Source organism: Scyliorhinus canicula, chromosome 11 (genome assembly GCF_902713615.1).
Source record: "Scyliorhinus canicula chromosome 11, sScyCan1.1, whole genome shotgun sequence".
NCBI classification, from domain to species: Eukaryota; Metazoa; Chordata; class Chondrichthyes; order Carcharhiniformes; family Scyliorhinidae; genus Scyliorhinus; species Scyliorhinus canicula.
In genome coordinates this window covers 101473736-101686589 of record NC_052156.1, presented here as the reverse complement: position 1 = coordinate 101686589, position 212854 = coordinate 101473736, and the positions used below count along the sequence as shown (strand labels likewise).

General features: G+C 49.1%; 1 protein-coding gene across 2 annotated transcripts; it reads left to right on the top strand.

Annotated features, from left to right (window-relative positions):
* Positions 1 to 83263: 83263 nt before the first annotated feature.
* elk3 (ETS transcription factor ELK3) lies at positions 83264 to 205038 on the top strand. Of its 2 annotated transcripts, XM_038810901.1 has the most exons (5): positions 83267 to 83566; positions 149768 to 149976; positions 179199 to 179999; positions 186088 to 186210; positions 204364 to 205038. In XM_038810901.1, exons 2-5 carry the CDS (start codon positions 149770 to 149772, stop codon positions 204457 to 204459), a joined length of 1227 nt encoding a protein of 408 aa, XP_038666829.1. In that variant the 5' UTR covers positions 83267 to 83566; positions 149768 to 149769; the 3' UTR covers positions 204460 to 205038. The 2 variants fall into 2 exon arrangements, with proteins under 2 accessions (XP_038666830.1, XP_038666829.1); XM_038810902.1 differs by lacking the exon at positions 186088 to 186210 and having other exon boundaries at positions 83264 to 83566.
* Positions 205039 to 212854: the final 7816 nt, after the last annotated feature.

The following is a 212854-nucleotide window of genomic DNA, read 5'->3' as shown; positions in this document are numbered from 1 at the left end:
GGAGAGTGCGATCCTCCACCGAAGGATTTTATCGTTTTTTATTTTGCCCCTTTGCATGTTGTCAAACATAAAGGCAACCGATCGTTTGGTCGGTGATGAGGGTGAACCTCCTACCTGCGAGGTAGTGCCTCAGTGACGAACAGCCTCCACGATGGCTTGTGCTCCTTCTCGACTGAGGAGTGTCGGAGTCTGAAGCGGATAGGGTACGGAGAAAAATGCAACGGGCCTCCCTGCCTGATTTAAAGTGGCTGCTAGAGCTCCTATGAGGCGCGTCTGAAAGGGAGTGGATTAATCCACCCGCATGGCTGCTTTGGCAATGTCGTCCCTGATGCAGCTGAAGGCCTGGTGCGCCTCAGCAGACAGGGGAAATAGTGTGGCCTTAAAGAGTGGGCGGGCTTTGTCTGCATATTGAGGGACCCACTGGGCGTAGTATGAAAAGAACCCCAAGCACTGTTTGAGTGCCTTGTGGCAATGAGGAGGGGGAGTTCTAAGAGGGGGCGCATACGGTCCGGGTCTGCGCCCAGGACTCCGTTCTCCACGACGTAGCCGAGGATGGCCGGTCTGTTTGTGCGGAAAACGCATTTCTCCTTGTTATAAGTGAGGTTTAATTCGTGCCGTTTGGAGAAAACGGTGGAGGTTGGCGTCGTGGTCCTGCTGGTTATAGCCGCAGATGGTAACATGTCCAGATACGGAAACGTGACCCCCCAGCCCATACTGGTCTACCATTCGGTCCATTGCTCGTTGGAATACTGAAACCCCCGTTAGTGACGCCGAAGGGAAACTGGAGGAAATGAAAAGAGGCGGCCATGGGCCTCGAACCGCCGTGTGTGGCGGTCCCTCGGGCGCGATTGGGAGCTGGTGGTAGGCAGACTTCAGATCCACCGTGGAAAATAGCCGACATTGGGCGATCTGGTTAACCAGTATGCCATTCTGGGGATGGGAAAACGCGTTCTAGGAGCGTAAGCGATTTATGGTCTGACTATAGTCGCACGACCATGCCAAAATTTTTCCACGGTCTTGACGACCAACCACCTGAGCTCTCCAGGGACTATTACTGGCCTCTATGATCCCCTCACTGAGCAGCCGTCGGACTACCGATCGGATAAAGACCCTGTCCTGTAGGCTGTATCGCCCTGCTGCGAAGTTAGCTACTGGTTTGCAATCTGGGAGTGAGATTGGCGAAGAGAGGGAGGGGGGGGGGGGGGGGGGGGGGGGGGGGGGGGTGGGGGGGGGGGGGGGGGGGGGGGGGGGGGGCGATGCGCAGCGTGGGCTAGGCTGCAGATAGTGAGTGGGGGCAGGGGCCCGCCGAAGCTGAGGGTGAGGCTCTTGAGGTTGCACTGGAAATCCAGGCCTAATAAGAGTGGCGCGCAGAGGTCGGGCGGGACATAAAGTTTAAATTTTGAATAACTGGCGCCTCGAATTGTGAGCGTAGCAACGGTGCGTCCTTGGACTTGGACTGGGTGGGAGCCCGAAGCGAGGGCGATAGTTTGGCTCACAGAAAAAATAGGAAGTGAACAGCGTCTTACCAGCTCTGGGTGTATGAAGCTCTCGTGCTCCCGGAGTCAAAGAGGCATGGCGTGCTGTACCCGTTGATCTGGACCTCCGCCATCGAACTTCGTAGGTGCTTGGGGCGGGATTGATCCAGGGTGACCGCGTTGAGTTGCACACCGCGTGGTGGGTGCCCGGGGAAGTCGTAGTCTTCCGAGTGGGCGTCCAGTTAGTAGATGCCGGTACGTTCTGGCGAGCTTGATGCAGGATTGCTGCGCTGAGTTGTGGGCCGTGTGATGAGTGCCCAGGGAAGTCGTAGTCTTCTGATGAGCTATCTGAGCATGGAGATGCAGATGGGGCCCGTGGATCGCACGTGGTGAGCGGCGAGGAAGATGGCGTCCAAGATGGCGGCCCCCATGAGTCGCACGTGGCCGGCCGCATGGTGGGGGTTTGCCAAGATGGCGCCCCCCATGGATTGCACGTGGCGGGAGGGGGCAGAGTCGGGCGTAGGCCGCAGCGTTTCGGGCCCCGCGGGCCCGCTGGTGTGGGGAGCGATTTGTTCTCTCTACTGGGGAGTTAGAAACTGGGGCCCTTTTCGCGAGGCACATTCTGACATAGTGGCCTTTCTTCCCGCAGCTGCTGCAGGTCGCGGATCGGGCTGGGCAGTGCTGCCGCGGGTGCTGGTTTTGGCCACAGAAATGGCAGGCTGGGGCAGCTGAGTAGCTGGCTGGAGCAGCAGAGTAACTGGCTTTGGTAGCGCGGTAGCAGGGGGGCCGTGTGGCACAGGCCTGGGGTTGTTGGTCGGGGGCCCACGATGAGGTCGCGGGGTCCGTGGGAAATGTGGTGAGGCTGCGGACGGAGACTTCCATAGTGGTAGCAGCCTCCACAGTAGTATCTAGGTCCTGGGCCGCCTTTTCTAGCAGTCTTTGGCGCATATAGTTCGATCTAAGGCCCGCTACGAAAACATCCCGCACAGCAAGCTCCCTATGTTCAGCCGCGGTAATGGCTTGATAATTACAGTCATTAGAGAGATTGTTCAGTTCACGTACAAATTCGGCTAGCGTTTCTGTAGGCCGCTGACGGCGAGTCGTAAACACGTGGCATGCATAAACCTCGTTAATGGGCCTAACGTACATTTTTTCCAATATCGCCAGGTGTAAGAACCGGCCGGATTTAGCTGTGGTGGAGATTCTGTGGCTTACCCTCGCGTGCAGTAGGCTGAGTTTTTGTTCCTCCGTTGTTCCAGCGGTGCTGGCTTCTGCCAGGTAGGCCTTAAAACATCTCAGCCAGTGGGAAAAAATTTCTTTAGCCTCTGCATCCTGTGGGTCGAGTTCTAGGCGTCCTTGCTTGAGGGCTGCTTCCATGATTTACTTCGACTGTTTCGTAAGTATATTAAATTGATGGAACCATCAATTCTACGGACACGTGCTTGTAGGATTAGAATAGCGGTTTTAATATACTGACAACAGAGCCAGCCTGTTAGCCGTTGAACTTTCGATGAACTGGCTGGCTGGCCCTGTGGCACGGATCTTTATACAGCAGCTCCAGGGGAGGAGTTCTGGGCAGAGCCAAGGGGGAGCCCAGCACAAACTCTCGAGTACTCCCAGAGCTACCCCCCTGGTGGTCAGGTAGTGCAACTGCACTTACAATATCGGTACATATATATAATGGGAACAGAGTGACATTGGTAACTTATAACACCGTGTGAATCTCATTCACCACAGACACTCTGCCTCATTATCGGAGAATCGTGCCCACTGGCTCAACGTGAAGCTCCTGTGGAGGTACTTTTACCCCTGGGGCCCCGATGCAGAGATGTGGGAAGTCGAGGACTCGGGCTCTGTTGTGGACACCCAGACATTGGAAGTTTCTGATAGTGAACCAGCCAAACAGCAACCACCAGTGGCACCCCCCCCCCCCCACCCACCCCCCCCCCCCCCCCCTCCGCTCTGCAGCAATCAGCAAGGAAACAATGTTCGCCATCCAGATATACACTTCCTGATCCAGCCCCCATGTACAACAGGCACAACCACGGGCAAAAAAGAGCAGGCGTCCACCTGCTCCACCTTCTTCAGACGGGTCTTCGGACTTTGGGTGGGGGGAGGAATCTTATAACCAGCGCAAGACCTATGGGGACAGACCAATGAGCCTGCCCGTGGGCCTGGTAGAATAAGAGCTTCCCGTCTGAGGAACGGGGGGCCATCAGCGGAGTAAATGGACTCTAGCATAAAAGCCGGCCCAGATGAGGGCTGAGCATGTGCAGTCCCGGCTGGGACCTGGAGTGTATCGTGTAAATTGTTCACTTGCAATATGACAACTTTCTTTACGCCTCTCGCTTGGACTCCTCTCTGGCCATTAAAAGATCAGACAGATGCAGCAACTCTCAGCTCTCACTGTGTCTGAATTTACTGCGAGAAATGAAGCAGGTCGAGCGTGAATTCAGACGGAGGCAGTCAGAGCAGAAGTTAAACCTGAGCTCAGACAGTAGTGGACGGCTCCCCCCCTCCCCCCAACCCAAAAAAGTGGTCCATCCTCATGTGCCTTTTAAACCAATAAGCATCAATCTTCTTTTCTCCTCTAGTTGTATGAGCCACACTCAGGACAGAACCATGTTATGAGGAGAGAAGCGAGCTATATTCCCTGCCATGTTTTCAAGTGGGTGAAAAAGAAGCAAGAGTCAAGTTGTAAGAAAACTGGCCGACTCTCATGGCGTGTGATCCAAACACCATCTCCAATCAATAACAGGAAGTTAGCATTCCTGCAATTCAGACTTCAAGATCAGCAAAGGTTAATGAACAGCAGATGCCTGCTGCTTGCTGCATTGATGCCTGAGATATGACTTAACATTCAGCATTGACTTCTCAATTCCCTGCTCCTTTTGAATAAACAGGGTTAGCATCGTACACGAGACGCAAAACATCGCAAACACCGAGGCAACATTTGGACATAATATTCCCAGGGAAAATTGGAAAAATGCTAATTTGCAGCTGCGTAAGAGAATGATGATGAAGGCTTATTAACCTGATAAAATCTAGCCCAAGTACTTTGAGGAACTGCAAAGCACCACAGGAGAGGTATCAAAACTGGAACTAGTCAATATTTGCTTGTGGAAACAGTTAACGCAAAGTTGGAAAGTTAAAGAAGTTTGCCCAGTTTTCATATGTTGGTGATGTGAAATACAATTGAATCAAGTCATGCTCATTCTGATTTGACGTGAATTTCTGTCTCAGTTTCAAATTTCGAACAAAGGGACCGTGCGTGTTTTGAGAATGCTCAAATCCCCTGGATGACAGTCTTGCTGGGGCTGTCCACACAACCCCATCTGGAGAGTCAGTGTGCAGTGGACTGGCAGAGTTTGTGCAGTCTGGACCTGGAGTCAGGATCTGAGCCTTTTGATACTGGAGTGAGGCAGAGTGAGTCTCACTCCACTCCAGAGTCACTTTGGGCCTTGATGCCTGATTTATACTAGGTTTAACTTCACACCCTTGCTGATCTTATACAAGCCAGTATTCCATTGGAACCCCATTGGTGCTCCGAGGAGGGGAGAGCACGGAATGTTCAGGAGGCTGTTGGAGGGCGACATTCCAACCATTTGTCCAGGGATTCTGCAAGTGGCCTCCTGCAGTACCTCAGGAGACCAGCGATGGTGCCACAAACACCGATACGCGCACAGCGTTAATGCAACCAAACAGTACCCATACCATTTTCAATAATATTACACACACACACATTACGGGCAGCACGGTAGCACAAGTGGCTAGCACTGTAGCTTCACAGCTCCAGGGTCCCAGGTTCGATTTCCTGCTGGGTCACTGTCTGTGTGGAGTCTGCACGTTCTCCCTGTGTCTGCGTGGGTTTCCTCCGGGTGCTTCGGTTTCCTCCTACAGCCCAAAGACATGCAGGTTAGGTGGATTGGCCATGATAAATTGCCCTGAGTGTCCAGAAATGTTAGATGGGGTTATTGGGTTACGGGGATAGGGTGGGAGTGAGGGCTTAAGTGGGTCGGTGCAGACTCGATGGGCTGAATGGCCTCCTTCTGCACAAGCCTATCCATCCATGCACAATCATCTGATCTGTTGGGACGATAAACACCAGTTAAAAACCCAGGCCAATTTCGAACAAAATCTGAGAAATCCATCTCCAAACCTTTTTCCCCATTGACTGAAACGAGTGCAGGGGTTCACTTTGGCCCCAGTTGCAATGAGCTTTACATGTAGAAGCACTGGTACTTTGTTTCAAATTCGGTATTTGCTTGAGTTATTAGATTGTACTAAACGTAGTTAAGGAGTCAGGTCCAGCAGAGCTTTGGAATAGTTGCTGGCACATCTCATTCTGAGGATGGACTTGAAGCCTGTATCTAATCTCTGTCATAGCTCAGGATTATCTTTACATCAAGGTTTATATGGAACTCAGGCCATAAAACAATGGCTCAGATATTCCTGCCAGTGTCGGGGCTGCTGTGTAAAATGCTAAGAAGGACAGAAACTGCACATTTAGAATTCCTACCATGCAGAATGAGGCCATTCGGCCCAATGTATCTGCACCGATCCTCTGAAAGAGCAATCTACCTCGGCCTAATCTCTTGCTCTATCCTCATAACCCCAGCTAACCTGTACATCTCTGGACACTAAGGGGCAATTTATCATGGCTAATCCACCTAACCTGCACATATTTGGACTGGGGGAGGAAACCGGAGTACCCGGAGGAAACCCACGCACATACCGGGAGAACGTGCAGACTCCACACAGACAGTCACTTCAGGCTGTAATTGAACCCAGGTCCCTGGCGCTGGGAGGCAGCAGTGATAACCGCTGTGCCACCGTGCCGCCCACTTACCTGCACACATTTCTCAAAATCAAATTTATAATCCTGGATCCTGCAGAAATCCCTCAGAACAGGAATCCAGTGAGAGACCAGCAAAGAAGATCAGCACAGATGGAAAACCTTTCCACAACATCAGCTCCGTATTCATAAGAACATAAGAACTAGGAGCAGGAGTAGGCCATCTGGCCCCTCGAGCCTGCTCCACCATTCAATGAGATCATGGCTGATCTTTTGTGGACTCAGCTCCACTTTCCGGCCCGAACACCATAACCCTTAATCCCTTAATTCTTCAAAAAACTATCTATCTTTACCTTAAAAACATTTAATGAAGGAGCCTCAACTGCTTCACTGGGCAAGGAATTCAATAGATTCACAACCCTTTGGGTGAAGAAGTTCCTCCTAAACTCAGTCATAAATCTACTTCCCCGTATTTTGAGGCTATGCCCCCTAGTTCTGCTTTCACCTGCCAGTGGAAACAACCTGCCCGCATCTATCCTATCTATTCCCTTCATAATTTTATATGTTTCTATAAGATCACCCCTCATCCTTCTAAATTCCAACGAGTACAGTCCCAGTCTACTCAACCTCTCCTCATAATCCAACCCCTTCAGCTCTGGGATTAACCTAGTGAATCTCCTCTGCACACCCTCCAGCGCCAGTACGTCCTTTCTCAAGTAAGGAGACCAAAACTGAACACAATACTCGAGGTGTGGCCTCACTAACACCTTATACAATTGCAGCATAACCCCCCTAGTCTTAAACTCCATCCCTCTAGCAATGAAGGACAAAATTCCATTTGCCTTCTTAATCACCTGTTGCACCTGTAAACCAACTTTTTGCGACTCATGCACTAGCACACCCAGGTCTCTCTGAACTGCAGCATGCTTTAATAATTTATCATTTAAATAATAATCCCGTTTGCTGTTATTCCTACCAAAATGGATAACCTCACATTTGTCAACATTGTATTCCATCTGCCAGACCCGAGCCCATTCACTTACCTATCCAAATCCCTCTGCAGACTTCTAGTATCCTCTGCACTTTTCGCTTTAACACTCATCTTAGAGTCATCTGCAAACTTGGACACATTGCCCTTGGTCCCTAACTCCAAATCATCTATGTAAATTGTGAACAATTGTGGGCCCAACACTGATTCCTGAGGGACACCACTAGCTACTGATTGCCAACCAGAGAAACACCCATTAATCCCCACTCTTTGCTTTCTATTAATTAACCAATCCTCTACCCATGCTACTACTTTACCCTTAATGCCATGCATCTTTATCTTATGCAGCAACCTTTTGTGTGGCACCTTGCCAAATGCTTTCTGGAAATCCAGATATACCACATCCATTGGCTCCCCGTTATACACTGCACTGGTAATGTCCTCAAAAAATTCCACTAAATTAGTTAAGAACGACCTGCCCTTTACGAACCCATGCTGCGTCTGCCCAATGGGATCATTTCTATCCAGATGTCTCGCTATTTCTTCCTTTTTTTTTTTTTTTTTTTTTTTTTTTTTTTAAATTTAGATTACCCAATTATTTTTTCCAATTAAGGGGCAATTTAGCGTGGCCAATCCACCTACTCTGCACATTTTTGGGTTGTGGGGGCGAAACCCACGCAGACACGGGGAGAATGTGCAAACTCCACACAGACAGTGACCCAGGGCCGGGATTCGAACCTGGGACCTCAGCGCCGTGAGGCGGTTGTGCTAACCACTAGGCCACCGTCGCTATTTCTTCCTTGATCATAGATTCCAGCATCTTCTCTACTACCAAAGTTTAGCTCACTGGCCTACAATTACCCGCTCTCTGCCTGCCTCCTTTTTTAAACAGTGGTTTCACGTTTGCTAATTTCCAATCCACCGGGACCACCTCAGAGTCTAGTGAATTTTGGTAAATTATCACTAGTGCATTTGCAATTTCCCTAGCCATCTCTTTTAGCACTCTGGGATGCATTCCATCAGGGCCGGGAGACTTGTCTACCTTTAGCCCTATTAGCTTGACCATAGCTATCTCCTTAGTGATAACAATCCTCTCAAGGTCCTCACCTGTCATAGCCACATTTCTATCAGTCACTGGCATGTTATTTGTGTCTTCCACTGTGAAGACCGACCCAAAAAACCCGTTCTGTTCCTCAGCCATTTCCTCATCTCCCATTATTAAAACATCCTTCTCATCCTCTAAAGGACCAATATTTACCTTATGCCACTCTTTTTTGTTTTATATATTTGTAGAAACTTTTACTATCTGTTTTTATATTCTGAGCAAGTTTACTCTCATAATCTATTTTACTCTTCTTTATAACTTTTTTAGTAGCTTTCTGTTGCCCCCTAAAGATTTCCCAGTCCTCCAGTCTCCCACGAGTCTTTGCAAGTTTGCATGCTTTTTCCTTCAATTTGATACTCTCCTTTATTTCCTTAGATATCCACGGTCGATTTTCCCTCTTTCTACCGTCCTTCCTTTTTGTTGGTATAAACCTTTGCTGAGCACTGTGAAAAATCGCTTGGAAAGTTCTCCACTGTTCCTCAACTGTTCCACCATAAAGTCTTTGCTCCCAGTCTACCTTAGCTAGTTCTTCTCTCACCCATTGTAATCTCCTTTGTTTAAGCACAAAACACTAGTATTTGATTTTACCTTCTAACCCTCCATCTGTATTTTAAATTCCACGATATTGTGATCGCTCCTTCCGAGAGGATCCCTAACTATGAGATCATGAATCAATCCTGTCTCATTACACAGCACAAGATCTAGGACCGCTTGTTCCCTCGTAGGTTCAATTACATACTGTTCTACGAAACTATCACGGATACATTCTATAAACTCCTCCTCAAGGCTGCCTTGACCGACCTCGTTAAACCAATCGACATGTAGATTAAAATCCCCCATGATAACTGCTGTACCATTTTATCATAGAATTTACAGTGCAGAGTTTTTTTTTCCATGTCGGTGCAACATCGAGGGCCGAAGGGCCTGTACTGCGCTGTATCGTTCTATGTTCTATGTAGAAGAAGGCCATTCAGCCCATCGAGTCTGCACCGGCTCTTGGAAAGAGCACACTACCCAAGGTCAACGCCTCCCCCTATCCCAATACCCCAGCAACCCCACCCAACACTAAGGGCAATTTTGGACACTAAGGGCAATTTATCATGGCCAATCCACCTAACCTACACATCTTTGGACTGTGGGAGGAAACCGGAGCACCCGGAGGAAACCCATGCACACACGGGAAGGATGTGCAGACTCCGCACAGACAGTGACCCAAGCCGGAATCGAACCTGGGACCCTGGAGCTGTGAAGCCATTGTGCTATCCACAATGCTACCGTGCTGCCCTTACATGCATCCGTTATTTCTTTGTTTATTGCCTGCCCCACCATAATGTTACTATTTGGTGGCCTATAGACTACTCCTGTCAGTGACTTTTTCACCTTACTATTCCTTATTTCCACCCAAATGGATTCAACCTTATCCTCCATAGCACCAATGTCATCCCTTACTATTGCCCGGATGTCATCTTTAAATAACAGAGCAACACCACCTCCCTTACCATCCACTCTGTCCTTCCGAATAGTTTGATACCCTCGGATATTAAACTCCCAGTCGTGACCCTCCTTTAACCATGTTTCAGTAATGGGCACTAAATCATTGTCATTCATGATGATTTGCACCATCAACTCATTTACCTTATTCCGAATACTACGAGCATTCAGGTAAAGTACACTTATGTTGGCTTTTTTACCTCTGTTTTGAATCTTAACACCTCGATCAGTAACTTGTCCTAAGTTATATTTCCTCTTAACTTTTCTCCTAATTTTCCTTGTCGTTGAAACCATATCTTCATGTAACAACCTGCCGCGCCGCTTACCATTAATGTTTTTACTGGCAGAGATAGTGGTGGCACTGGATGCGGAGAAGGCCTTTGATAGAGTGGAGTGGGGGTACCTATGGGAGGTGTTGGGGAGGTTTGGATTTGGTGAAGGGTTCATTAGATGGGTAAGGCTGCTATATGAGGCCCCGATGGCGTGCGTGGCTACGAATAGGAGGAGGTGGGAGTACTTCCGGCTTTACCGAGGGACCAGGCAGGGTTGCCCCTTGTCCCCCTTGTTGTTTGCACTGGCAATCGAGCCGCTGGCGATGGCATTGAGAGATTCAGAGAGGTGGAGAGGTTTGGTGCGAGGTAGGGAGGAACATAGGGTGTCGTTGTATGCCGACGACCTGTTACTGTATGTGGCGGACCCGGTGGGAGGGATGCCGGGAGTGATGGAGTTACTAGCCGAGTTTGGGACCTACTCAGGTTATAAATTAAACTTAGGCAAGAGCGAGGTGTTTGTGGTGCACCCTGGAGACCAGGAGGAAGGAATTGGTAGGCTCCCGCTTAGGCGGGCAGGGGAGAGCTTTAGGTACCTGGGGGTGCAAGTGGCCAGGGACTGGGGGACTCTCCACAAGCATAACTTTACCAGGCTGGTAAATCAGATGGAGGAGGAGTTCAGGAGGTGGGACATGCTGCCATTGTCGTTGGCGGGGAGGGTGCAGTCCGTCAAAATGACAGTGCTTCCGAGGTTCTTGTTCCTTTTTCAGTGCCTGCCCATATTTATCCCCAGGGCCTTCTTTAGGAGAGTGACTAGCAGTATTCTGAGTTTTGTGTGGGCACATGGGACTCCGAGAGTGAGGAGGGTGTTCCTGGAGCGAGGAAGGGATGGAGGTGGGCTGGCACTGCCCAACCTTCTGGGGTACTATTGGGCAGCCAATGTGTCAATGGTGCGTAAATGGGTGATGGAGGGGGGAGAGGCGGCGTGGAAAAGAATGGAGATGGCGTCATGTAGAGGTACGAGCCTGGGTGCCATGGTAACGGCACCGTTGCCGCTCTCCCCTAAGAGGTTTACCACGAGCCCGGTGGTGGCGGCGACCCTAAGAATCTGGGAACAATGGAGACGGCATCGGGGGGAAACAGTGGGCTCGATGGAGGCTCCACTGGGTGGCAACCATCGGTTCATCCCGGGGAACACGGATGGGGGATTCAGGGGGTGGCAAAGGGCGGGCATCAGCAAATTGAGGGACCTGTTTATTGGCGGGAGGTTTGCGGGCCTGGGGGAACTGGAAGATAAATTTGGCCTTCCCCAAGGGAACATGTTCAGATACCTGCAGGTAAAGGCGTTTGCTAGGCGACAGGTAGAGGGATTCCCTTTGCTGCCCTCGCAGGGGGCGATGGACAGAGTGCTTTCGGGGGTGTGGGTAGGAGAGGGGAAGGTGTCTGACATCTATAAGGTAATGCAGGAGGTGGAGGAGTCGTCAGTGGAGGAGCTGAAGGCTAAATGGGAGGAGGAACTCGGGGAGCAGATAGAGGACGGGACTTGGGCGGATGCCTTGGAGAGAGTCAACTCTTCCTCCTCATGTGCGAGGCTTAGTCTCATCCAATTTAAGGTGCTGCACCGGGCCCACATGTCCGGGACTAGGATGAGTAGGTTCTTCGGGGTGAGGACAGGTGCACCAGATGTTCGGGGAGTCCTGCGAACCACGCCCATATGTTCTGGGCATGCCCAGCACTGGAAGAATTCTGGAAGGGGGTGGCGGGGACGGTGTCGAGGGTGGTTGGATCCAGGGTCAAACCAGGGTGGGGACTCGCGATTTTTGGAGTTGCGGTAGAGCCGGGAGTGCAGGAGGCGAAAGAGGCCGGTGTCCTGGCCTTTGCGTCCCTAGTAGCCCGTCGAAGGATTCTGTTACAATGGAAGGATGCAAGGCCCCCAAGTGTGGAGACCTGGATCAGTGACATGGCGGGATTTATAAAATTGGAAAAGGTCAAATTTGCCCTGAGAGGATCAATACAAGGGTTCTATAAACGATGGCAGCCTTTTTTGGACTTCCTGGCTCAGAGATAGGTAACTGGGTCAATAGCAGCAGCAACCCGGGGGGGGGGGGGGGGGGGGGGTGCATTATTGTAGTGTTCATTCTGTAACTTTATAGTGTGTTAATATGCGTTGTTGTTAAAATGCTGGGTTGTTCATGGGGATGGGGCGAATGTATATGATTGTTAATATTATTGTTATTTTCGGTATTTTACTAAGGTGCGTCAATGTTGTATAAAATCAAAATTTCTCAATAAAAATGATTTAAAAAAAAAAAATTAATGTTTTTACTTCCAGTTTTATTCCCTTTAGTATGACTGGGCCTATTAACCGAGCTCCCCTCAATCACTGTACCTTGTACTGTCGCCCTTTTTGATTTTTGACTATGGCTTCTCTGCCTTACACTTTCCCCCTTACTTCATTTTGCTTCTGTCCCTGTTTTACTACCTTCCGACTTCCTGCATCGGGTTCCATCCTCCTGCCACATTAGTTTAAACCCTCCCCAACAGCTATAGCAAACATCCCCCCTAGGACATCGGTTCCAGTTCTACCCAGGTGCAGACCGTCCGGTTTGTACTGGCCCCACTTCCCCCAGAACCGATTCCAATGCCCCAGGAATTTGAATCTCTCAAAGGAGGGGGGCAGGGGGGGTCGGAGGGGGAGGGAAGGGGGAGGGGAGGGGGGAGGGGAGGGGGAGGGGAGGGAGGAGAGGGGGGGGGAGTGGGAGTGGAGGGGAGGGGAGGGGCAGGGGGTGGGGCAGTGGGGGGGAAATGGGGTGTGGGGAAGGGCAATGAGGGGTGGGGAGGGGAAAGTCGGGGAAAGTGGGGGGGAGAAAGTGGGGGGGAAGTGGGGGGGGAGTGGGGGGAGTGGGGGAGAATTATAATCCCAGATCAGACCCCATCTGTTGCTAGGATACTGGACAGAAACTCCAATATTTTATTTTAATTTTGTAAGACTGTGAGGAACGGAAACAACGCTTCAAGAGTGATTGCACAAAGAAATAGAGATATGGTGGGCTGGATGCTCCTTCCCGCCAGATTTCTGGATCAGCACGCCGGCAGGTTGCTCCGTTTCACTGGCTGGTCAATGGGGATTCCCATTGTGGAGCAGCCCGTGCCGTCGGGAAAACTCCGGGTTCTGGCAAAATGGAGCATTCCAACAGTGGAGAATCTAGCCCAGTATATTTTTTTAAAACTTTTTTTATATATAAATTTAGAGTCTCCAATTCTTTTGTTCCAATTTAAGGGGCAATTTATCATGGCCAATTCACCTACCCTGCACATCTATTTGGGTTCTGGAGGTGAGACCCACGAAGACACAGGGAGAATGTGCAAACTCCATATGGACATTGACCTGGGCCGGGATCAAATCCGAGTCCTCAGCACCGTGAGGCAGCATTGCTAACCTCTGCACCACCATACCGCTCGATATTCAAACAAACTTTATTACAAAGAACAAAACAAAGAACAAAGAAAAGTACAGCACAGGAACAGGCCCTTCGACCCTCCAAGACTGTGCTGACCATGCTGTCCGTCTAAACTAAAATCTTCTACACTTCCTGGGTCTATATCCCACTATTCCCATCCTATTCATGTATTTGTCAAGATGCCCCTTAAATGTCAATATCGTCCCTGCTTCCACCACCTCCTCCGGCAGCGAGTTCCAAGCACCCACTACCCTCTGTGTAGAAAACTTGCCTCATACATCTCCTCTAAACTTTGCCCCTCACACCTTAAACCTATGCCCCTTGTAATTGACCCCTCTACCCTGGGAAAAAGCCTCTGACTATCCACTCTATCTATGCCCCTCATAATTTTGTAGACCTCTATCAGGTCGCCCCTCAACCTCCGTCGTTCCAGTGAGAACAAAACAGGTTTATTCAACAGCTCCTCATAGCTAATGCCCTCCATACCAGGCAACATCCTGGTAAATCTCTTCTGCACCCTCTCTAAAGCCTCCACATCCTTCTGGTAGTGTGGCGACCAGAATTCAACACTATACTCCAGTGTGGCCGAACTAAGATTCTACACAGCTGCAGCATGACTTGCAAATTCTTATACTCAATGCCCCGGCCAATGAAGGTAAGCAATCCGTATGCCTTCTTGACTACCTTCTCCACCTGTGTTGCCTCTCTCAGAGACCTGTGGACCTGTACACCTAGATCTCTCTGACTGTCAATACTATTGAGGGTTCTGCCATTCACTGTACATTCCCTAATGTACATTCCAAAATACATTACCTCACATTTGTCCAGCTTAAACTTCATCTGCCATCTCTCCGCCCAAGTCTCCAAACAATCTAAATCCTGCTGTATCCTCTGATAGTCCTCATCGCTATCCGCAATTCCACCAACCTTTGTGCCGTCTGCAAACTTACTAATCAGACCAGTTATTTTTCCTCCAAATCATATACTACAAACAGCAAAGGTCCCAGCACTGATCCCTGCGAAACACCACTAGTCACAGCCCTCCAATCAGAAAAGCACCCTTCCATTGCTAATCTCTGCCTCCTGTGACCTAGCCAGTTCTGTATCCATCTTGTCAGCTCACCCCTGATCCCGTGTGACTTCACCTTTTGTACCAGTCTGCCATGAGGGACCTTGTCAAGGGCCTTACTGAAGTCCATATAGGCAACATCCACCTCCCTACCTGCATCAATCACCTTTGTGACCTCTTTGAAAAACTCTATCAAGTTAGTGAGACACGACCTCCCCTTCACAAAACCGTGCTGCCTCTTGCTAATACGTCCATCTGCTTCCAAATGGGAGTAGATCCTGTCTCGAAGAATTCTCTCCAATAATTTCCCTACCACTGACGTAAGGCTCACCGGCCTGTCATTCCCTGGATTATCCTTGTTACCCTTCTTAAACAGAGGAACAACATTGGCTACTCTCCAGTCCTCCGGGACATTACCTGAAGACAGTGAGGATGCAAAGATTTCTGTCAAGGCCTCGGCAATTTCCTCTCTAGCCTCGTTCAATATTCTGAGGTAGATCCCATCAGGCCTTGGGGACTTATCTACCTTAATATTTTTCAAGACACCCAGCACCTCGTCTTTGTGGATCTCAATGTGACCCAGGCTATCTACACACCCTTCTTCAGACTCAACATCCACCAATTCCTTCTCTTTGGTGAATACTGATGCAAAGTATTCATTTAGTACTTGCCCATTTCATCTGGCTCCACGCATAGATTCCCTTGCCTATCCTTCAGTGGGCCAATCCTTACCCTGGCTACCCCCTTGCTTTTCATGTACATACAAAAAGCCTTGGGATTTTCCTTAACCCTATTTGCCAATGACTTTTCGTGACCCCTTTTAGCCCTCCTGACTCCTTGCTTAAGTTCCTTCCTACTTTCCTTATATTCCACACAGGCTTTGTCTGTTCCCAGCCTTCTAGCCCTGACAAATGCCTCCTTTTTCTTTTTGACGAGGCCTACAATGTCTCTCGTTATCCAAATATCATAATCGAAATTTAACGTATTTATCCTTCTTCCTCACAGGAACATACCGGTCCTGAATTCTTTTCAACTGACATTTGAAAGCTTCCCACATGTCAAATGTTGATTTACCCTCAAACATCTGCCCCCAATCTAGGTTCTTCAGTTCCCGCCTAATATTGTTATAATTAGCCTTCCCCCAATTTAGCACATTCACCCTAGGACATCTCTTATCCTTGTCCACCAGCACTTTAAAACTTACTGAATTGTGGTCACTGTTCCCGAAATGCTCCCCCACTGAAACTTCTACCACCTGGCCGGGCTCATTCCCCAATACCAGGTCCAGTACAGCCCCTTCCCTAGTTGGACTGTCTACATATTGTTTTAAGAAGCCCTCCTGGATGCCCCTTACAAACTCTGCCCCATCCATGCCTCTAGCATTAAGTGAGTCCCAGTCAATATTTGGGAAGTTGAAGTCTCCCATCACAACAACCCTGTTGCTTTTACTCCTTTCCAAAATCTGTCTACCGATCTGCTCCTCTATCTCCCGCTGGCCATTGGGAGGCCTACAGTAAACCCCCAACATTGTGACTGCACCCTTCTTATTTCTGATCTCTACCCATATAGCCTCGCTGCCCTCTGAGGTGTCCTCCCGTAGTAGAGCTGTGATATTCTCCCTAACCAGTAGCGCAACTCCGCCACCCCTTTTACATCCCCCTCTATCCCGCCTGAAACATCTAAATCCTGGAACGTTTAGCTGCCAATCCTATCCTTCCCTCAACCAGATCTCTGTAATTGCAACAACATCATGGTTCCAAGTACTAATCCAAGCTCTAAGTTCATCTGCATTACCCGTTATACATATGCAAACGTATGTACTACAGGCCACCAGACCCGCTGTTTTCAGCAACATCTCCCTGTCTGCTCTTCCTCAGAGCCATACTGGCCCTATTCCCTAGTTCTCCCTCAATGTTTTCACCTTCTGACCTATTGCTCCGGTACCCACCTCCCTGCCATTACCAACACAGTATTAAAATATTTAAGATTACACCAGAAAATAGCTTAGAATTATCCCTTAAACAATGCTAATCAATACAGCAGCACCATAACCCTTAACTTCTATCTTTATTCCCACTCAAAAAAAGCACCCCTGTTCTCAATCCACCCCACGATGCTCCATTGCCAACCGGACTCAGTCCGGGCCCGCCACAGTTGGGGGAGGGCCAATCGGAGGGCAGGGGAGGGCCAATCGGAGGGCAGGGGGAAATAAGACCATAAGACATAGGAGCAGAATTAGGCCACTCCGCCCATCGAGTCTTCTCCGCCATTCAATCATGGCTGATTTTTCTAATCCCCAGTCTCCTGCCTTCCCCCGATAACCCCTGATCCCCTTATTAATCAAGAACCTATCTATCTCTGTCTTGAAGACACTCATTGATTTGGCCACCACAGCCTTCTGCGGCAAAGGGTTCCACAGATTCACCACCCTCTGGCTGAAGAAATTCCTCCTCATCTCTGTTTTAAAGGAGTCCCTTTAGTCTGAGATGGTGTCCTCTGGTGCTAGTTTCTCCTACAAGTGGAAACATCCTCTCCACATCCACTCTATCCAGGCCTCGCAGTATCCTGCAAGTTTAAATAAGGTCCACCTCATCTTTCTAAACTCCAACGAGTACAGACCCAGAGCCCTCAACCGCTCCTCATACGACAAGTTCTTAATTCCAGGGATCATTCTTGTGAACCTTCTCTGGACCCTTTCCAAGGCCAGCACATCCTTCCTTAGATACGGGGCCCAAAATTGCTGACAATTGTGGGCTGGTAGTCCGGAGCGTGTGAGCGGCCGATGAGAGGCACTGTTTTGCCCGTCCAGGTCCGCGGGCCGAGTCCACCATGGAGCACAGCGCGGCCACTGCCGTGCGCATGCTTGGCCTCTGACCCGGAAGTGCTGGGGGCCGTATCAGCAGGTAGAGCAGCGAGCTCCTGCGAGCCCCCAGCAAAACGGGGAATTTGTGGCCTTTTGACGCCAGTCCTAAAAACATCAAGGTTTCAGCCTCGTCAGAGACTTAGTTTACAACTGCCCTTTGTTTTTTTAAACAACAAAGGTGGGGCGGGGGAGGAGATATGATGGGCTGTGCACCAGCTGTAGCAGCCTAATTCATGTTACAAACTGTAATGAACTCCAATTGGCTTTATTGGTTGGCCAATTGGAGTATGAGCTCCCTCAATGATAGCTCATTGAGGGGGCCCATATAATCACCTGTGTAGGCTTTGTGAGCCAGTCTTTAGTTGACTGGACTGCCAGCAGCACTGTTTGTAGCTGCTCCTGTAATATCGTTATTGTAAATAAATATTGGTGTGGTGACGGAACTCCTGCCTCCCGTGGATTACTACAGTGGCGACGAGGTAAACTACGAATTTTGCGGAGACCAGCTGCCGCACTCGGAGGGTAAACCTTGCCATTTTAAAAAATGTTGTTTTTTGGGAGGTTAGAGACATTCGACCCGACTATTGAGGACTGGTTCTAGTATGCGGAGAGAATGTTGTACTTCTTCCGGGCAAATGATATACTGACGGACGAAAGGAGACGGCTTATCCTGCTGTCGACGTGCGAACCCTCTGCTTTTGCCATTATACGTAGTCTGACTTATCCCGATGCGCCGGACACAAAAACTTTCCAAGAAGTAACGGAATTGGTGAAAGAGCACTACGACCCAAAACCACGCCTTATTTTGCGTAGGTACAGATTCTACACAGCGAAGCGGGAAGACAGGGAGTCAGTCACGAATTTCTTGACCCGCCTGAGAAGGCTGGCGGAAAAATGTGAGTTCGGCCCGGCGCTAAATGAAATGCTTCGGGACCGGTTAGTGTGTGGTATAAACGACCTCACAGTACAGAAACGCCTGTGGGCGGAAACGGAGCTAGACTGCAGGTAGGCGTTACAGCTCGCACTGTCCCTAGAAAAGGCAGCAAGTGGGCCGCAGGAACTACAGGGCACGCCAATGGAGGTAGATACCTGTGAGAGGGACTACCACAACGGGTCCTGCTACCAGATAGCCACTCTCAGGAAAAACCTGAGGAATAGAGGGAAAAAGGAAAACCCCAAAACTACCCCCAAGTCTGCCAGGACTAACTGGAGACAGAGGGAAGTACCGGCTGAGGCTCCCCCAACAGAGAAGGACCGTTTCTGGCACCAGACAGAGTGGGGTAACAACGACAGAAACCCTAGAAGGAGGTGGCAAAAGAGGAATAGCAGGTGGGGACGCAGGGAAGTACACAACCTAGACGCCCCATCCTCCTCCGAAGGGGAACAATTATATAATATTACAACGAAGAAAGCAGAACCCATTAGGATTACCCCACGGGTGAACAGGCGGCCGACAATAATGGAAATAGACACGGGTGCGACCGTATCAGTACTGGGAGTGGCAGCATTTAGAAAAATCAAAGATAGACTCCAGCCACTAACCCTAACAAAAACATTGACGAAACTTAAAACCTACATGGGGGAACCCCGGGAAGTTCTAGGCACAACTCATGTACCTGTGGAATATGAGAAACAATTGCTCAGATTACCGTTGACGATAGTAGAGGGTTCCGGACCGAGCTTAATTGGACGGAACTGGCTGAAAGACCTAAAATTAGATTGGATGAAAATTTTCCAGAGTGGAAGCGGGCAGTTGAGTGGAGTACTCCAAAAATACCCGGAGGTCTTCCAGGAAGGTTTGGGGGAAATCATAGGCGCCAAAGCAACTTTGCACGTGGACCCAGAAGCCCTTCCGAAATTTTGCATTAAGGAAGAAAGTAGATGACGAAATAGAAAGGTTACGGCGCGACGGCATTATCAGACCAGTACAGTTCTCGGAATGGGCAGCGCTGGTGGTACCAATTTTGAAGCCAGACGGCTCGATATGTCTCTGTGGAGATTTCAAACAGACAGTAAACAAATACGCACTGCTGGACAAATACCCAATCCCGAAAATAGACGACCTATATGCCAAATTGGCAGGTGGGCTTTTGTTCACGAAACTAGACATGAGCCACGCCTACCTGCAGTTAAAACTGGACAAGGGCTCCCAAAAGTTCACTACGGTCAACACCCTGAAGGGCCTTTTTCGTTATACTAGGCTACCTTTTGGAGTGTCATCAGCCTGCGCTATATTCCAGCGTACGATGGAAAATATTCTGCAGGGACTACCGCAGGTGGCGATTTATTTGGACGATGTCTTAATCACGGGTAGGACAAACAGGGAACACTTAAGGAACCTGGAGGAAGTGCTCAGGCGTTTCGCAAAGGCAGGCGTACAGCTAAAAAGGGGAAAATGTGTTTTTCTGGCCCCACAAGTGACGTACCTGGGATATAAAGTAGACGAGTCAGGCTTACATCCATTAGAAGACCGAGTAAGGGCAATAAAAGAAGCCCCAGCTCCCACCGCGGTCCAGGAGTTACGATCATTTCTAGGGTTGGTAACCTATTATGGAAAATTTATTGAAAATAGGGCGTCCATCCTAGAACCCCTCCACCAGCTACTAAAAAAGGGGCAAGAATGGAAATGGTCCACCCGCCAAAACCGAGCATTTAGGGACATTAAGGAACAGCTGTCATCCAAAAATGTCCTAGAGCATTATGACCCAAGGACCAAAGTTGGTGGTCACTTGTGATGCATCCCCCTATGGGGTAGGAGCCGTCTTAGCCCATAGAGGAAGGAATGGGGAAGAACGGCCAATAGCCTATGCTTCGAGGACTTTGGCGATGGCTGAGAGGAAGTACGCCCAAATCGAGAAGGAAGGACTGGCGGTGATATTAGCAGTAAAAAAATTTCACCAGTATCTGTACGGGTGGAAATTCACCATAGTGACAGACCATAAGCCGTTATTAGGGTTATTAAAAGAAGACAAGTCAATACCCCCGATTGCATCAGCTAGAATCCAACGCTGGGCGTTGCTACTGGCGGCGTTTAGATACGTTCTGGAGCACAGACCGGGAACGCGAGTAGCACATGCAGATGCTTTGAGCAGACTTCCCCTCCCGGACACTCCACCGCAAATACTAAAAGTAGAGGAGACAGTAATGACTCTAAATTTTTTGGACACCCTACCAGTAGACGCACAACATATTCTGTTGTGGACGCAAAAAGACCCAGTTTTAGCCAAGATGAAGCATTTACTGCTAACAGGGGAACTGGAAAGACCAGTGGAGCCCCAGATGCACCCATACTGGAGCAGAAGGGACCAAATAACCGTAGAAGACGGTATCCTATTATGGGGAGCCCGGGTAAGCGTCCCAGCTCAGGGCCGTCAGGCAATCTTAACTGAGTTACATCACGGACACCCAGGGGTGTCTAAAATGAAGATGCTAGCTCGAAGCTACGTTTGGTGGCCAGGTTTGGACACAGACATAGCAGCCTTGGTACGTCGGTGCCAGGAGTGCCAACAGGGGCAAAGAGTGCCACCAGCGGCGCCATTGCACCCGTGGGAATGGCCAGGCAGACCGTGGACCCGCCTGCATATTGACCACACCGGCCCTTTCATGGGCTCAATGTTTTTGGTGATAGTGGACGCCCACTCCAAATGGTTGGACGTCCACCGGGTAAACACGGCAAGCACAGCATCGACAATTGAAAAGCTCAGGGCCTCGTTTGCAACACATGGACTTCCGGAGGTATTGGTGTCGGACAACGGAACAGCATTCACAAGTGGGGAATTTGGAAAATTCCTGAAGGAAAACGGAGTCCGTCACTTCAAAACGGCCCCTTACCACCCAGCGACCAACGGCCTGGCAGAGAGAGCGGTCCAGACACTTAAAGCGGGACTCAAGAAGCAGCCGGCAGCGTCAATCGATACAAAGCTCTCCCGCTGGCTGTTTGATTACAGGACCACACCGCATTCCACAACGGGCATACCGCCAGCTGAACTCTTAATGGGAAGGCGGCTGCGAACGAGGCTGAGTCTCCTTTTCCCAAATTTAACGGGGAAAGTGGAGAAACAACAGGAGGCCCAACGCAGGGGGCATGATAATAGTCGGCAGCAGAGATATTTCCAGGTGGGGGCACCGGTTTGGGTCAAGAATTATGGGAATGGACCAACGTGGGTCAAAGGCACGGTAGAGTCCCAAACAGGGCCCATATCCTATGAGGTTTCAATAGGTAAGGTGCTGAAGAAATACCTAGACCAAATAAGGGCAGCGGAACCACACCTGGAGGCAGGTGAAGCAGGACCGCCTCAAGCTGGGATAGCCCAGACGGAAAGGATACCCACGCCCCAAGCAATTTCTCCAGACCCAGTCATCAGAGTCGGAGATGGACACACTTGACGAGGCCACCGCGACACCTCTCCCCGAGGAGGAGGAAGAACAACTTCCAAGGAGGTCGTCAAGGAAAAGATAGGCACCTATAAGGTACACCCCGCCCACTTCGGAGAACGACCCGGCGGACGACACAGAGGTGACAGACCCAGACATGAGGAGCAGGAAGAATCTCAGAGGAATGCCAGCTGGCAGGAATTCCTCGGACCTTGGGGGGGGAGGGGTGTAATGACCTCCAATTGGCTTTATTGGTTGGCCAATTGGAGTATGAGCTCCCTCAATGATAGCTCATTGAGGGGGCCCATATAATCACCTGTGTAGGCTTTGTGAGCCAGCCTTAAGTTGACTGGACTGCTGGCAGCACTGTTTGTTGCTGCTCCTGTAATATCGTTATTGTAAATAAATATTGGTGTGGTGACGGAACTCCTGCCTCCCGTGGATTACTACACAAACAATATAAATAGTTTTATGTTGTGAGCCTGTTCAATTTGCATGTTGTAAATAACTTGCATTCAGTGACTGTTCGTGCACACTATTCTATCTCAGTATCATTGGTTGTCCTAACTTCAAAGGAGAAGATGTAGACCGAGTGGTCACAGGGATACCGTGATGGCGTGGCTACTTCAGGGGTCTTGTGCCAGAAGTGTGGTAGTTGGCCCAGAGATTGGGCAGAGTTACAGCAGGTAAGAGCTGCTCAAGGTATTTAATAAATTCTTGTTGTTAAAAGTCCTTGGCTGCCAGTCATTAGAACCCAGCACGTCTAGCACGGGCCAGCACGGGGCAGCACGGTAGCATGGTGGTTAGCATAAATGCTTCACAGCTCCAGGGTCCCTGTTCGATTCCCGGCTGGGTCACTGTCTGTGCGGAGTCTGCACGTCCTCCCCGTGTGTGCGTGGGTTTCCTCCGGGTGCTCCGGTTTCCTCCCACAGTCCAAAGACGTGCAGGTTAGGTGGGTTGGCCATGCTAAATTGCCCGTAGTGTCCTAATAAAAGTAAGGTTAAGGGGGGGGTTGTTGGGTTACGGGTATAGGGTGGATACGTGGGTTTGAGTAGGGTGATCATGGCTCGGCACAACATCGAGGGCCGAAGGGCCTGTTCTGTGCTGTACTGTTCTATGTCTATGTCTATGTCTCCAAGAATAATGAATAAAAATCTAATTGAAAAAGAAGTTCCAGGCACAGTGACCCTCCTCAATTTTTAAATGCAATTTCAGAATATGTGTTTTGTTGACAAGGTCAATCTTTGATTTTATTGATTAGATGCTATTTTACAGTTTGCTACAACCGCCCGTCTCAGTCGGTCACGACAGAACGCAACTGAGAATCAACGACATTGCTGTTGGTCTGGAGTCACATCCCAGAAGGAAACGACAGACCAGATCTGGTAAGGACGGCAAATTTCCTTCCCTCAAGGACATTTGTGAAGCAGATGGATTTTTACAACAATTAAAGACAGTTCCATGATAACCATTACTGAGACGAACTTTATATTCCAGATTTATTAATTGAATTAAAATTACACCATCTGCCTGGGTGGGATTTGAACCTGTGTCTCACAGCTTTAACCTGGGCCTCTGGATTAGTAACATTACCACAATGCCCCCGAATCAGAGTCGACGTGGCCAGCAGATTTGCTTCTCTAGGACATTTGGGTTTTTATAATAATCTGGCGGGTCCTGTTGTCACATTTTACCGTGAACAATTTTTTTTTATTTTCAGGTTTGTGAAACATTTCAATCTCTTAAACTTCACCAGTAGAATTTGAACTCGACTCCAATAGCATGACCAGTGTGGCATCAAGGAGCCCTAGCAAAACTGGGGTTATGGGAATCAGGGGAAAATTCTCTGCTGCTTGGAGTCGTACCTGGCACAAAGGAAGATGGTTGTGGTGGTTGGAGGTCAATCATTTCAGCTCCAGGACATCACTGCAGGAGTTCTTCAGGGTAGTGTCCTAGGCCCAACCATCTTCAGTTGCTTCATCAATGACCTTCCTTCCATCATAAGGTCAGAAGTGAGGATATTCGCAGATGACTGCATAATGTTCAGCACCATACACAACTCCTCAGATAATGAAGCAGACCATGCCCAAATATCCAGGCTTGTGCTGACAAGTGGCAAGTAACGCTTGCACCACACAAGTGCAAGTCAATGACCATCTCCTACAAGAGACGATCTAACCATCGGCCCTTGACATTCAATGGCATTACCTCACTGAATTCCCCACAATCAACATCCTGGGGGTTACCATTGATTAGAAACCGAACTGGACTAGCCACATTAATACTGTGGTTACCAGAGCAGATCAAAGGCTAGGAATCCTATGGCAAGTAATTCATCTCTTGACCCCCAAAGCCTGTCCACCATCTAGAAGGCACAAGTCAGGAGTGTAATGGAATATCATCCACTTGCCTGGATGAGTGCAGCTCCAACAACACTCAAGAAGCTCAACGCCATCTAGGACAAAGCAGCCCGCTTGATTGCTCCCCCTTCCACAAACATTCAAACCATCCAACACCAATGAACAGTAGCAGCCGTGTGTACCATCTATAAGATGCACTGCAATAACACATCAAGGTTCCTTGGAGAGCACCTTCCAAACTCACAACCACTACATCCCAAAAGACAAGAGCAGCAGATACCTGGGAACCCCACCACCTGGAGGTTCCCTTCCAAGTCACTCACCATCCCGACTTGGAAATATATCGCAGTTCCTTCACTGTTACTGGGCTAAAACCCAGGAACTCCCTCCCTTACAGCACTTTGGATGTACCTACATCTCAGGAACTGCAACGGCTCAAGAAGACAGCTCACCACCACCTTCTGAAGGGTAATTAGGGATGGACAATAAACGCTGGCTGAGCCAGCAACGGCCACATCCTGTAAATTAATTTTAAAATATCTTGGAGAGTAGGAAATTCTTATCAGCGCCCACTTTCAAAACATTCCAAATAAATAAATAGAATGAATCAGGAAGATGTTGAGAGTTTTACTATCTGATTGTTTTATTTCCTGCCTTGGCAATAAGATTCATTTCAAACAGCTTCTGGATTTACATCAGCAAGTTGGCTCCAAGTGTCATAGTTGGCTTCGTTGTTTACAAAAGGCTGCAATTTCTTCTTGTTAAGTAACACTTTGCAATAAAAACATTTTTGGGTGTAGTTACGATACCTCAGTCTGTTGAAAAATAATGAATCTGAGGTCCAAAACATCAAAGTTTTACTGCTCAGAGGTTGGGAAGAATGAATGGATATAGCAGCAAGTTACCCTTGCCAATTTCACTTACACCCAAGGATATCCAAAGGAAGAGGATGGCTGATTGAATCCCCAGCATTGTTCCTTTGTTATTGCTGCTTTGTCCCATTCTTTTGTGGCAATATAGAAAAGGATGAGGAAGTTCAGAGTTAATCTGGAAATCAAGGGAGGATCTTGTTGACATATGCGACAAGGGAATAGAAAGAAGGAAATAAATCATCACTGCAAATTATATTGGCAGGCAACTAATACACAACAATCCAATTTTCTTTAGGTCAGGGGTGATTAAAAAAAAGTCCTAAATGTGCAAAATACTTTGCATGATAATAGTAAGAAAAGAAAATATAATTGTTCCTAACCACGGCTGACATTTAATCTTTGTGTACACGTGGATGGCAGGGTGGCACAGTGGTTAGCACTGTTGCCTCATATCTCCAGGGACCCGGGTTTGATTCCAACCTCAGGTGATTGTACGTTTTGTGCTAGGGAGATGGTGGTGCAGAGTGGTAATATCGCCAGCCTAGTGCCATGGGTTCGATTCCCACCATGGTGAAATTAAATTCAATTGATAAAATCTGGAAGGTAAAGGCAATCTCAGTATTAATGACATTGAAATGATCATCGTTTGTTGTAAAAACCCATCTGGTTCATGAGTGTCTTTATGAAAGGAAATCTGCTGTCCTTAGCCTGTCTTGCTGACATGTGACTCCAGATCCACAGTGATGTGGTTGACTCTGAAATGGCCAAATAAGCCATTCAGTTCAAGGGCAATTAAGGATGTGCAACAAATGCTGGCCCAGCCAGTGACTCCCACAACCCACAAAGAAAAGGAAATTATTTTTTCCAAGTATCAAAATTAAATTGTTAAACCTGCACTAAATATTTTCAACATTTGTACTTTATCACTTCAGTGGTTAAAACAACAAATTTGCTGTTTCAAGCTGTGCAGAGCAATATCCAGAATTAAATCTATATTTTTTTGTACTTTAGTGAGATGTGAGCATTGTTAAGGCCAACATTTACTCCCATCCATAATTAGCCTTGAGAAAGTGATGCTAAACCACCTTCTTATTGAGTGGATTGGTAGGTCATTAAGAATTGACTCCATTGCTGTTGTGCTCTGCTACGTGAGTTAAAAATATTGCTCAAGGACACAGTACGAATGAGAAACAAACTTTGCAGCCCACCCAAATCACTCGAACTGAAATGCTTGTCGTGGAGCTAAGTTTCAGATTCTGCTCCCCACCCTATTTCCAATGCTGTATCCTTCCTCTCCTTCCTTAATCAGGATCACATCCGTTTCCTTCTCAGCTCGTTCAAATGCCTTTGTCCCCATATTGTGTAAAAGCTGTGACAAAGCTACACCTCAAATCACACACAGCTCACGACACACCAAATCAAATCGATTCTGTTTCTCCACAAAACTCTCTCCATATTTCTGTGCAGTGTTTGTGATTATTTTTTGATAGTTGTTAATCTATCAAGAATAAATTAAGCTGTTATTCTCTTTCCCAAAATCAGAGAGTAGCTGGGGAGGGTTTTGATTCCCTCCCTTCCTCCCTCCCTCCCAAGAATGGATGGGTTGGAGACGAGCAGTTGGTTAAAATAAGTAATTTTTAGATTGCGACTACTGTTCTCCCCCCCAGCCTGCTTACTTCCGGTTTCACATCGCATTGGGTACCTGCTGAATTTGGGGTTTTAATTCATGCAAGTGGGCAACAACTGAATGATCCTCCTCCAGCAGGACTGCAATGCTGTGACAGTCTGCCTGTGAGAGCATATCACATTAACCACATCTAGTCTTACTGGCGATACACAGTACACATCTGCCCAGTGGCCCCATCCAAAGACCGTGGCTCCCCTTCCCTCTTTTCCAGTTTTGCCATTAAGCAATGGAAGCTCACACACCTGGAATCATAGTTCCACATCTCCAATGTAATAACCTAGCTAGGCCTCCACAGCACAGGGCAGAAAAATGGTGTTGATGGGCAGCCATGATCGTACTGAATGGGAGCGCTAACTGGCCGACTGCTGATCCTATTTCCCCCATGTTCTTGTGACAGACACCACTGGAAAAAATCTGCATGGGATGAACACAATGGCGCCGCATGCTGCAGCTGAGGGTTTGCGGATGATTCTGTAAGGCTGGTGTTTGAGCTATGACCGTATGAGCTGCATTCAAAGGATGACAGGTTATAGCAGTGCCTCAGTCTGCAACACTCTGAGCTGGAAGATAGTGGATTCAAAGTTAAAGGCAGGAACAGAGTAATGAGTTGGATGATCAGCCATGACCATAATGAATGGTGGAACAGGCTGGAAGGGCTAAATGGCCTCCTCCTCCTCCTCCTATATTTCCACTCCAGAGACTTAAAACAAAATCCAGACTCACTCTCCAATGCAGTGCAGAAAGAGTATTGCACTGTCAAATGTGCCACCAATCAGATGAGACATTAAACTGCTTTTTCCTTAACTAGTATCATTGAAATTAATAACTGATCATTATTATACTGTGGAATCTTGCTCTGTACACGTTGGTTGCTAAATTTGCTGCATTAAAACAGTGACTGCGCTTGAAGAGTTTTGGGACATGCTCATTCTCTTTTTGATACACAACCCAGATTCAGGAAGAAATCAGGGAGACATTTTTTTATTTATAGAATCATCATGATACTGCCTCAGGAAAGGATGTGGAGGAAGCTCCAAAACCTGAATGGATGACTCAGTCACAATGATCGACAGCTGCCTGTCAATCACAGCCTGCACGCCACGCAGAGAAATCTCGGGATTCAGATATGGTTTGCGTGTTCTAGAACATAGAACATACAGTGCAGAAGGAAGCCATTCAGCCCATCAAGTCTGCACTAACTCACTTAAGCCCTCGCTTCAACTCCATCCCCTTACCCCAATAACCCCTCCTCACCTTTTTTTTGGACACTAAGGGCAATTTAGCATGGCCAATCCACCTAACCCGCACGTCTTTGTGGGAGGAAACCTGAGCACCCGGAGGAAACCCACGCACACAGGGGGAGAACGTGCAGACTCTGCACAGACAGTGACCCAGCGGGGAATCGAACCTGGGACCCTGGCGCTGTGAAGCCACAGTGCTAGTCACTTGAGCTACCGTGCTGCCCTGTATATACCTGCATACCTGTATATAACTGTATATAATTGTGCAAATGTATAAAGCTGATCATTAGTACATGTATTGACAATTATGACCTCCAGCCAGTAGGTGTAGCCAGATACACATGGAGCCAGATGTACATCAGGCAACTGATGAGACGCAGCAATTGATAGCAGGACGGTGTCATTTTACAGTGGCTCTCAAGTAACTTAGATATCATTGTCTGTACATAGGTTTGTTGGTTACCTGCCCACGTGATTAATTATGAATACCTGTTATAGCCAAACACACATGTTCTATGCCTGTCTTCATGATCAGGGGAACCATAGAACACAAGTCCCACTCCCCCGTCTTTCCCTGTAGCCCTGGAAACCTTTATTCTTCAGATAATTATGCAATTTCCTTTTAAAAGCCTGGATTAAATCTGCCCACACCACCCTCTCAGGCAGTGTATTCACGATCCAACCACTGGCTGCACTCAAAACGTTATCGTCACGTCACCCTTGTTTCTTTGGCCTTAAATCTGCATCCACTGCTTCATGATTGTTGCACCTTGCACAGTTTTGAAGGCTTCTATCAAATCTCTTCTTGATCTTTCCTTCGCCAAAGGGACATCCACAACTTTTCAACATCTATCTGTGCAACTGAAGCTCCTCACCTTTGGAACACCCATCAAGAGGATGCAACAAAGATGTTTCCATGGAGGAGGTTACATCACATGAATAGACTGATGAAACTGGGCCATTTCTTTCTGAGGACTGGAAATCATGAAGGATCTGGACAGAATAGATCAAAATAAGCTGTTCCCATTGGTGAAAAGGTCAGGAACCAGAGGGCACAGAATTGAGGTGATTGGCAAAAGAATTCAAGGCAACATGAGGTAAAAAAAATTTACGCTGTGAATAGTTAGGATCTGCATTGCCCGAGTGTGGTGGAGGTAGATTGGTCATGACTTTCTAAAGGGAATCGGATAATTATCTAAAGACAAAGATTTGCAGAGCTACAGGGAAAAGGTAGGGCAGTGGGACCAGCAAAGGTGCTCTCACAGAGAACCAGCATGGACATGACAGTTTGAATGGTCTCCTTCTGTGTTATTACCATTCTATATTTCTATAGAATCCCGACAGTGCAAGTCAAGTTTGCATTGATCCTCCGAAAGAGCACCCTACCTAGGACCACTCCCCCCGCACTATCGCCGTAACCCACTTAACCTGCACATCTTTGGGCACTAAGGGGCAATCCTCCCTACCTAAGCGTCCCTTTGTGCACTGCATCAATTATGGAGGCTTTGGAATTTGGCTGGGCCTTTCAGGGTCCAATATTCCATTGGATGAGCAACTCCAAGATGCCACAATAAGACACAAATGTTCAACACGCTCATTTCACTGCTGGTGTCTGGCTGAGCTTCGAGCGCCTGCAGGGTCTTCATAATCTGTGGATTGTTCTTGATAAAAACATCAGGAACAATTGAATATTTGCAACAAGAATAATTTCGTTTCAGTTGCTCTCTTTCTGGGGCTCCAAGGTTTACTGGCATTGCTGGAACATATATTATCCCATTAACAAGGTGCTTAGAACATTAGAAACATGGGGACAGGAGTAGACATTTAGCCCAATTAACCTGTTTCATCACTCAATGCCTGATAGGGGAGATGGTGGCATAGTGGTATTGTTACTAAACCAGAGACCCAGAGTAATGCTCTGGGGACCCAGGTTCAAAGCCTGCGATTGCAGATGATGAAATTTGAATTCAATAAAAATCTGGAATTAAAAGTCTAATAATGACCATTAAACCATTGTCAATTGTTGGGAAGGAAATCTGTCATCCTTACCTGGTCTGGCCTACATGTGACTCCAGACCCACAGCAATGTGGTTGACTCTTAACTGCCTCCTCAAGGGTAATTAGGGATGGGCAATAAATGCCGGCACAGCCTGCGAAGCCCAACTCCCAGGAACAAATTTGAAAAAAGGATCTGTTCCATAATCCTATCTTTGTTCCATATGTCCTGGGTACCTTAGGTAACAATAATCTATCAATCTCAATTGACAATTGATCTAACAAACTTCTCCCACAGTTTGTGGACAGACATTTTTCCGAATTTCATTCCTGAAGATTCTGGCTCTAATTTATACGCAATTCCCCCTAGTCCTGGAATCTACAACCAGTGAAAATAGTTTTTCTCTCTCTACCCTGTCTGTTCCTCTTCATATCTTCGATCAATTCACTCACTAGCCTTCCATATCCATAGCTTGTGTAATTTCTCTTCATACGTTAACCCAGGGATCATTCTAGTAAATTTACGCTGGACTCCCTCCACGGTCAATATATCCTTCCGAAGGTCAGACCCAGAACTGCTCACAGGTATAACTTACCCAGGGCTTTGTTTGGCTGAAGTATGACTCCTACATCCTTGTACTCTAGTCCTCTAGATATAAAGGGCAGAATTCTATTAACCTTTTTGATGATTTGAAGTATCTATCTGTTCCATTTTAATGATTGAAATATCTGCATGTCCAAGTTTTCGAATCTCCAATAGCATTTCTCCATTTGGAAAATACCCTGTTCTCTCCATTTTAGGCCCAAAGTGGATGGCCACATATTTCCATACGTGCAAATCCATTTGCCACAATTTTGCTTATTCATTTAATCTATAAACTTCTCTTTGCAATCTTACTCTTCATCTATACTTCCCACATAATTTTAAACATGTGGCTTTCTATCACATGATCTAAGTTATTTATAAATATGGTGAATAATTGAGGCCTCAACACAGATCCTTGCAAGACACCACTAATAATAATAATAATCTTTATTAGTGTCACAAGTAAGCTTACATTAACTGTGCAGTTAAGTTACTGTGAAAATCCCCTAGTCGCCACACTACGACGCCTGTTCGGGTACACAGAGGGAGAATTCAGAATGTCCAATTCACCGAGCAAGCATATCTTTCAGAATTTTGTGCGAGGAAACGGGAGCACCCGGAGGAAACCCACGCAGACACAGGGAAAACATGCAGACTCCGCATAGTGACCCAAGCCGGGAATTGAACCTAGGTCCCTGGTGCTGTGAAGCAACTGTGCTAACCACTGTGCTACCGTGCGCATGATTCAGTGACCTTGTTGTGCCCAACGCGGAACCGGGTGTAGCAGGTGACTAGCGGGAGAGCCCAAAAATGGCGAGATATCATTGATGCACGATCAATAACTCTCGAAGCCAGATTGGAGTACAATTGAAGGCTTTATTGGACTAGATGTTTCCCCCAGCAGCGCAGGTACAGAATGCAGCAGCTGGAGAGACACAGACTCTAATACTCCGCCTTACTGGGCGGAACCAGCAGGCAGGCTTCACCAATGATCTTGCTTTCTCAGGTACCTCCCACACCAATGGTCTTACAGCCTCAACCTGGGTACCGTAATACCCCTAATACCGACTGCCACATTCAACCCCTGTTTAAAAAAGAGTCCGGCGGGGTGGTGGTCTTTCGTTATACAGTGGTAGAGGTTGAGGTTACGGAGGTACCCGTCAGTGGTATAGTGTTCTGCCTTGTTACATGTCACAACTATTTACAGTATTTATTTAAATGTACATATCAAAATGAAACAATTAGTCGATCGGGGGCCCTGGTCGTCCTCTGTGAACATCGCAGTTTCGGCGGTGATGCCGGCTCCGGCTCGGGCACCCGTGACTCTGGGAGCGTGACTTTGGTTTCTTCGGTAGCTTCATCACCACTGGATGGGACCAGTGGGAGAACTGATCCACCTGGGAAGGGGGCGGCCATGGGGTGTGCCGGTGGTAGAGAGGGTGGGGTAAGTGAGGGGGGGGGGTGGGGATCCAGCCGTCGCCAGGTCCCGTAGGGAGACTGTATTCTGTCGGCCGTCAGGGTGGCGTACTGAGGTTTAGCATGAAGGAGGTGGACCCTCTCGACCAATGGGTCCGACTTGTGCGCCCGTACGTGTTTGCGGAGCAGGATGGGTCCGGGAGCTGCCTGCCAGGTTGGGACCGAGGTCCCGGAGGAGGACTTCCTAGGGAAGACAAGGAGACGTTCATGAGGTGTTTCGTTTGTCGTGGTACACAGCAGTGATCGGATGGAGTGGAGTGCATCGGGGAGGACCTCCTGCCAGCGGGAGACTGGGAGATTTCTGGACCACAGGGCCAGTAAAACGGTCTTCCAGACCGTTCCGTTCTCCCTCTCTAACTGCCCGTTACCCCGGGGGTTGTAACTGGTCGTCCTGCTTGAGGCAATGCCCTTGCTGAGCAGGAATTGACGCAGTTCGTCGCTCATGAAGGAGGACCCCCTATCGCTGTGTATGTAGGCGGGGAAACCGGACAGTGTAAAGAAACTGTGGAGGGTGTTTATGACGGTGGCTGCGGTCTTATCGGGGCTGGGGATGGCGAATGGGAACCGGGAGTACTCGTCAATCAATTTCAGGAAGTACGTGTTGCGGTTGGTGGATGGGAGGGGCCCTTTGAAGTCCATACTGAGACGTTCAAAGGGAACGGAAGCCTTTACAAGGTGCGCTTTCTCTGGCCTGTAGAAGTGCGGCTTGCACTCCGCGTAGATTTGGCAGTTCCTGGTGGCGGTCCTGACCTCCTCGATGGAGTAGGGCAGGCTGCGGGTCTTGATAAAATGGAAGGATCGAGTGACCCCCGGGTGGCAGAGGTCCTCATGGAGGGCCCGGAGTCGGTCCACTTGTGCGTTGGCACATGTGCCGCGGGATATGGCATCAGGAGGCTCGTTTAGCTTCCCGGAACGATACAAGATCTCATAGTTGTAGGTGGAGAGCTCGATCCTCCACCGTAAGATCTTATCGTTCTTTATCTTGCCCCGCAGTGCATTATCGAACATGAAAGCAACCGACCGTTGGTCAGTGAGGAGAGTGAATCTCCTGCCGGCCAGGTAATGCCTCCACTGTTGCACAGCTTCTACTATGGCCTGGGCCTCCTTTTCAACGGAGGAATTACGGATTTCTGAAGCATGGAGGGTGTGTGAAAAGAAGGCCACGGGCCTGCCCGCTTGGTTGAGGGTGGCCGCCAGAGCTACATCAGATGTATCGCTCTAGGAATGGAAGGGATTCGTCGATTGCGTGCATCGTGGCCTTTGCGATGTCCGCTTTGATGTGGCTGAAGGCCTGGCGGGCCTCCGTCAACAGGGGAAAAACTGTGGATTGGATTAGTGGGCGGGCCTTGTCCACATAATTGGGGACCCACTGGGCGTAATATGAAAAAAAACCCAGGCAGAGTTTCAGGGCCTTGGAGCAGTGGAGGGGGGGGGGGGGGGGGGGGGGGGGGGGGGGGGGGGGGGGGGGGGGGGGGGGGGGGGGGGGGGGGGGGTGGGGGGGGGGGGGGGGGGGGGGGGGGGGGGGTGGGGGGGGGGGGGGGGGGGGGGTTGGGGGGGGGGGGGGGGGGGGGGGGGGGGGGGGGGGGTGGGGGGGGGACCTCCATGAGGGGGCGCATGCGTTCTGGATCTGGGCCTATAACTCCATCATGCACTACGTAGCTGAGGATGGCCGGACGGTCGGTGCTGAACACACATTTGTCCTTCTTGCAGGTGAGATTAAGGATTTTTGCGGTATGGAGGAATTTTCGGAGGTTGGTGTCGTGGTCCTGCTGATCGTGGCTGCAGATGGTGACATTGTCGAGGTATGGAAACGTGGCCCTCAAACCGTACCAGTCAACCATTTGGTCCATCTCCTGTTGGAAGACTGAGACTCCATTTGTGACACCGAAGGGAACCGTCAGGAAGTGGTAGAGCCGCCCATCTGCTTCGAAAGCAGTGTATTTGCGGTCATTCGGGAGGATGGGGAGCTGGTGGGAGGCGGATTTGAGGTCCACCGTGGAAAAGACCTTGTATCGTGCAATCTGATTGACCAAATCAGATATGCGGGGGAGAGGGTACGCGTCGAGCTGCATATACCTGTTGATGGTCTGACTATAATCGATGACTATCCTGTGCTTCTCCCCGGTCTTTACAACAACTACTTGAGCTCTCCAGGGGCTGTTGCTAGCCTCGATAATACCTTCTTTCAGTAGCCGCTGGACTTCCGACCTAATGAAGGTCCGGTCCTGGGCACTGTACCGTCTGCTCCTGGTGGCGACGGGTTTGCAATCCGGGGTGAGGTTTGCAAAAAGGGAAGGCGGGTCGACCTTGAGGGTCGCGAGGCTGCAGACAGTGAGGGGGGCTATAGGGTCGCCAAATTTAAAGGTTAAGCTCTGGAGGTTGCATTGGAAGTCTTGCCCTAGGAGCGTGGCAGCGCAGAGGTGAGGAAGGACACAGAGTCGGAAATGTTTTAATTCCCTTCCCTGGACCGTGAGGTTAGCTACGCAGAACCACTTGATCTCTGCAGAGTGAGACCCGGAGGCCAGGGAGATTCCCCCGGGATGGGAAGAGAACAGCGCCTTACCGTGTGGGGTGTATGAAGCTCTCTGTGCTCCCGGAAGTCGATCAGGCAGGATGTTTTGTGTCCGTTGATGAGCACGGTTGTCATCGCGATCGAGAGCGTTCGGGGCCGAGACTGGTCCAGGGTCACCGAGGTGAGTCGTGGTAAAAGTGTGGAAGTGTGGCCATCTGAATCGGGGTCCTGAGACTCCAGCCAAGATGGCGGTGCCCACGGGTCGCACATGGCTGGGGTGTGCAAGATGGCGGCACCCACGCGTCGCACGTGGTCCCTGGGGAACAAGGTGGCGGCGCCCGGGGCCTGCATGTGGCTCAGGAAAACGAAGATGGCGGCGCCTGCTGTCCGCACGTGGCCTGTGGAGAGAGTTGTGGTGGTTGCCCCGGTTCGCTCCCGGGGATGGCAGTGACCGCCCGGGCCTGGCATACCGCCAAGAAATGGCCCTTTTTGCCGCACCCTTTGCAGGTGGAGGAGTGGGCCGGACAGCGCTGCCTTGGCCTTCCTGCAAAAGTAACAGCGGGGACCCCCGGGGTTGCCTGGCAGCCGCGTGGCACAAGCTTGTGGAGGGATGGGGGATGCATCGGGGTCGGCCGCGGGCGGGTTCCACGCTGCCCAAGGGGCTGCCGCGTGGTCGGGGTCGTATGCGCGGGCGTTTCAGGGGGCTACATCCAGGGAGCTAGCAAGGGCCCGAGCCTCTTTGAGGCCAAGTGTCTCTTTCTCTAGCAGCCGCTGACGGATTTGGGAGGATAGCGTACCTGCAACGAATGCATCCCGGATTAAAAGTTCTGTGTGGTCGCTGGCTGAAACTTGTGGGCAGTCACAGTTCCTACCTAATACCAGGAGCGCACGGTAGAATTCGTCCAGCGATTCCCCCGGGATTTGTCGCCTTGTTGCTAGCAGACGTCGGGCGTAAACCTGATTTACTGGACGAACGTAGTGTCCTTTCAACAGGGCCATCGCGGCCTCAAAATCGTCCGCATCCTCGATGAGCGTGTAGATCTCTGGGCTCACCCTCAAGTGGAGAATTTGCAGTTTTTGATCCTCCGTGGGTGTAGTCGTGGCCATCCTGAGGTACCCGTTGAAGCACGCCAGCCAGTGTTTGAAGGTTGCCGCTGAGTTTGCCGCATGGGGGCTAAGTTGCAGACACTCTGGCTTGATGCGGAGCTCCATTCTTCAAAATCTAGTCCAATAAATTGATGCTCGATCAATAACTCTCGAAGCGAGATTGGAGAAGGCTTTATTGGACTAGATGTTTCCCCCAGCAGCGCAGGTACAGAATGCAGCTGCTAGGGAGACACAGACTGTTATACTCCGCCTTACTGGGCGGAACCAGCAGGCAGGCTTCACCAATGATATTGCTGTCTCAGGTACCTCCCACACCAATGGTCTTACAGCCTCAACCTGGATACAGTAATACCCCTGATACCGACTACCAAAATCATAAACCCTAATTTGTATTCATTTCAATCTCAAAAACGAGATTGAAATTAAATGCAGCGGCCTCCCGGGAATTACCCAACTCCCGAGGGGGAAGTCACGCGGGCATCGTTTAGTACCCCTTTTCATCAACGGGAACCTGCCACAATGGCGACTGAGGGGAAGTGAGGAGTTGGGGGGAGGGGGGGAGGGTAAGTGGGCCCTTTGGAGGGTGTTGGGCTTGGTCGGGGGGCTGGAGAGTTCCAGGTCGGGAGTTGTCCCTCGGTCGCAGGGTGAGGAGCTTTGAGCCTGTGAGGCCTTCAAGCTATTTTTATATACAGTGGAGACCCAGAACAGAGACAGCCTTAGCTGCAGAATGTCTGTCCTTCCAAACACTTCCAGAACTGAGCCCTGCTGCGGCTTCTATCCTGAAATTCAATTTCACCCCCTTTGACTGTGAGCAGCCTGAGACTTCACTGTTGAAGGCTATTTCAGAAGAGAAATTGGCCTTGTTAGTCATGTTAGCACTTCACATTCCTGAACTCTCAAGTGCCTCCTCGAAGGCATTTGTGCCACGACTGAGAGGTTGATTAGTGGACTGGATCTCCTTCAACCTTTGGTGCCTGAATAATGTGCCTGACTCTAGGAGCATCAGCACCATAGAGGCAGCTGCCAACAATCAAACACTAAAAAGCAGGACTTCACCTCTCGCGGCCAAAGGGTAAGTGTCTGGGTGGGTAGAGAGCAGCTCAGCATGACCTCCCTAATGTTCCTGGCAGGGGTTTGGGGTCTTGACGTGGCCGAGGATGAGGCAGAGCAAGGTTTGCCAACACAACTAGCTAGCTGGATGGCAGTCTGAGAGAAGGTGGGACAGTCATGGTAAGGGATGGGGAGGCTTGGGGGATTTGAGGGTCGTGGAATGGAATCCCTAATTTCAATTCCTTCCAGATAAAACAATGTTTGCTGGTGTGGATCCTGCGGAAGCGGCCCTCACTGTGCTTGTGCCAAGGCGGGCAGCAATGCCAACAGAGGCTGGAGGCTCCACCCCATGTGCAGGGGGCCGCCGCACACCCTAAATACCCAACTCGAGGAGGGAACCAGAAGGGGAGGCCCACGACGGTCTAAGGTGTACAGGATTCGTTGTTCATTCCATGAGCCGACAGACAGCATATGCTGCAGAGGACTCTGTCTCAACAGAGAGACAGTGCAGCACCTGTGCCACGTCCTCACAGACTTGACACCCCGCCCATGGTGGCCATAAAGATCATTACAGCCGTAAACATTATGCCACCAGGCCATTCCAGGGCTCGGGCATAGACCTGTGCAGTATATCCCAATCTTCCGTCCACAGGTGCATCTGGGAGGTGACAGATGCTCTGTATGCTCAGGCTTCAGACTGGACCAAACCCACCAAGATGCCTGGCTGCAGGGTATGCTGCGATCACCGGGATGACCCAAGTCCAGGGGGAGATCGATGACATAGATGTCGCCTGTGACCACCGGTGCATCAGGGATTGCCCTATATTAACAGGAAGGGGTTCCACCTACTGAATGTTCAGATCATGTGTGACCATTACTTGAGGATCATGCATATGTGTGCCTGCTCCCCAGAGACCATGCATGGCAGCTCCATCCTGGACACTGGCAGATCCCGGTGTCTTCGAGGACCACTCCGGGATGATAGTTTGGCTCGTGGGAGATAAGGAATACCCGCTGGGGACATGGCTGATGATGTTGGTGCGGAGGCCTGAGACCGAGGCTGAGACCCACATTGCCACCCGTGCTGACATGGAGTGGTGCATTGGGCTGCTCAAGATGCAGTTCCGATGCCTTGACCACTCTGGCAGTGCTCTGCAGTACACCCCCCAGAGGATCTCCTACTTTGTGGCGATCTGCTGTGCCTTCCACAACCTGGCATAGCAGCAGGGCAACATGCTAGAGAAGGAGGAGGCAGTGGGACATGCAGCCTTTCTGAGGAGGGGGTGAGCGACGGGGGGGCTGAAGGATGACCCTGAGGAGGGCTGTAGGATGGACGGCAGGCTTTGGCAAGGGTCTGACATGCCAAAAGGACCAGGGAGGCCCTCATCGTCTCCAGATTCTCCTTAGGACAAGGCTGTGTCCATTAGCTCAACACCCCACACCCCCATTCCTCCCCCTATTTCCCCCAATTTCCTACACCCCATTTACACTCGTAAATCCCTTCTTTCCCCCCATTCACCCCCCCCCCATTTCTCTCCATCTTCTCCCCCAACCCCTCCCCCATCACACCGCTGCCTCCCCAACCACCCTGATCCCCCCCCCCCCCTCCAAGGGTCTGTGTAGTATCACTCCAGGGTGATGGGCCTGCGGGTCAGGGCAGTAGAGTGATGATAACTCACTGTGTGGTAAGCTCTGGTGCTCCTCAGTTTAAGCCAAAGACAGAATCCTGTCTTTCTGCTGACAGCGCGCCCACACCCATCCTCTGCACCCCAGCCCAGCTCAGTCATCCCTCACACCCTTCAGACAGAGCACTGAGGCAGATCGGAATGTTGGTCAACAGGTATTTATTGCACAAGTATTGTGCCCTAGCTTCTATTACTAATCTATGTGCTTCACCCGTGCCAACTTAACTAGAGTCCACCTTCCTAGCCTTACGTGTTCTGACGCTCCTTCTAGGTGGGTCCCCGGCCCCATTATCCCCTCCTCCCTTCGGGGGTCCGATGAGCCCGGCCTACTCCTTGGGACGGGGGTGCTGCTGGAGTAAACGTTGGAGGCTTCCCCACCACCTGGCGCTATCAGTTCTGGAGGCCCACTCTCATCCCGACCATGCTCACGGCCATGGGGCACAGGGACTGTAACACATCTCTAAGGGACTGGTCCACGTCAGTCAATGACCGTGTAGGTCCATCTGTGACTGGCTCAGGTCAGCCAGTGCCAGGCTAATGCTCTCTATGCCCGTAGCCATGGCCCGTTGTGACTGGACCAAGCTTTGGAGCACTGCAGCAATGTCCATCTGGCTCTGGTACATGGCTGCCTGTGACATGGCCGCCCTGTCCTGTGCTGCGGCCACCGGCTGCACAGAGCGTCCCAGGACGTCCTGACCCATGGCTGATACCATCATATCCAAGACCACCTGATGAGACCATCAATTCATGCGACACGTGGTTAGAAGTGAACAGTGGTTTTAATCGTCTAGGAGCTGCGCTCCGAAAGCTCGTGTTTGAATCAAACCTGTTGGACTTTAACCTGGTGTTGTAAGACTTCTTACTGTGCTCACCCCAGTCCAATGACCACATCTCCACATCATTAATCGTCTTACAACAGAGCCTGCCTGTGACAAGATGAACTCCAGATGAACTGGCAGGCAGGCTCTCAGCATCAACCTTTATACTTCCAGTTAGGGGGAGGAGCCGTGGGTGGAGCCCAGTACAAACTCCCGTACACTCCCAATGCATCTCCCCCTAGTGGCAGAGCAGCGCAACTGCTCGTGTGCCGAGCTTACAGATACACAGTACAACATGTGTAATACAGTGTGAATTACACTACTGTGATTCACCATATTCACCCCTTGTAAAAAAATCAAGTCCGGCGGGGGTGGTGGCTTACAGATTGAGTCTGTCCGGTGGCCGAGTTGTCCGCTGTGATCGGCGGGGCACCGGGGTTGCAGCCCCTTCTGGTGGCTGGATGAGCACCGTCGGTTGGGGTACGATGGCGGACTCCGGGGGCGATACCGCCCGAGCTTCGTACCCGTCTGGTTCGACTGGAGACTGGGGGCGCTGGGAGCTAGCTGGTGCGGGCGCGCAAAAAAAATGTAGCGAACTGGTAGGTGCGGGGGCGTGGGGGGCGAGTTGGGTGGGATGTAGTGTGAGGGGTACCTCGGTGGTGGTAGTGGGGGTGCTGGATCCTGTGGGTGGTAGGTCCCGGAGGGATACAGTGTCCTGACGGCCGTCAGGGAACTCTATGAAGGCGTACTGGGGGTTTGAATGCAGTGGAAGCACTTTCTCTACGAGTGGGTCAGTTTTGTGTGCCCAGACGTGCTTCCGGAGGAGTACTGGGCCCGGTGTCTTCAACCACGCTGGGAGTGAAACCCCCGTGGTAGCGCCCCTGGAAAAAATAAAGAGCCGCTCGTGAGGGGTCTGGTTGGTAGCGGTACATAAGAGGGACCTAATAGCGTGGAGCGCGTCGGGGAGGACTTCTTGCCAATGGGAGATCGGGAGATTCCTGGACCGGAGGGTCAGTAGGACGGTCTTCCAGACCGTCGCATTCTCCCTCTCCACCTGCCCGTTCCCCCTGGGGTTATAGCTGGTAGTCCTGCTCGAGGCGATGCCCTTGTCGAGCAGGTACTGACGCAGCTCGTCGCTCATGAAGGACGAACCCAGGTCGCTGTGTACATAGCTGGGGAAACCAAACAGGGTGAAGATACTATGCAGGGCCCTAAAGACTGTGTGGGAGGTCATATCGGGGCACGGGATAGCAAAGGGAAAACGGGAGAACTCGTCTATGACGTTCAGGAAGTACATATTCCTGTTAGTCGAGGGGAGTGGCCCTTTGAAATCGATAGCGAGGCGTTCAAAGGGCCTAGAAGCCTTGACCAGGTGGGCCCTGTCTGGTCTGTAGAAGTGCGGTTTGCACTCCGCACAGATGGGGCAGTCCCTGGTGATGGCTTTTACCTCCTTGGTGGAGAAAGGCAGATTTCGGGCTTTAATGTAGTGGGCGAGCCGGGTGACCCCCGGGTGGCAGAGGTCATTGTGGATGGCTTTTAAGCGGTCGCTCTGTGCGCTGGCACACGTCCCACGGGACAGGGCATCTGGGGGCTTGTTGAGCTTCCCCGGTCGATACATAATATCGTATTTGTAGGTGGAGAGTTCGAACCTCCACCTCAGAATTTTGTCATTTTAAATTTTGCCCCTTTGCGAGTTGTCAAACATGAAGGCAACCGATCTTTGGTCGGTGATGAGGGTGAACCTTCTACCTGTGAGGTAGTGCCTCCAGTGACGCATAGCCTCCACAATGGCTTATGCTTCCTTTTCGACCGAGGAGTGTCGAAGGTCCGAAGCGGAGACGGTTCGGGAGAAAAATGCAACGGGTCTCCCTGCCTGATTTAATGTGGCTGCAAGAGCTACCTCTGAGGCATCGCTCTCTACCTGGAAAGGGACGGATTCATCCACCGCCCGCATGGCCGCTTTGGCGATGTCCTCCTTGATGCAGTTGAAGGCCTGACGGGCCTCATCTGACAGGGGAATAAGTGTGGCCTTAAATAGTGGGCGGGCTTTGTCCGCATATTGAGGGACCCACTGGGCATAATATGAAAAGAACCCCAGGCACCGTTTGAGGGCCCTGGGACAATGAGGGAGAGGGAGTTCTAAGAGTTCTAAGAGCATACGGTCCGGATCGGGGCCCAGGAGTCCGTTTTCCACGACATAGCCGAGGATGGCTAGTCTAGTTGTGCGGAAAACGCATTTCTCCTTGTTGTACGTGAGATTAAGCTTCTGGCCGTCTGGAGAAATCGATTGAGGTTGGCATCGTGGTCCTGCTGGTCATAGCCGCAGATGGTGACGTTATCCAAGTACGGAAACGTGGCCCGCAGCCCGTACTGGTCCACCATTCGGTCCATTGCTCGTTGGAACACCGAGACCCCATTTGTGACGCCAAAGGGGACCCGGAGGAAATGGAAGAAACGGCCGTCGGCCTCGAACGCCATGAAGTGGCGGTCCTCCGGGCAGATTGGGAGTTGGTGGTATGCAGACTTCAGATCCACCGTGGAAAAAATCCAATACTGGACAATCTGATTCACCATGTCTGCAATCCTGGGGAGGGGGTATGCATCGAGGAGCGTAAACCGATTAATAGTCTGACTATAATCTATGACCATGTGGAATTTTTCCCCGGTCTTGACGACCACCTGAGCTCTCCAGGGACTGTTACTGGCCTCTATGATCCCCTCACGTAAAAGCCTCCGGACCTCGGATCGAATGAACACCCTGTCCTGTAGGCTGTACCGCCTGCTGCGAGGGGCTATGGGTTTACAGTGAGGTTGGCAAAGAGAGGAGGGGGGGAGATTCGCAGCGTGGCGAGGCTGCAGATAGTGAGTGGTGGTAGGGGTCCGCCGAAGCTCAGGGTGAGACTCTTGAGATTGCATTGAAAGTTGAGTCCCAATAAGAGTGGGGCGCAGAGTTCGGGCAGGACGTATAGTTGGAAATTAGAGTAACTAGCTCCTTGGATTGTTGCGACGGTGCGCCCTTGGATATGGACAGAGTGGGAACCCGAAGCGAGGGAGATAGTTTGCCGTGCAGGGAAAACGGGAGCGAACAGCGTCTTACCAGATCTGGGTGTACGAAGCTCTCAGTGCTCCCGGAGTCGAAAAGGGATGGTGCACTGTACCCGTTGATTTGGACCATCATCATAGAGTTGTGGAGATGCTTTGGGCGTGATTGGTCCAGTGTGACTGCGTTGAGTTGCGGGTTGTCAGCGGCTCAGTCGGCTGCGCTGGGATGGCCCCGCGATGAGTGCCCGCTGAGGTCGCAGCCTTCAATCGAGTTTTCTGAGTGTGGAGAGGATGGGGCCCAAGATGGCCACCCCCGTGATGGGCGGCGAGGAAGATGGCGTCTAAGATGGCGGCCCCCATGGATAGCACGTGGCGGATGGGGGTGGAGTCAGGGCAGAGGCCGCTGCGTTCTGGGGCCTGCGGGCCTGCGAGTGCGGAGGGCGATTACTTTGTGCCGCTGGAGGTTTAGGGGCTGGGGCCTTCCTACCAGGCACTCTCTGGCGTAGTGGCCTTTTCGCCCGCAGCTTCTGCAGGTCGCGTTGCGGGCCGGGCAGTGCTGCCGCGGCTGCTGGGGCTGGCCACAAAAGTGGAAGGTTGGGGCAGCATTGTGACTGGGTGGCCGCGTGGCGCAGGCCTGGGGGAGTCGCTGGTCGGGGGCCCATGACGGGGTTGCGGAGTCCGCAGGAAACGAGGTGAGGCTACGAAATGAGACCTCCATAGTTGTAGCGAGTTCAACAGAATCTTCTAAATTTAGGGCCCCCTTCTCCAGCAGTCGCTGGCGCACGTAATTCGATCTAAGGCCTGCAACAAAGACATCGCGGACAGCAAGTTCTCTATGTTCTGCAGCAGTTACAGCCTGATAATTACAGTCCCGGGATAAGGCTTTTAATTCGCTGAGGAATTCTTCTCGCGATTCTGTGGGGCGCTGGCGGGGAGTAGTAAAAACGTGGTGCGCGTAGACCTCATTGACGGGCCTCACGTACATTTTGTCGAGTAGGGCCAGGGCCTCTGTATATGACCTGGTACAGTTTAGCTAAGTAGACATACGATGGCTCACTGTTGTGTGCAGTAGGCTGAGTTTCTGCTCCTCTGTCGTTTCTGTGGTGCTTGCGTCAGCCAGGTAGGCCTTAAAACATCGGAGCCAATGCGAAAATATTTATTTTGCCTCTGCATCCTGTGGGTCGAGTTCCAGTCGATTTGGCTTGAGGGCTGATTCCATAGTCATTCCTTACTGTTTCTTAAGACGATTCACTTGATGAGACCATCAATTCACGCGACTCGTGGTTTGAAGTGAACAGTGGTTTTAATCGTCTTACAACAGAGCCTGCCTGTGACGAGATGAACTCCAGATGAACTGGCAGGCAGGCTCTCAGCATCAACCTTTATACTTCCGGTTAGGGGGAGGAGCCGTGGGTGGAGCCAAGGGGGAGGAGCCGTGGGTGGAGCTCAGTACAAACTCCCGTACACTCCCAGTGCATCTCCCCCTAGTGGCAGAGCAGCGCAACTGCTAGTGTGCCGAGCTTACAGAGACATAGTACAACATGTGTAATACAGTGTGAATTACGCTACTGTGATTCACCACACCACCATCGCAGACGCCACCCTTGCGGTGTTGGCCTGGGTGGCACGCATGGTCAGCACCGCCTCTTGCCCCTGCAGGTGGTTGGACTCTTCCAACTGCACTTGCAGGTGCTGGATGGCTGCTGACAACCCCTCATGTAGTCCCCGGCATTGGATCTGCATCTACAGCATCGATGGGACCGCCGTTTCCAGAAGCCCAAGACCCATCGATGGGACGACAGCTAACCCCTGGGTCAGGCTGCCCTCCGACCAAACGCCCTCCAGCGGTTCCTACAGTTCCGGTACCGCTGCATGTGTGTGGTGCAGATCAGTGCCCCAGGAGCCTCTTCATAACATGTCCAACCAAGGGGAGGAATTGTGGAGGGTGCCGTTGACAGCAGGGCCGAAAAGTCGGTGTCATCCCTGAATGAGTGTTCCAGGGTGTCGCGGGGTTGCGGTTGGGGGCACAGGTCACCAGCATGTCTGGCTTTGTCACTGGATGGGTTGCAGGATTGTAGCCGGGAACGGAGGACCCCAGATCGACCCGCATCGCTGCCAGGTGAGCCTGAAAGACTTAACGCAAAACACATGGTTAGACCATGGGTGGGGTGGGATGGGAGGGCTGGGGGGTGGGGATGCCACATATGCCATAGGGACATCGCTATTCACTGTGGGCTTGATGCCGAACTTCGCCTTGGTAACTGCCAGCTCTCTGACCTCACCGACCAATACCCTCTGCTCTGTGATGGTGAGGGGCCGCAGGTCCGGCAGGCACCCTCCGGTCTATTCTCTCTCCCGGTGGCTGTGGGCCATCTTCTCCAGGGGGGACAGATAATGCACAGTGTGAGACACCTGGATGCAGGCAGCACACCTGCGGCACGGGAGCGACCCACGGCGCTCCAGCTGCTGATCTCGGCGTCAACTGTGCGCCGCGGGGTCGACGCTGGCGCAGTGGCTCCCTTTTCCGTACCGGCCTCGACGCAACATGGCGTAGGGGTACAGGGGCCGGCGCGGAAGAAAGGAGGCCCCCAGCCCGAGAGCCCGGCCCGTCAATCTGTGGACCCCGATCGCGGGCCAGGCCATAGGGCACCCCCCCCCCCCCCCCGGGGCCGGATCCCCCTCCCCCCCACACAGGCCGCCCCCAGACCCTTCCACACCGAGGTCCCACCGGGTAAGATCACAGATGGGCGGCGCCGGTGGGACCCGGATTTTTTGTGACGGCCGCTCGGCCCATCCTGGCCTGAGAATCGGCGGGGGGGGGGGGGGAACGACGCTCGCGGCCCCCGACCGGCGCCACGCTGACCACGCCCGCGCCAATGCCGCTGATTCTCCGCCAGTACCGCCGATTCTCCGGCCCTGCCCCGGGCTGAGAGTCTCCCGCCCAGGGTTCCCACTCCCACTTCCTGGCATCAGTGTCTCCAGCTCAGCATCAGTGAGCCTCAGTGTCGCTCTTCGTGGTGGCATCTTCCTGGCTGGAATGAGAGTGTGTGGAGGGCTTAGATGTGGCTGCAGCTTGTCAGGTTCTCGAGTGCCAGTCCCAACCCCGACTCCAGCCCTGAGTGAATACCAGCCTGGGTCTCACCAGCATGCCAAACCTGCCCAAAATAACACAAGGGTGTATTGGGCTCATTACACCCTATATCTCTTTGCAGCCTCTCTATATCCTCCTCATAAGTACCATTTCTGCCCAACTTTGTATCATCAGTAAACTTAGATACATTACTCTCTGTCCCTTCATCGAAGCCAGTAATGTAGATTGTAAATAGCTGAGGTTCCAGCACTGTTTCCACTAACCGCTGGCTGCCAACTTGAAATTGCTCTATTTATCCTGCCTCCTGCCTGTTAACCAATCCTCTATCCATATTACACCCAATTCCATGGGCCATGAACTAATTTGTTGTGTGGAACCTTACTGAATGTCTTTTGGAAAACTAAGTATACTGCAGGTATGATTCAGCGACCCCGGCGCAGACCCGGGCACGGCGGGTGAATTCGGCAAGAGCCCCAAATCGGGCTCCGCACTGGGCGCTGAGCCAATTGCAAGTCACCTGACCTACTTAACCTGACACAATCTGGATCATACCCTCGCTGGCCGTCATCCAGATCAGCATATTCAAATGAGCCATTAGACTCATTTAAATACCTGGACTCCCGTTTCACCCAGCACCCGGGTCTCAATGGCCACGCCTGCGAGGCCTTGACTGGCCGCCATTTAGCACTAGTTTCCACAAATATGGATCAGATGTGACCTCGAGGGTCCCACAGGCCATTAGAGACCCCCGGGTAATCGGGGACAAGGAAGGGTGGTACACTGGGGCTCCCCCTGGCACCTGGTCACCTTGGAATTTAGCACTGGCAACCTAGCATCCCGGCAGTGCCTCCCGGGCAAGGAGCCTGGGTGGCACTGCCTGGGTGCCGGGTTGGCACTGCCTGGGGTCAGGCCCAGGGTACCTTGCACATCAGAGTAGGGGTTAGGGGGATTCGATGGGGCACATAAAGGTGGGGGGGGGGGGGTGAATGGGGGAGTCCAGAAAGCAGGGGGCCTTAAAGAGAGGGGTGTGGACATTGGGGCTGCCAGTCACAATGGCACCCCAATCTGCGAGGAGCCGGTCCTAAAGAGTGGCCTTGCAGGGAGAAACTCACTGGGGCCCAAAAAACCATCAAAGTGCCGGTGAATAGTGGGGTGAATCCCGGCACTTCAGCCATCCAGAAACATCCTGCCAAACGCACCCAAAAGTGGACTCTGTTTCATGTCCACTGAATTGTATCCCTACATCTACTGGTTCCCTTTATCTACCCTATTACTTACACCCTCAAAATACTCCAATAAACTTTTCAAACACAATTGCCCTATTATAAAACCATGTTGAATTGTGGCTGATCACACCATGATTTTCTGTGTATTTGAAGATTGCTTAAAAATAGATTATATGCTCGGGGGGTTTTTTGGTTATATTTTTAAAAATTTTCTTAATGAATTTAGTGTACCCAATTCATTTATTCCAATTAAGGGACAATTTAGTGTGGCCAATCCACCAACCCAGCACATCTTATGGGTTGTGGGGGCGAACCCACTCAAACACTGGGAGAATGTGAACAGTGAATCCACATGGTCGGTGACCCAGAGCCGGGATTGAACCTGGGACCTTGGTGCCATGAGGCAGCAGTGCTAACCACTGCGCCATCGTGTTGCTCTTGTTTGTTGGTTATATTGTTGTGTTTTTGTTTTTGTTGAAATTTGATGTTGAAAATTGTTACAATTATAAATGCATCTATAAAATATTTTCTAAAAGAAAATAGATGATATCTGAGCGGCACGGTGGCACACTGGTTAGCACTGCTGCCTCATGGCACTGAGGACCGTGGATCTCATCCCTAAAAAACCCAAAAAGATGTGCAGGGTAGGTGAATTGGCCACGCTAAATTGCCCCTTAATTGGAAACAAATTGGATACTCTAAATATATATTTTTAAATAGATTATATCTCCTTCCCAATGACTGGAATCAGACTAACTAGCCCTTTTCTCTCATCACCTTTCTTAAATGGTGGTGTCACATTCATTAATTTTCAATCTGCAGGCACTGTCCCGGAAGCTGGGAATGTTGGGAAATTGTAGCCAGTTAATCCACTACCTCTGCAGCCATCTCTTTCAGAACTCGAGGATGTTTTTTTTAATTATTCGTTCATGGGATGTGGGTGTCGCTGGCTGGACCAGCATTTATTGCCCATCCCTGAGGGCATTTAGGAGTCAACCACATTGATGTGGGTCTGGAGTCATTTGTAGGTCAGACCAGGCAATGATGACATTAGGACATTAGTGAACCAGATGGGGTTTCCCCACAATTGACAATGGTTTCATGGTCGTCGTTAGACTTTCAATTCCAGATTTTTATTGAATTCCAGGATTCGAACCCATGTTCCCAGAGTATTATCCTGGGTCTCTGGATTACTAGCCCAGTGACAATACCACTATGCCATTGCCGCCCCATGTAGGCCATCAGGTCCCTGGGATTTTACGGTTTTTAGTCCTTAAGTTTCTCCAGTACTTTTACTGATAAATAATTACCTTATTTTTGTCATTCGTGTTAACCTCTAGACTACCTTCTATTTCAGACTTGTAACTTGTGTCTTCTACTATGAATACATGTGCAAAATATTTGTTCAAAGCCTTTGCCATTTCCTTATTCTCCATGGCCATTTCTCCCATCTTGACCTCTATGGAACTGATCCGTACTTTAGCTACTCTTTTCCTTTTTCTATACTTGTAAAAGCTCTTAAAATCTGTTTTTATATTCTTGGCTAATTTACTCCCATATTCTATTTTTCCCTTATCATCAACTTTTTGATGGCCACTTTCTGGTTTCTAAAACATTCCCATTCCTGAGACTTACTATTGTTCTTTGCAACATTATCAGCCCATTTTTAAAGATTTACAAAGCCAAGAATGGATCGTTCTTGCTGAATTTTTGTTTTTTCTATGTAATGTATTTTTATTGAACACTTCAAATTGTGTTTTTACACGTTTCCCACTATTTATTTACCACCTACCTTTTATTCTATTTATTCAACCAACCATAGCCAGCTTTCCCCTCATACCTATGTAATAGGTTTTGGTTGAGTCTAAGATTTTCATTTGTGATTGGAGCATGTTTCAAACTGAATGTGGAATTCAAATGCGTTAAGATCACTGTTTCCCAGTGGATCTTTTGCCCATGATAATATTGATTAACCCTGCCACATTTCACAGTACTAGTTCTAAAATGGCATTATTTCTAATTGGTTTACAACATATTGCTCCAGGAAACAGTCATGAAAGCATTGTACAAACAGATCTTCTAGATTACTTTTGCCAATTGTATTGATCTGGTCCATAACACAATTATTCTCATTGCCTTGTCACAAGTGCTCTATCCAGTGCTATAACTGCGGTAAGCTTACGGTAAACTATTCCCATCAACCTGATCACCAACTAATCAAGATCCCTTTTAAAAATATGTTCTTTGATGAGGGCATCACTGGCAAGGCCAGCATTTGTTGCATGTCCCTAATTGCCCTTGAACTGAGTGGCTTACTAGGCCATTTCAGTGGGCCTGGAGTCACATGTAGACCAGACCATATAAGGATGGCAGATTTCCTTCCCTAAAGAACATCAGTGAACCAGATGAGTTTTTTCAATAAACGACGATAGTTTCACGGTCACCATTATTGACACTTACTTTTAATTCTGGATTTATTAGTTGAATTTAAATTCCACCAGTTGCCGTGGTGGGAGTTGGACACATGTCCCCAGAGCATTAGCCTGGGCCCCTGGACTACATTACCACTACACCACCATATCCCCATTCCCAATCTCCACTGTACTGATTCTACTTCCTGACCATTTGAGCCAACGTCCTTTCTCCCGAATGTCCTTAAAGTAGTCAAAGTTTGAGATTCAAGACACTTACTAAGGGAATAAAACCATGAGCTTTCTTAGGTTTTGTATAAATAAAAGCAAATTTTACATTACAAGTTCATAAAGATAAACCAGTTTACAAGAGCTATGTTAAGCTCTAACATTCAAAGTAAGTATGAGGTAAAAGTGAATTAACTGACAAACTGTGGTTAGATGCACCACATTACAGTGTAAATGACAGATGCAACTAAAACAGATTCCATTGATTTCTCAATGACGTCCCACTGTGAGTCTACCAATCTCACTGAAACTTTATCTTTCTCATGAGGGTTTCCAATTTCCACCTTTGAAGATCTCTCCTTGGAATTCTCACTCACACTTGGACTACTTCAATGACTGCTAACTCCCAGGGTTTCAGTCTTATCTTCTCTCGATTCCAGAGTCTGCACTTTAGCCTCTACTTACTCAGGTAATTTCAGGACTGAGCTAGACAGCTAGCTTCACTGAGCTGGCAATGCCCCAGAGTTTTCCCCCATACTTCTGTCTCCATGTTGTACCCAGTTATAAATGTCTCCCAGAGCTTCTTCTGAGCCCTAACCCTTTTCAGCACAAGGCCACTGACCTTCTGCCACTAGAATTTTAGAACTTATAGTACAGGTGGAGACCATTTGGCCCATTGCGTCTGCACTGGCTCTTGGAAAGGGCACCCCACTTAAGCCCAACCTCCAGCCCACTCTCTCAGCTTCCCTGGATTTCTCTGAGCCCTAACAGCCTGAAGTCTGCTAACATCAGCCTTTCTCTTGCCTGGAATCTTTTCTTCTGCTGCCACACACTCTGTCCTGTGGGCCTTCTTGAGCCCCAAGACTCAGCTGCACTAAGCTATCAATAGCTCCCAAGGCTTCTCCTAAGCCTGAAGTCTCTCTCAGTAGCATTGGACTAGCAAATATGCCCAGGTGCTTCTTCTTAGCCCTAACTGCACGGGTTACCAAATGGTTCCTAGGCCTTCACTGAGTCCCCAACTCAGCTCCTCAAAGCTCAAAGCAGCACTTTGGCTGAATGGAGCTTCTGGACTTCTCTTAAACCCATTTTACTTACAATCTGCTAACTACAGCCCTTTTCATGGGTTTTAATGACTGGGATCTGTTCCTGTCCCCTATCTCTGTGATGCATGCAGGTTGACTCCCCAAAACTGACTGACTCTGAACTGTTGAATTGATCTGCTGTCCTATCACAGCACTCCCAGACTGCCCCACCCTTGTTACTCAGCGGGAACCAATGTAACAAGCTTTCAAAGATTCTACATCCTAAATGTTAGGTTGTTCATTTTGGAAGGGAGAACCAAAGAACAGTACTATTTAAATGGAGTAAAACTGCAGAAAGCTGTAACACAAAGGTTACACAGAAAGCTAGCACGCAGGTGCAGCAGGTAATCAGGAAGGCTAATGGAATGTTGACCCTGATTCCAGGGGGGTTGGAGTATAAGAGTCGGGAAGTCTTGCTGCAGCTGTACAGGGTACTGGTGAGACCACATCTGGAGAACTGTGAGCAGTTTTGGCCCCTTATTTAAGGAAAGAAATGATTTCATTGGTGGCGGTTCAGAGAAGATTCACGAGGATGGTCCCCGGTATGGAGGGATTGTCTTGTGAGCAAAGGTTGCGATTCTACGCATTCCTCGAGCAGCTACAGCCCGTATAGCCTCAGGGCATTCCCCAGGGCTGCGGCGACTAGGAGGAAGGCCACCATTGCTGGTTGTATGCCAGTATCCATTGTCTGCAGGGGGTGAAAGGCCGACATGGTAGAATGGTTTGTGTCCTTGTGCCAAACAGGTCCACCGGGCTACACAGTGGCCCCGGCTGACACTGCAGACCCTGCCCCCTCATGTGTCCCCCCCCCCCCCCCCCCCCCCCCCCCCCCCCCCCCCCCCCCCCAACACTCCGCATCCCTGGCCCCATCAGTGCCTGGCACCGTGGCCTCTGGCCCTTGTCCCTGTTACCAAGGATACCGTTGGCTACTGTGGCCGTTGCCCTTTGGTGGTCTGCGTGCTGCCCTGCTGGCAGGTGGCAGTCAGTAGGAAAGTGGACACGAGGAATGTCGAATCAGCCATGATCCTATTGAATGATGAAGCAGGCTCAAGGGGCCAAATGGTTCACGCCTGTTCCTATTTCCTATGATCTGATGGTCCACAACTGACAATGTAGCGCACAGGGACACAGAATTAATTGATTTTGTGACACTAGGACATTCATTCCTACATGGACCGTGACAACTGGATCTCTCCCCTCCCACGCTGGGTTCATCTCCAGCCAGGAGGAAATGTCCTTAACCCTGGCCAGGGCAGGCAATCCAACTTTAGTGCTGCAGGGTACATTATCTATCCTGCTGACTATACTGTCCCCGAATGCTATCGCATTCCTTTTTGCTCCCCCACTTGGTTGGCATCCAGCACATGGTGCCCTGGCCAAATTGTTTATCCAACCCACACTCCTTTAGAGTACCAATTCATTTTTTCCAATTAAGGGGCAATTTAGCGTGGCCAATCCACCTAACCTGCACATCTTTGGGTTGTGGGGCTGAAACCCACGCAAACACGGGGAGAATGTGCAAACTCCACACGGACAGTGACCTAGGGCCGTGATTGAACCTGGGACCTCGGCGCCATGACGTAGCAATGCTAGCCACTAAAATATTCATGAGTTAACCTCCCAGCTCGCAGATAACGGTAGAGCACTCACCAGTTATTGGAGGTTGAAAAAAGGCATAAAAAAACAGCATCCGAAATTCTCTGGCCATTGGGATTCACTTTTCCTGCCAGCAGCACACACTCTCCCATAGGTTTCCCAGTGGCATGGCGTGACTACAATGGGAAATCCCATTGATAAGCAACGGAAAGGGATAATCCCACTACCAGCGAATGGCGCATGGCCAAGAGACACACAGCTGCGGAACCGGAGAATCCAGCGCAGCATCTCTTTCCCCCCTCTACACCTGAATTTGCACGCATTTGATAACGCATTCTGTCCTCACTCCTTGCAACAATTTATGTTTCCTCACTCTGATACTGAATGGTGCTGAACATGGTGCGATCATTTGAAAATATCCCCATTTCTGACCCCATGCTAGAAGGAAGGTCACTGATGAAGCAGCCAAGGATGGTTGGGCCTTGGACACTACCCTGAGGAACTCCTCCAGCGATGTCCTGAGACTGAGGTGATTGGCCTCCAACAACCATCACCATCTTCCTTTTGGCCAGGTATGACTGCAACCAGCGGATAGTTTTCCCCCTGATTCCCAATGACTTTGGTTTTATTGCCATTCCTCTATGTCAAAACGTGGTCAAATACTATCAAGGCCATTCACTTTCGCTACACCTTTGGAATTCAGCTCTTTAATCAGTGTATGGACCGAGACTGCAATGGGGTCAGGAGCTGAGTGGTACTGGGGTTGCCCAGATTGAGCATTGATGAGCCAGTTATTGGACAGTAAGAGTTGTTTGATAGCATTGTCAAAAACACCTTCCATCACTTTGCTGATGATTCAGAGTAGACGAGTGGGGTGATATTGGTCAGGTTGTACTTGCCTTGCTTTTTGGGAATAGGATGATTTTCTGCCACTGGAAACGTTTGTGAATACAAATGGGAGAAATTGAATATCCTACTGTGTTAGATGTATGTAGCTGGGGTTGTTCCAGTCCATAACAGGGCATTTCCCATTTTGAGTTGTTATATAGGTGTTACATACAACAATGGGGAGATGGTTGTGTAGTGTTAATGTCAACTAGCTATGATTGACAGTTCATGATCACATCAAAAAATTAAGTGTTTTCCACTGAGAAAAAGAGGACGTGTGAGCACTTAATTCCTAGATGTTTATAATAATTGTGGTTAGCTTCACATCAGAGTACTTGAATCCATTCAAGCATGAAGGGAAATGAAAATAATCTATCCAGACATCAGGCTGTCTGGAAGCTGTCAATTACAGGCTACTAAAAGCTGTTTCTGAAGGTTTTTACAGCCCTAATCCAAATGTTCCTTTTCAGAACTGCTCCTGGGACTGGCCAAGGTGACCGTCCATGGGTCCAGGCAGAAGGTGGTCAAGAGGGTCTGTTCTGCGGTTATATTCAGACCAGGTGTTCCTGGACACGGAGCTCACAGTGTTCACAGGTGCAATTGAGGCCTTGTGTGAGCTGTGGAAACCAGGGAACTGCTTCATTCCCATCCAGAATCGAACTTCAATTTAAATTTCCGTTTTTTTTTCTTTTGAACAATTTATTAGTGGTGCTCCTTAAAGCAGGGAGCAGCCATCACTACTTAATTAGTATTTAGATAACAGCGGTGGCAAAGAGATGCCTAGAAAGCAGTTTAAGACTGAACCAAACTGTTTGCAAACTTGGTGTCATTTTTGAACAGTGGTAAACTCCCGGCATCTTTAAGATCAGCTACTTCCACCTCTATTTCCAACTCCATCACAATCACCTTGACTATTCCCATATTCCATTCTCTAGAAACTTGAGGTCATCCAACATTCTGCTGCCAACATTCTTTATACACTATGTGTGGCACGGTGGCACTGCTGCCTCACAGCACCAGGGACCCGGGTTTAATTCCGGCCTTGGGTGACTGTTTAGGGTTTGCACATTCTCCCCGTGTCTGCATGGGTTTCCTCCGGATACTCCGGTTTCCTCCCTCAGTCCAAAGATGTGTAGGTTATGTGGAATGGCCATGATAAATTGCCCCTCAGTGTCCGAAGATGTGTAGGTTGAGTGGGGTTACAGGGATAGGGTAGGGGAGTGGGTGCTCTTTCAGAGGGTCGGTGCAGACTCGATGGGCTGAATGGTCTCCTATAGGGATTCAATGTCCTGTTCATCCATAACCCTGGCATTCACTCAGCGACGTTACTTAACCAGGAGACAATGCCCTCATTTTCTTCCATCTTCACAACACTCTGAGATTTCTGCACTGGTCTAATGCTGGCCTCTTGAGCACCCCTGGTTTTAATCACATCTACCAAACCTGCAACCTCTACTGCCTAGATGGGCCAGGGTACCAGGCAGATGGAAAGACGACCATCTGCACGTTCCCCTCCAAAGCACACAATCCTGACTAGGAAATATATTGTTGTTCCTTCACTGTCGCTGGGTCAAAATCCTGGAATTCCCTCCGTAACAGAATTATGGGTGGACCCACATCACAGGGACTGCAGCGGTTCAAGAAGGTAGCTCACCACCACTACCTTCTCCGGAGTAATTAGGGATGGACAATAAATGCAGGACTAGCCAGAGACGTACACATCATGTGAATACATTTTTTAAAAGCACATGCATGAGTTGTTGAATGGCCTACTGCTCTTCCTATACAAATAGAGTTTTTCACTCACAGACTGTGACTTACTCTGGACTATATTAGGAAGTTTATTCAGCTTCTTCCTGCAGTGTCAGTTCCTTGATTGGTAGGGAACTGGTCTCAGTGCCTCAGCAAGTTAACACTATCATTTTTGTAATCCCCAGGGCTCTGGCCCTCAGTCTCATTGATAAGATACTGAGGCCATGCAGCCCTTCCTGAGACTATCCCCACCCCATGCAATCCAGCCCTCAGTCATTTTCAGCTGTTCCTTTTAATAAAGGAGCCCTATCTCTTAAGTCCTCAAAGTAGATAGTATTCATAGCGCTGATGGGCCATTCAGCCTAACCAGTTGGTGCTGGTATTTATTCTTCACACCAGCATCTTCCCTCCTCTCTTGATTAACAGCATTAACAGCATTGACATCATCTCCTACATTATTCCTTTCTCTTTTCTGCACTTGTACTCATCCTGTTCCACTGAAATATATCCATTTGTGTCATTCACTCCCTGCGGTAACAAGTTCCACATTGTCACCATTCTCCTGGCTAATATGTTTCTCCTGAATTCCCTACTAGATTTGGGAATGACTGTCTTATATTTGTGACCCCCAGTTTTGAATTTCCTCATGAGTGGAAACATCTTCTCAACATCTTCCCTATCGAATTGTTTTATAATTTTAGCAAACTCTTTCAGGTCACCCTTCAGCTGGTTCCAGCTTTCCTGAGAGTTAGGCCCTCTTAGTTCTTGTATTATCCCCGTAAATCCTTTCTGCAAATCCTCCAGTGCCTCGGTACCATTTTATAATGTGAAGATCAAAACAAACCGTATTAACTGGAGCATTTTAAAGACGGCAGCCAATTCAACATCCCAGTAATCAGCATTTTTACCAATGCCATCATCCCCCATGTAAGTAATTAGCCCCATCTATATGTTATATGTTATGGACAGGAAGGGGGTTTACCATTTGTAAACAGAAAGGTGTCTTGATTTGTTTCCCGCTTTCTAAGCAGTGGCATGTTTTCCAATTCTTTAGATTTGATGTGATCCAAATTCTATTAATAACCCCACAGTAAACCCGGGACAGGTGAACTCAGAGGGTTAGTTTATTCACAAACACTCAAAATATGGGAGGGGGTGTCCGTAGCACCCTGTGCACCCATACAATAAATGAGGTATAGAGAAAGATAAATTTACAGAGCAAAGACAACAGACCAAAGAATTATTGCTTCATGTGAGTTCAGTGAAGTCCTTCACAGAGGTCAGCAGGCTAAAATATGATGCTGGATAATTCACTTTTCTAGCGGAGACAACTTCCATAATGAAATAGGTACATAGGAATTCATTAGTTTTGTTGGCAATGGTATAGAAGTTCAGAAGTTCCAGAAGAAACAGGATAGATGGGGACCAGGCATTCAAACCTGGACAGAGCCCCTTTTCTGTGCTGATATCTGGTAGATGTAAGATGGCAGCCTGATTTGCAATACAGCAAGACAGAAGAACTGGTTTTCCCAGTTAGGGGGATTAATGTCACATGACCTGTCCCTCTCCAATATTGCTTTGGCAAAGAGTGTACAAAGAGTGTATAAACCCTCCCTCCCAGAACCAGGATAGGGTTCCCCTTGTCCTGACTTTTCACCTCACCAGCATCCACATTCAAGGAATCATCCTCCACCAGTTCTGCCAACTCCGGCATGATGCCACCAGCAAACACATCTTCCCCTCACTCCCCTGTCAGCATTTCACAGGGACCATTCCCTGTGGGATACCCTTGTCCATCCCTCTATCGCCCCCAACACCTCACCCTCTTCCCACGGCACCTTCCCATGCAATCTCAGAAGGTGTAAAACCTGCCCCTTTACCTCCTCCCAGCTCACCATCCAATGGCCTAAACACTCTTTTCAAGTGAGGCAGTACTTCACGTGCACCTCCTTCAATCTGGTCTATTGCATTTGCTGCTTCCAATGTGGCCTACTCTACAAGAGAGAGACCAAACGCAGACTGGATGATCACTTTGTAGAACACTTTTTGTCCATCCACAAGCAGGCCCAGACCTTCTGGTTGTTTGTCATTTTAACTCACCATCCTGCTCTCAAAAGTCCGTCCTTGGCCTGCGGCAATGTTCCAGTGAAGTCCAGCGCAAACTGGAGGAACAGCACCTCATCTTCCGATTTGGCACGTTACAGCCTTCCAGACTTAACAGTCAGTACAACAACTTCAGACTGTGAACTCTCTTCTCCACCTTCACCCCATTTTAATTTCTATCAATTTATTTTAATTTCTTCTGTCAAAGACATCTGGTGTTTTTCCCTCACCATTGTCTCGCCGGGGGCAGCACGGTAGCATGGTGGTTAGCATAAATGCTTCACAGCTCCAGGGTCCCAGGTTCGATTCCAGGCTGGGTCACTGTCTGTGCAGAGTCTGCACGTCCTCCCCGTGTGTGCGTGGGTTTCCTCCGGGTGCTCCGGTTTCCTCCCACAGTCCAAAGATGTGCGGGTTAGGTGGATTGGCCATGATAAATTGCCCGTAGTGTCCTAATAGTAAGGTTAAGAGGGGGAGTTGTTGGGTTACGGGTATAGGGTGGATACGTGGGTTTGAGTAGGGTGATCATTGCTCGGCACAACATCAAGGGCCGAAGGGCCTGTTCTGTGCTGTACTGTTCTATGTTCTATGTTCTATGTTCCCTGTTCCTAGTTGTCCTTTGACACAACACTCACCTTTGTACTGCCATTCACACATTCTAATCTCTTTATGCGCCACTATCAGCACCCTTCTTAGCCTTAATCATCTCCTTTTACGCTCCCTTTGTCTTTCTGTCCATGATATCTTTGTCAATCTCCATCTATTGTTGGCCCTCTATCCAGCCCTCCTGCTCCAAGCTCCGCCACTGCAGTATAAATCTGACCCTATTTCCAGTTCTCTCCACCTTTGACAAAGAGTCATCCAGACTCGAAACGTTAGCTCCCTTCTCTCTCCACAGATGCTGTCAGAGATTGTCCAGTATCTTCTGTTTTTGTTATATAATCCTTTGTCTGGGTTGCTGAGATTGTTAATGTTTCAACCATTAAGAATTTGAAAGGAAGGTTACAGTGCCCTTTTTCCGAGCAGATGACTTGATTCTGGTTGGCCAGGCTTGGCTTATGAAATGGAGATGGCCTTTGTATAATTCCCTTTGAATGCCGTCTCTGCAGTCCACAGAGGCCATTAGTGTTTCTTCAGCAATAATGAAGCATGGGTCTCTGCAATATTGCCCTGTTGGCTCTTTTGTTCAGGCCACAGTCAACCATAGCTTCAGACATTTAAAAAAATCAGTTGTAAAGTTTTAGAAATTAGCCATATATATTTCAGAATGAGGTGTTAGCCCCATTACATAAACAAACTTACGTGTTGGTGATGGAGTCACATGTATGAATGCAAGTCCAGCCCCTAACTAATCCACCAATACTTTGCCTGTGCTTTTGCTGCAGCAATGTTTTCTGGAAAGTGTTTTACTTCCTTTTCCTTTATTGAAGACAGTACCAAGATGGGGCCGGAGTGAGGCGCCTCTCTGCGAGCTCTCCCCAACAGATCCACTTTTTACTTAACTTAGAACCGTTCTAATCTTTTCAAATTTAATTCTAAGACTAACATTATTACTAACTTCTCTCTTTCATCTTTCCTTGCATGCTTGAACATCCTCCGAGGTCCGTGGAGACCTTTTGACCTGACACGACCTGACCTCCACGACCTGGAAGTGGATCGGGTCCAAACCGGAAGTGAAGCCCCGACCTCGATTTGGAGCCGACCCGGACCTCAGAGCTCCCAACCCGGCCTAACAACCAATGCCAGCCCCTGGATCACCCAGCCCAATCCCCGGAGCTCCCGATCCGACCCCCGACAACGAGACCCAGCCCAACCCGACCCCAAGAGACCCGCCCAGCAACCTGACCTCCTGGAGATGGAAGAAAGAAAAATCCACGTGGAGGCCCGACTGGACCAACTTCAAGACTCGACCCCTAGATCGTCTAGGGAGGGAACTCAGCCCAAATTGCCTCAGGAAGCCCCTGCCCACTACCCAGGACCCTCAAAATGGTGGAGACCCCGCGCGAGGTTCCGAATGCGCTGCGAGGTATTCCCATGCCCGCAGAACGCCGGGACCCATCCGGGTCACAAACATGCCCCCCTAGCAACCCCTCTACGTCAACCAGCATCCGGTACCCTGCCAGACACGACCCCAGAAACATATCCAGCGCCCTGGACCCCGCCAGATGCAACCACCTACCTTCCACAAGGGCTGACATCTCCCATCGGGTCCCGGCACAATCCAGCCGCCGCCGCCGTCCGAGGAAGCGAGGGAAACGCGGCGGTCTGCAGGTTAGAATGAAGCAACGCGGGTTCAAGACCCCTCTCCCCAGCATACTCCTGGCAAACGTCCAAGCGATCGAAAACAAGCTGGATGAACTGAACTAGACTTCCTCTCAGAGGTAAGTAAGAGACTGCTGTGTGCTCTGTTTCACAGAGACATGGCTCACTCCCGCCTCATCGGACTGTGCCATACAACCTGAAGGCTTCTGAATTCACCGGGCGGACCGCACGGCATCATCAGGCAAAGCAAAGGGTGGAGGGGTTTGCCTCCTCATCAACTCTCCTGGTGCTTGGATGTGGTGACCCTGGCAACCTACTGCTGCCCATACTATCTTCCACGTGAGTTCACTTCAGCCATTATCACAGTGGCCACCCCAGGCAGAAGTGAGGAAGGCGCTGGACGAACTGTCCGCAGTTATCATAGATTTCATAGAATTTACAGTGCAGAAGGAGGCCATTCGGCCCATCAAGTCTACACTGGCTCTTGGAAACAGCACCCTACCCAAGCCCACGTCTCCACCCTATCCCCATAATCCAGTAACCCCACCCAACAATAAGGGCAATTTTGGACACTAAGGGCAATTTATCATGGCCAATCCACCTACCTGCACATCTTTGGACTGTGGGAGGAAACCGGAGCACCCGGAGGAAATCCACGCACACACGGGGAGAACGTGCAGACTCCGCACAGACAGTGACCCAAGCCAGGAATTGAACCTGGTACCCTGATACTGTGAAGCAATTGTGCTAACCACTATGCTATCGTGCTGCCCAAGTTATAAACAACTATGAAACAGAACACCCAGAGGCCTTGTTTTCGTGGCCAGAGACTTCAACAAGGCCAACCTCAAGAGTGTACTGCCAAAATTCCACCAGCACATCTCCTGTCCCACCAGGGGCGACAACACTCTTGACCACTGCCACTCAAAAATCAAGGGCGCCTACTGTTCCATCCCCTGACCGCACTTTGGGAAATCAGACCATAAGACGGTGCTCCTTCTCCCAGCATACAAGCAGAAACTCAAGCGGGAGAATCCAGCTAAGAAGGTTGTGCAGTGCTGGTCCGAGAAAACAGAAGAGCTCTTACGTGACTGCTTAGAGACAGTGGACTGGTCCATATTTAAGAACTCAGCGACCAACTTAAATGAGTATGCCATCACCGTCACAGACTTCAACAGCAAATGTGTGGACGACTGCGTGCCAAAGAAAGCAGTACATACGTTCCCCAACCGGAAACCATGGCTCAATCGCGAGATTGACTCCCTACTGAAGGACAGATCTGAGGTGTTCAAGTCAGACGACCCTGACCTACACAAGAAATCCAGGTACGACCTCCGCAAAGCCATCCGAGATGCCTAGAGAGAATATCAGACCAAACTAGAGTCACAGAGAGACTCTCGACAGTTGTGGCAAGGGCTAAACAACATAACGGACTATACAGCGAAGCCGAGCAGTATCTCCGGCAGCAGCGCACTCCTCCCCGATGAACTCAATGCATTCTGTGCTCGGTTCGAGCAGGTAACCAACAATCTGCTTTCGAGTGCCCCAGCAGCCCATAACTCACCCATACCCACCATCACAGTTTCCGAAGTCAGATCGGCCTTCCTGAAAGTGAACCCTCAGAAAGCGACGGGTCCAGACAGGATCCCTGGTCGTGCACTCAGAGCCTGCACGGATCACCTGGCAGAGGTGTTCGCGGACAACTTTAACCTCTCCCTACTCCACAGCGAGGTCCCCACCTGCTTCAAGAAGACCACCATCATACCGGTGCCAAAGAAGAACCAGGCAACGTGCCTCAATGGCTACTGTCCGGTGGCCCTGACTTCAGTCGTAATGAAGTGCTTCGAGAGGTTGATCATGAAGCGCATCACCTCCATACTCCCAGAATGCCTTGATCCACTGCAATTCGCATACTGTCGCAACCGGTCCACAGCAGACGCCATTTCCCTGGCCCGACACTCATCCCTGGAGCATCTCGACAACAAGGACTCCTACATCAGACAACTATTTATTGACTACAGCTCCGCCTTCAACACCATAATCCCAGCAAAGCACATATCAAAGCTCCAAAACCTAGGACTTGGCTCCCCACTCTGCAACTAGATCCTCGATTTTCTGATCAACAGACCACAATCAGTAAGAATGAACAACACCACCTCCTCCGCAATAGTCCTCAATACCGGGGCCCCGCCCGGCTGCGTACTTAGCCCCCTACTCTATTGCCTGTACACAAACGTGTGTTGCAAAATCTGGTTCCAACTCCAACTACAGGTTTGCTGACGTTACAAACATAGTGGGCCGGATCTCAAATGACGACTGTCATGATATGCAAACATGCAGCTAATGATCACATAGAATAGGACATGGCCAATGAGCAGTCAGGACACTAATGGGTGGTATCTCACTGTAAAAGGGATGAGGCACTCACACCCCGCCTCTTTCCACAGGAACGATGATGACCAACATCAACAGAGTGAGACAGGGTGTATCCTCAGCATCACACCCCAGCACGTGGCTTAGAGCAAGGCTGGTTCAGTTAGACTGAGTTACTACATTTAAATTAGCAGAGAGTCAAACTCATTGAGAACTGTGCTAATAGTTCAATAAAACACATTGAACTCACTTCAAAGTCTGGAGCATCTTTTACTCAAAACTGCATCAAGTGGCAGCTTGTGTTATTCCAAATTACATAACACAACAACGACGAGTCAGAATACAGGAGGGAGATAGAGAACCTAGTAGAGTGGTGTAGCGACAACAATCTCTCCCTCAATGCCAGCAAAACTAAAGAGCTGGTCATTGACTTCAGGAAGCAAAGTACTGTACACACCCCTGTCAGCATCAACGGGGCCGAGGTGGAGATGATTAGCAGTTTCAAAAATCTGTCCTGGTCCACCCACATCGACGCTACCACCAAGAAAGCACAACAGTGCCTATACTTCCTCAGGAAGCTAAGGAAATTCGACATGTCCACATTAACTCTTACCAACTTTTACAGATGCACCATAGAAAGCATCCTATCGGGCTGCATCACAGCCTGGTATGGCAACTGCTCGGCCCAGGACCGCAAGAAACTTTAGAGAGTTGTGAACATGGCCCAGTCCATCACACGAACCTGCCTCCCATCCATTAACTCCATCTACACCTCCCGCTGCCTGGGGAAAACAGGCAGCATAATCAAAGACCCCTCCCACTGGTTACTCACTCTTCCAACTTCTTCCATCAGGCAGGAGATACAGAAGTTTGAGAACACGCACAAACAGACTCAAAAACAGCTTCTTCCCTGCTGTCACCAGACTCCTAAATCATCCTCTTATGGACTGACCTCATTAACACAACACCCCTGTATGCTTCATCCGATGCCGGTGCTTATGTAGTTATATTGCATACCTTGTGTTGCCCTATTATGTATTTTCTTTTCTTCCCTTTTCTTCCCATGTGCTTAATTTAAAAAAAATTAAAAAATTTAGAGTACCCAATTAATTTTTTCCAATTAAGGGGCAATTTAGCGTGGCCAATCCACCTACTCTGCACATCTTTTGGGTTGTGGGGGCGAAACCCACGCAGACACGGGAAGAATGTACAAACTCCACATGGACAGTGACCCAGAGCCGGGATCGAACCTGGGACCTCGGCGCCGTGAGGCTGCAGGGCTAACCACTGCGCCACCGTGCTGCCCTTCCCATGTGCTTAATGATCTGTTGAGCTGCTCGCAGTAAAATACTTTTCACTGTACCTCGGTACACGTGACAATGAAGAAATCCAATCCAATCCAATTACTCAGGAGCTGCGACAGGCTCAGTGAGCTGCTGAATATGTTCCCCCTGAGCTTTCATTCAAATGGCAGGAGGTTTGCATGGATAGCACAGCCACAGAAATACCTAATGAGACCAGCAGGATGGATCTTAATTGAGCGTGACATTCCAATCAACCCTGTTAGTATTCAAATTCATTCACTCACACTTCCATTCACACTTAACAACTGCATTTATGTAACGCCTTTAACGTAATAAAAAAGTCACAAGGTGCTTCACATAAGCGTCATGAGATAATATACAGCACAATCCCTAAGAAGGAGATTCTCAGATAGGTTTCCAGGAGCTTCTTAAAGAAGTAGAGAGGGTGGAAAGGTTGAACAGTTTAGGGGGGGAATTCCAGAACTGAGGATCTTAATGGAGGAAGACACGGCCACGGATGGTGCAGTGAAATGAGTGAGGGCGGGTGATTGGGTGAGAGAAAAGATCTCAAGCATTGTCAGTTCTGTCATTGTTAGTAACCCTCCGACACAGGCCATGATGATAATCAGCACACAGATTGTGCACAGAGAAGTCCCCAAATATTTTTTTAATGTACTTTTTATTCATTTACAGAATGTGGGCATTGCTGGCTAGGTTAACATGTATTACTCACCCCTCGTTGCCCTTGAGAAGGTGCTGGTGAGCTGGCTTCTTCAACCGCTACAGTCTGTGTGGTGTAGGTACACCCACTGTGCTGTTAGGGAGGAAGTTCCAGGATGTTGACCCAGCGACAGTGAAGGAAATGCAATATATTTCCAAGTCAGGGTGGTGAGTGACTTGGAGGGGACCCTCCAGATGGTGGGGTTCTCAGGTGCCCTTGTCTTTTTAGACAGTAGTGGTCACTTGGTTTTCAAAGTGTGGCCAAAAGAGCCTGCATGATAGAGCTGTTGATGACCTCTTCCATCACTTTACTGATGATTGAAAATAGACTGATGAGGAGGTAATTGGCCAGGTTTGATTTGTCCTCTTTCTTATGTATAGGACATACCTGGGCAATTTTCCACATTGCTGGGTAGATGCCAGTGTTATAGATGTCCTGGAACAGCTTGGTTATGGGCTCAGCAAGGTCGGGAGCACATTCATAGAATTTTTTTTCTTGAATTTACAGTGTAGAAGGAGGCCATTCGGCCCATCAAGTTTGCACCGGCCCCAGGAAAGAGCACCCAATTTAAGTCCACATTTCTAACCCAATAACCCAACTAACCTTTTTGGACTCAAAGGGCAATTTATCATGGCCAATCCACCAACCTGTAAATCTTTGGACTGTGGGAGAAAACCGGAACACCCGGAGGAAACCCATGCAGACACGGGGAGAACATGCAGACTCCGCTCAAGCCAGGAATCGTACCTGAGACTCATGGAGTTGTGAAGCAACCGTGCTAGCCACTGTGCTACTATGCTGCCATGTCTTCAATATTGTTGCCAGCATTGTTGCCCATGGCCTTTGCAGTATCCAGTGCCTTCAGGTGTTTCTTGATATCATGTGGAGTGAATCAAATTGACTGAAGATTGACATCTGTGAAGCTGGGGTCTTCTGGAGGAAGCCGAGGTGGTTAATCCACTTGATACTTCTGACTGAAGATTGTTGCAAGTACTTCGGGCCCGATTCTCCGACCCCCCACGCTGGGTGGGAGAATAGCGGGAGGGCCTCCCGACATTTTTCATGCCCTCCCGTTATTCTCCACCCCCCCCCCCCAACGCCCGACCCACGCCACGAAACGCCGCTCGCCGTTTTTTACGGCGAGCGGCGATTCTCCGAGGCCGATGGGCCGAGCGGCCGGGCCTTCACGCCCGTTTCAACACGGCAGCAAATGCATCTGCTTGCTGCCGTCGTGAAACGGGCGCCAGATGCCCGTTTGGGGGCATAGGCCCGCGATCAGTGGGCACCGATTGCGGCCCGTGCGTCCGTAATGGACGCATTCTTTTCCCTCCGCCGCCCCGCAAGATCAAGCCGTCACGTCTTGCGAGGCGGCTGAGGGAAAATATGGCAACTGCGCATGCGCGGGTTGGCGTTGTCCAACCTGCGCATGCGCGGCTGACGTCATCGGCCGCGTCAGCCGGCGTGACGCTTGTTGTGCGGCCTTGATGACCGTCGTCAATGCCGCGCCACCATGACGCATGGGGCCGCGCTCCTAGCCCCGCCCGGGGGGGAGAATCGGCCCCGGAAGTGGGCGTGAAGGCTGCCGTGGGTCACAGCCTGTCCCACGGCAGCCTTTACGATTCTCCGCATTTGCGGAGAATCTCGCCCTTCAGCTTTGTCTTTTGCACTGATGTGCTGGACTCCTCCATTATTGAGAATGGGGATATTTGTGGAGCCTCCTCCTCCAGTGAGTTGTTTAATTGTCGCCACCATATCATGTACTGCTAAGTCATTGGCCCCAGATTTGTTCCCTTCTTAGGTTTTGAACCTCCGATGTGCTTTCATAATAAGGTATTCTTCCTTATTTGCTGATGTACAAATGGTTGATGCAGTCGAAGGTGATCGGGTTGGGTAAGTGTCAACTGACCAAACTCACAAAGAGAGCTTAGCTGTGAGTGCACCGACCACCTCCAATATCTAGTCCCAACAGTACTTTTCCCAAACTCAGGAAAAACAACACGTGAAAACCATTTGCCCTGTTTATAATCAAACCACAAACCCTTTCTCCCACAAATAGCCTAATTCAGTAACAGAATTGATAAGTAATGCTTGTGGTTTAATTCTGGAATGCATAATGAAGCTTCAGTCTAACAAGCTAAACTTCCATTCTGTGAAATATTACAGACCTGACTGATTATTCTATTTTTCAAAATTCAAGATATCAGCTTTATCCAGTAATATAGCTGTCAGGAAAATTCCTACAGATGGATATTGGTAACAAAGCCCACAAGGGTTAAAATGTAAATGTTGTAACCATTTGTGAATTTTTAAAATGTAATTCTTAGAATCTATGGAGAGGAGAAAGACCAGAGAAAATCCGAATGAACAGCTAAGGGATCAGAGAAGAGAAAAGTGGGCGGCACGGTGGCACAGTGGTTAGCACTACTGCCTCACAGCACCAGGGACCCGAGTTCGACTCCGGCCTTGGATGACTTTCTGTGTGAAGTTTGCATATTCTCTCTATGCCGCGTGGGTTTCCTCCGGGTGCTCCGGTTTCCTCCCACAGTGCGACCTATAGCGTTTGCTTCCAGGACACTGGCAGCAGCAGAACGAAAGTACATCCAAATTGAAAAGGAAGGACTGGCTGTGATCTTCGCAGTGAAGAAATTTCACCAGCACTTGTACGGGTGGAAATTCACTATAATTATGGACCACAAGCCATTGCTGGGTTTGCTGAAAGAAGACAAAGCGATGCCACCAATAGCTTCGGCCCAAATCCAACACTGGGCCCTACTACTGGCGGCGTACTAGTATCAACTGGAGCATCGGCCAGGAACCCGGGTGGGAAATGCCGATGCACTAAGCAGGCTGACATTACCGGACGCCCCGCCATTAGTATCCAAAATAGAGGAAATGGTCATGATGTTACATTTCCTGGACACCCTTCCAGTGGCCGCACAAAACACTCGTTTATGGAGCCAAAGGGTTTTATCAAAAATAAAACACATGGTACTAACTGGGGAGATGGAAAGACCGGTCCAGGCGGAATTCCACCCTTATTGGAGCAGAAGAGAGCAGATCACCGTGGAAGATGGGATCCTGCTATGGGGGAGGCGCGACTAATAGTCCCAAGTCAAGGCCGCCGAGCCATACTGGCTGAACTACATCATGGGCACCCTGGAGTCTCAGAAATGAAGATGCTGGCCAGATGCTATGTCTGGCGGCCGGGCCTGGATATAGATATAGTGGCTTTGGTAGGTCGGTGCCAAGAATGCCAACAAGGGCAGAAGGTGCCACCAGCAGCCCTGTTGCACCCATGGGAATGGCCAGGTAGACCATGGTCGCGACTTCATGTCAATTTTGCAGGCTCGTTTATGGGTTCAATGTTTTTTATAATAGTAGACGCCCATTCCAAACGGCTGGATGTCTACAAAATGAACTCTGCAAATTCAACAACTACCATTGGGAAAACTCCGCACCTCATTTGCAACTCAAAGTATCCCAGAGGTGTTAGTTTCGGAGAATGGATCGGTTTTCACCGGCCAGGACTTCACAAAATGTATGAAGTCAAACGGCATTCGGCACAGAAGGACGGCACCATACCATCCGGCATCGAATGGGTTGGTGGAGAGAGCCGTCCAGACCTTAAAAGTCGGGTTGAAGAAACAGTCAGCAGCATCATTGGACACCAAACTGTCGCGCCGGCTATTTGGCTACAGAACTACCTCACAGGCCGCAATGGGAATAGCACCGGCAGAGCTACTCATGGGCAGATGACCCCGAACCCGGCTGAGTCTACTATTCCCGAATTTAGGTGGCAGAATAGAGCGACACCAAGAGGCCCAACGCAGGGGCCAAGACAACACTTGCCGAGAAAGGCTGTTCAGCACGGGAGAAAATGTATGGGTCAGAAATTATGCGAATGGCCCCACATGGGAGCAGGAACAGTCAAGGCCAGGACAGGACCTGTGTTGTATGAGATACGAATGGGAAAACATGTAATAAAGAAACACCTGGACCAGGCGCGGACCTCAGATTCATTTCCTGCTCTGGAGCTGACTCAGACCAGCATACGAAGGACCATTGAGAGTCCTCCCCGACAAACTATTCAACGCCCTCCGGCATCACTGGTGAGGACATTGAACTTGGATATGGACACCGTGGATGATGCCGCAGCTGTACCACTGCCGCCGGAGGAAATGGGCGAACCGCCCATCAGGCGCTCACATCGGAAAAGACGGGCACCTAGCCGTTATAACGCCCTACGTCGGAGGCCGAAGTGGAGGAGCCAGACCCAGCGCAAAAACGAGGCAGGAGACCTGTGAGTCACGAGGACCATGGGGGCTCCTCGGACTTTGGGGGGGGGTGTAATGACTTAGGCCAGGCCTTTGACATTGGCCAATTAGAATACGAGTTCCCTAATTAGTGGCCCAATCAGGGAACCCCTTTCTGTGTATATAACAGGGAGTGTCAGATCCTCTGCACTCCCAGCGTAGACAGCAGACTGAATCGTCATGGTCGTTCGGCTGTTGGGTTTGTAAATAAAAGGAATTCTGGTGGCGGGACTTCTGCCTCCGTGGACTTATGACAGTAATGAACTAGAAGCTGAACTCATGATTGGAATCAGACCAGAGAGCTCTGAGGGTAGCCATGATGTGGAGATGCCGGCGTTGGACTGGAGTGAGCATAGCAAGAAGTCTTACAATACCAGGTTAAAGTCCAACAGGTTTGTTTCGAATGACTAGCTTTTGGAGCACTGTTCCTTCCTCAGGTCACCTAGGAATAGGTTAGTGAGACACTGAACTCTATATGTGATCATCCCTTTCAGCCAAAAACCAGGACGACCTGGGAATCTCCAAGATACAAACATAACAAATCACAGCTGGGGGAGCAAAACTCAATAAGTGGGAAGCCCAGCTGAGGTAGCCCAAGATAGCGCCCAGCTTTCTTTCGCTTTGTTTCAACAGCATCTGAATGAAACAAATGATGAAAATACCTCTAATTGAAGCCTTCCGGTGGTGGCCATGGAGTGAGTGGTCGCACATCAGGTGGCTCTCCCTCGAGGTGGAATTGCTTGGTCCTGTTTCACCCTATTTAAGGGGTGTTTGCTGGTGTGAGGCGAATGAGCACCTGAGAAGTAGTTGTGCTCCATCAGCAGGGCCGGTTTATGGCTTACCAGACAAGGAGTGTAAAAAGTGTGAGACTGCAGCCTGGCCGAGAAGTTATTCGAGGCGCAAAAAGAAAAATATGGAGGAGAGTTCTGGGGTGGTGTTGCCCGCCCAATGGTCTACCGAGCAACTGGTAGACTTTCTGAATGCTAAATTCCAGCGGCAGAGGCTTCAGAGGACCTGGTGAAGGTGGTGGAGCCGCTTAGAGCGGCTATCAAGAGAGAGGAATAGCAGCTGGAGGTACATGGTCTCGCACTCCAGAAGGTGGAGGAATCGGTGGGTGAGCCATGAGGACCGGCTGGCCTTGTTGGAGGCAGAGATAGTGCTTCTGACAGAGAGCCAGAAGAAGTGGATGGAGAAGGTGGAGGACCTGGAGAATCGTTCCTGGAGGCATAATCTTTTGGATCGTGGGGTTGCTTGAAGGGATTGAGGGAACACATGGCGAATATGTTCGAGAGCTTAAACCAAAAGAGATAATGCTGGAAAATCTCAGCAGGTCTGGCAGCATCTGTAGGGAGAGAAAAGTGCTAACGTTTCGAGCCCAGATGACCCTTTGTTGGACGGACCTGTGGCGGTTTGAGAGGCCGAGGGTGAAGGAGTTTTTGTATTTCTCACATGTGCACTGGGTGTACTCCCAGATTGATTTCTTTGTCTTAGATAAGACCCTATTGGCAGGGTGATTGGATCAGAGTGTTCCGCGATTGTGGTCTATGGCCAAGCGCCGCTTTGGGTGGACCTGCAGGTGGCAATGGGTGAAGCTTAGTGGCAGCAGTGGTGATTGGATGTGGGATTGATGGTGGATAAGGGGGTTTGAGAAAGGGTGAAGGTGGCCATCTGGAACTATATGGAGCAGAATAAGACGGGGGAGGTTTCTGCCTCCAGGTTGTGGGAGGCGCTGAAGGCGGAAATTCATATCGATTTGGGAGAGAGTGGATCGAATTATATCACACAGGGTGAGAGTGGAGCAGGCTGAGAGGTTGAGGTTGGTGGAGGACATTCTGAGGATGGATCAGAGATATTCGGTGGTGCCTGAAGAGGCATTGCTAAAGGACCGGCAGAGGCTCCAGATGGAGTTTGGGCTGCTGTACACGGGGAAGGTGGTGGGACCATTATGTACAGCCGGAGGGGCAGTGTATGAGTACAGGACGAAAAGCAGCAGGTGTTGGCGCCCCAGCTGAGGAAGCACGCAGTGGCGAGGGAGACTGGGAGGATGAGAGATGGCAGGTGCACGGCAGTATTGAAGCCGAAGTGGGTGAACAGAGTTTTTGAGGCTTTTTATCGGAGATTGTGTAATTCAGAGCCTCCAGTGGGGGATGAAGTGATGAGGCGGTTTTTGGACAGATTGTATTTTCGAGGGTTGGCCCCAGCTCCAGATGGGTTCCCAGTCAGGTTCTATAAGAAGTTTGCGTTGGAGCTGGGGCCTCTGCTAGTGGAGGTGTATAATGAGTCAATGAGTATAATGAGGAGAGGATAGTTTCCCCTCACACTGCCTCAGGCTTTGATATTGCTTGGTTGAGGGATGGGCAAGACTGGCAACTAAATATCCCAGGGGTATTTTCAGAAATGCTTCAGGAGGGATAGAGAGGGAGCTAAAAGGGGTGGAGGAGTTGCATTACTGGTCAGAGATGATATCACAGCTGTGATTAAGGAGGGCACGATGGAGGATTCGAGCACTGAGGCAATATGGATAGAGCTAAGAAATAGGAAGGGTGCAGTAACATTGTTGGGACTTTACTACAGGCCTCCCAAAAGCGAGCGTGAAGTAGAGGTACAAATATGCAGACAGATTATAGAACAATGTAGGAGCAATAGGGTGGTTGTGATGGGAGATTTTAACTTCCCCAACGTTGAATGGGACTCATGTAGTGTTGGAGGCGTAGATGGAGCAGAATTTGTAAGGAGCATCCAGTCGAGTTTTTTAGAGCAGTATGTAAATAATCCAACTCAGGAAGGTGCCATACTGGACCTGGTATTGGGGAATGATCCCGGCCAATTCCTTTGATTTTGGAACATAAGAACATAAGAACTAGGAGCAGGAGTAGGCCATCTTGCCCCTTGAGCCTGCTCCGCCATTCAATTAGATAATGGCTGATCTTTTATGGACTCAGCTCCACTTTCTGGCCTGAACACCATTACCCTTAATACCTTTATTCTTCAAAAAAACTATATTTATCTTAAAAACATTTCATGAAGGAGCCTCAACTGCTTCACTGGGCAAGGAATTCCATAGATTCACAACCCTTTGGCTGAAGATGTTCCTCCCCTAAACTCAGTCCTAAATCAAGGATATCTTTGCAGCATCCTTGAACACAGGTGAGGTCCTGGAGGACTGGAGAATTGCTAATGTTGTCCCTTTGTTTAAGAAGGGTAGCAGGGATAATCCAGGGAATTATAGACCTGTGAGCTTGACGTCAGTGGTAGGCAAACTGTTGGAGAAGATACTGAGGGATAGGATCTATTCACATTTGGAAGAAAATAGACTTATCAGTGAATGGCAGCATGGTTTTGTGCAGGGAAGGTCATGTCTTACAAACTCAATAGAATTCTTTGAGGAAGTGACAAAGTTAATTGATGAGGGATGGGCTGTAGATGTCATATACATGGACTTCAGTAAAGCATATGATAAAGTTTCCCATGGCAGGTTGATGGAAAAAGTGAAGTTGTATGGGGTTCAGGGTGTACTAGCTAGATGGATAAAGAACTGGCTGGGCAACAGGAGACAGAGAGTAGTGGTGGAAGGGAGTGTCTCAATATGGAGAAAGGTGACTCGTGGTGTTCCATAGGGATCCGTGCTCGGACCACTGTTGTTTGTGATATACATAAATGATCTGGACGAAGGTATAAGTGGTCTGATGAGCAAGTTTGCAGATGATACTAAGATTGGTGGAGTTGCAGATAGCGAGGCGGACTGTCAGAGAATACAGCAAAACATAGATAGATTGGAGAGTTGGGCAGAGAAATGGCAGATGGAGTTCAATCCAGGCAAATGCGAGGTGATGCATTTTGGAAGATCTAACTCAAGAGCAGACTATATGGTCAATGGAAGGGTCCTGGGGAAAATTGATGTACAGAGAGATCTGGAAGTTCAGGTCCATTGTACCCTAAAGGTGATAACGCAGGACTTCCGGTGGCGGTAATGCGGAGCTAAGCCGCACGTTCGGCAGCTCCCGCTATCGTAGGACTTTTGGGCTCTTTTAAGGGCCCCAAACGGCGCTGGTTCAACGATTCCCGGTGTGTGAAGGTGTCTGGAGTAATATCCCCCGGGATGTATGGCGCGGACCCGGAGTGGGGCGAGGAAAAAAACAGCAGCAGCTCCCCTGGAAAAGCGGGGGAAGGTGGACAAAATGGCGGCCGGTGGAGCCCCCGAGGAGTGGAGGCAGTGGGCGCAGGAGCGGCAGGCGGCCCTTCTGCGCTACTTTACGGAGCTGAAAGGGGAGTTGCTGGAATCTTTGAAAGAGTCCTTGAAAAGGAACAAATAAGCTGCTGGAGACCCAGACAACCCAGGGTGCAGAGATCCGTGAGTTGCAGCAGCAGGCCTCTGAGCGTGAGGATGAGGTCTCGGCCCTCGTGGGGAAGATGAAGATGCACGAGGCGCTCCACAAAAAGTGGCAAGATCGTTTTGAGGAGATGGAGCTTCGGTCGAGGAGGAAGAACTTGCGGATCCTGGGCCTAGCGGAGGGGCTGGAGGGGTCGGACCTGCTGGCCTATGTGGCCGTGATGCTGAACTCGCTGGTGGGGGCAGGATCCTTCCATCTGCCCCTGGAGCTGGAGTGGGCCCACAGAGTACTGGCCAGGAGGCCTAAGGCGAATGAACCCCCGCGGGCGGTTCTGGTGCGGTTCCATCGGTTCAGTGACCGGGAGTGTGTGCTGCGATGGGCCAAGAAGGTGAGGAGCAGCAAGTGGGAGAATTCGGTAGTGCGAATCTACCAGGACTGGAGTGCGGAGGTGGCTAAGCGGAGGGCCGGGTTCAACCGGACGAAGGCGGTGCTCCACAGTAGGCAGGTGAAAATTCGGCATGCTGCCGCCTGCGCGCTTGTGGGTCACCTACAAGGACCGGCATCACTATTTTGAGTCCCCGGAGGAGGCGTGGGCCTTTGTGAAGGCTGAAAAGTTGGACTTGAACTAGGGATTGGGGACTATGGGGGTTTTTTGTATCACTGTTTATGCTGTTGCTGGCTATTCATGTTTTTTTTTCTGCTTTCGGATGGTGTTGGTTATGGTTTTGTGATTTAAGGGGGGTGTTGGGGGTCTGTTTTTTTGTACGGGGTTGATGGATGGGTTGGGACTGCTATTTGGGAGCTGCGTTGGGGGGGGGGCAGTGTGAAAGCGCGGGCTTTCCTCTGGTTTCCCACGCCGCGGGACGAGGGGGGTGGAGCTGGAGGCAAGGGGAGTAGATATCAGTTCCGTTTTCCCGCGCTGGAGCGGTGCCAAGGAGCTGCTGCAGGGTGGGGGTGACCCCATATCGGGAGGGGTCGGAGTTAGGGCGGGAGCTGCCGGGGTCAGCAGAAGTCAGCTGGCTCACGGGAGTACTATGGAGGGAGTGTCGCGGCTAGGAGGGGTGGGGGGAGGGGGGGGGGTACTGGGTTGCTGCTGGAATGGCCAGGGAGGAGCTGGTGAGGGTCTGGGGGGGTCGGGGTGAGGTTCTATCGCCATGGGAAACAGGCCGAGTGGGGGGTGCTGGCCAGGGGCAAGCAGTCGATGGGCTATGGCTCGTCGGCAGTGGAGGGGGGTGGGGTGGCCCCTGATCCGGCTGATCACGTGGAACGTGAGAGGGTTGAATGGACCATTAAGCGGGCCCGGGTGTTTTCGCATCTGAAGGGGCTGAAGGCGGACGTGGCCATGCTTCAGGAGACTCACCTGAAGGTGGCGGACCAGGTTCGTCTGAGGAAAGGTTGGGTGGGGCAAGTTTTCCATTCAGGGCTCGGTGGGGAAGAGGGTGGCGTTTGAGGCGTCTGAGGTGGTGGCTGATAGTGGCGGCAGATATGTGATGGTGAGCGGTAAGCTGCAGGGGGAGAGGGTGGTGTTGGTAAATGTATATGCCCCAAATTGGGATGATGCTGGTTTCATGAGGCGTATGTTGGGCCGCATTCCTGACTTGGAGGCGGGGGGACTGATCATTGGGGGGGGGACTTCAATACGGTGCTGGATCCCCCACTGGATCGTTCTAGTTCTAGGACAGGCAGGAGGCCGGTGGCGGCCAAGGTGTTGAGGGGGTTTATGGACCAGATGGGAGGGGTGGATCCCTGGAGGTTTGGGAGGCCGAGGGCTCGAGAGTACTCTTTTTTCTCCCACATGCACAGGGTTTATTCCCGCATTGATTTCTTTGTTCTGAGTAGGGGACTGGTCCCGAGGGTGGAGGAGGCCGAGTATTCAGCTATCGCGATTTTGGACCATGCTCCGCATTGGGTGGATCTGGAGATGGGGGAGGTGTGGGACCAGCGCCCGCTTTGGCGTTTGGACGTGGGGTTGTTGGCTGATGAGGAGGTGTGTAGGAGGGTCCGGGGATGTATTGAGAGGTACCTCGAGGCCAAGTGATACTGGGGAGGTCCGGGTGGTGATGGTGTGGGAGGCTCTGAAGGCAGTGATTAGGGGGGAGCTGATTTCCATCCGAGCCCATAGGGAGAGGGGGGAGAGGAGGGAGAGGGAGAGACTGGTGGGGGAGCTGCTGAGTGTAGATAGGAGGTATGCGGAGGCCCCGGAGGAGGGATTGTTAGGGGAGCGGCGTAGCCTGCAGGGTAAGTTTGATTTACTGACCACCAGAAAGGCGGAGACACAGTGGAGGAAGGTGCAGGGAGCGGTCTACGATTATGGAGAGAAGGCGGACAGGATGCTGGCGCATCAGCTCTGCAAGCGGGACGCGGCTAGGGAGATTGGTGGAGTGAAGGATAGGGGTGGGAATGTGGTGCGGAAGGGGGTAGAGGTTAATGGGGTCTTCAGGGACTTCTACAGGGAACTGTACCGGTCGGAGCCGCCGGTGGTGGTGGTGGTGGGGGGGGATGGAGAGCTTTTTGAACAGGCTGCGATTTCCAAGGGTGCAGGAGGAGCAGGTGGAGGGACTGGGGGCGCTGATCGAGTTGGAGGAGCTGGTTAGAGGGATTGGCCACATGCAGTCGGGGAAGGCGCCGGGACCGGATGGGTTCCCGGCTGAATTTTATAAAAAAATATGCGGACCTGTTGGGCCCCCTGTCGGTTCGGACCTTTAACGAGGCATGGGAGGGGAGAGTTTTGCCCCCGACGATGTCACGGGCGCTGATTTCCCTGATCCTGAAGCGAGATAAGGACCCCCTGCAGTGTGGATCATACAGGCCAATTTCACTGCTGAATGTAGACGCCAAGTTGCTGGCAAAGATCTTGGCCACTAGAGTAGAGGACTATGTGCCGGGGGTGATACATGAAGATCAGACGGGATTTGTGAAGGGGAGGCAGCTGAACACTAACGTATGTGATAATGATGCCGGCGGCAGAAGGAGAGGCGGAGATTGTGGTGGCATTAGATGCGGAGAAGGCCTTTGATAGGGTTGAGTGGGGGTACTTGTGGGAGGTGTTAGAGAGGTTCGGGTTTGGGGAGGGGTTTATTAAATGGGTGAGGTTGCTGTACGAGGCCCCGATGGCGAGTGTAGCGACAAATGGGAGGAGGTCCGAGTACTTCAGGCTCCACCGTGGGACGAGGCAGGGGTGCCCCCTGCCCCCCTTGCTTTTTGCGTTGGCAATTGAGCCTCTGGCCATGGCGCTAAGGGAGTCGGGGAGGTGGAGGGGTCTTGTGCAGGGTGGGGAGGAGCACCGAGTGTCACTTTATGCAGATGACTTGTTGCTGTATGTAGCAGACCCGGTGGGGGGAATGCCGGAGGTGATGGAGATTCTTGCTGAGTTTGGGAGTTTCTCGGGCTACAAGTTGAACCTGGGCAAGAGTGAGCTGTTTGTTGTACATCCGGGTGATCAGGAGGAGGGGATTGGTAGGCTCCCGCTAAAAAGGGCAGGGAGCAGTTTTAGGTACCTGGGGGGTCAGGTGGCTAGGAGTTGGGGGACTTTGCATAAGCTTAATTTTACTAGGTTGGTGGAGCAGATGTAGGAGGAGTTCAAAAGGTGGGACATGCTGCCGCTGTCATTGGCGGGTAGAGTACAGTCCGTTAAAATGACGGTGCTCCCGAGGTTTTTGTTTTTGTTCCAGTGCCTCCTCATCCTTATTCCGAGGGCCTTTTTTAGGAGGGTGAACAGCAGCATCACGGGATTTGTTTGGGCGCATGGGACTCCGAGGGTGAGGAGGGTCTTTTTGGAGCGGGGCAGGGATGGAGGGGGGCTGGCGCTGCCCAACCTCTCTGGGTACTATTGGGCGGCTAACGTCTCGATAGTACGCAAGTGGGTAATGGATGGGGAGGGGGCAGCATGGAAACGGATGGAGATGGCGTCCTGCGGAGGCACGAGCCTGAAGGCACTGGTAACGGCGCCGTTGCTGCTCCCTCCAACGAGGTACACTACGAGCCTGGTGGTGGCAGGTACCCTCAAGATTTGGGGGCAGTGGAGGCGACACAGAGGAGAAATGGGGGGCTCGGTGGAGGCCCCGCTGCGGGGGAACCACCGGTTTGTCCCAGGGAACATTGATGGCGGGTTCCTGGGGTAGCACAGGGCGGGCATAAGGAAGTTGGGAGACCTGTTCATTGACGGGAGGTTTGCGAGCCTGGGTGAGCTGGAGGAGAAGTTTGAGCTCCCCCCGGGGAATATGTTCAGGTACCTTCAGGTCAAGGCGCTTGCTAGGCGGCAGGTGGAGGGGTTCCCTTCGCTGCCCCCGCAGGGGGTAAGGGATAGGGTGCTTTCGGGGGTGTGGGTCAGGGATGGGAAGGTGTCTGACATCTACCAGGTGATGCAGGAGGTGGAGGAGGCGTCGGTAGAGGAGCTGAAGGCTAAGTTGGAAGTGGAGATGGGGGAGCGAACGCCCTGGAGAGGGTGAACTCCTCCTCTTCATGTGCGAGGCTTAGCCTCATCCAGTTTAAGGTACTGCACAGGGCTCATATGTCCGGGACGAGGATGAGCAGGTTTTTTGGGGGTGAGGACAGGTGCGTTAGGTGTTCGGGGAGCCCGGCGAACCATGCCCATATGTTTTGGGCATGCCCGGCACTGGGGGAATTCTGGCAGGGGGTGGCGAGGACGGTGTTGAGGGTGGTAGGGTCCAGGGTCAAGCCAGGCTGGGGACTCACGATATTTGAGGTTGGGGTGGAGCCGGGAGTGCAGGAGGCGAAAGAGGCCGGTGTTTTGGCCTTTGCGTCCGGCGGAGGATCTTGTTGCAATGGAAAGATGCGAGACCCCCAAGCGTGGAGACCTGGATCAATGACATGGCGGGATTCATTAAGCTGGCGCATGAGGGAGGAACTGACGAAAATCGACTGGAAGCAGAGCCTAGTGGGAAAGACAGTAGAACAGTAATGGCAGGAGTTTCTGGGAGTAATTGAGGACACAGTGCAGAGGTTCATCCCAAAGAAAAGAAAGGTTATCAGAGGGAGGATTAGGCAGCCATGGCTGACAAAGGAAGTCAGGGAATGCATCAAGGCAAAAGAGAGAGCCTATAATGTGGCAAAGAGTAGTGGGAAGTCAGAAGATTGGGAAGGCTACAAAAACAAACAGAGGATAACAAAGAGAGAAATAAGGAAGGAGAGGATCAAATATGAAGGTAGGCTAGCCAGTAACATTAGGAATGATAGTAAAAGTTTCTTTAAATACATTAAAAACAAACGAGAGGCAAAAGTAGACATTGGGCCGCTCCAAAATGACGCTGGTAATCTAGTGATGGGAGACAAGGAAATAGCTGAGGAACTTAATAAGTACTTTGCGTCAGTCTTCACAGTAGAAGACATGAGTAATATCCCAACAATTCAGGAAAGTCAGGGGGCAGAGTTGAATATGGTTGCCATCACAAAGGAGAAGGTGCTAGAGAAACTAAAAGGTCTGAAAATTGATAAATCTCCGGGCCCAGATGGGCTACATCCTAGAGTTCTAAAGGAGATAGCTGAAGAAATAGTGGAGGCGTTAGTTATGATCTTTCAAAAGTCACTGGAATCAGGGAAAGTCCCAGAGGATTGGAAAATCGCTGTTGTAACCCCCCTGTTCAAGAAGGGAACAAGAAAAAAGATGGAAAATTATAGGCCAATTAGCCTAACCTCAGTTGTTGGCAAAATTCTAGAATCCATCGTTAAGGATGAGATTTCTAAATTCTTGGAAGTGCAGGGTCGAATTAGGACAAGTCAGCATGGATTTAGTAAGGGGAGGTCGTGCCTGACAAACCTGTTAGAGTTCTTTGAAGAGATAACAAATAGGTTAGACCAAGGAGAGCCAATGGATGTTATCTATCTTGATTTCCAAAAGGCCTTTGACAAGGTGCCTCACGGGAGACTACTGAGTAAAATAAGGGCCCATGGTATTCGAGGCAAGGTACTAACATGGATTGACGATTGGCTGTCAGACAGAAGGCAGAGAGTTGGGATAAAAGGTTCTTTTTCGGAATGGCAACCGGTGACAAGTGGTGTCCCGCAGGGTTCAGTGTTGGGGCCACAGCTGTTCTCTTTATATATTAACGATCTAGATGACGGGACTGGGGGCATTCTGGCCAAGTTTGCCGATGATACAAAGATAGGTGGAGGGGCAGGTAGTATTGAGGAGGTGGGGAGGCTGCAGAAAGATTTAGACAGTTTAGGAGAATGGTCCAAGAAGTGGCTGATGAAATTCAACGTGGGCAAGTGCGAGGTCTTGCACTTTGGAAAAAAGAATAGAGGCATGGACTATTTTCTAAACGGTGACAAAATTCATAATGCTAAAGTGCAAAGGGACTTGGGAGTCCTAGTCCAGGATTCTCTAAAGGTAAACTTGCAGGTTGAGTCCGTAATTAAGAAAGCAAATGTAATGTTGTCATTTATCTCAAGAGGCTTGGAATATAAAAGCAGGGATGTACTTCTGAGGCTTTATAAAGCACTAGTTAGGCCCCATTTAGAATACTGTGAGCAATTTTGGGCCCCATACCTCAGGAAGGACATACTGGCACTGGAGCGGGTCCAGTGGAGATTCACACGGATGATCCCAGGAATGGTAGGCCTAACATACGATGAACGTCTGAGGATCGTGGGATTATATTCATTGGAGTTTAGGAGGTTGAGGGGAGATCTAATAGAAACGTACAAGATAATGAATGGCTTGGATAGGATGGACGTAGGGAAGTTGTTTCCATTAGCAGGGGAGACTAGGACGCGGGGGCACAGCCTTAGAATAAAAGGGAGTCACTTTAGAACAGAGATGAGGAGAAATTTCTTCAGCCAGAGAGTGGTAGGTCTGTGGAATTCATTGCCACAGAGGGCGGTGGAGGCCGGGACATTGAGTGTCTTTAAGACAGAAATTGATAAATTCTTGATTTCTCGAGGAATTAAGGGCTATGGGGAGAGAGCGGGTAAATGGAGTTGAAATCAACCATGATTGAATGGTGGAGTGGACTCGATGGGCCGAATGGCCTTACTTCCACTCCTATGTCTTATGGTCTTATGGTCTTATGGAGAAGGTCAAATTCGCCCTGAGGGGGTCGGTACAAAGGTTCTTGAGGCGGTGGCAGCCTTTCCTCGACTTTCTGGCTCAACGATAGGAAACTAGGTCAGCAGCAGCGGCAACCCGGGGGGGGGGGGGCTCGTTATATGCGTTGTTACGGGTCTGGGGGTGTTTATTATTGTTATTATTATTGTTTTGTCGTTATACATTTTTCAAAAATTTTAATAAAAATTTTTTTTTTAAAAAAAGGTGGCAACGCAGGTTGATAGAGTGGTCAAGAAGGCATACAGCATTCTTGCCTTCATCGGACGGGGTATTGAGTACAAGAGTCGGCAGGTCATGTTACAGTTGTATAGGACTTTGGTTAGGCCACATTTGGAATACTGCGTGCAGTTCTGGTCGCCACATTACCATAAGGATGTGGATGCTTTGGAGAGGGTACAGAGGAGGTTCACCAGGATGTTGCCTGGTATGGAGGGTGCTAGCTATGAAGAAAGGTTGAGTAGATTAGGATTGTTTTCATTGGAAAGACGGAGGTTGAGGGGAGACCTGATTGAGGTCTACAAAATTATGAGAGGTATGGACAGGGTGGATAACAACAAGCTTTTTCCAAGAGTGGGGGTGTCAATTACAAGGGGGGTCACGATTTCAAGGTGAGAGGGGAAACGTTTATGGGAGATGTGAGTGGAAAGCTTTTTACGCAGAGGGTGGTGGGTGCCTGGAATGCTTTGCCAGCAGAGGTGGTAGAGGCGGGTACGATAGCATCATTTAAGATGCATCTAGACAGATATATGAACAGGTGGGGAACAGAGAGAAGTAGACCTTGGAAAATAGGCAACCGGTTTAGTTAAAGGATCTGGATCGGCCAGGCTGGGAGGGCTGGGAGGGCTGAAGGGCCTGTTCCTGTGCTGTGAGTTTCTTTGTTCTTTGACAAGGACCAGGATCAGTGCGCATCGTACCACCCAATCTCGCTGTTGAATGTAGATGCAAAATTGGTGGCGAAGGTGCTGATGATGCGGGTAGATTGTGTGCAAGGGGTAATTGGTGAGGACCAGATGAGGTTTGAGAAGGGGCGGCCGCAGTTGTCAGCGAACTTACGGAGGTTGCTTCATGATACAATGATGCCCTCAGAGAGCTTAGAAGTGGAAGTGGTTGTGGCAATAGATGCAGTGAAGGCGTTCGACCGGGATGAATGGCTGTATTTGTTCCAGGTGCTGGGGCAGTTCGGGTTTGGGCAGGGTTTGTGGATTGGGTTCGGTTGCTGTATAAGGCACCTAGGAAAAGTGTTCGGATGAATAAGGTCTGTTCAGATTATTTTGAGTTGCACAGGGGCACAAGGCAGAGGTATCCACTCTCTGCGCTCTCTTTGTCCTGGCGCTTGAGCTTCTGGCAATGGCGCTTAGGGTTTCGAGGGAGTGGAGGGGTATTGAGCTGGGGGAGGCAGTCAAGCACCGAGTTTCTTTGTATGTGGATGAAATCCTGCTGTATATTTCAAACTCGGTCGAGAGCTTTGAAAGGATCATGAGATTTTGGGAGAGTTTGGCCGCTTTTTGAGGTATCAGGTTAATATGGGGAAAAGCGAAGTATTCCCAATTAATGCATGGGAACAGGAGAGGAGGTTGGGGGAACTGCCACTCTGGTGGTGGGAGCGTGTTCTCACTACCTTGGGACATAGGTGGCGCGGACAGTAAAGATGATGGTGTTGCCAAAGTTTTTGTTTGTGTTCCAAAAACTCCCGATTTTGGTGCCCAAGTCCTTCTTTAGGAAGGTTAATGGGATGATCTTGAGGTTTGTGAGAGCGGAAAAGGCTTCAAGGGTTAGGAAGGCGAGGGTCGGGGGAAGGGGTGGCTAGCATTGCCAAGCTTATCAAACTACTACTGGGACAGATAATATTACAATGGTTAGGAAATGGGCGGTGGAGGGACGTCGGTTTGGGGGCGGATGGAGGCGGCCTCGGGAAAGGTGACCAGCCTGAGGGCACTGCTGATATCAGCACTGAGGATTTTGAACCAGTGTCGGCAGCACTTTGGATTGGAAGGCATGCCTTTGTGGGCACTGATTTGTGATAATCGCAGGTTGTTCTGGGGGTTGGATGCGAGGTTCCGGGGGTGGCGGCAGGTGGGCATAGAATATTTTAGGGGTTTGTTTGTGGGAGTGAAATTTGCAGGCCTGGAGGAGTTGGAGGGGACAAATCAGTTGCCGAAGGGGAATGGGTTCAGGTATATGCAGGTTAGGGACTGAGAAAGGAGGCGCTGTTGTTTCCGATGTTGCTGCCCCCGGGGCTGCAGGATAAGCTTCTGTTGAAGGATGAAATGGGGAGGGAAGGGTATGGACATGTATGGGGAGATGTTGAAGAGGGAGTGTACCCCGTAGAGGAGGTTAGCACACTGGGCTAAATTGCTGGCTTTTAAAGCCGACCAAGGCAGGCCAGCAGCGCGGGTTCAATTCCCGTACCAGCCTCCCCGAACAGGCGCCGGAATGTGGCGACTAGGGGCTTTTCACAGTAACTTCATTGAAGCCTACTCGTGACAATAAGCGATTTTCATTCCATTTTCATAAGTGGGAGGAGGAGTTGGGTGGGTGTTAGGGGCTGGAGCATGGAGTGAAGCTCTGCCCGAGGGTGAAGGCATCCCAGTTGTGTGCAAGACTAGGCTGTATCCAATTTAAGGTGGTGCACCGGATGAGTAGGTTCTTTACAGGGATGGAGGATAGGTGTGGGTGGTGTGCAGGGAGGCTGGTGAATCATATGTATATGCTTTGGACGTTGAGGGGATTTTGGTAGGGATTTTCGAACATAATGCCATAAATATTGGGGGTAGAGATAGCTCCGAGTCCAGGGGTGGCGATATTTGGAGTGTCGTAGGAACTGGGAGTACAGGTGGGGAGAGAGGCCGACGTGTTGGCCTTTGCCTCCCTGATAGTCCAGAGATGGATTTTGCTGTGCTAGCAGGCCACGGAGCCGCTGAGTGCAAGGATATGGGGAAGTGATTTGGCAGAGTTCCTGCGTTTGGAAAAGATAAAGTGTGCCATTTGAGGTTCGGAGGAGGGGTTCACGTCGAGGTGGAAGCCATACATTGATTTCTTCCGGGACTATCGAGTCATCAGCGGGGGGGGGGGGGGGGGGGGGGGGGGTTGTTTTATTTTTTGCCTGGGTGGGGTGAAAAATTGGAAAAGGTGGCGGGTGCCATGGTGTCAGCGGGGTGAGTGGGGGGTGTATGTTGGGGGGGGGGGGGCTGCAGGGAGGGAGGGGTTTGTTTCCTGTCAGCTTTTGTACTGTTTGGTTATGCCTTCAATAAAATGATTTTCAAAAAAGAAGATACCATTACACAGCAAATAAATGATTGACCAGCCGAGGTAATGGACAATCGACTGGGACCCGCAGAATAGGCCCAAAGCCATAAAGGGACACCTGTGTCAGGCAGTGCTGGTGACAATGAGGTGAGGCTGGGGTGGGCAGGGGGGGGGGGGGGGGGCACAGCAGCCTCAATCTGCTCAAGATTGGAGGGTGGGGGGAGAATTCCAGAGCTTAGGGCTGAGGTGGCTGAAGGTATAACCACTGGTGGCGGGTCAATGGAAGCGGGGGGCACTCAATAAGCCAGAATTGGAGGAACATAGAGATTTCAGGAAGTTATTGGGTTGAGGGAGGTTACAGAGGATGGAAGTCACAGACGATGGAGGTCACGGAAGGGTTTTAAATGTGAGAAATTACAGTTGTAACGTTGAGGCACTGCCAGATTGGCAGCTGCGATGGGTGAATGGGACTCACACAGCAGCAGATGGGTTTCACTCGCACTTCTTTAATCAGAGTGAAAGTTTCTCACAGTTTGTGTGTGATTTACCAGGGTTGCTGGGGGTTGATTTATAATGGGTTGGTGTTTGATTCAGTTTTTATGACATCTGCTGTCTGAGGCTGGGATTTCTTCAGCTGCACTCAGGCAGTGGATGCAGACCATGGGGCACCTGAAGAGTTTGTGTTCCCACCCTGACTTTGTCTTCCCTCAGGATGTCAAAAGGATGAACACATACCTTGCAACTCAGTGAGGTCTGCCACTGAGAGGCAGCCCAAAGTGTTTGAGGTGAATGGAGATTCTCTCCACACTCTGTGTGTGTGTGTGTGTTACTAACACAAGGGTGTCAGTGCAGACAGGGAACATGTTGCACTGTCTGGCGCTTGTTTAAAGTCTTTGGTGACTGGGAGGACCTTCTGAGGTGGCATTAAACTCCTCCCTTGTGATGTTGAGGCTGAGTGCCGAGGTCCTGACGTCGAGTAGAGGTGGGAGCGTTGAGTGTGGACACTGGGCAGAGAGGAGGGGGGAGAGACTTGTTTACACAGACTGCAGAGAGCCTGGGGAATAATGCGGAAAGGAAGTAATCCGGACCTCTTGTCTGCCTGATCCAGCTTCCTGCTCAGGAGGATCCAGTTACAGCAGCAGAAACATTTCAGACGTGTGTCAGCATGGAAAAAAGAAGCAGTTTGCATCGCTGAGCGGATCGGAGGGGGCAACTCGGCCGCCACACACAATAACAAAAAGGCTGCGACTCTCGGGTATGTGATCAGCACAACCTCAACCCCAAACCCTGTCACTGAACTTGTCTCGGCAGCTGCAAGAGAGAGAGAGAGGCCGGATGTCCGAGACAAAGTTAGAGCGGGGGAGAAGTGTTAGTGTCTGGCTGAATGTCTCAGTCTGTCTCTCTCTCTCTGAAAGTTTGTTTGCTGCAAGTGAGGGTGGGATCTGGGCCTGGAGAGAAATGTCCAGATAGGAATTTGGACCGTGGGGGGGACGGCGGCGGTGGTGAGATTTAGTCAAAGTTTCACTTTGCATGTTTGTCTATAATCATCATAGGGGGAGGGGGAACCCCTCAGAGAATCCCAGTTAGATGTGAGGGATGTTTGGCGCTGAGGGAGCCAGCTATGTGAAGCTGGGAAATGGAGTCCCAATATGAGGGGAGGTGCCTTATCTTTGGGGCTGTGTTTTTGTGGTTGTGGAGCTTGTGTGTGTGGGGGTTAAAGGAGGGGTTTGGGTTTGGGGTATGTATGTTTGGTGTGTGTCTTGGGGGCTGTGGAACTAGGCCGCTGTGGGATTGCTGTACGTTGGATCCTATGTACTTGAGGTGTGTGTACTTTTGAAGTGTGTGTACTTTGGGATGTGGGGTTGGGGCATTTAGGTCTGGGGGTCTGGAGCTTGAGGGGTATATCAGGTTTGAGGAAGGTGTGTGGGATTGAAGTGTGGGGTTGGGGAAGCTGCTTTCTGAATGTTCTTCGCCTGTCTAGAAACAGCAAAGACTTAATTGCTTTGAGCTTCCGGTTTAAAACTGGCAGCAACATACTGGGAGTGAGTCACTGGTGGAAACAAAGAGTCTCTTGGTCTCCAAGAGCAAGGGGCAGTGAGGTTAACTCTTTGCTCACCAGCTCCTGTCTGCTGCCCAGGGGCTGTGGTTGGGGGGAGGTTGACTAACATTTGTAGTCTGTATGTAATGCGATGCTCCACGCAGGATGTGAGTGGCGTTCCCTGAATTTTCCATTTACAGCAGAGAGACGAGATTTAGACACGATTTAGCAATGTCTGCACATACAGCATCTAAATCTCATTAAACTCTTTCCACTCTGCAAGACTGTACTGTGTTGTACGGTTGGCAGAGAATATGTATGTAAGAAAATAAATGATGTTGGGCTTCCCCCCAGGTCTCTGTTTGTTATTTGTGAAAGGTTGATGGCTACCAGACCCAGACTGACCTGAACAACCGGAAACAGTGAGGAGGCCATTCAGCCCCTCTGGCCTGTTCTACCATTTAACCATGACTGATAAGTTGTTACCTTTCCCAATATTTCAGCAGAATATTGTTGCTGACCGATACTGCCACTCACAGGGTCGCTTTCTGTTCCATCTTGATCTTTACCTAGCCTTGCGGCCAATCGGACTCCTAGAGGTGCCAGCCTCCCAAATATTAACAGCTTCCTGCTGTGTGATGGGAAAGTGGGAGCTCAGGGTTTATATTTTCACAGCTAGCAACAAGTGTTGATGATGCAACAAGTGTTGATGATACATCAAGATATACTGAGCAGTATTCTCTGGAATATTTAAATTGGTACGTAACAGAGAATGTGCATTTATATACCACCTTGCACATCCTTCGGCCATTCCAAAGAACTTCATAGCCAATGAAATACTTACAAAGTGTGCTGTAATGTGGAAAATGTAGATTTACATATCGCCAGGAAGGGTTATTGGACCACGGAGGGGCACTGAGTGAATTTATTTCCTCTCATCAACCTCCCCTCTGGGCAGGCTCAGCTCCCGATCTCTGGCACAGTGTTACTGCACGGCCGGTCGGTCTGAATCTTTCCTGGTGCGAGGGGCCACGTAGACTCTCCAGTTACGCAGTCAAGAACCTGTACGTGGAACCCCTGCAAGGCAAAACTCTGCCCTCTGCCCAGCAAGATCCCACAATCATGACTGTTTGGGTGATAGATGTTGGCCAGGACACCAGTAAAAGTGTACTTGCAACAAATTCGAATCAGTGTTCGCTCAGACTCAGGATTGCCTGAATTGAACATTGGAAAGTGATCAGGTTGAGCCGTTCCTTGGCAGGCTTCAGCTGGTGCTGTTTTGGTTAACTCTGTGTTAAGCATCACCTGGTGTGTCTCAGGAAGCCTGCTCTGATCTAGCAAGTGCTGCTGCATTTGCTGCACAGGAAGACAGTGGGCTGAGAAGGTGCACGGTTCAGGTTCACGTCAAAGGGTTTAAAATATGACATCTTTGCTCTAATCCAAATCTTATATAAACACCCACTGAGACGCAGCTCTAAGTTTCTAACGGACTCGGACCCGAAATAGCCCAAAGACCACTGAGTGAGTTGATGAAAAAGTGTGAGCAACATGAACCTTTTGAAATTTAGTTTGCACAAAATGATTTCTCCTATTTTCTGTAACTTTCCTGTGCAGGGCTGTGAAGTATAATGAAAGGAAGTCCACAGTTAGGCAGTTTCACAGCTTATTAAGCTACTGAACAGGCTGCAATCTGCAGGAAGTGCTTTCAGGAAACTACTACCTAAATCCTGTTAATGACAAAACATGCAAAGAAATCAAAAAATCATAAACAATTTTTTCTAACAGAACATGTAGTTCTCTAATTATTTTATTAATCTTGCACATAAAAAATTAAAAAATCAAATGACTGGGTAATTATACTAATATATGTGAATAATTCAGTATTGGACATGTTTTGCAAATTTACAAGTGTTGATGGCTTATATTCATATCTGTCTGGCATATATTGTAAGTCTGTACACATTCCTGTCAACTTTTTCCATTATGAAATCCAGTATCACCTTTATAACAGACAATACGGTCTACGTATGGGCGTCACAGTAGCACAGTGGTTACCACTATTGCTTCACAGGGACCTGGGTTCAATTCCCGGCATCGGTCACTGTCTGTGTGGAGTCTGCACGTTCTCCCTGTGTCTGCATGGATTTCCTCCAGGCGCTCCAGTTTCCTCCTGAAAGACGTGAATTGGGCATTCTGAATTCTCCATCAATGTACCCGAACAGGCACTGGAGTGTGGCGACTTGGGGGATTTTCACAATAACTTAATTGCAGTATTAATGTAAACCTATTTGTGATAACAATAAAAATTATTATTATGTAAACATGTCACACTGTCATTACATCTTCCTGCCAGTGGTGGCATTGTAGTCCCACTGAGCACTGAAATTGGGCTAACCTTTCTGCATGTGACACAAATGTTTGGGGGGGGGGGGGGGGGGTGAGTAATATTAACAATATTGAATGAGGCACAAACATTGAACCTTATTACTTTTTATGATGATTTTTGATCATTTATTTTCATCAACATTTTCCACTTATTCCTGTTGTCAAATGTCATAACCTGATGCAGGTTCCACCCATCAGGTGGCTCCATGGAGCTGTGCCAATTTTGCACTTTACAGAAAAAAGTTGGATTCATAACTGACCTGTCAATGCCAGAGGTTGTACTAATAATACAAACTGGAAATGTTTGAAGTACAGACTGGAGGGACCTTTAAATGAGACTGAAAAAACACACAGGGAGGCCTCCTGCTGGTTTAGTGTCCATGAGAAGCGAGATACTGATCTGCTTTTCCTTACCTGCTATCTTTTTCTCTGGAGCTATTTTCTGTTTCATCCTCCTCCACCCTGTCTCTCCCTAGCTTGGAGGAGTTACTAAACCCAGGTTTATTCGGCGTTCGAGGTTTGTGGGTGAATTCAGAGTTATCCGCTCTGATAGCTGCATACCTGGCTTTGGGCACTCCATATGGAGGTTGTACAGGAGGTTGGTTTTGAACTTCCAAATAGGATTATTTCCCTTAACCCCTTGTATGTATCGTCAACTTTCAGTGCACCAACCCACCAGTCAAATGCAAGCTGTTTAATTCTTTCAAATTCAAGGAAGATCTTTTTGTTTTATTCATTCAAGGTATAGGCAGTATGGTAGCACAGTGGTTAGCTACCAGGGTCACCACCAGGGTCCCAGGTTCGATTCCCTGCTGGGTCACTGTCTGTGCGGAGTCTGCACGGTCTCCCTGTGTCTGCGTAGGTTTCCTCCCACAGTCCAAAGACATGCATATTAGGTGGATTGGTCATGCTAAATTGCCCTTAGTGTCTGAAATGGTTCGGAGGGGTTATTGGGTTAGGGGGATAGGGTGGAAGTGAGGGCTTAAGTGGGTTGGTGCAGACTCGATGGGCCGAATGGCCTCCTTCTGCACTGTATGTTCTATGTTAAGGTAGACCAGCATTTATAGCCCATCCCTAATTGCCCTGGAGAAGATGGTGGTGTGGTGCCTTCTTGAACCACTGCAGTCCATGTGGTGTAGGTTATACACTGTGCAGTGAGGCAGGGAGTTCCAACATTTTGACCCAGCAACAGTGAAGTAACGATGATATATTTCCAAGTCAGGATGGTGAGTGACTTGAAGGGGAACTTCTAGGTGGTGGGATTCCCAGGTATCTGCTGCCTTTGTTCTTCTTCTAGATGGTAGTGGTTGTGTGTTTGGAAGATGCTGCCTAAGGAGCCTTGATGGGTTCCTGAGTGGGCTTTTTGCGAGAATTCCTAGATTTCTGGCACGGAATTGTTAGCACTCAACATAGCACTTTTCACCTCTTCATAGCTTATAGATTGAAAGCCATATACCTGTGGATTTCCCCTATGTAATAACATTAGGAGAGTGCAAGACTCTGCTGGCCACTTTAACTGATTTGCCAGTTTCTCAAAGACTGTGATGAAGGTTTCCACATCATCTTCAAATTTGGGGATTAATTGGGAACACATTAAGAAATGAAAGCTTGTTTCTGATCTGGGGAAAGTTGAATTATCAGTGACATCTCCATTAGGTAAAGATACGTTCTTCCTCACTGCTTCAATCTGCCTTACTTCCCTACCTTTCTGTGCTTTTAATTCATTCTCAAATCCTCCAGTTGGAAGGCTCACTCCTCCTCCTGATTGTGGAATACTTTCTTCTTCCTTTGCTTATAGGTCTTATAGAATCATAGAATCCCTCCAGTGTCGAAGGAGGCCATTCGGCCCATTGACTCTGCACCGAAAAGAGCACCTTACCCAGGCCACTCCCTTGCCCCATACCTGCATTGATCATGACCAACCCACCCAACCTACATATCTTTGGACACGTAAGGGACAATTTAGCATAGCCAATCCACCTAACTTGCACAACATCTTTTTTCTCCTGAAACTCTAACTATAGCCCATGCTGGCCTGGGAGAAGTTTGTAAAAGGTAACCAAAGGCTGGATTCTCCGCTGGTGGGATTCTCTGTTTTGCCGGCAGCCCGGAGGTTTCCCGACTGCGTGGGGCTGCCCCACAATGGGAAACCCCATTGACCAGCCGGCATAACGGAGCATCCCGCCGGGGGGGGGTGAAACAGAAATGTGGCGTGGCGGGGCGGAGAATCCAGCCCCAGGTCTATTTCAGGTTCTATAACTTCTGCCCATTCTAAGTCTGGGGTGAGGCCCAAGATGTCAGACAGCATCGTTAGTACCTCAGGGCTTCTGTGCTTTATGACATTATATTAAGTTATACCTTCTTAGCTTTGGCTTTTAGCAGGTCTGTGATTAGGGATGCTAATTTAGCCATGTTAAGCCCTGTTGCTTGAATGGTTTTACATTGAAATCAGATATCTTACTTTATATTGTTAGTATTCACAAAGCTGGACTCCGGTGGCGGCTATGAGGGAGTAAGCCGCGCATTTGGTGGTTCTCGCTCCGGTCAGACTTTAAGACCTATTCCCCCGACTTTTTTGAACTTTTGAGCACTGGAGTGAAAAACAATAGCACTCTAGATCTGAATCCATACAGAGTTGTATGGACTTAAGGAGCAGAAGGGAGCAAAAGCAGGCGAAGAAGGGGCTGAACAAAGGTGGTGTGGAAGCTCAAGTGGGAGGAAAGATGGCCGATGAACGGACCACGGAAAGGACGGTCCAGGCAGCACTGGACAACATGCTGCAGGTCATGAAAGAGAGCTTCGCAGCACTGAAGCGGGATAATTTGGAACCGCTCCAGAAAGCGGTGGAGCGACTTGACCAGAGGCTGGACGCTCAGGATAAGAAGGTCCAGGCACTGGAGAAGACAGTGCAAGAGGAGGCGGATTTCCAAACTGTAGCGAAATTAGTAAGTTGAAGGAGCAGCAAGCAAGGCTGATGGACAAGCTGGAGGACCTGGAAAACAGGTCCCGCCGGCAGAATCTGAGAATCATTGGGCTCCCGGAGGGGGCCGAGGGAGTGGATGCCACGGCATATGTGGCAGACATTCTGCAGAAGCTGGTGGGGGATGATTTCTTCCCGTATCCGTTGGAGCTGGACAGGGCACACAGAGTGCAGGCGAGGCAGCCGCCGGGGGGGGGGGCCTGGCGATGGTGGTCAGGTTCCATAGGTTCGTGGACAAGGAGCGGGTTCTGCAGTGGGCCAAGAGCACGAAGAGCTGCTCATGGAACAACAGTGTCCTCCGCATCTACCAGGATCTGAGCCAGGAGGTGGCCAGAAGGAGGGCCAAATTAAAGAGATTCTGTTTAAAAAGAAGGTTAAGTTCGGGCTACTTTTCCCGGCGCGGCTTTGGGCCACATACCGGGAACAGCAACATTATTTTGACGACCCAGAGGAAGCGATGGACTTCGCTAAGGGGCATGGACTGGTGCCGAACTGAGGACCCATGGGCTCAAGTTAGAGTGTGTTAAGGGATGTTTGCATTTGATCGCAGATTGCCCTTCGTGTTAGCGATGTCATTCGGCATGCTCTTTTACTTAAAATTGGGGGTGTTCTTGTGTTTGTGTTTGCCTGTTTGAAAGTTTTAAAGGTAAAGCCAAAGTTATAGTTAAAGTTTAAGTAATTGGGTGCTGGGGGGCTGTTCGGGTTCTTTTTGCTATTTTTCTGGGAATGGTGGGAGGGGGGTGGGTGGTAGCTCCCACCTCATTACACAGTTTGAATTGCACTATTGCGGGGGCGAGCTTTGTTCTTTGTTTTCTTTCTGTTTCGGTCCCAGAGCGATTGCTCAAACAGGGCTGTTCCAGGGAGGTGGTGTTGATGGGCGGGTGGGGGGAAGTGGGGGGACAATACGTGAGAGCCACCAGGCTAGCTGCTTTGAGCTAGTCAACGGGAGCGAGGTGGGGGGTGTGTATACAGCCAGTATATGGCAGGGGTTAGGTTACAAGGGGTTGTTGCTGAGGGGGGGAGAGATGATCTGCTGACGAGGGCGGGAACTGAACCAGGTTACAGAGAAGGGGTCGGGGGTGTGAGCTGCCAAGAGGTGGACCAGCGGAGGCGCGGCACATGGGCAGGGGGTGGATCCAAGAAGGGGGATGGCTGATCGGCGTAGGGGGGGGGGGGGGGCAGGGTGCCCTCCAATCAGGCTGATCACCTGGAATGTTAGAGGATTAAATGGGCCGGTCAAGAGGGCACGTGTGTTCACGCACTTACTGGCTCTGAAGGTGGATGTAATGTTGCTGCAGGAGACGCATTTGAAAGTGGTGGACCAGATTAGATTACGGAAGGGCTGGGTTAGTCAGGTCTTTCACTCGGGGCATGACGCGAAGACCAGAGGGGTCGCGATCATGATTAACAACCGGGTTAAATTTGAGGCGGACAGCACAGTTGCGGATGGGGGTGGTAGATTTCTCATGGTCCAGGGCAAGCTTGAGGGGGTGAAGGTGGTCATAGTGAATGTTTACGCTCCAAACTGGGATGATGAAGATTTTATCAAAAGGCTGTTGGGGAAAATCCCCGACTTGGATTCGCACAAGTTGATTATGGGTGGGGACTTTAATACAGTCCTCGATCCTGGCCTGGACCTGTCGTGCTCCAGAACGAGCAGGGTCCCGGCAATGGCAAGAGAACTGAGAGGGTTCATGGAACAAATAGACTCACACCCCTGACCCCTTCCCTGTAACCTGGTTCAGTTCCCTCCCTCGTCAGCAGATCATTCCCCCCCCCCCCCCCCCCCCCCCCTCCCCCCCAGTAACAACCCTTTGTAACCTAACCCCTGCCATATACTGACTGTATACACAAGTAGACTCCTGGAGAATCAACCGGCCGACGGGGAAGGAGTTCTCGTTCTATTCACATGTTCACAAGGTTTATTCTTGTATTGACTTCTTTATTATGAGTAGGGACTTTTTGGAGTGGGTGAGGGATACCGAATTCTCGGCGATCACTATTTCGGACCATGTTCCACATTGGGTCGACCTGCAGGTCTGCAAAGAAAGTTACCAGCGCCCACAATGGAGGTTAGAGGTGGGATTGTTGGCAGATGAGAGGGTGTGTGAGAGAGTGGGGAAATGCATGCAGAACTACCTGCAGGTCAACGATACAGGGGAAGTCTCAGCAGCGCTGCTCTGGGAAGCGCTGAAGGCTGTGGTGAGAGGGGAACTGATCTCAATCTGAGCCCATGGGGACAGAACGGACAGGGCGGAGATGGACAGACTGGTGCAGGAGATGATACGGACGGATAGGGAAAATGCGGAGTCCCCGAGGGCAGAGCAACTTAGGGAACGACGGAGACTGCAGGCGGAGCTGGGGGCGCTATCCACTGGGAAGGCCGTAAAGCAGCTCAGAAAGGCCAGGGGCGCAGTGTATGAGTATGGGGAGAAAGCCAGCAGAATGCTTGCGCAGCAACTTGGGAAGAGGGAGGCGGCCAAGGAGATAGGGACGGTAGTGGACGGGGCAGGGAACCGGGTGGGAGACCCGGCAGGACTGAACAGGGTATTCAGGGACTTTTACAGTAAGCTGTATACCTCGGAACCCCCCACGGGGCAAGAGGGGATGAGGCGCTTCTTAGATGGCCTGACCTTCCCAAAGGTGGGCAGGGGGATGGTAGAGGGGCTGGGGGCCCCGATTAGAGCTGAAGAAGTAATGGGGGGGCCTGAAGGCCATGCAGTCGGGTAAAACCCCGGGGCCGGACGGGTATCCAGTGGAGTTCTACAAAAAGTTTGCGGGTATACTGGGGCCGGTGCTGGTTAGGGTGTTTAACGAGGCGAAGGACAATGGGGTGTTACCCCCGACGATGTCGCAAGCCACCATCTCGCTGATATTAAAATGGGATAAAAATCCAGAAACTTGTGGGTCCTTTAGGCCAATCTCCCTGATTAATGTAGACGCTAAACTGCTGGCCAAGATCCTGGCGTCCAGAATCGAAGACTGCGTACCAGACGTGATTGTGGAGGACCAAACGGGGTTTGTTAAGGGCAGGCAGCTGGTAGCCAATCTAAGAAGGCTACTCAATGTGATTATGATTCCCCCAGAAGGCAGAGAGGTGGAGGTAGTGGTGGCAATGGATGCCGAAAAGGCTTTTGACCAGGTGGAGTGGGACTATTTATGGGAGGTGCAGGGACGGTTTGGGTTTGGAGAGGGCTTTGTGGACTGGGTTAGACTGCTATATCAGGCCCCGGAGGCTAGTGTAAGGACGAACAGGACGACATCTGAGTATTTTAGACTATACCGCGGGACAAGACAGGGATGTCCCCTCTCTCCACTGCTGTTTGCGTTGGCCATAGAGCAGCTGGCAATTGCTCTGAGATCGGCAAGGGGATGGAAGGGAATGGTCAGGGGGGGGGGGGGGGGGGGGGGGGGATAGAACACAAGGTCTCGCTCTACGCTGATGACCTGCTTTTGTACGTATCGGATCCAGCGGCAGGGATGGACGGGATTATGGAAATCCCATGGGAATTTGGTCGGTTTTCGGGCTACAAGTTGAACATGGCAAAAAGCGAGATGTTTGTGGTGCAGGCGAGGGGTCAGGAGAATAGGCTGAGGGAGCTACCGTTTATCTGGTTGGGAAAGGTTTTAGGTATTTAGGGATACAAGTGGCGCGTGACTGGGGCAAAATGCATAAGTTGAACTTGTCTAGGCTGGTGGAGCAAATGAGGAATGAGTTTCGGAGGTGGGATGCGCCCCCGCTGTCGCTAGCAGGGAGAGTACAGACGATGAAGATGACAATCCTCCCGAGACTCCCTATGTGTCTCCCTATTTTCATTCCACGGTCCTTTAAAAGAATCAATAAAATCATCCTGGGATTTGTTTGGGAGGGCAAGTCCCCGCGGGTAAAGAGGGGTATGCTGGAACGGAACCGTAGTGAGGGGGGACTGGTGTTGCCGAATCTCAGCAACTACTACTAGAAGGAAATAGATGGTGGGTACGGGCTCGGTTTGGGAGCGGGTGGAGGCTGCTTCGTGCAGGGGAACCAGCTTGGCAGCCCTGGTCACGGCTCCCCTGCCGCTCCCACCGGCCAGGTACTCCAGCCCTATAGTGGTGGCGGCTCTGCGGATTTGGGGCCAATGGAGGAAGCACGCGGGGGAAGTGGGAGCGTCGGTCTGGTCCCCAATATGTGACAACCACCGCTTTGTCCTGTGGAAGATGGATGGCGGGTTTCGAGCGTGGCGGAGGGCGGGGGTGGGAAGGATGGGCAACCTGTTCCTGGAAGGGAGCTTTGCGAACATGAGGGCGCTGGAGGAGATGTTCGGGCTGGCGAGGGGGAATGACTTTCGGTACTTGCAGGTGCGGGATTTCATACGTAGACAGGTCCCGTCCTTTCCACACCTTCCACCAAGGGGGATCCAGGACAGGGTAATTTCCAGGGGTGAGGTAGGAGAGGGGAGAGTCCCGGATATTTATGAGGAGCTTATGGGAGCGGAGGACACAGGGACCAAGGAACTGAAAGTGGGAAGAGGAGCTTGGTGGGGAGTTGGAGGGAGGTGTATGGGCAGACGCTCTGAGGACGGTAAATGCAACCGCAACATGTGCCAGGCTCGGCCTGATTCAGTTCAAGGTAGTTCACCGGGCCCACATGACTGGTGGCCCGGATGAACAAATTCTTTGGGCTGGAGGACAAGTGTGCTAGATGTGGGGGAGGACCAGCGAACCATGTCCACATGTTCTGGGCGTGTCCAAAACTCAGGGGATACTGGCAGGGATTTGCTGATGTCATATCCCGGGTACTGAAAACAAGGGTGGTGATGAGTCCAGAGGTGGCGATTTTTGGGGTGTCGAAAGACCCGGGAGTACAGGAAGGGATAGAGGCTGACGTTGTGGCCTTTGCTTCCCTGATCGCCCGGCGACGAATACTGTTGGCCTGGAGGGACTCAAAGCCCCCAAGGACCGAAGTATGACGGTCGGACATGGCAAGCTTTCTCGGCTTGGAAAAAAAAAATCAAGTTCGCCTTACGCGGATCACTATCGCGGTTCACCCGGAGGTGGCAACCATTCATCGACTTCTTTGTGGGGAACTAATCGTCAGCGGGGGGGGGTATAAATAGTGCAGAGTAGGGGGAAGAATAGGCAGGTATATTTGCGAGAGAGGAACTGTTATTTGCACTATGTTTTTTGTAATAGGCATCTGCACATTAATGTTTATTGTTACTGTTTACAATGCCAAAAAATACCTCAATAAAATTGTCGGTTCAAAAAAAAGTATTTACAAAGCTTGCTGCTATAATTTGTTTGTGTTTATTTCAACAATTGTGGTTAGGTCCTGTTCTAACTTCAAATTATCCTTTAAAGTCGGATTTTGCTTATTTGCTGCAACGGATTTACATGCCGCTTGCAGCCAATTTAGTCTTTTCTTACCCTTTCAGTGAGTAGTCTAATTCATTTTTTCAGCAGCAAGCTTTCATGAGTTTAAAAATATAGAAGGTTACTTATTCTCACACACTTTTCCAGAATAATGCAGTATCACACGCTCAGTCTCACATGCACGCACATACACATGTATGCATCTCACACACACACACACACACAAAGATTGAATTCATGTAAAGGCAGTGCACTTTTGCAGATTGTAGTTACTTCAGTACTTGATTTCTGGTGTCCCAGGCGGCAGGCCTATGGTTTTGTGAATTAATTTGATGATTTAAAGTAAGAGTCTTGTACAGGTTTGCAGAAGATTGCAAGGTTTCTTGTTGTTGAATATTCATGAGGTTAGTTCTCAGGTGAACTTTTAAACTGGAACACGTTAAGTGCTTTGGCTGTTTGTTGATTTGCAGCTAGTTTTAGAATAGGTTCTGAGGCTGACTGAAAATTTATGGTTCTGATCGATCTGCTGGGTACTGGGGTAGTAAAGCTGCAGACCGCTGGGTTAACACTTCTGAAGTCCACCCAGTATAGATTGAATGGGGGGAGAGCATTGTGATAAAATGGGAAGTTGATAGTGGTCATCTTCAGTTTCATCTGGGGATAAACATGGAGACAGGCATTCTGGAGTCGAGAATTTCAAAGATTCAGAACTTTTCAAATAAAACGTTTTCTCCTCGTTTCTGTTCTAAATGATTGATTTCTTATCCTGAAGCTGTGCCCTTGTGTTCTAAATTCCCAATCAGGAAGAAAGAATGTCTTCACGTCAGCCAATCCCCTACAGAACCCGGTGTGTTTCTGTGATGTCACTTTTCCTTCTAAACTTCTGAGAATATAGAACTTATTTACTCAGCCTCTCATCATAGGGACCAATCGAGTGAACCTTTGCTGTTCTGCCTCCAATGCAAGTATATCCAAAACTGGAGACCAAAACTGCACATAGTACTCCGAATGTAGTCTCACCAAATCCCTGCAACATGTTAGCTAGACTCTTGTACTCCCCTTACAATAAAGGCCAACACTTTCCTAATTGCGTTTTGTCCCTACGTGCTAACGTTGGCTGGAATTCTCTGGTTGTTGCGATTCACTTTTCCTGCTGGCAGTGCACTCCTGCCCACGGGTTTCCTGGCAGCGTGGGGAAGCTTCAATGGGAAATCCCATTGACAAGCCGGGGGAAGACAGAATCCCGTCGCCAGCGATCAGCACTGCTGAGAAAAAGGCGGCTGGGGAATTGCAGAATTCTTCCCATTGTGTTCCTTATACCAATAAGTACTAAGTCTCTCTGAACATCAACACTCATAGGTTTAATGCCCTTTAAGAAATATTCTAATTTTTCATACTTGACAACCAAAGTAAACAACCTCGTATGTCCCTTCGTTATACTCCATTTGCCATATTGTTGCCTGTTCACTTAATCTGTCTCTATGTCTTTGCAGCCTCTCAGTGCTCTCCTCACAGCTTACATTCACACATTGCTTTCTATTATCAGAAAACTTGGATAGGTGACTGGCTTCTAAGCTAGAGGACAGTTAAAAATCAACCACATCACTGTGGGTCTGCAGCCACATTTAGGCCAGACCAGGAAATTATGACATATTTTCTTTGCAAAAGAATATTAGTGAACAGATGGGTTTTTACAACATTTGATGGGAGTTGTCATAGTGTAGTTTTATATTACAGATTTTATTAATTGAATTTAAATTTCACCAGCTGCCAAGCTGGGATTTGAACCCACATCCCCAGAACATTAGCCTGGGTGACTGGATTACTAGCCCAATGTCTATCGTGCCCATACTCATTTCCTAGATCACCTTTATCGATCTGATTGCCCCAGTCTATTGAAGTTAAAAGACCCCACAGTTATACATTCGGGAGGGTCTTGTGGTGCAGTGGTAGGGTTCCAGACCCACTCCAGGACTTGATGGCCAAGGAAGGTCATTCATAATGCGGTCAAATGGGTTGATTATCAACCTATAAATCCTTCCAACACACACCAATTGCAGGTGGAAAAAGTTGGTTACATAGATACATAGAAGATAGGAGCAGGAGGAGGCTTTTTGCCCTTCGAGCCTGCTCCGCCATTCATCACGATCATGGCTGATCATCCAACTCAATAGCCTAATCCTGCTTTCTCCCCATAGCCTTTGATCCCATTCTCCCCAAGTGCTATATCCAGCCGCCTCTTGAATATATCCAAAGTTTTAGCATCAACTACTTCCTGTGGTAATGAATTTTACAAGCTCACCACTTGTTGTGTGAAGAAATGTCTCCTCATCTCTGTCCGAAATGGTTTACCCTGAATCCTCAGAATGTGACCCCTGGTTCTGGACACACCCATGATTGGTAACATCTTCCCTGCATCTACCCTGTCTAGTCCTATTAGAATTTTATAAGTCTCTATGAGATCCCCCTCATTCTTCTGAACTCTAGCAAGAACAATCCCAACCTCATCTCTCTTCATATGACAGTCCTGCCATCCCTGGAATCAGTTTGGTAAACTTTTGCTGCACTCCTTCGAGTGCAAGAACATCTTTCCTCAGAGAAGGAGACCAAAACTGCGCACAATACTCCCAAGTGTGGCCTCACCAAGGTCCTGTACAATTACAGCAACCACCCCTGCTTCTATACTCAAAACCTATCGCAATGAAGGCCAACATGCCATTAGCCTTCTTTACTGCCTGCTGCACTGCATGCTTACCTGCAGAGAATGGTGCACTAGGACACCCAGGTCCTGCTGCACACTCCCCTCTCCTAATTTAAAACCGTTCAGGTAGTAATCTGCCTCCCTGTTTTTGCTTCCAAAGTGAATAACCTCACACTTATCCAAATTATACTGTTGGATTGGTGTTGTGGATCACATTGGTGCGAGCTCCATTCCAGCTGGGGTGGACTTAGGGGACCCGCCTCCTTGCCCTACAGCTGGTGGAGATGACAGGGCTGTGGGTCAGACCTGCTTTCAGGCAGAGAACTGAAGAATTATTATTATCTTACCTTTGTTACAAGCTCCAATAATGTTTTGTTGAATGCTCTGTCCAATAGTATAACAACTGTTAGGGGGGCTGTAAACTACTACCACCAAAGTTTTCTGACTCTTGCTATTCCTAACCTCTACCCATTCTGAATCTACTTCCTGATTTTCTGAGCTATGGTACTTCTTCACTTCATTTTTCATTTCATTTCATGTCCTGAGGTTATCCCGTATTATCAGGGCTACCACCCTTCCCTCTCTCCCTCTTCCTTCCCCCCCTCTTTCCCTTCTTTCCCTACCCACCTCTTCAATTCTGCCTGTCTTTTTGAAATGTTGAGCTGTCAGGAATATTTATTTCCCAACCTGGTAAACGTGAGGTAGGACTTGCTCGCCATCCCGAGATTCAGCACGTAATGTGCTTGCTCTCGAACTCCCACTGCCATTAATGCTCACTTGTCTTCAACCTGGCCAGACACAGTTCAGCAGTGAACAGAGGAGATACTGCCCGGGCATGAACCCCCCCCCCCCCCCCCCCCCCCCCCCCCCCCCCCCCCCCCCCCCCGCCGGCGGGGCTGTACTCATCGTAAAGGCCTGATAATTATATTTAACTTGATGAAAATTTGGATCCTGACTTATTCGCATTACTTTATTGGTGGGCTGTGGGAACAATCGATTGGGAAATACCACTGGGTCACTAGCCATTTTGGGACTCCTGCGCTATTCTCTGACATTCCCAGCCCCCAATAGCAGGAGGGGAAAATTCCGCCCCTAGCTGTGGACTTGCTCTGAAAAAACGTTTGGGTTCTCCCCATGAAGGAAGAAGGAGAGTGATTAAACTGCATTCTGGAGACAATCACAGGGCTCCCCCAGTGTTCTATACGGTCAGTCTGACCTGCTTAAAACCCAAGCCAGCCAGGAAGGTTTGTGTTGACTGGTCTCATCAAGGCTGTAGTTTGTGTTAATCCTGAATGAGAATTCCCAGATCTGTTAGTATCACAAAATGATCACTATGAGAATTGGAATTTTCTCTGGGGCCACCAGGATCACAAATGCTTCCACCTGGGCAGTGACAGAGGCAAAAGTTCAGATACCCTGTTATAGAAAGAAAAGACACCTTCAAGTCTTGCACGTAATCATTTGTAAATATAAAATTGAAATTAAATGAAAATCACCAAGGTCCATTGGGGAAGAGCTGACTGGTGGTGATTGAGAAGTCGGAGCTTTCATGAATAACCTCAGCTGGTACGGGAATTGAACCCATGCTGTTGGCATTGCTCTGCATCACAAAAATATCCATCTAGCCAACTGAGCTAAACCAGCCATCACATATATAGCAATGTATTGGTGGGTATATATATAGCAATGTATAGGAGGGTATATATATAGCAATGTATAGGTGGGTATATATATATAGCAATGTATAGGAGGGTATATATATAGCAATGTATAGGAGGGTATATATATAGCAATGTATAGGTGGGTATATATATATAGCAATGTATAGGTGGGTATATATATAGCAATGTATAACCCTCCAGAAATCTCTCCTGTTTGTTCCAGAGTGAAAACCTCACCTCTCCCACTGGAGGTGATAAACACATGACTGAGAAACTCCTTCTGTTTAATCAAACACTAGAGCGAAAACTATGCTACGGAAGCTCACATCATCATGAAACACTACCTGGAGAGCAAATTCTCTTGCTTAATGTCAGGGGCTGGCCTTTAGAATGTTTTGTCAAAATTTGCCATTGGTGAATCATAGCCTGCGTACACTTTTCAACAGCTTATCAAAGTACATATGTGTACAGCTTCCTCCTCACAGCCTGAACACATCATCACCCGAGAGTTGCCATGGTGACTCACTGCCCCCTCACACAGTGTCACACTCACCACTCTGGACTTTTCAGTTTGCTGAAAACAATTTTCCCAACCAATGTCCCATCCATGCTATGTTAGAACAATCTATGTTCTATTAGGCACATGGAGCACACCAGAATGACAGGGAGTGGGATAGCTTGATCTTGGTTTCGGACAAAGCTCGGCACAACATTCTGTGTTTGCTGTTCTATGTTCTATGCTGGATATCGATTAAAGGGAGAGTTAGGCAGTGTCATAACCCCCACGGGGATGAAGGGGAAACTATTATTGACCTCCTCGTGGGATTATTGGAGTACGAGCTTCCCAGAAAGGGTACGGAGGCCACCCAGCAGGGGCTCGTTATGATCGAAGATCAAAGCAGGCCCGAAGCAGGGCCTGGTGTGGTTAGTTCTCCCAGCAAGGACTGCACTGAGAGCGATATGCTGCCTTGAGCAGAACTTTGCAAATAGTTAAATAAAACTATTCTCATTTACTGTCAGCTGCCTCTGAGTTGCTGAACTGTCGACAGGGATTAACGGAAACTTCGGACTCATTAGTAAATCTGCCTAGTTGTTGGACGTTCACTGTGCGGGATGTAATGTAGCAATTTAAGGTGCCATTATTTGGAACGTTGGAAGCCTTTGACGCAAGCCTGGAAGACTGGAACCAGTATGCAGAGCAGATGAGTCACTTTTTCTCGTGTTATAGGAATGTCACATTAAGAAATGTTTGTCTGCTCAAGTGGCTGCAGTGATGTCAGAGTGTGGGTGGAGCTGAGCTCTGGCTCTGCTTTTTAGTTTCGCTTTGAGGAAAAGCTTGGGTGTGGCTGTGTTCTTTTTGGTTTAGTTTTAGTATTGGAGCTGAAGCCAGCCAAAGAAGGTGGAATTTCGATCTCTGCAATCTAAAGACTATCTCTAGATCATTCGGTGAATGCAGAGTGATAACTGCTCTCAGTAGAGAATTTAAACCTGATGTGCTTCTGTAAAAAGGATTTTTGTCTTATGGATGTTTAAAGGAAAGGATGTTTAGGAGTACTTGGAGTGTTGTATTCTTTGGGGGGGTGTATTTGAATTAATGGTTGCTAAGATGTTCACTGTATGTTTTTAAAAGGTTAACTCAGTACATAGAATAAACATTGTTTTGCTTTAAAATTACTTTTAAATTTCTGCTGGATCACACCTGTAGAGTGGGCCGTGTGCTCCCCATGCCACAATCTAGTAAAAGTTGTGAGTCAGGTGAACTCAATTATACACTTTGGGGTTCTCTAAACCCTGGCCCATAACAAATTGGAGGCTCAAGGGGGATAAAAGTCTATCTATTGGATTGGCTTAGTGAACTTAAAGACAGTGAGGGGTGAGCATATTGTGGTTGGTTTTCGGGTGTGGTATTCTAGTTTAAGTAGGGAGTGTGTTGTGGACAATGGCTCTTTCAGAGGCTCAGAGGTTTTTGGGGGTGTAGCTGGTCACACGCAGTACCTTACGGACAGAGACTAAAAGCAGACTGTTAGATTTGGCAAAAACATTGCAATTAACATTACCTGAAAAAATGTGAAAAGGTGAGGTAATTATGGCGGTGGCTAATCATTGAAGTTGCCTGAGATACAGTTTGACTCAGTGGAAATGGCAAAAATTCAGTTACAAAATAAACAAATGGAACATGAGAAAGAATTAAAGCAGCTTGAATACGATAGAGAGAGAGCGGAAAAAGAAAAAGAGAGAGAAGAAAGGAAAACAGAAATAATAGCCCTAGCATAACAACAAAAAAGAGAAAGGGAGATACAGATCAGGGAAAAAGATAAAGATAGAGTTTGAACTTCAGAAAATGGTCATGAAACATGACAGTCAGTTAAAATTGGCAGGTGTAAAGGGAAATGTACAGTTGGATGATAGTGATGAGGATAGTGAGAAAGAGCGTCATAGTCAAAGGCTTGGTGGGGATCTATTTAAATATAGAATATAGAACATAGAACGATACAGCACAGTACAGGCCCTTCGGCCCTCGATGTTGCACCGACATGGGAAGTCCAAAAACTAAAGGCCATCTAACCTACACTATCCCATTATCATCCATATGCTTATCCAATAAACTTTTAAATGCCCTCAATGTTGGCGAGTTCACTACTGTTGCAGGTAGGGCATTCCACGGCCTCACCACTCTTTGCGTAAAAAACCCACCTCTGACCTCTGTCCTATATCTATTACCCCTCAATTTAAGGCTATGTCCCCTCGTGCTAGCCACCTCCATCCGCGGGAGAAGGTTCTCACTGTCCACCCTATCTAACCCTCTGATCATTTTGTATGCCTCTATTAAGTCACCTCTTAACCTTCTTCTCTCTAACGAAAACAACCTCACGTCCATCAGCCTTTCCTCATAAGATTTTCCCTCCATACCAGGCAGCATCCTGGTAAATCTCCTCTGCACCCGCTCCAAAGCTTCCACGTCCTTCCTATAATGAGGCGACCAGAACTGTACGCAATACTCCAAATGCGGCCATACAAGAGTTTTGTACAACTGCAACATGACCTCATGGCTCCGGAACTCAATCCCTCTACCAATAAAGGCCAACACACCATAGGCCTTCTTCACAACCCTTTCAACCTGGGTGGCAACTTTCAGGGATCTATGTACTGGACACCGAGATCCCTCTGCTCATCCACACTACCAAGAATTTTGCCATTAGCCAAATATTCCGCATTCCTGTTATTCTTTCCAAAGTGAATCACCTCACACTTCTCCACATTAAACTCCATTTTCCACCTCTCAGCCCAGCTCTGCAGCTTATCTATGTCCCTCTGTAACCTGCAACATCCTTCCGCACTGTCTACAACTCCACCGACTTTAGTGTCGTCTGCAAATTTACTCACCCATACTTCTGTGCCCTCCTCTAGGTCATTTATAAAAATGGCAAACAGCAACGGCCCCAGAACAGATCCTTGTGGTACGCCACTCGTAACTGAACTCCATTCTGAACATTTCCCATCAACCACCACTCTCTGTCTTCTTTCAACTAGCCAATTTCTGATCCACATCTCTAAATCACCCTCAATCCCCAGCCTCCGTATTTTCTGCAATAGCCGACCGTGGGGAACCTTATCAAACGCTTTACTGAAATCCATATACACCACATCAACTGCTCTACCCTCGTCTACCTGTTCAGTCACCTTCTCAAAGAACTCGATAAGGTTTGTGAGGCATGACCTACCCTTCACAAAACCATGCTGACTATCCCTAATCATATTATTCCTATCTAGATGATTATAAATCGTATCTTTTATAATCCTCTCCAAGACTTTACCCACAACAGACGTTAGGCTCACCGGCCTATAGTTACCGGGGTTATCTCTACTCCCCTTCTTGAACAAAGGGACCACATTTGCTATCCTCCAGTCCTCTGGCACTAATCCTGTAGCCAATGATGACATAAAAATCAAAGCCAAAGGCTCTGCAATCTCTTCCCTGGCTTCCCAGAGAATCCTAGGATAAATCCCATCAGGCCCCGGGGACTTATCTATTTTCACCTTGTCCAGAATTGCCAACACGTCTTCCCTACGCACCTCAATGCCATCTATTCTAATAGCCTGGGTCTCAGCATTCTCCTCCACAACATTATCTTTTTCCTGAGTGAATACTGACGAAAAGTATTCATTTAGTATCTCGCTCATCTCCTCCGCCTCCGCACACAACTTCCCACCACTGTCCTTGACTGGCCCTACTCTTACCCTAGTCATTCTTTTATTCCTGACATACCTATAGAAAGCTTTTGGGTTTTCCTTGATCCTACCTGCCAAAGACATCTCATGTCCCCTCCTTGCTCGTCTTAGCTCTCTCTTTAGATCCTTCCTCGCTTCCCTGTAACTATCAAGCGTCCCAACTGAAACTTCACGCTTCATCGTCACATAGGCCTCCTTTTTCCTCTTAACAAGAGATTCCACTTCTTTGGTAAACCACGGTTCCCTCGCTCGACCCCTTCCTCCCTGCCTGACTGGTACGTACTGATCAAGAACACACAATATCTGTTCCTTGAACAAGCTCCACATATCCAGTGTGCCCAACCCTTGCAGCCTACTTCTCCAACCTACACATCCTAAGTCATGTCTAATGGCATCATAATTGCCCTTCCCCCAGCTATAACTCTTGCCCTGCGGGGTATACTTATCCTTTTCCATCACTAATGTAAAGGTCACCGAATTGTGGTCACTGTCTCCAAAGTGTTCACCTACCTCCAGATCTAACACCTGGCCTGGTTCATTACCCAAAACCAAATCCAATGTGGCCTCACCTCTTGTTGGCCTGTCAACATATTGTGTCAGGAAACCCTCCTGCACACATTGTACAAAGAACGACCCATCTAATGTACTCGAACTATATCTTTTCCAGTCAATATTTGGAAAGTTAAAGTCTCCCATAACAACTACCCTGTTACTTTCGCTCTTTTCCAGAATCATCTTCGCCATCCTTTCCTCTACATCTCTAGAACTATTAGGTGGCCTATAGAAAACTCCCAGCAGGGTGACCTCTCCTTTCCTGTTTCTAACCTCAGCCCATACTACCTCGGAAGAAGAGTCCCCATCTTGCATCCTTTCTGCCACCGTAATACTGTCCTTGACTAGCAGCGCCACACCTCCCCCACTTTTGCCCCCTTCTCTGATCTTACTAAAACACCTAAACCCCGGAACCTGCAACAACCATTCCTGTCCCTGCTCTATCCATGTCTCTGAAGTGGCCACAACATCGAAGTCCCAGGTACCAACCCATGTTGCCAGTTCCCCTACCTTATTTCGTATATAGAACATAGAACAGTACAGCACAGAACAGGCCCTTCGGCCCTCGATGTTGTGCCGAGCCATGATCCCTGCTGAATTAGTTTAAAACCCCCCCAAAGAGCACTAACAAATCTCCCCCCCAGGATATTGGTGCCCCTCAGGTTCAGATGTAGACCATCCTGTCTATAGAGGTCCCACCTTCCCCAGAAAGAGCCCCAGTTATCCAGAAATCTGAATCCCTCCCGCCTGCACCATCCCTGTAGCCACGTGTTTAATTGCTCTCTCTCCCTATTCCTCATCTCACTATCACGTGGCATGGGCAACAATCCAGAGATAACAACTCTGTTTGTTCTCACTCTGACCTTCCATCCTAGCTCCCTAAAGGCCTGCCTGACATCCTTGTCCCCTTTCCTACCTATGGCGTTAGTGCCAATGTGTACTACGACTTGGGGCTGCTCCCCTTCCCCCTTAAGGACCCGAAAAACACGATCCGAGACATCACGTACCCTTGCACCTGGGAGGCAACATACCAAACGTGAGTTTCTCTCGCTCCCACAAAATCTCCTATCTGTGCCCCTGACTATTGAGTCCCCAATTACTAATGCTCTGCTCCTCTCCCCCCTTCCCTTCTGAGTAACAGGGACAGACTCCGTGCCAGAGGCCCGTACCCCATGGCTTTCCCCTGGTAAGTCGTCCCCCCCACAAGTATCCAAAACGGTATACTTGTTACTCAGGGGAACGACCGAGGGGGTCCCTGCACTGACTGCTTCTTCCCAGTCCCTCTTACAGTTACCCATCTATCTCCAGTCTTTGGTGTAACTACTTCCCTGAAGCTCCTATCTATGACCCCCTCTGCCTCCCGAATGATCCGAAGTTCATCCAACTCCAGCTCTAGTACCATAACTCGGTCTTGTAGGAGCTGGAGATGGCTGCACTTCCTGCAGGTAAAATCAGCAGGGACACTAACGGCATCCCTCACCTCAAACATCCTGCAGGAGGAACATTGCACTGCCTTACCTGCCATCCCTCTTAGTTCCAATCAAGTTCTGGTAAACAAATATAAAATAAATAAAAAATAATATAATATAGCACTTACCTGCTCACACCAATGGGTCTTATTATTAGGTTAGAGGAAGAGGGCGGGTGGGAGACACTATACGTGTAGTGTCTCGGGTTTCCTCTACCCCAGAATTTATTGGCTAGGGAAAAATCCTTCCCAGAAGTCCGCGGGTCGTACTTCCGGTTCCCGCCTTATATTATCTTTGCTCCCACCGGCACCCCGCCGCTCTCCGGCTCTCAATGTGTCCCCTCGTGCTCTCCTCGCGCTCTTTTATCCTGTGTCCCCGCCGCACTCCTCGCTCTCACTGTGTCCCGCTGCTTTCCTTGCGCTCTTTCACTGACTCACCGCCGCTCTCCTCGCGCTCTTTTATCCTGTGTCCCCGCCACACTCCTCGCTCTCACTGTGTCCCGTCGCTTTCCTCGCGCTCCTTCACTGACTTTTATATGTTATACTTTTGGAGGAGTTTAAAAATTCAATTCCTGATGTAGTGAGAACTCATGTGAAAGAGCAGAGGGTTAAAACTGCGAGGTTAGCAGCAGAAATGGCAGATGATTATGAATTAGTTCACAAATCAAAGCTTGGTTTCTGACATCAGTTTCAGCCTGTGAGGGATAGAAACTGGGGACATGAGAAATACTCAAGTGGTAAAGGCAAAGGTGATCTGATGGGAGATAATAAGGAGAGTGTACCTCAGATTAAAAAAGGAATCCAGGAGGGTGGAGGAGAAATGAAAAGTTTAAAATGTTTTCACTGTAATAAACTAGGCCATGTATAATTAGAGTGTTGATGGTGGAAGAAAAGCACTGGGAAGGCTGATATGGGAAAACAGGATAAGTCAGTGGGGTTTGTTAAAGTGGTAAAGGAAAGCCCAAGTGAAGCGAAGGAAGTACAAAAGATTGTATAGCCTGATCAAGAGGTGATTGATAAGAAAGTGCCAGATCTCTTTTAAGAATTTACTTGTGTGTGTAAAGTTTACATAGAAAATATAGCACAGAACAGGCCCTTCGGCCCACGATGTTGTGCCGAACGTTTGTCCTAGATTAAGAACAAATTAGTCTACACCCATCATTCTACCGTAACCCATGTACCTATCCAATAGCCGTTTGAAAGTCCCTAATGTTTCTGACTCAACTACTACCACAGGCAGTGCATTCCATGCCCCCACTACTCTCTGGGTAAAGAACCTACCTCTGACATCCCCCCTATATCTTCCACCATTCACCTTAAATTTATGTCCCTTTGTAATGGTTTGTTCTACCTGGGGAAAAAGTCTCTGACTGTCTACTCTATCTATTCCCTTAATCATCGTATAAACCTCTATCAAATCTCCCCATATCCTTCTCCCTTCTAATGAGAAAAGGCCTAGCACCCTCAACCTTTCCTCGTAAGACCTACTCTCCATTCCAGGCAACATCGTGGTAAATCTCCTTTGCACCTTTTCCAAAGCTTCCACATCCTTCCTAAACTGAGGCGATCAGAACTGCACACAGTACTCCAAATGTGGCCGTATCAAGGTTTTGTACAGCTGCATCATCACCTCACGGCTCTTAAATTCAATCCCTCTGCTAATGAATGCTAGCACACCACAGGCCTTCTTCACAGCTCTATCCACTTGAGTGGCAACTTTCAAAGATCTATGAACATAGACCCCAAGATCTCTCTGCTCCTCCACATTGCCAAGAACCCTACCGTTAACCCTGTATTCCGCATTCATATTTGTCCTTCCAAAATGGACAACTTCACACTTTTCAGGGTTAACCTCCGTCTGGCATTTCTCAGCCCAGCTCTGCATTCTATCTATGTCTCTTTGCAGCCGACAACAGCCCTCCTCACTATCCACAACTCCTCCAATCTTCGTATCATCTGCAGATTTACGACCCACCCTTCAACTCCCTCATCCAAGTCATTAATGAAAATCACAAACAGCAGAGGACCCAGAACTGATTCCTCCGGTACGCCACTGGTAGCTGGGCTCCAGGCTGAATATTTGCCATCCACCACCACTCTCTGTCTTCTATCGGTTAGTCAGTTCGTTATCCAACTGGCCAAATTTCCCACCATCCCATGCCTCCTTACTTTCTGCATAAGCCTACCATGGGGAACCTTATCAAATGCCTTACTAAAATCCATGTACACCACATCCACTGCTTTACCTTCATCCATGTGCTTGGTCACCTCCTCAAAGAATTCAATAAGATTTGTGAGAATTCAATAAGGCCTACCCCTCACAAATCCGTGCTGACGATCCTAAACTAGGCAGTGTCTTTCCAGGTGGTCAGATATCCTGGCTGCGATTCTCTGGTCCGGCACCTGAGTGACAACGCCGGCGCCAAAACGGGAGTACTTTACTCCGGCGCCGGATCTGAGATCTGATTCTCGGGTCCTGGGGGGGGGGCCAGCACGGCGCTGGTGCGGTCCACACCGCTCCAGCTGCCGGTTCCGGCGAAGACCCGGCGCTGCGGTGTCTGCGCATGCGCACTGGCCGTCATCCCTGTGCCTGCACCGACGCCAAATGGCGCAGGGATGCAGGAACCCGCGCAGAAGAAAAGAGGTCCGTAACCAGAGAGGCCAGCTCGCCGATGTTAGAGCATGTTAGAATGGAGCCAGCGACTCGGATTTTTTCGGACGGCCGCTTGGCCCATTCGGGCCGGAGAATCGCGGCGCCGCTGGAGAATCGCCGCTACAGCCATTTACGGCGATTCTCCGTTCGGCCCGGCGCCATTCGCACACGGCCGTTTTCACAGGGGTGGGAGAATCGCGTTCTGGCGTCGGGGTTGGCGTGGCATGATTCGCATGGTGCCGCGGCGATTCTCCCACCTGGCGTGGGGTCGGAGAATCCCGCCCCCTATCCCTCAGTACCCTTTCCATTACTTTGCCTACCACCAAAATAAGACTAAATGGCCTGTAATTCCCCGGGTTATCCCTATTCCCTTTTTTGAACAGGGGCACGACATTCACCACTCTCCAATCCCCTGGTACCACCCCTGTTGACAGGGAGGACGAAAAGATCATTGCCAACAGCTCTGCAATTTCATCTCTTGCTTCCCATAGAATCCTTGGATATATCCCATCAGGCCTGGGGGACTTGTCTATCCTCAAGTTTTTCAAAATGCCCAACACATCTTCCTTCTTAACAAGTATCTCCTCGAGCTTACCAGTCTGTTTCACAGTGTCCTCTCCAACAATATGGCCCCTCTCATTCGTAAATATTGAAGAAAAGTACTAGTTCAAGATCTCCTATCTCGTCAGACTCAATACACAATCCCCCGCTACTGTCGTTGATCGGACCTACCCTCACTCTAGTCATTCTCATATTTCTTACATATGTGTAAAAGGCCTTGGGGTTTTCCTTGTTCCTACCCGCCAAAGATTTTTCATGCCCTCTCTTAGCTCACCTAATCCTTTCTTCAATTCCCTCCTGGCTATCTTGTATCCCTCTTGCAATCTAAAGACTATCTCTAGAGCATTTGGTGAATGCAGAGTGATAACTGCTCTCAGTTGAGAATTTAAACCTGATGTGCTTCTGTAAAAAGGATTTTAGTCTGATGGATGTTAAAAGGAAAGGGTGTTAAGGAGTACTTGGAGTGTTATATTCTTTGGGGGGGTGTATTTGAATTGATGGTTGCGAACATGTTCACTGCATGTTTTTAAAAGGTGAACTGAGTTCATAGAATAAACATTGTTTTGCTTTAAAAATTACTTTAAAATTTCTGCTGGATCACACCTGTAGAGTGGGTCGTATGCTCCCCATACCACAATCTTGTAAAAGTCGTGGGTCAGGTGACCTCTATGATACACATTGGGGTTCTCTAAACCCTGGCCCATAACACTAGGCAAACGGGATTTTGGGAAAAGACCGGCAGACGGTCCACCTCCCGACTGCCTGCGGGGCCCAGGGGCGCGATTCTCCGCAAATGCGGAGAGTCGTAAAGGCTGCCGTGAAACTGGCCGTGTTTCACGGCAGCCTCCGCACTCCCTCCCGGGACCCGATTCTCCCCCCTGGTCGGGGCTAGCAGTGCAGCCCCATGAAGAACGGCATCGTGGGCTTAGCGACCGTCGCTAAGCCCGCGCGCCAAGCGTCACGGCGGCTGACGCGCACGATGACGTCAGCCGCGCATGTGCGGATGACGTCATCACGCATATGTGTCAAACCCGCGAATGCGCGGGCCGTCATGCCCCTCAGCCGCCCCGCGGACTGATCCTGTGGGGCGGCGGAGGAACAAAGAGTGCGCGGGTATCGGACCGTGGTGCGGCCGTGCCAATCGGTGCCATGGTTGTCCGGGACAGCACTTTGCGGCCGTTTTCACGAACGGTGAGAGCAGGTGTGTTTGCGTTCGTGAAAACGGCCGTAAAGGCCTGGGAACTCGGCCCATCGGCTCATGGCGAGCACCCCATTCCCATTGGCGGAGAGGTAGGGACACTCCGAATAGGAAATCCCGTTACAGTAAGAGCCGTTTGGGGTCTCCCATTGGATTCTCTGACTCCACCTACTGGGGGGGGGGGGGGGGGGGGGTATCCTGGCCCAAGGAGTGTGCTTACTCAACTATCCTCTACTGTGCAATTCCCTGATTTTTAGATGCGTACTCTATTTTTTCCAGTATTTTCCATTACTTTCCTCACTCTCAACAGTTTTTGCAGGAATTGTCGCAGTTATTCTCTTGAGCTGCCTGGACCTGAGGCGTGTAAATGTTTGTTTTATGGGAGTGTCTGTAGGGAAAGGGTGGGAGTTGGGCAATAGGCTGCAGGGCCACTGAGTGCCTCTCTTTTCACTCCCTTTCTGTGGGCAGCACGGTATCATTGTGGATAGCACAATTGCTTCACAGCTCCAAGGTCCCATGTTCGATTCCCGGCTTGGGTCACTGTCTGTGCGGAGTCTGCACATCCTCCCCGTGTCTGCGTGGGTTTCCTCCGGGTGCTCTGGTTTCCTCCCACGGTCCAAAGATGTGCAGGTTAGGTGGATTGGCCATGATAAATTGCCCTTAGTGTTCAAAATTGCCCTTCGTGTTGGGTGGGGTCGTGAGGATAGGGTGGAGATATGGGCTTGGGTAGGGTGCTCTTTCAAAAGAGCCGGTACAGACTTGATGGGCCGAATGGCCTCCTTCTGCACTATAAACTCTATGATCTTATATAGGTGTTAGAAATTGGTTAGTTTGGGCAGCACGGTGGCACAGTGGTTAGCATTGCTGCCTACGGCGCTGAGGACCCGGATTCGAATCCCGACCCTGGATCACTGTCCGTGTGGAGTTTGCACATTGTCCCCGTGTCTGCGTGGGTTTCACCCCCACAACCCAAAGATGTGCGGGGTAGGTGGATTGGCAAGGCTAAATTGCCCCTTAATTGGAAAAAATAATTGGGTACTCTAAATTTATCAAAAAAGAAATTGGTTAGTTTCAGGATTCCATTTTACATGTGCCATAAAATTTATTAAGAATAAATACTCTAAAATCTTCAGGAGTCCCGAGACGGTTACACAAACAAAGGTTTATTTGGTAAACAAAAGTAAAGTCCGCAATGCGGTATACAACACACAAGTCCCACCCCTCATGCTGGTCCCAATCCAGATCGGCCTTTAAGCACTAGATTCACGAGCCCCAGCTGCTAGGCCTCTGCCCCTCAGCAGGGAGCTCGCATTCCACGAACCTCCACGCGGAGGTCAATTGGGTAATTCCTGTGGTTCTCATGAGGGTTATTAGAAATACATTCAGGACTTCCGGTTGCGGCTATGACCAGCTAAGTCGCACATTTGGCAGCTCCTGCGACAAAGGTGTTTAAGGGCCGATTGGAGGGCCCCGACGGTACTGTAAAGACGAATCCCGGTGGGGGAAGGCTCCCTGAGGAGAGTGAGACCAACTTTATGGTCGGTACTCGGAGTGGGGCGACAAAAAAAGCAGCAGCAGCTCCCCGAAAAAAGCGGGGGAAGAGGACCAAAATGGCGGCCGGTGGCGCGCTAGAAGATTGGAGAAAATGGGCGGAGGAGCAGCAGGCCGCTCTCCTCCAGTGTTTTACGGAGCTGAAAGTGGAACTCTTAGAGTCCATGAACGCGACGACCACAAGGCTGATGGGGGCCCAGGCGACCCAAGAGGCGTCGATAAGAGAGCTGCAGCAGGAGATGGCGGTGAGGGAGGAGGAAGCCACGGTCCTCGTGGGAAAGGTGGAGGTGCACGAGGCACTCCACCTGAAATGGCAGAGCCGCTTTGAGGAGCTGGACACTCGAATGAGGCGGAAGAACTTGAGGATCCTGGGCCTAGCAGAAGGCCTGGAGGGGCCTGATCTCCCGAAATATGTAGCAGAGATGCTGAGCTCCCTGATGGGAGAGGGGGCCGGTCCATCGCCCCTGGAGCTGGAAGAAGCATATCGGGTCATGGCTAGGCGGCCTAGGGCGAACGAGCCCCCGAGGGCGGTGCTGGTGCGATTCCAGCGTTTCTGTGATCGGGAGAAAGTGCTGAGGTGGGCCAAGAGGGAGAAAAGCAGCAAATGGGAGAATTCGACGGTGCGGATATATCAGGACTGGAGTGCGGAGGTGGCAAAGCGGCGGGCCCGGTTTAACCGGACGAAGGCGGTGCTGCACGCAAAGAGGATCAAGTTCGGAATGCTGCAGCCAGCGCGTTTGTGGGTCACCTACAAGGACCAGCACCATTACTTTGAGACCCCAGAGGAGGCATGGACTTTTGTTCGGGAGGAAAAGCTGGACCTGAACTAGAACTTGGGAACGCCGGCGGTCGAGGCCGCCCGAGTACCCTTGACTGATCAAGTGGCCCATGTGTTTCTTAGGCCAGGTCGGAACTTGGTTAAAGTTGATGGATCGTTTGGTTTCTTTGAAACTTGTGTTATGGGGGGTTTCTTTGTTCCTTTTTGTGTGTCTCTTCCCGTTGCCAACTTCCCTTAATTATTGTTGTTGTAGGGGGGGCTTTTTTTTACTGCTTTTTGATCTGTTCTTTAAGGGTTATGGTTACTGTTCTGTTCGATGGAGGGTGATGGTTAAATACGTTATTATTGGGTAGTTATTTAGTTATGCAGGCATAGTTATGTATTTATGTATTTATTTTAGATTTGTTATTTATATTGTTATATTGTTAAGTTGGGGAGGCGGGACGGGGGGGGTGCAAGTTGGTTATGCGTGTTTTCTTTTTCTCTTTTTTCTTCCTCTCGTTTTAAGGGGGCTTTTTTATGGGCTTGGATGGGGACGGGGGTGGAATTGAAGATGGCGGGGTAGGGTGTGGCCGGGCGAAAGCGCGGGCTTTCCCCTGTTTCCCGCGCGCGGGACGGAGGAAGGGGGAGGAGAGAAGAGTGGGGTGTGGCCAGCAATGGCGGCTTTTCCTGCGCTGAAGCGGGGTCAGAGAGGGATGGCAAGGGGGGGGGGGGAGGCCCCTCCCCCCCACATCGGGAGGAGTCGGAGTGTGGCAGGGGCAGCCGGGTCAGCGAAACCAGCTGACTCTCGGGAGTACGATGGTGGATACACCGCGGCTAGGAGGGGTCCTAGCCAGGGGGGGGGGGGGGGGGGGGGGGGGGGGAAGGGGGGTTAGGGGGGGATACCGGGTTGCTGCTGGAAAGGCCGAGGACGGGAAGGGAAGAACGGGAGGAGAGAGGGGGAGGGGCCATCGCCATGGGGAACGGGTCAGAAGGGGAGGGTCGACCCGGGGCGAACAGGGGACAGGACATGGCTAACAGACAGGGGAAAGGGACGGGTCGCTCCGCGACCCGGTTGATTACTTGGAACGTGAGGGGGCTGAATGGGCCGGTCAAGAGATCAAGGGTTTTTTCACACCTAAAGGGACTGCAGGCGGATGTGGCAATGTTGCAGGAGACTCACTTGAGAGTAGTAGACCAGGTACGCCTGAGAAGGGGGTGGGTGGGACAGGTGTTCCACTCAGGCTTGGACGCAAAGAACCGGGGGGTGGCGATTTTGGTGGGAAAGAGGGTGTCGTTCGTGGCGGCGCAGGTGGTAGCAGATAAGGAGGGTAGGTACGTGATGGTGAAGGGTAGGCTGCAGGGAGAGAATGTGGTGCTGGTGAATGTGTATGCCCCGAATTGGGATGACGCGGGTTTTATGAGGTGCCTGTTGGGCCTCATTCCGGGTCTGGAGGCAGGGGGCCTGATCATGGGGGGGGACTTCAATACAGTGCTCGACCCTGGGCTGGACAGATCGAGTTCCAGGACGAATAGGAGGCCGGCAGCGGCAGAGGTGCTAAGGGGGTTCATGGAGCAGATGGGGGGGGGTAGACCCTTGGAGATTTGGCAGGCCAAGGGCGAGGGAGTATTCTTTTTTCTCCCACGTCCACAGGGTGTACTCCAGAATAGACTTTTTTGTACTGAGCAGGGGGCTGATTTCGAGAGTGCAGGACACGGAGTACTCGGCCATTGCGATTTCGGACCATGCACCACACTGGGTAGAGGTAGAACTGGGGGAAGCATGGGACCAGCGCCCGTTGTGGTGCCTGGATGTGGGGCTGCTGGCGGACGATGAGGTGTGCGGAAGGGTCCGGAAGGGCATTGAGAGATATCTGGGCACGAACGACACGGGCGAGGTGAAGGTGGGGTAGTCTGGGAGGCCCTGAAAGCAGTGATCAGAGGAGAGCTGATCTCCATAAGGGCACACAGAGAAAGGAAGGAGAGGCAGGAGAGGGAGAGACTGGTGGGGGAACTTATAGAAGTGGACAGGAGATATGCGGAGACACCAGAGGAGGGGCTGTTGAGGGAGCGGCGCAGTTTACAGGCCCAGTTTGACCTACTGACCACTAGGAAGGCGGAGACGCAATGGAGAAGGGCACAGGGCGCGGTCTATGAGTACGGGGAAAAGGCGAGCAGGATGCTGGCACACCAGCTGCGCAAGCGAGATGCAGCCAGAGAGATTGGGGGAGTGAGAGAGAAGGGAGGGAACGTAGTGCAGAAGGGGCAAGAGGTGAACGGGGTCTTCAGGGATTTCTACAGGGAATTGTACCGGTCTGAACCGCCCAGGAGGAGGGGGGGAATGAAGAACTTCCTCGATAGATTGAGGTTCCCAAAGGTCCAGGAGGAACGGGTGGAGGGGCTGGGGGCGCCGATAGAGCTGCAGGAGCTAGTTAAAGGGATAGGCCAGATGCAGGCGGGGAAGGCGCCGGGGCCGGATGGGTTCCCGGTGGAATTTTATAAGAAGTATGTGGACTTGGTGGGTCCAGTGCTGGTGCGAGCCTTCAATGAGGCGCGAGAGGGGGGGGTTCTGCCCCGACAATGTCACAGGCCCTGATCTCCTTGATCCTGAAGCGGGACAAAGACCCTGTACAGTGCAGGTCCTACAGGCCTATCTCCCTCTTGAATGTAGATGCCAAACTGTTGGCAAAGGTCCTGGCAACCAGAATAGAGGATTGTGTGCCAGGGGTAATCCATGAGGACCAGACGGGGTTCGTAAAGGGACGACAACTTAACACAAATGTCCGGAGACTGTTGAATGTGATTATGATGCCAGCAGTGGAGGGGGAGGCTGAGATAGTGGTAGCACTGGATGCGGAGAAGGCATTCGATAGGGTGGAGTGGGAATACCTGTGGGAGACGCTGGAACGGTTTGGGTTTGGGGAGGGATTTATCAAGTGGGTGAAGCTGCTGTATTCGGCCCCGATGGCGAGTGTGGTTACAAACAGGAGGAGGTCAGAGTATTTTGGGCTCCATCGAGGTACCAGGCAGGGATGCCCCCTATCCCCCTTACTATTTGCATTAGCGATCGAACCGTTGGCGATGGCACTGAGGGGTTCAGGGGGGGTGGAGAGGACTGACAAGGGGAGGGGAGGAACATCGGGTATCACTCTATGCGGATGATTTGTTGTTGTATGTGGCAGACCCGGAAGGGGGAATGCCGGAGGTAATGGAAATACTAGCGGAGTTTGGGGACTTTTCGGGATATAAATTAAATGTGGGTAAAAGTGAGGTCTTTGTGATACACCCGGGAGATCAGGGGGAGGGAATTGGGCGGCTCCCCTTTAAGAGAGCAGTAAAGAGCTTCAGGTACTTGGGGGTGCAGGTGGCAAGGAACTGGGGGACCCTCCACAAGCTGAACTTTTCAAGGCTGGTGGAGCAGATGGAGGAGGAGTTCAAGAGGTGGGACATGGTACCGCTGTCGCTAGCAGGGAGGGTGCAGTCAGTCAAAATGACGGTCCTCCCGAGGTTCTTGTTTCTGTTCCAGTGCTTGCCCATCTTTCTCCCCAGGGCCTTCTTCAAGAAGGTAACTAGCAGCATTATGGGCTATGTGTGGGCACATGGCACCCCTAGAGTGAGAAGGATTTTCTTGGAACGGAGTAGGGACAGTGGAGGATTAGCGCTACCCAATCTTTCCGGATACTACTGGGCGGCGAACGCATCGATGGTGCGCAAGTGGGTGATGGAGGGGGAGGGGGCAGCTTGGAAACGTATGGAAAGGGCGTCCTGCGGCAATACAAGCCTGGGGGCGCTAGTAACGGCACCATGGCCGCTCCCCCCCACAAGGTATACCACGAGTCCGGTAGTGGCGGCCACCCTTAAAATCTGGGGGCAGTGGAGGCGACACAGGGGGGAAGTGGGGGGTCTGATGGCGGCGCCACTGAGAGGGAACCACAGATTTGTCCCGGGGAACACTGGCGGGGGATTCCAGAGCTGGCACAGGGCGGGCATCAGGCAACTGAGGGACATGTTCATAGAGGGGAGGTTTGCGAGCCTGGGAGAGCTGGAGGAGAAATTTGAGCTCCCCCCGGGGAACACGTTTAGATACCTGCAGGTGAAGGCATTTGCCAGACGACAGGTGGAAGGATTTCCCTTGCTTCCCGATAGAGGGGTGAGTGATAGGGTGCTGTCAGGGGTCTGGGTCGGAGAAGGGAAGGTCTCGGACATCTACAAAATAATGCAGGAGGTGGAGGAGGTATCGATAGAGGAGCTGAAAGACAAGTGGGAAGCGGAGCTGGGAGAGCAGATAGAAGATGGGACATGGGCGGATGCCTTAGAGAGGGTCAATTCGTCGTCGTCGTGCGCAAGGTTGGGCCTCATCCAATTTAAGGTGCTGCACAGAGCCCATATGACGGGGACTAGGATGAGTCGGTTCTTCGGGGGTGAGGACAGGTGTGTTAGGTGTTCGGGAAGCCCTGCGAACCATGTACATATGTTCTGGATGTGCCCAGCACTGGAAGAGTTCTGGGAGGGGGGTGGCGGGGACGGTATCGAGAGTGGTGGGAACCAGGGTCAAACCAGGGTGGGGGCTAGCGATTTTTGGGGTTGGAGTGGAGCCAGGAGTACAGGAGGCAGGGGAGGCCGGAATATTGGCCTTTGCGTCCTTGGTAGCTCGGAGAAGGATCTTGATTCAGTGGAGGGACACAAGGCCACCAAGTGTTAACACCTGGTTAAACGACATGGCAAGCTTCATCCAATTGGAAAGAATCAAATTCGCCCTGAGAGGGTTGGTACAGGGGTTCTTCCGGCGGTGGCAGCCCTTCCTTGACTTTCTGGATCAGAGATAGGAACTGGAGGCCGAAACAGCAGCAACCCGGGGAGAAAGGGGGGGGGGGGAAGGGAGGGGGGGGGGGGATAGCAACGAAGGGAGCACGTCAGCGGGGGGTCGCGGGCAATGACTGCCCGAGGCCATCAGTAGAAAGGGAAAAACGGTTGGTTGCTAGACTGGTAGCGCGGGGGGGGGGGGGTGGGGGGGGGAGGGTGGGGGGGTGCGCGCGGGGGAGGGCGTGGGGAGGATTTTCCAGGGGGGATTTGTTGTGTTATAATTTAAAATGTAGTAGGGGTAAATGTTTGTATCGAAAAATTTCAATAAAAATTATTTAAAAAAAAAAGAAATACATTCAGATTGCAGTTACACCGTCATATTTGTCTTGATATCAAATAGTGTTTTTGAGCATCATCACATGACTGACCGCATGACCCAGAAAATGGCGTAATTCTCTGAAAGCTGACCGTATTCACCTGCCACTGGTCTAATGTACAACAATTTGCATTTATACAATGCCTTTAACATACTAAAACATCCCAAGATGCTTCACCGGAGGGTTATCAGACACAATTTAACACTGAGTCACATAAGGAGATATCAGAACAGGCAGCTGAAAATTTGGTCAGAGGTAGGTTTTAAGGGGCGGCACAGTGGCAGAGTTGGTTAGCACTGCTGCCTCACGGCACTGAGGACCCGGGTTTGATCCTGGCCCTGGATCACTGTCCGTGTGGAATTTGCACATTCTCCCTGTGTCTGTGTAGGTCTCACCCCCACAACCCAAAAATGTGAAGGATAGGTGGATTGGCCACGCTAAATTGCCCCTTAATTAGAAAAAAAGAATTGGGTACTCTAAATTAATTTTTTTAAAAGAGGTAGGTTTGGCAAGCATGTTAAAGAAGGAGAGAGAAAGAGAGGCAGAGAGGTATAGGGAGATAATACTTTCACTCCCTTTTCTCACCATTGACAGCAGGGCCTTCACCTCCATGATCTGGAATTTCCTCCATAAACCCCTCTCCCCCTCCAGTTCTCTCTCTCCTCAGTTCGGATCCTCCTTTGCCCATCCCCTTAATATTCTCCTTCCTGGGTTCGGCATCTATTTGTTTCCTGATATTCCTGTAAAGGACTTGGTTTTGTTTTATATGTTCAGGGCTCTTTATAAATGCAAGGTTTTATTGGAAGTCAAGCTTTGAGATCCCCTGTAAGAGGCGACTTCATACAACTTGAACTTGGCATTAGGGCCCCGTATAACTCAAGTCTACCATGAAACCAAGTTTTAGTGTTCAAGTGATGCTACGCACTTTCTAAACTTAGTACGGAGTCTTTCTCATGATAAGAGAAAGCAGATGCTGCTATCTGATCTTTCCTAACATTAAAACCAGCTGCTGGTGGAGATAGGGAGTAACAGGCGTAAACTGAGGCCTCTTGTGGACAAGCAGAGCGGGTGGTGAAGTCCACAATGCAGGCTTTAGATTCTTGCTGACTCTGCTCTGCAGTCTCAAATTACCACTGTTAGATGAGTGGTGTAGTATAACTCTCATCCCAGCTAATGAGGCCGCGTCTCTGTCCATACTAATCTCCCTCACTCTCACCAATCCTGCAATGAAGTATACATCTTGTGGTTACTCTGTGCTTTATTAGGAGGTGAAATTTGGTAAAAATATTTAAAAAATAATATTTGCATCCATATAGATCCTTAGGAACATAGGAAAGCCATTCAGCCTCTTGAGCCTGTTTTGCCATTCAGTTAGATATTAGCTGACCCTAATCGAGCTACCGTAATTCCAGAACATTTACCATATTTATCAATCCTATTTCCAGATTTTTTGCTGACCCCCCCTTCCCCTCCGGCTGGGGTGAGAGTCTTCCAGATTTCTCTTGCACAGTGGTTGGCATTGTTTGTTCACAGCGCCAGGTCCCTTGTTCAATTCCGGCTTGGGTCACTGTCTGTGTGGAGTCTGTACGTTCTCCCTGTGTCTGTGTGGGTTTCCTCCGAATGCACCGGTTTCCTCCCACAAGTCCCGAAAGATGTGGGGGGGGGGATTCTCTGCAGGCGGGATTCTCCGTTTTGCTGGCGCCCGGGGGTTTCCCGATGGAATGGGGCTGCACCACAATGGGAAACCGCATTGACCGGCCGGCATAACAGAGAATCCCGCTGGCGGGTCGAGGCGGAAATGTGGCGCAGCGGGGTGGAGAATCCGGCCTGTGCTGTTCGGTAATTTGGACATTCTGAATTCGAATGAACCCGAACAGGCGCCAGAATGTGGCGACTAGGAGATTTTCACAGTAACTTCATTGCATTGTTAATGTAAGCCTACTTGTGACACTAACAAAGATCATTATTATTGTGTGAAGAAGTTTTTAATGACATCATCCTGAATGGCCTGGCTGTCATTTGAAGGTAATGCCCACTTTCTCCCAGACTCCCAAACACCAGTGAAAATGGTTTCTCTTTATCTACCCGATCAAAGCCTTTAATCATCTGAAACACCACAATTAGATCACCCCTTAATCTTCTACATGCAAGGAAATGCAAACCTACTCTGTGCAACCTGTCTTCATAAGTCAACCCTTTATAGCCCTGATAATGTGTTACGTCCCATCCAAGGCTAGTATTATTTTTCCTGAGATGCCATGACCAGAACTGAATGCAGTTACACAGATGGGGTCTAATCGGAGATCTGTACAACTATAACGTAACTTTGACTCCTTTGTATCGATCTGCGTTGCGATGAAGGCCAACAATCCTTTAGTCTTTTAAGCTATTTTTGTAACTGTCTACCAGCTTTCATGATGTTCTACCTGGATCTCAATCTCTCTGCACTTCCACTAGTTTCTCGCTATTTAGAAATGTTCTGATTTACCTGTCTTAGGACCAAAGTGGGTGACCTCATGGTTCTCCACATTTAATTCCAACTGGTACACTTTTCCCCATTCACATAATCAGTCAATGTCCCTTTGAAACTTACTGCTCCCAACTTACCCTGCCACACGGTAGCACAATGGTTAGCACTGTTCCTTCACAATGCCAGGGTCCCAGGTTTGATTCCCGGCTTGGGTCACTGTCTGTGCGGAGTCTGCACGCTCTCCCCGTGTCTGCGTGGGTTTCCTCCGGGTGCTCCGGTTTCCTCCCACAGGTCTCGAAAGACGTGCTGTTAGGTAATTTGGACATTCTGAATTCTCCCTCTGTGTGTCCGAACAGATGCCGGAATGTGGCGACTAGGGGATTTTCACAGTAACTTCATTGCAGCGTTAAATCAATATCGTCAGGAAGCTTGGAGACACATTCTATTCCTTCATCCAAGTCATTGATTTATTTTAAAAAATAAATTTAAAGGACCCAATTTTTTCTTTCTAATTAAGGGGCAAGTTAGAGTGGCCAATCCACCTACCCTGCACATCTTTGGGTTGTGGGGATGAGACTTATGCAAACACTCGGAGAATGTGCAAACTCCACACAGACAGTGACTCGGGACTGGGATCGAACCCAATCACTACTAACCACTGCGCCACCATGCTGCCTCTATCCAAGTCATTTATAAATTATAACGAAGGGCTGGTATAGATGCCGAGCAGACACATTTGTCAGTTTGAGCACATCCCTTTATCCCTACTTTTTCCGAACCAGTTCTCCATCCCAGCCAATTGGTCACCTCCAATTCTCCGTTCCAGCCAATTGGTTACCTCCAATTCTCCATTCCAGCCAATTGGTCACCCCAGTTCCACGCACTCTCATGTTTAATTGATGTGGAGATTAATTGACCTGGTGTTGTAAGACTTCTTACTATGTTTGAAAGTCTCTTATGTAGAATCTTGTGAAATACCTTCAGGAGGTTAAGTTACCTCCCCAAAAAAATCAACTAATGTAATTGACCCTCGCTTACTCCTTTACAAATCCATGTTTCATCTCTGATCTGTTCAGAGTTGTTCAAATGCTCAATTACTCAGTCCCTAATAACAGCTTCTCGTAACTTCCCTGACCTAATCAACTTATAATTTCCTTATCTGTTCCGCATACCCTTCGTAAACGATGGAGTGATATTGGCATGTTTACAATCCATGGAGATAATTCCTGAATTGAGAGAGTTTTGAAAGATCATGACTAAGACATCAATAATGTGTACCAGGGCAGCACGGTAGCACAGTGGTTCACAGCTCCAGGGTCCCAGGTTCCATTCCCGGTTGGGTCACTGTCTGTGTGGAGTCTACATGTTCTCCCTTAAATTGCCCTGAGTGTCCAAAAAGGTTAGGTGTGGTTAATGGGATGGGGGTGGAGGCGTGGGCTTAGGTGGGGTGCTCTTTCCTGGTGCCGGTTCAGACTCGATGGGCCAAAAGGCCTCCTTCTGCACTGTAAATTCTATGAATTTCCCCACCTTTTAATACTCTGGAGTGAGAACCATGGGCGAGATTCTCCGCAAATGCGGAGAATCGTAAAGGCTGCCGTGGGACAGGCCGTGACCCACAGCAGCCTTCACGCCTACTTCCGGGGCCGATTCTCCCCCCCGGGGCGGGGCTAGGAGTGCAGCCCCGTGCGTCACGGCGGCGCGGCCTTGACGACAGTCGTCAAGGCCGCACGTCAAGCGTCACGGCGGCTGGCGCGGACGATGACGTCAGCTGCGCATGCGCAGGTTGGACAACGCCAACCCGCGCATGCGCAGTTGGCGTCTTTCTCCTCAGCCGCCCGGCAAGACGTGGCGGCTTGATCTTGCCGGGTGGTGGAGGGGAAAGAGTGCGTCTGTTTTGGACGCTGGCCCGACGATCGGTGGGCACCGATCGCGGGCCTGTCCCCTCCCGAGCACAGTCGTGGTGCTCCCGTGCCAATCGGGCCTCTAGATGCCCCAAATGGGCATCTAGCACCCGTGCAGGTGTGTTTGCTGCCGTGTTGAAACGGGTGTGAAGGCCCGGCCGCTCAGCCCATCGGCCTTGGAGAATCGCCGCTCGCCGTAAAAAAACGGCGAGCGGCGATTCGTGGCGTGGGTCGGGCGTGGGGGGGGGGGGGGGGGGGAGAATAGCGGGAGGGTGTGAAAAATGTCGGGAGGCCCTTCCGCTATTCTCCCACACAGCGTGGGGGGTGACGAATCGCACCCCATAGGTCCTGGAGATTTGTCTTTCTTTAACCTCATCAGTTTACCATTATTTAAGTTACATTAAATCTAGTTAAATCCTCCCAGATTTGTTTTAGTTTGCCTTGTATTCCTATTATTTTACCCTGCTCCTCTCCTGCATGTGAAGATTGATATGGAATTAGTATTAAGTCTGCTATTTCCTGATTTTCATTCACAATATCATCAAAGGTCAGAACTGGTCAGTTTGTCTTTATTCATTTACGGGATGTGGGATGTCCCTAGTTGTCCTTCAGAAGGTGGTGGTGAATTGCCTTCTTGAACTGCTGCAGTCCCTGAGGTGTAGGTATATCCACTGTGCTGTTAGGGAGAGAGTTCCAGGATTTTGGGGGAATAATGAATTGTGAGGAAGATGCTGAGCGACTTCAGAGGGACATTGACAAGTTGGCCAAATCGGCAGACACCTGACAGATGAACGTCAATGCAGCAAAAAGCGAGGTAATGCATTTTGGTAGAAGAAACATGGGGAGGCAATATAGGCTCAATGGTATAACTTTGAGGGGAGTACAGAAGCAGAGGGACCTCGAGCGTCATTTTTTTTTTACATTTTAGAGTACCCAATTATTTTCTTTTCCAATTCAGGGGCAATTTAGTGTGGCCAATCCTGCACATCTTTGGGTTGTGGGGGTGAGACATAGGGAGAATGTGCAAACTCCACATGGACAGTTACCCGGGGCCAGGATTGAACCTGGGTCCCTGGCGTCGTGAGGCAGTAGTGCTAACCACTGCACCACCGTGCCGCCCCGGGACCTCGGGGTTCAGGTGCATAATTCTCTGAAGGTGGCCAAGCAAGATGAAACAGTTGTTAAGAAGGCTTATAGGATCCTTGGATGTACAAATAGAGGCATAGAGTATAAAAACAAGGAAGTGATACTACACCTCTGCAAATCATTGGTCAGACCACATTTGGAGTATTGCGTTCAGTTCTGGCCACCTTATTTAAGGAACTTAAGCTCCTTATCCCTGCACTCACTAACTCATATTGGTTTCCAGTTAAGCAGTGGCTTCATTTGAAAATTCTCGCCCTTTTCTTGAATGTCTTTGTGGCCTTGGTGTCTCCCTCTCTCTGAAATCTCTTCCAGCCCCACAACCCTCTGGTATATCTGCCCTCCTCTAGTTCTTGCTCTTGTGCAGCCTGGATTTTAATTGCTCCATCATTGGCGGCCATACCTCCTGCTGCCTTGACACTAGGTTCTGGAATTCCCTCCCCCCACCCCCTCCTTTGTCCCTTCAGAGACGCCTTGAAACTTCCATTTTTGACCAAGCTTTTTGTTATATGGCTGAGCCTTCATGGCTGTGTCAAATTTGTTTTCTAATGTTCCTGTGAAGGACCGTGGGATGTTTTATTACATGAACGGTGCGAGATAAATGTAAATTGTTGTAGGATTAGAATCATCATAATGAAAAGATTTGGAGTTTAACCTTTACACCATGTTGATGGGGTTGTGGAAAATGTCAAACGGAGCTCCACTAAAAGATCATACGACGAATGCAGGAATCTCAAAGTACTTCAGAGCACTGGAACCAGACAAAGCTAAATAAGGAGATATTAGAACAGGTGACCAAATGTTTTGTCAGAAAGTTGGGGCACAAGAAGGTGTTAAAGGAGACAGAGAGACAAGGGGGTTCAGAAAGGAATTCCAAACAGTTGGGACTATCTGTCCATAATAGAGCAACGAAATGAAATGAAAATCGCTTATTGTCCCAAGTAGGCTTCAAATGAAGTTACTGTGAAAAGCCCCTAGTCGCCACATTCCAGCGCCTGTTCGGGGAGGCTGGTACGGGAATTGAACCGTGCTGCTGGCCTGCCTTGGTCTGCTTTCAAAGCCAGCGATTTAGCCCAGTGTGCTAAACCAGCCCCTGTGGGTTCAGGGATAACCAAAAATCCAGAATGGAGAACTCTGAAACCCCCATGGCGAGGCTAAGGATAAAGAGACCCTCTGTCCAGGGTAAGGGCTGTGAAGATCAGGGTAAAGAGACCCCCTCGCCCAGGGTAAGGGCTGTGAAGGTCAGGGTAAAGAGACCCCCTCGCCCAGGGTTAAGGCTGTGAAGGTCAGGGTAAAGAGACCCCCTCACCCAGGGTTAAGGCTGTGAAGGTCAGGGTAAAGAGACCCCCCTCCCCCAGAGTTAAGGCTGTGAAGGTCAGGGTAAAGAGACCCCCTCGCCCAGGGTTAAGGCTGTGAAGGTCAGGGTAAAGAGACCCCCCTCACCCAGGGTTAAGGCTGTGAAGGTCAGGGTAAAGGGACCCCCTCACCCAGGGTTAAGGCTGTGAAGGTCAGGGTAATGAGACCCCCTGCCCAGGGTTAAGGCTGTGAAGGTCAGGGTAATGAGACCCCCCTCACCCAGGGTTAAGGCTGTGAAGGTCAGGGTAATGAGACCCCCTGCCCAGGGTTAAGGCTGTGAAGGTCAGGGTAATGAGACCCCCTGCCCAGGGTTAAGGCTGTGAAGGTCAGGGTAAAGAGACCCCTTGCCCAGGGTTAAGGCTGTGAAGGTCAGGGTAAAGAGACCCCCCTCGCCCAGGGTTAAGGCTGTGAAGGTCAGGGTAAAGAGACCCCCCTCACCCAGGGTTAAGGCTGTGAAGGTCAGGGTAAAGGGACCCCCTCACCCAGGGTTAAGGCTGTGAAGGTCAGGGTAATGAGACCCCCTGCCCAGGGTTAAGGGCTGTGAAGGTCAGGGTAATGAGACCCCCCTCACCCAGGGTTAAGGCTGTGAAGGTCAGGGTAATGAGACCCCCTGCCCAGGGTTAAGGCTGTGAAGGTCAGGGTAATGAGACCCCCTGCCCAGGGTTAAGGCTGTGAAGGTCAGGGTAAAGAGACCCCTTGCCCAGGGTTAAGGCTGTGAAGGTCAGGGTAAAGAGACCCCCCTCACCCAGGGTTAAGGCTGTGAAGGTCAGGGTAAAGAGACCCCCCTCACCCAGGGTTAAGGCTGTGAAGGTCAGGGTAAAGAGACCCCTTGCCCAGGGTTAAGGCTATGAAGGTCAGGGTAAAGAGACCCCCTGCCCAGGGTTAAGGCTGTGAAGGTCAGGGTAAAGAGACCCCCCTTGCCCAGGGTTAAGGATGACAAAGGAAAGGATACGGAGACCCCCCCCTCCCAGGGTTCAGAATGGTGAAGGGCAGAGCAGCACGGTGGCCTAGTGGTTAGCACAGCTGCCTCACGGCGCTGAGGTCCCAGGTTCGATCATGGCTCTGGGTCACTGTCCGTGTGGAGTTTGCACATTCTCCCCGTGTTTGCGTGGGTTTCGCCCCCACAACCGAAAAATGTGCAGGATAGGTGGATTGGCCATGCTAAATTGCTCCTTAATTAACCCACAATTAAGGCTGTTGAGTGTAATGTTAGGAAGACCCACCCCTCCTCCCGGCCAAGGGTTAAGGCCAGTGAAGGGAAGGATAGGGAGACCCCTGCCCAGGGTTAAGGCCAATGAGCGGAAGGATAGGGAGACCACTGCCCAGGGTTAATGATGGTGAGAGGAAGGATAGGGAGACCCCTGCCCAGGGTTCAGGATGGCGAGGGGAAGGATAGGGAGACCCCTGCCCAGGGTTAATGATGGTGAGAGGAAGGATAGGGAGACCCCTGCCCAGGGTTAATGATGGTGAGGGGAAGGATAGGGAGACCCCTGCCCAGGGTTAATGATGGTGAGGGGAAGGATAGGGAGACCCCTGCCCAGGGTTAAGGCCAGTGAGGGGAAGGATAGGGAGACCATTGCCCAGGGTTAATGATGGTGAGGGGAAGGATAGGGAGACCCCTGCCCAGGGTTAATGATGGTGAGGGGAAGGATAGGGAGACCCCTGCCCAGAGTTAATGATGGTAAAGGGAAGGATAGGGAGACCCCTGCCCAGGGTTCAGGATGGTGAGGGGAAGGATAGGGAGACCCCTGCCCAGGGTTAATGATGGTGAGAGGAAGGATAGGGAGACCCCTGCCCAGGGTTCAGGATGGTGAGAGGAAGGATAGGGAGACCCCTGCCCAGGGCTCAGGATGGTGAGAGGAAGGATAGGGAGACCCCTGCCCAGGGCTCAGGATGGTGAGAGGAAGGATAGGGAGACCCCTGCCCAGGGTTAATGATGGTGAGGGGAAGGATAGGGAGACCCCTGCCCAGGGCTCAGGATGGTGAGAGGAAGGATAGGGAGACCCCTGCCCAGGGTTAATGATGGTGAGGGGAAGGATAGGGAGACCCCTGCCCAGGGTTAATGATGGTAAGGGGAAGGATAGGGAGACCCCTGCCCAGGGTTCAGGATGGTGAGAGGAAGGATAGGGAGACCCCTGCCCAGGGTTCAGGATGGTGAGGGGAAGGATAGGGAGACCCCTGCCCAGGGTTAATGATGGTGAGAGGAAGGATAGGGAGACCCCTGCCCAGGGTTCAGGATGGTGAGAGGAAGGATAGGGAGACCCCTGCCCAGGGCTCAGGATGGTGAGAGGAAGGATAGGGAGACCCCTGCCCAGGGCTCAGGATGGTGAGAGGAAGGATAGGGAGACCCCTGCCCAGGGTTAATGATGGTGAGGGGAAGGATAGGGAGACCCCTGCCCAGGGCTCAGGATGGTGAGAGGAAGGATAGGGAGACCCCTGCCCAGGGTTAATGATGGTGAGGGGAAGGATAGGGAGACCCCTGCCCAGGGTTAATGATGGTAAGGGGAAGGATAGGGAGACCCCTGCCCAGGGTTCAGGATGGTGAGAGGAAGGATAGGGAGACCCCTGCCCAGGGTTCAGGATGGTGAGGGGAAGGATAGGGAGACCCCTGCCCAGGGTTAATGATGGTGAGGGGAAGGATAGGGAGATCCCTGCCCAGGGTTAATGATGGTAAGGGGAAGGATAGGGAGACCATTGCCCAGGGTTCAGGATGGTGAGGGGAAGGATAGGGAGACCCCTGCCCAGGGTTAATGATGGTAAGGGGAAGGATAGGGAGACCCCTGTCCAGGGTTAATGATGGTGAGAGGAAGGATAGGGAGACCCCTGCCCAGGGTTAATGATGGTGAGGGGAAGGATAGGGAGACCCCTGTCCAGGGTTAATGATGGTGAGGGGAAGGATAGGGAGACCCCTGTCCAGGGTTAATGATGGTGAGGGGAAGGATAGGGAGTACCCTGCCCAGGGCTCAGGATGGTGAGATGGTGAGGGGAAGGATAAGGAGACCCCTGCCCAGGGTTAATGATGGTGAGAGGAAGGATAGGGAGACCCCTGCCCAGGGTTAATGATGGTGAGAGGCAGGATAGGGAGACCCCTGCCCAGGGTTCAGGATGGTGAGAGGAAGGATAAGGAGGTGTGGAGTCTTGGATGGAGTTCAACACAGGATGGGCATTTTCATTTTTATTTAATGTTTTCAGTTAGATTTTTCATTTTATACAACACAAAAAAAACAAGTCTGTGCAGACCAGATACTATTTACCAAAGCCAAACATTGGAAATAACCTCCAAGACCCTACCACCGTAACCCCCCTACCTGACCCCCTGTCCTTTTTTTAAATGTTATTTAAAAATATTTTTATTGAATTTTTACATCTGTACACTCTGCAATAGGTGAGCAAGACGGTTCGTATGTACGAATTATATGTTCCCCTTTCATCGGCCTCCATCTTGGGCCCTTCCATCGTGAATGTTGTAGGCTCTCTTTAGTTTTGGATTTGTTCCTGTTGTCCCTATGGCTTTGTTGGGGAAGGGCGCCCTCTGGCCCCCTCTTTGGTCTTTTCCCATGTCCCCTCCTGATGTTTCCCTGGATTCTTCCCTTGCTCCGGTTTCCTCCCACAGTCCAAATTCTTCCAGGAGTCTCATGATTTCCTTCAAGCCATTCTGCGGGTCTGAGATATAGAGGAGAAGGTCATCTGCATGGAGTGAGACTCTGTGATCTCTGCCTCCTCTTTGGGTGCACTTCCAGCCTTTTGTGTCTCGTAGAGCAATCGGAAAGGGTTCAGTTGCCAGGGCGATCAGGAGGGGGGACAGCAGGCATCCCTATCTGGTCCAAACGCTCGCCTTGGGGGCATTGTACAGGGGTTTCACCCACGAGATTAACCCCGCTCCTAGCTCAAACCACTCTAGTACCTCAATGAGGTACTTCCATTTGACTCTGTTGAAGGCCTTTTCTGTGTCACAGTAACTTCATTAATGTAAGCCTACTTGTGACACTAATAAAGATTATTGCTCCTCAACCCTAGTGATCTGACTCGGTGACACAGGAAGGCCCATGGGTCCAGCAGTACGGTGCTGTCCATGAAGACTAGCTCAGCATGGATATGGAGACAGGAGCAGCGTATCAGGAGCAGCGTATCAGGAGCAGCGTATCAGGAGCAGCGTATCAGGAGCAGCGCAGTACTATGGCAGTGTTGCGCCCACCCCAAAGTCTCTTGCCACCTGAAGACTGCCTAGTGTCTGCCACTCATTGGGAATTGGGTTTGACGCTGACTTAAGTTCCTGCTGATGTTACGCAAGATGAAAAGCATTCATTGATGCAAATGAATGGAAATGACTCTCACACGACCAGCCATTGGAAAAATTGCAATGTGATTTTGCATCGGCGGGTTTCCGACTATTTGGCTCCGGCTAGATTTTCTGCTCGTGCCCACCACCAAACCCGCTGCAGGTGGAATGGGAGAATCCCGCCCATATCTCCTATAGTACGGCACTTCCTCAGTACTGCAATAGAGTCTCAAATCCTGTAAGTGGGAATCCCCAATCTCCTGACAGGTCTGACAGGGACAATTTAGAGGAAAGAGAAAGCTTTAGGAAATGTTTCTCAGCGTCATTTGGGGCAGGTTTTTCTGGGAGTTCCCCACTGCTATCTAACGGCCCTTATGGCGTGTTCGAACCAAATGGGAACTATGTCCCATAGTGACCGTGTTTCCCAGCGCTCGCAGTGCCGAGAAACACAATGATATCTAATGTGCAGCCGGTTAGATACAGGGCCTCAGCGGGGACCCACGGCTGAGGCTCCACTTTGTCCTCTTTCCTGCACTGAGGAGCCCCACTTGCCGGAATTCCTCATTGCAGGGCGGGAATGGATATGGCGTCCCGATCTCCCAAACCTCGGACCCCAAATCCCCCCAAAGCCCCAACTCACGAATAAGGAGGTAATCCCCTCCCCTCCCCTCCCCCCCGCACCCCACCTCACATGCACAGGGCACCACCGGGCCTGATCACTGCTGCGCAAAAGATGCCAACTCCTGCTGGCTGGCAGTGCCACCTTGGCACACCCACTCCCTGTTTGCGGAAACCAGTACTAAATGGCAGTCACCCGAGGTCTCCAAGGGGTTAAATCCTAACTCCTGGGTTACACCAGGGAACTGCATATTAGAGTCAGGCTAGCTGTCTTGCTCTAATAAACAGATCTGCCAAAAAGTGACCCCATCCACAATGGGCAGGCTTCACATCGCAATGTCTTGCGAGATTGCAATAGATCATGCGATGCGTGGCGAGTCGGGTAGATCCCGAGAGTGTGGTCTCCCGTCATTTGCAGCCCCCGCTCTGCCGCAGCGTGCTGCTGTTTGGCACAGCATGGCTGGTAGCTCACGCTCTTAGTCACTTTTTTGGGCCCTGGGGAGTTTCTCACCAATTTAGTCCACACTTAGAATTCTTTTCATCACTGGGGAGCTGAACTCAGAGATCGCGCTGCCATTTTGAAAGGGTGCCCTGATCTCTAAGTGAGCCCCCCCCCCCACGCCCCCTCATCCGCCGCTCCCACAGCCCGCGCCCCCTATGGAGTCCCATGGGGCCTCCCCCTCCTCAGGCCCCTCCACACTCCCTTAAAGCCCCCCCCCCCTTCCTGGACCCCAACCTCTTAGAGGCTCCTTCCTACCTGCCCTGCATGCCTCACCCTTCTTAGTTCCCCTCTACCCTTATTTCATGGGCATGGCCCCCTTCAGGCGGCAGTGTCAGGATGGTGGTGCCAAGGCACTCATGTTCCAGGGGGAGGGCCAGGGGGCCAGCCTGCACTATCCCTGACCACCCAGCGGCCTCCAATGGCCCAGGAGACCCTGCGGGTGCTTTTCCATCTGGTCCACGTTTGTGTGGACCAGTACTGAACTGCACCCAGTTGAGACTCCCTGGGGGTGGGCGAGTAGATCCCAGGTGAATAGTCCTCAGTAGGTTTAAGGCCTACCTAAGTGAGCGCAGCTTGGTCCTGCCCATTGTGGCCAGGATTCCGGTCGCTCTGCCTCGCAGGATTCGGGTAGTTCATGTGAGGCGTAGTGGCTGGCGGGAAGCCCGACGGAGGCTTCACCTGGTATCCACCAGCCACACCGCGCTCCCAGTCTGGTGCGACGTGGCCGGTAGATCTTCGGATCTAAAGGGGTTGATCAAAATTATGTAAAGATTTGAGAAGTCATTGGTGAAGGATGATTCCCACAGTTAGTGAATGTTTAGTAATTGGGCATCAGAAAGAAACAATAGGAGCAGGAGGAGGCCATTCAGCCCTTCAAGCCCGCTCTGCCATTCATTGTGATCATCGCTGATCATCCAGCCTAATATCCTAATCCCGCTTCTCTGATATTCTTTGACCTCCTTCGTCCTAAGTGCTATAACTAACTGCTTCTTGAAATCATACAAAGTTTTGGACTTAACTACTTCCTGCGGTAACGAATTCCACAGGCTCACCACTCTCTGGGTTAAGAGAGTTCCCCTCATCTCTGTCCTAAATGGTCTACCCTGTATCCTCAGACTGTGACCTCTGGTTCTGGTCACACCCACCATCGGGCACATTAGAACACAGAACATTACAGCGCAGTACAGGCCCTTCGGCCCTCGATGTTGCGCCGACCTGTGAAAGCTTTAGGGTTATCCTTGATCCTACCTGCCAAAGAGTTCTCATGACACCTCCTAGCTCTTCTTAGCTCTCTCTTTAGATCCTTCCTAGCTAACTTGTAACTCTCGAGCGCCCTAACTGAACCTTCACACGTCCCATCTTTACATAAGCCTCCTTCTTCCTCTTGACAAGTGATTCAACTACTTTAGTAAACCACGGTTCCCTCGCTCGACCACTTCCTCCCTGCCTGACAGGTACATACTTATCAAGGACACGCAGTAGCTGTTCCTTGAACAAGCTCCACATTTCCATTGTGCCCATCCCCTGCAGTTGTCCTCTCCAGCCGATGCATCCTAAGTCTTGCCTCATCGCATCATAATTGCCTTTCCCCCAGCTATAACTCTTGCCCTGCGGTGTATACGTATCCCTTTCCATCGCTGAAGTAAATTTAACTGAATTGTGGTCACTATCACCAAAGTGCTCACCTACCTCCAAATCTAACACCTAGAACATAGAACATAGAACGATACAGCACAGTACAGGCCCGTCGGCCCTCGATGTTGTACCGACATGGGAAGTCCAAAAACTAAAGGACATCTAACCTACACTATCCCATTATCATCCATATGCTTATCCAATAAACTTTTAAATGCCCTCAATGTTGGCGAGTTCACTACTGTTGCAGGTAGGGCATTCCACGGCCTCACCACTCTTTGCGTAAAAAACCCACCACTGACCTCTGTCCTATATCTATTACCCCTCAATTTAAGGCTATGTCCCCTCGTGCTAGCCACCTCCATCCGCGGGTGAAGGTACTCACTGTCCACCCTATCTAACCCTCTGATCATTTTGTATGCCTCGATTAAGTCACCTCTTAACCACCTTCTCTCTAACGAAAACAATCTCAAGTCCATCAGCCTTTCCTCATAAGATTTTCCCTCCATACCAGGCAACATCCTGGTAAATCTCCTCTGCACCCGCTCCAAAGCTTCCACGTCCTTCCTATAATGAGGCGACCAGAACTGTACGCAATACTCCAAATGCGGCCGTACAAGAGTTTTGTACAACTGCAACATGACCTCATGGCTCCGGAACTCAATCCCTCTACCAATAACGGCCATCACAACATAGGCCCTTATCACAACCCTTTCAACCTGGGTGGCAACTTTCAGGGATCTATATACATGGACACCGAGATCCCTCTGCTCATCCAAACTACCAAGAATTTTACCATTAGCCATTAGCCGAATAGCCAGTATCCAAAGCAGTATACTTGTTACTAAGGGGAACGACCACAGGGGATCCCTGTACTGACTGCTTCCACCCAGCCCCTCTCACCGTCACCCATCTATCTTCATTTGTCAGAGTAACTACATCCCTGAAGCTTCTATCTATGACCACCTCTGCTTCCCGAATCTGTCCTGGTTCATTACCCAGTACCAAATCCAATGTGGCCTCGCCTCTTGTTGGCCTATCTACATACTGTGTCTAATGACTAATGTTCTACTCCTCTCCCCCTTTCCCTTCTGAGCAACAGGGACAGACTCTGTGCCAGAAACCTGTACCCCATGGCTTACCCCTGGTAAGTCCTCTCCCCCCCCCCCCCCACCAGTATCCAAAGCAGTATACTTGTTACTAAGGGGAACGACCACAGGGGATCCCTGCACTGACTGCTTCCTCCCAGTCCCTCCCTCTCACCGTCACCCATCTATCTTCATTTGTCGGAGTAACTACATCCCTGAAGCTTCTATCTATGACCACCTCTGCTTCCCGAATGATCCGAAGTTCATTCAACTCCAGCTCCAGTTCCCTAACCCGGTTTCTGAGGAGCTGGAGATGGTGCACTTCCCTCAGGTGAAATCAGCAGGGACACTGACGGCGTCCCTCACCTCAAACATTCTACAGGAGCAACATTGCACTGCCTTCCTTACCATCCCTGCTAGATAAAACAAGAATAAGAAAGAAAGAGGAATATTCTTCTTGCATCTACCCTGTCCCGTCCTGTTCGAATAGTATAGATTTCTATGAGATCCCCCCTCATTTTCTGAGTTCCAGCGAATACAATCCCTACTGATTCAAACTCTCCTCATACGTCAGTCCCACCATCCCAGGAATCAGTCTGGTAAACCTTCGCTGAACTCCTTCTAAAGCTAGAACATCCTTTCCTCAAATAAGGAGACTAAAACTGTACACAATATTCCAGGGTGGCCTCACCAAGGCCCTGTATAGTTGCAGCAAGATATCTCTGCTCCTGTACTCGAATCCTCTCGCAATGTAGGCCAGCATACTATTTGCCTCCTTTACTACCTGATGTACCTGTATGTTTACCTTCTGCGACTAGTGTATGACTCATTGCACGTTCCCCTCTCCTAATTTATGGCCATTCAGATAACAGGCTGCCTTCTGGATTTGCCACCAAAGTGGATAACCTCGCATTTATCCAAATTATACTGCATGTGCCATTCATTTGCCCACTCACTGAACTTGTCCAAATCACACTGAAGGATCTCTGCATCCTCCTCACAGCTCACCCTCCCACCCAACTTGGTGTCATCAGCAAATTTGGAGATGTGACATTTTGTTCCCTCATCAAAATCATTAATATATATTGTGAATAGCTGGGGTCCTGGCACCGATCCCTTTAGTATCACACCAGTCACTGGCTGCCAATTTTAAAAAGACGCGTTAATTACGACTCTTTGTTTCCTGTCTGCCAACCAGTTTTCTGTCTATCTCAATACTTTACCCCCAATCCCGCTTTAATTTTACACGCTAATCTTTTATGCGGGACTTTGTCAAAAGCCTTCTCAAAGTCCAAATCCATCACATCCACTGGCTCCCCTTCACCAATTCTACTAGATTCTCCTCCAACCGGCGGGCGGGCCATACCAGTGCCAAAGAGTGGCGTGAACCACTCCGGCGTCAGGCTGCCCGGAAGTTGCGGATCCCCCCCCCCCGAGGACTCTGCAGGCCGCCCTCAGAGCCAGGTCCCGCCGGTATGGACATTGCGTATTTAGCGCTGGTGGGACCGGCCGAAAACGGGTGTCCGCTCGTCATTGGAGCGGCGGGATGAGATTCACGCCGCGTCCCGCCGATTCTCCGGCCCGGCGTGGTGTCGGAGAATCCCTCCCCAGAGCTGTGACCTTCAGGCTTCTTAACCAAAACGGAAGTAAAACCAAACTGAGTCTCTCTGAGGAACATTCCAGAAACGGCAGAGCCAATCACTGCTGGCCCCTTCTCCAATCCCCTTATTGTCAGCACCTCCTCCAGCAATATGGAGGCCGGTTCCTCCGGGAAGCTCTGTATCTCGTTTCTGGCAAAATCTCGAACCTGAATGTATCTAAACATTTCCCCCTCCTCCAGCCCATACTTCGCTTCCAGCTCCCTCAATCCTGCAAACCGACCCCTAAGAAACAAATCTTTTAGCGTATTAATCCCCTTCTCTTCCCATTTCCGGAAACTTCCATCCCACCTCCCTGGCTCAAATCTGTGGTTCCCCCGAATCGGTATTTCCCTTGACCCTGCCCCCAACCCGAAGTGTTGGCGAAACTGCCTCCAGATTTTCAATGAAGCTATTATTACCGGACTCCCTGAGTATTTCCCTGGAGCTATCGGGAGCGGTGCTGTTGCTAGTGCTTTCAGTACCGACCCCCTGCACAAACTCTCCTCCATTCTGACCCACTGGGAATCAACCCCTCTGACCCAGCTCTGCACCTTCTCCACATTCGCCGCCCAGTAATAATACATCAGGTTCGGAAGACCCAAACCCCCTGCCTGCCTTCTCCTCTTTAGCAGCACCTTTCTACCTCTGGCCACCTTCACCATATGTCTTCTTAATCACTGCGTCCATCTGCTCTGCTACCTTAAGGGACCGATATACATGCACACTGTAGTAATCCACGGGAGGCAGGAGTTCCGTCACCACACCAATATTTATTTACAATAACGATATTACAGGAGCAGCAACAAACAGTGCTGCTAGCAGTCCAGTCAACTTAAGGCTGGCTCACAAAGCCTACACAGGTGATTATATGGGCCCCCTCAATGAGCTATCATTGAGGGAGCTCATACTCCAATTGGACAACCAATAAAGCCAATTGGAGTTCATTACAACCCCCCCCCCCCCCCCCCCCCCCCCCCCCCAAGGTCCGAGGAATTCCTGCCAACTGGCATTCCTCTGAGCTTCTTCCTGCTCCTCATGTCTGGGTCTGTCACCTCTGTGTCATCCACCGGGTTGTTCTCCGAAGTGGGCGGGGTGTACCTTATAGGTGCCCGTCTTTTCCTTGACGACCTCCTTGGAAGTTGTTCTTCCTCCTCCTTGGGGAGAGGTGTCGCGGTGGCCTCGTCGAGCGTGTCCATCTCCGACTCTGACGACTGGATGAGGTGTTTCTTCAGCACCTTACCTCCTATTGAAACCTCATAGGATATGGGCCCTGTTTGGGACTCTACCGTGCCTTTGACCCACGTTGGTCCATTCCCATAATTCTTGACCCAAACCGGTGCCCCCACCTGGAAATGTCTCTGCTGCCGACTATTATCATACCCCCTGCGTTGGGCCTCCTGTTGTTTCTCCACTTTCCCCGTTAAATTTGGGAAAAGGAGACTCAGCCTCGTTCGCAGCCGCCTTCCCATTAAGAGTTCAGCTGGCGGTATGCCCATTGTGGAATGCGGTGCGGTCCTGTAATCAAACAGCCAGCGGGAGAGCTTTATGTCTATTGACACTGCCGGCTGCTTCTTGAGTCCCGCTTTAAGTGTCTAGACCGCTCTCTCTGCCAGGCCGTTGGTCGCTGGATGGTAAGGGGCCGTTTTGATGTGACGGACTCCGTTTTCCTTCAGGAATTTTCCAAATTCCCCACTTGTGAATGCCGTTCCGTTGTCCGACACCAATACCTCCGGAAGTCCATGTGTTGCAAACGAGGCCCTGAGCTTTTCAATTATCGATGCTGTGCTTGCCGTGTTTACCCGGTGGACGTCCAACCATTTGGAGTGGGCGTCCACTATCACCAAAAACATTGAGCCCATGAAAGGGTCGGCGTGGTCAATATGCAGGCGGGTCCACGGTCTGCCTGGCCATTCCCACGGGTGCAATGGCGCCGCTGGTGGCACTCTTTGCCCCTGTTGGCACTCCTGGCACCGACGTACCAAGGCTGCTATGTCTGTGTCCAAACCTGGCCACCAAACGTAGCTTCGAGCTAGCATCTTCATTTTAGACACCCCTGGGTGTCCGTGATGTAACTCGGTTAAGATTGCCTTACGGCCCTGAGCTGGGACGATTACCCGGGCTCCCCATAATAGGATACCGTCTTCTACGGTTATTTGGTCCCTTCTGCTCCAGTATGGGTGCATCTGGGGCTCCACTGGTCTTTCCAGTTCCCCTGTTAGCAGTAAATGCTTCATCTTGGCTAAAACTGGGTATTTGTGCGTCCACAACCGAATATGTTGTGCGTCTACTGGTAGGGTGTCCAAACAATTTAGAGTCATTACTGTCTCCTCTACTTTTGGTATTTGCGGCGGAGTGTCCGGGAGGGGAAGTCTGCATTTGCTACTCGCGTTCCCGGTCTGTGCTCCAGAACGTATCTATACGCCGCCAGTAGCAACGCCCAGCGTTGGATTCTAGCTGATGCAATCGGGGGTATTGACTTGTCTTCTTTTAATAACCCTAATAACGGCTTATGGTCCGTCACTATGGTGAATTTCCGCCCGTACAGATACTGGTGACATTTTTTTTACTGCAAATATCACCGCCAGTCCTTCCTTCTCGATTTGGGCGTACTTCCTCTCAGCCATCGCCAAGGTCCTCGAAGCATAGGCTATTGGCCGTTCTTCCCCATTCCTTCCTCTATGGGCTAAGACGGCTCCTACCCCATAGGGGGATGCATCACAAGTGACCACCAACTCCTTCCTTTGGGTCACAATGCTGTAGGACATTTTCGGATGACAGCTGTTCCTTAATGTCCCTAAATGCTCGGTTTTGGCGGGTGGACCATTTCCATTCTTGCCCCTTTTTTAGTAGCTGGTGGAGGGGTTCTAGGATGGACGCCCTATTTTCAATAAATTTTCCATAATAGGTTACCAACCCTAGAAATGATCGTAACTCCTGGACCGTGGTGGGACCAGTTAGTCCTGGCAGACTTGGGGGCAGTTCTGGGGTTTTCCTTTTTCCCTCTATTCCTCAGGTTTTTCCTGAGAGCGGCTATCTGGTAGCACGACCCGTTGTGGTATTCCCTCTCACAGGTATCTACCTCCATTGGTGTGCCCAGTAGTTCCTGTGCCCCACTTGCTGCCTTTTCTAGGGTCAGTGCGAGCTGTAACGCCTGCCTGCAGTCTAGCTCCGTTTCCGCCAACAGGCGTTTCTGTATTGTGAGGTTGTTTATACCACACACTAACCGGTCCCGAAGCATTTCATTTAGCGTCGGGCCGAACTCACATTTTTCCGCCAGCCTTCTCAGGCGGGTCAAGAAATTCGTGACTGACTCCCTGTCTTCCTGCTTCGCTGTGTAGAATCTGTACCTACGCAAAATGAGGGGTGGTTTTGGGTCGTAGTGCTCTTTCACCAATTCCGTTACTTCTTGGAAAGTTTTCGTGTCCGGCGCATCGGGATAAGTCAGACTACGTTTAATGGCGAAAGCTGAGGGTCCGCACGCCAACAGCAGGATAAGCCGTCTCCTTTCGTCCGTCAGTATATCATTTGCCCGGAAGAAGTAACACATTCTCTCCACATACTGGGACCAGTCCTCAATAGCCGGGTCGAATGCCTCTAACCTTCCAAAAAACGGCATTTTTAAAATGTCAAGGTTTACCCTCCGAGTGCGGCAGCTGGTCTCCGCAAAATTCTTAGTTTACCTCGTCGCCACTGTAGTAATCCACGGGAGGCAGGAGTTCCGTCACCACACCAATATTTATTTGCTCGCAGTCCAGTCAACTTAAGACTGGCTCACAAAGCCTACACAGGTGATTATATGGGCCCCCTCAATGAGCTATCATTGAGGGAGCTCATACTCCAATTGGCCAACCAATAAAGCCAATTGGAGTTCATTACACACACCAAGATCCGTCTGATCCTCCCAGGATGCTTCCCAGGGTCCTGTCATTCATCATGTATTCCCTGGTCTGGAGACTTCGGGTGTGCACCATGGAGTGAGTGATCACACAGAGGCAGCTCCTGCCCAAGGTTACAGAAAATAGCTCTTTTTTGGGCGGCACGGGTTGGAATTTTGATGAAAAGGCGTAGGTGAATGTTTGAGGAGTACTTTCCCCCAGGAATAGTATGTTTCTTGCTTATCAGACCCTCAGAAACAGTGCAAGATTGGGCTGAAGCAGCAGCAGCCAAAAGCCTCTGCAAGCATGCAGGCGGGGGAAGGGCCAGCTTAGAGGCCTCAAGCTGACTTGAGGGCCTTTATGAAAGCTGAATTCTAGCAGCAGAGGGAAGAACTGTGAAAAGATCTCACCAAGGCCATTGAAGAAGTGGGGACGGACTTCCAGTAGCGGTGATGCGGAGCTAAGCCGCACGCTCAGTGGCTCCCGCTATTTTCGGACTTTGGGGCTCTTTTAAGGGCTCGTAGTGGTGCTGTTTGGACTTTTCCCCATGTGGGAACACTCCTTCTCAGATTCTCCACCGGTGGATGGCCTGGACTAGGAGTGGAGCGGTCAGAAAATCGGCTTTGGAAACTTCCGGTTGCGGCTATGCGGAGCTAAGCCGCACCGCAGCTCCCGCTACTTAAGGACTTTTGGGCCGATTTGAGGGCCCCAAACGGCGCTGTCTCGACGAATCCCGGTGGGGGAAGGTGTCTAGAGGAGCATTCCCCATAATTTATGGTGTTCACCCGGAGTGGGGCAAAGGAAAAAGCTGCAGCAGCTCCCCAAGAAAAGCGGGGTAAGAGGGACAAAATGGCGGCCGGCGGAACACCTGAGGACTGGTGGAAGTGGGCGCAGGAGCAGCAGGCCTCTCTTCTGCGCTGTTTTGTGGAGCTGAAGGCTGAGTTGCTGGACTCCCTGAATGCGACTACCAACAAGCTGCTTGGGACCTAGGCGGCCCAGGAGGTGTCCATTCGGGAGTTGCAGCAGCAGGCCGCTGAGAGGGAGGAGGAGGCCGTGGTCCTCGTGGGGAAACTGGAGTTGCACGAGGCACTTCACAAAAAGTGGCAAGACCGCTTGGAGGAGCTGGACGTTTGCACGAGGCAAAAGAATTTGAGGACCCTGGGCCTGGCGGAGGGGCTGGAGGGGTCGGATCTCCCGTCGTATGTGACCACGATGTTGAGCTCGTTGATGGGAGCGGGGTCCTTCCATTTGCCCCTGGAGCTTGAGGGAGCTCACAGAGTGCTGGCCAGGAGGCCTAAGGCAAATGAACCCTCGCGGGCGGTGCTGGTGCGGTTCCATCGATTCAGCGACCGGGAGTGTGTGCTGCGCTGGGCCAAGAAAGAGAGGAGCAGCAAGTGAGAGAATTCGGTAGTGCGAATCTACCAGGACTGGAGTGCGGAGGTGGCAAAGCGGCGGGCCGGGTTCAACCGGACGAAGGCGGTGCTGCATGCCGAGCAGGTCAGATTTGGAATGCTGCAGCCTGCGCGTCTGTGGGTGACATATAAGGACCGGCACCATTACTTCAAGTCCCCGGAGGAGGCGTGGGCCTTTGTACAGGCAGAGAAGCTGGACTCGAACTAGGGTCTGGGGACATACTATGGCCGTTGCTGTTTTCGCTGTTGCTGTTCTTCAATTTTGACACGTGTTTTTTTTATGCTGGTTTTCTTTTTGCTCTGTTTCCGGGTGGGTTTGTCTGTTGGGTATGGGTGTGGGGTATGTGCGGAACGTTGGGGGTATGTGCTTTATATGTTCTCTTCTGTACGTGGCTGGGGGTTGGGGTGAAACTGGATTTTGGGGAGCTGCGTCAGAAGGGTGGGGTGTGGCAATGTGAAAGCGCGGGCTTTCCTCTGGTTTCCCGCGCTGTGGGGCAGGGGGGCGGAGCTGGAGGTGGGGGCGTGGCCTCTACTAGTTTTCTTTCCCGCGCTGAAGCGGTGCCAAGGAGGTTTGGCAAGAGGGGGATGACCCCAAGCCGGGAGGAGATAGGTTTTGGCGGGAGCTGCCGGGTCAGCAGAAGTCAGCTGACTCACGGAAGTACCATGGAGGGTGCGTCGCGGCTAGGAGGGGTCCTAGCCTTGGGGGGGGGGGGGGGGGGGGGGATACCGGGTTGCTGCTGGAATGGCCAGGAAGGAGCTGGCGTGGGCCGGGGGGGGTAGAGGAGAGGCATTATCGCCATGGGGAACGGGTCAGGCGGGGCTAGCTGGCCTGGGGCGAGCAGTCGATAAGCTATGGCTAGCCGGCGGGGGAGAGGGGCGGGTTGCCCTCTGATCCAACTGATTACCTGGAACGTGAGGGGGCTGAATGGGCCGGTTAAGAGAACTAGGGTATTTTCTCATCTGAAGGGGCTGAAGGCGGACGTGGCTATGCTCCAGGAGACCCACTTGAAGGTGGCGGACCAGGTTCGTCTGAGGAAGGGGTGGGTGGGGCAGGTTTTTCACTCAGGATTGGACGCGAAGAACCGGGGTGGTGGCGATTCTGGTGGGGAAGAGGGTGGCATTCGAGGTGGCTGAGGTGGTGTCGGACAAGGAGGGCAGATATATTATGGTGAAGGGTAGGCTGCAGGGAGAGAAGGTGGTGCTGGTTAATGTATATGCCCCGAATTGGGACGATGCCGGCTTCATGAGGCGCTTGTTGGGCCGCATTCCGGACCTGGAGGCAGGGGGCCTGATCATGGGAGGAGACTTTAACACAGTGCTGGATCCCCCACTGGACCGGTCCAGTTCAAGGACGGGTAGGAGACCGGCGGCGGCCAAAGTGCTGAGGGGGTTTATGGACCAGATGGGAGGGGTGGATCCCTGGAGGTTTGGGAGGCCGAGAGCGCGGGAGTATTCCTTTTTCTCCCATGTCCATAGGGTCTATTCCCGAATAGATTTTTTCGTCCTGAGCAGGGGATTGATCCCGAAGGTGCAGGATGCCGAGTATTCGGCCATAGCGATTTCAGACCATGCTCTGCACTGGATTGATCTGGAGATGGGGGAGGCGCGGGACCAGCGCCCGCTGTGGCGCCTGGATGTGGGGCTGCTGGCTGATGAGGAGGTGTGTAGGAGGGTCCGGAGAATTATTGAGGGGTATCTTGAGACCAACGACACGGGGGGGGGGGGGGGGGGGGGGGTCCGGGTGGGGATGGTCTGGGAGGCTCTGAAAGCAGTGATCCGGGGGGAGCTGATCTCCACCCGGGCCCATAGGGAAAGGAGGGAGAGGAAGGAGAGGGAGAGACTGGTGGGGGAGCTCCTAGATGCGGACAAGAGATACGCGGAGGCACCGGAGGAGGGGTTGCTGGGGGAACGGCGTAGTTTGCAGGCCAAATTTGACTTGTTGACCACCAGAAAAGCGGAGACACAGTGGAGGAGAGCGCAGGGCGCGGTATATGAGTATGGGGAGAAGGCGAGCAGGATGTTGGCGCATCAGCTCCGCAGGCGAGATGCGGCTAGGGAAATTGATGGAGTGACGGATAGGGGTGGGAATGTAGTGCAGAAGGGGACAGAAGTAAATGGGGTCTTTAGGGACTTCTACGAGGAACTGTACCGGTCGGAACCTCCGATGGGGAGAGGGGGATGGAGAGCTTCATGAACAGGCTATGTTTCCCAAGGGTTCAAGAGGAGCTGGTAGAGGGGCTGGGGGCACCGATAGAGTTGGAGGAGCTAGTCAGGGGGATTGGCCAAATGCAGTCAGGGAAGGCGCCGGGGCCGGACGGGTTCCCGGTGGAATTTTATAAAAAGTATGCGGATCTGGTGGTGCGGGACTTCAATGAGGCATGGGAGGGGGGGGCTTTGCACCCGACGATGTCGTGGGCACTGATCTCTCTGATCCTGAAGCGGGATAAGGACCCCTTGCAGTGTGGATCATACAGGCCTATCTCGCTCCTCAATGTTGACGTTAAGTTGCTGGCGAAGATCCTGGCCACCAGGATAGAGGACTGTGTGCCAGGGGTGATTCACGAGGATCAGACAGGATTTATCAAGGGACGGCAGCTCAACACGAATGTGCGGAGACTGCTAAATGTTATCATGATGCCGGCAGTGGAGGGGGAGGCGGAGATAGTGGTGGCGCTGGATGCAGAGAAAGCGTTTGATAGAGTTGAGTGGGGGTACCTGTGGGAGGTGCTGGAGCGGTTCGGATTCGGGGAGGGATTCATCAAATGGGTGAGACTGCTCTACGCGGCTCCGATGGCGAGTGTAGTTACCAATGGAAGGAGATCGGAGTACTTCAGGCTCTACCATGGGACCAGGCAGGGGTGCCCCCTGGCCCCCTTGCTTTTTGCACTGCCGATTGAACCTTTGGCTATGGCGTTGAGGGAGTCAGGGAGATGGAGGGGTCTGGTGCGGGGTGGGGAGGAACATCGTGTATCGCTGCATGCGGACGACCTGCTGTTGTATGTGGCGGATCCAGAAGGGGGAATGCCGGGGGTGATGGAGCTGTTAGCGGAATTTGGGGGCTTCTCGGGCTATAAGTTAAATTTAGGCAAGAGCGAGGTATTTGTAGTACACCCGGGTGATCAGGAGTAGGGAATTGGGAGGCTCCCGTTTAAGAGGGCACTGAAGAGTTTCAGATACCTGGGGGTGCAGGTGGCCAGGAGTTGGGGGACTCTCCATAAGCTTAATTTTACCAGGCTGGTGGAGCAGATGGAGGAGGAATTTAAAAGGTGGGACATGGTGCCGCTATCGTTGGCGGGTAGAGTGCAGTCGTCAAATGACGGTGCTCCCGAGATTCTTGTTCCTTTTTCAGTGTTTGCCCATCTTTATCCCTCGGGCCTTTTTTAGAAGGGTGACTAGCAGCATCATGAGCTTTGTTTGGGCGCATGGGACCCCGAGGGTGAAAAGGGTCTTCTTGGAGTGGGGTAGAGACGGGGGGGGGGGCTGGCGTTACCCAATCTCTCGGGGTATTATTGGGCGGCCAATGTGTCGATTGTGCGCAAGTGGGTAATGGAGGGGGAGGGGGCAGCATGGAAACGGATGGAGAAGACGTCCTGTGGAGATACAAGCCTGGGGGCCCTGGTAACGGTGCCGTGGCCGCTCCCTCCTACGAGGTATACCACGAGTCCGGTGGTGGCGGCTACCCTCAACATTTGGGGGCAGTGGAGGCGACATAGGGGAGAAATGGGGGGCTCGATGGAGGCTCCGTTAAGGGGGAACCATGGGTTCGTCCCGGGGAACATTGATGGGGGATTTCAGGGTTGGCACAGAGCGGGCATCAGACAGCTGAGGGACTTGTTTATTGATGGGAGGTTTGCGAGCCTGGGGGAGTTGGAGGAGAAATTTGGGCTCCCCCCGGGAAACATGTTCAGGTATCTGCAGGTAAAGGCATTTGCTAGACGGCAGGTGGAGGAATTCCCTTCGCTTCCCGCGAGGGGGGTGAGTGACAGGGTGCTTTCGGGGGTCTGGGTCGGAGAGGGGAAGATATCTGATATCTGCAAGGTTATGCAGGAGGCAGAGGAGGCGTCAGTAGAGGAGCTGAAAGCTAAGTGGGAGGGGGAACTGGGGGAACAGATCAAAGACGGGACATGGGCTGATGCCCTGGAGAGGGTTAATTCTTCCTCCTCGTGTGCGCGGCTTAGCCTCATCCAATTCAAGGTGCTGCACCGGGCCCACATGACTGGGACGAGGATGAGTAGGTTCTTTGGGGGTGAGGACAGATGTGTCAGGTGCTCGGGGAGTCCAGCGAACCATGCCCATATGTTCTGGGCATGCCCGGCACTGGAGGAGTTCTGGAAGGGGGTGTCGAGGACGGTGTCGAGGGTGGTGGGATCCAGAGTCAAGCCAGGATGGGGACTCGCAATTTTTGGGGTTGGGGTGGAGCCGGGAGTGCAGGAGGCGAAAGAGGCCGGTGTGTTGGCCTTTGCGTCCCTAGTAGCCCGGCGAAGGATTTCGCTACAATGGAAGGATGCGAGGCCCCCAAGCGTGGAGACCTGGATCAATTACATGGCGGGTTTCATTAAGCTAGAGAAGGTCAAATTCGCCCTGAGAGGATCGGTGCAAGGGTTCTTTAAGCGGTGGCAACCTTTCCTCGACTTTCTGGCTCAACGATAGGGTACGGGGACAGTAGCAGCAGCAACCCGGGGGGGAAGGGGGAGGGAAAAGGGGGGGAGGGGGGAACGATGACTATGTTTGTTTATTTAATTTAAATTTATTTTTAAGTTCTTTTGTTGTTCATTGGGGTTGGGGGGGGGTGGGGGGATGTGATACATGCGTCGATACGGTCTGGGGGGGTGTTACAGTTATTATGGGTTATTTTGTTGCATTTCATTGTTTGTCGTTATGTTTTATATTTTCTGTAAAAAATTCCAATAAAAATTATTTTAAAAAAAAAATGTATTCCCTGGTCTTGTTTGTCCTACCCAAGTGCATCACTCACACGTATCCTGATTATATTCCGTTTGCCACGGATCAGCCCATCCGGCCAGCCCATCTATATACTCCTCACGATGTACCACCCCATCAATTTTCATATATCCGCAAACTTACTGATCAACCCTCCTACATTCATATCTAAATCTTTTATATAAACCACAAAAGCAAGGGCCTAAACACTTATCCCTGCGGGACCCCATTGGACACAGGCTCCCAGTCAGAAAAACATCCCTCGACCATCACCCTCTGCTTCCTGCCACTCAGCCAATTTTGGATTCAATTTGCCAAATTTCCTTCGATTCCATGGGCTCTAACCTTCACTATCACTCTCCCATGTGAGATTTTATCAAAACCTTTGCTGAAATCGAAGTGAAATACATCAAATGCATTGCCCTCTACACACCTGGTCACCTCTTTGAAAAATTCAAACAAGTTGGTCAGGCATGACCTCCCCTTAACACAACTTGTACTTGATTAAATCCTGCCTCTCCAAATGCAGATGAATTCTGTGTCTCAGAATTGCTTACAATAGTTTCCCCACCGCTGAGGTTAGACTAAGTGGTCTGTAGCTTCCTGGTTTATTCCTTCCTCCCTTCTTGAATAATGGTATTACATTGACTATCCTCCAGTCCTCCAGCACCTCTCCTGTGGCCAGAAAGGAATTGAAAATTATTGCTAGCGCAGCTGCTAATTCTTCCCTTGCCTCACTCAACTGCCTGGGATACATTTCACCTGACCCTGGAGATTTATCTACTTTTAACCTACTCAGAACCTCCTCTTTGTCGATGTTACTTTCTTTAATTTTATAACAGTCCTTCTCCCTGATTTCTATGCCCACACCGTCCTTCTCATGAGTGAACATCCACAAATTATTCATTTACAACCCTACCTCCATCCTCCAGCTCCACCCCAAATTACCACTGTGGTCCTGAATGGGCCCTACTCTTTCCCTATTTATCCTTTTACTCTTAATGTTCTTGTGAAACAACTGAGGATTTTCCTTTGCTTTACCTGCCAATACGGTCCCTCTTTGCTCTTCCAATTTATTTTTTAAGTTCCCTCTGACTCCTCGAGGGCTTCTGCTGTTTTGAGTCCTTGATATCTGCCATAAGCCTCCCTTTTTCTCCTTATCCAATGTTGTATCCAATCCCTTCTATCCAGGGTTCACTGGATTTGTTGGTCCCACACTTTTTCTTGATTGGAACATGTTGGCCCTGCACTTTCCCTATTTGCTTATTGAATACATCCCATTCTCTTTCACAGATTTACCCTAAAGTGCCACTCCCACTCCAATCTGGTCAAATCATATCTGATTACATTAAAATCTGTCTGCCCCCCCCCCCCGTTTAGAACTTTGATCTCAGGCCCATCCTTGTCCCTTTCTATAACAATCTTGAATCTAATGGAGTTATGATCACAGTCTGTAAAATGCTCTCCCACTGATATTTCAACCACTTGCCCTGATTTGCTCCCTAAAATTAAGTCTGGGACCACCTCCTCACTTGTATGACCTTCTACGTGCTGGCTTAAAAAGTTCTCTTGCATGAATTTTAAGAATTCCTCTCCTTCTAAACCCTTTACACTATGACTATCCCAGTTAATTATAATAATATAATAATCTTTATTATTGTCACAAGTGGGCTTACATTAACACTATAATGAAGTTACTGTGAAAATCCCCTTGTTGCCACATTCTGGTGGCTGTTCAGGTACACTGGGGGGGGGGGGAGAGAAATTAGAATGTCCAATTCACCTAACAGCATGTCTTTCGGGACTTGTGGGAGGAAACCGGAGCACCCGGAGGAAACCCCCGCAGACACTAGCTGAACGTGGAGACTCCGCACAGACAGTGACCCAAGCCGGGAATCGAACCCGGGTCCCTGGCGCTGTGAAGCAACAGTGCTAACCACTGCCTTACCGTATGCAAGGTGAGGGTCGGTGGAGTTGAAGGTAATATATCAATATGGATAAAGGATTAGTTAGCAGAGAGTAGGGATAAACACAATCAATTTGGCCGTGGGTGATTCGTGGAGTGCCACAAATATTAGTGCTGAAGCCTCCGCTTTTTAAAACTCCATATTAATGACACAGATGAGTAAGCTATCAAAGTTTGCTGAAGATAGAAAGTTGGGTAGAAATGTGAGCTGTGAGGAGGACACAGAGAGACTGCAAAGAGATACAGACAGGTTAAATGAGTGGGCAACAAGCTGGCAAATGGATTATAATGGAATACAACAAAATATAGATAGATTGGAGAGTTGGGCAGAGAAATGGCAGATGGAGTTCAATCCAGGCAAATGCGAGGTGATGCATTTTGGGAGATCAAATTCAAGAGCGGACTATATGGTCAATGGAAGGGTCTTGGGGAAAAGTGATGTACAGAGAGATCTGGGAGTTCAGGTCCATTGTACCCTGAAGGTGGCAACGCAGGTCGATAGAGTGGTCAAGAAGGCATATAGCATGCTTGCCTTCATCGGCCGGGGTATTGAGTACAAGAGTTGGCAGGTCATGTTACAGTTGTATAGGACTTTGGTTCGGCCACATTTGGAATACTGCGTGCAGTTCTGGTCGCCACATTACCAGAAGGATGTGGATGCTTTGGAGAGGGTGCAGAGGAGGTTCACCAGGATGTTGCCTGGTATGGAGGGTGCTAGCTATGAAGAAAGGTTGAGTAGATTAGGATTGTTTTCGTTGGAAAGACAGAGGTTGAGGGGGGACCTGATTGAGGTCTACAAAATTATGAGAGGTATGGACAGGGTGGATAGCAACAAGCTTTTCCCAAGAGTGGGGGTGTCAGTTACAAGGGGTCACGATTTCAAGGTGAGAGGGGGAAAGTTTAAGGGAGATGTGCGTGGAAAGTTTTTTACGCAGAGGGTGGTGGGTGCCTGGAACGCTTTACCAGCGGAGGTGGTAGAGGCGGGCACGATAGCATCATTTAAGAGGCATCTAGAAAGGTATATGAACGGGCGGGAACAGAGGGAAGTAGATCCTTGGAAAATAGGAGACAGGTTTAGATAAAGGATCTGGCGGCGCAGGCTGGGAGGGCCGAAGGGCCTGTTCCTGTGCTGTAATTTTCTTTGTTCTTTGTTCTTTGTAATGTGGGGAAGCGTGAAGTTATTCACTTCTATCATAAGAATAAAAACAGAATAATTTTTCAAAGGTGCAAAGCCTTTAAATGTTGATGTCCAGAGAGACTCGCGTGTACTTGCAAAACGAGCACAGTAAGTTGGCTTGCTGGTACAACAAGCAATTAGGAGGGAGAAATGACACGTTGGCCTTTACTGCGTAGGGACTAGAGTACAAAATAATCAAGTCTTGCTACAGTGGTTTAGTGGCTACAGAAGAGTCCAGACGAGAGGCGTATAGAAAACTGGTTTATTACAAAGTAAACGATATACACAGGACACTTCAGGTCCCAGCGGGACAACACATGCTCGGCTCTCATCTGGGCCGGTTTTTACGCTAGACTCCATTTACTCCACTGATGGCCCTCAGTGGGGAAGCTCGTATTCAATGAGACTCACAGGGAGGCTAATTGGTCCGATCCCGTAGGTGTCATTCAAGTTATAACAAGTTGTATAGAGATTTGGTGAGACCACAGCTGGAGTAAGCTCCAATATCGTGCATGTGCAATGTTGGCCACCATAGATCAGGAAGGATGTATTTACATTGGAGGCTGTGAGTGGAAATGGTTGATTAGATTGGGCCCTGGGATATGAGAGGGATGTCCTACAGGTTGAGGAAATTGGGCCTATATTCTCTGGAGTTTAGCGGTGATCTCATCGAAACATAAAGGTTCTGAAGATGTTTGACAGGTTGGACACTGAGAGATTGTTTCTGCTGATCGGGGGAATCTAGAACCGGGGGGGGGGGGGGGAAATCTCAGGTTGAGGGGTGAATTGTTCAGGACTGAGATGAAGAGGAATTTCTTCAATTAGAAGGTTGTGAATCTTTGGACTCCTCTACCCCAAGGGTTGCGGATGCTCCATCATTGGACATCTTTAAGACTGTGATTGATAGATTTTTAATCTCTCAGTGAATCAAGAGTGGCACTGGCAGGAGATTGGAGCTGAGGCAGGAGGTCAGCCGTGACCATTTTGAACGGTGGAAGAGGTTCAGAGGCGGAATGGTCGACTCCTGTTCCCATTTCCTATTCTTAAGCTCCCAAGAATGTTCCTGGGTTGCAGTGAATCGATATGTACTTCAGAGGAGGAGGAAGTTTTGTGGGTCAAAGGTTTCTTCATCATGCCTGGGCCACCCAGGAGGCAACAAGGAGAGGTCAAAGGTAAACAGTAAGCAAAGCAGGTGCCACATCAGGTGATTCTCATACACATTTGACGGTAAATTGGAAGGTGACAAGAGCAGAGACCTAGTTACAGGTTTCCTGTCTATTTTCAACCAGGGTTGAAGGATGAAACAGGCCGGAAAATAAATTAGCGTGAGACAACTTTCAAAGAATCTCCAGAATGTATTTAATGGAACAACTCACACTTCCTGAGCGATTTTGGCCCAGCTGTAGTAAGTATCTACTTTTGGAAACAGACAAGGTGGCCAATAGGAGAAATGAAGGCCGGAATTCTCTGGCCTCCCAGCCGTGTGTTTCCCGCCGGCGGGAGGAGGCTCGCTGTTCACTGGTGGCAGGATTCTCTGGCCTCCCAGCCGTGTGTTTCCCGCCGGTGGGAGGAGGCTCGCTGTTCACTGGTGGCTGGAATCTCTGGCCTCCCAGCCGTGTGTTTCCCGCCGGTAGGAGGAGGCTCGCTGTTCACTGGTGGCTGGAATCTCTGGCCTCCCAGCCGCGTGTCTCCCGCCGGCGGTAGGATTCCCCGAAAAGGCGCCGGAATGTGGCAACGAGGGGCTTTTCATAGTAACTTCACTGAAGGCTACTTGTGACAATAAGCGATTATTATTATTATTATTATTCGCCACATCTTTGGACTGTGGGAGGAAACCTGAGCACCTGGAGGAAACCCACGCAGACATGGGGAGAAAATGCAAACTTCACTTTCACAGTTACCCAAGGCAGGAATTGAACTTCGTTCCTTGGCACCATGCCGCTCCTGCAGTTGAGTATTAATTGCCCCTTAAATGGCCTCGCAAGCCATTCAGATCTAGGGTAATTAGGATTGGGCTGGACTTATCAGTGACACCCATATCCCATGAAAGAATAAAGAAAAAAACCTAGTATAATTGACTCCGAAGTAGACTTTATTATTTTAGTTGTGCTGATGTGTGTTTTTGTATTTCCAGATTTAACAGTGTAGATGGTGATTGAAGGGGTTATTGTACTTGTCTGTTGCAGATATGGAGAGTGCCATCACACTGTGGCAGTTCCTGCTGCAATTACTGCTCGACCAAAAGCACGAACACCTGATCTGTTGGACATCCAATGATGGGGAATTCAAGCTCCTTAAAGCAGAAGAAGTTGCTAAACTCTGGGGACTAAGGAAAAACAAAACCAACATGAACTATGATAAACTGAGCCGAGCACTCCGATATTATTATGATAAGGTACTGCTCCTTCAGTGAACAGCAAAATGTGAAAACTATTGCCTAATACTGGTTCTTAATGAAACAAAATATACTGAAATAGAATGTGAAAGTTTACAAGACTTGAATTAGAGGATTTCCAAACCAAACCTATCTCACAAAGGAACTTAAAGGAAAAGTTTGAGGCTAAATATATGAGGCATTGAGTTGAGGAAAAGGATTTTGAGGATGGGGTACAGTGTATTAGGAATAGAGTACTGTGTATTGGGAGGAGTTACAGTACATTGGGATGATGGTACAATATACTGGGGATGCGGTACAGTCAATCAAGTATAGGGTACAGTATATTGGGGGTGTGGTATAGTCCATCGCGTATAGGGTACAGTATATTAGAATAGGGTACAATATCCGGAATCGAAAGGGGCCCCTGATGCTATGAGACGGAAATGCTAATCATTGTGGTCCTGTGCTACCCCTTATACTGGGTATGTGGGATCATTATTTTGAGGATGGGCTAAAGTATACTGGAGATTTAGATTCAGTATATTGGGAATGTGGTACAGTCTATCGAGTATAGGGTTCAGTATATTGGGATGGGATACAGTCTATCGGTGTAGGGTACAGTATATTGGGGATGGTGTGCAGTATATTGGGGGTGAGTTACAGTATCAAGTATAGGGTACAGTATATTGGGAATGTGGTACAGTCTATCGAGTATAGGGTCAGTATATTGGGATGGGATACAGTCTATCGAGTGTAGGGTACAGTATATTGGGGATGGAGTGCAGTATATTGGGATGACGTACAGTGTATTGGGGCTGGTTTAGCACAATGGGCTAAATAGCTGGCTTGCAATGCAGAACAATGCCAGCAGCGCGGGTTCAATTCCCGTACCGGCCTTCCTGAATAGATGCTGGAATGTGGCTTTTCACAGTAACTAGGGGCTTTTCACAGTAACTTCATTTAAGCCTACTTGTGACAATAAGCAATTATTATTTTATAAAATGTACAGTACATTGGGGAAAATGTACAGTATATTGGGGATTTGAGTACAGTATATTGGGGATGGATTATAGTATATTGGGGCAGGGATTCAGTAGATTGAGATGGGGTATAGTATATTGGGGGTGGCGTTCAGTATTTTGGGTAAGGGGTACAGCATGTTAGGGATGGAGTGCAGTATATTGGGGATAGGGTACAGTATATTGGGGATAGGGGTTTAATACATTGGGATGGGGAATAGTATTTTGAGGATTGGTACAGTATAGAATCCCTACAGTGCAGAAGGGGGCCATTCAGCCCAAAGACTTTGCATTGATCATGGCCAATCCACCTAACTTGCACGTGTTTGGACTGTGGGAGGAAGCGGGAGTACCTGGAGGGAACAGGAGCACTCGGAAGAAACACATGCAGATACAGGGAAATCATGCAAACTCAACACACAGTCACCCAGAGCCGGAATCGAAAGGGGTCCCTGATGCTGTGAGGCAGAAATGCTATTCATTGTGGTCCTGTGCACATTCATTGTGGTCCTGGGTGTGTGAGATCATTAATTTGAGGATGGGCTAAAGTATATTGGAGATTTAGATTCAGTATATTGGGAATGAGGTACAGTATATTATGATGGGTTGCAATATATTGGGATGGGGTAAAATATTTTGGGAAAATGGGTTCAGTATATTGAGGATGGGTGCAATATATCTGGGATGGGGTTTAGTGTATTGGGAATGTGTTCATTATATTGGGGATAGGTGACCAGCACATTGGGGATGGGTTACAGAATATTGGGATGGGGTACAGTATATTTGAGATAGGTTGCAGTATATTGGGGATGGGGTGCAGTATATTAGGGATGGGGTACAGTATATTGGGGAAAGTGTACAGTATATTGAGGATGGGAGTACAGTATATTAGGGATGGGGTACGGTATATTTCAGATGGGGTAGGGTATATTGGGGTGGGGTACAGTATATTGGGGAAAGGGTACAGTATATTGTGGATGGGGTACAGTATATTATGGACAGGTACATACAGGTGTATTGGGATTGGGTACTGTATATTGGGGAATGGGTATTGTATATCACGGATAGGGTACAATATATTATGGATGGGGTATTGTATATTGGGGAAATGTACAGTATCTTGTGGATGGGGTACAGTACATTGAGGATGGGGTCTTTTATATAATAATGATAATCTTTATTATTGTCTCAAGTAGGCTTACATTATCACCGCAATGAAGTTACTGTGAATATCCCCTAGTAGCCACACTCCGGCGCCTGTTCGGGTACACAGAGGGAGAATTCAGAATGTCCAATTCACCCAACAGCACGTCTTTCGGGACTTGTGGGGGGAAACCGGAGCACCCGGAGGAAACCCACGCAGACACAGAGAGAACGTGCAGACTCTGCACAGTGACCCAAGCGGGAATCGAACTCGGGACCCTGGCGCTGTGAAGCAACAGCTTTAACCACTGTGCAACTGTGCCACCCCGACGGGACACAGTACATAGAATATAGAACTGTGCAGAAGGAGGCCATTCAGCCCATCGAGTCTGTACTGACCCACTTAAGCCTTCACTTCCACCTTATTCCCATAACCCAATAACCCCTCCTAAACTTTTTGGACACTCAGGGCAATTTAGCACAGTCACACTTAACCTGCACGTCTTTGGACTGTGGGAGGAAACCGGAGCACCTGGAGGAAACCCACGCAGACACGGCGAGAATGTGCAGACTCCGCACAGATTCCCAGCGGGGAATCGAACCCGAGACCCTGGCGCTGTGAAGCCACAGCGCTAGCCACTTGTGTTACCATGCTGTCCTACATTGGGGAAAGGGTACAGTATATTGAGGATGAGGTGCAGTATATTGGAGATGGAGTACAGTATATTATGGATGGGTACAGCATATTGTGGATAGGATACAATATATTATGGATAGGTACAGTATATTGTGGATGGGACAATATATTGTGGATGGGTACAGTATATTGTGGATGGGTACAGTATATTGTGGATAGGCACAGTATTTTGGAGATGGGGTACAGTATATTGCGGTGGGGATACAGTATATGAAAATGAAAAATGAAAATCGCTTATTGTCACGAGTAGGCTTCAATGAAGTTACTGTGAAAAGCCCCTAGTCGCCACATTCCGGCGCCTGTCCGGGGAGGCTGGTACGGGAATTGAACCGTGCTGCTGGCCTGCTTGGTCTGCTTTAAAAGCCAGCGATTTAGCCCAGTGAGCTAAACCAGCCCCAATTGGGGATGGGATATAGTATATTGGGGATGGAGTACAGAATATTGGGAATGGGGTACAATATATTGGGGATAGGGTACAATATATTGGGGATGGGATATAATATATTGGGGATAGGGTACAGTATATTGGGGATGGGGTACAGTATATTGGGGCTGGGGTACAATATATTGGGGATGGGGTACAATATATTGGGGATGGCGTACAGTATATTGGGCATGGCGTACATTATATTGCCATGGGGATACCGTATATTGGGTTAGGGTACAGTATATTGGGGATGGGGCACAGTATATCGGGGATGGCGTACATTATATTGCCGTGGGGATACCGTATATTATATTGGGTACAGTATATTGGGCCTGGGGTGTAATGTATTCAGGATGGTGTATATATATTAAAATAGAAGGTTATTCATGAAAACAGGCCCATCGGCCCAACTTGTCCATGCCGCCCAGTTTTTACCACTAAGCTAGTCCCAATTGCCCGCATTTAACCCATATCTCTCTATACCCATCTTTCCCATATAACTGTCAAAATGCTTTTTAAAAGACAAAATTAAAAGCCTCTACTACTGCCTCTGGCAACTCAATCCAGACACTCACCACCCTCTTTGTGAAAAAAATTGCCCCTCTGGACCCTTTTGTATCTCTCCCCTCTCACCTTAAACCTATGCCCTCTAGTTTTGGACTCCCCTACTTTTGGGAAAAGATGTTGACTATCTACCTTATGTGTGGCCCTCATTATTTTATAGACCTCTATAAGATCACCCGAAGCCTCCTAAGGGGAAAAAGTTCCAGTCTATCCAGCCTCTTCTTATAACTCAAAGCATCAAGGCCCGGTAGAATCCTAGTAAATCTTTTCTGCACTCTTTCTAGTTAAATAATATCCTTTCTATAATAGGGTGACCAGAACTATACACAGTATTCCAAGTTAGGTCTTACTATTGTCTTGTAAAACTTCAGCAAGACGTCCCAACTCCTGTATTCAATGTTCTGACCAACGAAACCAAACATGCTGAATGCCTTCTTCACCCCCCTGTCCACCTGTGACTCCACTTTCAAGGAGCAATGATCCTGTACTCTTAGATCTCTTTGTTCTATAACTCTCTCCAACTCCCCACCATTTTTTTTTATTTATTTTTTTTAAAAATTTTTTTTTTATAAATTTAGATTACCCAATTATGTTTTCCAATTAAGGGGCAATTTAGTGTGGCCAATCCACCTACTCTGCACATTTTTTTTGGATTGTGGGAGCGAAACCCACGCAGACACGGGGAGAATGTGCAAACTCCACACGGACAGTGACCCAGAGCCGGGATCGAACCTGGGACCTCAGCGCCGTGAGGCGGTTGTGCTAACCACTAGGCCACCATGCTGCCCAACTCCCCACCATTAACTGAGTAGGTCCTGCCCCGGTTCGATCTACCAAAATGCATCACCTCACATTTATCTAAATTAAACTCTTTTTGCCATTCATCAGCCCACTGGCCCAATTGGTCAAGATCCTGTTGCAATCTTATATAATCTTCTTCACTATCCACTATGCCACCAATCTTGGTGCCATCTGCAAACTTACTAATTTGCCTCCTAAATTCTCATTCAAATCATTAATATAAATAACAAGTAACAGTGGACCCAGCACCGATCTCTGAGGCACACCCCCGGTCACAGGCCTTCAGTTTGAAAAACAACCCTCTACAACCACCCAGTCTGCTGTCGTCAAGCCAATTTTGTATCCAATTGGCTATATCACCCTGGACCCCGTGAGATTTAACCTTATGCAACAATCTACCATGCGGTACCTTGTCAAAGGCCTTGCTAAAGTCCATGTAGACAGTGTTTACTGCACTGCATCTACCTTCTTGGTTACCCTTCAAAAAACTCAAATTCGTGAGACATGATTTTCCACTCACAAAGCCATGCTGTGTCCCTAATCAGTCCTTGCCTCTCTAAATGCCTTTTATCCTGTCTCTAGAATACCTTCTAACAACTTACCCACCACTACCTTCAGCTCACCGGTCTGCAGTTCCCAGGCTTTTCCCTGTGGCCCTTCTTAAACAAAGGCACAACATTTGCTACCCTCCAATCTTCAGGCACCTCACCTGTGACTGTCGACGATTTAAGTATCTCTGGTAGGGGACCTGCAATTTCTCCCCTAGCCTCCCACGACGTCCTAGGATACATTTTACCAGGTCCTGGGAATGTATTTACCCTGATGTGCTTTAATACCTCCAGCACCTCCTTCTCTGTAATATGTATATTCCTCAAGACATCACTATTTATTTCCCCAAGTTCCCAAACATCCATGCCTTTCTCAACTGTACATACCAATGAGAAATATTCATTTAGGATCTCACCCATCTCTTGTTGATCCACACATAGATGACCTTGTAGATCCTTAAGGGGCCCTACTCTCTCCCCTGTTACTTTTTTGCCCTTTATGTATTTGTAGAAGCTCTTTGGATTCTCCTTTGCCTTATCTGCCAAAGCAATCTCATGTTCCCCTTTTGCCCTCCTGATGTCTCTCTTAACTCTACTCGGACAACCTCTACACTCTTCAAGGGATCCACTTGATCCCAGCAGCCTATGCATGCCTTATGCCTCCTTCTTCTTTTTGACCAGGGCCTCAGTATCCTGAATCATCCATGGTTCCCTACTTCTACCAGCCTTGCCCTTCACTCTAAAAGGAATGTGCTTACCCTGAACCCTGGTTAACACATTTTTGAAAGCCTCCCAGTTACCAGCTGTCCCTTTGCCTGCCAACATACTCCCCCAATTAACTTTTGAAAGTTCCTGTCTAATACCATGAAAATTGGCCTTGCCCCATTTAGAATTTTAACTTTTGGGCCAGACCGATCATTCTCCATAGCTATCTTAAAACTAATGGAATTATGGTCACTGGTCCCAAAGTGATCCCTCACCAACACTTCTGTCACCTGCCCTTCCTTATTTCCCAAGAGGAGGTCAAGTTTTGCCCCCTCTCCAGTTGGACCATTCCTACTGAATACACTCCACAAAGTTCTCTCCATCCAAGCCCATAATGTTTTCCCAGTCAATGTTGGGAAAGTCCCCAACTATTACACCCTAATTTTTCTTGCAGCTATCTGTCATTTCCTTACATATTTGCGCCTCAATTTCCCGCTGACTATTTGGGGGCCTGTAGTACAATCCTATCAAAGTGATCGCTCCCTTCTTATTTTTCAGTTCTACCCCTCGGATATATCCCCTCTCAGTACTGCCGTGATATTCTCCCTAATTAAAAATGCAACTCCCCCTCCTCTCTTACCCCCTGTTTGATCTTTTGCATAGCATCTGTACCCTGGAACATTAAGCTGCCAACCCTGCCCCTCCCGATGGGGGATACAGCTATTGGGGATGGGGTACAGTATATTGGGGATGGGATACAGTATATTGGGAATGGGGTACAGTATATTGGGGGTGGGTACAGTATGTTGAGTTAGGGTACAATATATTGGGGATGAGATAAAGTGTATTGGGGGATGGGGTACAGTATATTGGGGCTGGGACACAGCATATTGGGGCATAAAGGGGCTGTTTAGCACAGGGCTAAATCACTGGCTTTGAAAGCAGACCAAGGCAGGCCAGCAGCACGGTTCAATTCCCGTACCAGCCTCCCTGAACAGGCGCCGGAATGTGGTGACTAGGGGATTTTCACAGTAACTTAATTTGAAGCCTACTTGTGACAATAAGCGATTTTCATTTTTTTCATATTGGGGATGAGTACAGTAAATTGACAATGGGTACAGTATATTGGGGATGGGGTAGAGTATAATGCATTGGGGATATAGTGGAACAGGGTACAGTATATTGGGGATGGGGTACAATGTATTGGGACAGGGTACAGTATATTGGGATAAGGTACATTATCTTGGAATACAGTACAGTATATTGGGATAAGGTACATTATATTGGAATAGGGTACAGTATATTGGGGATAGGGTACAGTATATTAGGGATGGGGTACAGTGTATTAGGGATGGGGTACAGTATATTAGGGATGGGGTACAGTATTAGGGATGGGGTACAGTGTATTAGGGATGGGGTACAGTATATTGGGGATGGGGTACAGTGTATTAGGGATGGGGTACAGTGTATTAGGGATGGGGGTACAGTGTATTAGGGATGGGGTACAGTATATTAGGGATGGGGTACAGTGTATTAGGGATGGGGTACAGTATATTAGGGATGGGGTACAGTATATTAGGGATGGGGTACAGTGTATTAGGGATGGGGTACAGTATATTAGGGATGGGGTACAGTGTATTAGGGATGGGGTACAGTATATTAGGGATGGGGTACAGTATATTAGGGATGGGGTATAGTATATTGGGGATTGGGTACAGTGTATTAGGGACGGGGTACAGTATATTAGGGATGAGGTACAGTATATTAGGGATGGATACAGTATATTAGGGATGGGGTACAGTATATTAGGGATGGGGTACAGTGTATTAGGGATGGGGTACAGTGTATTAGGGATGGGGTACAGTATATTGGGGATGGGGTACAGTGTATTAGGGATGGGGTACAGTGTATTAGGGATGGGGTACAGTGTATTAGGGATGGGGTACAGTATATTGGGGATGGGGTACAGTGTATTAGGGATGGGGTACAGTATATTAGGGATGGGGTACAGTGTATTAGGGATGGGGTACAGTATATTAGGGATGGGGTATAGTATATTGGGGATGGGGTACAGTGTATTAGGGATGGGGTACAGTATATTAGGGATGGGGTACAGTATATTAGGGATGGGGTATAGTATATTGGGGATGGGGTACAGTGTATTAGGGACGGGGTACAGTATATTAGGGATGGGGTACAGTATATTAGGGATGGGATACAGTGTATTAGGGATGGGGTACAGTGTATTAGGGATGGGGTACAGTATATTAGGGATGGGGTACAGTATATTAGGGATGGGATACAGTGTATTAGGGATGGGGTACAGTATATTAGGGATGGGATACAGTGTATTAGGGATGGGGTACAGTGTATTAGGGATGGGGTACAATATATTAGGGATGGGGTACAGTATATTAGGGATGGGGTACAGTATATTAGGGATGGGGTACAGTGTATTAGGGATGGGGTACAGTATATTAGGGATGGGGTACAGTGTATTAGGGATGGGATACAGTGTATTAGGGATGGGATACAGTATATTAGGGATGGGATACAGTGTATTAGGGATGGGGTACAGTATATTAGGGATGGGATACAGTGTATTAGGGATGGGGTACAGTGTATTAGGGATGGGGTACAGTGTATTAGGGATGGGGTACAGTATATTAGGGATGGGGTACAGTATATTAGGGATGGGGTACAGTGTATTAGGGATGGGGTACAGTATATTGGGGATGGGGTACAGTATATTAGGGATGGAATACAGTATATTGGGTTAGGGTACAGTATATTAGGGATGGGATACAGTATATTAGGGATGGGGTACAGTATATTGGGGATGGGGTACAGTATATTAGGGATGGGATACAGTATATTAGGGATGGGATACAGTGTATTAGGGATGGGGTACAGTATATTAGAGATGGGGTACAGTGTATTAGGGATGGGATACAGTGTATTAGGGATGGGGTACAGTATATTAGGGATGGGGTACAGTGTATTAGGGATGGGGTACAGTATATTAGGGATGGGGTACAGTGTATTAGGGATGGGATACAGTGTATTAGGGATGGGATACAGTATATTAGGGATGGGATACAGTATATTAGGGATGGGGTACAGTATATTAGGGATGGGGTACAGTGTATTAGGGATGGGGTACAGTATATTAGGGATGGGGTACAGTGTATTAGGGATGGGATACAGTGTATTAGGGATGGGATACAGTATATTAGGGATGGGATACAGTATATTAGGGATGGGATACAGTGTATTAGGGATGGGATACAGTGTATTAGGGATGGGGTACAGTATATTAGGGATGGGGTACAGTGTATTAGGGATGGGGTACAGTATATTAGGGATGGGGTACAGTATATTAGAGATGGGGTACAGTGTATTAGGGATGGGGTACAGTATATTAGGGATGGGATACAGTATATTGGGTTAGGGTACAGTATATTAGGGATGGGATATAGTATATTAGGGATGGGGTACAGTATATTGGGGATGGGGTACAGTATATTAGGGATGGGATACAGTATATTGGGGATGGGGTACAATACATTAGGGATGGGATACAGTGTATTAGGGATGGGGTACAGTATATTAGGGATGGGATACAGTATATTGTGTTAGGGTACAGTATATTAGGGATGGGATACAGTATATTAGGGATGGGATACAGTGTATTAGGGATGGGGTACAGTGTATTAGGGATGGGATACAGTATATTAGGGATGGGGTACAGTGTATTAGGGATGGGGTACAGTGTATTAGGGATGGGGTACAGTATATTAGGGATGGGGTACAGTGTATTAGGGATGGGGTACAGTGTATTAGGGATGGGGTACAGTGTATTAGGGATGGGATACAGTATATTAGGGATGGGGTACAGTATATTAGGGATGGGATACAGTGTATTAGGGATGGGGTACAGTGTATTAGGGATGGGGTACAGTATATTAGGGATGGGGTACAGTGTATTAGGGATGGGGTACAGTGTATTAGGGATGGGGTACAGTGTATTAGGGATGGATACAGTATATTAGGGATGGGATACAGTATATTAGGTTAGGATACAGTATATTGGGGATGGGATACAGTGCATTGGGGATAGGGTACGGTGTTTTGGGGATGGGTACAGTATATATTTTTAATAAATACTTTTATTCTCCTTTTACACATTTTAATCATATTTACAACAAATAATTAACAATAACAACAAATGCAATGACAATCCCCAAGCCAACAATTCCCTCATCCCACCCACCCTCAAACAGCTCCCAACATTTTGAATACAAAACACCAATGACAACGAATCATCATTGATTCATACATTCCAACCCCCCCCCCACACACACAAACCCACCCCCTAATGTTCGATGTCATCCAATTCATGAAAATGCACGATGAACAAGGCCCATGAGTTGTGGAGCCCATCTATCCTACCCCTCAACTCGAACGTTACTTTCTCGACGCTAATCAAAGAATTTACAGTGCAGAAGGAGGCCATTCAGCCCTTCGAGTCTTCCCCAGCCCATGGAAAGAGCACCCGACCCAATCCCACACCTCCACCCTATCCCCGTCACCCAGCAACCCCACCTCACCTTTTCTTTTTGGACAGTAAGGGCAATTTAGCATGGCCAATCCACCTAACCTGCACATCTTTGGACTGTGAGAGGAAACCGGAGCACCCGGAGGAAATCCATGCAGACACAGGGAGAACTTGCAGACTCCGCACAGACAAACCGGGAATCGAACCTGGGACCCTGGAGTTGTGACGCAACTGTGCTAACCACTGTGCCACCCAGAATAGCGGGAGCGCCTAAATGGGGTCCACGACAGGCCCGCGGCACCGGTCACTTTTTGGTTCACACCAATGAAAACGAATCATCATTGATTTATACATTCCAAACCCCCCCCCCCCCCCCCCCCCCCCCCCCCCAACCCACCCCCTAATGTTCGATGTCATCCAATTTGTGAAAATGCACGATGAACAAGGCCCAGATTTGCATATTTAAATGAAGTATTAAACTCATCTCCAGGTTCCACTTTGTCTCCATGCTCATGGAAGGTCCCCCCCATGTCTGGTGGAGCTGGTGTACTGTCTTTCCCTGTGGAGAGCAGGTTGAAGTCCATTTGCAATTATTTCCTCTCCACCAGCAGTTCCACTGTTGGGGCCGTGGAGTATCGCCGATCCACCTCCAGTATGGTGTCGACCAGTTGTTGCCTGGCCGCCCTCTCCTCCCTGTCTTTGTGCGCCTTGAATGAAATAATTTGCCCCGTGATCACCGCCTTCAGCGCCTCCCAGAATGCAGAGGGTGTAATCTCTCCATTCTGTTGTTGGTTACATACCATCTATGGCCTGTGATACCTGATCGCAAAATGCCTTGTTGGCGAGGAGGGCCATGTCCAGCCTCCATGGGTGGGGGGGGGGGGCATTGAATCTGGCCCATCTGCAACCCCACACCCACATAGTGTGGAATACGGACGGAGATTATATTTGCGGAGTATTCCGTTCCCACTACCCTTGGAAGCACCGAGTTCTCCACTACAAAGCAGTAAATCCGCGAGAAGACTGTGAACCTGGGAGAAGAAGAAGACCTCTCTCCCCCCTGGGTGCGTGAACCACCAAGGGTCCACTGCACCCATCTGCTCCTTGAAGGTGTTCAGCTCCTTAGTTAGTCATAAGTTTTTCCAATTTAGAGTTGGATCTGTCTGTCCGTGGGTCCTCCTGCACAGTTAAAGTACCCCCCCCCCCCCACACACACGAGGAGTCGAATGCGTCTATGTTGGGGATTTATGCCATGGTTTTCTTTATGAAATCCATGTCATCCCAGTTGGAGAGAGTACAGGTTTATCAGGACTACTGGTGCCTCTTCTAGGACACCATTAACCATGACATAGCACCCCTCTGGTACTTAACCGTCTTTGTTGCCATGAAGGCTGCCACCTTGTTCAGTAGTATAGCCACTCCCCCCAGCCCTCATGCCATAACACAATTGGCACGTCTAACCCACCCAGCTCTTCCTTACCTGCAGTCGGTCCTTCTCCCTCAGTTGTGTCTCCTGGAGGAAGATAACATCAGCCCTCAGACTTTTCAGATGGGTGAAGACTCTGGACTTTTTCACTGGGCCATTAAGTCCCCATATGATCTAGGTGGCTATCGTGATGAGGGGGGGTTCTGTACCCCCCTTCCGTACTTAATTCTTGGATGCGACCCTGCACTTTGTTTGGCGGTCATTCAGGGTGGCCACGTTCACCATACTTTCCACATGGCAACACCTCTACCCTTTTCCCTGGACCTACGGGTTTCCCTTTGTCCAGTGGCTATCCAAGATGGCCGTCTTTGTCATTCACTTCATGTGGCTGAGTCCCTGCACTCCGTGGTTTCCCTTTGCTTCGGTGTCCACCAAGATGGCCGCTCTTGGTGCCGCTGTTTCCGCTGCCACCATATGCGACTTGTTGTAGCCAGCATTCTGAAAGGCAAAGCAACAAAATGCTTGTTTTGCTCAGCACCGGATAATCCTCCAGAATGCTGACAGTCTCATGGACCTGTGATGTGTTTTTAATGTGCTGCCGTAGGTGAGGCACAGAAGTTCAGTCTCTTCATTTGGCGTCAGCTGTTAGTTAATATGACTCTGGAGTCTCGAACTCAAAAGGATTCTTCACCCACCTCTTCTCTTTCAAAATCTGAAACTTCTCATCCGGAAAGTAGTGACAAAAACTGTTGATCATCGCAGCTGTGTGTGACTGAATAAGGCTTGCCAATCTATTGACAGTTCCCTTACTAACACGGTTTTCTTCAATGTGTCTTAGCAGTGTTGGGAACATGAAGTCATTTTGGCTTACACTTGCCAAACTTTTAATGACTTTTGGAAGTTCTTCACAGTGCCTCAAGCATTCTTCACCGTTCCCTTGCAATCCATGGTTCAGTTCATTTAGAATTGAAATGAATTCGCAAATGACCCGCATTTCCCGGTACGTCCCTGCATATAACAAACACGAGCTTCGCATCCTGCTTTGCATTGGCACAATTGACAAAGCCATATCTCAAAAAATCATCTTTCTGCTGCTCTGTTCTGGATTTAAGTTTCTACTTCAGCTGTTCACCAGAGGCCCCGGAGCTCTGTATACAGCTCACACTAGCACTGCTTTGTCCTGCCATGGACTCTCCTGGGCAGCTCACACTAGCACTGCTTTGTCCTTTCATGGACTCTCCTGAGCAGCTCACACTAGCACTGCTTTGTCCTGCCATGGACTCTCCTGGGCAGCTCACACTAGCACTGCTTTGTCCTTTTGTGGACTCTCCTGCGCAGCTCTGCCCAGCAGATATAGCTGTGCTTTCCTGGCCTGTTTGTGTCTCTGGCCCTCTCCTTTATAACAAAACAATCCAGCTCAGTTCTTCACAGTTCTGTTGCCTTGCATGCTGGTAGCTAAAAAATGGATGAATTTCTCCTCTGATTTTGCGGCAAAAGCATAGTCGCGCAGGGCGCGTGATGTCAGTGTATGTGCCGGGCATGTGACCTGCGCTCTGCTGTCGCTTCTGGCTGGAAAACTGCATCGTTCGCATTTAAAAGCTGGTCGTGGGCAGGATTCTTAAAAGCCATTCACAGACATAGGGCGCTTCTCCACCGAACGGGAATATTGCGACTGATTGCACCGCAAACCGCCCATGACCCAACCGTGGGGTGCGACCTGCAGTTTGAAAAACCTTGAGGTACAGTATATGGCGTACAGTATATTGTGGATGGGTTACAGAATATTTGGGTACAGTATATTGGGGATGGTATACAGTATATTAGGGAAAGGATCCAATATATTGTGGATGAGATACAGTATATTATGGTTAGGGTACAGTATACAGGGGATGGGGTTCAGTATATTGGGATTGGGTACAGTATATCGGGGATGGTATACAGTATATTGGGGATGAAATACAGTATATTGTCGATAGGGCACAGTATATTGTGGATGGGATACAGTATCTGTGGTTAGGGTATAGTATATTGGGGATGGAGCTCAGTACATTGGGGGTGGCTTGCAGTATATTGGGGATGGTGCAATATATTGGGGGCGGGGTACGTAGATTGGATGGGTGCAGTATTTTGGCGATGAGGTGCTGTATATTGGGGGTGAGGTTCAGTATATTGGGGATGGGGTGCAGTATATTGGGGATGGGATTCAGTATATTGGGAATGGGATTCAGTATATTGGGGGTGGGTTACAGTATATTGGGGAGGGGGTGCAGTATATTGGGGATGGGGTACAGTATATCGGGGATGGGGTGCAGTATATTGGGGATGGGGTGCAGTATATTGGGGATGGGGTGCAGTACATTGGGGATGGGATTCAGTATATTGGGAATGGGATTCAGTATATTGGGGGTGGGTTACAGTATATTGGGGAGGGGGTGCAGTATATTGGGGGTGGGTTACAGTATATTGGGGAGGGGGTGCAGTATATTGGGGATGGGGTACAGTATATTGGGGATGGGGTTGCAGTATATTGGGGATGGGGTACAGTATATTGGGGATGGGGTGCAGTATATTGGGGATGGGATTCAGTATATTGGGAATGGGGTGCAGTATGTTGGGGATGGGGTTCAGTATATTGGGAATGGGGTACAGTATATTGGGGGTGGGTTACAGTATATTGGGGAGGGGGTGCAGTATATTGGGGTGGGTTACAGTATATTGGGGAGGGGGTGCAGTATATTGGGGATGGGGTACAGTATATTGGGGATGGGGTTGCAGTATATTGGGGATGGGGTACAGTATATTGGGGATGGGGTACAGTATATTGGGGATGGGGTTGCAGTATATTGGGGATGGGGTACAGTATTTTGGCGATGGGGTGCTGTATATTGGGGGTGAGGTTCAGTATATTGGGGATGGGGTGCAGTATATTGGGGATGGGATTCAGTATATTGGGAATGGGATTCGGTATATTGGGGGTGGGTTACAGTATATTGGGGAGGGGGTGCAGTATATTGGGGATGGGGTACAGTATATTGGGGATGGGGTTGCAGTATATTGGGGATGGGGTACAGTATATTGGGGATGGGGTGCAGTATATTGGGGATGGGATTCAGTATATTGGGAATGGGGTGCAGTATGTTGGGGATGGGGTTCAGTATATTGGGAATGGGGTACAGTATATTGGGGATGGGGTACAGTATATTGGGAATGGGGTACAGTATATTGGGGATGGGGTACAGTATATTGGGAATGGGGTGCAGTATGTTGGGGATGGGGTTCAGTATATTGGGGGTGGGTTACGTATATTGGGGATGGGGTGCAGTATATTGGGAATGGGATGTGATATATTGGGGATGGGGTTGCAGCATATTGGGGAGGGGGTACAGTATATTGGGGATGGGGTTGCAGCATATTGGGGAGGGGGTACAGTATATTGGGGATGGGGTACAGTATATTGGGAATGGGGTGCAGTATATTGGGGAGGGGGTACAGTATATTGGGGAGGGTGTACAGCATATTGGGGAGGGGGTACAGTATATTGGGGAGGGGGTACAGTATTTTGGGAATGGGGTGCAGTATTTTGGGAATGGGGTACAGTATATTGGGGATGGGGTACAGTATTTTGGGAATGGGGTGCGGTATATTGGGGATGCGGTGCAGTATATTGGGGATGGGGTGCAGTATATTGGGGATGGGGTTGCAGTATATTGGGGATGGGGTTCAGTATATTGGGGAGGGGGTACAGTATATTGGGGAGGGGGTACAGTATATTGGGGATGGGGTTCAGTATATTGGGGATGGGGTTGCAGTATATTGGGGATGGGGTTGCAGTATATTGGGAATGGGGTTCAGTATATTGGGGAGGGGGTTGCAGTATATTGGGGAGGGGGTGCAGTATATTGGGGAGGGGGTGCAGTATATTGGGGATGGGGTTCAGTATATTGGGGATGGGGTGCAGTATATTGGGGATGGGGTTGCAGTATATTGGGGAGGGGGTTCAGTATATTGGGGAGGGGGTGCAGTATATTGGGGAGGGGGTGCAGTATATTGGGGCGGGGGTACAGTATATTGGGGATGGGGTTGCAGTATATTGGGGAGGGTGTTGCAGTATATTGGGGATGGGGTTCAGTATATTGGGAATGGGATGCAGTATATTGGGGATGGGGTTCAGTATATTGGGAATGGGATGCAGTATATTGGGGATGGGGTACAGTATATTGGGAATGGGATGCAGTATATTGGGGATGGGGTTCAGTATATTGGGGATGGGGTACAGTATATTGGGGATGGGGTTGCAGTATATTGGGGATGGGGTTCAGTATATTGGGAATAGGATGCAGTATATTGGGGATGGGGTACAGTATATTGGGAATGGGATGCAGTATATTGGGGATGGGGTTCAGTATATTGGGGATGGGGTTGCAGTATATTGGGGATGGGGTTGCAGTATATTGGGGATGGGGTTGCAGTATATTGGGGATGGGGTTCAGTATATTGGGGATGGGGTTGCAGTATATTGGGGATGGGGTGCAGTATATTGGGTAGGGGGTACAGTATATTGGGGATGGGGTTCAGTATATTGGGGAGGGGGTACAGTATATTGGGGATGGGGTTGCAGTATATTGGGGAGGGGGTACAGTATATTGGGGATGGGGTTGCAGTATATTGGGGATGGGGTTCAGTATATTGGGGAGGGGGTACAGTATATAGGGGATGGGGTTCAGTATATTGGGGAGGGGGTACAGTATATTGGGGAGGGGGTACAGTATATAGGGGATGGGGTTCAGTATATTGGGGATGGGGTTCAGTATATTGGGGAGGGGGTACAGTATATTGGGATGGGGTTGCAGTATATTGGGGATGGGGTGCAGTATATTGGGGAGGGGGTTCAGTATATTGGGGATGGGGTTGCAGTATATTGGGGATGGGGTGCAGTATATTGGGGATGGGGTTCAGTATATTGGGAATGGGATGCAGTATATTGGTGATAGGATGCAGTATATTGGGAATGGGGTGCAGTATATTGGGGATGGGGTACAGTATATTGGGGATGGGGTACAGTATATTGGGAATGGGATGCAGTATATTGGGAATGGGGTGCAGTATATTGGGGATGGGGTACAGTATATTGGGAATGGGATGCAGTATATTGGTGATAGGATGCAGTATATTGGGAATGGGGTGCAGTATATTGGGGATGGGGTTGCAGTATATTGGGAATGGGGTGCAGTATATTGGGGATGGGATGCAGTATATTGGGGATGGGGTTCAGTATATTGGGGATGGGGTTGCAGTATATTGGGGATGGGGTGCAGTATATTGGGGATGGGGTTGCAGTATATTGGGGATGGGGTACAGTATATTGGGGATGGGGTACAGTATATTGGGGATGGGGTGCAGTATATTGGGGATGGGGTTGCAGTATATTGGGGATGGGGTACAGTATATTGGGGATGGGGTGCTGTATATTGAGGGGCTGGTTTAGCACACAGCTAATAGCTGGCTTTGAAAGCAGACCCAGGCAGGCCAGCAGCACGGTTCAATTCCCGTACCAGCCTCCCCGAATAGGCGCCGGAATGTGGCGACTAGGGGCTTTTCACAGTAACTTTAATGAAGGCTACTTGTGACAATAAGCGATTTTCATTTCATATTGGGGATGGGGTTGCAGTATATTGGGGATGGGGTGCAGTATATTGGGGATGGGGTGCAGTATATTGGGAATGGGGTACAGTATACTGGGGATGGGGTGCAGTATATTGGGGATGGGGTGCAGTATATTGGGGATGGGGTTGCAGTATATTGGGGATGGGGTGCAGTATATTGGGGATGGGGTGCAGTATATTGGGGATGGGGTTGCAGTATATTGGGGATGGGGTGCAGTATATTGGGGATGGGGTGCAGTATATTGGGGATGGGGTTGCAGTATATTGGGGATGGGGTACAGTATATTGGGGATGGGGTTGCAGTATATTGGGGAGGGGGTACAGTATATTGGGGATGGGGTACAGTATATTGGGGATGGGGTGCAGTACATTGGGGATGGGGTGCAGTATATTGGGGATGGGGTACAGTATATTGGGGATGGGGTTGCAGTATATTGGGGATGGGGTTCCAGTATATTGGGGATGGGGTTGCAGTATATTGGGGAGGGGGTGCAGTATATTGGGGACGGGGTTGCAGTATATTGGGGATGGGGTTGCAGTATATTGGGGATGGGGTTGCAGTATATTGGGGATGGGGTTGCAGTATATTGGGGAGGGGGTGCAGTATATTGGGGATGGGTTTGCAGTATATTGGGGATGGGGTTGCAGTATATTGGGGAGGGGGTACAGTATATTGGGGATGGGATACAGTATATTGGGGATGGGGTTGCAGTATATTGGGGATGGGGTTGCAGTATATTGGGGAGGGGGTGCAGTATATTGGGGATGGGGTACAGTATATTGGGGATGGGGTGCAGTATATTGGGAATGGGATGCAGTATATTGGGGATGGGATGCAGTATATTGGGGATGGGGTTCAGTATATTGGGGATGGGGTTGCAGTATATTGGGGATGGGGTACAGTATATTGGGGATGGGGTGCAGTATATTGGGGAGGGGTACAGTATATTGGGGATGGGATACAGTATATTGGGGATGGGGTACAGTGTATTGGGGATGGGGTACAGTATATTGGGGAGGGGGTACAGTATATTGGGGATGGGGTTGCAGTATATTGGGGATTGGGTTCAGTATATTGGGGATGGGGTTCAGTATATTGGGGATGGGGTTGCAGTATATTGGGAATGGGATGCAGTATATTGGGGATGGGGTGCAGTATATTGGGGATGGGGTACAGTATATTGGGGATGGGTTGCAGTATATTGAGAATGGGGTACAGTATATTGGGGAGGTGTACAGTATATTGGGGAGGGGGTACAGTATATTGGGGAGGGGGTACAGTATATTGGGGAGGGGGTACAGTATATTGGGGAGGGGGTACAGTATATTGGGGGGGTACAGTATATTGGGGAGGGGGTACAGTATATTGGGGATGGAATACAGTATATTGGGGATGGGAAGAGTATTTTGGGGATGGGGTGCAGTATATTGGGGTGAGGTTGCAGTATATTGTCGATGGGGTGGCATATATAATCTTTATTAGTGTCACAAGTAGGCTTACATTAACGCTGCAATGAAGTTACTGTGAAAAGCCCCTAGTCGCCACATTCTGGCACCTGTTCGGGTACACAGAGGTAGAATTCAGAATGTCCAAATTACCTATCAGCACGTCTTTCGGGACTTTGTGGGAGGAAGCCAGAGCACCCGGAGGAAACACACACGCAGACATGGGAAGAACATTCAGTTTCCGCACAGTGACCCAAACTGGGAAACGAACTCGGGTCCATGGTGCTGTGAAGCAACAGTGCTAACCACTGTGCTACCGTGCTGCCTATTGGAGATGGGCACAGTATGTTGGGGGTGGACTACAGTGTATTGGGGATGGGGTTCAATATATTGGGGATGGGGTACGGTTAATTGAGGATGAGGTGCAGTACATTGAGGATGGGGTGCAGTACATTGAGGATGGGGTGCAGTACATTGAGGATGGGGTGCAGTACATTGAGGATGGAGTGTATATATTGGAGATGGGGTGCAGTACTTTGGGGATGGAGTGCAGAATATTGGGGATTTGCTCATGTGGAATGTGTCTGTGCCAACTGCAGAGGAGTCCGTTGTGATATTCCGGTAAATTTCTGATCTCTGCATCCTGTGATTCCCTGCAAAGAGGGAGCAGAAAGGAAAGGGGGTGTTCTTTCCGGATCAGCTGTTCACATTTCATCCTGTTTGGGAGATTGAGTTCAGATTAACAACTTTCCTGTCAGTCACACAAGGTGCCTGGAGATTCAACAAAGGGAGAGGAAGGAAACATCTCTTAGGTGGAGTCTGAAAGCAGGAGCTCTAACAGACAATGTCAGGATTGAAGAACATCAGAATATAAGAATGAGGAGGGTCAATAAGCCCCTCGAGCCTGCAAAAGCCATTCAGCAAGATCATTCCTTAATTGTATCTCAACAACACAATGTGCCTTATCCCCATACCATACCCCTTCATTCTTTAAATATCTAACAATCTATTAATGTCTGTCTTAAATATAATCAATAACTGAGCTCTCTGAGTTGAAAATTCCAAAGATTCACATCCCTTTGAATGAAGAAATTTATCCCTGAAGAAGATTTTTCTCCGCTCAGTTGGAAATGATCATCCTTTATTCTGAAACAAGAACAAAGGCTCCTGGAAAAATCGCAGCAGGTCTGCCAACATCTATCAGAACAGAAAGAGAATCACTGTTTCTTGTCCACAGACTTTTTGTCAGAATCTTTTACTCTGCGATGTGATGCCAGCTTCTAGGTTCTCCAGTCAGGGTAAACAATCTCTCCATGTTTACCCTCTTCTACCCACAAAGGTTTTAATGTTTCTGTGAGGTTTGCTGCCCTCTACTGACGATAGTCAGTATCTCACTGTCCAGACAAAACACTTGTACATGAGCTGAGGTAAGCACCTGGATTGGCAGCACGGTAGCACTGTGGATAGCACAATTGCTTCACAGCTCCAGGGTCCCAGGTTCGATTCCGGCTTGGGTCACTGTCTGTGCGGAGTCTGCACATCCTCCCCGTGTGTGCGTGGGGTTCCTCTGGGTGCTCCGGTTTCCTCCCACAGTCCAAAGATGTGCAGGTTAGGTGGATTGGCCATGCTAAATTGCCCTTAGTGTACAAAATTGCCCTTAGTGTTGGGTGGGGTTACTGGGTTATGGGGATAGGGTGGAGGTGTTGACCTTGGGTAGGGTGCTCTTTCCAAGAGCCGGTGAAGACTCGATGGGCCGAATGGCCTCCTTCTGCACTGTAAATTCTATGATAAAATTCTCCGCCGCTCGCTGCCAGTAGCAGGTGTCGACAGCGCCATCGGATTACAATGCTCCTACCCCTACTGGCGGCAGGATCGGGGTTCACGTCGTCGTGCCAGCTGGAGAATGTAAATTAATGCAAATAGGTTTTAATGACCCGTTTGCATCCATTTAGTGGGCCGGGTGCCCTATTCTCCAGCCCTCTGTGCCGGGAATCACGGGGGTGGGGATTACTGCAGGTACCACCAAACATGAACCTGATGTGGTGGGCCTTGAGGTGGGCTAAGGGGCTAGTGCCATAGGGATCTGCATCAGAGGGCCACCCGATTCCAAACGAGGGCCCCCCTCCCTAATGCATGACCTACCACCCCTCCTCTACCAGACCCTCCTCTCAACCCACCCTCCAGGGATCCCCTCAATAGGACAGCTCCCCCACCCCCAGGGATCCCCTCAATAGAGACCCCCCCCCAGGGATTCACTCAATAGAGAGACCCCCCCAGAGATCCCCTCAATAGGGAGACCCCCCAGGGATCCACTCAATAGGACAGCTCCCCCACCCCCAGGGATCCCCTCAAGAGAGACCCCCCCAGGGATTCCCTCAATAGAGACTCCCCACCCCAGGGATCCCCTCAATAGGGAGACCTCGGAGGGATCACCTCAATAGGGAGATCCCCAGGGATCCACGCAATCAGAAGATCCCCCAGGAATCCACTCAATAGGAAGACCCCCCCAGGGATCACCTCAATAGGGAGATCCCCCAGGGATCCACTCAATAGGGAGACCCCCCCAGGGATCCACTCAATAGGGAGACCCCCAGGGATCACCTCAATAGGGAGATCCCCCAGGGATCCACTCAATAGGGACCCCACTAGGAATCCCCTCAATAGGGAACCCGCCCCACCCCCCACAGATCCCGTCAATAGAGAGACTCCCAGGGATCCACTCAATAGGGAAACCCCCCAGGGGGAAGGTAAATCAGTTGCAATTACCCCCAGCGGGAAAACAGTATCCCAAATGGAAAATCTTGCTTGAGGTTTTTCAGCAAGTTTTTAAAAAAATCCCTACTTGCATCTTTTAAACCAAATTCCAACAGAAATCTTTCTTCAGGTGAGATTGTTTAACCTCTAACTAAATAGAAAAGATTATACAAAGTAATTTGCTGCCAAAGGCTTATATATATAATAGGGGCTGGTTTAGCACACTGGGCTAACTCGCTGGCTTTTAAAGCAGACCAAGCAGGCCAGCAGCACGGTTCGATTCCCGTAACAGCCTTCCCGGACAGGCGCCGGAATGTGGCAACTAGGGGCTTTTCACAGTAACTTCATTGAAGTCTACTTGTGACAATAAGCAATTATCATTATTAAGGTATTGATGATGGTAGGCTTGAATTACATTTATTTATGTTTCAATCATTTATGGAATGAAGTAAACTGAAAACAACAATCTCAAGAAACATTTCACAACTCACAGTTTGGAATATTTTATTCACTCTTAGGTTGTGGCCAGTGCTGGCTAGGCCAACATTTATTGTCCATCCCTAATAGCCCTTCAGCAGTTCAAAACACTTGTACATGAGCTGAGGTGAGCACCTGTACAAGTGTTTTGAACTGCTGCAGTCCATGTGGTGTAGGTACGCCCACAGTGCTGTTAGTGGGGGAGTTGCAGGATTTTGACCCAGTGAGAGTGTAGGAACAGCGATGTATTTCCAAGTGAGGATGGTGTGTGGCTTGGAGGGAAACTTGTAGATGGTGCAGTTCCCAGGTATCCGCTGCCCTTGTCCTTCTAGATGGTGGAGATCGGGGGTTTGAAAGGTGCTGTCGAAAGAAACTTGGTGAATTCTTGTATACATCTTGTACATCAGTGGTGGTGGAGGGGTTGAATGTTTGTGGAAGGGGGAGCAATCAAGCGGGCTGCATTGTCTTTGATGGTGTTGACCTTCTTGAGTGTTGTTGGAGCTGCACCCATCCAGGCAAGTGGCGAGTATTCCCTCACACTCCTGAATTGTTTCTTGTAAATGGTGGACAGTCTTTTTAGAGTCAGGATGTGAGTTACTCGCTTCCTAGCCTCTGACCTGCTCTTGTAACTGTTGTGTTATGTAGCATAAGCTGCTTCCTTGATGTATGCTTTGACAAAGGAAGCTCCAGACCATGAAATGACGTCAACTTGTTTATTGAACTATAAACACATTTCTTAAATGAGTTTGACTCTCTGTTAATCTAGCTGTAGTAATTCAGTCTATCTTTACCAGCCTGCTCTAAGCCACGCGCTGGGTGTGATGCTGTTGATCAACCCTGATGTACTCTCTAGATGTCTGTGGATAGAGGCAGAGCATGTGTGCCCTGTCCTTTTTATATGGGTTGTGAAGTGCACCCTGTGGCAATGCTACCTCTGGGTGTCCTGATTACCCATTGGTTGTGTCCTGTTGTAATGACCCATTGGCTGTATGTCTGCATGTCATGACATCTCTAGTGCTCCCTCTAGTGGTTACTTAGTTGTAGTGTATTTACATTAACCCCTTGTGTATATACAGTGATGCATATCACCACAGTAACCACAGTATTTACATGGCTGGTGCAGTTCAGTTTCTGGTCCAGGGTAACCCCAGGATGTTGATCGTGGGGGATTCAGCGATGGTAATGCCATTTAATATCAAGGGGAGATGGTTCGATCCTCTCTTGTTTGAAATGGTCAGTGTCTGGCACTTGTGTGGCACAAATGTTACTTATCACTTGTCTGCCCAAGCCTGGATATTGTCCAGGTATTGCTCTATTTAAACACGACTGCTTCGCTATCTGAAACGTCGCGAATGGTGTTGAATATTGTGCAATCATCAGCAACCCTATTTCTGACCTTATGATGGAAGGGAGGTCATTGCTGAAGATGTTTGGCCCTAGGACACTACCCTGAGGAACTCTGCAGTGATGTCCTGGAGCTGAGATGACTAACCTCTAAAAACCACAACCATCTTCCTTTGTACCCAGGTATGAATCCAACCAAGAGAGGGTTTTCCCGCTAATTCCCATTGACTCTCATTTAGCTTAGGGCTCCTTGATGCCATACTTGGTCAAATGCTGCCTTGATGTCAATGGCAGTCACTCTCGCCTCACCACTGGCATTCAACTCTTTTGTCTGTGTTTGAACCAAGGTTGTAATGAGGTCAGGAATTGAGTGACCCTGACAAATCGAAACTGAGAGTCAGTGAGCAGGTTATTATTAAGCAAGTACTGCTTGATAAAACTGTTATTGACAACATCCATCACTTTAAACTGATGGTCAAGAGGATACTGATGGGTTGGTAATTGGCTGGGTTGGATTTGTCCTTTTTATGTACAAGTATTACAATCCCAGCTGATGTTACTACTGGAGAAGTCAGATCCCAGGGTGGAACAACACTTCTCTCGGATGTCTTCACCTAGGTCCACCTCCAAGGTTTCAACCTCGCCTTCTGATATTCCATCCTGGGATCACCATGTGCATTCCATCCTGGGACACTACCCTGAGGAACTCTGCATGGTAGAACAGTGGTTAGCACTGTTGTTTCACAGCACCAGGGTCCCAGGTTTGATTCCCCGCTGGGTCACTGTCTGTGCGGAGTCTGCACGTTCTCCCCGTGTCTGCGTGGGTTTCCTCCGGGTGCTCCAGTTTCCTCCCACAAGTCCCGAAAGACGTGCTATTAGGTAATTTGGGATATCCTGAATTCTTCCTCTGTGTACCCCAGGGGTGGGCAAACTTTTCCGTGCAAGGGCCACATTCAGAAATTCACAATTTTAAAGGGCCGCATAGTATATTAAGTAAAATAATTAATATTTAAAATAGCCAAAATAAAATGTTTTTAAAGAAAAAAAAAGCAATTAATTTTTATTAATTAATATTTTAAAGTAGAAACTTTACATGAAACACATTTATTTGAAAAACAAAGTAACTCAGTTTAAAGAAAAAAAGCAATTAATTTTTATTAATTAATATTTTAAAGTAGAAACTTCACATGAAACACATGTTGTGCCGAGCAATGATCACACTACTCAAGTCAACGTATCCACCCTATACCAGTAACCCAACATTAACCTAAAAAAATTTTAAATTTTTTTTTTAATGACTTGATCTTGGTGGGCCGCATAAAGACCTTTGGCGGGCTGCATGCGGCCCGCGGGCCGTAGTTTGCCCACCCCTGGTGTACCCGAACAGGCGCCGGAATGTGGCGACTCGGGGCTTTTCACAGTAACTTCATTGCAGTGTTAATGTAAGCCTACTTGTGACTATAAAGATTATTATTATTATTTGTCTTTCCAAATGTTCAGTTATCTCCTCCTTAATGATTGATTCCAGCAACTTCCCCACCACAGATGTCAAGCTAACCGGCCTATAGTTTCCTAGGGCGGGATTCTCCGACTCCCCGCCGGTCGGCGGGCCCCCTGCGGCGATTCTCTGGCCTGCGATGGGCCAAAGTCCCGCCGCTGACAGGCCTCTCCCGCCGGCGTGGATTTAACCACCCACCTGACCGGCGGGATTGGCGGCGCGGGCGGGTGGCGGGGTCCTGGATTGGGGGGGGGGGGGGGCGCGCAGGGCGATCTGACCCCGGTGGGGTGCCCCCACAGTGGCCTGGCCCGCGATCGGGACCAACCGATCGGCGGGCGGGCCTGTGCCGTGGGGGCACTCGCTTTCTTCCGCCTTCGCCAAGGTCAGCAGCTGCTGACGCTCCAGCGCATCCGCAGACTTACGCTGGCCAGCGAAGTCCTTTCGGCCCCGGCTGGCGTGGTGCCAAAGGCCGTTCATGCCAGCCGGCGGAGTGGAAACCACTCCGGCGTGGGCCTAGCCCCTCAATATGAGGGCTTGGCCCCTAAAGGTGCGGAGACTTCCGCACCTTTGGGGCGGCCCGACGCCGGAGTGGTTCACGCCATTCCAATACGCCGGGACCCCCTGCCCCGCTGGGTAGGGGAGAATCCCGGCCCTACTTTTTGCCACTCTCCCTTTTTGAATAGAGGCATTACATTAATGTGTTTCCAATCCACCGGGACCTTTCTAGAATCCAGGATATTTTGAAATATCGTAAACAATGCATCCACTATCTCTGCTGCCGCCTCCTTTAATACCCTAGGGTGCAGGCCAACAGGTCTTGGAGACTTATCTGCCTTTAATCCCATTAGTTTATTCAATATAAGGACACCCTATGATCCCTCCCCCCATGCTATATTTCCCCTCCATCTGGTCGACGACCTCAACACAATGGCCAGCGGCTTGATTTCTAGGGCAAACAAAAGCGGAGATAATGGGCACCCCTGCCTTGTAACCCTGTTCAGTTGGAAATAACCCAAGCTCAGTGGCACATGTAGTACAATTAAGTGTGAGGTTATCCACTGTGGTAGGAAGAAGATAATGGCTGAGTGTTATTAAAATGGTCACAGATTGGGAAATGTTAACGTACAAGGGACCAGGGTATCCTTATTTACCAATCACTGAAAACAAGCATGCAGGTGCAGCAAACATGCTGTCGTGGACTTCTTACTGAAGAAAGGAATACTTACTATAGAGATCATGCAGTGAAGGTTCACCAGACTGATTTGTGGGAAGGCAACATTGTAGAGAGATTGGGTTGACTAGACCTGTATTCACTGGAGTTTAGAAGAATGAGAGGGGATCGTGTTGAAATATACAATCCTGACAGGGTTGGACCGACTGAATGCAAGGATGTTGTTCCCTCTGGCTGTGGGGGGTCTAAAGGCCAGCAGGATAGCATAGAGGGCAGCACGATAGCATAGTGGTTAGCACAGTTGCTTCACAGCTCCAGGGTCCCAGTTTTGATTCCCGCTTGGGTCACTGTCTGTGCGGAGTCTGCACGTTTTTCACGTGGCTGCGTGGGTTTCCTCCGGGTGCTCCAGTTTCCTCCCACAGTCCAAAGATGTGCAGGTTAGGTGGATTGGCTGTGCTAAATTGCTCTTAATGTCCAAATAGATTAGGTGGGGTTACTGGGTTTATCGGGATAGGTTGGAAGTATGGGCTTAAATGGGATGCTCTTTCCAAGGGCTGGTGCCGACTTCCTGCTCCTGGCATGCCCTCCTGCACTCTTCAATTAACTAGCGCTGAATCCCTAACTTGCTGGTAATGGCAGTGTGGGGGATATATTGGGAAATTAGTATAATTCTGTTGCAACTGATGGCCCACAGCGCTTCATGGCTGCCCAGGCTTGAGTGGTAGTGCCACACAACCCGATGGAGGGTATGCTCAATGTGAAGATGGGACTTTGTATCCACAGGATTCTGCGGTGGAAACTCCTACCCTTACTGTCATGCGGCAGGCAGGTTGGTGAAGATGAGGTCAGGTATGTTTTTCTCTCTTGTCGGTGCCCTCACCACCTGCCACAGACCCAGCCGAGCAGTTATGTCCTTTTCGGACTCGGTCACCTCGACCAGTAGTGGTGGTACCAAGCCACTCTTGGTCAAGGACATTGACGTCTCCCACCCAGGGTAAAATTGAGTGGTTTGCTTAGCCATTCCAGAGGAGCAGTTAAATCAACCATGTTGCTGTGAGTCTGGAGTTACATGTAGGCCAGACTGGGTAAGGATTGCAGATGTCCTTCCCTCAAGGACATTAGCGAACCAGATAGGGTTTCACAACAATTGGTAGTTACATGCTGACCATTCTATATGCGGTTAGCTGAGATGGGCTTTTTGGATGGTATGGACTAGTTTGAGCTGAAGGGCCTGTCTTCGTGCCATTGATTCTATGATATGATTCTATGATTTATTTAATTAATTACATTAAATTTCCCCCATGCTGCTTGGTGAGGTCTGAAGTCATGGTCGGGATTCTCCGTTAGCGGATGCCAAATCGGGAAAGGTCGGAGAATCAGTTTTGACACCGAAGTCGTGAAGGACGGCAGTTTCATGCCAAATCGCAATTCTCCAGTGCCAATGCAATCCACTTTGCACGCACAGTAAACGCCGTTTGCATATGATTAGTGAGCCTGACCCGGTTTTCTTCGGGGCCACCGCCATTCTCTGTCTCCACTGGGAGGAATTCTGACAGCGAGGTTCGCTTGTGCTTTTAAAAATCGAGAACCAGGTGCCATGGTTGATGGGAGAGAGAGGACACACAGAGGTGGACCGTGGGCTGCTGGTCCTGACACTTGCCGGGCTGCCTGGGGTCAGACCCTGCCAGGGGGTGCCCCCCTGGGACTGGGGCGGTGTCCAGGTATGGAGGACCCTCCAGTATAGCGCTGGGAGGGTTGCATTGCGGTGGCCTGATGGGTCCTGCACAACATCACGCAGCAGGCAGCAGAGGGGCGATGTGCTGGAGGAGGAGGATTAACGGCAGGCCTCGTCCAATGAGGAAGATGTGTGGAGGATGGGCACGACATGGGGCCTGGGCAGGCATGGGAGGCCGCACAACATGTGTGCCAGGGTCAACATGCATGGGAAACTGATGGCCTCCAGGTTCACCGACTGGGGAGGGGGGAACCAGCCAGGGGCACAGACACCACATTCCCCCCTCCCCTTCCCCGTCTGCAACCCCCTCCGTGATACATATTGGCCACACTGGGCCCTGGATTGGCAGCAACAGCGGGTATGGCCGATGGGATGAAGGATGATGACAACTGGTCTGCAATGACCTCCGGTGTCCCGCATCGTTTGACAACATCTGACTCCTGTCCCGAGTAGCACTTTCCACCTTCCACCTGGGTGATCCCTGTATGCAAACTGGCCATTCCATCACAAGGTTCCACCGAATTCCTGGGTTTCATTGAGGGTTCTCCTGCTCTGAAGTTGGTGGTGACCTGGGGCGGGATTGTCCGCTATCCGGCGGGGCGAGCCGTATCTGTGCCGAGGAGTGGCGTGAACCACTCCGGCGTCAGGCCTCCCGGAAGGTGCAGAATCCTCCTCATCTTCAGGGGCTAGGCCGGCGTTGGTGGGGTTGGTGCTGCGCCAGCCGGCGCCAAAGGGCTGCCGCCGGCCGGCGCGAGTTGGCGCATGCGCGGGAGCGCCAGCGTGTGCTGGTGTCATCCCAGCCCATGCGCAGGGGATTCTTCTCCGCGCTGGCCATGGCGGACCGTTACACCGGCCAACGCGGTGGGAAAGAGTGCCTCCACGGCACAGGCCTGCCCGCAGATCAGTGGGCTCCGATTGCGGGCCAGGCCACTGTGGACCCACCCCCCACCCCCGGGGTCAGATCCCACTGCTGAAAAACTGGCGCCGGACAATCCGGCAGCCGGTGTCGGGGCAGGATTCACGCCGCCCCCGGTGATTCTCCGGTCTGGCAGGGGGTCGGAGAATCCCGCCCCTGGTTTCTCTGTGGGAACAGAGTTACTCCGGTGGAGTGGGAGAACCTGGAGAAAATCTCTGCGATTTGGCTCTTCCTCCATCATTTTACGTACTTCAGTCGATTTATTTTCCTACTAGACACGAGGGGTTCAAATATCACATCAAGTGATTCAAAATTGAATAACAGTTATTCTTTCCTTTCCCTCCACAGAATATTATTAAGAAGGTGATTGGGCAGAAGTTTGTTTACAAGTTCGTCTCATTTCCAGACATTTTAAAAATGGATCCCCACGCACTGGAATCCAGTCGGGAAAGCGGTTTGCTCGGGGATAGTGACACCCAGTCTATTTCAGAGAGCAGGGACCATCAGCAAATCGCATTGTCTACCAGCAGAAGTCCCAGTCGCAATGATTATATCCACTCTGGGTTATATACTTCTTTCACTATTAACTCTTTGCAGAACAGATCAGACTTTTTCAAGTCAATCAAAATGGAAAAGCCAGAAGAGAAAGTTGCACGGAAACCTACCCCTGAGGAGGTCAGGACTGTTATAAGATTTGTAACAAACAAAAGTGAGAGGCCGGTTACCATGCCCATTGTCTCAGTTCCTTCGTCACATTCTCCTTCACCGGAAGCCATGGTTGCATCGACTTTCTTCACAGCTCTCACCTCGAAAACTTCGCCCCCTTTATCATCACATCCATCCCCTGTTGCTTCATCATCCTCAAATAGCACTGCCTCATCAGGATACCAGAAGGCTTGCATTATCGAACTTGACGCCTATGATTCAGAACAGCCTATTCAGCCCCTAAACCTCTCGTCAGGATCAAAGGTCAAATCGCCTTGTCTGGCTGAGCAGAGACAGATTCATCTTCCAAAGGCTAAGAAACCTAAAGGCCTGGAGATTCCGGCCCCTCCTTTAATCATTACCAACACTGATGCCGGTTCCATTGCCCTCAACAGCCCAGCACTTCCTTCAGGGTCCCTGACTCCTGCTTTCTTCACTGCACAGGTCAGTCCATTAAATTACATTGTGTTTTAAGTCAATTAAACTTTCAATACAAAACTTCTTGACTGCAACAGATTAACATATGCGCTGTGTAATTATGTTAGATCTTGGCAATCAAATCCAAAACTGTACCAGTTGATAGAATTTTCTATTCACTAGATTCAAAAATTAATCTTCATCAAAATGGAATGTGAATACAATCCTAAAATGACATTTTACGGAACCACAGAAAAGTTACAGCACAGAACGAGGCCATTTGGCCCATCTTGTCCAGGCCAGCCCATGTTTACCCAGGTGCCCTTTCTAATTCCACCGTCCTGCACCCATTCCGAGCAGAAACCTGTAGCCAAGTTCCACACACATGAGTACGGCCTCAACCGGGACCTGGGATTCATGTCGCATTACATTCATCCCCCACCATCTGGCCTGGGCTTGTGAAATCCGACCAATTGTCCTGGCTTGAGACAATTCACACCTCTTTAACCTGGGGTTACCCCTGTCTCTCTGGATCTGTAAAGATTTAATTACCTGCAAATGCTCGCTTTCAAAGTATCATCTTACATCTTTGACTTTGTCTATATAAATGTTTCTGTAACCTACCTCTTCATTCACCCGAGGAAGGAGCAGTGCTCCGAAAGCTAGTGTTTGAAACAAACCTGTTGCACTTTAACCTGGTGTTGTAAGACTTCTTACTGTGCTCACCCCAGTCCAATGACCACATCGCCACATCATGGCTTCCACAGATGCTGCCAGACCTACTGAGGTTTTCCAGAATTTTCTGATTTTATTTCAGAATTCCAGCATCCCCGGTATTTTGCTTTTATATATAACTACCTTGTGTATAAGTAGGTTTAAATGTTAATGACTGTCAGCGGTAACTCAGTGTGTGGTACTTTCACTGGATTCAGCAGGTTGTGAGTTTGTGCCATTCCAGACACTTCAGCATGTAACCCAGACTGATAGTTCAATGCAGTGCTGAGTGAGTGCCACACTGTTGGAGATGTTGTTTTTCAGGTGAGATTTTAAACCAACGCCCTGCCTCCTCTCACAGATGGATGTAAAAAATCCCATGGTATTATTTGAAGGTCAACATTTTTCCTTCAATCTCATTAAACTGACCGTAGAATCGGAGAATGCCAACATTACAGAAGGGGGCCATTTGGTCCATCCAGCCTGTGCTGGCTGTCTGCATGGGCAGTTTAGCTAACCACCATTGCCTTGCCCTATCCCTTCAGGTATTTACCCAATTCCCTTTAAAAACCACAATTAAATTTTCCTCCTCCATCCATTCAGGATGTCCTCTGATACTCACCCTTCCACCAATGGGAACAGTCTGTCCCTATCCACTCTGTCTAGATCCCTCATCATTTTGATTTTTCAAATCTCCTCTCAATCTTCTCTTTACAAAGAACACACCCAATTTCTCCAGTCTTATCGAAGTAGCTGAAGTTGCTCTTCCCTGGAACCATTCTCGTACATCTTTCTGCAGCCTAACGCCTTCACATTCTTCCTAAAGTGAACTGGCTGGAGTTGCACAGCTGCTCCGGTTGAAGTCAAATCAATGTTTAATAATGATTCATTATAACTTCCTTGTTTTTGTATTGTTATGGGCCAGGGTTTAGAGAACCCCAAAGTGTATCATGGCGTTCACCTGACCCACAACGTTTAATAGATTGTGGTATGGGGAGCACACAGCCCACTCTACAGGTGTGGTACAGCAGAAATGGAAAAGTATTTTTGAAAGCAAAACAATGTTTGTTCTATGAACTCAAGTTAACCTTTTTAAAACATACAGTGAACATCTTAGCAACCATCAATTCAAATACATCCCCCAAAGAATACAACACTAAGTAATCCTTAATAATTTCCCAAACAACATCCTTCTAGACAAAAGAAACACCTTTTAACAGAAGCTTTACATTCACTACTGAGAACATTTATAATTCTGAATTCACCAAATGATCAAGAGATAGTCTTTTCATGGCAGAGAGATTAACAGTACTGCTCTGTCTGGCTTCAGCTCCAACACTGAAAAAGAAACTAAAACATACCCTTCAGCAAACAGCCTAAAATGAAAGTAAAAAGCTGACAGACAGCCCAGCTCCACCCACTCTGACATCACTGCAGTAATAAACACCCATTTCTTAAAGGTACTCTCACTTCAGATATTTATATACACACCCATTTATAAACACCCATTTATTAAAGGTACTCTCACATGACAGTATTCTGTGCCTAAAGCTTAGGGTGTTGTCTGCTTGATTAACTGCTGTCAATTTGCCCTGCTGCCTTCAACAATTTGCACATATATACCCCCAAGTCTCTCTGCTCCTGCAACCCTTTAGAATTATACTCTTAATTTTATATTGCCTTGCTTAATTAAATGCATCACTTTGCATTTCTCTGTATTGAACTTAAACTGTCAGTGTTGGTACCATTCCACCAGCCTGCCCTCGTCCTCTCCAAGTCTATCACGATCTCCTTCACGGTTCACAATGCTCACAGGATTTGTGTCTGCAGATTTTGAAATTATGTCCTGTGCAGCCCAATGTAAGCTGCTAAGAAATACCACAAAAAAGCTGTGGTCGTAATGCCGGCCTCTGGGGGAGCCGACTTCCAAAAATCAACCTTTCACCCCTGCTGTCCAAAGGAGACTTTGGATTCCCTTTCTTGTTAGCTGACAGCATATTTTCAGACTCTGATCTTTGCCCATCTCATTTCTCTCCTCACTTCACCTCAAAACTTTCTGTACCCAGTCCGATTCTCATCTGTATTGCATCCACTTTTCCTGCTACATCTTTCTCTCGATCTCTTTCAGCATCTAGGGTACTCTGGTTCTGGCTGCTGCCTATTCCCCTTCATGGGAATGTACGTTAGCTGAACTTAAACTCTTTCATCCTAAAAGCAGCCATTGCTCGATTCCACAGTCTTCCAGCTCCTGTATTTCAGTGCTGTTTATGGGGCCTTGCTATTTGTCTGCTGAATTTCTCTACATTACAGCAATGATACTTCATGTTATTTATTTGGTTGTAAAGTGTTATCTTGAGCTTGTGAATGGCGCTATACAACATACATTCTTTGTTCTCTTCTTTTAAACAAGTCATAATAAATAATTACATTTTTATATTTTACATCCAGCCCCAGTCCAAAATTAGACACACATAGCTGACCCAAGCTCCGACAAATCCAGAGTCTCATTACTTTGTGCAGTGATCGAGAATTCATCCAGCTTCATTATTTGTTTAGTGCAGCTGATCATAATGGATATGACTGATGCATTTATAATTTGGCTTAACTTAAAGAAACAAAATACTTAAATTTCGATAGCGGCTTACACAACCTCAGGACATCTTAAAATACTGCAGAGCCAAAGAGTGACTGTTGGAATTTATCACAGCACCCATTTTACTGGCAGCAAGATCCCACAATGTGATAATGATCATGGTATCTTTTACATCCAACTCAGAGAGGAGATGCACCTCAATTTAACTTCTCATCCAAAAGACAGCAACTCTAACAGAGAGCAGCTCTCGCTCAGTACTGACCCTCTAACAGAGCAGCACTCCCTCAGTACTGACCCTCTGACAGAGCAGCTCTCCCTCAGTACTGACCCTCTGACAAAGCAGCGCTCCCTCAGTACTGACCCTCTGACAGAGCAGCGCTCCCTCAGTACTGACCCTCTGACAGTGCAGCACTCCCTCAGTACTGACCCTCTGACAGAGCAGCGCTCCCTCAGTACTGACCCTCTGACAGTCCAGCGCTCCCTCAGTACTGACCCTCTGACAGTGCAGCGCTCCCTCAGTACTGACCCTCTGACAGTGCAGTGCTCCCTCAGTATTGACCCTCTGACAGTGCAGCTCTCCCTCAGTACTGACCCTCTGACAGAGCAGCACTCCCTCAGTACCGACCCTCTGACAGAGCAGCACTCCCTCAGTACCGACCCTCTGACAGAGCAGCACTCCCTCAGTACCGACCCTCTGACAGAGCAGCACTCCCTCAGTACCGACCCTCTGACAGTCCAGCACTCCCTCAGTACCGACCCTCTGACAGAGCAGTGCTCCCTGATTACTGACCCTCTAACAGAGCAGCACTCCCTCAGTACCGACCCTCTGACAGAGCAGCGCTCCCTCAGTACTGACCCTCTGACAGTGCAGCTCTCCCTCAGTACCGACCCTCTGACAGAGCAGTGCTCCCTGATTACTGACCCTCTAACAGAGCAGCACTCCCTCAGTACCGACCCTCTGACAGAGCAGCGCTCCCTCAGTACTGACCCTCTGACAGTGCAGCGCTCCCTCAGTACTGACCCTCTGACAATGTAGTGCTCCCTCAGTACTGACCCTCTGACAGTGCAGCGCTCCCTCAGTACTGACCCTCTGACAGTGCAGTGCTCCCTCAGTACTGACCCTCTGACAGTGCAGCACTCCCTCAGTACTGACCCTCTGACAGTGCAGTGCTCCCTCAGTACTGACCCTCTGACAGTGCAGTGCTCCCTCAGTACTGACCCTCTGACAGTGCAGCACTCCCTCAGTACTGACCCTCTGACAGTGCAGTGCTCCCTCAGTACTGACCCTCTGACAGTGCAGTGCTCCCTCAGTACTGACCCTCTGACAGTGTAGTGCTCCCTCAGTACTGACCCTCTGACAGTGCAGTGCTCCCTCAGTACTGACCCTCTGACAGTAGTGCTCCCTCAGTACTGACCCTCTGACAGTGCAGCGCTCCCTCAGTACTGACCCTCTGACAGTGCAGCGCTCCCTCAGTACTGACCCTCTGACAGTGCAGTGCTCCCTCAGTACTGACCCTCTGACAGTGCAGCACTCCCTCAGTACTGACCCTCTGACAGTGCAGCGCTCCCTCAGTACTGACCCTCTGACAGTGCAGTGCTCCCTCAGTACTGACCCTCTGACAGTGCAGCACTCCCTCAGTACTGACCCTCTGACAGTGCAGTGCTCCCTCAGTACTGACCCTCTGACAGTACAGTGCTCCCTCAGTACTGACCCTCTGACAATGCAGTGCTCCCTCATTACTGACCCTCTGACAGTACAGTGCTCCCTCATTACTGACCCTCTGACAGTACAGTGCTCCCTCAGTACTGACCCTCTGACAGTGCAGTGCTCCCTCAGTACTGACCCTCTGACAGTACAGCGCTCCCTCAGTACTGACCCTCTGACAGTGCAGTGCTCCCTCAGTACTGACCCTCTGACAGTGCAGTGCTCCCTCATTACTGACCCTCTGACAGTGCAGCACTCCCTCAGTACTGACCCTCTGACAGTGCAGTGCTCCCTCAGTACTGACCCTCTGACAGTGCAGTGCTCCCTCAGTACTGACCCTCTGACAGTACAGTGCTCCCTCAGTACCGACCCTCTGACAGTCCAGCGCTCCCTCAGTACTGACCCTCTGACAGTGCAGTGCTCCCTCAGTACTGACCCTCTGACAGTACAGTGCTCCCTCAGTACTGACCCTCTGACAGTACAGCACCCCCTCAGTACTGACCCTCTGACAGTACAGTGCTCCCTCAGTACTGACCCTCTGACAGTGCAGTGCTCCCTCAGTACTGACCCTCTGACAGTGCAGTGCTCCCTCAGTACTGACCCTCTGACAGTACAGTGCTCCCTCAGTACTGACCCTCTGACAGTACAGTGCTCCCTCAGTACTGACCCTCTGACAGTGCAGTGCTCCCTCAGTACTGACCCTCTGACAGTACAGTGCTCCCTCAGTACTGACCCTCTGACAGTGCAGTGCTCCCTCATTACTGACCCTCTGACAGTACAGTGCTCCCTCAGTACTGACCCTCTGACAGTACAGTGCTCCCTCAGTACTGACCCTCTGACAGTACAGTGCTCCCTCAGTACTGACCCTCTGACAGTGCAGTGCTCCCTCATTACTGACCCTCTGACAGTACAGTGCTCCCTCAGTACTGACCCTCTGACAGTGCAGTGCTCCCTCAGCCCTGCAGTGGAATGTCAATTTCTGTGCTCAGATCTCTGCAGTGGATCTACTCCCAAAGCCCCCTGACTCAATGTTGAACAACCCCATAACCCCAGCTTCAAGGCTACTTAATGATCAGGCTAATGACTTTTTTTTGCCGTTATAGACACCCAATGGGATTTTGTTGACACCAAGCCCCTTACTGTCCAGTATTCATTTCTGGAGTACATTAAGTCCAGTGGCTCCCTTGAGTCCGGCCAGACTACAGGGCTCAGGGTCTTTGTTTCAGGTATGTGCCCATTGTTAAACATTAATATCAGAACCATCACCTCAAACAGTTTAACTAACTGTGCCTACTATATGTTAATTGGAAGAAATAACCTCGGTGGATGTACAGGTTTGCTGTTGGCGATTATAGATTTGCCGATCATCTGTTGCCAATTTTGCTTCAAAATGTCTACGAGCTGAACTTTATATGACCCTTGGGGATGGAAGCCAGCAGCCTGACAAAATGTGAATGTGTTGGAGGATGCCCATCATCTTCTCCCCACCATCCCAATTTGCTCAGGGTAGTGGGTACGATGGCAGACATGTTGCACACCAAGTTCCCAGTTGGCTAATTTAGGATTTCTTCGCACTTTGGATCGGCGCAGGCTGGGAGGGCCGAAGGGCCTGTTCCTGTGCTGTAATTTTCTTTGTTCTTTGTTCTTTTACCATCTGCTGGAGGTGTGGGCCCACCAGGGAGACCACCACGGCAGCCTCCCAGTGGACTCCAGTGGGCACTTTGAGCATTCCTTTGCCCACATAGGGGCCCTGCGGTAGCAGTGGCGATCCCCTTCCCTCACTGGTCATTCCCTCTCACCCCCAGCTGACTGGCCCCGGTACCCCACTCATCTGCTTGTGAATGTGCTGTCCAACAATGTGCCCTCGTTCTCCAGATGCAGCCCCAGCAATAGCCACAGCCAGCTGCTGGCGCTGCTGAGCTGGCTGTCCTGTGATTGGGCCTGAACAACTTGTGGGCAGCGGACATCTTTAATAGGAATTGCTGCCCATAAAATGTGGCCCCAGTCCCTCCGCCCTGCTGGAGGGGAGTCATTCACCTGGAAAATCCTTTACCATTCAGAACCTGGGTTGGAAATGTATAATTTGTCCCAAGAATAATAACACTAATTTCACAGCCACATCATCTAAATTCATGACTGTCTGACATTGAAGCAGCTTTGTTTGTATATCCTCACTTTCCCCTCCGCTTTTGGTAAATGGTGGAAGGATTCATGAACACTCCTTCCCGACCGAACAAGTTCTGAAGTGGGACTTGAACTGGGAGCTTTGGGCCCACTGCGGCACAAGATGTCTCATGCTGCTGTATAATATGATGACTTGTATCAGTTCTTGGTAAAGTTGCTAACTCCCGATACTTGCTCGAGTTAAGGGGAATTGGACAGAAGGCAACAGCTCAAGAATCAGAATCTAATTGTCAACATTTGAGTTGTATCAATTTACTGTACCAGGTCACACTGTTTTCAATGTTAGAATATAGCAGGTAACTATTATTCAAATATTTATCTTGTTTACTGACTAATTATCACAAGCATTAATTGACAACTTCAAGGAGGGATTATTCTACCAAATACAATACAATACAAAATATTGACGTCCAGGGGTGTTTCTGCATGAATTATTGAAGGTGAGAAAGCAGGATGTGAAAGTGGTTAAAAAGGATCCTGGACGTCACAAATAGAGGCGTAGGGTGGAATATTCCCGATGGGATCTTTCGGTCCCGCCGAAATCAATGGTCATTTGATTGGCTCGCCACATCCAGCACGAGAGAACCCGCTGTGGCAGGGCCAGAACATCCTGGCCATAGAGAGCAAAAAAAAAAAGCAAGGAGGCTATGGTGAATCTTGATAAAACACATGCTCGTCCTCAACTGAAATATTGCATCTAATTTTAGGCACCACAGGTCAAAAAACATGTGAAGGCATTAGAGAGGATACAGAAGGATTTTGTGAGAATGGCTCCTGGGATGAGGGAGTTGAGTTTCCGTGGATGGATTGGAGAAGCTGGGGCTGTTCTCAGAAAAAGCAGGTTGAGGGAAGATTTGATAGGTGTTCAAAATCCTGAGGTGTTTAGACAGAATACAGAGAGAAGCAGAAGACCCTGATTACGGTTCAGACAAGGAATGCACTGCCCGGGAATGTGGCAGGTGCAGACCAGTTCAATCATGGCTTTCGAAAAGGAATTCAACAAACTCCCAAAGAGGGAAAAGAAATTAGGGCTACAAGGAAAAGGTGGGGAGTGGGACCAGCTGAGATGCTCTTGCAAAGAGCTGGCATGGACTCAAAAGAATGAATGTAACCATTCTTCGATTCTATGATACAAACAAAAATAGTCATCAGCAAAAAAAATCAGATTATAAACATCAATCATTGACATTTTCTTCAAAGTTAATGCTTCATGCAGTGTACAAAATGATAAAATTACCTCAAGGCAGCTGTAGGTTAGCAACGTTTACTTCTAATTTCCAACCTTACCTCAGTCGTATAAAGTCCACTTCTGAATCTTTCCTCAACTTCTCTTTAGGGGATAGGCAGTCAGCCAATATCTCTGAAAAGATAACGATTCCTATAGCCATCTCGATTACCCTTCTTCTCAACCTAACTCATTTAAAGACTGCATTTAATTCTCACAGTTCCTTTGTATCTGTTGCACCTGTTCTGATGATGCCTTCTTCCATACCAATAGTTTCCGATACATCTTCCTTTTTCCTCAGTCAAGGAGTCTCCTTCACCATGGTTCATGGGCGATCAACAATGTCCATCCATTTCCCGTGCTTCTGTGCTCAGCTCCCTCCCTCAAGAACCACAAGAGAGTTCCCCCTCTCCTCAGATTTCACCCCACCAGCCTACATATTCAGTGGATCGTTTTCTGCCATTTCCACTTCCTTCTGCCGACAAACACATCTTGCCCTTTCAGTGTTCTGAAGGGCTTTCTCTCCAAGACACCACAGCCCACTTGTCAATCACTCCCAGCTCCCTTTCCAGGTAACTGCAAGGTTTACTGTCTGTCTGTCCAGATTTACTGATACGGCTTTTAATTTACTATACTTTTTTTATCATTATTCTTTCATGGGATGTGGGCATCAGCTTGTTGCCCATTCCTAATTTCTCTTGAACTGAGTGGCTTACTAGACCATTGCAGAGGGCAGTTCAGAGAAGTCAGTCTGGAGTCACATGTAGGCCAGACCAGATAAGGACGTTAGTGATCCAGGTAGGGCTTTTTACAACAATGGTCACCATTATTAAGACTAGCTTTTAATTCCAGATTTATTAATTTAATTTAAACTTCACCAGCTGCCATGGGATTTGAACCCATGTCTACTTTTTTTGAGTTTTTGGAGGAGGTGGCAAAGATGATTGATGAGGGGAGGGTGGTGGATTTTGTTTACGTGGATGTCAGTAAAGCTTTTGACAAGGTGCCTCATGGCAGACTGTACAAAAGGTGAAGTCACACGGGATCAGAGGTGAGGTGGTAAGATGGATACAGAACTGGCTCGGTCACAGAAAGCAAAGGGTAGCAGTAGAAGGGTGTTTTTCTGAATGGAGGGTTGTGACTAGTGGTGTTCCACAGGGACCTGTGCTGGGGCTTTTTGTTTGTAGTATACATAAACGATTTGGAGGAAAATGTAGCTGGTCTGATTAGTAAGTTCGCGGATGACACCAATATTGGTGGAGTGGCAGGTAGTGGTGTGGATTGTCAGATGATACAGCAGGACATAGATAGGTTGGAGACTTGGGCAGAGAAATGGCGAGTGGAGTTTAATCTGGACAAATGTGAGGTAATGCATTTTGGTAGGTCTAACATAGAAGGGAAATATACAGTAAATGGCAAAACTCCTAGGAATATAGAAAGTCAAAGAGATCTGGGCGTGCAGGTCCATAGATCTTTGAAAGTGGCAACACAAGTGGACAAGGTAGTCAAGAAAGCATACGGAATACTTGCCTTCATTGGACGGGGCATCGAGTATAAAAACTGGCAAGTCACGCTACAGTTATATGGAACCTTGGTAAGATCGCACTTGGAATATTACGCACAATTCTGGTTGTCAAGCTACCAGAAGGATGTGGAGACTTTGGAGAGGGTACAGAGGAGGTTTACCAGGATGTTGCCTGGTCTGGAGGATGTTATTTATGTGGAGATACTAAATAGACTTGGACTGTTTTCATTAGAAAGACTGAGGTTGAGGGGTGACCTGATAGAGATTTTGAGGGGCGTGGATGGGTAGGTACTCTTTCCCAGGCTGGAGGGATCAGTCACCAGGGGCATATGTTTAAGGTCCTTGTTTAGAGGAGATGTGCGAGACAGATATTTTACACAGAGGGTGGTGAGTGCCTGGAATGCATGGCCAGGGTAGGTTGTGGAAGCAGATACATTAATGGTGTTCAAAAGGCATCTTGACAAACACATGGATTGGATGGGTAAAGAGGGATACGGCACAAGGAAGTGCTGAGGGTTTTGGCAAAGGTTGGTATCATGACCGGTACTGGCTTGAAGGGCCGAAGGGCCTGTTCCTGTGCTGTATTATTCTTTGTTCCCCAGAGCATTAGCCTGGGCCTCTGGATTACTAGTTGTGATATTACCATGACACCATCTCTCTCATAAACTGTATTTGCTGCTCACAATGTAGCCTCCTCCAAATTGGAACAGAGCAGGAGGCTGAGGACATGGGAGGTTAGTGCGGGTGTGTATCAGGGAATTAAGCTGAAAGGTGACCAGAAGCTCAGGGTGACGGTTGTGGACCGAACAAGCACATCAGCAAATAAACTATCCAATCAGTGTCTGGGTCTCTCTAATTGGAGGCCTGCATTGTGAGCAGTGAATACAGTATAGTAATTTCAAAGAAGTACAATTGCTGTTTTACATGGAAGGAGTGTTTTGAGGTTCTGAATGATGAAAAGCAAGGACGTGCAGTGGAAGGGGTGTGGAGAGTGTTGAAGGTGAGTAAAAAGGGGGCCAACAGTCCCTTTGGAACGCTGAAAGCGGAGGGAAAGGAGAAGATGTGTTTGGTGGTGGAATTACACTGAAGTGGTGGAGATCGATCTGTCGAATGAGGAGGCTGGTGGAGTGCAAAACAAGATCTAGGGCAATCTTCTTATGGTTCTGGGGGGGTAGGGGTGAGGACAGAAACACAGGAAATGGGACAGACACGGTTAAGAATCTTGTCAATCATGGCGGGAGGGAATCCATAGTTGAGGAAAAGTAAGACATTTCGGAAACATAGGTACGGAAGATTACATGGTCAACAGATGCAATGGAGACAGATATTCGTAGATTGGAATAGAGTTCTTGCGGGTAGTGAGTGTGAGGAAGTTTAGTCAAGGTAGATGTGGGAGGCACAACGTTAATAGGAGATATTATTGATTGACATCCTATTCTTAGAAATGGAAATAGAGAAGTCCAAGTAAGGAAAGGGAAGATTCAGAGATATACCATGGGAAGATGAATGAGGGGTGAAAATTTGAAGGTACGTTGACTGAGTTTTCCAGTTTGGTGCAAGAGCAGGAACAGCGATACATCCATCAATATATCAGAAAAAGAGTTGAGGAAAGGATTCCGAGTGGGATTGGACCAAATAATTTTGTATACATCCCATGAAAAGGCAAACACAGCAGGACCTTTACAGGTTCCCATGGCAACAGACTTTCGGCATAGCTAGGACCCATATGGGTTCCCATAGCAACACCGTTTCCTATGTAAGTTACAGTGAATTTCATCACTATATTTGTGGAGCAAACAGCAGCAATTTATTTAAAGTCAGATTCCTTCCGTCACCTAGTTTGAATTCAGAATTATTTCAAACAAAAGGGAGTGTCTATACCTGCTGCAAATTGCTTTGGATGTACCCTGTGTAATTCTTGAAAAGGACACTACCTTTTTGACGATGTTCAAATTGGTTTGAGTAACGAGAGGGTGGGCAGTTGATGTATATGAACTTTCAAAAAGATGATTTTTTTTAACAAACATTTTATAAAGGCATTTATGGTTTTATAACAACAAAAGATGCGAATACAAATGTAAACATAATTCAGTAATAACACCCCCCAACCAACAACTGTACCCCACCAACATAGCTTATACACACAACTCCCAAGTCCCTCCATCTCCTCTCATTGATCCTGCCGAAACTCCTCTACCCCCTTCATTTCCCCTTTATTGAATCTGCGAACAGTTTAGTTTTCCCCGAAGAAGTCGATAAACGTCTGCCACCTCCGAACGAACCCAAACATTGATCCTCCCAGGAAAAACTTGATTTTCTCAAGCCTGAGAAACCTGGCCATGTCGCTAACCCATACCCCCGATTTCGGAGTCCCTCCACGCTAGGAAGATCCGTCTCCTGGCTACCAAGGAGGCAAAGGCCAAAACGTCAGCCTCTCTTACCCCCTGGACTCCAGGGTCTTCCGGCACTCCAAAAATCGCCACCTCTGGACTTGGCACCACTCTCGTTTTTAGCTCCGTGGAAACGACAGCGGCAAATCTCTGCCAGAATCCCCTAAGCTACGGACATGCCCAAAACATGTGGACATGGTTTGCTGGCCCTCCTGCATACCTCACACGCCTGTCCTCTACCCCAAAAAACCTGCTCATCTGGACCACTGTCATGTGTGCCCGGTTAACCAACTTGAATTGTATCAGACTGAGCCTGGCACATGATGAGGGCGTGTTGACTCTGCTCAGAGCATCCTCCCACAGACCTGCCTCTAGCTCCGTGCCTAGCCCTTATTCCCACTTGCACTTCACCAATTTCCAAGACCTTCCCCTCCCCGACCCCCATTTTTGAAATTACCTTATCCTGTATCCCCTGTGGCGGTAGAAGTGGAAAGATCGAAACCTGCCTTCGAACAAAGTCCCTCATCTGTAGATATCGAAACCCATTTCCTCCCGGCAATTCAAACTCCTCCAAATTCTCCAAACAGGGAAAGCTCCCGTCGATAAACAGATCACCCAGCCTCTCAATCCCTGCTCTCAGCCACCTCCAAAACTTCCCATCCAACCTCCGTCCTCACACCCGCCACTGGCGCCTGGTACAGCAACCGGACCCACAAAGTCTACAAAGCCCTGCCCAAACCCAAACTGCCCAACGACCTCCCACAAATACTTCCACTCCACCCGGTCAAAAGTCTTCTCCACAGCGACCACCACCCTCCCTCCCCTCGGAGGGCACCATGATGACATTCAAGAGCCTCCTAACGTTGGCCGTTAACTGCTTCCCTTTTACAGATCCCATCTGGTCTTCCCCGATCACCCTCGGAACAAAATCCTCTATTCTCAAGACCAAAAACGTGGCCAGCAATTTCGCGTCTACATTTAGTAGAGAGATTGGTCTATATGACCCGCATTGTTCTGGGTCCTTCTCCCGCCTCAGAATCAGTGAGATCGAAAACTGTGACATTGTTTGGGGAAGAACACCCCGCTCCCTAGCCTCATTCCCTCACCAACGATGGACTCAGCACCCCAGAAAACTTCTTATAGAATTCCACTGTGTATCCATCCGGCCCCGGGGCCTTGCCCGACTGCATGGCCTCCAATCCCTCCACTACATCAACAATCCCTATCGAGGCTCCCAGCCTCTCCACCAACCCTTCCTCCACCTTCGGAAACTCCAAACCCTCCAAGAATTGCCTCATCCCCTCCACCGCAGCAGGGGGCTCCGGCTCATACAGCCGACTGTAAAATTCCGCGTTCACCCCCCCCGCTGGATCCAAAATCGTGTTCCCCCCTCTATCCTTCACTCTTCTTATCTCCCTGGCCGCCTCCTGTTTCCTGAGCTGGTGTGCTAACATCCTGCTGGCCTTCTCCCTAAATTCATACACCACCCCTCTCACCTTCCTCAACTGCCCCACCGCCTTCCCTGTGGATATCAGACCAGACTCCATCTGCAGCTCCTTCAACAACCCCGCCTTCGGGACTTCCGAGTACCTTCTGTCCACCTGGAGGATCTCCCTAACCAGCCTATCCATCTCTGCCTGCTCCACCTTCTCCCTACGAGCCCGTGCCGAACTCAGCTCCCTCCTAACTACTCCGTTCAGTGCCTCCCACACCATTGCTGCCGAAACCTCCCCTGTATAATTTTCTTCACATAATTCTGAATGGCGTCCTTCACCCGCCCGTACACCTCCTCATCCGCTAACATTCCTACATCCAATCTCCATTGCGGGCACTGACCCCCCTCCTTACTCATCCATAAGTCCACCCAGTGTGGGGCATGGTCCAACACAACAATTGCCGAATACCCGGCATCCACCACCCCCGCCAGCAAGGCCCTGTTCAAAATGAAGAAATCAATCCGGGAGTAGACTTTGTGAACATGGGTGAAAATACCTCCTTCGCTGTTGGCCATCCGAATCTCCGCGGATCTACATCTGTTCCATAAACCCCTTTAGCTCCTTCTCCGCGGCTGGCACCCTCCCTGTCCTGTCCTGCACCGATCCAACCTCGGATCAACGACCGGATTAAAGTCCACCCCCCCATGATCAACCTATGTGAGTCCAGGTCCGGGATCTTCCCCAACACCCGCCTCATAAACTCTGCATCATCCCAGTTTGGGGCATAGATATTCACTAATACCACTGGCATCCCTTCCAGCTTGCCACTCACCATAACGTACCTGCCCCCCCCCACATACCATCATCGACGCCCCAATTTGTCTCCAAGCGCCAGTCCCTCCCCTGTCAGCAGATCAATACCCCCTCCTTGCCCCCTCCCTCCCCCCAATAACAACATAACAATCCTAAACCCCCCCCCCCCCCCGCTCGAATATACATATGCAAATATCACAATCCCAACAAACACAAAGAGGAAAATTCCACCCACCATCCCCATTAAGAACAATGTTAACCCGCAAACAAAAGGGAGTAACGGCCCCAAACTTAGTAAAACAATACATACAAAACCCAAAGAGAAAAAAAATTTAGCAGCATATCAGGAACATATCGCCCCCAGGTTCAATATCCCCCATCACCTGCCAGTCCCCTGTCCTTAAAGTTCATCGCCTCATCTGGTGATCCGAAATAAAGTTCCTGGCCCTCATAAGTGACCCACAAATGCACGGGGTACAGCATGCCAAACTTCACCCCCTCCTTAAAGAGGGCCTTGTTGAAACTCTCCCTTTATTTGGCCAGTTCCGCACCCAAGTCCTGGTAAATATGTACCTCGCTGCCTTCCCATAGGCAGCTCCTTATCTGCCTGGCCAACCTCATTTGCCTGGCCAACCTCAAGATCTGTTCCTTGTCCAGGAATTGGTGCATTCAAAGAACAAAGAAAAATTACAGCCCAGGAACAGGCCCTTCAGCCCTCCAAGTCTGCGCCGATCCAGATCCTCTATCTAAAACTGTTGCCTATTTTCTCAGGATCTGTATCCCTCAGCTCCCTGCCCATTCATGTATCTGTCTAGATACATCTTAAATGTTGCTGTTGTGCCAGCCTCTGCCACCTCCGCCGACAATGCGTTCCAGGCACCCACCACCCTCTGCGTAAAGAACTTTCCACACATATCTCCCTTAAACTTTTCCCCTCTCACCTTGAATCCGGGACCCCTAGTAATTGAGTTCCCCACTCTGGGAAAAACCTTCTTGCTATCCACCCTGTCTATACCTCTCATGATTTTGTAGACCTCAATGAGGTCTGCCCTCAACCTCCGTCTTTCTAATTAAAATAATCCTAATCTACTCAACCTCGCTTCATAGCTAGCGCCCTCCATACCAGGCAACATCCTGGTGAACCTCCTCTCCAAAGTATCCACATCCTTTTGGTAATGTGGCGACCAGAACTGTACGCAGTATTCCAAATGTGGCCGAACCAAAGTCTTATACAACTGTAACATGACCTGCCAACTCTTGTACTCAATACCCCTTCCGATGAAGGAAAGCATGCCGTATGCTTTTTGCCCACTCTATCGACCTGCGCAGCCACCTTCAAGGTACAATGAACCTGAACACCCAGATCTCTCTGTACATCAATTTTCCCCAGTGTTTTTACTGTAAAGTTCGCTCGTGAATTGGATCTTCCAAAATGCATCACATCTCATTTGCCCGGATTGAACTCCATCTGCCATTTCCCCGCTCAACTCTCCAATCTATCTATATTCTGACAGTCCCCTTCACTATCTGCTACTCCACCAATCTCAGTGTCATCTGCAAACTTGCTAATCAGACCACCTATACTTTCCTCCAGATCATTTATGTATATCATAATAACAAACAACGGTGGTCCGCGCACAGATCCCTGTGGAACACCACTGGTCACAGTTTTCCATTTTGAGAAACTCCCTTCCACTACTACTCTCTGTCTCCTGTTGCCCAGCCAGTTCTTTATCCATCTAGCTGGTACACCCTGGGCCCCATGAGACTTCACTTTCTCCATCAGTCTACCATGTTCTGTGCTGTACTGTTCTATGTTCTATGGGGAACCTTCTCAAACGCCTTATTGAAGTCCATGTATATGACATCTACAGCCCTTCCCTCATCAATCAACTTTGTCACTTCCTCAAAGAATTCTATTAAGTTGGTAAGACATGACCTTCCCTGCACAAAACCATGTTGCCTATCACTGATAAGCCCATTTTCTTCCAAATGGGAATAGATCCTATCCCTCAGTATCTTCTCCAGCAGCTTCCCTACCACGGACGTCAGGCTTACCAGTCTATAATTACCTGGATTATCCCTGCTACCCTTCTTAAACAAGGGGACAACATTAGCAATTCTCCAGTCCTCCGGTACCTCACCCGTGTTCAAGGATGCTGCAAAGATATCTGTTAAGGCCCCGGCTATTTTCTTTCTCACTTCCCTCAGTAACCTGGGATAGATCCCATCTGGACCTGAAGACTTGTCCACCTTAATGCCTTTTCGAATACCCAACACATCCTCCCTCCTTATACCAACTTGACCTAGAGTAATAAAACATCTATCCCTAACCTCAACATCCGCCATGTCCCTCTCCTTGGTGAATACCGATGCAAAGTACTCGTTAAGAATCTCACCCATTTTCTCTGACTCCACGCATAACTTTACTCCATTGTCCTCGAGTGGGCCAACCCTTTCTCCAGTTACCCTCTTGCTCCTTATATATAAATAATAGGCAAACAGGGTTAAGGATTTTCCTTAACCCTGTTTGCTAAAGATATCTCATGACCCCTTTTTAGCTCTCTTGATTTCTCGTTTCAGATTGGTCCTACATTCCCGATATTCTTCCAAAGCTTCGTCTGTCTTCAGTTGCCTAGACCGTCAGCGGGATTCTCCCGTACCTGGCGGGCGGGGGGTCCCGGCGAGACGGAGTAGCGTGAACCACTCTCGGCATTGGCCCGCCCCAAAGGTGCGGAATCCTCTGCACCTTCAGGGGCCAGGCCAGCGCCGGAGTGGTTTGCGCCCCGCCGGCCATCGTGGAAGGCCTTTGGCGCCGCGCCAGCCAGGGCCAAAGGGACTCCGCCGGCCGGCGCGGGTCCGTGCATGTGCGGGAGCGTCGCCGGCTGCTGATCGGTGGGCCCTGATCGCAGGCCAGGCCACCGTGGGGGCACCCCCAGGGCCAGATCGCCCTGCGCCCCCCCCCCCCCCCCCCCAGGACCTTGGAGCCCGCCAGCACCGCCAGGTCCCGCCGGTAAGGGACCTAGTCTAATTTACGCTGGCTGGACTGGCAAAGAACGGGTGGGACTTCAGCCCATTGCGGTTCGGAGAATCGCCGGGGGGGTGGGGGGGACTATGAGCGGCCGCCGACTGGCGTGATTCCCGCCCCGCCAGCGGGATTCACTCCGCCCCCGGCGATTTTCCAACCCGGCGGGGGGGTCGGAGAATCCCGCCCCTTATGTATGCTTCCTTTTTCCTCTTAGCTAGTATCACAATTTCATCTGTCATCCATGGTTCCCTAATCTTGCCATTTCTATCCCTCATTTTCACAGGGACATGTCTGTCCTGCACTCTAATCAACCTCTCTTTAAAAGCCTCCCACATATCAAATGTGGATTTACCCTTAAACAGCTGCTCCCAATCCACATTCCCTAGCTCCTGCTGAATTTTGGTAAAGCTGGCCTTCCCCCAATTTAGCACTCTTCCTTTAGGACCACTCTCTTCTTTGTCCATGAGTATTACGGAATTGTGATCACTATTCCCAAAGTAATCCTCTACTGAAACTTCAACCACCTGGCCGGGATCATTCCCCAACACCAGATCCAGTATGGCCACTTCCCGAGTTGGACTATTTACATATTGCTCTAAAAAACCCTCCTGAATGGTCCTTACACATTCTGCTCCATCTAGACCTCTAACACTAAGTGTATCCCAGTCAATGTTGGGAAAATTAAAATCTCCTATCACCACCTCCCTGTTGCTCCTACATCTTTCCATAATCTGTGTACATATTTGTACCTCTATCTCACGCGAGCTGTTGGGAGGTCTGTAGTACAGCCCCAACATTGTTACCGCACCCTTCCTATTTCTGAGCTCTGCCCATATCGCCCACTGCTCAAGTCCTCCATAGTGCCCTCCTTCAGCACAGCTGTGATATCCTCTCTGACCAGTAATGCAACTCCTCCACCCCTTTTACCTCCCTCCTCTATCCCGCCTGAAGCATCGATATTCTGGGATATTTAGTTGCCAATCATGCCCTTCACTCAACCAAGTCTCAGTAATAGTAATAACATCATACTCCCAGGTACTAATCCAAACCCTAAGTTCATCTGCCTTACCTACTACACTTCTTTCATTAAAACAAATGCACCTCAGACCACCCTGTCCCTTTGCGTTCATCTGCTCCCTGCAGGAAATTATAGGCCAGTGAGTTTAACTTCGGTAATAGGGAAGATGCTGGAATCTATCATCAAGGAAGAAATTGCGAGGCATCTGGATAGAAATTGTCCCATTGGGCAGACGCAGCATGGGTTCGTAAAAGGCAGGTCATGCCTAACTAATTTAGTGGAATTTTTTGAGGACATTACCAGTGCAGGAGATAACGGGGAGCCGATGGATGTGGTATATCTGGATTTCCAGAAAGCCTTTGACAAGGTGCCACACAAAAGGTTGCTGCATAAGATAAAGATGCATGGCATTAAGGGTAAAGTAGTAGCATGGATAGAGGATTGGTTAATTAATAGAAAGCAAAGAGTTGGGATAAATGGGTGTTTCTCTGGTTGGCAATCAGTAGCTAGTGGTGTCCCTCAGGGATCCGTGTTGGGCCCACAATTGTTCACAATTTACATTGATGATTTGGAGTTGGGGACCAAGGGCAATGTGTCCAAGTTTGCAGATGACACTAAGATGAGTGGTAAAGCGAAAAGTGCAGAGGATACTGGAAGTCTGCAGAGGGATTTGGATAGGTTAAGTGCATGGGCTCGGGTCTGGCAGATGGAATACAATGTTGACAAATGTGAGGTTATCCATTTTGGTAGGAATAACAGCAAACGAGATTATTATTTAAGCGATAAAATATTAAAGCATGCCGCTGTTCAGAGAGACTTGGGTATGCTAGTGCATGAGTCACAGAAGGTTGGTTTACAAGTGCAACAGGTGATTAAGAAGGCAAATGGAATTTTGTCCTTCATTGCTAGAGGGATGGAGTTTAAGACTAGGGAGGTTATGCTGCAATTGTATAAGGTGTTAGTGCGGCCACACCTGCAGTATTGTGTTCAGTTTTGGTCTCCTTACTTGAGAAAGGACGTACTGGCGCTGGAGGGTGTGCAGAGGAGATTCACTAGGTTAATCCCAGAGCTGAAGGGGTTGGATTATGAGGAGAGGTTGAGTAGACTGGGACTGTACTCGTTGGAATTTAGAAGGATGAGGGGGGATCTTATAGAAACATTTAAAATTATGAAGGGAATAGATAGGATAGATGCGGGCAGGTTGTTTCCACTGGCGGGTGACAGCAGAACTAGGGGGCATAGCCTCAAAATAAGGGGAAGTAGATTTAGGACTGAGTTTAGGAGGAACTTCTTCACCCAAAGGGTTGTGAATCTATGGAATTCCTTGCCCAGTGAAGCAGTTGAGGCTCCTTCATTACATGTTTTTAAGGTAAAGATAGATAGTTTTTTGAAGAATAAAGGGATTAAGGGTTATGGTGTTCGGGCCGGAAAGTGGAGCTGAGTCCACAAAAGATCAGCCATGATCTAATTGAATGGCGGAGCAGGCTCGAGGGGCCAGATGGCCTACTCCTGCTCCTAGTTCTTATGTTCTTATGTACTCTTCCCCTTAGTCATGTACCACCATCGCCCTCGGCGGCTCATTCTTCAACAGCTTCCTCATCAGCGCTCTGTGCGCCCTGCCCACCTCCAAGGGTCGAGTAAATGCTCCATCCCCCAGCAGCTTCTCGAACGTACGCACCACATATGCCCCAGTGTCCGATCCCTCGCTGCCTTCCGGGAGGCCAGTGATCCTCAGGTCGCCTGTGTGACCTGTTCTCCAAATCCTCCACTTTCTCTTGTCGCCTTCTCTGGTGGTCCTTCATCAGCCCCATCTCCACCGCCATCGAGCCTAGCTGCTCATCGTGCTCAGCAACCTTTGGATCACCTGGCCCTGGGCTTCCAATCTCTGCTCCAATCACCGTCCTAATCGGATCCAGGTATTCCTTTCTTTGCTGAGCAAAGCTCTCCTGGAGAAAGGACACCAGTTATTCCGTTGACCACTGGGCTGGCAATTTCGGTTCCTGACCCTCCGCCATATTCTCCTGCACTGCGGACTCCATTTCAGTCTTCGACCAACAATCTCTCCTTTTCAGATCACTTCTGGTCCATACACAGGTGGGGAATCCTTCTCCTCTACTTCACCAGTCTCCTGTTTTGTTGATCAAATACACCGTAAATCAGGGAAATGGGTCCCAAAGGTCCACCACGAGCGGGAGCTACCAAATAAGCGACCACTCACTCCACGGCCGCCACCGGAAGTTTTCAAAAAGATGTTTAATTATATAATAGACTGGCTGGCAAAATTAAAAGGCAGCAGCCTCATGGATACAAAATTGATTCAGGGACAAGGAAAGCAGAGATTAGAGATTAGTGTTTATATTATTTCAGACTGGAGGGAAATATACAATAGAGGCCCTCAGCGGTCAGTATTGGGATCACTGCTTTTTGGGATATATTAATAGAACATACAATAACTTGGACTTGTGTATATAGTCATCATTTCAAAGTTGATGACTCACAACTTGGAAATGTAGCAAATAGTGGAAATGATAGGAATAGACTGAAGTTTTTTCATAGACACTGGTGAAATGGGCAGATTCATAGCAGATGAAATGTAATGCTGGGTTGAATCTGATTCCATGACTAACTGGGAAGTGATTCATTTCAGTAGGAGGAATGAGGTGGGGCAATACAAACAAAATTATACAATTTTAAAGGGGCCGAGGAACAGAGAGACATGTGAGGGCGAGTTGAGAAGGCATGTTAAAAAGGCCTGTTCATGTGTATTGCCTTTTCTGTGGCAAAACATTGAGTATTTAGCTGTTTACTTGCTACTGCAAAGTCATTTTAATATTGTCCCATTTTTCTGTCTCTAGTTTGTGACCCTAGTTAATGGACACATACCAATTCCCTTACATTTCTAATAAGAGGCATAGAGTACAAAAGGAGGTTACGCTGCAGCTTTAGAAAATGTTGGTTAGGCCTCAGTTAAAGCAATGTGTTCAGTTCTGCCCACCTCACTTTGGAAAAGATACATTTAGGTAGAGTACAGGGGAGGATTGGCTGAAGAAAAGAAGGGCTACAGCTAAATAGTTAGACTGGTATTGTTCTCTTAACAATGGGGAAGATTAAGAGGAGATTTGATAAGGTGTTAAAATTAAAAGTCTCACAGCACCAGGTTAAAGTCCAACAGGTTTATTTGAATTCACAGCACATGTGTGGAGTCTGCACATCCTCCCTGTGCGTGCGTGGGTTTCCTCCGGGTGCTCCGGTTTCCTCCCACAGTCCAAAGATGTGCCGGTTAGGTGGATTGGCCATGATAAATTGCCCTTAGTGTCCAAAAAGGTTGGGTGGGGTTACGGGGCTGGGCTTAAGTGGGGTGCTATTTCCAAGGGTCGGTGCAGACTCGATGGGCCGAATGACCTCCTTCTGCACTGTAAATTCTATGTTCTATATCGGATTGTGAATCTGCCTCCAATTCACCTGATGAAGGAGCAGGGCTTCGAAAGCTTGTGATTTCAAATAAACCTGTTAGACTTTAACCTGGTGTTGTGAGACTTCTTACTGGGCCCACCCTAATCCAGCACCAGTATCTCCACAAGAATGCTTTTGACAAAGTAAATAAGGAGACACTGCATGGACAGGTTTGCTAAGCAGAGGCCACAGATGTACGGTAATTTTCAAAAAAATTGGGCGGCACGGTAGTACAGTGGTTAGCGCTGTCGCTTCACAGCTCCAGGGTGCCAGGTTCAATTCCCGCTTGGGTCACTATCTGTGCGGAGTCTGCACGTTCTCCCCGTGTCTGTGTGGGTTTCCTCTGAGTGCCCCGGTTTCCTCCCATAGTCCAGAGATGTACAGGTTAGGTGGATTGGCCATGCTTCCTCCCATAAGTCCTGAAGGACGTAATGTTAGGTAATTTGGACACGCTGAATGTGTACCCTATTAAGCATCGGAGTCTGGCGACTCGGGGCTTTCACAGTGTTAATGTAAGCCTAATTAATAATAATCTTTATTGTCACAAATACGTCTTTCGGGACTTGTGGGAGGGAACCAGAGCACCCAGAGGAAACCCATGCAGACACGGGGAGAATGTGCAGACTCCGCGCAGACAGTGACTCAAGCCAGGAATCGAACCTGTGACCCTAGCGCTGTGAAGCCACAGTGCTTACCACTATGCTACCATACTTGTGACACTAATAAAGATTATTATTAAAAGAACCAGATCCAATAAGGGAAAGTTGCTATGATCTGGGATACAGGACATTAAGGGAAAGTTGCTACGATCTGGGATACAGGACATTAAGGGAAAGTTGCTACGATCTGGGATACAGGACATTAAGGGAAAGTTGCTACGATCTGGGATACAGGACATTAAGGGAAAGTTACTACGATCTAGGATACAGGACATTAAGGGAAAGTTGCTACGATCTGGGATACAGGACATTAAGAGAAAGTTGCTATGATCTGGGATACAGGACATTAAGGGAAAGTTGCTATGATCTGTGATACAGGACATTAAGGGAAAGTTGCTATGATCTGTGATACAGGACATTAAGGGAAAGTTGCTATGATCTGTGATACAGGACATTAAGGGAAAGTTGCTATGATCTGTGATACAGGACATTAAGGGAAAGTTGCTATGATCTGTGATACAGGACATTAAGGGAAAGTTGCTATGATCTGGGATACAGGACATTAAGGGAAAGTTGCTATGATCTGGGATACAGGACATTAAGAGAAAGTTGCTATGATCTGGGATACAGGACATTAAGAGAAAGTTGCTATGATCTGGGATACAGGACATTAAGAGAAAGTTGCTATGATCTGTGATACAGAACATGAAGGGAAAGTTGCTCTGATTTGGTCCAGGACATGAAGGGAAAGTTGCTATGATCTGGGACACAGGGCATTAAGGGAAAGTTGCTGTGACCTGTGTTACAGGGCATTATGGTGTGGTGGAAGTAAATGCAATGATTTTCAAAAGGAATTTATGTCATTACCTGACACAAGGAAACTGTACAGATCTATGGGGAAAGAGGAGGGGGGAAAGAGGAGTGAAGTTGGACTCATGGGATATCTCTAACAATACACAGAGCTATGAGGAGTTGAATGGCCTATTTCTGTGCTGTACAATAATCTAATAAATTCTTTATTAATGCAGTGCAGGAAAATTAAATAATTTAAAACATTAGTGGAGGAAACAAAAATGCAAGTCACAGATATTTACTTTTGTTCTCTCATGGTGTTGCACAAAGGGAGTTGAGACCAATAGATATATAGATAATTAAGTAGGATAATTCGACGAGGGTGAGTAGATGTAATTAATTTTAAAGTCATGCATTATGTCCATTTGAAATATTTCTGTCCACGTATGTAATAGAAAATGCCTATGTACACTGTTGAAATTACCCTCTTGCCAATGGTGGAACTGCAGCATTTCTATAAAATGTTTTCATCTTTACGTTTAAACTTGCTGGATGCAGTAGCAACAGATTGGTTGGAGCTATACTAAGCTAGCATTAGCTTTTTTTTTAACCACATTATTAAACAAGCAACTAGTAAGAACTAATACTTCCAGATTATATGGTTGCTGGGCAGGGGTGGGGAAAGGGAACATAATAAAGTGTGGAATGGAATGGTCAGACCACGTGGTCAGCTGGTCCTTCCCCGGTGCTTGTTCTGTATATTTGTGTGTATTTCATTTTCTGTTACTTAAATATTGAGCTGTTCACTTGCTCCTGCAAAGTAATTTTAATTTTGTTGCATTTTTTCTGTCTCCAGTTTCCGAACCTAGTGAATGGACACATGCCAATTCCAATCCCTAGTTTGGATGGGGTTTCTCCCTTCCTGATTTCATCCAATTCCCATAAATCATGATACTGCCTTACTGAAGGAGCAAAAGGGACCAATTAAATGCCAAAATGTAGGACAATGTTCGGTTTTAATTTTTATCGGTGATCTTGCATCATTGATACGAAGTTGTCAGTCATATTATGAAGTATGGAGTAAACACCCTTTTATGTGTGTTTTTGATTAGTTTTCTTCTTGTCGATAGTTTTCTCCTTGTTATTTTATAATGAAGTTGGCAATAAATATATAACCTTTTTCTGAACCTTGCGTTTTATGCACTGTGCTTTTCATGAATGTTAACCAGCTGTGCCTACTTATGCTTATATGTTTTATGTAACTTGTAAATTAACTGTAAACCTGTTGTAATTGCAGATTATTAGCATTATTAAATAATTGAAACTTTGTACCAGTTTTCAATTATTGGCTGTTAAAGGACATGATACTATGTATTAGCAAGTAAGATTGATGTTATTTTCAGTGTAAAAGTTTTTTTTAAATAAAAAGCATTGCAGTTTATATGTATTATAGGCAAGTTTGCCATGTATTTGTACTTTGGCTACAAGTTTGTACTTGACGTAATTCAATAAATGCTCGATTCTCAGCAAACCTTTTTCAAATCATTTTTCATGACACCAGGATAATAAAACAATTCTTTGAAGTCGCAAAGATGGTCAGGAACAGCAGTGCAATGGGATGACATTTTTAAATGTCCTCCTTTGTATATCATTATCAACATTAGAAGGGTCAATGGACTCGAAACGTTAACCCTTGTTTCTCTTTCCACAGATGCTGCCAGACATGAGTTTATTTTGTGTTTTTATTTCAGATTTCCAGCATCTGCCGTATTTTGCTTTGATATTAATAAATCACTGCTCAAATAGAAGAGGCTTTGTGCCTGATGCTAAAAATGTGATTCACAAAATAATCACTTAAATGTATACATTGAAGAGGGGCTACTTTGTGTAGTTTATTACATTTTTGACTCAGTAGTACTACTGTTTGAATTAGATTAAATAATAATAATGATTTATTTCAACACTTGAAATTCAACAGTAAGGCGAACTAGCCCAATCGTCTGTTAACACCACCTTATAATGTGTAATGAACTTCTATTAGAAATGCATGGGCAATCCCTCCCAAACAGAAGATAGGTGTTGGTGAGAAAATTCTGTCTTTCACATTATATGATTGTGGGACATGTTGGTGGGAAATCCTGCTTTTTACAATATATAACTAATTCTTAACTATGTTGCAAATTGTATCTAACTCTGCAGTTCAATTTCTGGAATAACAGCCGTGTGTGCAAAACAAATGACTCATCACCAGGTGTGTAGTCAAGACAAACTTTGTCCAAGGTCTGAATGCCTTAAGATATCACTGCTCTGCCCAGCTAGCCACAAGCTGAAGACATAGGAACAACAGGAAAAGATTGTAGATTACAAACTAATAACCATTTATGGCATGGACTGACATAATGGAGGACTAATTAGTTGTATATAATGAATTGTGACGTGAATTAAGGTGATTGGCTGTATATAAATGAGATGACAAACTGATTTTGCTTTCGAATCTGTGAACCTCAGCTCAAGTGAGAAAGAGGCTGTGGAGCCTTGGGCCTTTCTCCCAGAATTCTGATATAATAAACTGCTTCTTTACTCATTCAAAAGGCCTTCATGTGAATATTTTCACCTGTAACAATTGGCGTAGTTGGCAGGATGTTGCTGTGCTGACCGAGCCGCTGGACAAGGTGAGCAGCCAAACCTTTGACTGCCAGAAATTAGCGTCACACGGTGAGACGGATGGATGGTGAAGCAACATCCAATGAATCTGGTATCAAGGCCAAGTGAGTAAAAGACTCAGTTTAAAATTTCTTTTTTTGTTTTTGTTTTGTTGGTCCACTATACCATTTACTTTAGTACTAATCGGCTGCTCGAGGATCCATGCTGAGCCTGAATTAAGGGGGTAATTGAGCTCTCACGTGAAGGCCAGAGTTAGTTGGGAATCCGAGGCGCACAGACTGTAGAGTGTTAAGGGTCACAGAATTTGCCGTGACACAGTGACAAGCCAGGGCCACCACCCTACAGGAGTGGATGATAGGTAAAAGCCTCTGAGCACAGTTGCCCAGCATACCAGATACGCGGTTGATAATGGCGACACAGTTAACACATCATGGAAAAGAGGGGCACAAGGCCGCTTTAATGAGGTCCCCCGGGATCCATGAGTCTGGCGTATGGACAAGAGCAAAAGACTCTGGTACGGAAAATGATCAGAGATGGGTGGGACCCCGATGCAGCCCCCGTAGAACAAAGAGATTGGTGGGATAAACAAAAGCGAGATACGGCAATAAAAAAAAAGGCAGGAGTCATCTTAGTTCACCAGTTAGAAGAATAAGCGACAGAAAGTAAGTGCAGCGTTACACTAATAATGGAAATGACAGATATAAAGCCTTCACACTGTTTGAAAAACAGGCTATTTTAAAGGAATTGAGCTCTCACTCTCCCACATTCACAAATTATTTTAAGCATAGAAATAAAGCGAGAAAAGATAAGCGGCAGTACAGATTGTGCAAACCGGTGAAAGAATCACAGGAAACTGTTACAAGTATGGCTAACGACTGTAGGGTAAAGAGTAAAGTAAATACAAGATTAAGGTTAGAAACTTAACATGGATTCTGTAGTGATCTCTATATGTGCATGTACACAAGGGGTTAATGTGTAATCAGTAGCACCACATGATCACTAGAGGGCCGGACCAACAGGGGTATAAAAGGCAGCCACATTGGGTCGCTGTCTCTCTTGGGTGCACTGTGATCAAAGCAACAGCAGACTAGTTCAGATGGCTAGTGGAGTTACGTATAGTCACTGTAGTTAGATCTTGTTAACCTTATAACTAGTGTCATAGTTAAAGCAAAGAATTCATGTAAATATTGTTGCAGTTACTCAATAAACCTTTTGTTACGACTGGACGAGTTCGAATCTTCTTCATCGAGATTCAGAATACCTCATCACTAACCAAGGATTGAGTAGCACATGTTACCTACCACACAGGTAACAAAACAGATTCTTGTCCAGAAGAACTTCAGATCGTTTCAAATTTGCGAGATCGGATTTCAGTTTGAAATTGAGCCATTCAAGCTGTCCAGATAAACTCAACAGTAATTCAATTCATTTTTAAAGGGAAGAATAAATAAAGTTTGAGATCACTTAAAAGACGCAAATGGCATAATTCCAAGTTCTCCACCTATTCTCTGCCCCCTTAGGTTCTGTACATAATTTAACCATTTGAACAAGCAGGACATTTGGGGAAAAAAAATGTCTCTAAGAATAGCTAATAAAATCAATCAGTGGAAATTGAATTAAATGGAATAAAACAGATAACGTTTTATGATGAAGTAGAATGGAAGATCTTGTTCAGTATTTTAATTAAGCGATTGTGAAACTGCTGTCACTTTGAGAATCTGTTGCCATGAGGGTGCTAACAGCTAATTCTGATATTTGCGAGCTGTGAGAATGTGTTTGGTCTGTGAATGTTCATATATCTCTGCTAAGATTTATCTTCTGAGAAGTAACCTTGAGTTTATAATTTGGAACTTTAGAATAGGAACCATAAGGATTTTTACCTAACTAATTTTGGTTAAAGCACTGAAGTGCTAGGTTTCCTTTGTGAGTGTGGTGACATTTGTTTGTCATCTGACATTGTGATTTAAAGATCATAGTTTGAGTGTAATTAACAATTTTTCTTTTCGAAGGTTATCATTGACATTTCCAGGGTAATTTTGATACACGAGGAATTTTAATCAGGGTACAAAATCACGTATGTAAGAATAAGAAAATATTACTTTTATGGTGTTCATTGGAAGTTAGGATAGTTGAAATACATATGACCAATCCGGTGTTGGATATGTCCAGGGTGAAAACTTCCCTGACTGTAGAAGCCAGGTATTTCTAATACACTTAATATAGGTAAAAAGATAGCTGCTTAAAGCATAAATATTAATTCCCAGTTTTAAAATTAAAGAAAACATATATTTTGCAAACTCATTCTCATGATTTTGAAAGTAACACAGAAGTCTGATGAGACATAACTTCTCATTACATTTCTCCAAGGACACGCGCTGAATCCATGGCAACGAGGCAGGAGTGAGGTTCGACGGTTCTCACGTCGTTTGAGATTAGAGTGAATTACATCCCATGATTATACAAGCTGAAACATTTTAGACTGTGTTCCCTTGTTTTTAATAAATGGACAGTTAAAACATCGAATCAAATATATATATATATATATATATATATATATTTGATTCCAACATTCTCATTAAAACGATTTTATAAAAGCAGCATAATTTACTTTACTGAATTGAAATAGACAGTTTGAATTATATTTTTGGAGTTATGTCCAGCATGGCATGACGAGATAACATCAGGTCTCCATTGTGGCAGTAGGTAGGTCAGCATTAGACCAGTTTTTGCTGGTTTTTGATAAAGCACAATATTGCATTCTTTAACATGCAAAAGTAAGCAGGCAGGCAACAATTAGAAGTAATGTTACATATATATATAAATGGACAGCTTGCCATCAAATCAAATGTGTTTGCATCTAACTCAAACCAATTAGGATTATATTGGGGTGTGATCAGATCGCCTAAGACAGATATGAAATAGTATATCCATCGGGGATTTGGCCACCATTTTAGAAAGAAAAGAAAGGAAAGGAAAGGAAAAGAGTTAGAAGAGTTAGGGGAGAGAGTTAGAAAAGAGTTGGAAGAAAAAGGAGGAGAAAGAGCGACAGGAGTTCCAAACACAGACAGAGAGAGAGAGAGGGAGTTTTAGGCATCTATAGAGAGGGAGTTTTAGGCATCTATGCTTTGATCTGAACTATTTGCTGTCTCTCTGTATTCATGTTTCATTTTCAGACTTTGACTTCAGACTTTGACTTTTAAAAGTTGTGATCGAGCTGTTTGTCTCAGAAGATAATTCCTGTGATTCTTTGAAAGCTTCAAATTGTCTACAAACTGCCTTCTAAATGACTTTCAAGTTGTAATCAATAGAAGCCAAATAAAACAATTCTTATTTGCACCTGACAAGTTTTAACTTGAATTTCTACTGAGTTTCAGCAATGCACAAGAACGGCCGGTAACCTTGAATCATATGGTTTTAAAATCCCTCAACTGACTGAGTCCAGTCGTAAATCCTTCACTGACACAACACAGATGTATTAATTCTGAGATTGCAGAATTAAGTGTAAAGGACAGATGGATAAATAAACTATGTCCATGATCATGTTTCTTGTTTAAACAAAAGGGTGGTGACAAAATGACGTCTGGTAGGGAACTCTTACTCCATCCTTTTCAAACCAGCAGAGAATTGACCCGTGCTTGTTAATGCCTGGATCTGGTACGTCTCTCTTGTGGGGACCATGAATTGGATTCAGTTGAATTGGTTTTTGGAGCAGGCCAGGAGCTGGATGAGGGGTTTGCCCCTGTCCACACTCTGAGCTCTGGCTTTGTAATTCTGATAAAGTAATAACAAAAAACAGCTGAAGATGTATTTTTAATTGGAACTTACAAATCTTAAGTTTTGAATTGTCAGATATATTCGGATTAGTTAACCCACTCTGTCCCAAGCAGGATGGATCTTTTGTGTTTTACTTTTTACTTTATAAGTGGAACAATATTTGCAGTAGCTTCAGGAATTTGATAGTTGAGTTATTGTAAACTGGCTAATTAAACAGGCACAAGCATGTCAAGGTTGGGTTCAAGCGCAACAGAATCAGGCGTGTAACCACGAGGAAAATAGATATGAAAAGGTTGTAAAATATGAGAACTACTAATCCCTGAATAGCAGACATGTTCAGCCCATGCAGGAAAAGCTTTATACGAACAACACCTAACACCTGGTGACGACCAGGACACTTTTCCACTTTTCCTTTAAATATTTAGATTAAACATTCAAAAAAGGCTGGAACGACAGCAGCAGCTGTGGGGACTCGTGATGGCTCTTGAGATTTCAGAACAACTACAAGCACCTAAGAGCGCAGGAACATCACTGATTTCACAACGGACACAGGATGAACGTAGCTATATGAACTATGGTGCTTTATATAATTTTATTGACGGGATGTGCATCCCAGCAGCCAGAGACTGGAACAATGGTAGAACTTATTTCAATGCATGGCTGCAGCTACATTTGGGAAAGACAGCAGATGCATATACAAATTGTGTCTGTACACAGGGTTAGAAGAGGCATAATCAATGATGCCGTGACATGACTTAACACAGAAACTTCTGTGGTAAAATCACTAGACATACAAAGGTTAAATGCACAGGTGGAACAACTTACAGGAATAAGGAAGAGGATATTAGAGAATGCAGAGAAAGGTCTGGTCAGCTTTGCAGAAGGAGGCCTGGATATACAATTGAATGGGACAATTGTTTGGGACACACACTAAGACAATCAACAATAGTTAACAAACTCATCGACTGAGAAAGGGAGACAGCTAGAAGGCTCTGACAGGGGCAGCTGAGCCACAACCTTGATCTGATCTAAAGATGATCTGATGGAATAGACAGCCCACAACTGGCTAAGCTTACCAAATGACAAGGGATGCTGGACAACCGTACTCTGAAGGCAGTAACCGGAGTATACTCAGCGATCCCCGACTGTAGAATGGACGAGATAACGGGGGTGGGGATGGTCCTGATGATCCCTATCATCACACTGGACTCAGGGTAATTCCCTCAGAACATTGGAATCGTACAGGCGAACACCTCCTTCAGGTACTATCTCACCGAGACCTCTGCTATACACAGGAATAATATTATGGGATCTCCTTCACGGGGTGTAAAGAGAAAGGGGACATTACTGTGTGCCCCCACCCGGTAGGACAGGGAGAGTTGGACGAATGTTGATTAATCAGAACTCACGGTTGTGTCTGAGAGATTAGACTTGCCCCCGTGCATTTTAAGTTTACGGAGGAAAAGGAAAATACTGCGTCTCCGCCACCGTAACCTCCTATCGCTATAACTTTTATACCCCTTAGGCCCACCACTATAGGCCTAGCAAGGATCACTTGAGATTGGATTTTAAAGAGCCAGAGATGGTCCCACATCTTGCAGAAACTCTGAAGGAACGAAGACTCAAGGGGCAGCAGGGTAGCATGGTGGTTAGCATAAATGCTTCACAGCTCCAGGGTCCCAGGTTCGATTCCCGGCTGGGTCACTGTCTGTGTGGAGTCTGCACGTCCTCCCCCTGTGTGCGTGGGTTTCCTCCGGGTGCTCCGGTTTCCTCCCACAGTCCAAAGATGTGCGGGTTAGGTGGATTGGCCATGCTAAATTGCCCGTAGTGTCCTAATAAAAGTAAGGTTAAGGGGGGGGGGGGGTTGTTGGGTTACAGGTATAGAGTGGATACGTGGGTTTGAGTGGGGTGATCATGGCTCGGCACAACATTGAGGGCCGAAGGGCCTGTTCTGTGCTGTACTGTTCTATGTTCTATCGGTTAATCAGTTAAGCTTTACCACCAGTTACCGAGAAAGAAAAAATCCATGCTTTGAAATTTTTTTTTAAAAGACACAGAGGAACTAGTTCAGAGTGAAAGTTGGTGGCAGAGAGTGTGGGCCTATTAGATGAGCTTACTTCAAAACTGCTATGAATAACATCATTTAATGACAGACAGTAGAGATAGTCAGGGACGCAGGAATGATTGATACGAAGGCATTAAATGTGACATACATGGGTTCGTTTGAGGGGTGATCTTTGAATCACATGCACGGTGTATGTACGGAACATCTGGGAGGTTACATGCCCCAAAGGCTGTATTAAAACGCACCCTGCAGCCCTCATATCGAATCATTGTGGTCATTTGGGATTCAGTAAACATCTTACATGACCAAAAGGAGGGGATGTTGGTGAGAAAATTCTGTCTCTCACATTATATGATTTTGGGACATGTTGGTGGGAAATCCTGCTTTTTACAATATATAACTAATTCTTAACTATGTTGCAAATTGTATCTAATTCTGCAGTTCGATGTACTTTCTGTGTCTGCTACTGGACTAACAGCCCTGTGTGCAAAACAAATGACTCATCGCCAGGTGCGTACTCAGAGACAATGGACTATTAACAAACTTTGCCCAAGGTCTGAATGCCTTAAGATATCCCTGCTCTGCCCGGCTAGCCACAAACTGAAGAATTAGCAACAACATGAAAAGGCTGTACATTACAAACTAATAACCATTTATGGCATGGACTGACATAATGGAGGACTAATTAGTTGCATGTAATGAATTGTGACGAGAGTAAAGGTGATTGGCTGTATGTAAATGAGATTCCAAACTGATTTCGCTTTCGAATCTGTATATTAACCCGTGTGAACCTCAGCTCAAGTGAGAAAGAGTGCTGTCTAAAGGCTGTGGAGCCTCAGGCCTT

Bases quoted from the DNA above. Each gene is read 5' to 3' on its own strand.
- elk3 (XM_038810901.1), top strand. From the start codon at position 149,770: ATGGAGAGTGCCATCACACTGTGGCAGTTCCTGCTGCAATTACTGCTC. The intron at 180,000-186,087 runs GTCAGTCCATTA...TTGCCGTTATAG, and splicing joins CTGCTTTCTTCACTGCACAG to ACACCCAATGGGATTTTGTT. The intron at 186,211-204,363 runs GTATGTGCCCAT...TTCTGTCTCCAG, and splicing joins GCTCAGGGTCTTTGTTTCAG to TTTCCGAACCTAGTGAATGG.